The sequence below is a fragment of the Nipponia nippon genome, unplaced genomic scaffold (genome assembly GCF_047370975.1).
Source record: "Nipponia nippon isolate SJK-2023a ecotype South Korea unplaced genomic scaffold, ASM4737097v1 scaffold_9, whole genome shotgun sequence".
Lineage (NCBI taxonomy): Eukaryota > Metazoa > Chordata > Aves > Pelecaniformes > Threskiornithidae > Nipponia > Nipponia nippon.
Window position 1 is genome coordinate 19391066 of NW_028262413.1, and position 240473 is coordinate 19631538.

At 44.2% G+C, this 240473-nt stretch overlaps 5 protein-coding genes and 1 long non-coding RNA gene across 28 annotated transcripts; 4 read left to right on the plus strand and 2 right to left on the minus strand.

The window, feature by feature from the left end:
* Nucleotides 1-39835: 39835 nt before the first annotated feature.
* On the plus strand, nucleotides 39836-61197 carry LOC148050152 (uncharacterized). Of its 3 annotated transcripts, XR_015701469.1 has the most exons (7): nucleotides 39836-40104; nucleotides 47752-47963; nucleotides 48567-48653; nucleotides 49116-49163; nucleotides 54522-54612; nucleotides 57787-60827; nucleotides 60923-61040. XR_015701469.1 is itself a non-coding variant. In XM_087744591.1 (6 exons), exons 2-6 carry the CDS (start codon nucleotides 47874-47876, stop codon nucleotides 61195-61197), a joined length of 591 nt encoding a protein of 196 aa, XP_087600717.1. In that variant the 5' UTR covers nucleotides 39836-40104; nucleotides 47752-47873. The 3 variants fall into 3 exon arrangements, 2 of the variants coding, with proteins under 2 accessions (XP_087600717.1, XP_087600718.1); XM_087744591.1 differs by lacking the exon at nucleotides 57787-60827 and having other exon boundaries at nucleotides 60923-61197; XM_087744592.1 differs by having other exon boundaries at nucleotides 57787-61040.
* Nucleotides 61180-73246, minus strand: CUNH3orf18 (chromosome unknown C3orf18 homolog). 5 transcript variants are annotated; one of them, XM_087744588.1, is made up of 6 exons: nucleotides 73121-73233; nucleotides 71508-72281; nucleotides 69040-69432; nucleotides 67639-67664; nucleotides 65898-66027; nucleotides 61180-63921 (listed from the first exon to the last, which is right to left on the minus strand). In XM_087744588.1, exons 3-6 carry the CDS (start codon nucleotides 69271-69273, stop codon nucleotides 63613-63615), a joined length of 699 nt encoding a protein of 232 aa, XP_087600714.1. In that variant the 5' UTR covers nucleotides 69274-69432; nucleotides 71508-72281; nucleotides 73121-73233; the 3' UTR covers nucleotides 61180-63612. The 5 variants fall into 5 exon arrangements, with proteins under 5 accessions (XP_087600714.1, XP_087600712.1, XP_087600715.1 ...); XM_087744586.1 differs by lacking the exon at nucleotides 71508-72281 and having other exon boundaries at nucleotides 73121-73246; XM_087744589.1 differs by lacking the exons at nucleotides 71508-72281; nucleotides 73121-73233 and adding an exon at nucleotides 71016-71492.
* LOC148050153 (uncharacterized) lies at nucleotides 63983-68185 on the plus strand. Its single transcript, XR_015701470.1, has 3 exons — nucleotides 63983-65022; nucleotides 67367-67467; nucleotides 67584-68185. It is a non-coding gene; the product is annotated as an uncharacterized LOC148050153 (long non-coding RNA).
* A 124-nt stretch (nucleotides 73247-73370) lies between the features above and the next one.
* On the plus strand, nucleotides 73371-104096 carry HEMK1 (HemK methyltransferase 1, mitochondrial release factors N(5)-glutamine). Of its 5 annotated transcripts, none has more exons than XR_015701614.1 (12): nucleotides 73371-73423; nucleotides 75806-76252; nucleotides 76705-76796; nucleotides 79322-79415; nucleotides 92671-92823; nucleotides 94898-94962; nucleotides 98398-98447; nucleotides 99832-99937; nucleotides 100927-101022; nucleotides 102060-102208; nucleotides 102823-102936; nucleotides 103287-103309. XR_015701614.1 is itself a non-coding variant. In XM_087745172.1 (12 exons), the coding sequence occupies exons 2-11, from the start codon at nucleotides 75962-75964 to the stop codon at nucleotides 103321-103323; spliced, it is 1098 nt and encodes a 365-aa protein (XP_087601298.1). In that variant the 5' UTR covers nucleotides 73371-73423; nucleotides 75806-75961; the 3' UTR covers nucleotides 103324-103367; nucleotides 103839-104096. The 5 variants fall into 5 exon arrangements, 4 of the variants coding, with proteins under 4 accessions (XP_087601298.1, XP_087601295.1, XP_087601296.1 ...); XM_087745172.1 differs by lacking the exon at nucleotides 102060-102208 and adding an exon at nucleotides 103839-104096 and having other exon boundaries at nucleotides 103287-103367; XM_087745169.1 differs by lacking the exon at nucleotides 102060-102208 and having other exon boundaries at nucleotides 103287-104096.
* Nucleotides 104097-104228: 132 nt separating this feature from the next.
* On the plus strand, nucleotides 104229-239423 carry MAPKAPK3 (MAPK activated protein kinase 3). Of its 12 annotated transcripts, none has more exons than XM_087745157.1 (14): nucleotides 104229-104557; nucleotides 113837-113920; nucleotides 126475-126551; nucleotides 178626-178806; nucleotides 189949-190299; nucleotides 224037-224176; nucleotides 225025-225089; nucleotides 227261-227340; nucleotides 229161-229287; nucleotides 230789-230864; nucleotides 231044-231168; nucleotides 233221-233306; nucleotides 236028-236108; nucleotides 237616-239423. In XM_087745157.1, exons 5-14 carry the CDS (start codon nucleotides 190075-190077, stop codon nucleotides 237772-237774), a joined length of 1164 nt encoding a protein of 387 aa, XP_087601283.1. In that variant the 5' UTR covers nucleotides 104229-104557; nucleotides 113837-113920; nucleotides 126475-126551; nucleotides 178626-178806; nucleotides 189949-190074; the 3' UTR covers nucleotides 237775-239423. The 12 variants fall into 12 exon arrangements, with proteins under 12 accessions (XP_087601283.1, XP_087601292.1, XP_087601282.1 ...); XM_087745166.1 differs by lacking the exon at nucleotides 178626-178806 and adding an exon at nucleotides 236630-236744; XM_087745156.1 differs by lacking the exon at nucleotides 178626-178806.
* On the minus strand, nucleotides 171629-180053 carry CISH (cytokine inducible SH2 containing protein). Of its 2 annotated transcripts, XM_087745173.1 has the most exons (4): nucleotides 179325-180053; nucleotides 175768-176786; nucleotides 175206-175432; nucleotides 171629-174759 (listed from the first exon to the last, which is right to left on the minus strand). In XM_087745173.1, the coding sequence occupies exons 2-4, from the start codon at nucleotides 175770-175772 to the stop codon at nucleotides 174257-174259; spliced, it is 735 nt and encodes a 244-aa protein (XP_087601299.1). In that variant the 5' UTR covers nucleotides 175773-176786; nucleotides 179325-180053; the 3' UTR covers nucleotides 171629-174256. The 2 variants fall into 2 exon arrangements, with proteins under 2 accessions (XP_087601299.1, XP_009458892.1); XM_009460617.2 differs by lacking the exon at nucleotides 175768-176786 and having other exon boundaries at nucleotides 179325-180048.
* Nucleotides 239424-240473: the final 1050 nt, after the last annotated feature.

Sequence of the window (240473 nt, forward strand, 5' to 3'; positions counted from 1 at the left end):
GTCCTTTGGAAGAACATGCTGCTTTACCCCACATGCCTTTTCATGCTGGCCCTTTAAATGTGGCAGGGCAAAGCTGCTGGAGGCCTTAAGTAGCCATTTGGCAACTGGCTTCTGTTTGCTTTGTGCCCTCTCTTTTGCTGGTAAGCACTTTTACTTGCTTTGATACTTTACTTGCTCTGAAAGAGATAGTGCTTTGTTTCTCTGGTCTTTTTTTGCTTTGTATTGTTTTTTTTGACTTGTGTCAGAAATAATATAGAACAAAAAAATGGGATGCAGAGAGAGATGCTCTGAAGCTTCCCAGCCTGTAGGTTCCTGCCTTGTGGTGATGTATAGTCTGTTAAGGGGGGTGTGTGCTTTAACGTAACATGTCTTCGGGGATTAGAGGTGTCTGATTAATATTAAAAGTGTTATTCTAGCAATGAATCTGCCCCTTACCCTGGTTAAAGTGGAAAAAATGTCCATAAAACCCTAATAGTTGACACATTTATAATGTTCTTTATTAATTAAGAATGTTCTTCACAGTTGTATCATATTTGTCTCACATCACCAAGCTTCTTAATTGTGATAACTGGCACCTCTGTAACGATAAGAGAATAACTGTTTCACAGTGTCGGGCACCCCAGCAGGAAAAAGCTCTAAGTTGTAGTCTTAACTCTCCCACAAACGTGTTTCATCTTCTACTCGCTGTCTGAATTCTGGAGATGCCAGTACTGTTTCAGCTACAAGACAGAGGTATGGGATGCCCTAGCTATGAAGTTCTAGAGCTGTGTAAAGCATCATTATTATTGCTATTTTTATAGATAAGAAAAAGCGTGTTTGCGGCAAACAACAAGGAAGTATTTCCCAGCCTTGAATGTGATGTGTAGAAAGAGCTATATTGTTCAGCTATTATGGTACCTTGTAACGGTGAAATATAGGGTGTTCCTCAAGTTGTATTACAGCTGCAAGATATATCTATCTCCTGAAATATTTGGCATGCCAGCCAGTTTGGATGTAAACAATAAGCATGTGCATAGTTAGCATTTTAGAAGCACAGGAAAGCCATTCGTTCAAGTGCCACCTTGAGCCTTCACTTCCTAGGAGTTTCGTTGTCTCTCCGGGTGCTCTGGAAATGCTCGCTATTTAATTTAGCTGTGAACAGGTTTCCTTTGCTCCACTTCGGACTATTTTCTCAAGAGAGGTTAAGCTGTACTTCAGGTAGCAATGTGCCCTGAGAACAGAAAACAATGTACTGAGGGTTTCATAGCAATATTTATCTGGAGCAGGTGTTTGTATCAAAACATCATAAGCTAGGTCTCCTAAAATCAAGGTATAGACTTAAATTCTCTGATATTTACAAACATACACATTTATAGAAACCAAAGAAGTATATATATTTAGTTTTTTGAGCATAATAGATGTACACACTCTGGGGTTTTTCCATGCTTTCCTTTTCAAGGAAGTATTCTAGGAATTTTATTTTAAAATTAAATTGCTGTTTAATTATGCAATCCAGACACTGGAGCTTTAGTGAAAGGCTCAAATATGGTTAGGTCTCTGATAAAATAGGTGAGACTCGACAGTGCCATTTTAGGGAATTTGCTTGTATTGTTTTCTCATGCTCCTTTCTTCCCCAGTGAATTTATTGTAATTAAGAACCAGTGCAATGGGTGCACAGTCTGTTAGACTGATATCACTAATTTAGCTGTACCCTAAAAATAAGCACATGCAGAAACATATTATTCTGACTGGCAGGCTGTTTGGTCTGAGGGAGGGAGCAGACTTCTGGGGACAGCAGATGAGCTGTGTTATTTTAATGGGGTTGTTTTTTGCTAAGGCTCTGTAGTAAGAGCCTGGAGGCCACTGTCGTAAGTAGTATCCTCTCTCCTGTGCTCCAGAGGGATGGGTTTTTATGCAGGAAACAGTTCCTTTTTCAACAAGCAAAGGAAACTGTTCTTGCCTTATTACAGGTGAGTCTAGATATAAAGGACGTACAGCAAAAAAAGGCATGAGCACCCAAGTGAGAAGACACTTTTTTCATTCCACATGTGAGACCTACAGCACTCAGGCACATGAGTTAATTGCACAGCAGTCAAGAAATAAAGCAACTATGGAAATGTATAGTACTGTGCAATCTGTAGTCTCCTCACTTCTTCCACCCCCTTCCCTCAACTCTGAGCACTGATCACAGCAAAGTACTTTTTTCTGTCCCCGTCCCCGTCCCGTCCCCCCCCCGCTTTGCTCACACTGTCAAACCTTCCATATCCCAAACCCTGCGTGTATAAAGCAGCACCCTGCTGGAGCTGGTGAAAAGCATCAGTGCACACAGTCACTAGAGACACTCGGCAACATCTCCATTGTAAGCTTTGTTATGCAGGATGAAGAGACAAAAGTGAAAACTCAGGGGATCAAAAGCATTGGATTTATTTTAGTATCATGATGCTGGTATGGTTGTCAGTGTTTCTTGGAATTTGTGCACATTAGAAAATGTGATCTTTATAAGTTTTTATTGATCTTGTCTCAGTGACAGTGATTAATAGTATTTTCATCCCAAAATGTCAGATCTGCTAATAAACCTGAATTTTTCCCTTTCCATGCTACTGTTCCTCCAGCCCTGGAGAGGATTGATATGAGAGGAAACTGAAGCTGAGGGGGAACGGTCTCAAGCATCACACCACCACCATATGCAACTCTATTAAACGATCAAGTTCCTTTATTATTACCTCTTATTGTGGTAGCATTTTGCATCTGCTAAGCAGGGGACATCTGTGTTAGGTTTTTGTATGAATGATACAAATGAGTTTCTTATTTCAAAGAACTTGGTGCCTAATGAGCTGTGCATGGGGATAGTATCAAACTATATACAAAGACTATTAGGACTACATTGCTTGGAGACTGAAGTATTTTATAGCTTTTAGAGGAATATACGTAAATGCTGTGTTTATTTCAGAAGGACTCTGCTGGATTTCATTTCTTGGGCAGGGAGGTGATTATTTTCTAATCACTAATCAAACAAAAGGTGATGCAACAGCAATACATCATCTGCATACCTAGCGCTTGCCCGTACTAATTTGTGTGTTGAAATGTAGTCTCTGCTGGTCTGTCCCTTAGTGTTAAAGCTGAGGGAAGCTGCAGTTCAGCAGTGGGTTTTAGCTCAAAGAAGATTATTCATCAGAACTGGAAGACTTGTTTTCCTATCACTTGCCAAAATTGGAAAAAAACATACTTTTTTTTAAGTTCAAGCTCAGAGCTGTATGGTATTTAGCTGACTACCTTCTTTTTGGAGCTTGAGGTAAACTGAGGTACCTAGATATCTTGTGGGCTGTCTTAAACACCCACTGGAGAGGAAAAATAAACATAGTGTGCATTACTGCTCTGCCTGTGAGTCTTTGAGCAGTCAGAGATCTTGCAGCTAACTTGCTATTAAAGCTGAATGCTGCTAAGGGGTAGGCTGGTTCTGGAATGAGAGATTCTCCAAACACCAGGTGGGATACCAAGAAAGGGAAACCAGCTGTTATCAAATGAAATTATATTTCCCTCCAATTTCTCCCTTGGGTCAGGAAAAAACTTCCAGGAACAAGGGAATTTGGGATCCTTTGCCTCTGAAGAGGAGAGAATTCTTGGGACATGGTTTGAGAGAACCAATCAATAAGTAAAACAACTAAAGATGAAATTGAATGTTTTTCACCTTTGCTCATCAGAAAATGGGAATGTTCTGTGGCTCAGTTTGCCTGCTGCTGACACAGTTATTGCTGTCTACCAGCAAGTCAGTAGTGTTGGATAGTATTAATGTGTTGACAGGGTAATATACATATCCATCTCCCCACAGTCACACTCAGATGCATGCCTCTTAAGTACAGCCTACTATTTTATCACTGTTTTACCTGTGGGTCTTAGTGAGCAATCTTAAGGTGCTGAGGTCGGAATTAACAGTCTGCATTGGAGGCTGTGTCCTCAGCAGAGATTTTCTCATTAACTGATGGTGAATTTATGTTTCCTAGTAGGTTTGCACATGCTAGTGTGGATTCTCCATAAATGATTATATTATGTATGTATCCCCAAAGTATGTGTGTTGTTTACCAGTAGGTGTGTAAAACTATGCTGCCAATTTCACGCAAAAATATTTACTTTAGATACATCTTCTGAGACTGAAGTGGCAACACAGGAAATATTTGTGTAATAATTACTCATGGAAGGCCAGTATCTGAACATGTCGGAAATTAATTTGGTGGAATGTGTATGTGATTAGTCTGGATGCTGATGCTATCTTGATGAGTACTTTCCTTCACTTTTACTGATTCTTTTTCATGCAGAATATACAACAACAACTGTAATGTTGAGTTAATGAAGGTTGTTTTTTTTTCTTTTGGAGGACATATATATAATTGCTGGGAAATAAAACATCTGTGCAATGTATATTACATATCTGTATCTGTCCTTAATTGTTACAGTTTTTCCCTTTGGATTTTCAGAACTGGAGACTGTGGAGTGTTATTGAATCTTTATTGCTTCTAAGATCCTGGGAAGGTATTTGGAAATAGTGGGCTACATAACATCAATGATCTGATTTTGATTTCTGTGCACTGCAGCTTTAAATTTCTAAAAAGTCAAGGCAGCATCTTAAAATAAGAAGCGGGTGCAGACTCCACTTCCTGGAGCCTTTGCTTTTTTTCTTTCTTGTTTTTAGTCTAAAATAAGTCATTCAGAATAAAAGCCTATTTTTATTCTTTGTGGGTAGAAAAAACTTACCTCCCTCGGTTCTCATACTGTGCACATCACCGTGATATATGTACACCCAGTGTTAGTATCTGGGAGATACCAGATAAAGCCTTCAGTTACTTTGATCTACTAGTCATGTGTTAAAAGTAGGAATAAAAGTTCCTCTTTAAAATACAGAGATTTTGAGGTATTTGCAGCATTGTGCTTTCCATACCTCAGCATTTTTGATCACTCGAACCATCGCATGAAGAAGGCCACCCTTACTATAGAATGGAGTTTTTGTAACAGATGGGCGTGAAACACAGGGGTTTAGGATAAGGTGTGCTGTGGTCAGCTGAGGGGGCAAGTGGAATTTCTAGAGTCCATAGAGGAGATATTTAAATTACAGAAATAGAAAATAGAGCTTATGAGGTCATTTCTTTCTTTCCCCTCTGCTCCCCAAGGCAGGATTTTTAATACCTAAACCATTTTTGACAGATGACTGTTTAGCCTGTTCAGAAAATTCAAATGATGGAGACTCCACAACTTCCCAAGGCAATCTATTCCAGTGCTCAACTGTCTTAACCATTATTCACATTTAATTTGTGGAGGACACAATGGCTGACATAGCTTCCATATTAAAAGGAAGATACTTTTAAAACATACAGGATCTTTAATTTCAGTGGGCTGGTTCTCCTGTGATGTGAAAGATGGTTTCTTCCCAGGACACAGTGCTTTGTGGCATAGGTTGGGCACCTGGAAGAAAGCAGCTGCTAAACCACCATTTCCAGAGCTGCTTGTGAGCCTGATGGAACTGATGGAACTGACCCTTCATTGTGGTGTGAGACCAGAGCATAAGTGCCAACACATTCCTTGTTCTCCCAGAAATTTTGTATGGCTACAACTTAGGAATTTTGTCCATTTTTCTGGGATTTCTAGACATGTGAAGGACAGATGCAGTAAATAAACAAACATGGGACACCTACAGGAGGGTGGGACAGCAGCATGTGAAAAGCAACCACCGCTGCAGGGATATTTAACACCCACCTGTGATGCATGCAGAGAGGGAAAGGAGAAAAAGGGAGGAAAGAATAGAAAAATATGCTAGAAGGGCTGAGGGATATTAAAAACATTCACATAAGGAAGAAGGCAAAGATGCATAGGAAGGGATTTAGAGTACTGGTAGCTCTATGCTGTTGTCAAAGTAGAAATGCAGAAGCGCAGTTCAATTTGTGTTTGTGTCATTTCCCCTCTGCAGCAGTGCTGCTATGTGAACTGGAAGTGCTGATGTGGTAAACTGTCACCCAGGGCATGTTTCAACCATGAGTTATAATTCATGTTACATTTGTGTAGGATTCTCGAAAAGTGGTCCAACATGGGTCTTCTGGACCAGCAGCTGATAGCTTGTTCTGCAGGGCAGTAACTGTTTCTTACTTTTTGCCGTACCTTACCCATACTCTGTGCTGCCACTGAACAAACTGTAAGAGGAATGACTTGGTTTTTTTTCTAGTGAAATGGGTTCTGAGAGGAAAATCTCTAGGCCTAGGAAGGTGTGCTGTTAGGGGTTGTGCTGTCACAATCACGGCTGAGGGGTGGTCAGAGTTGTTGACGCAGCTTGGATGAAAAAAGCGCCAGTCATGCTGCCTTGCTCTTACGATAGTTGGATGTCTCAAAGATCAGTTAAATGTCTTTGGTGGACAATGGCCATCTGGATTTATTCAGATTCTGGGCTAGAGCAAATACCTTGTCTTCTGTTATTTAGCAAGCTGGAGATTTGGAATTGAAGCAGATGAAGCCACCTGAGACCCTGGCTGTGTGCACTGGCTGGGATTTTTTTTTTTTTCTAGATGCACACAGGGTTGCTGAGGTGCTCCCACTATAACTGTTGTGCCTAGCGTAGGTCCCAAAACATCCTTTCTTAGATGGTCTGAGAGTTTTCCCTAGCCAGTACCTTTGTTTCTCTTGGTGGAGAAATAGCATATGTAGACATCCATACTTTCTGCCCCTCTTGTAGCTCATGCAAGGTAGATACTGTGAATCAGGAGCAGCTCAGAACTGTGTGATGGCACCTTCTATGACAGGTTTTTTTGTTTGGGTTTTGTTTTGGTTTTGTTTTTTTTTGCTAATTGTTTCCTGGCATCTTGGACTAGCAAGCCATTCTCAGCCTTCAAAACTTTATTGTCAAAATTTTAACTGATGACTGTTAAATTTTATTGTTGCATTTGGTTTGGATTTGCTGCATATTAAATGTGACTTCCTCAACTGATCTTCAGAATGCCATCTGCTGGAAGGGATCTGAGAGTACTGCTTTAGTCAACCTCCGGATCAAGTAGCTTTCCCTGAGCTCTTTTTATGGCTGAAGCAGATAAGATCTTCCCTCCTGTCAGGTATTTCAGTGCATCGGCAATATTTTAATTAAAATGGCAAAGTGGAGTAAATCTAACAGATATCTCTAGGTTATACAGATACCTTAGACCTGAGCACATTTTTAGGTACAAAAGGGTTAACTGCACATGATTTCATACTCGCTTGGAAAAAGAATGACACCTTTTTCTTTATCAGCCATTTTGGTGCTGTCTTTTTTAATCATTTCAGGCTTTGAACTTCTGCTCTGAAAGAGAGTCTCTGTCTCTTCATCTTCAGCGGCTGCCAGGTCTGGAGGCCTAATCAATGCAGGTTATTGATAGCAAATCAATTAATGCAGACAAAGGATCAAAATTAAGGAGCTTTCACTAAATTAATAAGTGATTCCAAGTCTTTCAACAGAGTGCCTCAGATAAGGGCAGCTCAGTCTTCTGGGACAGCAGCCTGCAGTCCTGTGTTTCCGAAGACAATCAGCTGGAGAGAGAGCGAGCTCGGCTTTTACATTTTTTTTTCCCACCATTTAAATAACCTGGTTTGTTCAATAGGAAGTGCTTAAAATCTGAGTCCGGAAAGGCTGCCAGGAAACAGGTCCTAACTGAAAAGAGCAAATTTATCTGCATAAGGATGTCATGGTCCTGCTCAGCTGATTCAGGGAGGACCAGTTATTTCAAAAGCCAGATTTATATAAGATACCAGCCAACACCAGAGTTAAGGTTCGCTTCAGTAGCAGATATATCTGAAATTGGACTAGACCTGTCCTCAGAAACAACTAGATGCAGGACAGCTTAGAGTAATTTGGAGCTCCTGCCAGACCCAGCCCTTCTGCCCTGTGCCGTGCCCTCCTGGGAGAAGGTGGGCCAGGCTCAGTCCAAACTCCTTGCAGTTGGTTTCCCTGCCATGTTCCCTGCTAGGAAGGGCCAGACAAGATGCCTGACACTCCCAGTACAGCCAGCATCCCTGCCCCATGGCCCTCAGCCTGGCAGCTCCCCGTCAGTTCCTGCAGCTTTTCTACCTTCTCTCCTGCTTTGACCAAGGGAAGCCCAGCAACAGTGCCATGCAGGGAGAGCATCTCTGGCACTTTCTGTGCCTGTAGTGCTCCCTGCTATCTTCTCCTATTTTCCTGATTAATAAGAAGGGCCATTCCTTGAAATGCCAGAAACTCTCCTGTTGTGACAGTAATTAACAGGAATGGAGATGGAGCTGGGAAGTAGATTACAGGAGTACAAATACAGGGTGTAGCTCACTGAAGATGAAGAATGGTTCAGGTCACTCCATGAGATCCCCTCGCAGTGCGGTGGAGACACTGTCTCCCTGTTTGTGCCTAGCTGGGTCGCATCAGGTCCAGGTGCTGCCAGTGCTTGGTGCAGGCTGCACGGGGCTGGATGCTTTCCCCAGGTGCTGTGCAGGTCAGCACCGTGCTCTGTGGGCTGAGCAGTGAAGGTGAGAGTAGTCTGCTGGCACCTGCCAAGGGACCACAAGAAAGGGTCCAGTGGCCTGGCCTTGTTTACGCACTTGATCCCGTGATGCCAGGGCAAATTCTGAATTACATTCCTGTAGGTTTTTATTGTAAGCCTAATTGCAAGCCATTTGGCATTAAAGAATAATATTTTTTATATGCTGTATGAAAGATTCCTTATGACTAAAATGGCTGCAGATTCTAAAACTTCTGACTAGAAGCTTATGCCAGAGGTATATTATATTTAGATAAATATACAGAGATTTACAAATGTAGCCCTTGTCATTGCTGATAGCAGAATTGTACCTGAATTCCAAGCTTTTTGAGTCAAATTTCATGTAATCGAAGAATCTCTTCTTTCTGCTACACTGTCTGCTGATCTCTGCCTGGCTGTCTGTTGCCACCCATTGCCTATTCTATTGCTGGCACTGAAATCCTGTCTGTTATATTCATCTGCCTGCCTCTGGACTTAAAACAGCAACACAGCTGATGTTTGTTGATCTAATCCACTGGTGATGATTTGCTCCCTCCAAAGAGTTATGAAGCTGGACACATGGTATGGAGGCCAATGGACATTGTAGTTGGCATTGCAGCCCAAAGCTTACGTTGCCTCTGAGAGAAAGACTACGTTATCACCCCGAATTGGATGGATGAGTTGTAATACTGCGAAAAGTGGTTCTCTGAGGGTACAGTGCTGCTGTTCTTTGTTTCTGTGCCTGTTGGGGGTGACTGTGATTGCTATACTGCATCTTGCTAACTTCAGGCAGGGTTTGCAGCCCTTAGATATGCTCTGCTTTGCCTTTCTTCCACCGCTTTCAGTTTCCTCCTACAAACGCCTGCGCCGACTGCAGTTCTCTGCAGCCGCATGTCTCAGCAATGGATTTCTAGGTTAAGCAGTTACTAAAAAGATCTGACATCATAACACCCTGGAAAAGACTCCTCTTTCCTCCTTCCCCCTCCCTGGTTCTTCTCTTCTTTTCCCAGGATATATGAAAAGCTGTAACTACCAAATCAAAATCTATTTGATTTTTGTACTGCCTTGATAACTGGGCAGCTGATCTCTATCACCTGGCTAAGGCTTATCTGCTGCCTCCAGCCTCCCTGCTGTAGCAATTGGTTCCTGCGGGGACAGCGCTGGGTTATAAAGTGAGACTGATATCATGGTTGGGGCCTTTTGCTTTCTAACTGTGACCATTGTTGGCGAGATGTTCCTGAGCAAGTGGCTCGGTTTTCTGGGAGGACTAGAAGAAAGAACTGGGCCTTTGGGATTTAGAGGTTCAAAGATGTATTTTTAATCCCCCCCTTTTTTTTTTCCTTTAAGTTGTGAGGTGATGTCAGGGAACATACGGGGTCAACAGCACCGGCTAGAGTCAAGGTAATGGGTTGGTGGTTTTGCTTTAGCTCTTAAAGTTCCCAGGTGAGATCTTGGCCTTGTTAGGCAGGCACCGACCCACATGTGTTTTGTTCATTTTGGCCTGTTCTTAAAACAGTTCTAGTAGAAAAAAAGATGACAACTGCTGTACTTAGTATATTACTTGCTAATTTTTAACTGTGATTGTAATTTTTCTGTAACAACTTTTGAATGGGTTTACTAGGGTGCTGAAGAGGCTGTACATCCATATTTGTACAGCTGGGTGTAGGTAGCTCACTCCCAGCTACATAACACTAGTAGGATGTGGGAATAAGAGTGTTCTCACCCCATCCCTTCTGGCTCAATCATGTCCTAATTGTAGTGATTCAGCTATCTGGAGCCACTGGTAAAGGCTGCACTCACGTTAGCAACTTTTAATAACCAAGATGGGAGATGAGGAAGCAGGGACTGCCATGGACACAATTGCACTGGTATTATTTACCTTGTTCAGCCATTGTGTAATTAGATTTCTGTTTTACTCTAATTGGGCTCTAGCTTGGGGTGAGAGGGAATAGAGTTAAATCAAATTGCCTTTCTTCCCTGGAACTGAGCAGTCTGGGCAGCACATACAGCTTTTTTGGCAGTTTGGTTCAAGATTAGTTGGCAGTATAGATAAAACTGCATTTTGCTGTCTCAAGGAGGAGGGTAATGTAGTTCTTGCAATGGGTGGTGTAAGAAAAAAGCTGAGCTAGGTGAAGTGAGGCAGTTGATAAGACTCAGCCAAGTGACAGAGATCAGCTGCAAGAAGTATGACAATCAAAAAATGAGATAGTAATTATATCAGCTTCTGGGAAAGGCCTTCCCTCCACACATTGGTTCCCAGCAGAAGTCATTTGCCTATACATGTTGTCCCTGCTTCAGCAGCAGCCACTCGGGTTGTACAGGGCTCCAGTGGCATACTGAGGGTCCACAGCCATTCTGCTATCCTGCCCATCAGCTCTCCTGTACAGCTGCTGCTTTGCTGAAGTGTAAAGCCACCCCCTTACTCTTTTAATTCTGCAATGCTGTTTTTAAAAAACTAGCACAGCCAGGCTGGCAATGTGTTTAAGTGTGGTTCTGCTTTTGGAGGAAGGCGAGGTGGAGACTTAACTCCTCGCTTTTCAGTTTCTCCTTCTCTAGATCTGTTATTGCGGTGATACTCTCACCTATTGCTAACAGTACCCCATGGTGCAGCGACAGCCAGGCGCTGGCAAGCTGCCTCAGTTCAGTGGTGTGTATATTGTTTGATTCCTCTCTTTGCTAGGTTGGTCTGCCATGTATACACAAGCAGATCTATTCAGTTCACAAGTTAGCTCATTTCAAAACTACCTTACCTGTGTCTAATAACTAATACAAATGAGATAGTGTAAGAGCATGTTGAGTACTCCCAGACTGGCTGCTTGCTGTATCAGGGTGTTCTCCCTGATGTGACCTTACACAGCTGAGTTACAAACCCTGCAGCCGGGCTGATAAATATTATTTTGGCATTGCTCCCCAGTACTCGCATTGACCACTGAGATAAATGTAGGATTTTTTTGCTTTCAAGTGGGCAAAACTGTTCCAGTTGGTGGTCTTTGTGTCTGCAACAGCCTAGAGCAAGCCAAAGTCCTAATGTACTGTAGGACTCCATAGCTTGGTTGTGATGCTGACACTCAGACATCCAACAGCATCAGCTGAACATGTCTGAAATATTGCCTGTGACTGAGTGGGTTACAGGTCCCTTTCTCTGCATTGAGGTTTTGGACAAGGAGGCATTGTGCTAGTGTTTTGATAAACTCTGTCAGTTTTATGGTTTGAAACAAATTCAGGAATAGGTGTTTGCAACAGAGCTGTACTCAGAAAAACCCAACAACTTCATGCATAGGTAGTACTTCTCTATAGTCTAGACAGATTATTTTGTACTCTAAGACTGTATAATTGCAAGTGGTCAAGATACCAAAGCTCAGCTCAGGCAGCAAATGACCACATGCACTGTTATCCTCACTGAGCAGTGAAGTGTCTTTGTTTAAACCACCAGAATGAAGAGCCATCACCTTCCCAGTGATTTAAACCAAAATGTTCTGTTCTGCGTTAGAGTTGAATTAAAAGGGTGTGTATAATATGTTGCCACAGCCCAGCGGACACACAGTAATTTCCTAAGCCAAGGAAACTTCACTGTTTGCAATCACATGGCCATGCCATGCTTCTCTGGTTGAATTAAAGTGACTTGATCAGAGCTGCATAAACACCTGAGTTTTTTAAAAAGGCTTTTAAAATGTGCATGCTTGTATTTGTCCGCACGTATCAGACCTCGACACCCAAGTGCAGGACGTGGATGTGCGGACACATTGGCTTCACATCCACAGAACAACCAGTGCCCATTCCAATGTCATGTATGTATGAGGAGAGTGCCTCAGATATGTACTTTTTACCAATGGATTTCTTCAGCAGAAGTTGGATCATAGGCCAGGAATTCCTGGCATTCATTCCCGTCTGATATCGCTGATTGGCAGAGTGTTATGACAGTGACAATGAGAATCCTGTAAGAAATATTATGTACATACCTGTTCCATCCTGTCACCCAATGCCTTCTAGGCCCAGTGTAGAGATCACTCAAAATGCAGAGAGAACCATGTGGTATTACAGTTTTGCAGGGCTTATAAGGGGCAGAGACTTCTGTGTTACAACTGTGATTGAGCTTTCCCTTTGTTGTACTTTCACAACTGGCACAGATGTCCTTGTGTTCATCATTCAAAAGCTTGTGGAGAGCTGAGAAAGCCTTATAGCCCTGACTGCAATGAGAGATCTGAAGTTTCACCCATGTTTGGAAGGGAACATGCATAGTTCAGCTACCAGAAGTGAGTCCTTGCTGGTTGGTTGTGTTCACATCAGAAATGGAAACAATAAACTCTCCTGAGACTTTGTTCTGCAAGCGTTCCCTGGTGGACAAAGGGTCAGCTGGTGGTAGAAGTGCCAGACATCTCATGGGATGGCCTGTTTCTGCAAAATACAGTTAGACTCCAAATCTGGAGAAATAAAAATCATTGCATTATTCTGCTCCTAGAAGGAGAAAACAAGGTCTAACAAGTGTGTTACAGAACTCAGATGCATCCCACTATCATTTTCTTTCTGTTGTGGATACCCCAAACAATGTTGTCGTCCCATTAAGGCAATGAACTGAAGTCTGCAAAAGGCAGTAAAATGACTTCAGGATTGTTGGAATTTCTGTAGCGTGGCAGCAAGCCATTGTATAGCAGTTGACAGAAGTAAAACCATTTGTCCCTACAGTATGGCAGCATATACTGTCTCCAACCAAAATGCAAACTCTCATCAAATAGATGTGTTGGGTGAAAGCTGGGAGGGGAAAGGATGGCACAGAGACAGTGGCAAAGCTAAGAGGAGACTGACTTTGCTGGGCCGCTGCCTGTTAGAGCCCTGCCTACTGGAAGGTACGGTTTAATGATCGTTTAGTATGCAGCTGGGCATTATTTTATATCTAGTGTAATTTGACAGTAGTCAGGATCTAAAAAGCTCTCAAGAGCAATGATACTGAGCAACTGGCACTGCTGCCAGCATTGATAGAAGCACAGATTTGAGCTGGCACTGAGAACAGAAAACTGTGCTTTAAAAAATATGTTTGACATCAGGAAAACAGAGTTTGTCACCATTGTCCTACTGGGTCAGGTAAGAACTCATCAGGAAAAGCTGGACACAAGTGACTGCTACAGTCCAGCTGCTGGACACCAGTGTTGTCTGTAATGGAAGCAGTTCTGATTTTAGCTTGTTTAGCACTTTTCAATTTTGCTTGCAGGAAAATAAAATCCCTTCCCCACCCCCCACAGTGAGTGATTCCACATACATCTGTCAAAAAAACAGCATAGCAAGGGATTGGGCTGGGCTTGCACAGGGTTTCTGTTTCTTAGGCCATGGAGAGTGTTGCTGAAATTCTCAGCACTGAAAGCTCTTTGACTTCATTTGCTAGGATAGAGCGTGGCAGGGGACAGTCTTCCTTGTTCACTGTCAACAACAGGGGAGGGGAGGGAGCTGTTTGCAGGTGGGTGGGAGATGGTACCAGTGCAATTAAAAAGAATAATAAAAGCAAGGACAGAATCACTCTACTCCGTATGAGTATTTTATAGTACCTGAGATGAGCAAGACCACAGTTACCCTTATGGCTTTGAGACACAAGGAACTCCCCATTATAAATCCTGCTTTTCTGTGCGCTAATGCTTTTAAAAATACCACTTTCCTCCTCTTCCCACTCCTTGCAGAAACAGCGTCCCTTTATGCCCTGTAGAATACACGCATACACACACAATTCTTTTTGCAAAGTGCACAGTCTCTCCTTCCCCTTACTAAATTGAAATTCAAAATTTCAGCCTGACTTCCCAGAAAAGGTGGTGATGCTCAGTGTAAGGCGGTTTATTCCATCTGATCACTTATTATCATCACTCACTTCACTTTTCTCCTTTATCTCAAAGCGGTTGTTAAAGGAACCAGTGCACCCTCATCATCCCTAGGTAGCAAGAAAACTCAAGTCCCTTTGTTCAGCAGCACAGTCTTTGCTAAGACTGTCATTTTAGGGCTGCGTTTAGAAGAACTGGCCATGTCATTGTTTCTTTGTACTGACTGAAATGATGTTTATGTTCAGTATGGCCTGAATAGAGGCAAAAAAGTGTTTACTATGTGTACTCAGAAAAGCTCTGCAGGGACATCCAGGTGAAGAAGAAAAGACTGGGGTGGAAAAGAAAGACCCTAAATGTAGACCGGTCCAGTTGTGGGTATAGACTCCACTCCTGACAGAGAAAGAGAAGGCAGCTAAAGCCTGGGAGAGGTGAAACTATTTCTGATCTGGATGAAAACATCCAGAGCACTACTGTTTTCTTTTCATGCTATACATGTGCTCTTTCCTGCCTCCTCCAGCAGGATGAAATACTCAGATGGTTTCCTAGATAGAAGCTTATTCTCTCTGTGTATGTGTATAAATACGATATCTTCCTTCCAGTGTTTAAGAAATAAAAATAGAAGTTACTCTCTGGTAGCAATGATGGATTCCAGAGAGCATGAATGAAGTTCAGTAGAGCCTGGTGAAGTATAACCTCCCCCTCCGCAGGGGGGAAAAGCTGAGCAACAAAGATGAGGTGACTTGACTAAAACAATGTGAGACAGAATTAGGAACAGGAGTCAGGAATTTTGTACTTAAGTCTTTGGCTTTCTGACAAGATCACCCATCTGTCATCAGCAGACTGGAAACATATGAGTTGTGGCTTTGTCTTTCAGAAGAAGAGATTAAATCCAAGTGGGTTATTTCAGTTTGGTCTGAAAGGCTCAGTGGCAGGTGCGAACTTTCTGCTTCCTGTCATCCAGCTCTTAATTGCAGTTTCTTTGCTGTTTGGTGTAGCATTCTGAATTGCAATGATGTTATGCTACAGCAAGACCATACAAACATTGCTCTGTTGCTGTCTGGTACCAAATTCTTCTTTCAGGATAAGTCCTGAAAAAAAAACTGCTAAGCATGACCAAGTGTCAGGGCCTGACTGCAAGTGCTTGGGAACTTGGTGTAGCTAGAGGTGTGATATGACCTGACACTTGCTGCGTGCAAAATGGGTGACTTTAGGCATGTGTGGCTATTGCCCTATTCTCCTGACACCCGTGCAATGTTGTGAGCTTTTTTTAAGGAGACAGGAGGTCATATCCCCTTTCCCTCCCTCCGCCCCCAGGTGAAGAGAAGGATTGAAATGTGGGTTAAGGTTTGCAGTACAGCCTGTCTTGCTGACTCAGTTCCTCTCTGATGGAGGAGGTTAACAAGGAAGAGCAGAAAGCAGGTATATTTCATGGATGATATGGGGTTTTTGGAGAGAGAGGTAAGGGAGAAGGAAACAAACTGTTCTTAAAGTACTCTGCTGCAAGGCCTGTGCAGTTACCACCACTGCCTAATGCAAACAGTCACTCTGGAGATGTTTGCTGCCTCGTGCTCTCCAAGAAAACGGGAATGATCTAGAGAACAGTAGTCACTATGCCTAGGAAATGCTTGAGTTGCAAATGCTGCATGATCAAAAAGTTTTTCTGTTCCTCACTTGCTCTACGTTGCTCAGCTTTTCTGGTGGGCAGAAAGTGGAACACTGGCCCTTTGCTAATACTGACAACAAGGTGTCTTGGAGCACAGGGCTACTAAAGCTAGGTGCCCCACTAGTGTCTGTCCTTGCTGGCTGCTCAGGATCCCTTGGTGTTTCTGATGTGGAGTACCATAGTGAGAATGAGCTGATCTCCACATGAAACAGGTTTTAGCGGCGAGGCAGCTTGTTTTAAGAGAAAGGGAGGTACCATAATCAGCAGCAAGAGTCCTGACTCCTTGCCCTACTCCAATGGAAGCTGGTGAAATTTGCTGTGGCTTCAGGAGAGCTTTGGACTGGCTGGCCTCAAAGGTCTGCCAGTATGTTGCAGTAGCCTTAGGCATGTGGCTACAAAGGAAGGGGGAGAAAAGCTGTGATAGAATGAGTGAGAGGAAAGGGGCAGGAATAGAGATTGAATCCAGCTCTGTATTCTACAGGGGAAAATTAACATTTCTTTTAAGCCAGCGAGATGGCAGAGCCTGGTTGCACAGAGATAAGTGTATACAGCAGCTGCCCAGTGGGATTTTACAGGTTGACAGTGTTTAGCATGCTGCATTTAACAGTTTCATAGCCAGCTTTTCTCAGTGGCATGATACAAGGTGAAAAATGTACAACAGGAAGGTGAGGTGCATGTGCTGAATCCTACAAGAAATGGTTTCTCCACTCTGTGGCCTAATGAATGCCCGAATGAAAGAAGAGGTGAAGCAAGCATGTGTGAAGGACGGGTAGCTCATATCACTTCTGTCCAGTGAAGTGACAAGGAGTTTAATGAGGATACCCTGACAGCAGACCGTGACTGTGCTGTCTGTACAGGGAGATCGGTGCTGTCATGAGTTAGCTGCTTAGAGTTTGTATGTCTTAATGGGGCCCACCTCTGAGGAGGTGAACGTGCCCCATTGTTTGCAGTGATGAAGCCAGCTTGCATATTCCTGCCTTCTTGACTGTCACCACACAGTAAACTGGAACACTGGAATGGTCTGGCTTAAAGTGAAATTTTTCTTCTTGGGGGGAAAAGGGAAGAGTTGTTCTCAGTGGTCTCTGTAACATCTGGAAACAGGGGTTTTGTCTTGGTACATGTGAGGTGGTTCTGAACTTCTGCACAGAGATGAGAATGAGGAGCTGGTGGGTGACTGAAGAGGAGCTTTTTTTTTTTCCCTTCTCCGAATGTGACCTCTTTGGGGGCAAGGAAGAGTGTTTCTGGGTTTAAGAAATTCATAGCTTGCTTGGAAAGTCTAGGCAGTTGTTGATAACTGGGCCTACATGAGTACTTGAGCTCAGTGTATCACTTGGTGTGGGCCACTTGTGTTCACAGTACCTTAGCTCAAGTTGATTTCCCCTTGCTGCATCCAAAAAGGCTGTGGTGAACTTGGGCTCACCGGTTTTCCTATGTACCTTGGCTCCTACCTGCAAGAAGCCCTTGTAGCACTGAGATCTCACCTAGCTTAACTAGATTGTGCCAACTTTATTTTCTCAGTGGGATACCGAGATGGGTCGTTCTGGTGAGACAGAAAGGTGGGGGTGAGACACCTAGATCTGCTGCAGTTCCCTTGGAGGATCAGTGTAGAGCTGTGTGGAGCCAGGCCAGTGTTGGTCATGACCAACAGGATTACGGTTCATGATTGAGCCCTGTTCCACCAACACTTCCACATCTCACATTCTGAATTTGGCTTGGGAGATGAGGACAGCTGAGATGATCAGGGAAGAGAGACCCTGTCTGGTAAGAGAATGCTAAAAATTTGACTCAGTGTAACTAGCAATAAAAGGCTGACAGGTCTGTGCAAGCTGTCTACTAACACATCATAGGAAAAGGTACTGGGGAAGGAGATGTCTTATTTAAGCTGAAGGGAAATGCCATCGTAAGAGACCGTATAACCTAGTCCTCAGCAAATTGAGGCTGCAAATGAGAAGAATGCTTCCAACCATCAGAGTGAAGTTGTGAAGCATCCTTCCCATAGGAACAGCAGAGAGAAAAACTAATTGTCTAGGATGTTGCTGATGAATTACAGAGCCTGAGTACCAATAGTAGCAGGGGCTGGGCTCAGAAACACAGAACATCCTTTCCAAGCCACATCTCAGATCCTGCTTTTTCGTTTTCCATGCTAAGCTCCCAGCCTTGTGAAAAGCGGTGAGAAATAAACTTCACTTCTACACTCAGGTTCTTCACCAAGGAGTGGGGTGAGACCACTTTAAGCATGTCTTCAGGAATGACCAAAAAATTTAGCATGGAAGCTTTGAAGAGGAAGAGGTGTTTAATGTTAAGCTGTAGTTTAAACCTGTTTTATCACCACTGGCTTGCTGTGTAAGGAAATTACAGGATGAGGAACTATCTGCTCTACGTACAAATAATAAGTGTATTTTGCATGTACTTTTTTTACAGAACTGCAGGGCAATATTGAGAATCTGAAGTTAGTCTGGGCAGAGGAAATGAACCATCAAATCTCAGCAGAGAAGATGAAGGCTATAATGCTGGCTGCTGAGAGCAGTACAAGATCCCTCTTGAATATCAGTGGAAAATGATGATGAGATATTTTCACAGGGTGGATATGCAAAACAAAATAGATACATGGTTCACAGTGAAACACTGGCAGGAATACCTTGGTATCAGGAAATCATCTTCATGTCTTCTGGGAGTCTCCTAAATTAAATGGCTGATGTTTTAGAAAACTGACATGAGTTATTTCAGGGATGTATCCCCCAAGTTCTTATTACTATGCTGTTAGGAGAATGTCCTGATTTTCTGCAATTAAACAAAGATAGTTTTAACATTCTGTGACTGAAGCCAGTAGCTGTATTAAATTACTGTATGTGCAGAGACAGATACCATCCATAGGAATGGATTTGGCCAAAATAGGATAATTAAGAGGAATATAGTGACTTACTGCCTCCACTAGATTAGCAGCCGAGCTATTTGAGAAAGACCAAATGGCAGGTTTTGCTTTAACGTTTTTAATAGCAGTACTTTTTCTGAGCATCTATTGCATCTCAAGTCTTCTGACTCTTCTTTTAAATTATTGTGGACAACATTTACATGTAAAAATGCCTCATAGGGTCAACAACTTTGTTGCTCTTTAACAACAGGTACCGTGTAAAAGGGACCTGTCAGACTAGTGCTCTCTGGTGCAGCTGTTAATGCTGAAAATGTTGTGTTTCTGTAGTTAATAGGCAGTCTGGACATTTCCCTGAGTCAAAGGCTCCCCCTGTGTTGTTACTCATTGCCTCTCTGCATAGCTAAAAACAGATCTTAGCAAAATGTAGTAGTATTCTTCCATCGTTGGGCCTGCCTGTGTACATGATCACCAATAATCAGCTGCACAGTAGCAGCTTGTTTTCTGCTATCTGGCTTGTTGGAGATGATATATGTAGTATGAAGAATAGTGTGAGATGTTTTTCTTAAGCTACGTTAAGCCCACTGTGCTGACAGCAGCAAAACAGAACTTGTTTTGACAAGGAGTTGAGCTAACATGACACAAAAGCTAAATGCAGGAAAGATGAGGATCTCTATCAGACCCTGGTGATTTTTTTCTTTTGTGGGTCATTTTTAAAAGCCTTTCCGTGGCACTCTCCTAGGTTCCCAGGGTTTATTTTCTGAGCTGTCACCTTCTCCACAGTGTGAAAGAGACTCCTTGTTTTTTTTTTTTTTCCGTTGGTCTTTGTTGCTTCCAGCACAAAGGCTTAAGATTTATTCTGAGACTTAAGGATCATTAAAATATTGGTAGTGTTGCATCTTTATGTGGTTGTGATATGTCACTGTGAGTTGTTGCTTTCAAGGAGACTGATGCAGTTCGACAGGAGGAAGACAGTGTCATGTCTCATGACGTTTCTTCTGCACCATGGGGCATATATGAGGAGTTAGGACCCCAACACAGATGGCTTAAGCCTGTAATCACTCTGTCTTCTCTCAGGCAAGCATGGGGAATTCAAATCATCTTCAGGGCATGGATCAGGGCATGGACTTTCTTTTACTGTAACCATCAAGGGGCAATTGCTACCCCAGCAGGTCATTGAACCAGCTCATTCTGCCACAGTCTGAAAGATGGATTGCTTTAGGTCTGGCATTTATTCATGCTAAGATGGGTATGAATGAATCCTGTGCTCCAGTGTGTCAGCTGTTTGCATAGCAGAGGTTGGAAAGGTCCCATTCTCCACCCCCCACAATGTTGCGTGAAGGCTTTGCATTACTCTGAAGGTTGAAATATTTGAGGTTACAAGAATCAGGGTGTTGAAAGTTAATGGACCCTAGGAGTCTGTGAGAAATAGCATTAGTGCTTTTCCATCGATCACCTGTACTGGAGGATCCTATTGGTATATATTGGGGTTCCCTCTGGGCCTGCCTAAGTTCTCTTGCTAAAGGAGGGGTGCATATGTTCAGGTATCTTCCAAGCATGATGCCAGAAGGCAGCCATGGTCTGCACCCAGTAACCAGGGTTGCAGAACCAATTGCAAAGCTTGCCTATTCCATAGTTTAGATCTAGTGAGTTCATTGGGACCAGGATTTCATCCTGTCACTGGATATTTTGTTGTTTTTTTTTTTTTTTTGTCTGTGGATATTTTCTGCTGGGCTTTCTCCTCTGGATAATGGGCTTGCTGCTGCTGTGCAGCAGAGAAACCACAGTGGTACACGGAAGCTGACCTTACCAATAAGGAACCACTCCAGTGTTGTCTGGTAGGCAAAGGGGACTTGAAAAACTGCTCACTCATAGAAATGTGCTACCAGAAGTCTTTCTCCCCCAGTACTTGTTGTTCAGCATTCACCAGTCACCAACATGCAATAACTAAAAATCAGTCTTCTCTGATGCCGTGGGGTTTGGATGACAGTCCAGTTCCCAATGGCCAGGTAACAAATGGGTGTTATATCAGTAACTGGGAACCCTTCCCCAGGGCTGCATGAGCCATGGAGGCCTTGTTCCCTGTGAGGCCATCCTGACCATACTGAAGTGAGGTGAGCTAGAAATGTGCCTTCATCTATTGCATCTCTTCTCAAATTGCTGGTCCTCAAACAAAATATTGAGTGAAGTGATAAGTGTTGGTACAGCACTCTGGGATTGTAAGCTGGGAGCAACATTAGGGTTCATTAGAAGAATTTAGAAAACTCTGACCTTCATAATGCCGAGCCTCTTTCTGCTTTCACTGAAAGTGGCTGCAGAGCTCCCACTGACCTCATCTGTGCCGAACAGAGCCAGGAAATGCAGCACTTGTCTTACTGCCTTGCCCATGGCGATGTCAACAGCTGTAACCAACTGTGAACCTGCTCCTGGCAGGTAGATAAAGGAAGGAGGAGTCCCTTAATAGGCAGGAGAAATTATTAATAATTTTTATAATGTGTTATTATAACAACCAGCTGTTTGGTTTTTGCCATTGTGTGTCTGTATGCTTGTGTTGAGCAAAAGACAGAAATGAATAGCAGAGTACATGCACCAGTCAAGGAGTCACTGCAAACCCCTCTCAGAGGGAAACTGTCACCAGTGTAGGTAGGAGCCGGGGAGAAGCTGAAGCCTTGGGGAGCAAGGAGTAGGGTGGGTACAGGATGGCTGCAGAGAATTAAAAGGCTGTGGCAGTTATGTTGGGATGTGGCTTACACGGTAGAAAGAAATACAGTCAGAGGCTCAGTTCATGCAAATGGACCAGGCTCATAGGTCAGTAGAGTCCTAGCAATTTACAGCAAATGAGATATAGTGTGCTGCAGTGAGAGCACAGTCTGAACGCTATCCAGTACTCCTCTCGGGAACCTCAGAAGACATCACTGTCTCAGCTGAAGGATTAAAGTAGGGAAGAGTGTCAAATAGCCCTCAGAACAGTGAGTCTTACTGTTGGTGGAAGAGCCAGCCACCTGCTCAGAGCAACTTCTGTGTATGTACTTCATTCAACTGGAGTTGGTCTATTATTTATCGTTTTGTACCACTTACTCTGCAGTCATATTTTTCTATAAAAAATTTAACAGAACCATGTGTTAGGATATAGGAAGTGCAGGTACTCTTTTATTTACTTCTTTCCATCTCCAGCTGTGATAGCACAGATAGATAGAGACATGTTTCTCATATGCAGAAGCTTTGGTGTCAGCATTGCTGTCTTATGCAGGAGTGCGACTGAGGGCCATGGCAGTATTGCTCTAGGCTTTGCCTGAGCGCATGGATATACCTGGATGAAAGAAAACATCTTCAGTAAAATAGAGGTCACACTAGCAACCACTCCTGAGTATGAGAGGAGCTGCTAATGTTGTCATAATTGCTAAAGTCACAGTAACATCTTTTCTCAAGCTGAAGATGTAAAGGGAGATGCGTGTCAGGCAACAGAGGTAATGGACCTGAATCATCTGAGGTGGCTGATTTGTTGAATGGACCTCTATATGTGTTTGATGAGGAACTGGATCTGCTCCATAGTTTTCTAAAGGACTGTTGTACCCATCCCATGTTGTCCTGCATGGCACGTAGTTTATGTGAGTATCAAAGACTTATTTCTAAGCCGTGCTTTCCACTGTGATAAGGGAGTGTATGAGATGCAGAGCATTGGGTCTCCCTGTCAGAACCTTGTGTGTAGCTCAGTGAAGGACCTCAAACCCAAGCTAGAGATGGATTATTCCTCCTTTGTGCTTATAATAAACCTCCTATCAGTGGCCAGCATAGTCTTATGTTCGATAGTTGCTGCAGTATCACACGCAGGCTCAATGCTCCATCCAGCCAAAAGCCAGGTGATAAGATAGGATGCTCTTGGCCTTGCTTTCAAAGAGACTTTTGCCCCTGTCAGAATCACTCCAATCTCCCTAGGCATTTTCAAATAGCACCTGTGTGCAAGAACACAGGTGCTGAGTTGCATCCCCAGTCTTGCTGAGAGCTACAAGCTGCGCATGGGAGTTTGACACTGTAATAATAGATTTCTTTTGTCAGATGAAATTAATCTTGGATTATCTGCTTCACCAATCCAAATACAGGCTCCTACATTAGCATCCACTTTCCTTAGGCTTGAATCTTTCAGGAAATAGATGCAAATTGGAAAACCTACGTAAGTTAACCGAGGTTGTAAATCCCAGCCACAGCACACGTGAGCCCAGGAGGTAGAGAATAGCTTTCAAACCGCTTCCCACAAATTGAGAGTGAGCGCTGCACTCTCATACATCTTATTAAAGCTGTGGTGAGAAACAGGCTTGCTAATACAGTGCCCCTGTGCTTGAAGCAACCACTCCCATTTAAGGAACAAAAAATGCTGTCATCTACCTCCAGCCAGCAGAATCCAGATTAACTTCTGCCCTCTGAATTAACACACCAAAACTTTGTAATGAGTCACTCAGGGCTGCACTCAACAGATCTGACACAAGCCTGCTATGTCAAGAACTCTACGGTGAATGAGAGGAGCACTTTCCTCTGTCTCTCCTTCTCCCTGCTGGCATCACCTGCAATGTTTGGGTTTCAGTTTTGGCTGGTAGGTCATTCTGAGGGGAAAAAGTGTGAGAGGGTGCATAGTAAGGAGTGTCAACACTGCACATTGCAGTGTAGAAGTGCCTGAGGTAGTGAAGAACCATTTAGAACTGGAAGCAGGATTGTCAAGGTGAAATATTTTTGTGCCTGGACCACTCACATGTAGGATGCCCTAGCATAGCTTTCTGGATCAAACCAAGATATTCTGTCCTTTGCTGTGCTGTGTGGATGTTAACCCCTTTGTCTTTGCACTGCGTCATTGCTGAGTGTCAGACATACCCTAATTGCCTGAGATTTAATTTCAGGAAATGCCTATGTTTTCCCAGTTGGTTTTTTTCCCCCACCTTTTTTGCAGTTCAGACCATATGCATCCAACTGAAGCCTCAGAAACTTTGGAACTGTAGTCCAAGCATGATTTAAAAACATGCTAGGAGTGGAAATGCAATTAAAGTACCTTAACCGCCTTTACTCTGCCCTGCAGCCATGCAAAGGAAAACAATTTGTTTTTAAAGGTTATTGTAATCTATAGCTTTAAACTCTAACGTGCCTTAATCATTACTGAATGGTTATTGAAGAAGTTTACCTTCGTCACAGTCATAAACAACTGCTAAGTAAAATGCGCCTTTTACATTTTTATTAGACAAACAGCACAAAAACAATGGTCGTTGTGGCCATTTCGTAAAAGACTGCGGCAAGTATCAGTTAGCAAATGAAACAATGTCAAGTCTCAGCTGACACTATTAAATAGCCAGAGTCATACCAAGCACAGGTATGATGCTCCCACAGGTATGATGCTTTTGGCTTCATCTGAGGAAGGAAAATCAGTATATCGTAAGCTACATTTCAAAACAAATTGGATGTTTCAGTCTGGTCCTGCAATCGTCCACTTGTGCTTAGCTTGGTATTCACGGGGACTACTCACACATTTAATATGTGAAGACTGACATACATGCTTTTCTAGCATGAGAGCCAGATCTGTCTTCTGAAAGCTTCACTTGCCTTACATTTTGAAGCACAGGGATTAAGGGCAAAAGAAAGGTGGTGGTTGGGTGTGCAGCAGGACTGATTTGCTCGGACCACATGGGACTGTACTCTGGGTAACTGCTAACAGCCTGTCCTCACCTGATCTTCCACCACTTTGCTAATATGATTTGGTAGGTTGTACAGAACCACACAAGAGAAGAATCTGCCCCTTAAGTTGATTTATCTTAAGGAGATGGAGAGCTTGGAGTGCATGCTTTACCATTTTTTTAAGATCTTTCAAGACAAAGAAAAACCTGCTATCTTTCTCGAAGGACAAAGTTTTAAATTTTTGGTTGAATAAACTGAAATTCTTCATACTGCATGAAGGCTTTTATCTCTCTGTGTCTTCGCTATTATATGTCTTCCTATGAGCCGTAGGATGAGGATTTTGCCAACAGTGACCTGTCACTGTTGGTCTTGACTGCTGTCTGTGGTGTGAGGAAAGTTGAGCCAATCACGTACTTGGAAATTTTCCACCTTTGTAGGAAGGGAAGGACAGAATCCGATGTGGATCTGTGCTGCTGCAAACCCTTCTGCTGGCTATGCTTGAAATGCAGTTGTACACCTGCAGCTCAGCTGTGCTGGGCAAGGGGGTTCATTACACATTGCCCTGCTTATCAGGTGCACTGTTTTGTTCGTGCCCAAGCTGCCATAATCTGACACTTCATTTGGAAAGCATTTGCTGTCCTCTCCTGACAGCATTCTGTGATCCATGTATTTTACGGCTGGTATAATCTGAAAATCAAGTACTTCTGGCAGTTTTCGTAGCTCCATATAGTATACTATATTCATCTGAGCAACTGCCATTTGCCTTTAATCTGTCCAAATCCAATTATTTTAAGTATCCACAGGTGAAGCATTAGAGACCACATGTCCTTTCCTTTTAAAAAAGGGAACTCTCTGTTTTATCTGTCATGCCTGGAGGTGGGAGCTCAGTTCCTGGTCATGCACTGGCATGTGATGTGACAAGCACTTCTCTGTGCCTCGGTTTTCTCATACGTGCAGTAATACTGCACCACTCCTGCATTTATAACATGGTTGGAAGTCTACAATGTGCTTAACGTGACCAGGGGAGATTCGTACATCTGGCCTCTTTCATTTGTTCACTCCAGTTTCATTGGAGAACAAAAGTTTAGTCAGTATTATCTTCCTTTTGAAAGTAAAAGCAGTAATACTGGAGTCTTCTGTAGCAGGCATGGTCTGGGCTGGGACAGTTAATGAAAGTAAGGAAAACGGGGAAAAACAGTTGTGTTTTTCACACAAAACGCTCAGCATTTCTCAAATGTTTCATGTTGGCAACACTATTTGAAGTGATAATAATAAAGTCTAAACTCTCCCAAGTTTAGTGCACAGTGGTACGAGCGGTAACGGTGTTATGCCAGTGTAATTGCTTTATATGTTTGTTTTAAGAGGCTGGCAAAGAGCCCTTGGCTATAAAGGGTTAGGGTGTGCAAGGAATGCAAGAGCAAGATGATTGCTTTTGCCTGAGATCATAGCTGCATGTTCAGCATCTCTCTAATCCTCTTTTCTTCCCTGGACTGTGTTTCTTGACCTCCTTGGGGGATTTTGATCCACCAGTAGAAAACCCCAATCTGTTACTCAGCCATAACTGCCTGTGGAAATACACCGAACTAAAACCTGGTTGCCAACACCTCTGAAGTCTTAAGTCAGTCTGAGTGAGAGAAAGGTCTCCATCTCTGGTGGGTTAATATATTGCCTCAGTTTCCCCACTGCTCCTCTGACCTGGCTGCCATCTCTCATGGTTTGCAGTGCTCAGCTGTTTGCAGGTACAGGACACAGTGCTTGTTTCTCAAGTAGCATACACTGTCCCAGCAGTTGTTCCACTCCTGTGTAAGGTCAGATGGGCAGGGGGTTGCTCTAAAAGAAATCTAACAAAGATCAGCATGTGTGCATGCTGTAGGGAAGACCACTGAAAGACTCAACTCTTCAGTGTCTTGCTCTGCATGTGAATGTGTACACCATACCAGAGGTGGCATCTTACAGCAGTGTCAGTGTTACAAGCACTCAAAATGTACAAGTGCAATGAGGTGCCTAATTTAAGCAGTCTTGTCTCCTGAGCTCTGCAGTTGTGCTGGATCAGTGATGCCAGTTAGAAAATACTGGCACTTCTCTGTGGAAACAGAGCGATGTTTGGAGAGAGACCCACAAACTGGACTTTTTGGCATGGATGTCCCCACCAAGAGTCACAGCCTGTGCTCAGCTGATAGTGGATTTCTCCTCTCAGTGATTTCTGAGCTAGCAAAAGTTAATACTGTCTTTTTAGGGGCTATTTGGTGATATTTAGCAAAAAGGTTTCTGGTCTCAGCTGTAAACCAAATAGGCCATCTACCCCCTCACAGTAGTAGCTACCACAGTTGGCAGTAATTGTCCCCTCAGTCACTGCTAGTCACCTCTCAGCCAGAGCGCTGGATTGAGGCCATGGAGACAGAATGATCTCCTTGCTCTGAGACATTTCTGGGAGCTCACAGGCAGCAGGACAGAAAGTAGCTCTTGGGTGGTGTCTCTTCTGGTGCCAGCAGAGCTCTCAGCCAAACACCCTTCACCTGCCTTAGGTTGTCAGGACATCTTTAACGAGGAAGAGCCTGTGGCTTTGCCCTCCTGACAGCTGTGTGAAGGAGTTGGAAGAACCAGGCAGCTGTTTGATATGCCACCACCTCTGCTGGCTGCCTGCGAGGAGACCCAGTAAGTCCTGGACGTGCTCAGCCAGCCCAGCAGATGTGGGCACTGGGCTGGCTGAGGGAGGCACCCACCCACCCGGAACAGACAAGGCCCATTAAGAGTTAATGCCTGCAATTAGAAATGAGCTGCAAGAGTTGGAGGTTTCAGAAAGATGACAGTGGGTGTGAAACACTGTAACATTCCCATTAATTCGAAATGTCTCCTCTCTGGCCAGAAAGAAGTGCCCAGATTTTTTTAGTCAATATTAATTTTACACTTGGCACCACAGGAGAGTGTGAACTGCTGAGTTCACAAAGGGTCCATCTAATAAACAGACAATAGAAAATCAGAAAAGCGAAGATTGAGTTCACTTGCCCAGGCGATGAGAGTATAATAACCATGAGGGCTGCAGAGGGCAATGGAAAATTCTGAGCTGTAATGAGGAGTCGCAGCAAGTGCCTGTGTCGTGGCTCTCTGATGGGCACAGGTAGGAGCAGTGAGAGAAGGTGGGATGGTGTAGCATTTTGCAGGAGGGAGGAGGTCTTGGATCTGGAATGAGAGACAGATGAGGAGGAGGATATTGTGTCACAGGTGTGCTGTAGGAATGGAGGGCCAGTTAAGAAATGCCGGTTGTTCCCCTGCAAATGAATCCCAAGCCTGATCTCCATCTGATTTCCTTTAGAAGAGAGTTTGAAATTTTAGATGGGCTCCCACACGCATGCCTGCTGCCTGTCAGGTCTGCTCTGCCCCTTCCTGTCATGATCACCTCTCTGGCTAGATTACTTTAAGCAAGCCATTCCTGTCTCCTGGTGGCCTGCATAATACTAGGCATCAGGCTTTCAAAGCTGTGGTGATTAGCCAAGTAAATACTGCAGGAGTTAGGGATGAACTTGATTCCAAAGAGCCAGATCCTACTTGCTTTCTAATAAATCCAGACAAAATCCTCTGGGAACAGGAGATAATTATGAGAAAAACAGATTGCTTTGAGGGACATGTTTGCCTGCTTTCCTCAACTTTCAAGCAGTCTGTAAAACAGTCAGCAAAGTCTGCAAAACTAGTTTCTTTTATTCAATCTTGTGGCTAGCATGAGACTTTCCAAAACGAGAACTACTTAATTTCAACACTGTATTGCAACCAATCCCTGGGCACTTCAAGCTTACATGTATCCTTGTGCTTCATGCCTCGGCCTCTCCTTTCTTCCTGGGATAGCAGGGTCCAAAGCTGGATAACAGACTGAAGACTCCATTTCCTGCTTTGGCTGAGACGATGTTGCAAAATAGAGATGTGTTTAAAAATAAATGGATTTTTCTGCAGAATTGTTCTTTTAGTTCCCTTCCCTTTTGTTCTTAATGAACATTTTTGATATCTGTGGAATCTGAATTCTACCTTGATTGAAATGGCACCACTGCTGTCAAAATTCAAAGCCTATATCTCAAACCCCAAACCATTGAAATCCCTGACAAACCTAGCACCTGGTTAATGAATACATCTCGAGAAGCCCAGATACTTTATTTTCATTTCTGTAACACTGTTAGTGTGTTTGATCTGTCCATTAAAGAAGCAAGGTGAAAGAGTAAGAAGACGCCTGTCTCTGCATTATTTGTCTGTGACAAGCTACCAGTGGATGCTGCATCTGAGCAGCTGTAATATTCAGGACTGATTTCTGGATAGAAAGCCACCGATTTTGTTTAAGATCAGAAAAGGGAAAAGAGGTCTAGCCTTCTCAGCATAGGAAGCAGTTGTGATCCTGGCAGTGAGATGAAAAAAAATAAAATCCAGGGCATGCAAAGTCCTTGGTAAGAGAGAAAACGAAAGCCCTGGTAAAGAAACGTGGAGAGAACAAAGTGTGGTTAGACAAAGGAATAAGGGGATATATGTGAAGTACATGTGTCAGAGAAGAGAAATGGGGCAAATAGACTCCTTTGGAAGAATGAAGAACTCCCAGAGCCCCTGGTGTGAAAAAGGGAAGGGAAGGTTTGCAGAGAATTCCTAAAATATACCAGGAATGAGGGTAGGGATGGGAGATGGAGAAATCTTACAGGGGCATGGAAGCAGAGTAGCTGGATGCAGAGACCTCCTGCAGTCTGAGAGATCCCCTTCTCTCAGGGTTGGCACGGCACCAAACGTTGGAGACCTGCAACTGGGCAAAGACAGCAGCCTGCATGAATGCCATGGACAGATGGCAGAGTAAAACATTGGGCCCAGGTCTCTGGACTACCTTATCTGACATTGCAGCTTCTCAAGTCTGCTTCTCAAGCCTGTTCCTTTTCAAGGCCTCAGGTGCATTGCTGAAGTTTTCTAGACTACAATCTAAGATAAAAAAAACAAATCATGCAAACTGGAGGTTTTACTGGGTTTTCAGTCAAGCTGTAAATGCTCTAATTGCAGCCATCTTTTGGCACCCAAATTTGCAACACTCAGGAGTACAACTGAAAAACAACATCTATTTTGAGGTGTGAGTTAATGCCTATTGTGCATCTCTTTGCAGATGCCCTGCAGTTGGTGCATGCCCTTCCCCAGCTTCTCATTCCCTCCAACACAGGAGACTCATCCTGGGACTCTCGGGGTGTGAAACATGGACTTGGACCTCTAGCAGCTGTATACTCCCAGGGGATCGGTAGAGCTGGGGGTGCCAGCTGTTTTGTTGTTGATCTAAGAGCAGGAAATCCCACTCACAGGAATGGAGTGCAGTACTTCAGTGCCACTTCACTTCTGCAGTGAAGTGATACCTCCTCTTTCAGCCCTTCATAACGTGAAGGCTTCATAAACACAACCTCTGCCTTCTTCATTTTTTCAAATGTGCTCCCTTTGTCCATTTGTCTTAGCACCTCAGTGTGGTGGTTGGCAAAGACCACACCAGGACTTTGCTGTCTGACATGATTTTGATCAGGCTAGAAGGGTTAACCTGAGTGATATGCATCTGTTCCAAGATAACCACCCACTTAGTAAAATGTGTCATTTGGCCAAATGAATGGACAATTAAACTACTTGAAAACACACCCCTCTCATGACTCATAAGTATGTAGAAGCTACTGCTCTGCGATGGTGGAAGCATGAGGCCTTGGTATGAATTGGTACTGGGGAAAGGTGATTTAGTTTCATTGTTACTTCTTGAGTACAGTGATCATGGATACATTTGTAATGAGGTCCACTCCTGTACTAGGGTATGTGAGAGCGGTTTGCGTAGGAGGATGTGTATGGGGCTTTATATCCAGCTCCCACTAGACGTCCTTTCATTCTGAGCTCTTTCACTTGGCTGCTTGGTGAGGGTGTTGATAGCACCTTCTTGCACCCCCACTCTGTCACAGAACATAAAATCTTGGCAAAAGAGATTTGCGATTTGGATCCAGAATCCAACATTTGAGCAGCCTTGAATGCTAACAAATTGCCAGGACTGGAAGGTTTCACCTGAGGTCTGAGGAACTCAAGGGTGAAATAGCTGTATTGCCAAAGGCAGTGTATAACATTTCTCTTAAAAATTTCTTGGCACCTGAAGCATGGAGGGTGGGTAAATGTAACATCAATCTTTAAAAAAAGGTTTTGGGAGGATCCAGGAAACTAAAGGCTTGTAAGCCTGGCATCTGTAGTACATAAACTAGTAAAAGCTGTAATAGAAAAAAAGCATATTTGACAATGAGATAAACACAATCAGTTTTGGAAAAGTCACTGTAATTTCTGTAAAGGCAAGGTGTTTGTCTTGCAAACCTTTTGGAGTTCTTCAAAAAGTATGTAGATAAGAGTGAAACAGCTGATACTAGATTTCTATAAGACTGTTGGCAAGGTTCTTTTACAAAATACCTTATTGGGTATTGCCTAGGAGAGAAGGTCCTGAGATGTATAAATAATTGGCAAAGAGACAGGAAACAAGGTAGGAGAAAATGTGAGAAAAGTTATCCCAATGGAAGGATGTTGCCAAGGGAGTTTCGCAGGTTGGTGCTGGGATCTGTAATGTTGAATATATTCAGGAATGACCATTGAAAATAGGCAGAAGAGTGAGACTTCAAACTTTGCTGATAAAATTAAGTTATTCAAGACAGCAAAGATGATGGTTAACAGTGAAGTATTGTTGAAAAACCCTGTGAGACTGAACGGCTCGCCAGTAAAATGGTGGATGAAATGTCATATGAATAAATGTGAAATGAAGCATGCAGAGAAAAAGAGTGCTTGCTGTGCATATAAAATCATAGGCTTTGAGCTGACCATACCACTCTGAAGCAAGATCTTGGGGTTGTGTTAGATAGCTCCATGAAAGCATCAGGTCAAGCTTAGCAGAAAGACAAATCAAATGCTAGAAGTTAAGAAAGGAATAAAGAACAAACCAGAAAACACTATGGCACTGTTTTGGGTGGGGGGTATGTGTTTGGTTTTGTTTTCAATGTTGTGTTTTTTTAATTAAAAAAAAAAAGCCTAGTGTGCTTTCACCTTGAATACAACATGTGGTTCTGTTTTCTTCATCCTCAAGGAGCATACTAGACATGGGAGAATTCCAAGAATGGCTTCTGTATAGGATTGAATGAGAAGTTGTCTTCAGCTTGGAGGAGACGTGACTGAGAAGTATACTAAAGATGGAAGAGCATGGGTAGGGACTGACCATTTATTGTCTTCCCCTATGCAAGAACAAGGATTTTGCAAAGAAAACCTTGGCCCAAACCATCATGAATGTTCTTACCTCTTACTTTCTAGGGTGATTTTTCTCATGTGCAATGGAATCGCCTCTCCTAAGGAACACTGCTCTCCTATATGAGTTTCTTTCCTGAAAAGGGAAGACAAAGTCCCCCTAGGTAAAATCCTGTGTGATAATTGATGGATTCACTGTTCTGGCCCAGCCTCCAAATAGAGGTTTAGCTGTGGAGGGAGTTTCCTCACCCAGATGAATCACTGTCACTGGTATTTATGCCATACGTGCATGATAATCCTTTTGATCTCTGTAGGCATCTGGGATTCTTCTGCTTGGGTAACTGGCAGCTAGCCTAGCTCATCTGAACTGGCAGCTGCAAAGGTGGAGACTGATCAGAAATAGCTGGAAATTGATGACCCTTTCTGAAGACCCCTCTTCCCTTTGTACTTTGAAAGTATTGCATGCTTTATTGCCACGTTTTCACCATTACTTATAGGCTTACCTTTGTCATCTCTGTTATCACAGCACAAGACCTTTCGTAAGCACTGGGTAAGTGGGAAAGTGAGAAGGTGGAGGTTGGAAGGGGCAGGGCTCAAGGTGTACTTCAGAGCACCTGCATATTCAGCCATAGTCTGTCTTACTGGAGGCTAAATACACTTGAGTTGCTATGTGCAAATCCCAAGCAATCAATCTGTGGCTTAAAGAACTCAGGGAAAATGTTGGGGTGGACAGATACTTTATTACCAGCAGGCCGGCTCCCACCTGCGATAGCACATGGCCCCATTCCCCAGTTAGGAGGGCTGAGCAAGACTTTTCACATCATCTAGGCTTCTTCTCTTTTTATGTGCATCATTACAGACATCAGCTTGGATACCTTGTCTCTGTGCAAGGTGTGTGTAATGTTTAGGTCATAAAGATTAAGGCTTGTGTTCATCCCTGGACATTTAGCACTGAAGCAGAAAAATCAACACTTATCAGAAAAGCCTGTGTGAATGGCTCTTTTCCAACTCATCCCTTTTTTTCTATCACTTCCCCTTACCTAGTCCTGTTTCTTTGCCACAGTCCTATCAACACACCATTGTTCTCACCTGGAATAAATCCACCTGTGAAGTGTGTCTAGCAGAGAGGTGTTTTGGTGGATGTGTATTTGCTTGGGAGTCCTTGGGGCTTTTCCTCTGGGGAAGCCATGGAGAATAAATGATTTGCCAGAGTTTAGAGTGGTGCTGCCAGAGTTATGGAAGACAGAAGTGACATGAAGTACCTGCTATCTCAAAATGGTGAAGCCAGAATGTTGAAGTGTAAGGGAGTGAAGTGCAAGTGAAGTGTGCAGAGAAGAGTGTGGGAGGAGACAAAAAACAAACAAACAAACAAAACCCTAAACCAAAACAAAAAGATCCTAAGAATAGATTTACCAGCAATTTTAAAATCAGTTTTTCCTAGTGTTTAGTTTCTAACAACTTGTAATCAGCAAATAGTTGTGCTGTCAAAGCAGGTGTTTGACCATCTCTGCTGATTCCAAGTTGCATGTGTTTCAGTTACTGGTGGTTTCTGAAAACCCTGTCTGCTCAGTGGCATTTATGCTCGTAGGTGTCTTTTGTAATGGGGAAAAAACCCTGCAGATTTACCTCTGGGAAATGTGTGGGGAGAGTGCCACTGTGTGGTGACACAGAAAGTGTCAGCTTTTTCACGGAAGGTTTAAAAAAGCACCTCTTTGAAGTTAATGGAGGCATTCCTGATTTCTCCCCAGGATTTGGTTTGTGCCTGGTAAAGGAGCAGAAGCAGCACTTCAGGCACTTATATTTTGCTTATATATTCTTCTTCGTTCCCTTCTCTCTCCCAATAGCCTTTGACAAAGGTAAGGCAAAATGTGTTCTTTTCCAGTTGTGTGTTAACATCATGTCTTTCCTCAAGGGACAGTGAAATAAAGGGATAAGAACAGGACACATATAGATAATATACTGTGCACTGCAATTTTCTCCAAACAATCTGTTGCAAATTGTCTCAGGCATGGACAACACAAGTTCAGGGACTTAGGGCTGTGCTTTCTTGTACCTGTGCCAGTGATGCAGGGGGCTGTACTGTGATCATTCCTCTATTGCAGCATGCATTCTGCACCCCACAGTGCTAATACTGAGACTAAAGTCATATAGTCCCCTGTCCTCATAACCTGGTAATTTGGCTTTACTAAGTAGGTCTCACACCTTAGTGCTTGCTTTTCAGTGCCTAGGTCCTTAACTATTAAGTCTGTGGCTAATTTGCTTTCGTTCTGCTCTGAGAAGGGAACGCTTCTTTTTGAAGCTCAGTTGTTTGTTATAAGATTGAATGGAAAAGAGAACAACAGTAAGCAGCAGCCACTTTGCCAGGGGCATAGCCTGTAGGCTGTACCTGTGCTGTAAGCCTGGCACTGGCTCTGCAGCTAATCCATCAGTATGCCTATTAGTTCTTTGCAGACATCTTTCCAAAGTAGCCTGACTTCATGAGCTCTTTAGCCTGATCATAAGAAATTTGGTAGTCTTTAGAAGTATATGTGAGCTTCCCCCTTTCACTCTTGCTTTCACTCTTAAGACCTAGAATGATTCAAGTAATGGTACTTTGAAGCTGCACATGGGATACACACTGCAAAATCAGGGAAGGGAGCATGGTATGCACTGCCATTGTTGCTCCTTTAGCATGAGTCTACTTGACATAGTGTCTGGGACACACCTCTGATTCTCTTGCTGGGATGTACCAGTCTACCTGATAACTTTCTACAGGAACATTGGAAGAAGGACACAATAACTACAGGAGCCCTCCTGAGATGTATGTTGCAATCTTCGGAATGGCCCTGTTCAGACGTGGAGGAGAGACAGATTTGTTTGTCTTACGCTGCATCTCTCTTACAGAAATGCAGACCTTCCACCTGGGATGCTAGTAAAATCCTCTTGCCAGCAAAGCAGCTTTGGGTAGCTGTAAGTATCAGTTCATGAGGAGTTACTGCATTTCCTTTAAACACTCCACCTTAATGTGGTGCTGCTGTGCTGCCCCTTTGGATAGAAACCTAAGGGATAATTGTGGGCCTGAGCTGTCTCCCACAGAAACTTACATCTTCCTCTGTATGTACACCTACTCCCCAGTATTTGGGATGCTGCTTGCTACGCCTGCCATTCTCTGCTCCCCAGCCATAGGCTTCCTGCTCTGCCTCTTAGCGGGTAGTCCTCTGATATGGACTGCTTGCCATGGGTCCCTCTGCTGATGCTCTTGGTTGCCTCTGGTCACAGATGAGAATTATCCAGCCTTCACTTTTCCACTGGGATCTAGTCCTCATTCATATTCAGTTGTCTGCTGGTGGAAGGTTCATTTTGTGTTACAAAGGTCCTTCAAGGCCATCTCCAGGCCGTCATTCACAATGTCTCCACATAGCTTTATCAAGCAAGGTGTGAGCTCTTTCTAATTCTAGCTGCACCTTTCTTGCCTGCAGCAAAGCTGTTTCCTCTTCACTTCTCATTCTCAGTTGTCCCACCTTCCTCGTCTGCATGTTGTCAGGAACAGTAACTGTCTCCTGCTATAAAGGTAGAAAAGGGTCAGGCTTCTTACCAGCTGATAGTTTATGGCGTTGCTTTACCAGGATTCATCCTTCCCATTGCAAGAGCCAAATTCTATCCCCTCTGGTAATTAGTTGACAGCATTTTGGGCCTGAAATAGTGAAATATCCTTTAGCTTCCTCCATGTGAATCACAAGCTTTGTAGCTGTAGGACTAGCTGGATTCCAAAGACTCGAAAGTAATACCCAGCCAGTTCAGGAGATTTTGCAGCCATGGAGAACAAGTAGAAATTAATTCTAGTCCCTATGAATCAGCTATTCTGGCCTTTTGATAGATACAGTTCTGCATGAATGTACTTAACTGCAACCTAGTTAGAAACTTCATGTCATAGAAAAGAGAGCTGGGAAGCAGCCCAAGAAGTTGCTAAACACACTTCATTTCTAGGGGGAGCCTTATTACCATCCATGCCAATCCTAGTACATGTGTGTGACCCATTTTTAGCTTCTCCATGGGCAGAGGCTCCACAAACTCTGCAGCTTATTCCAGTGCTTTGCTATCCTGACCATTAAGTCATTAGACTTTCCTTAATGTTCAGCCTAACTTTCCCTTCTGCATTTAAACTGACTTTTTATCCTATCCACATGTTATTACTTTCCTAGATGCCCCACTATTCTCTATATTTGAAAGCCATTAGCATGTCTTTTCTGTTCTTCTGTCTCAAGGTTTAACAACCCAGTTCCTCAGCCTTTCCTCACAGGCCATGTTTTCTAAGCCTCTGATTTTTGGAGGCCTTCCAGCAAGTCCACAACTTTCTCAAAGGGAGATTTTGTAACTATGCATCATCGAGAGAGTTGGAATTGCTGTTGAGCATAATACGAACAAATTAAGAAATATAATATTATGGGGCACGCTTCCATTACAATGATAAAATAGAGCATGGCAAATCTATTTCTTATCTTGTGGAAATCACACCTCAGCCTAATCTCCATTTAAAATATTCATTAATACAGTCTGAATAATAAACATGTGTAGAACAATTACTATGAAACTAGCTTTCATTACACTTATGAGATGCAGGTTTGTGCACAAGAGGTTCTGACAAGATCAGGATAGCAGTGAATGAAGCTCTTTATATACACCTGCCTAACAGAAAGGGATTATACACAAATGAATCTACAGTTGGTGTTAGCCTACGTGTATTGTGCTATACCATAGTGACCAATCTAGTTTCTGGAAGAGTGAAGATAAGGAATAGGAATGCAGGCAGAGACTTGCAATGCATTGAGGTAAAATCTGGATGTTTCCTAAAGGAAACTAGTAACTATCTTGCAGGCACAAGCTAGCCCGTGTGTAGGGCAAGTCTTGCTGCAAACACACAAAACCCTCTCAGGACATAAATATCTTAGCAAGTCACTCAAGAGTGGAAACCTTGCTAATTTGATTTTTTTTTTTTTTTTTTTAACATGTAAGAAGGGGGACTCCTGTCCTCTGGATTTGGCTGCTGCTGTTTTTCTGCTGATTGGTCCAGCTCATGCTTGTTCCTCCTTCATGGGACCTCCAAAAGAGAAATTTCATCAGAAGGTGCAATCGTGAATAGGCTTCAGCCCTTGACCAGAAACTGCTCTTCTCCATAGTGGCTTCTCCGAGGTGCTCTGGGGACAGAAGCAGGATAGACAATGTCGAGGCAGTCCTGTTCTGCACCTGACAACCAGGATCCAGGTCTCTGTTTAGCACAGCACTCTGCTGGTTTGATGTACACTGAAAACAGGCAGCTCAAATCTTTGTCTTTCAGAGCTCACCTTTTGGTATTGAGGCTGCCCAGGGGAAGAAATCCTGGGATTTGAATGCAGGGGTAGAGGGAACAGGGATCAGATCTACCACTCTGCCCAAGGGAAGCTTTGATGGTGTCCTCACGTGCATAGCTGGATGGAATCGGCATGTGGTAAAACTGTTTTGCTGGCAACATCTTACCTAGATATTGATATCTAAGATACTGACCTTAATTCCCCTTCCTCGCAAAATACACATCTACTATCACGCCATAGAGTGGCAATGGACACATTGTTTAATTCATGTTTGTAAAGCAGTTAAATGGTGTGGTAAGGACCGCTGTTGTAAAGTCCAGGGGCGGACAGATAATTTTACCTTCTGAAAAAGGGTTGCGCAGCACAAAAAAAAATGGCCAAAAGGGTAAAAAGAAACAGCAATGTTTAATGGATGGAAGGCACAGCTTGTGAAATGAATGGGAATGCTGTAGAAAAAATTGTTTTGTGTTCTTAAAGGGCTCCTATGATCCTTGGCTGTTAAACCACAGAGGTGGAAAAGAGGAATTAATTTTACCTCTGTTTTAATGAGGGTCAAGGCAGCTACTGAAGTAGGGCATGATGCTTTGGTGCCCCTCTTCTAAAAAGGTATTATAGATTTGAAGATGAGGAGAGGGGCGCGATTTTTTTTTTTTTTTTTAAAGCTTTACAGCGTGAGACTTAAGGAGCTCAGTCTAATTTTTTAGAAGAATAGTGTGAGTGGACTTGATAACAGTGTAGAAGTATTGCTGAGCTGGGGAGGTAGGGAATAGGTAGGTTGCATGCTTATCTGAGAAAAGTACGATAAGAACCAGCACCTGCAATCTGAAAGCACACGAATCAAATTGTAAATTAGGCACCCTTTTTAAAGGGGATTAACCACTGGAACACATGTCCAAGGGTAGTGGTACATTCTCCATCCCATGATGTCTTTAAATCAAGAACACATGATTTTCTGGGACCGATGCTTCAGTCAAGTATAAAAGTTTTGGGCTCAGTCCAAGGATAACGATGAAATGACAGTCATTTATATACTAAATGTTTGAAAAATTTCTCTTGGCTTTAAATGCTAATGAAATTATGAAGTGTGGATATGAAATTAAAGACACTATCCTCCAACGATTAAATAGGACTCCATGTGCCAATTTTATATCTGACATTTCCTAACTAGAAGTTTAATTTCTGCAATATTAATAACGTTCTTTAGCACTTGTGGACAGTCAACCATCTCTGGTTTAGTGCTGTAGAATCCAGTTTAATATTTCCTTGCCAGGAAGTATTTGTATGAAATGCAGATTTCTTAATTTCATACAAACCATAATAATTCAGGTTCTGACCTAGTCACTATGATTATACTATGTTTGTGCAGCATGCATACAACTTTCTCTAGGGATATTTAAAAAATAGTATTAAATAATATTACAATATTTTTCATTAAAAATGAAAAAAGTTTGTGTATTTCCCTACAATATAGTACTGTGTATGCAGGAGGATTTTTGATAGATTAGCTAGATATTTTTAAGCCTTTAGATTAATAGATAATGATTTTCAGGTACTTGAATTCATACACTATTTCATGATTTTTGGATTAGACATTGTTGTAGGGGTGATCGAAGCCTTTTCATAACATTTCTTGTTGATTTTGTTTTATTAGTGGTTAGGAGCTCCAAATAAAGTCTTGAGCCACTTTGCCTAAGACCTGTGTAATTATATGGTGGGAAATGTATCTCTTCCCAAAGAACATATTGTCTAAATAAGCAAGATGCTACCTGTTTTGTGTGTTATTCCCACTTTACATGTGGGAAACTCAGTAGAAAGAAAAGGTGACTTTCCTGAGGTCACATAGGAAGTGCATGGCAGCCCCAAGAACTGGACATCTTTCCAGAGCCCCCATGTACATCCTTAACCAGGAGATCATCATTCCTTTGTTAACAAGGTTGAGACTGATATTTTCCAGACTGCAGTAAGTGATTTAGGTGCCTTACTGACATTTTCAGAAAGTACTGAAGAACTCAAGTCATTGCAAATCTTCTATATGGACAGCTCTGAGAGGGGAAAAAAAAATAGTCTTCAGTTTATTCAATTGTACTGTCACTGTAAGCAATTTACTACTTGACATAAAGAAGAGTCCTCAGACTTTGTCTCTAAGATACTGTAATGGGTTTTATACAGGTACAGATTGAGATATTGTAATTCTCTGGTTTTGCTAATGGCAATGTGCCAAAAACCCCAATATACGCGTCTTAAATGTACAAACTCAGTAATATGAAAACTCTGCATTTTGCTTTGCAAAATACTCCTGAGGACTTTTACCAGTTCCAATGGTTGTTCACATAATTAATATAGAATACCTAACTTAGAGCCATGCAACATCTCCTTTCTAAATATGTTTATGCTCAACTGAAGTCAGCTTCCCATTTTTGTTTGTGGCTTATAGTAAATGCCCCGAGCGCATTTTGCACTCGGATTAATAACCACTTTGTCATCACAAGCCTTCCTGGGGCTACCTGTTTGTTGTTTGGGTTTCTTTTTTTGGGGGGAGGGGTGGGGTGGGGTGGGGGGGCTGTCTTTCATAAAACAGGGTCAGCATGATTCTTTCTAACATTTGTAAAGAGGGAACTCTGTGAAATGATCTGTCCCCTTTATTCAGATCATTCATTTTGCATTTGGAAACTGGCCTTATTTTTAGTAAGCAGGGCAGTGGTATAAGCTGCCTGGTGTAAGTGGTCTGGTTGGGGATTTTTCTTATTTTTGGTTGTTGTCTGTTTAGTGTGAGACTCCAGGCAGGTGCAAGTGAACTCGGTTTCACTTGCTGTCGCTACTCAGGACTGCCATCAGAAGGAGATCGCTGGCAGTGCTCACGCTGCTTTCCATATCACTAACTGGGAGCGCAATAAATAGCGTTCGGCTCATTGTAAGGCTCCTGAAATGAATGTGTGCAGAGACTTCGGTTAGCTGCTTCTCTCCAGCTCAGAAGGGGTGTCAGCTGCTGGATACCTCTGTCTTTCTCTCCTGCCTTCATTGCTAGGTCTGCTGGGGCCGGGTCAAGTGGCGCTGCCCAACTTCTCAACAGGTAATCTTGTTCCTTTCTTACCACATTAGCAAGCCTGCGTTTGAAATGCGTATGCAGAGCTCATCTGCAAGACACTGGGGTATGTTAAGGCACAGGGATTAATAAATTGCATCTCGGTAATTGGAAAAGACTGTTTGGAAGTAGGTTAAGGCACAAAACTTGCTGCCTTGTATGTCCCTGTGCCAGGTGCCAAAACGCCTGTCCTCACCAGTAAACGCAGAAGGCCATTTCCTGGTTTTGCACAAGTGGTCAGTGTTTTGCAGATGTCAGTAGCTGGGCTGAACAAGATAGTAATTCCGCAGAGGAGTGGGGCTTGATGCTATCTGAAATAAGAGATGACTGTGATTTTTCATTTTGTTTTAGTAACTACAGATTTCTCCTTATCCTTTTATTTCCCTGCAAGTACTGTTGTTTTTTCTCCACTGATTTAACTCTGCAGTGCTTGGGGAACTTGCTTTTTTGTGAAAGTATCTGGACAGAGACTTTAAGAGAAGAAAGAGTCCTTTAGCAAACATTTGGGTCTTCGGGCAAATTCCCTAAGGGAGAATTTTAACAGGCTCTTAATGTGTAATGCTAGGGAGTCAACAATCCGCACAGAGGCATTAAGTGTCACTGAACCAGCTTGATACTTTGGGGAGAAGTGCTGAAAAGGTGTCTAAGACCTCAGGCAGTGGCCTCAAGACTTGGGGTCCTGAGTTTGGTACATGAGTTTCCTTGGATAGAGACAGTGAGCTGGGCCCTGTATCCCCTACCTGCTCTGGTTTGCGAGTGGGTGAGAAGTGCTGTGCAGTTCAGCAACGTGCTGCAGCTCTGGGGAACCCTAACTCACACTCCGGTGCTGCTCTGTGCCAGGTTCCCAGGGCAGGGAACTCCAGCTCACAGCTTTGGGCCAAATTGGTCCCATGAGCCTTCAGCTTCCTTGGGGGATGAGGGTAAGGGTGTGTTTTGCTGCTCAGCAGGATGTGGCTAATCCTGAGCTGTTTCTCCTGTTGCGACAGCCTCTCCTTTGTGCTCCTGAACGTGACAACATGGGGGAGGCTGCTGGTGGAGTCTGCCTTGCTCTGTTCTCTTCTGTTGGGGCTTCTTAGTGTTAGTCTACAAATAGGAACGGCTTTTAATCCTTTGTTCCTCCATGCCGGGTTGAGGGAAAGTGTTAATACTTCCAGTGTTATTCCATAATCTTACAGACAGCAAATGGGAAGCGCAGAAAGATGACGTGACTTGCCCAAGATGAGAGTCAGGAACAGATTCCAGATCTCTCTTCCTCTCTGGTCTTGGTATCCAGCAGTGCTTTCCCATGTCTTCCCTGGGGTGGTCAACTGCCTCCTTGCTTTGCCTGCTCTGACCATAAGAAGCCTGGGGCCTTGGCAGGGCTTGAAAGCTCATGGCGCTGAGGTAGGATTGAGGCTGAGCCCTTCACTGTGGAAATATGTGGCAACCTTCAGGGAAAGTCCTGCGCATACAAAAATGAATAGGACCTCAGTGTGGCTAGGACTCCACACGTGGCCTGACCCATTCTACAGGCAAGCGCAAAGCCTCACTTTTCTGAGGAAGGAATGGGAATATTTTAGGCTAGCTACAGCAGATGATGGTATTTCTATGATTAGTTGTGGTATGGATTAGGATGAGCAAGGTGCCTCTCAGAGTAGTAACTGGCTCAGGTATCTGGACAGAGAGAGAAATAAGTTGGCAGGCACTGCATCAAGCATCGGTTCGTTCAAGAGAGTGCTCCTGCAGTGTATTGATGTTGTGCTGAAGCTGGGTGCTCAGGATCTGGGAAATAGGAAACAGAGACTGTTCATGTCCACATCATTGCTTGAAACTCAGTAATCAACAAGCCTTTTCCCATTGTAACTGTGCATGTCTCTAATGTAAAAAAAAAAAAAAAAAAAAGAAGCTTCTGGCACTGTCTGTTTCCTGGTAGACAGCTCTTTAGTCCATAAGTTCCTATCCCAGCTGGTAGCACCTGCCTACCTTGCTGGCTGCCTCAGAAGAACAGGCACAGACAGGATGGCCTCCTCCTGCCTCACTCAGGTTCTTTCCCCTCAGCCCCATCACCAGCATAGCTCAGTAGTCAGGGAACTACGCACCATTTTGTGGATGGGGAACTGAAACACATGAAGGCACTTTCATTAGGGTTACCCAGAGAAATCTATAACAAAGTCGGAAATGTAACTCTGTAGATAAGAGCTACAGAAGTTCCCGTTCAGGCCCTGAGCTGGTCCCTAGCACTTGAGCTTCCCTTGATGTGAAGCATGGAAGCCCATACCATTCCTGTATTTTTTGTCCTCTGTAAGCTTAAATAGTTTCTGTCTTCTGAACTGGATATTTTGTCAGTCAGGATATACTGGAGGTGGTGGAATAGCTTGCTGGTTGAATCAGTTTGGAAGCTCATGCTATTAATGTTACGCAGGAACTGAGTTTTTAGCACTGAACTGTTGCTTAGCCCATGCGTCTCGGGTAAGTGAGAAGTTAAGTTAGTCAAGCTGTCCTCACTGAAAATAGTTTTGATATCCTTATCATATTCAGAACTGTTGAGCTCAGATTGGAAAGGGTGTAAATGACAACCAAAATGATCAGGAGATATCAAGAAACTGGAATACACTGGCTTGTTCAGCCGGGCAAGATGGGGGAGGTCAGATTAATGTGTATATCCGGTAGAGTGGGTTTAAAAATGGAGATATGACTGTTGCTGCTGAAGGACTCTGGTGATGCAAGAACAAATGACAATAAATTGCTCATTAAAAAAACCCAACAGGCAAGGAACTAGGAGACTTTTAAGCATGAGACCAAAGAAGGCTTAGACTTAGCCACTCAAAGTAGTTAGGGAAATCACCTAGAAAGGTTATTTGTGTTTTTGAGATGTGATTTATGAGACTGTGGCAGTTACCTGCTATTGCCACAGGCTTGATTTAGTAGCCCGTAAGTTCCTCATTTCACACAAAAATCTGGTAGAAAAGGTGCATTTGGCAGAGTGTTACTACCACTGCTCTTTCCCAAGGGAGATATTCCAGTGCTTTGCTATCCTGCTTTTCTGATAGAACAGTCCACAGGGAACCGCAACTAGCTGTGGTGTTTCTTGATCTCCTGTGATATCTGAAAAGACGTGAGCATTTGATTTCTCGGAAGGTGAAAGTAATTTCTCATAATGCGAGTACAGATTGTTATTGCTACCGTTATTGGAATGAAAGGTTTCTCTCTGCCCGGCCTTCTTAACCCCCTTCTTTAGATGTCTTGACTAACAAAGTCTTTTATCCTCCTCTGCTTGATGCAGGGCTTGGGCCAAATTTTTCCCTCCCTCTTTTACTAGAGGGACAGAAAAGTGACCACATTCACATCAGTGAAGTTACCCTGGGTTTAGTTTGTCACACGTGACAGCAGAACAATGGCGCTGTGCTACTAAGTGGGCGTTGTGCTTTGTGGATATTTTTTCCTATTATTATAGAGACAGCGGCAGAGTTAAGGCTATGATGAAGGGTCTCTTATAATCACACTCCTATTATGCTTTGAAAAAGGCTTTGTGAGCTTTGTATTTTCTATGTGGGCACCGCAGCTAGACAATCATCTTCTGGCAGCATTTGCTGTGAATCATGCACACAGTTTGGGGGTTTTAGTATGATGTCTTAAGCATCCCTGTGTCATACTGTATTTCTCCCAAGGACATAGCCTAAAATTTAACCTCCCTGAGGAAACAAACAGGAAGGGGTTCTGCCATTTAATTTACCTGCCCAAGTCGGTAGGCTCATCCCCAAGGTTTCCTCTGTAGTCTGTGGAAAGGGAAAAGTCCCTCAAGAACACTATTCAATAGCCTGTGTTAGACTACAACTACATTGCCCCCCGGAGGAGCTTTTCTTTCCTGAGAATTTGGTGTGGTAGAAAAACTGGCTTTGTACAACTTAGCACCTAAATCAGGTGCAAAGCCTGAGACTGTGAGAATCCCCTGTCCTCTGCCAGGTGCCTGGGAATATTTTTGGGACATGAAGTGCTTTGTTTTAGGTGATGTCTCTGCAACATAGAGGTCTGAATGCTGCCAAAAACATGTATTCACATATCTGCATAATTTGCAAAGCTGTGTATATGGCTGACATAAAGGCGATCTAAGGCCCACAAGCATTTGGATAGTTTTTTTTAGATCTTGTGCCCTTGTGGACAGGGTACAGGACTGGAATTCAGCCCTGCTGGCTCCAGCAGGGAGTGCAGTGACCCTGGAAAGCATACATGTTTTTTGGTGTACAATGGGAGTCAATATTGGTTTGGGTTTTTATATATATATATAAATGGAAAGCCATTGTTGAGAAATTTGAAGTAGAATTGCAGTGGGTGCTTTTGCTTTGTATGCATTTTACATTGAGTCATGTAAAGCTTACAAAAGCCCTAAGGACTGATGCTTGTATAGCTTTGCTTGTGTTTTTTTTCTTTTCACACCAGGCTTCAAGAAGCGTGTGCCTTTGGTGGGTAATGGGAAGGTGGAAGAGAGATGTACAAAGACACTGCTATCTCCTAGCAGTCTCTATATGTTTGTCTGCAGTCCTGTCTGTAGAAAACTTACCAGATATGTGAAAGACACTGTAGAGTGTATTGGTCTAGCAAGATTTAGAAAACAATCATGGTGTAAGAACTGACTTTCTCTGCATCTGGCGAAAAATTAATTCTGTACACTGTGGTTGCTCCCACTTAAATAATGACATGCAAAATTTGGATTTAATGCAGGTTTCAGTTACAATGAACTCATGAGAGAGGTCGTGTCAATAAGAGCAACGGCTTCAGTGTCTGTCATGACTGCATACATTTTGTTAGAATATGGAGTGAAGGCTGGAAGTTTTCTTGCTGCATCTCACAGTGACGTTTTCAGATTCTGTGTGTCCAGCCTGAGATGACCAAGCAGATATAGTGCAATCTGAGATTTGAAAAATAAACTACAAACATTTAACTCAGCCCTCCTATCAGCACTGCCTCCCCCAGATATAACTGCATCTGTTATCTTTGACAATGCCTGCTATACCGCATCATTCATCCTGTTCCTTATGCTTTGGCATTACCAGGGAAAAACATGCACATATGATATTTTTCAAGGACATGTTTGTATTTCCCCTGTAACTCTTTTCCACATATTAGCATTAGGACCTGAATTCCAAGAGGCATTGAACCAGTGCTTTCCAATTACTGTGATCCATAGGTAGAAGCTGTGCTGTCAAAGCAGCGTTAATCTTTTCTCAGGGGCCTGGCTTGGACAGAACTTTCACACTTGCCCATTCCTGTGGTGATGTCTGTTCCCTTCCCACAGGCAGCTGAGGGGAGGCTCAGGCTCAGGAGGCTTCAAGCCACCTTCACAGCATTCTGGGCTGATCCAGCAGCAGATGTATGCAGCATGAGCCAGGGCTGGCTTAGACCTGCCTTTGGGAAGAGGCACTAAGGCTTTTCTGCTCTTAGGGCAGTCCAGGGTCTGTGTACCTCAGTGACTCCTTCCTGCCTCAGCCAGCCCCAAATGCCAGGACCAGCACAAGGCCGTTTGAGCCCCAATTCTGACCAGTAAATGCAGGCGCAGGAAACAGTAGCTGGACCAGAGGGCAGAGTATTTGTTGTCATCTTCAGTTAAGGCCCTCTCATCTTTGGAACTTGAACATCTGATCAAACTACAAAGCTCTGGTAACAGTTTCTAAAAGCACAGCTCCTCTCTGAAAAACTGCAAAAGTGTTTCGTGCTTGTCTCTCAGGGACTTGGTGGCAACTGTGCGTAGCTTGCAAGTACAAAGAAACTTTTTTTTCCTAACTGTCTCCCCTCCAGATGCAGCTTGAACTCAGAGACCTGAGCTGTGGTCTTTCCATCACCCTCTGATCAGAAGTTTTGATAGAAAAGCCGAGTGTGCAGCAGCACCTGTGAGCTGGGTCCCAACAGTGTGCACAAAGGGACATCCAGGGAGTTCACTAGGCAGGGCTGTTCACGGCTGAACTGGAACTGAACCCAGGTTCTGCCCTCCAGCATTATTTTGAAGAAAACAGTCACACTCTTCTGCGTGGTGCAGCTGTGCTCTTACTTGCAATACTGCCTTTATTGCCTCAGGTAGAGCCTGCTGGAGGGACTTGGGGGCCCAGCAGCACTCAAGGCCAATGGGACAAAGAGCTGTTTAAGCACGCTGTTGTTACCTTTCATTTAACGAGTGAGAAAGGAGAAACAAAACAGGTAGAGCAAAGAGCTGCAAAAAAACATTTCTCAGGTGGAGGCAGAACAGCTTCTATAGGCAAGGCAGACTACACCTGCAACATCTAGATAAGGAGAAGGCAATGGCTTTGCACAGAAGGTAGAAATGCATTATTCATCTATATACTCCTGCTTTCCTAAGCAAGCAATGATGTTACTTTCTGGACCGCACTATTCTCAGCTATTTCACAAAATTGTGGTAAGAATTACTGACAAAAGAGGATTCAGCCAGCACTGCTGGCCTCTGTCCAGCCAGGCTCAGTCCCCTCAGCCCCTCTCATCTTCTTGAGCCCTCCCTCCTGTGCAAGAAGGAAAGGAGGGCCAAGGTCTGGGGAGGCTGCAAGTGCCTTTTTCAAGCTGATCCGCAAACTGGGAGCTGAACTCAGATCCTTGGCTAGGGTTTACCTCACACGCAAGCAAGACCAGTGACCCCCAACTCACTTAATGTGCCTGGGATTCAGGTGCCAGCTGAGCTTCTGGTCAAGGTCTCTTCCCTCCTCTTCCTGCTTTGGGATGTGAGGGTGTAAAGGCTCACAGTCAGACTGCCACCTTCTCTGGCAGACAACACCAGAGGAGAAACCTCAAGCAGAAGCAAGGAAAGTCATTGGTTTCCTATGTACCCTCAACAGCTCATGATCTTGGTTATTTCTTAGAGCAAACGAGTCAGATCAGGGCTCATTCCAACCACAGCAGGCACTAAGTAGAGCTTGGGGACAGGGAGGAGTCTGACTGGCAAGCCTGCTGATACAAAACTTGCAGTAGACAAACCAGTGCTCAGAATCCAAGCGAAAAAACAGGTCTGGGTGACTTCTTTTGTCCTGTAGGAAATGGTGAGCCTCATGCAGGACCAGAGGCTGAGCGCTCTGAAACGGGGTCAGGCCATCTTTACAGACAGTGCCTGTTCAGTCAGTGATTAGGAACAAACTCTTGAGGGACAGCTCCAGAGCCAAATTCACCTCTTAAAGAGTTTGTACCCTGATATTTGCCCTCTCAAGCATGCTGATATAAGGTTCTCTTTGCTTTGGACTTGGGTGTCAGGATTAGCTTTGGTATCTGACGATACAGGATCTCCAAATGAAGCTTTACCCTTGAATGGGGCATTTATAACTCACCACCACCACTTTGTCTCCCACCTCTTTCCTCCTCAGGCAAAGCAGGCCTACAAAGAGGGGAGTTTAAAAAGCTGAACACATTGCCTTTGTCAGTTTGGATGAAACTGGCTAACGGGGGGGAAAGGTAGATGCAGGTACCGACATGGTCTGGCACCTGGAGCAATCAGCTCCTTTGGCCAAAAGCCTCAGAAAGCTGAGGAATGGGCCATGTAAGAGAATGGTTCAATAATGTTTATAAACCACGGTTATGCTTCTCAATGTTTGCTGCATCCCAGACTCTTCCAGCTGATAAAAACAATAGCAAGCTGTCATGCCTGATTCTCTCTCACCATTTCAGCCTTGCAGGTAGAGGAGAATCCATAACAAGATAGGGAAAGAAAGACAAGACAAATTCTCTTTCCCAGTCCATGGAAAAATAACCTGTTGGATTATCATCTGGAAACTGTGGAAAGTGCCAACATGAGCAACGAGAGGCCAGTGAACCCCAGCTCATCTATACTGACTGAGGGCCTGAAGAGAAAGAGGGGAAGACCAAAGAAGCAGCCACAGGTGAGGGCACATCATCCTAAGAGGCTGCCTGAGGATACTATGGCATTAGCCTGATTGATAGGATTTGCAGGCAGCCCTGGGAAGTGGCTCACTAACAAAGAGCAAGGGAAGCTGAGGTGTTCTGTGGTAAATGTTATTGCTATTCAGGAAAGCAGCAGTATGTGCACCCTGAGGCACCTCAGCCACTGGCTTCAGAGGTGCCTCTAATGTGGCGGGCCATGACTGTTCAGGCCAGGAAATGGCATGAGAAGAGCTAGCCAGCTCTCTGTCCCAGTCTGGAGACTTTCAGGTGTCATCACCCTCTGTTTCTGCACCGGTACTTACATAGAGTAGAGAAGGCCAAGGCCTTTTCTCTCCCCATTTCAGGCACTATGGCCAGAGTCCTGGAAACGTACTCATTTCCCCAGCCCAAAAGACAAAGGGGTAGGGGTATTTCTGGCCATTTTCTAATGCACTTCACAGCTGGAAAAGCAGAGACAACCGGGTATTTAGTGGTCTGGGTGCTATTATTGGTGTAAGACAGTCTAAGACACATTAGAATCAGAAGCTGTAAGTTTGTTCCAGAGATCATCCTGCTTAAATTATTTTCTCCTTTTATCCCAGGAGGAGGCTGTGGGACCATTGCCAGTGAAGAAACCACGAGGAAGACCAAAAGGAAGCAAGAAAGTGACTACTCTGTCAGGACAAATGGTAAGAGTAAATGGCTTATATTCTTTTATGGAGGAGAGAGAAGCTGGCTGTCCCTTCTTGAAGCATTGCTAGAGGGACAAGCAGGGAGGTCTCTCTTAGCTTAAAAATAGAATGAAAGTTGCCCCTAATTCAGCTCAGCTTTAATTGCCACTCTTGGACAAACCAGTTATTGTGGTTTTAGTCCTAACTTGCCTCCCAGCCTTCCTGTGTTGCCCGTGCCTGTTCAGCAGCTTCCTTCTAGCATTTCTCTTCCACCATTGCTAAATAATCACAACCAGTGTAGTCTGGCAGGTGTTTCCTCCTCAACTGTCTTCTATCCCCAGCTTTTGGCTTTTCTGCTACTTGTTTCACAAGAACTTTTATACAGAGGTCACCTTGGCCAGGTTTGGTGTATTAGTCACAGTGCCCAGCAAACATGAGAGCTGAAAATAATTTTTTTTTTCCCCTGTGTTTTCAATAAAGGCAGAACCTTCTGTTGGGAAAAGGCCAAGAGGGAGGCCCCGCAAGTGGGTGAGTACAGTGTTTAGTCCTTTTCATCTTCTCCAGTCACAGATCCTGGGGCATTTTCAGTTGCGTTTGCTCTTCTCAGGCTCTCTATCTGCAACAACATTCTTTCAGCCTAGGTGGCCTGGAAATCTAACCTGTTAGGGAAGCTCTGACTACCTTTCCAGTCACCCCTAAGATTCAGATCCTGAAGAATTCTGAGAGCCCAGGAGAGCTGCTGTACTTAATTCAAGACATACCAGTCTTCCACGCTGCTTTCCAAGGCTTGGAATATCAGACCAGAGATTCCATCCTTTTTCAGGCAGAGGGGTTGTCTTCCCAGGAGTCTTCAAAGAGTGAAAGTCATTGCTTAGCATGTCAGTTTGTCTCAAAAGAAGAAACTTAAAATTAAGCAAAAAGAGAAATTTGGTGAATGACAAAACTTTGAATCCTGCCAGCAGGAGGCTCTTTTATGCAGCAAACAAAGGATTAGTAAGAATCAGTAGATGAAGATAGAACATTTCAGGCATGAAAAAAAATGAAAGCTTTTACTCAATAAGGATATTCAGTCCTGTGGACAATTAATGGCATGTTATCTATCATTAGGAGTGATTTAAAAAACACACAACAACCAAAACCATTACTTGGTGTCTATCTGTTACCGCAACAAATTCGAGACCAAACCCAAGCTGTGCACTTGCTGCAGAAACCCACAGGTTTGTTCTACAGCTGCGGTGCCACAGGAGTGCTTAGGATGGAAAGGGACACTGTCTGGTTCAGCCGAAACAGAGGGATAGAGCAGTCTGTGAGGGCTACGCAGGAGGCTTGGAAGAAAATCTTCACCAGGGAGGAAGTGCCAGGATGTGGGAGAGATTAGAAGACTTTCCTGACATGACAGTGACCTTGGCATACAAATATTTCTTGGATAGTGGTGGAGGAAACTGTCTGCAAACCCAGTGCAGAACTGAATCTCCCAGACAAGAGATCTACTCCATAAATCTGTCCAATTGCTGTTTCTTCTTTGAAATCCAGATGAGAAGGTCACAGTCTGGTTCAGCACATAGCTTTTGCTAAAAGCCCATTGCTTTTTCTACGCCCATTTATATTATGTTATTTAAATACACTGTGTAAGGAAAGCCGGTGTGTTACTAGTGCTTAAAGCAACCAGCTCTGCAAACTGGGATCCTCAAGCTCTATGGAAAAGCATTGGAGGGAGAAATGGCTGTGTCTTAGAGACCACAGCATCTTACCCAGTGAGTTCTGCTGGTGTCATTCATGGGCTGACAAATCTCAAAGAGAAGCAGGAGGACCTAGAAGGACATGAATAAAGGACAGTGTTCTCCCTTTCCGTAGTGGTAGGGTGCCATGGCCAGGTTGTTGTGAAAAGCCCAAAGTGCATTTGGAGGAAAAATAAACATCTCAGGGCTGCAAAGTAGAAAAAGAAAAAAAAGGTTTGGGTTTTTTTAGAAGATGTCTTTGTTTTTTAGAGAGAGGAAGAAGTGAGATAAGGGAAAAAATACAAAGCAGCAGCAAATTAGGAGAGAAGATGCCCTTTTATGAATTAGGTGCAAGCAAGCAAGCAAGAAAAATTACTTGAACATGTATAGCTCAGAAATATATACTAGAGCCACGCGCATTGGAGAGATATCAGAAAGGGATAAGGAGGCACAGCCAGTCCTGGGTCTCGATTCCCTTTCAAGGACAGAGTGGGTCAGAAGGAGCTCAGATTCTACGGGGAAGATGTTATTTTCCTGCCCAAAGACTCTATAAGCAGGGATACGTAGATTGTTCCCTGGACCAGATGAGGAGCACAGCCCTGTTTAAGCAGAGCATCCAGGACAAAAGGGACTGTGGGAAGGGAGGCCGGTCATATGAGGTTCAACAAGGCCAAGTGCCAGGTCCTGCACTTGGGTCACAACAACCCCATGCAATGCTACAGGCTTGGGGAAGAGTGGCTGGAGAGCTGCCTGGCGGAAAAGGAGCTGGGGGTGTTGGTTGACAGCTGGCTGAATATGAGCCAGCAGTGTGCTCAGGTGGCCAAGAGGGCCAATGGCATCCTGGCTTGTATCAGGAAAAGTGCGGCCAGCAGGATTAGGGAAGTGATTGTCCGCCTGTCCTCGGCACTGGTGAGGCTGCACCTCGAATCCTGTGTTCAGTTTTGGGCCTCTCACTACAAGAAGGACATTGAGGTGCTGGAGCATGTCCAGAGAAAGGTGACGAAACTGGTGTGATGGGCCTAGAGCACAGGTCCAGTGAGGAGTGGCTGAGGGAACTGGGGCTGTTTAGTCTGGAGAAGAGGAGGCTGAGGGGAGACCTTATTGCTCTCTACAGCTACCTGAAAGGAGGTTGTAGCGAGGTGGGGGTTGGTCTCTTCTCCTTAGTAACAAGCGATAGGACAAGAGGAAATGGCCTGAAGCTGCACCAGGGCAGGTTTAGGTTGGTTATTAGGAAAAACTTCTTCAATGAAAGGGTAGTCAGGCATTGGAAGAGGCTGCCCAGGGAAGTGGTTGAGTCCCCATCCCTGGAGGTATTTAAAAGAGGGGTAGATGTGGTGCTTAGGGACATGGCTTAGTGGTGGATTTGGCAGTGATAGGTTAATGGTTGGACTTGATGATCTTAAAGGTCTTTTCCAACCTAAACGATTCTATGATTCTATGATTATCTGCTGATAGAGAACAGAGCTGAACATTGCTGAGCTGGACTGAAAATGCCAGGGTAATACAGCTAAGTGTGAGACACAGCATCAGCGTGAACTAGGGCTGGGGACAGGCACGGACCTGTACGGCCAGAAAATGTACCTCTGACCCCCCAGGTAACATGGATCGAAGGTAATTTTATAAAAATAAAATGAGAGATATTATAGGTGTTCCCTGAAGGATTGTGGTTGCAGGGTTCTCCCTGCTCTGAGAATTTGTCCTGGCTGAGAGGGTTTCTCACTCCAGGCTGGGTGCTGGCAGCGTGCTCTTCAGATGTGGTTGAGACAGTTTGAACTCTGGTAAGTTACAAATTGCTTTGCACCAGAATTTCAGACAGGCCCCAGAGGCAAACAGATGGAAGAAGTTTCAGGGAGCTCAGAAGCTGACCGTTAGAAGTTACTCTGAAGTTGCAACCCAGCTAGAAAGCAACAGCTAGGAGAGGAGTATTTGTGCTAAAAAGCAGCACTGATGAGAACAGAGCAACATCATATGGCATACCCTCACCAGGTGAAAGTAGGGTCAGGGACTGGCATCCAGATGGTTGCATGAGCACTGACAGACATCTGAGTGGTGTGACAGTCCTTCCTCGGGAGCAGTGAAAGGTGGCGGGATTTTGCAAGTAACTTTGAAGCAGTCTGGATATTGCTGAATTTGAGATGGGGTAAGAGGGATATTCATCAGCAGGTGCAATTTGACCTGGCCACGTGCATGAGGGGAGGCAGAGATTGAGAAGAGAGGGGAAGGAGGCGTCAGCTACTGTCTTGTCTTGGGCAATGGTACAAACGGATGTGTCCTGTATGTGTAGCTATGAACTACAATGGGTAAATACAAATGCGGAGACCAAGGGACTCTAGAGGAGCTGGCAGGCAGTTTCTGGCACTAGTTTATGCATTCTTCATTTAATAGGCAAGTTTAACCCTCAGGAGTGCTACAGTGCCTTTTTGCTTCCTGCCTGGTAAGGGAAAGAGCAAGCAATGGAATTCTGGGGGAGGAACAGATTCAGTCCCAGCTTCTGCTGTTGCCGTGATGCAGTCTCAACCGGAGCAGAGCAGCTTTGGCTGTGAAACTCTGTTATTGTAGGGTTCAGGAAAGCCAAAAAAGGTGAAGTACATACTATATAAAGCTGAGGATCCTATGCAGGACAAGTCTGAGAGACGGTTTCAGAGCAAGGGACAGTTTATAAAACACCTGCTGACAGGGCTGACTTGTGGTTAAGCTGACAGTAATAGTGATAGAATAGCTGCTTTGTAGCTATTCTGTGTGCCTGACATAGCTGCAGAGAGACCTTTCCTCCCCAGGGGCAGGCTCTGCAGTGGAAAAGGAAATGGGGGAAGCCAGGCAGCATTGAGAACATGCTCCCCAACATTTTGTGGGGCACAGACACCCATGTGTGTGCTGTCAAAAGCTAACTTCTGAAATAAAGCTAGCTGGAATAGTTTTCCTGTCCTATGTTCTCTTTTTTTGTAGGTAGAAGTGCAATTTCAAAAATAGTTTTTCCATGGAAATTCTTTTTTCTGTAATGGTAATCCAATTAAAACATTTCCTTATAAATTCAGTTGGCACTTTATTCTTCCTTGAGACCTTTATGCTGCACAGAAGCAGCAAGACAACAGTTTGGAGCATCCTGATAGCTCCCAGGATCCACTAATAGTGATATCAAATGTGTGGTATTCCTCAGCTGTGTGTGTACCTACACTTCTTTTTATTTTTTTTAGAATCATAGAATAATTTAGGTTGGAAGGGCCCACTGGAGATCCTTTAGTTCAAACCACTGCTCAAAGCAGGTCTAATTGGATCAGGGTGCTCAGGGATTTGCCCAGTCTATAAACACCTATAGTATGCTAGAAATAATTTATAGCAATCTCTCATGTATAACAGGCTGCAAATGAGGTTGGAAAAGACTCAAAGACTCTTCCAGCCATTCTCTTCTGTAACAAATTGTAGTAGCTGCAGTTCTAGGGTTAGGCTTGGCATTTTGTGGTTAAATTAATTTTGTGTGCCAGAGCTGTAAGTTAGGGTGCTTGTTACTATAAACAATGAGCTGCATAGTAATTTAAAAAAAAAAAAAATCTTTGCTACATGCCAATTTATTGAAGTTAAGACTTTTTGTACACTGGCTCCTTTTTCTTTTTTTAATGTTTCAAAATGTGTCATTCTAACTTTGGTTAGTGAAACATTCTGATGTTTCAGTTCAAAATTAATTTGTTTTCATAGCTGAGGAGTTTGGGGGGGAGGGGGTAAAACCAAAGCAGAAGAACAGCCATTTGGTTTTTAATTTTTGATGGACAAAATGTTTAATTGTTCAGGAAAATATCCTGAAATATAGAAAGTGTTCTCAAGGACGAAAAAATTTCTCCACAGCTGCATAATGGGGAGATTTTTTCAAAAAGTGTGGGGCTGTGTGTCTCTCAAGACTGGTAATATGGTGGCTTATTATGGATTCTGACAACCGTTCAGAGACGCTTGTGAATGTGTGTGGACACTACATGCAGTGGTGCTTGCTCTTGCGTATGGCTGGATATAGGAAGTGGCGGTAAATGGGCATGCTTTCAGGGCTGCACAGTCTTATTTAAATAACATTGATCAAAGGCTTTTTGTTTTCCATCTACTTTGTGTATTTGCAATTTTGTCTCTTGATACCTAATTTCATGGGGGCGGGGTTGTTTGTTTTTGGTGTTTTTCTTCATAGCCTCAACTAGTTGTCCAAGAAGAAGCGTTTCAGGAAGGAAATCCTCAGGGAAGCAGTGACTTGAATTTGAACTCGGCACCAGCCACACAAGGTTTGAAATTAGATAATCATAATTACACAAGACTAAACTGTGCAGCCATGCTCCTGGCAAACCATGCATGTACCCCCAAAGCTCTAGCACTGGCTGCAATCATTCTGGTATATCCTACAAACTGAGGAGAATTTGGAAGGCTTCCAGGCACATTACAACAGGAGGGGTAGCACATTCCTTCCATCTAACTCAGCTGTGACTACTTCAGGAGAAGTGGAGGCAGAAAAGAGGGATGGGAAGAGAATCTGTATCTTTGTCTTTCCAAGAAGTTCTGTATCTGAGATTCTGGTCACTGTTATAGGTATGACTCAGTGAAATTGTCTGGCTGTGCTATACAGAAAGTGAAAACAGTCTATCATGAATGTCTTACCTTACCTGAGGAAAAAAAAAAAAAAGAAGAGTTGAAGATCCCTTGACATTTGGGACATCCTAGTATGCTGGGTTAACTCCAGCGTGCTTCCATGATAGTCTTGCTCTCTCGTTCCTGGCTTGTACTCTAAGGCACTAACACTCTCTGTTAGTGGCTGGTACACTGTGCGTGTACTCTGTGCACCAGCAGCACAGAGAATGACGACACTGGCAAGTTTCTATATAGGACTGCAAAGTTATCTAAGCTTCTCTGAGATGAGATGCCAGATAACTGTTATCACTGTCATAGGAACTTACAGATGTACCACCCAGAGCCACAGCCCCACTACAACCCTGGGAAAGTGCAAATCCAAGCCCAGCCTGTACCAGTCAGGGCCGTTTCTGAGGTAGATGCCAGGAAAATGTGTGTGCAGCTGAGTCCTACCTTCAGTGAGCATCGTAGGAAGCTATTCATTAAATATTTTCCCTTGAGTGAGAGGGGGAAGGGGCCAGCAACCCAGGAAGGCAGATGTTGCCTTGTTTTTCCATGTGGTCAGCACAGCTGCTCCCTCATCCCGCTGCCGTTAGTGCTGTTGAGCGTGGCGTGCGAAGCAAGCTAACTGACGCTGGGCAGCCAAACCCAACCTCAGGTTCTTAGAAAGTCCCTGGAAATGCCACATGATAAAACGCCACAGTAGTTAACCTCAGTTGCTCAGTTCAGTTTCCTCTCGGGCTCCTGCTCCCGTATCACTTCCTGCCACCAAGTTGTGTGATGACATCAGCAGAGCCGCAGGCTCACAGATGATGAGCTCACCTCCGGCCCAGTCGCTGCCTCTTTGTAGTACTCGTAAGCGTCGCCCAAAACCACAGCCGATGTGGGTACTTTCTTCTTCCTTTCAGTTTGAGTGGGACCGAGGGCAGTGGCATGAGGAATATGTTTCCCTCCTGTCGCAATGAGGTAGAACCAGATGTGACAGGATAAGCGGATGCTGTGGTCAGTGGGAGACAGCAGTGCAGCAGACAATACTGTAGTGCAAACCGCCCTGTGTCTGCACGCTTAGCACCAGGGATGGAGAGGGGAGTTTTGCTGTTGGGGAAGGTGTGCACTTCTGTGAGGCAAAAAAATGCCAGTTGAAAATCAGTGGGGATAAGCCTGTACAGTATGAAACCTGGCAATCCTCTGGAAAATTTCATAACAGCTGTTATTAGCTCAGGAGCTTGAGATGGAGTGGTAATCCTGTCTTAGAAACTTCTGACTAAAAAGGGAAAGAGGAGACTTACTATTCTGACTTACTGGAAACTACAGATCCTGTGGCTTGTTTGCAAGTGAGATGCAGCTGTAGCAGCTTTCAGACAGGTAGTTTCTGGATGAGCCCATTCGATGGGTCTGGGTTTAACTTAGATATTATACGCCTGCAAGCTTTTGTGCTACTCGTGCAGGCAGTTACTGCTCTGAGATTTGTTAGCAGGAGTCTGCAATCACATAATAATCTGCTGTAGGCACAGCCAGAGATTTTAGTCATTGTGGGGTTCGTTGTTTTGCTTTTTCCTTTCAGGTTAGGATTTTTGAGCTGCTCTGCTAGAGGGAGGGCATGGGAGGATCCATGTGCTTGCTGATCCTGCAGGTTGTACACCGTACAGCTCTGAGTGGGAAAGAGATCTGCTCTGGGCTTCATGTCCGCAACATTAAGGAAGAATTGCTGAAATAAACAATGACTGACTCCCTGCTTTTCAGTCTGTCATGGGGAGAATCAAGAAATAGGAAGAGCCAAACTAGAAATATACACGACTTGCAAGCCTGCCATGGGGCAGAGAGCTGGTTTAAAGCTCGCTGATGTTTTTCCATGGCCTTTGTAGCTGGGGATCCAGCTCTGGATTTCCCACGGCGCTGGTTATGGGTGACTCTAAGTTATCCAGGAGCAGGCAGGGGTTTGTTAATGGTTTGGGCTGTATTGTTCTGCTACCTGCAGATGCTGCAATCACAACTCAGTTGTTAAAGTCTTCTGTTTGTCTGGGCCAGCAAGCATTTGTCTTCTCTTCCATGAGTACCACTACCGAATGATTGAGGAAGCTGATTCCTAAGCCACAAAAGCAGCCTTGGTGTGTTTCAGTAACCTTGCTTGGCTAATGGAGTATAGGTGTGAGAGGGAAAGAGCTTGCTTTATGGCAAAATTTCCAAGACCCAGTCCAAAACCAGAAGCAGACTTGGGACCTTGCTTCTTTTTGTCTGTCTTTCCTTCCCTTTGTTCTTCTCAGTACATTGAGAGATGGAGCAGCTGCAAACTCCTTTGTCTCACTTTGTTCCTTCTGCTGCCCCAATGGTCACCTCAGCTTTCCTGAAACCAAGGGGTTAGCCACAGATCAGAGCAAGCCTGTGTAGCCAGAAACATTCCCCACTCTGAGACAATTTCCAGACCTTCTGTGCATCTACTTTCCTGATGTTTATGGCTTTGGGTAAGGCACTCCTGGTACTTTGTGTCTCATGAGGATCCAGGGTGGCAGTTGGAAATACATATAACTGCTCACAGCAGAGGTTGATCATGTGTGTTTCCATAGCAGAAGCCAGAAAATTTCACACAGACTGTAACTTTTGGGCTTTCAATAGCCTCATGCTGAGGCCTGCTGCCAGGGAAGCCGTTTGTGTCAGGCTTTAGCCTGGAGCTGGTACAAGAGCAATGGGAATGTTGTTGTGAAGACCTTTGGTTGGTTGGGAATGGATCCTTGCCACCTTTTAACCTTGCACTGACTCTGTAATGGGGCATTTGGGCAGCTAGGCTCCTGGGCCCAGACCTCTAACCCTCTCTCTCCCATGATCTTTCCCTTTAGGCATCACTGGAAAAGACGGTTCCAGGCCTGGCAAAACTACTGGTCTTAGGAGATCTCTGAGTAACATCCCTGCCACAGCTCAGTAGTATGCCACCTGTTCACGTTTTGCTGAAGCCAGAGGACTGGAAAGCAAACGGGATTTTTAATGTCATATTTCAAATTCTTCCTTTGTGATAATTTTGGCCAAGCTTTCTCTCCTGTTGTCTGCTAGCTTACCCCAAACATCCAAAGAGGGACTGAGGGGAAGAAATGACAAATGCCTTGTTGGGGAGATGCCTTTCACAGTTGTAGTATATCTTTTGTGAGGATATTAATCTTTCTTAAAAATACTTGGGTAACATGGTGCCTTGCCCTGCCATGGACAGTAATAGTTCAACAGAAAGATAGTGTTGACTCAGTAATGCAGATACAGTAAAGGAAACCTATTTACACAGCTAATTGCTGAACTTACATATCATACCACCTCTGGTAGACTGATGGAGCAGTCCCAAGAGTTAAGTTTTGCTCAGTTGCCCATAGGGATTGCATCTGAAAGACAGTCTTCAAGCCCTTTCATTACTGTATCAGAAACAAAAACCTTCATGGCATTTCCAGCTTACCTAATGCTGTTGCTCAGTAACTCGGATGCTCTAGAGGCAAGTTCACACCCTGATGTCTTGGGATTGATTCTGAAATTTTTATCCTAGCATTATCAGCTCAGGGCCATCTCCTGTAACTAGCTTTTGGCCTGGTGGCACTCCCCCTGAATTTGATAGCAACTCTGAGTGCACAATGTTTACAAGCTTAGTCACAGCCACTGGATTTCATCACTTCAAAGGAGCGTCTGTAAAGAACCAGTTACACAAAGGTTGCTTCCTTGCAGAGCCTTAGGATTCAGTTTAAATTAGTTGTATCTTCAGTCCATAATGTGCGTATGTGGGGTCCTCTAGTGTTGCAGCTATGCAAATAAAAGCTTGCTGATACAGTTTTGGGAGACAGCAGTAGCCAGTTGCTCTGTGATTGTTGCTGGCTGCTCTCAAGTCTCACATTGTATGCAGATTTGTGCTTTTGGTGTCAGAGCTGATCACGCTAAATTCTGAGGAATTGAGGGTATTTACAATATCCAGTTGCAAACAGTGAAATCCCAGTGGTATTTTCCATTTTGTGGATGCTCTGCCTGCCTATTAAAGGGACAAAGTGGGTATTTCAGTTATCTTTGACAAGATGGAAAATTGGCTAGCTTTACAGTGTTAAATATTTAAACAGAACATAATTGGCTTTAAATTTATGGCAGTGCATAGCAGAAACCTGTGAAACGGCAGTATATATTGAACTCATTTGTTATCCTTTTATCAGAGGTCTGTTCCCTTAGCACGTATTTATTTAACACAAGAACATGTATGCAGAATTAAGAGGAAGGGCTGATCAGAGACAGATAATAGGGAAAAAAAGTTGTGGGTTTTTTTTTTTCTTCTAGGTCATTTTGTCCAGTGCACCCAGTTTAGTTGTGATCAGAGTCCTGATCCTGTTCATTCTGTTTAGTAGTGAACAGAGTCCCGATCCTGCTAATTCTGTGTGTTGTCTGGTTTGCCCTAACAGTAGTTTCCTGTGTATGAAGTTTGGTGGTGTCAGCAGAAAACTGCATCACAGATAACCTTTGTGCCTCCTCTACCACGTAGCAGAGAAATCAAGGATTAAATGGATAAGATCACAGGGACTGATCTAAATCTTATGCTGTAGGATGAGGCATGCTGCCAGATATGGGAAGAGTTTGACCCCCTTTTCCTGCTGTGTGGATAAATCCAGGTGGGACATCATGCATGCAAATCTGTAACTGTTGACAGTTACATGAGAAGATCCAGCTGGTGTTCCTCTGAATTCAGGTTAGGAATCTGCTCTTCAGTGGACACGCAAGTTCAGTTGCAGTTCATGTCTGCATTCAAAGTCCACTCCAGTGGCAGACCAAGACACTTTACCAACTTCTTTACCTGATTTTCAGGTGAATTGGCAGGTTTAGTACTCTGCTTACAAGGCTGTACTGCTTATTTAATTAACCCCTATTACCTGAGAGTAATAGCTGGTACAATGTGAGACTGGAACTTCAGCTTCTCCTAAATGGATTAGGGAATGCATCTGCAAGAGACTCACACTTTCCTTATGACATCAGTCAGACCTTTCTCAGCTGGTGGCATGGAACAGGGATGGAAACTGCCTCAGCTAGACAGTAAATCCATTTGCTTTAGGTCAGCAGTATTCCTCTGGAACATGCATACAAACTACTTCTCTTAAAAAAAAAAACAAAACACCAAAAAAACAAACAATAAAACAAAAAAACAAAACTATGCTACCTCTTAATACTCTATTGGGAAGCCACAGTAGAGAACATGACTCCATAAAAATGTAAGGGCTCAAGGAGAACAAGCAGAATTCCACGCTATTAGGAGCTACTCTGTGTGTAGTTGAAATCCCAATCCATAGCTTCAGCTTCTATGTTTATGCAGAGATTTGGAATGAAAGTCAATGCCTGTTAAAGGTGGGCAGAATTCCAGACATCTTCAGAGAGCTAGGATCTCATGCTGGATTACTTGGATTTTCTTTTTTGGCATTATAAACTTTTTATTTCCCATATAGTTAGTTACCTTCTTCAAGGAATAATGAGCATAAGGAATCACACGTGGAGGAAAACAGACAGGCCCTTAAACCCACATGTTGGTACCTAATTCCACCCTCTTGTATGTCTTATCATACCTCATAACTGGCTGGTTTGGAACACAAGCCAATTCTGCTTCACATGTACATCCAGAAGCCTCCACAGCTGAGTCTGTTTATGCTCCACATTGTTCTGTGTGCCATACAACTATTTAACTTTTCATACAATTAATTCTGTTCCTGTGCGTAGCCTCTTCAGTTAATCTGACAGCTTTCCTAACTTGTCCCAAGTTTTGGGTCTGTGGGCCAGAATATGAGCCAGAAAGCAAATCTGAAATACACCAACAATATCACCACAATATCATCACAATGTTCACCCCAGTGGGGGCAGGCTATCGAGGACAGAGCTGCAGGTGAGCTGATGAACCCCTAGTTTGTCCAGGAATTCAGCTGGTTAAAGGATAATATGGCAAACAGACAAGTTGGGATTTGTCCTTCTGCACCCTAGATGCCCAGGATCTGCCAGGCTGGAAGCTCCTGCCTTCCCAACTTCTCCACCAAGCCTTCCTGAAGAACCCTGAGTTTCCATGCTGTGGAGCACTAAACCTGGACCCCTGCAGAGCTTGTCCTTCTAAGTTTTTCACACTTACTTCAATCTTTGAAAGAGTAGGGGAATTCACTGCATACAAATTACCAACAGGTACTGAGGATACACTCCAGCAATTTTCTGTGGAAAATGCAAATGATGGGGAAAGACAATCACACCAGATTTCATGTAAATAGTTTAATTATATTTCAATGCTTAAAACACAGAAACACTTGAATTAAATTACATCATGATGCTTCTGCTAAATCGTACATATACTTCCAAGAACCATGAGAGGAGGTGCTATTGAACTAAAAGAATACTCCAGTACAAGCCCAGCAAATACCCGTAATATTCTTTTAGTCTTATTATCTGTATTTCTTTAATCTAAGGGCAGTCATCACAGGACAAAGCCTACCATTACAGGAAGAATGGTTAAAGAGAATTCCTCTGTAGGTGTGTTTCTTATACAAGATATCTCTCAGCATTAACGTGGAACAAGGTGCACGTTTTTGCACCTGAGCTGGCAGATGCACTGCTTGGCAGCCGCCTGTGCACCACATGGAGTTGGGTGAAGAGCACAAAGTAGGCTGTTGGTTTAAGGAAACAGCTCAGCTTACACTTTATTGAGTTTAAAACAACAAATGAAGTTCCAATCCTAAGAGTTCTAGGGGAAATGTTGCGATTTAGGACAGCCATGCACCCCTGCTGCTGCTTGCATCCCTGTCCTGCTGCAGAGCGTGGGAGCGTGACACGCAGTGACGTGCCAGCTGCTGAAGGGAGAAATCTGATGCCTCTGTGGCTGGCTGCCCTCCGTGAGCGCTTGGAGGAGATGGTAAGTGTGCATGTGTGTGTGGGGGGGTGATGTATTTGCTTCTCAGCTGGTCATGTAGGCATAACCTCTGGGAAGACCCACAGATAGTGTCCAAATTCTAAGGACAGATTACATCTAAGCCAGATTACATTGAGTATTTGTACCCAGACACCTTCCTTCTAACTATCCCTGGAGTGCAAACACCAGCAGCCACCAACAGCCTGGGAGTGCCTCCTGCCAGATCTCCTGGTATGGAGGATGGGCTGTTTTCCACAGGTGATGACACTCCTAGCCCTAATACACTCCCAGAACTCCCTGGTTTTAAAAAGAAAGAAGGATACTGAAAATTAAAGCAACTTAGCCCTGCGAAACTGCCATGAGGGAAGCTGTGTCAGTGGAAGAGGGAGGGCTGGTAAGGAACTGTGCACTGCAGGGGTCAGTGGCACATGCCCAGGAAAGAGTCTGCGTTTAATGACTACGGGGCGGGGGGAATCACAGTGGGGAAGAAAAAAAAAATCTGGGAGAACAAAAACTAACTGGCAGGACCAAACTTGCAATAAAGCACATGATACCTGAATTGCCACTCAGTGAAACATCTCCTTGCATAAAGCCTAGCTTTAGATCTGCATTCAAATTTTGGCTTGCCCTGATTCCATTTTGACTGGTGCTGTGGATGGAATATGATCTGACTGACAAATGCATGTACTGCAAAAAAATCAGGAGGTGATCAGCACTGATGCTTGCATGCAGGCTCTGATGCTGGCCCCTGGCCGCTGTGCTGGCAGACACTAAAAGGCTCTGCAGAGGACAGCCCCCATGCCGCACTGCAGCACGCCAAGGTGGGCAGAGACCCCTTCGCACTCCCTCCCTCCTGCAGCCCTGAAGGACGCGCAGGCAGAGAGACGCTTCAGGGTTACAGGGAAACTCCTGGCTTACCTGTCTAGTCCCACCTTCTGCATTAGCAGGTAACATGAGCTGAGGCTAACACAAAGCTCCGTGTTTCCTTCACCAGGAAGAACAGAAGGCTCTGACTGCAGGTCCTGGCAGGTAAGGAAGTACGAACCAGCTGTTCAGTCACCTCTGGGGGCAGACATGGGGCTGTTGTAATGTTGAGCCAATACATGTTTTTCCTTATTTAAAAGAAAATATTTCAAGGTTTAATCTTTTTTCTGGGTAACACTCTGCACTGTAGAAACTTCCCCGAGCCGAAGCAGGACGGGGATACACAGTATCGGAATCCCAGTTCTACTCAACTCCTCTCTGTGGCCCAAGCACTATTATTTCTAGCTCAGTGCCAGGGAGTCACGTAGCCAGACACTGACACCTCCTGTCTCTAGCTGTGTGAATTCCCCTCTGTCTATACGGCAGCCCTAATTTGGGATATTCAGCAACTTCCTCAGTTAAGATGTAATCAGCCAAATGTCCACCGTTTCACTTTTTAAAGCTAGTGAATTCCCCATGCTTCAACATCACCCTGGGCGCACATTTATCAGCAGCCCACATGCCACAAGGGGAATAAGCCCATGGTATGTGTTTTCCCTAGCGTGCCCCAGATTACCACTCAGCTTGGGGAGTCGGCTCTCCTTGCTCAAAGGGGCTTTGCCACCAGTCACCCCTCCAGGATCTGCCAAAGCTGCGGTCACTGTACAGAGAGGCTCATTCAACGCTTTCCTTGGGGTCTAGTGGCACAAAGCCAATGGGGAAGCTCTCTGAAACATGCACCTCTCCTCATTCCCTGACCCAGAGAGCATGCACATGTGCTCTGACAAGTTAATCTACAACAAAGCAGGCACTGTTCCTAAGCACGCAGCTTGGTAGATGGTATCAGGCAGCAGCAGCCCAGAAACTGGAGCTCAAGACCTTTTAGTGGTAACAGACGGACCAAAAAATCACCACTGCCATCACAAAAGGTTTGCTTCCCAAAGTGATGACAGTTCCCAGTGCTTGTGCCCATTTGTAACGCAAACCAATGGGGTGACCAGCTGAGCTCAGTGGATCGGCCACACTTGCAGGAAGTCACTGGTTTGTTGGCTTCATCCTCCCCAGTCTCAGCACGATCCCAGAGCAGGGGCAGGTATTGTTCACGCATTGATGGCATTGGCAACGTCTGTGAACACAAGACGGCTGGGTCTCTGGAGGGCTCCTTGACTTGTCAGCAGAATCTGCATTGAAGCAGTGAAAGATGAGACCCAGCAAGTCTGCCTTTGCTCAGGTGCGTGTGCTTGGGCACAGACTGCACAGTATTGTAACTAGATTCCACCCCTTACTAACAGGAGGCTGGCTGACATTAACAAGGCTGTGACAGAAAAATAAAACAGGCCAGAAAGCAAGTCAGCACATCCATGCCAGTTTAAAATCCCCACATCATTGGATTACTGGGTCTCACTGTTTATATATACAAGGCAGCACGAAAAGACCTGAAACATGAAGAAGGCCTCGAAACATGCCATAGACTGAACTTTGGCTGTTATTTTAGACTCTCCCTCTCTTATTATGTTAAGCCTTTAAACTTGTGTACTTTCCAAGCAGAGGTATCTGTGCGTTAGCAAGCTCTGGAGGGACCTGAGGTATCCTGCTGGCCAGTCCCTATATAGGAAGCATCTGCTTTTACTGCGCTAAGTTTAACTCTGGCCTTGTCATTCCCCCCTTTACTACCTGAAGGGAAGTCCTCTATGTGCACTAATAGAGGGATCTGATGTTTTCCCAGTATGCACTACCCAGAGGACAAGATCCTTTGCTTTTATACAAGAGTATTTCTTGCTTTCCCAAACCAGTGTATGGAATATGCTGACTATCTTTCATATTCCAACACACACATCTCCTTTGTGCTCTTTAGCAGGTTGGGAAGCATGTCTCAAGGTAAATATTTTATAATTACAGTTGTATTTATTATCTCCTCTTTCCCTTTCTGCCCACACCAAGCTTGCTACAGATTATCTGAAGGTGTGAAGTGTGTGGAAACTGAGAATTGTTTGGGAGAACTCCTGCTCCTGGAACTGGAAAAGCAAGGGAAGACAGGGGCAACACAGAGCAGCTGGAGAGGAATTCAAGAAAGGAGATATGTCTGCTCTAAGGGGAGGCTGCATCACTGGCTAAAAGACGTACCTGTTCCAGCCATCCCTGCCAGCTCTGTCTTTCAGAAAGGCTTTTTGTGTGGTGATGGTGACAAAGGAAACAGAAAACACTGTGAAGCTGGCTGCAAACGATGGTGAGAAGCCCTTCCCTATTTCTCCTACCTCTTGGTACACTGGGGAAGGAGATAGCTTGGTTTTTGGTTAATGGTCCAGATGGGTCTTTGACAAGAGGCTATCATCGAGCTCTTTCCTAACTCACAAATGTATTAAGTCAGTCAGTGGTCTCAGAGGACCTTATCATTTCTCAGCATGCTGACCACTCAGAAGTGGTCAAAGCAGCGCCTTCTTCCCGTCTCCCCAAATTCCTCCCTTTTCTCCTTCTGAGCCATGCCTGCTCTGTGCCCAGCACAGTTGGCCTGAAGGTGCTGACAAGACCAGATGTGCCATGCCACAACAATGTGCAGGCTGTCTGCCTGTGTTCTTCAGGGCTTGCAGCACAGTTAACTGTCATGATTACAGGCTTTCCCTCAGCAAAGCCTTGTTCCACACTTGCCTCCTTAGGCAAAGCCACGATACCTTAAAACTGGGTGGAAATTATTTGCTTTTCAGGGCCAGGGCAAAGGAGCCTCAGTGCTTTGTGGGCACTGAAGCCCCATCTCCCATAAAATGGCATTCATCCTACTGTTCCCTTGTGGTGCCCTGGGTGGTAAACTGTAGTGAACTCCCCCTTAATTACTGAAGTTGCCCTTTTCTCTCTCCTAGTTAAGTAGAGCCAGCACTTTGCCTCCCCAGGCTCTTCATCCTAGTTGCCTGACTCTTCAGTCCATCCTAAGCACTCCAAAATGCTCAAGCCCCCTATCTCCAGGGCTGGCAGAGATGGGGGAAGTCCACCTGAGGTCTTACATGGTTTCCTTACCTTATGACCCTACAAAAACTCTTTGACTCTGTAACAAAAGCAGTGCAGGTACCAGTGGTTGTAGTAACAGACTCGCTGGCCCCTGCTGCCTACCTTGCTCTGTGATGCCTGAGAAGATGCTGCATCTCGCCCATGTTCCAGCAGCTCCTGCTCCAGTTCATCCTGTTCCTCAGTGGGATCAAAGTTGTACATGGGCATGAGCTGGTGCCGTAGCTTCTCCAACCTGCCCGTGGGAGGGAAGGGAAAGGGTTAGTTGAGAAGGACAGATGCTCAGGCTGCCTTCCCCACCCCACTGCTGAGGCTTTCTGCAGGCTGTTTCTCCTGCTGCACAGGGATTCTGCTTGTGTTGCACTTGCTGGATAAGGGCCACGTCCTGTCCTGCAGGGATGAGGATAAGAACCTATGGCACACAGCTGGCAGGAGTGGAAGATACCCAGAGTGCAGTTACAGGGATTAATTGCCATCACTAATCTATGTTGGCAGGCATTACGCACAGAGGAATCAGACAGGGATTTAAGTTCCTGCAGACCTTAAAAGATCAAGCTTTATGTGGTGGAACAAAAGAGATGGTGGAACATACTGCCTAGTCCCTCTGCCCACAACAGCCAGTCCTCCCATGTCACACTGTCTGCCAGCAGAAGTCCACTTTTAGCTCCAGTGGCCTAAGAGTAGTACTTTAACTCTGGGGTTGAAGTACATAAAAACAAATAGAAAATAATAAACAATAAATAGAAAATAGGAAAGAGAGAGATTCTCATAGATTATGCCTGTGGACAGACTGTTCTTATCATTGCTCCAAGTGACAGAGGTATAAAGCATTACCCCAAGGGGTCTTCCTAAATACTGGGCAGCTCAGAGATGGAGGACAGATGGGTGGGCATGCTCCTGTGAAAACACTGAGCCCTGCCTTAGGCTGTAGCTGAGTTTTGGGGGGTGGGAGAGGGAAACACACTAGTTACTGGCAGTGTATTGCCCATCTATTTCAGTGTTAGGATGATACATTCCCTCCTTGCTTCTATACGGGTTTGCCAACACAACCATTATCTCCAGCGGCGCTATGTTCACAGGCTGAGCATTAGCTGCTCCTGTGGCAGTACCCAGATCTGGGCTTCAGGGTCTGGCTTGAAAATTTTACAGTGGGCAGCAGCACTTCTTGAAAGTCTGTGGCCAGGCCAGGCCAGGCCTGCCACGAGGAGACAGGCAGGGAGGAGGTACCACATCTAATGGATCTTCACCAGTGTCTCTGCTGTCAGAGATAGAAGAATCAAGACGTGTGTCTCCCTGCATGCTGCTCTCCTCTATTTTCAGCCAGGAGCTTAACAAGGAAATTAAGACACTAAGCCTTGGGCTAGAAAGCTGCATCTCTGCACTATGCTGCTGCCAGCTGCTGTCACTGCAGCTAAAGAGGCCTTCAGCCTTGCAAGGCCTGAGTCATTGGCCCAGGCTGTTGGAAAACATAGGGATCTGGGAATGGCTCAAACGTGAGATCCACACCTCTCATGACAGTTTCCAGCTTCTTTATACACTCATAACCCTTTCCTCTGTTTAACTGCATCTCGTAGATGAAGCATGAAGAATTTCCAGGATCCCTAACCTCTTCCTGCTCAACCATGTCTTCCTTTCCAAAGCTGCGGGGGAGTCTTTGAAGCTCTCGTGTAAGAAGGTGGGCCAATACCAGGAGTGCAGTGTCCCTGCCCCTGCCTCATTCACACGCAGCTGATTCCCTGTAGGCTTGTTCTCAGCCAGCCATCCCTTACACTCTCCCCATGTCCTTCCTAGCTCTCTGGATTTTGAAGCACTGAGTTCCCTTCAGCCAACAACAGACGTAACTTACCTCTTCCTCTTCCTGATATACAGAACCTGAAGGAGAAAGAAAACCATCATTACAATAGTCCCAGTAGGATGGGGAACAGCTGAGAAGAGAAATTTTGGGCACAGGGCACACAGAAAGGAGGTGTAGCAAGTCTGGCATCACTGCGCACCAAAGCAGGGGGAAGGGAGAAGAGACAATAAAAAATGAAGTTTCATATGCATCCGTCTAAGCTCGGTAGCACATCATGCCTGACACTAAGCGCTCGAGTGGCCTGTTATTAGGAGTGTTAGTAGTAGTAAGAGTATTAGGTGTATTATTATTAGGTGTAGCTCAGCACATTTCTGGTGGCTGCAGGACATATGTTGCAATTTAAGAGTGGATGAAGAACCTTCCCTTTGTGGTTTTCATCTGTAGATTTCCTACAGCATAGAAGTGCTGTTACCCCCTCCCCAGTATAAAGGGATGAAGCAAAGAGGGCATGCTCAGTGACTTGCCTCGTGTCAGCCAGTAAGAGTGGCTGTGCTGGGAAGAAAGTGAGGCTTTTGGCCTCCAGAGCCTTGTTCTGAGAACTACGAATGCTGGATGTTGCTCTTGGGAACTTATGACCATTTCCAGGTTCTCTTAGGGGCTTTTGGAAAAACTCCTCCTTGGGCCTGCAATGAAATTTTGCAGTAGTCCCTTTTTGTAGGCTCCTCTGATGGTTGTATGAGTGAAGCTCTTCCTCATATGAGGAATTGGAGCTTGCCGCTACCTTCTCTTCTCTGTTGGCAGGTAAACGATCTCATTATATATCATAAGAAGAACTGCAGCGCTTGCCCTGCCCATGTCAGGCCCAGAACGATAGTTTCTGAAAACTTCTGCCTACAGCATTAATGGCAAGGTTAGTTAGGCAGCAAATCCTCAAGGACTTTGCTGATACCCAGCAAGCAGAACCTTGGAAGTGCAGCCCAGAATGAGTCTAGCTGAAATAGATTCAGGCCAGTTTCACGCAAAAAGGCAGGTCCACAGGGGAGATTAATGTGGTTTCAGCAGCCTGCTTTAAAAGTTAATTTGGATGAACCTTCTTGCGGGGGGGGCCCATGTTGACAAGGTTTAAATCAATGCAGCTGTTCTGGTCAGAACAGAATCTCCTTTGTGTTCTTTTAACTGAACTTCCTATTGCTATTAAATAGTGACACTACATATGGCTTCCTCTAAGCCTGCTGAACATCCTGTTCTAGACCTCAGGGAGACTGCAGAAATATTGGAACACTGGATAAAGGCCTTAAAAAGAAAAGGATCTCAGGAACTATCTGTTCCCAGCAGTTCTGGGTGAGGCTTTAGTCGAACACAAATAAATTATTCAACCCAAATCAGTCCTAGAGCTCCTTTGCCACCCTCCACCCTCAACAGACAAATAAATATTTAGCAGGGCTCTCTTACCATAGCTACAGCCAACCCAATCACAGTAATGATCCCAAAGGACAGCAGCATTGTGCTCATGCCGGGTCCACTGCTGGCCACATCTGGGATTTTGGTGCTGTTGAAACTGGTAGTCTCAGGGCTTATGGTAGCTGTTTCTGGTACAGTCACATCCTGAGTTGTCCCAGGGTCTGGCTTGGTGGTGGTGGTGGTGCTGTGATACAAGTCATGCACAGAGGGTGAGCTGTAACTCATCCTGCCAGCTCTTGGTAGCTCCTTTTACCAAGCTGTTGTCCTCACCCATCAGCTACAGAACCAGAGAGTTTCCCTTCGTATCAGGGACCTTCATCTGAGACCTATCCTGTAGCATCATTGCTGATGGTTTTTCTTCATAAGAACCACGCTTGTTTCTGCCTAGGAAAGAATGAGAACAAATGAACAGTGCAGAGCTCTTAGAGACAGGCACAACCTTTTCCAAAGCTTCCCAATTTACTAGTACAATTTTTGAGAGCAGCTCACAGATGCCCACTCAAAATAAGAAAAAGATTTTTCAAGGGTACTGAGAGCCCCTGAAGTCATGCCTGATTCACTTGAAGTCAGTGATACGTTCTCTGCTTGCTGCTTCAGCTCTGCCTCCTTGCAGGCACTTGGCAGATCTATGTGGAGACCACCTCAGAACCCCTGTAATTTGGTCTGCTCCAGGCTGAGCCATGTGGCCTCTATCCGCCCCAGGAGATATAGCATTCTGCTTCTGTCTCTTGCTTTTAATATTTGGAAAGTAGCATGGATCCCCTTATCAGTGGGAACACATCCAATAAAATAGCACTCAGCTGTGAGGCACCCATATCTCAGGATACTTTTTATTGAATCCAAAGTAGGACTTCCCTGTTGTGGTAGTGACTGGTAAGTCACCACACTATCCATCGCCCCACTGTCCCCCATCCCATGCGCTTTGGAAAGGCAGTTTCCTTAAAGCAGTGGGTTGCACCGGTCCCCCATCTGCTACTAAAAACAGTGAGTATTTCTCAAGTCCCCCATGAAAGCACCCGCTCAAACTTAGTCATGCACTGCTAATTATCAATTTTAAAATTCGTCCCATTTTGGATTGGAGTTCTGAAATTTGATAGATCTATTCATGCTGAAAACATGAAAGGCTTTAATTGCTTCATGCTTCTATTGTGCAAATGATCAGGAGTTGCAAAACACCATGGGATGATCCTGTGGGAAGTATTTGCACAGCTTTGTTTATAAAACCACATTTTTGTGCTTTAACATTAGTTCAGCAATTGCTTCTGTGAAAATGCAGCTACCTCTGGACTAGAGCAGTGCCGACCCCAAGAACTACTGTAGCAGTCCTCTGATAATTTCTCTGCAGTTTAGCAGACGTTACATCTCTGGACTGGAATGCAGCCGGGACATAGGGGTTAATGAGCTCTGAATAGAAAAAGATGTGCCTGCAAAGAGAAATGAGCCATTGTTCTGCTCCACTCTGTTCTATTCTAGGCAAGGTTATTGCGCAGTTGCCATTACTGTGACGCCTTACTGCTGTCCATAACTGCATTAAGCAGTGCGATTAACATCTGTCACTAACAACTGAAGCGGAGAAATCACACCAGGCAAACAGCACCAGGCCACCCTGTGGTCAGTCAGCACCCCGACTAGCCACCTCGACTTGCACAGCACTTGTCCTGCATCTCCCTGAGCAGGTAAATCTCTCGCCACACATGCAGGATCTGTCTGGCAGCTCCCTGTGAACAACTTTGTGAAGCAGGAGTTGCTGGGGGATTTTGAAGTGCCCAGGAGACTGTGGGAGCTGTCAAACTCCTATGAGTTTCTACAGAAATGTGAAGATAGCAGTTCTGGTCTGGTCCCACCTAACATCGTACTGAAACACAAGTTCATTGCAGCTGAAAGGGACCATGTCCTTCACTGACCACCAAACCATGCACGCCTAGTTTAAACCATGTGGCACCCGGATTTCCCCAGCCATTACTGACCACGGTGGAGCTCAGGTGTAGTGGACACTCGGGCACAAAGGTGGCAAATTTGAAATCCAAGTGCCACAACAGCAGCAGCTACAGCCCAGCAGGGAAAGGGAAGGAATTGTTGAGCAGGTATTGGGCAGACCGAGCAGCTGCTCAGAGAGAGTCATCAATTTGTGCTATTCAGGGAAACTCTCCATGACAATAATTCACATTTTAAAAAAAGCCACCACCAAGGAAACAAGAAGTGGAAAAAGCCTGAGTGAAAGGAGTGAAGCAGGCCCAAGGGCTTTGCAAAATATGGCTCTGGATCTTAAACAACTCCTGAATTTTGGAAACAAAACAGGTTAGGCCTTCATCTCAATGTGGTGTCAGCTTTGGAAAACCACTGGAACTTGGATGTTGAAGCTGATAACAAGCCTTTGGGTGAGACCCCTTTTGTATGGACCACACACTGTGCTGCTGTGCATTGCTCCTCTGAATAAAGTTAGGCTAGGTTAAAATTACCCAGCTGAAAATCTAGTCAAGTGGAAACAGGGGCTCTTGTTCCTGCTCTCAGCATCCTGTCCATGCTGAAGGATTCCCAAGCCCAGAAACCTAGCTCTAAAAGCGGTCCTGTATGAAAAGTTTCTGACATGGCTTAGGCAGCCAGTTCCAGGTCCAGAGGAGGGTACTTCTGTTCCCAAGCCCCTTCTGGTACAGGCTGCAGAGGGCCAGATGGGGAGGCTGAGTGCAAGTATGGCCCAGGGCCCACGGCTTAGAACGGCAGAGCTGGGGGTGGATGATCTTTCCCACCACCTTCCTTTCCCAGTTGTCATCCTGGTGCTGGAAGTTTGATCTGCAGGCTGGGCACACTCCAAGTCTCTGATGGCTGCTCTAGGGCCAGGGACAGCTACTACCTATTGCTGGCAGGTTTCAGCATAGTCCATGCACAAATAGAACAGAAGAGGAACCAGATCCTCAGCTGCTGTGAGCTGGCATTCTTCCATTGCCTGCACCAACAGAGCTTCTCACGCAGCCAGGACCGCTCTGTGCTGGGCTCTGCTGGGTCTGGGAGTAAGGACACGTTTGTTTCTCTCCTGAGCCAGCATTTCCAAACTGGTCTCTGATAGGCACTGCGGTGACCAACACCTCTGAGATGCAGAACATTGTGTCAGGCACTTGCTTGAGGCTGCTGACTTTTCTGAGTCCTGGTTTTAATCTCTCTGTGCTGCAGCTTCCTCTCGGGTAGGACAGGAATAGAGGTTTGTGTCACAGGGATGAAGATGGGTCACAGGGTCTCTGGATGAAGAAGGCAAATAATAACTAGTATTTTCTCTGCATTACTTTGCCAAGATGAAGCGTCTCTAGTAATTCAGCAATAGCAAGCAGCACTGGGTCGCTGCTGGCTACGGGATGTGGCGTCCCAGTGTGTGAGCTTGTGGCTTCCTCTCCCCTGCTACAGGGCTGACCGGGCTGCGGGGCAGCCCCCAGGGTAGGGGAGAAGCCCCAGCCGCGTGTGCCCCGTCCGAGCACCTGGCACAGGCGCGGGGACACCCCCAGCAACGTCCCCGCTCCTCTGACGCCGCGCTGATGGGAAACTGAACCACAGCAACGGCCCTGACCCCGAAGCCTTCCCGGGCGGCGCCCCGCAGCTGGCCGGGGGCTCCGTCCCTGCGGGGAGCCACCCTTTCCCCGTCCCGGGAGAAGTTTCCAGACGGATAACGGCTTATACGGCCCTTCCCGCTCCGAAACGTTACCCCGGCGGTAAGGGATCGGCCCCGGGCTCGCAGCCGGCTCCCCGCCGCACAGCTGCCTGCGCTCCGCGCCCGCGGCTCCGGCCACCCGCAGCGCTCCGCCTCGCCCGGCCGGGGCTGCACGGGCCTCGCCGGGGCGGCGGGGACAGAGACGGGGTCGGGCACAGCGCGGGGGGCCGCCGCCCGCCCTTCCCCGCCGCCGAGAGGCCGCGGCAGCCCCCGCCTGCGCCCGCGGCCCGGCGGGACGGGACGGGAGGGGGCGGCGCGGCCGGACGCCCCCGCGGCCCAGCCCGCCGGCGCCGCGCCCCTCCCCGGAGGCAGCCGCGTTTCAGCGCCGCGCACCCCCCGCCGGGGCGGCCGCTGCCCGCCGGGGCCGGCACTTACTGAGCGCTCCCCGCTGAGGCGTCCGGTCCCCCCGGAGCGCCGCTGGCGGTGGGGCCGCCGGGGGGCCGCGCCCTCGCCCGCGGGGCAGCGCTGCCCGCGGGGGGCGGGCCGGGCCGCGCCGGGCCGGGCCGGGCCGCTCAGCAGCGCGCGTACCGCCGCACGGCCGGCGGCCCCGCCCCGCCGCTCTGCGCCCCAGGCGATTGGCCGGCGCCCGCAGGGCTCGGGTCGCGGTTGGTCAGTCGGCCTGTCACTCATGCGCGCGCCGGCGGCGGGCGGGCGGTGAGGCGGCAGCGGCGGCGCCCGGTGAGTGGCGGGAGCGGCTCGGCTCTGCGCCGTTCCTCCCGCGCCCCTTCCCCAAGCCCCGCACCTCACCTGCGCTGCGGGAGGCGGCTGCCCACGGCCCCGGCCCCCGCGGGAGCCGGCTGCGCCTCCAGCCCCGCCAGTGGCGGTAGCCACCAGGTGAGGTGTCGCTGTGCGGGCGCGCTCTCCTCTGAGGGGCCCCCGGGCCCGCCGCCCAGGTAAAGGGACCCCGCGCCAGCACCGCGGTGCAGGCCAGGGTGTTGCGTGTGCAGGGAAGCCGGGACAGGTGGAAGGAAAGCCGGGCTCCGGTCCCGGCAGTGCTCTGTGGGGCTCGTTTACGGCCGGAGAGCTGCCCGGTCACTGGAACGAGGCCTGGGCGGGCAGCTCCCTGGCTGGCAACTGGGGCTTGTACCCCCTCACCCGGTACGGCCAGCGGGGCTGTGCGAGGGGCCGGTTCGGCTGACTGCTGACCCAGCAGCAGAAAGGTATCGACTTGTGCGGCGCAAGCCCCAGCTCCTGCCCGAGCCTGTGAGCGAGCCCAGGAGCGTAGGGCAGGGGCCAGGCCGTGCCTTTCGATGGCCTCCAGCGTACGTGTTGGACTACAGCGAGTGGGGAGCAGGGGGTTGAATGGACCGAACCACAGAACTGCAGGAAAAAAAAATCTATTCCCTGCCTGTGTGCAAACAGGTATTTGTACCAAGAAGTAGCACACAGGGCCTGTTCTTGGCAGGGACCTCACATCAGTAGCTGGTCTCCTTTATTAATAATGACAGTAGTGGCAGCATCGTTCCAGCCATGGCCAATTAAAGTCTTACCTGCCTCCCTAACAACACTAATGGTTAATGTTTTATTCCTTTAGTGTTCCTCTTGTGGCAGTCCCCCAAAACAGGGCCTTGGAGTAGGGAGCTGCTTGCATAAAGACTGTAGCTGTCAGACTGCTTATGCATAACATAAAGGCAAGTTTTCGTAGGGCTGCTTATCTCTGCTGGGGATAATGAAGATGGTAAGAAGGGGATCCTTGGGCTCTTAGACCACCCATCCCTTTGCCAGGAGGTAGCACGTAAGCCAATCTCGAGATCTTTGCTGCAGGATATTCCCTCCACTGCTTCCCTGGGCTGTGTTTGGTTTGATTTTGTGAAGGAGGGCAGTGGAGGCCTGACTCTTTCTGCAGTTTCACTGTGCAGCAAGAGCAGGGCAGGCCCTACGCTGCTGCCTGTGCAGGTGCCCCATGCAGCAGGGTCCAGGGCTGCTGCAGGGGTTCAGTGCCAGCATTTGCCCAGGTGGGAGCTGACCCAGCCCCCCCCCACCCCAGATCTCCCTGCAGCAGCCCTCCTACAGAGCAGAGAGCCACCCACCCTGGGTGCTGCTGCCTGCTCGGGAGAGGTATTTAGTTGTTTGTGGGGTGGTTTTCTGGAAGAATTGGAGGAGGGGAGGTTGTGGCCTCTCTGAGACAGCGATGAAAAGCAGCCATCAATAGAGGAGTGGGAATGGGCACTCAGGGAAACCCACAGTGGCTCCAGGGACTATGAGTCAGGAGTGAGGGGGGCCCTCATTTCTGATGGATCACAGCAGGAAGGTGGGGTTGTTGTTCTGTTTGTCTCCATTGAAACACAGTTCCAAGTGTGATATGCAGCATCTATTTTGTAAAGTTTCATCTCCTTTGTCTCCTGCAGTCATCTTGTTTGTTTTTCTTCCCTCCCTGTCTGGCTGTGTCTGTTCTCCCCTCTGGCAGGGTTTGCCTTTTCTGGCCTTTGCATCTTTCCAGTGTTTCTCTTCCCTCTAGTTGTACCTTGTGAGCTTTTCTCCTTCCCTTGCTCTTAGCAGCTCAGCCCTCGCTCTCTGGCCCCTTGTCTGCTCTCTGGGGATGGTGACAGTGTGGAAGACCCTTGACCCATGGAGTCAAGGTCTTCTGTGAGCCCACCCGCTAACCTAGGACTTGTGGTTTATGAACAGAGGGAGGAATAGAAGAAACAATCCAGGTGAGACTGAAGGTCTTCCTGCAGGGAACCAGGGTGACCCACTCATGGAGTGCAGAGCCAAGGGCTGGAGCTGAAGACTGGTGTGTCTGTGGCTTTCTGGGACCAAGGACAGGCAGGAGTGCTGTGCCTGTGTGTAGGCACAGTCGCTTCTGCCTTGCCGTGGGCATGGACTGGCCTCCTCGTAGCTCTGGCCTAGGGAGATGGGCAGCTCTGCGAAGAAATGGATTGCAGTGGCAGAACTGGTTAGCTGTCACCTGAGTCTTTTCTTGGGGTAATCCTTTATTATTCTTAGGGTGTAAGTAATTGATATTGTACCTGTGGGCTGGGATTAGGGCATTCTGTCAGAGGGGAACCTGTGATTTGCTAGCCCGAGGGATTCAGGCTGTACTCTTGCCTCCTTTTCTAGACCAGAAGAGCTGCAAACCAGTGCCATTTTTGTGCTGCCCTGAGGAGAATCCACTGACTGTGGTCAGCTGGTGCTTAACCACAGTGGTTTGTGGTAGCACCAAATGTCCTGTGAGTCTCAGCACTGACTAGATCAGCTGATGGCAACAAGGAACACATGTGGAAGCCAGGAACGGATTTTGCAACAATGAGATGCCTCACCCACCCACTGCTCAGGAGGTTGTTGGGCCCCTCACCTCAGTGCCTGCCAGGGGGATTGAGTCAAAGTAAAGGTCCTGTCCTCAGTCCAAAGCGGTCATCTCTGAGGCAGGGCTGCAGTGCAAGACCTGGGTGTGTGACTGCCACTGATGTGGTCAACTACTGGCAGAAGGTGTTCGACACAAATGGGATCCCTGAAGCACGAGAATCCAGTGAATATATTGTGTCATTTGTCCTGGGAGCAAAAACAGTTAAGTAATAGAAGAATAAGGTCTTTGTCGTTTTGGTTGAATCCCTTACCTTTTTATCTCACAGGAAGTAGAACAACTTTTCCCTACCTGAGATGGCAGAGAGGGTGAGGCATAGTTTATTAATGCCAGTAGAACACGTGGGGTCTCTTAAATGCCTTCTTTTGCAGAGGCTAAAATGTAACCCATACACCTACACTGTACTCTGACTTGCTTGGTGGAGTGATTTTTAATTTTACCTATTCTTCTGAGCCCTGAAAAGTAGCAGAAGAACAGCTGTACAGGTTTGTTTTTAAACATGCAGGTGGGTTCTCCTGATCATTTGTGGTTTCCAGCAGTCCCAGGCATATGTGTTTGTCAGCATGCTGGGTCTCCCTGGAGGATGTCCTTGGGAGGGTGCAGAGGACACTGAAGTGGCACCAGCAGGCAGGTTTTAAAGTGACCTTGTCTTCAGTTTCAGAACTTGAACTCCAAAAGCCTCCATGCTCCGCTTACAGCAGTTCAGCAGGAGCAAATCCAGCAGCTGAGCAACAAGCGACTAGAAAGGTAGGAGCATCCTCTTACAGCCGTTCCTTTGGAGGGTTTTCCTTCAGTCTTAATGCAGCCTGAAGAATGGTAGCAGAGAGAAGGCAGAAGACCATTAGCAGCTGACATGTCAAGTAGCGGTGCTGTGACTCAAGTGATGGGCATTTGCTGTTGATGTCAGGTAGCAAATCACCTCTGTCCTGTCTGGGAGCAAGGAGGGTTTAAGGGATGTTGCAGAGGAGCAGGAAACTGGGAATACTCTGAGTTGGGTACATTTTCATTAAGCCCTTCTGTGCTTACAAAATTTAGCCTTGTTCCATTCTGTCTGATTCAGCACTCTCTTCAGCTGCCAGTCGTGTACTGGTCTGTGGTGCTGCTGTGCTTTCCTTTCTAGGCTTTGCCTGCCAGGGATTTCCCTGGTGTTTAGAGGTATTTTTGGTCTCCATTTGGCCTCCATTTGCTCGTTCTGTGTGTGGGGTTGTCTTAGCGTAAAAATTAAATGGGTTTGGTGTGAAGGAGTGACTTGGAATCAGGTTGGACCTGGGGAGTAGTGTGTGGGGAGAGGAAATATTCAGGAACTTGGATCATTTAGAAGGGTGGGAGATGCCTGAGAGCATGTTTGGAGGCGGCATCCTCCTGCTTGTTTACATGAGTGGGGTTATGATGTGGATCCTCATTCTGCTGTGCGGATTAATCTTGCCACGTCTTATGCAGAATAGGATGTGAGAGTTTCTCAGGGAGTCAGTGTGTTAGCAGTGGTTACTGTTTGTAGGATCTGAGTGTCTTCCCTGAAATTGTCCTGCTGCTCTTGAGTCTTGTGTTAGGAGCAGAAATGCAAAATTCCCAGAGCTGTCTGGCTTGCAAATTGCTCTGCCTTAAGTGCTGTTAAGGTTGCAACAAATCTCTGCTGTTCTACATGAAGAAGTGAAGTATGGTGCCTCACAGCAGCTGAAAACATGGCCCCAAAATTCATAGACTCTTGCAGGCTGACAGGAACCTCTGGAAATCTAGTCCACCCCCCTGCTCAAAGCAGGATCAACTAGAGCAAGTTGCTCAGAGGCATGCCCAATTCAGTTTTTAATATATCCAAAGACAGATACTATGCAACCTCTCTGGACAGCTTGTTCCAGTGTTTGACCACCCTCACAGTGTTTAAAAAAATAAAAGGAAAAAAAAAAGGGTGTGGTTCTTAGGTTTAAGTGGAATTTTCTGTATTTCAGCCTGTGCCCTTTGCGTGCCTTTTCACTGAATACCACTGAAAAGAGTCAGGCTCTGTCTGCTTTACTTCATCTCACCAGATACATATGGTTATTGGTGAGATTTCCCTCCTCTGCCCCCCTAGCCTGGGCCTTCCCTTCTCAAGGCTAAACTGTCCCAGCTCTCAGTCTCTCCTTGTGTGTCGATGCTCCAATCCCTTAATCATCTTAATGGCTATTTGTTGGACTTGCTCCAGTATGCCCATGTCTCTCCTGTACTGGGAGCCCAGCACTCCAGATGTTTCCTACCAGTGCTGAATAGAGGGGAAGGATCCCCTCCCTTGATCTTCTGGCAATGCTCTGCCTAATGCAGCCCAGAAAACCACTGGTCATCTTTGCTGCAAGGGCACATTGCTGGCTCATGGTCAACTTGTCCACTCGATCTCCAGGGCCTTTATCTGTAAGGCTGCTGTCCAGCTGGTTCACCCCCAGCCTGTACTGGTGCATGGGGTTATTCCTCCCCAGTTTATAGGACTTCACATTACCCTTTGCTGAATTTCATGAGGTTCCTGTCAGCCCGTTTCTCCAGCCTCCTGATGTTCCTCTGAAAAGTAGGTCTATTAACCATTCCTCCCAATTTTCTATCATCTGCAGACATGCCAAGGGTACTCTCTGTCCCTTTATCCAGATCATTAATGAAGATGTTATGCTATATTGGCCCCACTATTAAACCCAGGGGTACTCCACTAGTGATCGGCCTTCAGCTGGACTTTGTGCCACTGAACACAGCCCTCTCAGCCTGCCAGTTCAGTCAATTTTCAGTCCAACTCATTTATCTAGTCCATACTTCATCAGCTTGTATATGAGGATGTTATGGGAGACAGTATCAAAAGCCTTAGGAAAGTCTAGATGAACAGTATTGATTACTCTCTCCTCATGCACTGAGTTAGTCAATGTGTCATGGGTGGCTATTAGGTTAGTCAGGAAGGGCTTCCCCTTTGTAAATCCATGCTGACTATTCCCAGTCACCTTCCTGTACTTAGTATGTCTGGAAACAATCTCTAGGACTATTTGTTCTATTGCTTTCCCCAGTATCGAGGTGAGGCTGACTGGCCTGGAGTTCCCCGGGTCCAGTGCTTGATAACAAACTCTTTTGTGGGAATGGAGCTCCCACGGCTCCCTTAGAGTGCACACACACATTGCACATGCAGTTGGGAGCCTCAGGGGTGTCTAGGTGCTCACCTTCAGAAGGGCTGTGTGGTTAGTAATGAGGTAAGCATGGTATTGAGAGCTTGTCTGTGTTACTAAGTGGAGTCCTAAAGTGTTCACACTTGCTTTTGCCTGCCACAGAATGCCGGTGCAGTATGTGCTTGGTGAGTGGGACTTTCAGGACCTGACTCTGAAGATGAGACCCCCAGTATTTATTCCTCGGCCTGAAACAGAGGTATGAATGTGGGGAACGTGGCAGGGGCAGGCTTGAATCTGTGAATTACATCATTCAATACAATCATAGCATTGCTACGAAGGTGCCATGTATATCGCGAGGTTGTAGTGATGAGGAGGTCAGACCACTCCATTTCTTTTAGAACAGAGGGTGATTCTAAGCTTGTGATCTGGAACTGATGCTGGTGAACTTTGCCTCCTGGCTCGGAGCAAGAGATGTTGCAAGCTAGCGTATCACTTAATTACACAGAGATCCATCTCCATTGATGGAAGGACTTGGCTTTCTTTCCTTATTTCTGCTATAGTAATGACTCCTAGAAGTTCAAAACCTGTACTGCTATATCCCAGTGGCTTAGTACTTTGACAGAAGGGCAAGAATCTCTAAGTCATCCAAAGGTTGTTAGCAAAATCCTGGAGTAATAGAAAGCTGCTACTGGAGAATGGTAATGGACTCCAGAGAGCTTGTTTGTCCATGTGCAGACTAAACCAGTGCAGGCTGGTAGGAAATGGCACCTACCACCTGTCTGATGGCTCCACAGCAGTTTCTGGACAAACACTGGAAACTGAAGGGTTGTTTCCTGAACGGTAACAAAACAAACACTGGAAACTGAAGGGTAAGTTCTGACCTGGGCTGGAATTAAATATGAATGTCAGTCGTAAGAATGTAAAGGACAGCCATACATGATCAAGTTAAAACTCCCATTTTCCCCAGTGTTCCTGCTGCTAGGGAGAGGCCTAAGAACTACATGGTGACACTTTCCTTGACAGTAGCCTAGCTTTCAGCTCATGGACTGTCCTAGCAAGGAGGTCTTTCTGTTTGCTAATCCTCAGGAGATTTTTGGTTTTGTGAGGGTTTTTTTTGGTTTAGGGTTGGTTCTCCCCCTGCCCCGAGAATTTGTTTTCTTTTGGAGCCTGTGTTAACTTTTGGACATAAAGTGGTCTCCATAGCTTATCCATTTAGGAGTCCCAGAAGTTTAAACCTGTTTCAGTCTTATAGTCATTTCTTCAGTTGTTTGCCTGCTGCTTGGTGACTGCTGTAATGTGCTGGTGGCCCTCTGCTCAGGTCTCTAGGGACCCATGCTGTAAAAAGAATGAAAAGGCTCATTCAGACAGAATGTCCCCTACTGACAGTGTCAGAAGAGATGCCAAGGACTGAGTGGGCTTTGGAGATGGGAAGACCACCTTTGCTTTTTCTGGGGAAGGGATAGCATTGGGAATGTATGAAGAAAGCAGCAGCTCACTAAAGAGAGGATGCAGTCTGCAGAATCCTTCATCTGACACCTTTTATTACACAAAAGTTAAAAGATGAAGACAGCCTGTGCTTCCATTGTGCCCTTTTAGAAGACAGCGCTACTGAAATCCAGGAGAGGGTTCCAGACAATTTAGTGAGAATCAGCACAACTACCACGTAGACATCCTCTCATCTCAGCCTGTAGAAGAATATTCAGAACCAGAGTCTTAATTTGGTGTGGGGCATCAGCAGCATCTCATTGAGAGCCTGCTGGGCCCTGAATCATAGTGATGACGCTTGTGTCCAGAGAAGGTGTGAGCTCTCTGTTGTGCCTGGGTTTGATCACTCTGTGGCAGTTAAGTTTGGAGATAGGGCTCTAAGGAATAGTTTTGCCAGTTGGAGCCCAGCAATGGTTAGCTTTGTTATTGTCAACAGTATTTCTGCTCTGGCTGATTCAAGAGAATATTTCCAACCTCTAACTCCCCATTAATTCGTGGATGCAACGTGAGCATTAAAACCAGGCAGAACTCTCCGTGCAGTGCCAGGCTTCAAAGGCCTATTGTGTGGAGTGGAAGCTAGGGTGGCTAATGCCTGAGAATGTTGTTAATTGCACCCACATGCGTGATTTTGGTAAAAGCATCTACGTTGGCCCAAACTGAAATGCAGTGCTGTGTAACTGCTGTGTTTGAAACCACTTAACATACCCTGGTGCAAAAATGTAGCATAAACAGCTTAACCCAAACGTTGTCTCTCTGGGAAAACTTTATTTGATGTGTCACGGTACTTACTATGAAGGCACATTTTTAGCACATTTATTAGTGCTCATGGAGCTCTGTTGGCAGCTGAGAGTTTTCTTGTGATGTGGTGCTGGGGAGGTTACTTGGACAGGAAGAGCATGGGGACAAGATCCACCTATTTAGCAGCACCTGGCAGGACATTGCTTTAGGCATGTGCTGCTTCCAGGAACCGCGTACTGTGGGGAACCTGTTGCACAAAGTGAATTGGTGTCCAGATCCTTTCCTTCCTAGCAGAAGGAAAAGTTGGTTGTCTCTGACTCAGAGCTCTGTGGGGTGTGGTTGGGTTGGAGTGTGCCTATGTTTTGTTTCATCAGAGTAATTTTTCCAGACTTCGGTGGACTTTGAAACTGCAGTGGAAACATCTCCTTTCAAAAATACTGAAGTTAGTTGCATTTGTTGCTCTCTTTCTATTTAGGATTTGTCTGCAGCATTCTTAAAACCAATAGAGCTGAAACTTTTCACCAAATAATATCTAAATAATCCTTGTTCTTTAGGAAGCAGTTCATTATCAACATTTATATCCCAGGTTCAAGTTGCTTATCTGTGACTGCACACTCACGCCACATGGCATGTCTTGTCCTTGGCTGAGTAAATGTGGCTCCCTAAATTGACTTGTTAGTGCAGATACACAAGCAGCCACAAAATTTGCTTCCTAGTTATAGCTGTGCAGCTTCTGCAAATGCTCCTGCTTGTTGATTTTGAAGTCTGAGAAGAGGAGCCATCTCCATGATGCACGTTTTATTCTATAGTTACAACAGGAGGGAGGGTTGTGACTCTTGCTCTCAGGCGTGTTGGTAATGGCATGAAGGCAAACACAGTATGACATAAAACACCAGCATTGTTTCATTCCTGGGGATAGAGACACATGCCGAGAGAGAGAGCTCAGTTGTCTGCTTAGTTTTGCCCTGTGTGAAACTTGCCCCTTTATAGTATGTTTTGTTCTCTCTGGTAGCTGAGCCCTCTCCTGTGTGCTCCCTCTGGGAATATTTTTTCAGCATATGTGGCTTCGTTCTTCTGTGGGAATCTGGCTGGGGAGGGGATGGGACAGGCAGCCAAAATTAGGAAACTAACAGGTCTCATTTAATCTCTGAGAATGGGACTACAAAGCTGATTGCATTCAGTCATAACTTATTGGTGTGCAGGGCTGGTAGATACTTCTGTGAGCACAGGCACACTGTGTTGGAAGAGGGTTTCTTTAAACAGTCCTCAGTCTCGCCTTCCTCCAGTTACCTGGCCCTCTGTGAGCAAAGCTTTGGACTCGCTGCTGCAAGCACCGACTGGGTTTGCAAGGGCTTGCGGAACCCAGCGTCCTGCCTGCTTTCCTCCTTGTGTGACTATCAGAGCCAGGTTTCTGCAACGGGGAGGTGTTTGGGCCAAAGTTTAGGGGTGTGGTCAGTCTTGTGAATTATCTTTGTTATGTGATTGTTATTGTAATGACAAGGAATCCCTGTCTCAACATTGCTCAGTCGCTGTGTTAATGGAGAAGAAAGTCCTCATCCCAAAGCAAGGCTTTCTAAAACTCAGGCTGTGTTACCATTGCAGCAGCACTGTGAATCAGAGGAAAAATAGGGCAAAGAGAAGGAGAACCCAGCCGACCGTGGATACATAACTCCTTTTTTTGTACAGGCAAAAATATAGGCTAAATGAAACCTCACCATGACTTCGTTAAGGAAAGGTTTAGTTTGGTCCAGGACCTCTCCCAAGGAAGTAGTTCAGGGTATGTGGCTCACCCGCCCTGTACCCCTAGAGGGCACTCCAAGCTTAGGCTCCCGGAGTTCCTGATGGCGCTATTTCTTACTGATTATTATAGGATTTCTCGTGGTTTTGATCCCCTCCTCTCTCAGATGCTGTGTTTTAAAGCATATGAAGGCTTATTTGTTCAGTGGAAACAAAAATGGTCTCCTTTTATCCCTTGCAGCTACTGTGTGGGTAGAGTCAGATTCTCGGATATTGAGTTTTTGTTTTTGCTGGAGGAAAGCTGCTGGGAGGAGAGCTCCAGTTCTGCTTGGGAGGACTGTGAGAGTCCCACCATCCCCTCTGACTCTCAGGCCACCCAGGAGTCCCCTGGTGACACCTCTTTGACCTGTTGTGATCTCAGCAGGAGCGCAGGCCCTACATAATTTTTTTTCTGTCTTGGCTTTGTTGTGGTGGCTGTGTCATGAGAACAGTCCGTTGCCCTGTAAGGGGGGACACACTGTAGGGTGAAGATGTTTGTTTAGCCTGGGAGACATCTTAGGGAAAGAAATTACAAGTCTGTGCCATGCTGAACATTTTTCAGTAGTCATGCAAAAAAGATCGGGGCTGCAATCTCCTGTGAGAGCAAGAAAAAAAGACACAGCGGGTCAGACTATATTGGTCTGTCTAGTTCAATATACTGTGTCTGGTCAGGGCTTGGAGCAGTTGGTGGGGCCAAAATTACAAGGGAAAAGATAGGCATGGAAGGATTCCCCCTTTCTTTTGATAGTCGGCAGCTAAGGGCTGCTGTTAGCCAAAGCTGGATCTGAGGCCATCCTGCTTCATAATCACTAATGGATCTGTCCTCCATTAATTTGTTTAATCCTCTTTTGAGTCTGTCTGTGTCTAGCCTCCATGACATCATCTGACAGTGAATCGTTCTAATTTTGTATTTTAAGTGGGGAAAAGTATTTTCTTTGCTTCTGATGCTGCCTGCTCATTTAACAGGAAATCCCTTACTTCTTACTATGTAACACATAAACCATTCATGGTCTCTATAGCATTTGTAATTTTTAGTCCTGTTGCTGTCTAAGCAATTCTTTTTCCACCTATGATGTTTAAGCTTTTAACTTGTTTCCCAAGATAGACTACTTCTTTCCCATGCTAACATGCTCAATGCACTGAAACCATTGCTGTTTGCGTGCATCTGTCAGCTGAATGGCAGTCATTGTGCTGGGGTGTTCTGCAAAAGCCCTTTAGGCAAAGATTTGCTCAGAGAAACCTTTCATGAAGTTTAACTTTACTTCTAGCTAAACATAATCATTAACCTTTCAAGAAGGTCAAGCACACAGAGAAGGGATTTTTGCTTCCTGACATGTATATGCAAATATACAGATTGCAAGGTGGGGCCTTTCTTCAGTGCTTTATGTCAAAGCAGTGTACACATTTTCTGTTTTAATCAGTGCTAAAAGGAAGCTTTTGATGCAGAATGGCCTTTAATTTCCCTAATTTCATTGCCACAGATGGTTACTTTTCGGAAAGTTCAAAAGGTCACCACTGTCCAGTGGAGTACAGCCATGGATCAGGAGTCAGGAGATTGGCTTTTTTTTTTTATAGTTTTGCCTCTGACCAGTTGTCTCTTTCAAGGAAGGCTGCTTCTCCTTTCTGTGTCACTGGCTTCCCAGTCTGGCAAATGAAAAGGAAGTGTATCTCGTATGTAGCTTAAGGTCCTTTCTTGAAATATATATAGACTCCTGTAAGGTATATTGAACATAAATGCAATAAGGCACTATTTAATAGATCAAAAATTAACTGCTATCTGTCAAAATGTAGCTGTAAACAATTGTGCTAAAATTGGAGCACTGCTGTTGTGGCCTCACATAGATCAGATTTTGCCCATATAGTAGGTTATATTTTATCAGTATGTTGGAGAAAAACAATATTTTCTGGAAGCAGGCTGTGGCACAGAGGCTGGGGAATGGGCATTATGAAGGGAACCTGTTGTTGCTGCAGAGCAATTGGAATTCCCCTTTGAGCTAGGCACAAGTGTTTAATAGGATCATATATGCAGAAATAAATAATGCAGCCTGTGCATTGTGGCTGAGGGGCTTCCCCTGCCAGAAGAGCTTGGAGCTCTTAGGGATATTGGCTGGCCACAAGCACCCATTTTCAGTGGGCTGCCCAGCAGGCTAATGTGATCCTTGTGTGTATTAACAGGGGATCGCCAGGTACAAATAGCAGGATTAAATAATCTGTGTACTGCAGTAGTGGAATAGTTGCAAAAATTTTATGTCCAGTTATGTTACTGACCGGTTGATCAAGAAAGAAATGGAAAACGAGGTTTGGAGAAGAACCAGTAGGTGGATTAACAGCTGGAAAAATCTGCCTTGTTGTGAAAGACTGTTTAGCTCATCAAAGACAAGGTTAGGAGTTAATTATCTGGCACAGGGAGCAGAAATTTCATAACAGGAGTCTCTTTGGTTTCGTAGACAAGTGTATAACAAGCACTATAAATGCAGGCCAGAATAAAAGGTGTGCATCTTTAACAGATAGCATAATTAATTACTGAAACAGTTTAGCAGGAGTCTATTTCTGGCTACTTTAAAATCAGGACAGGATGTTTTCCCAGGACAGATTTCTTCTTCTTCAAAAGGAAACGGAGGAAGAAACAGGATTGTTCCTGGCTAACTGGCCAAGATGAACTACGGCAGTAGTTTCTCCTGGCTTCCTATGTAAGAAAAAAAGGCTGTGCTAGTGCAGAGGATTCCTTCAAAGTTGATGATTTCCAGGACAGATTCAAAAATATAAATTCAAAGCTAAAATCTGTGCTGAAGGCAGGGAAGGCAACAGCTGTTCCTTTGTCATGCACAAACCTATTACCCAGGTTAACTTATATAGACTTTCCTAATGTTCTCACAGATCTCCATGTTGTTAATGCCTTTATTTTTTTGGCCCTAAAAGAACTTTATGAAATCTTCAGCTTTTTAATCTTCCTTTTCTGATTGAAAGAGGGTCTCTATTTCTGTGAGTTTCAGCTGAGTAGCTTAGCTCATCAGCAGTTAGAGCAAGATTTAGGACTGCAACTGGAGAAAAACAAACTATAGAATGGCTGTAACAGGAGGGATGGGACTCAAGGCGATTCCCACATGAACAGGGAAAAAGAATCTGTTTCCCCCCTGCAAGCTTCTCTCAGACAACCAAGTAACTGGAATTTCGGAGCTAGGGATTAGCAAGCTGGACCAGTGCATCTGTCTAGATGCTGTATCCGGCAGCAGTCAATACCAATATATGCAAAGAAAGAAAATGCCTTGACTCTGGAGAGATGTGCCTAGATAGAAGTTTGTGCTAGAGACCCAAGGTACGGCCATTTTACAGTGACTTTGATCTACTCTTCTTGCCCCTTTTGGGCATGGCTAAGTTTAGATGTGACAACTGTGGTAATTTCTCTTGGGCACTAGCACATATGGGTTGCAAAGGTTGCTGCCTTTTGGTAAAGTCATTTCTGGGTGCTGTCAGCCTGTCCTCCAACAGATGAAACAGCTCTTGGCATGTGCCCTGACACATAGGAGCTGCTTCTGCTGTGTGACAGAGAAGCCAAACCCCTTCCTCAGTATTAGGCGTGCCTTTATCTGTTTGCCTGTCATTGCTTCTGCCTAAAGCCACCTTTTCTTTCAGGATCTGTGGCTCGTTCTGGTGTTTTGCTTTCCATACAAAAGGGGGAGTTTCATGGGCTTTGTGCAACATTTTCTCTTTCCTACTGCAGTGCCAGGCAGAAGAGCCCAGGACAAAAATGCCATAGCCTGCCTGCCCACTAAGCACTGCTTAGTGGCTTGGTTTTGGAAGGAGGGTACGTGGCAGTGATCTTCTAGGGCCATTGCCATGGAGTTAGGTTTCCAGCTTGGCATCCTGGTGTTTTGTCATGTGCTGATAGGCAGCCAAGTGGACAAACAGGAGGGAGGGGTGATTTGGTTAATATCAGATCAAGCTCTATGGGAAGTCCTGGATTCTGAGAACAGAAGTTTCTGGAAAGCACACAAATAAGTAAAACATTCCCAGGAAGTGTGCGAGAGCAGAGAGCAGGTTACCCAGGTTTTCATGTGTCTTTTGCTTTCCTTGTTCTGTTTGCTGAGCTGGGAAGTTAGAGCTTCTTGCAACCCTGGCTTGTACCCCTGGAACCTTGTCTTCCCTGCTTTCCCCAGAGCATGCGGCGTGCAAAAAAAGGGTGCTTCTAGGGAGCGCAGTCTGAATTTGTGACCTCCACCCTTGCCCTTCCCATTCCTCCCCTCCTCTTGTTTTTCTTAGCCTTGTACTTTTAATCGCAGAAACATCACATGGGTCATTCACTGTTGTTGGACTGTAGCACGATTGCCTCAACGCTGGACTTCCGCGCAGCTCTGTAGCCACTGCTGAGCAGCAAGAATCTCTGCTGTTTCCTCCCGACTGTCTTGGTGCTGAAAGCTGCCTGACCTTGTCCTGTCTGCTGGTTGGAGCTGTGCAGCTGTGGAGCTTGTGGTTTGGGTGCTGGCAGATGGTGTCCTCATGCTTTCTTTGTGCAGCTGCGGTTCCAAGAAATACAGTGAACTAGAGACCTGGCTGCAGGGAGGGGGAGGTAATACCAAGAACCTGTCAGAACATGAGTGTGGGCTGGGGGGGGGCTGGGGAACAAGAGCTGTGGGTGGAAGGGTGAGGCAGAGGCTCATGGGAAGCTGCGGGTATTTGCAAAGTTTTGCATTTGTTTCACTCAACAGAGAAGATGGGGGGGGGGGGGGCCAAATAAATGACAGCATGAACTTAGGGCAAATCTGGCAGTGAAGCAAGACTTCCTGGAATCGCAAGGTGAGAGCAGGCTGTGAGTGGCTTGGCTAAGAGACAAAAGCTTGAGAACCTCTGAGTGCTGGAAATTAAGTAGTATGGGAAGCAAATATTTGTGTCCCCTGTGTATGGAACCGCAGGCGATAGGTCTCTTCTAGTCCTTGCAAGCTCTTCCTTTGCTAGTCACGACGAGATATCCTTCTGGTTCCTAAGGATGTCCCACATTTTTCCCTGTAGATTTTTAAATTCACTTCTGGCAAAGACATAGAGGGTCTAGATACCTTCTCCCCACGCTGTTTTGTGCTAAGCAACAGAATGTAGGTCCCTGAAAACCCATCATTTGATGCCTGCATCGCCTCCAGCCCAGTGTGCTATGTAAAAACCCTTCCAGATACTTTGCTTTGCACGTAGCTTACCACCCTCATGAATGCACCGTTTCCAGAGGTGGCTGATGCTCTTAACATCCTCTTGAATGTTTATTTGCACAAAATTCTGCAAAATGGGTGAGAAGGGGAAGTTCACTGGTTATTGCTGTGTAAGGGGAGTTTGCAACATGCAGAGAGACTGGGATTTAGTCACACTAGTAACTGCAGAGCTGTGAGCTGACCCTGTTTCTAAGCCTAGCCTATTGCCCTGACTGTCACGCTGTCTGCCTGTAACGGATGACAAAAAGGCCCTGGAGCACACTGGCATCCTGCAAGCTGTGGGGGAGAGGACAGCTGTGGGGCAGTTTTAGCCACACGTACGATTTGCTGCAAGGGACAGCAGTGGCTACGGAGTTCACCTTTCCATGTGACTTCTTGCTTTTCCTCTTGGCTGCTCGAACATCTCTGTATACCCATCTGTTGAATGAAATGTACAGTCTGCCCCTGCACGCAGATGTCTACAACTCCGAGTCGTGGGGGCTGCCCAAGCCATGTCCAGGACCCTCCTTCCCTTCTACCTTGATGCAATTGCTAGCAAAAGCAAAGAGAGGATTTTAGTTTCTCTCTGGTTTTGTCTGTTTGCCATTCAGTCCCTCCACTCCTTCGAAAACTGGCTTTTGTTGGGGGAAGGAGCTTCTTGCACAGACTAGGGGAGAAAAGATCTTCAAAATGTTCCATTTCCCCACTCTGACACAAATATCACACTTATACCCACATCTGTGTACACCAGGCTTCAGGATAAAAGTAGTTCTGCCACTACCTGTAGCACTAGTTAGCAGGATTTTTAGTGTAGGCTGTTTTATTACTGACAATAATGATGCATACTGTAATAATTTGAATTTTAATAACTCCACAGTTGAGCATTCATCCTATCCAGTGTTTAGCATGCTGTGGGCAAATATGGAATTGGGTCACATTTCTAGGATACTTTTTTAATTTACAATTTTACTTGCTCTTCAGTACAGCACTTTGGTTTGTTGTTTTTTTTTTTTTTTAATATTTACAGTTTTTTATCTACAACAGTAAAAACAAAAAGACAATTCAAGAGCAGGCAAGCACTGTTTGTTTAGATGATGTGAGAATCTGGTTCTGATCTTTGTGACTTCTGCTTTTCTGTAGGAGGTCAGTTGCCCTCACACAACTGTAGACCTGCGTGTTCCTAACTGGAGTTTGGGGGATCTGTTCCCATGGTCTAAAGTGGTGTCATTGGAAAGGTGCAGATGAGGCTTCTGGAGCAGAGTTCAATGCTCTGCTCTGCCGTAGTCCTCCTTCATGAGTTTGGGTCAGTCGCTGTTTTACAGTTGCTCATCTGGAAAATGGGAGTTGTGAGGATAAATGTGTTAAAGGTACTGAAGTGTGCAGCATGTTGCAGGACAAGGGACCTGAGCAGGCTAACTCATTTTCCTGTTTTTAGGGACTATAAAGGCATGCTGATTGTCAAGTCTTTGTTGTACCCAAAATAGCATTTTTCTGTAGTGGAGGAGATTTCTCTCTCTGATGTATTGAATCCTGTAAATGGTGTGAATGAAAATAAGCCCTTTTGAACAGCCTGCCATTTCAGTTTAGGGTGCTAGATTGTGGAGAATTTACCTAATATATTCCAAAGGTTAACTACCTAGGCTGCCAAAGTGTTTTTTTGTATTTCCCAGTGGAATTTTTGTAATTTCATCTCTCAACCTTTAAAGCTAGTGATCAAACTGACGGTTAAGATGGCTTTTAGCAATGATGGCATTATATTAGCAGGTGCTTGTGCTCTGAATCTGTTCAGTCTGAGAAGGTGTGGGGTATCCTACGCAATAAAGACCACAGCCTTTGGCCATCTGCTGTTGTCCCAGTTTCTGTGTGTCTGGGACTGGCACCTCTTTTTAGCACCTTCTGCCTCTGTTGCTCTTCCCCCGCTGTGACTCTAGTCAGATTTTTGACCAGAGACAGGGAATGTCTGTCTTGCAGGGTATTTTGTAGTCTTCGTATGAACACTGTAATGCATGGCCAGAAATACTTCCTCTCGCAAGACAAGATTTGAAAATGGTTCTGCTATGTTCTGCAAAGTGCTGTCATTTATCAATTTCCAGCGGTGACATCTTGGAGATGATGGTGTGCTTGGAGAAACACAGATTTTGGCTGGATTGCTTGCTAAAAGATGAAAAATACTAAGAAGAATCTGAAGAATACTGTTTCAAAACAATTTTGGATAACTTAATCATTCATAATTTCTGAAAAGGAAGCCTAGTGGCAATGGCAGTGGGCTAACTGGTCGTACTCTGTATTGTGGTTGCTAGGTTTTCCTGATTCTTTTGCAGATGTTGGGGAAATGTGGTTTTCACATGAAAGCTATAAATGAAGAAAAGGACCGTGGTATCACAGCCAGTTAATGCAGAATTACAAAATGTCTTATTCCAGTGCATTCTGTTTTGTCTTTACTTCTTCCTTTTAATACACGTGTAATTGCAAATTTAATTCAACATCGAATAATCTGTACTAGTAATTTTTTTTCCTAATTTGCCAGTTAGAATACACCTTCTTTTTGCTAGCCAAACGAATTTATTTCATAAAAGAATTTATTTTCATAATTATTGAACTTTTTGATTATAGTGAGATACTAATGTCTGGAAAAGGATGTAGTTTCTTCAGGTTGTCACATTATTTTTAATATTTTTTAATTTTGAACTATTGTGATAAATGTGTATTATGAGAGAACTAGCCTTTGCCTCAGTAAGAAGTATATGAAATAACCAAGACAACAAGGCAAGTCAGTCAGGAAGTAGGATACAACGCCTAAGTAATGCCAACATCCCTTTTTTAATATATATGTGGTAAAAACTGAAATCACTCGTATTTAAATAGGAGCTTTGGCAAGCTCTCTAAAAATACTTTCACTGTGGAATGTGTAAAGTAGAAGTCCCATTAAAAACTCTGACCTTGAAATTACTAGTGATAAACCTTAAGGAAGTTAATAAATGCTGAGAATAGTTCTGCTGTATGGAAGTTAGATTTGGACATTTGAAATCAGTAACTTGTGCTACTCTGATCAGCCCTGGAGCCAGATGGTTCTTCTGAGTTGCTGTAGAGATTTCCTGGAAAGATTTGTAAGTGACCAGAAATGGCTGGTATTTGAGAGAGTGATTTAATGGCTGAGCAGAATTTTTTGGGTGGCTCATCTTCTGTGGTCTTGGAATCATCAGCACCTGCTTCCCCAAACCAGCTGTGGTTACAATCTCTGGCTGTCTCCATTGCAGAAGTGTTTTCAAACTGATTCATCTGGAGCTGTTAGCTGAAAGGCAAAAGCCATTTTCGCACAAAGTGGGTAGATAAGGTGTTTACTTTGCCCTCTTGTTACCTGAGCTCTGCTAGCCCTCTAATGGTTTCCCACAGTCCTGCTGGGAGCCTGTAAGAATGTTTTGCTCCATAGTTGTCTAGGAAAGGAATTCCAGAGCAGCAACAAGGAACATAATGTGATTTTGGAGGCTGTTAGCAAAACTCCCTTATGAGTGCAGTGCCAATAAGGACCTGGTAGCCAGGGTAGGGCACTGCAGTGTGGCTCCGCATACCTGGCTGAGGCAAGGTCGCCAAACTTAACTTGTAGCTAGTCACTCGTTTTCACAAACCTTAGAACTGTATATCTTTGAGACCTCTCCTGCTGTGTTGGATTTTATATGAAATTGTGAAGGGATTTAAAAAAGAGGAGATTGATGGGAGGGAGGAGGCGGCGATGGCAGAGATGCATACAGATCCAGGAGCATGAATGAAAATTTTTTCCGTGTGACATTATACCAACAAAATGTAGTAGGAGTCCATAATCTGAAATCCATGCAGGGAGCTGCTCATTTGGATCATTCAGTAATTCATTGCTTTTCCTTTTCATCTGCAGGTAGCATTATTGGTTTAGATGCTGTTAGAAGCCGTACCTCTGCCTCCAGATTACATACCATACTGAGAGAGTGTAGAAATCTTAAAATTTGAAGTTTACAAATTCTGAAAGCTGGAATTTTGGAGTAAATAAAATGGTGTTGCAGAAGATAATGTGCTCCAGCTGTTTGGTGGTTGTTTTTCCCAACAGTGCTAGAAGATTTCAGAGGATCTGTGGGAAATTGTATCCTGAGGATTTGGTTGTTAATCAAAGCACCCTGTGGGGGAGATGGAGCTGAAGTGAATTCTGGTGTGTCAGTTCCATTGCTGCCATCTGTGTTTTAAAAATTAGGAACAAAAATACATTTCATTGGGCTACAGAGTCAAGAAGTTTAAACTCCATTCCCCAGACTACAGAAGTGAGAGTCAAAACAGCTCCCTTAGAAATTTTTTGTTTGTTTGTTTTGTTAGGATCTTGTCTCTTTAGTTGTGGAGGAAGAATCTCGGAAATGTGAGATGAATTCAGGCCTCTGCTTCCCAGTTCCTGTCTCTCATCCTGTGATCCTGGAGATTGGCTGTGGTTCTGGAGCAATTGCGCTGAGTCTGTTGTGCAAACTGCCCCAGGTGAGCTTTTTTCAGTTTTGATGGTACAATAGATGCCCGTGTTACAGGAGAATCTCTCACTCTACTAGTCTTCAGTGAGATTTCACAGACAAACTTCTTTGCTTTGATGGGGCTTCAGCAGCTAAGGTCTCTGACAGTCAGGCTCTACAAGTTCTTGCTGGGTAGAAGAGGGATATTTAGGAATTGTTCTCCCCAGCTGTCCACAGGAGTAGTGGAGATGTAGTCAGAATGGAAGAAGCAAATGTGCTCATTCTTCAGCTGTCACAGCTCAGTATTAATCACCTTAGCTTGAAGCACTGGTGGGTCTTGGTTTAAGCTAATATCCTGGGCTGAGGACAAGAGGGACTGAGGCATGGGCATACACTCTATTAGGTAAATTTATGGGGCAGTCATCTCTAAAAATCACTTTGCTGTGAATTAGAAGATCTTGCCTCTAGGCGACTGAAGACTAAATGAATACAGGGAAGGGATTACCACAGAAATGTCAGTACTTGGGATCAATATGACAAGCATATGTCACGCTACCACAACTGCCAAACCACTTTTTTGAAGTCTTCTGTTCCTTAGTAACAACCCACACCTTTCGAACAGAGTGAAAAGAGTGGGAAGGGGACTGAGATCTAGGTGACCAAAGCCCTTCTTGCCCCTGGTTATTCTGGCATGTAACATGCTTACTGAGATACTATTGGTAAACAGAAAGAGAAATTAATCCAAGATCTCATCGCATGTGGTTAAGGGAAAAAAATATTCCTCTTTCCTCAGAATTGCAGACCAGCCAATTCCTTCTCATGAACAAGAATTGCTGTGGCCAACCCCTCCTCTTGTAGAAGTATAGGACTTGGTGTGTAAGAATTAGAGGCTGATGCCTGTGTTCCTCCTCCCAGTGACCTGATAAGGTTAATACTTGAGCTTCATGACTTCAAAGTATAATTACTCTGATTTCCTGAGCTGTACTTCATGCTCTTTTCCTTGCTTGTTAATTTTAAAGAGCTGTGTCAGTCTGTCTGTGTAACTGATAACAGTCCTTTCCCAGCTGACTAACACAAACTGCTGTGCCCAGAGAAATAAGGAGCCTTGACTGATTAGAGTTAGTGGTAGCCACACTGACAGCTAAGTGGAGTTTACACTCTGTGTGGTGCCTTTAGTGTTTGAGGCGGAATTTGGCACTGGGATTTTGAGAAAACAGCAGCAACTTTTCGCTTATGGATTCATCTGTGTCCGTCACCTTAAGGATCAGCTTCATGTGTGTGGGTGCTAGTCTCAGGCTGTGAAATTAATCCCCCTCAGAACAATGGCTGATCACACCATCATCTCCAAATGCAAAGTAGTTTCTTTGAGCATGCTTTCTCTATGTAAATACTTACCCATATCTGTGTTTAAAAAACATTAAGCAAAGCAAAAACAAGTCAGGCCTTTGCCTGCACTTTTCGTAAGGTGGAATGGAAGGTCAAACAAATCTCTAACTGTGTAGTCCTCTCTCTTAATGTTACACTGGAGGACTCTCAAATACTTGACACACAGTCAAGTATGCACAGTCAATACATGCAGTGAACGTGGTGGAAGGACTGTAGTGGAGTTACTAGGCAAAAGGTGTCTGCATAACAGATGGAAAATGCCAGAACCTCCATCCAAGTGGTTGTGTTAATGCTGGGAGGGAGTCTGTCCGCATTAGAGAGGAGAAGCCTAGGACATGATCTTCCTTTAACCTGTGTCTACCCCAGGCTAGCCAGTGTTGAATCTCACACTACTAGGAGCTATGAACGTATCAGGTGATGTGAGTCAGTGTGATTCCATTGTTGTCAGCTGAGTTGGTTTGGTCAGAAGCCTGTCTATTTTGGTAGGCTGCTGGCAGTGTTGCAGAGTGCCTTCTGTCACGTTAGTGGCCTTACTAGAAGTGACTCGTGATCCCATCAGTGCCCTGAGATGCATTCTTCATGAACTATTCCTTTTAGGAGCCAAGAGTGAACAGTGAATTGTCAGTTCTTATCTTGCATGTCCCTTTTGGCAGATCATGTCTGCTCAGGAACCTTGATGTTGTAATAATACTTGGTTTTTGTTGTTTTTTATGTCCCAGAGCCGGGTGATAGCTGTGGATAAAGAGAAGGCTGCTGTGGATCTCACCAGGGAGAATGCACATAGGTAGAAGCCCATGTATTACCAATTATTTTTTTTTGTAGATTATTGTTTGAGAAAGACCAAGAGCCCTCAGTATTTGGGCATGTGGTTCTTGTTTATCGCCACTGGAGACAGGGAATGTTTCCCTAGGTTGAGCTCCTGAAGCATGTAAGAATTCAGAAAAAAAAATGCTTATATTCACTAGAGTATTTTTTCCTTTGACTTGTGAACACGCTTTGCAAAGACAGCAGCATAAATAAAACAATAGTACTTAAATGTTGTCTGTCTTTCAAGGATTTTCAATGTGTTTCATGGTAACTACTCTTATCCCTTTCTGTGAACTCGGAAAACTCAAGGCAGCAGGTAGTAAGAATGCATATGTCACTGAGGAGGTTAAGGACAAGTATAGCCTGAACCTTTCTTTCTCTGGCTCCCTGTGTCGTTATTGCTGTGCTTGTTTCTGTCATTGCTCCTCTAGATATAAGTCTGCACATTCAAATAGCACCTTCACTCTGATGTGCTACTTACAGTCTTGGGTTTGGTGAGAATGGTGCTGTTGGGTCCCGTGCTGTTTGCACACCTCTGCTGTGGCTGGATGTTCAGAGATGCTGAATCGTAGAATAGTTTGGGTTGGAAGGGACCTTTAAAGGTCATCTAGTCCAGCCCCCCCTACAATGAGTCAAGCATCTTGTACCTGAAGTCAGAACAGCTCTGTATCAGGTTGACCTTGTCCTTCCTAGTCGCCCCACTTCCTCCGCTGGTTCTTCTTAACCCAGGTTACTCTGGAGTGTTACTACCATAGCAAGCACCAGAGCTAGAATCTCAGTATACTTTTGAGTACACAATCCCAGTCTCTGTAGACATTGTAAAAGGCACAGAGCTCCAGTGTGTATTCATATCCTCAGAAACCGCTGGGCCGTAGGCATTAATTAGAGCACTCTCAGAAAGGATTCCTCTTGCTGTCTCTTATGGAGGTACAGTTGTGAGTCTTAAGTGGTGCTCATTCACTGACATTTCTGTCCACAGGGCCCACATACCCTTTTTTCCCAAACTGCTGCCAGCACTGGGGCTGCAGAGACAGGTACTTCTGTTTCTGGCTGCACTGAGCTGCATCTCTTAACTTCTTGCAACCCAGTCCCAGTTCTTATGTGAGTCTGAGGTGATGTGTAGGAACGAGCCCTTCCCAAACTTGTCACCTCACTATTAGCCTTTGCCTCCTAGTCCAGTTATAGGGAGTGGGGAGCAGAGATTTCCTTCTGATGTGCCTGTGTCAAACAAAGTTCTGTTGCAATTTTTCATAGATGTAATAAAAGCAGGCCAGATCTTTGCCTCCTTGGTAGATTATTGCTCTTGCATCTGGAAAAAATAGTCTTGTTATTAACATTGCTTGTTGGCTCAAGAGTGGCTGAGGGAGTGTAAATGCAGTGCCAGAAAACCTCATATTTCTCCATGGATATTTTCATTGTGTCCTTGTCCATGGTATGGTCCCCTGTAGCTCTTGGGAGAGAAGCCAGTAGGATAAGCTGTGTTACTGCTTGACTGAAGCCAGCTTGGTTCCTACCTTCTTTTCAGAGCTCCCTTATCACAGCTGTGTTCTCTAGGTGCTTAGGTGAGTCTTGGTCTCACTAGACCAATCCCAGTGCCAGGTGGCCCATCTGGGCACATTGCAAACAGATGTAGGACTCCTCCCTTTCTTGATGCCTGTGTATGCTGACAGGGCACTACCACAGGCCCATCGGCAAAGGTGAGTAGGACTTGGGTATAAGGCCTTTCTTGCAGCAGGCTCTATGAACCCCACTGGGTAGCCCTGAGGTGTTGCACTGAAGAGCTGGGAGGAAAACTCTGCCACTGCGGTGGGTCTCTCGTGGGAGGAGAGAACATGCTGGGAAGAGCTGGGCAGTTTTGTCTTCCCTGGACATTGACTGCATAGAGGACAGAAGTTAGGGGACAGGGCAGACTCTCTGCCACAATGTGCTGCTGCTGGTCAGGGAATGGCATCTCCTGTGGAAGGCTTGGAGTCTTTCTCCACCAGCAGGTCTTGCCCAGCCTTGTCTTTCTGACTTTGCAAAGTGCTGCTTCTGACATTGCTCAAATGTCTTCACAAAAGCCCAAGGCAGACCTGGTGAGTATTTTGGTGGGTTGACCATGTAGCTGAGAAATCAGAGGTTCTATTCCTTCCTTGCTGTCTCAAGCTCTCTGTTTCTTTGACCCTCTCCTGCAGTATCAGGCTGTCACCAAGCACCAAGGCTACTTTCAGGCTGGCCTCTCTTTCCTGTCCCAGGAGAATCAAGAGAACTTTGCTCAGGATTCCTAAGGTTTAAGGGGATCACTATCTCAACTGTTTTCCCCTGGCAGGGAGGACGTTCTGTAGCAAGCTGGGAGCAAGGGATGGATCATGCCAGGTTGTGACAGACTGGAGCACCATGGCAGTCTCAGGGCTGTTCTACCTTGGATTAGTGCAGTGAGTCAGATCAGAATTTTGGCCAATATTTCTCCCTAAGAAATACCAATGTGTTTATAGACCTGTTTCTTAAAAATAGCAAGCCAGCGTGCTTACTTGCTCACTTGTCACAGGTGAAGGAGAGATGTTTGTGTCTTCTAGTGCCTCCAGGGGTTCTGCTGGTGTGAGCACCCTGGGGACGTCTGGCTGCAGATGAAAGGCATTGGCCATGACATGTTTCTCAATGTGCACAGAGATGTCAGGGGCAAGAAAGATCATGAGTTAGAAACTAGCATCTGAGATCCTACTGTGTATTTTAAATACATTATACTGTACAGTCTGTGCATGAGCTGTCCATAAAGGATTACGTTTTCCTAGCTCTGTGTCTGGCACGGGTTCTGCTGCACTGTATGTGCTGGCCTCCCAGTAGTGTGCAGTAACATCTTGTCACCTTAACATTGGCATGTGAGATGAGATCCAAAGATGTCTAGAAAATACACTCAGATGCCAGAACACTGTTAAGATCTAGATTATGAAGGAGGCGGGAGAAAAAATGTGGCAAACATGAGCATGTTGTCTCCACTTGCAATAGCAGGTTTACATATTTGAAGGAGATGATGTTGTGGGTTTTTTTAGGTGTTTTTTTCAGGGATGGTGAGCTTACCTGGGGGAGGCCTTGGAGGTGTAGTTAATATGCAGCAGAGTGGGGGAATACTGATGTATGTATGGCAAAGGGTGATGCATATAGGTTTTGGGTGCACAGGAGCTGCACCCTGGAATCACTATGGGTGCACAGTGTGCTCTTTGTTTTGAATTTTGTTCCTCGGGCAAAGAGCAGATCCTAAACTTCCCTTGCGGCTTGAGAGGAATCCAACCGCAGTCAGTGGGGTAGGATATTTGTGTATCAGGTAAGAGATGTGATATTTAATGATCTGTTTATAGAATATGCTGTTCAGGAATCCACACAAACATGCCTCCTAATCTTTCTTCTTTCTGTTCTTGCATCTGGAATTTTACAGGCTGCAACTCCAGGAGAGGATCCACATCCTCCACCATGATGTTTCATACAGTAACTCTTTTCACTGTTATAATCCCCTTTTTCTTTCTCCGTTTTTACTTTGATGGGGGGAGACAGGCATGAGAGCCAGCCGAGGGACCCCCTTGGGATGCAGGTGCCAGGAGGGTGTTGAAGTGAATAGAGAAAAAGGTCAGTAAGAAGTGAGCCAGTGAAGCTTTTCCCTTCAGAGGTTTCCAGGCCAGATGATCAGCTGAGAGAAGTCCCTGACTACATCAGAAGGTGAATTGTTCCTGGGTTTAGGTGCCTGAGCTGGTAGTCCGGGTGCTCTTTAGTGTTACTGGGGAGAGGCAAATATATACAGAGTGTAATTCATTCCATGCTTTAGATAAACATGTATGTGCCTGTCTCCCCATTGATGTTAGAGGGAGCCCAGATATTTAGCTTAGATTAAATGCCCAGCCTTGCTCACGTGAAATTAGGTGAGCTGAACCAGGGAAGGATACCTGTTGTCTTCCCCGGACTCCAGCTGAAAACCCTGGCTGAAACCACTTAAAACTGCCATTTGGTGAGGCTTATCCAGTTGGGTAGATACATGCTTAGCTGTTTCTTAGCCAGGAGCTGTGGATCCAGGAGCTCCAGCATTGTAGATTCATTAGTGCACCTTTCTGACACTATTGTTTTTGATACTGTACTACCTCTTAGGGGTATATCTGCACAGTCTTCTATCTGCAAATCTGAGTTTGTGCTGCCCACACCAAACAGCAGTAAGCCGGTCAGCTTCAGTCCAAAAGCTGTGTAGCTGTGTTGGCATTGCACCTGCATGGGTAAGCCCTGTGCCAAGAGGCTGACCTGAGGACAGTGCCACACTCACATGGCTACGTGATGTCTGCTTCACGGCTGGTATGCGTCAGTCCGGACAGTAGCATGAGCTTAGCGAGCTGAACCTTGTTTGCAGAAGAGCAAACCATTAGATGATTGATACTGCTGAGAGGACCTGGCTCTTTTGCTCATTAGAGGTCCTTCTGCAGCTCTGATAAGAGGAAGGATATGCATCCTGACAGCTAGTCTAAGCTCCCACTTAGGTCTTTGTGGGCTCTCTCAAGTTCTGCTTGTTGCTTTAGATCCAGATGGGCACAGAGCTCCAGACCCTCAAGGTCCTGTGCTTTGTAACATGTTTCGCTAAGCGAGGCTGTTGACATGAAAAAATGCTACTTTGCCTGTGCTTAGCTTTGTATCACTTGCATTCAAGGTGGGAGAGTGAGTAGGCCAGGCTATCCCAAAAAGAAATGGGATAAAATTTTATCAGAGTAAAGCAGAGCCAAACACACATGGGCATGTGTCTGGAGAGACTGTTTCCTGGATAGGATTTTGACACTAAGCTTATAGGGAAGATTGCTATGGTTGAGAGCTGGTTGTGATTCTTTTTCTTTTCTAGGTTCTGCTGAGCAGCTGCAACTCTGGGGCCCCATAGACTTCATAGTCAGTAACCCCCCATATGTCTTCCATGAAGACATGGCTTCCTTGGATACCGAAATCCTCCGGTAATTAGATAAACAGATTTTTCTTCTCTTGTTCCTTGAAGCAAGGTTTTCTATCTGCGTCCTTATACTACACACAATTGCATGCAAAACATGCAAATGCAGTATACATGTACATAGTGTAGGTATGTTTATATGGTATATAATAATACAGTGTTACTTTGATACTGCTTACAGGTCTGAAACAGTATCAAAGTATTTTAAATATTTATAGAAATGGAAAAAGCACACACTTTGAAATTAACAAGTTTCCAATCCCAAACTGTTTCAGAACATTTTTCCTGTTAGACTTTTTTTTTTTTAAATAATTGGTGTGAGTTTGTGAAAGAAAGTATAAGTAATCTGAATAGCTTTTTGTGATGGAAAAAAACTTGTGTGGAAATGCTGCAACCCATTTTCATCCTAATACTTGTCTTAAGCAAACAAACCCACACGAACATGAGTAAACTCTTTTGGGATGTAGAACTACTTTGTGTGTGCTGGTTCTTCCTCAGAATTGACTGTCGTGTGTCAGGACGAAGTCCTGCACCCACCTCTGTACAAGATGTGCACCAGAGCAGATTCTGAAAGCTGAGCTTCCTACATCATAATTTGCTCTGCTAGGTTGGAAGGCAGTCCAACCTGGTTGTTGGCATGGTTGAAATAAAGCAAGTGATCAACCCAGTCTCTCCCTGCCCAGCTACCACAGAGAGAACAGATCCACGTGTTGGAACTGTGTGACCCTGGCTGCAGTTGGCTCATAATTTTCAGGAAGAGTTGAGGGGATGTTTTTTGCTTGTGCTCAATGTGGAGTTTCTCAGCCTAGTGGCAGCTACCTTCTTACTCTCTGCGTTTTACATAAAAGCTGTGAGTGCTGTCACCTGCTCTAGGAGTACTGGAGTTCAGGTGCGTTAGGTGCACTGTTCTCCGTGGAGTGTGGGGCAATGCATCCTCAAGGGCATGGCTCGTGCCACATGAATTGCTGTTAATGTCTTCTTATTCCCACACTCCAGCTATGAGGACCTTGGTGCACTGGATGGGGGAGATGATGGGATGAGAGTCATCAAAACAATTCTGTCTCTGGCTCCTTCTCTTCTGAAGGATTCCGGGTAAGCACTGTTCTCTGTTTGAGTTTCATGTCTTTTGTCCATTCATTTTTATAACTTCTGTTTTCATACAGGAAGGTACAGAGGGAAAGTAGTTGCAAAAATGTGTCCACGCCCCCCATCTAATAATAGCAGTTTAAAAAATGTCATATATATAAGTAAAATTAGCTTGAAATTGGTTAATAAGGGGATATGAGACTTCCTTGACCAGTGGTGGTGTTTCATAGTCATTAGTGAAGTGAGAATCTAAAGGTCAAAGCAGCAACAAAAAGAACATGAAAGAGAGAGTGCAAAAAAAAAAAGGAAGCTTTCTAAGCAGAATAACAGATTGAAGGAGAAGCAATATAGAACTCTGTGAGAATGGATGTAGATCTCTACTTCCCTCCCACCCTTTAATTAGGGGAAACGTGTTTATTGTGCTGGGACATAATGCTGAATATCCCAGGAAAAAGAAGATCAGCCAGGGATGGTTTCTTAAATGTTAAATTTCTCCATGGTTAGTACTCAAGACTGGTTGTTCCTATTCTCTGTCATGTGGGATCCATTTTGTGCTTAAAGATCAACATGCTGATACCCAAAAGTCTGTTGTGCCATGGCATTTGCATATCCTGTTGAAAATTCCTGACATTTTACCAGCATAATAGAGGCCATTGAAAAATCTGCTGTTTTGAGAAGAGGAACAGGAATATTGAGAGGCATGCTGCATGCGGAAGAATTCATTCCTCATGCTTTGCATGACCACAAGAGCAGAAGATGCTCCTCAGAACTTCCCAGCAACAGGGATTGGTCCTGTGGGGTTGTTTGTTAGGATTATTTTTTTTTCCTTCCCTTTTTGCTTGTTTTATATGGTGGAGCCCCCGTTGAGGAGTGGAAGTTTTTTAAGGTCAGGAATGAGATCCACACCCAGCTTGTAGTTAGTTTGGTGAATTTTTAGGGAGTATTCAGTGTGGGACATTTTAGGAATTCTCAGGAGAGCGTATGATTGGAGCTTGGCCTCTGTTCTTTGCCTGTTAAACTTGTATCTTGCTGTTCTGTCACAGGCTGTAACCAGTTCCGTCATCTCCACATGCCCGTAAGCTAGGGTTGTTCTGCCTGGTTGCAGGAGTAGAGACTCGGAAATGGGCCGGTGTCACAAAGCCCGGCTGCAGCAGAGACGGAAATAGCCCTGCAGCGTCCCCGTCTAGTCCTGGTGCGCTAACTGAGGTTGTCTGATTAGTTCCCTTATCGCTGCTGCACTCTCCTTTGTACAGTCCTCTGTGTAGGTCTGAATGCTGGTGGTGTTTTCATAACTGATTTATGGAGACGTTTACTGTGGGAAAATGTGTGTACTAACTTGCACTTTATGACTCTTGCTACTGGGATTTAATGTCACCCTGCTTATAGAAAGAGGAACTTCATGCTGCCAGTCCAGTGCTCAGTGTTGAGGCATTTGCATCGTAAGACTTCATTTGGGCCTTAAATCTCTGGGGGCTTCAGAAAGACAGAACTGGTGGTATCTCTGCATGGGGTTCAAAAGGGATCCTTACCTCTCAATACAAGGGTTTAACTGCTTACACAGAGGAGTGCCATGAGAATTCCTCCCAAGATCAACACTTTCTCCTCCTGAAGGAGGCAGTTGGGATCTGCATCTTAAATGGACAGCTGTGATCTGTTATAGGATTATTGGACTGCAGTGTGCTTGCTGACCTTCTCATTTCCTGCACCAATAGGAGTCATCCAGAAAGACAGACCTTAATTTTTGTCAATTTAGCAACCTAAATGTGTGCATCTCCCCACTTTCTACTCCCAAATGTGTCCTTTCAGGAGTGTGTTTCTGGAAGTTGATCCCAGACACCCAAATATGGTGGAGGACTGGCTACAAGAACACCCCAACTTACTACTTGTCCTTCGTGCCGTTCACAAAGACTTCTGTGGCAAGTAAGTCTTTTTTACCTTCAGATTTTTGCTTCAAGTATAGGTCTGTGTCCTTTGTAGATTGCATCCTTGCACCCTGATGTATTGAACGAACTCAGCCAGAGAAAGTCCACAGCTGAAGCCAATCTTTAACAAAACAGGGGCTCCCTTCAAGTATCTCAAGCTTTTCATATCCTGAGATAGCCTGGCAAGTGTTTCTGAGTCAGAAATTCTGAAGTAGATAAGCATTTCTGATGGGGTGACTAGCTCTGGTGAGATTATCACCATGGGAAAATTGCTGCTTTTATAGGATGGAGGTAGAGGCATGCTCTCCCTAGCAAGACTTAAACTTGTGATCATTCTTTTTCCCACAGACCTAGGTTTCTGCACATCCAAAAACAGAGCAGATGACAACTGTACCAGAAATAACGCTTCTTGCAGTATGCTTTTTGCTGGTGAGCCCTGCTGAACAGCTTGTTGAAAACTCTGCGTGGCAAAAGGAATCTCCACTTCATTCCCCAGTAAATTGAACTGTCCATGCACTGGCAGACCCCCTCGTTTCCTGATACAGACTTCATCCAGAGATGCAGAAGTTCAGCAGAGCATGTAGAAGTGTTTCACCTTCCTCAGGGAACTGCATGCAACTTTTTAGTTTGCTCTGCTAAAGTGACTCATTAATCTCAGGACTCAGTATAGAATTGTTCACAGCTTCAGATATTTCATTAAAAATACAGCTTCTGAACATGTCAGATCACCCATTTAACCTAGAAAGAATTTAACTTTTTTTTTTTGGCCTTGAGATAAATTTATATAGAATGTGACCAGATTGGATGATAGGTCCAAATTCTGGCTTATATCGGCACATGGACTTGCTGGTGTAATGCAATATGACTAGCCTGCACATTTCAAATTTGGTTCTGTTCCAGGATCCTGATGCTCTGGGATAGATCTCCATCAGCAAAGCAGCCTTCGTTTCCCAGTCCTACTGAGTGACATGTCGTTGAAGGATCAGTGTACATGTTACACCATCTGAATCTACAGCACCTGATGTGGTGGATGCTGCCAGAAACAATCAAAACATTGTAATAAAAGATAGTGCTTCAGATCAGTGTCCTTAGAAGAATCACTGTGCAATTATGTTTTCAAACATGTTAGCAGATCTGAATAAACATCTGGCACCCGCACATTGCTTCTCATAGTAATAGAAATGCGTAACTTCCATGAAGGCATTTAAATGCAAGACTTTACAGAGAAGGCCAGAATTGCTATTCCAGTTTCACAGATGGAGAAGTTGAAAAACGGGAGGTGAAACGACTTGTACAAAATTTGACAACAGGTTAAGTTTGGAGTAGGACCCAGTCTCTTGACAGCCGTGGGAATAGCTGAGATCTCTTTCTTTGGGAAGGATGACTCAGAGTAGGGCTGCCTGAAACAACACTGAGAGAAGTCCCTGAAATGGACAGTGAACATCATGACATTATAAATAATGGAAGGATTAAATTCAAGCTGCTTCTCGTTGTCGGTGTTATTTCCAGTGTTGCAAGTTCCCTTCCTGACCATAGCTAGCCAGAGAAGGAAGGAAAGAAAGCAAACCAAAGGATCTGGTCTACCAGTCTGAATGGAACCACTTGCTGGGCCAGTGGAGGTGAGCACTCAGTAGAGGGTGGAAGTGTCCAGACAGTGGCAGGTGCTATCAGGTGCTCTGTCTGGGCTGAACTGGGAGTGCATAGCCAGAAACATTAGGTAGGACCTGCATCAGCAAACTGCGTCTCTTTGGAAGGCTGCAGCAGATTCAGAGGGCTTTACATGAGCGCTGATATGTCTAGTCCCTTTCTCCTCTACCTCTCCCACACACACGCTTCCCGCTCTTTCATTCACTTTTTAACTCTTGAACATTGGCCCTGCTTTTCCACAGATACCTGGGCTGTCTCTGATATCCCAGCACTTGGGTCTGCAGTTGGATCCTCTCTCCACCCTCTGGGCTTTCACAGCTCTGTTCACAGACTGGCCTTTCACCCCCTTTTACCACTCAGCCCTGCATTTATCCTCCCACCACTCTATGCACCCCTGTAGTTTGCTATGTCCCGTACACACTTTAGTTGAAGTTATGAGCCTTCTCTGGACTGCAGTACCTGCCCTGGTTAAACACGGTAGAAGAAATCTAGGGAAGGCGAGAACTAAAAATGTTCAGTTAAAGTGCACTTGGTCCTAGGTTTGGAAATAAAGTTCCAGCATAGCTGATTTCTGGCAGTTTTGCCTGCTAGAGCCGCGAGTACAAATTGTAGGCAAAGAGGTGGTGTTTTGTTTGGGTTTTTTAAAATAATAGTTTAGGGTCTTTTTTAAAGTTCAGTTTGTCAGACTTATTTCTTTAATTTTTAAAAAGATTTCACAGATTTCATCTGTGTTGACAGTGCTTCTGTATGAAACAGAGCAATGTGCACAGCTTCTGCAGGATACTTTAAAAGCTGGATAGTTTACTGGCTTATGAGTGTTAAACGGCATCATATTGCATTCTTCAAGGGGTAGATTGATTCCCTGCAGCAGGCTAGAGTTAGCTGTCCCTCTGAGAGCACTGGCAGCTGGGCTGCAGAAAGTAGCGTGCCTTTTCTCAGAAGCATTAATCAATCGGTTGTCAGAGCTCTGAGCAGGGTACTTTCTCTGTGAGACAGACTCTTGGTCTAATCCAGTAGGACAAGTGTTAAATTCCTATATTTCTAGCTAAAGCAATAATAAAAATGCTTGCATTTCAGTGGGTTTGCACTGCGTAGTGGTTATATGTCTCGGAAAAATCACATGATGCTACTGACCTTCTCATAAAGACAAGAATGGAGAAAAATTGTTCTTCCTCCCAAGAGGCTGGATTTATTTGTCGGACTCGCATCTGAGGGAATGTGCTGGTGTAGTACAATGTGTTCTCCAGTGCTTTACGCATATTGGCCCAGGCTCATTTTGGTACAGAAGCACTGCAAAGCTTTTTGGAAATGGTGGTTTTACGGAACCACAGGCATTCCCAGCGGCCTTGCTAAAGCACTGGACCGTGTCTGTGTTGCCTGTGAGCAGGAGGCTCAGCTGACGCCAGCAATACACTGCGCACGTGAGCTCTCTGCAGAGACGTAGCTGCATCCTGGAGCCACGGAAGGCTGATGCTTCAGTCGGCATTTTACGTAATCCAGTATCTGACATACATTTAATTTTCTGGGACTGACTGGGTCTCTGGAACTGTATCAAACCGGTGATTTGTTTCCTGAAGTGATGCTTTCAGAGAGGGGCTTTGTTTTCCTCCAGGACTCTCAAGAGTGTGGTGGGGCGTGTGGGGGTGTGTGTGCGTGCTCACGTCTGTGTTTTGGAGAGTTAACCAGGTACGAACTATCTGCTAGGATCATGCTGGCCTTTCCTGACGAGGAGCTGGTAAAATCTTGGTCTTTGGCAGAGCCCTGCAGATGGTGCTGTGGTCCCGGCTTAGCGTGTCTGTACTGGAGAGCAGTCCTGCCCCAGGCTTCCCACTGCGTGGGGAGCCTGGCAAGGTGCAGTCCCCCAGTGAGACAGCTCGGCTCAACAGAGGGCTTCAGTGTACATGCAGCTGCAAAGTGTGGGGCTTTAACTTCTGTTTTGTGCCACTAAAACAGAGCTTCGGTGCAGGGCTCGTGTGGGGAAGTTGGGAGGGGACCTCGTGACTGTGATACAGGACTGGGATTGTACCTCATACTGTTAATGGGAAGCCTGAAGTCTGCGTTAACCCATGGTTTTGGACAATCTAGCATGCTGGAGGACAGAGTACCATGCTTGTTCTGGTGTGATTTCAATGTAAGCACCCTGAAGTGCAAATACCACCTGTGTTTTCAGTCTTCCACCCAAGATGTGGGGTGAAGAGGACTTTCTCAGGGACCTTAGAGAGTCTAAGAAATGAGCTTATCCTCACAGTGCTGTCAGCTGAGCCTGTGCTATTGTAGGGATGGGACTCCCTTCCAGGTGAGGAACTGACAGGCGCAGAGTGACTCTGCTAGGGTGACATGGGAGAGATCTGGGGACCCAGGTGACTGAATGTGTGTGGATTACTGGCCAGCATCAGTTCCTTGATGCAGGGCCATAGATCAAAATGGGCTGGAAGAGAGTTTGACAGTCAGCTAGCCTAATTTCCCTGTCCAAGTAAGAATCAACTTGGCTTACATCATTCCTGACAAATGTTTGCCCAACCTAATCTAAAAAGCCTCCAATGCTGATAAGGACGTTTCCATGCAATCTGTTCTGGTGCTTTGCTGTTCTTCCTGCTAGAAAGTTATCCTTTGTACCTAGTCTTCCTTGCTGCCATTGAAGCTGAGTAGTACTTCTCCTGTCCTGAGGTGGAGAACAGCTGTCTCTCTCCTTAGAGCAGCTTCCATGTGGTAGTCTGTGCCTGTGTTTCCCCACAGTCTTCATTTCTGAGGAAAGAACACCAACAGTGTGTTGTTTCTGTAGGCTGCTTGCACATCCTTCCCTCCCTGCTTGAGAGAGGTAAAGGAGGACCAGGTGTGCTGAAGGGTAGTGTGCTTCAGACATGTTGCAGGTAATACTTGTGCCTATGGTGACTGGAATCAGAGCTACTACAGCTCATCTTATTACAGGGGAGGAGTCATTTCCCAAGCAGTGAAGACCAAGCCAAAACTTGTGTTAGCATTTTGTTTGTCTGGGCAAGTTTTCAAAAGCTGTATTTAAGTTTTAATAAACTATTATTACTACTCTGGGTTGTGTCCAGAGGGACAAATACCCAGTGAGAGAAAGCTTCTCTCACAGTCAAGAAGATGATGAGATACCAAGAGAGACTTTATTCAGTTTCCAGCCTATTTCCTCTTCCATAGGTGTTTTGATATGCTTTGAGTTAAGTGTTGGAAGTTTCAGATGTTCCTCCCTGTGGAGGGACATGTCACAGTCCTTCTCTGTTTCTTTTGCCTGGCAGCTGCTTGCAAATCTCAGCATGGTCCATCCAATCCCTGGTGAATGCAGGAGGCTGTTTACATGCTACTACCCTGCGGTCCTGGGATCATGGCCAAAGCATGCTCTGCATTCAGCTGTTGCAATTGGGACAGGTAGCAGAAGTTACTGTAGCCTCAAGGATGTTCTAAAATGTGCCCTAGTTGCAGAATCAGACCTGTACCCAGCTTTCTCCTGCTTTGCAGTCACCTCTTTGGTTGTGCCAGACAGGTTTAGGCTGACATGCCCAGGGTGCAGAGTCTGCATCTGAACTGTTCCCAAGATTTGCCCTCCGGCCTGGGGTAGTCTTTTGTGAGTGTGCCTGCAAGCAGGAGGTGGTGTCTTGTGGGATACTGACTTATATGATCTCTCTGCCCCTGGACTCTTTGGTCTCGCCTGTCACTGCCACAGTGGGTCTGGCAGAACAGCCTTCTGAGGGCAGAATAAAAGTACAAGCAGTTTGCTAAATTGCCTGCTCATGTTACTTGGGGTTTTTCATCCCCTCCAGAGAGGGTACATAAGAGTTATGTTACCCCCTAGGTAGAAGGAATGGAGCAGACCAAGGAACATGCTAGTAGTAAGAGGCATGATCATGCTAACCTATGTGTGTTGTGCTGAACTGAATACCGTGATGGTTTTACTTCTGGGCTGGATCCTGGGATCAGGCCTTTGGGGAATATGGTGTGTGTAGATGGACTGGGGTTTTTGCAAAATCAGGTGTTTTTCAAGGGTTATGCTCGTGAGCAAACTGCTTTAGATTTCTTTCTCTCACGCCTGAGGAAAGAATACCACATGCCCGTGGATTTCACTGTGGGGACAGAGTGGGTAGAATCACAGAATGCTTTGGGATGGAAGGGACCTTTAAAGGTCATCTAGTCCATCCCCCCTGCAATTGGCAGGGACATCTACAACTAGATCAGGTTGCTCAGAGCCCCATCCAGCCTGGCCTTGAATGTTTCCAGGGATGGGGCATCTACCACCTCTCTGGGCAACCTGTTGCAGTGTTTCACCACCCTCATGGTAAAAAATGTCTTCCTTCTATCTAGTCTGAATCTACCCTCTTTTAGTTTAAAACCATCACCCCTTGTTCTATTGCTGTTGGCCCTGCTAAAAAAGTCTGTCCCCATCTTTCTTATAAGCCCCCTTTAAGTACTGAAAGGCCGCAATAAGGTCTCCCCACAGCCTTCTCTTCTGCAGGCTGAACAACCCCAGCTCTTTCAGCCTTTCCTCATAGCAGAGGTGTTCCATCCCTCTGATCATTTTTGTGGGCCTCCTCTGGACCCCATCCCATCTGGTAGGGATGACCAAGAAGGGGGAATCTGTTTGCAGCAGTTCCTGCCCACAAGCAAGGCCTGAGTAATTCCAGCTCTGCCAAAAAGCAGGTGTGACTTGCAGTCTTCTCCCTCTGCTATTGCTAGGTCAGAGGCAAATAAGCTGTCATTCCACTTTGCTCCCTGTGGGAAGTTTAACACTGCATTCGCTGGAAACTTGCCAGTGGTTCTGTCCTATACTGGGATTCACCAAATCTGGATTCAGATCCCTGCTGTGTGACAAACTGCAGGCCTGACCTTGGGCCTATTACTGCTTACTCTGTTCTGTGCTGTTATGGTTGGAATAACATGCCTTTGCTGTCTTACAGACCACTGTAAGAGTACCTTATATAGAGGATGTGGGGTACTCAGTGACTTCAGAAAGGACTGTAACTGTCCTATGGCAACCTCTTCTTCAATTACATCAAGAAAGAGCAAAGAATGAGCCAACTTTTATGAAATCCATCTCATCTGCTTCTTGGTGACAGGGCACACCACTCTGCTGCAGCATGATAAATCAGATTTGCTTTGCTGATTTCCAGTGCTGCCAGTACAAAACCAAAGGATGTGGGAGTAAGCCAGAGCACCAGCACGAGTTTTTCTGCAGCAAGCACGTCTCTGAGCATGACGAGAACATGATGCACAGACAAACCAGCCTGCTGCAGCGTGCTGAGAAAGTGCATCCTGTTCACAAAAGCAACTGGTGCTTTTACAGTGCACGAGCATCAAATATGTTGCTATTGCAGACAGGTGGAGAAAAGTGCTGCCACATGTTGTGGTCTCCATGGTTTGTCTCCTTCATGTGGTTGATGTCAGAACTCTAGCTTTGTTTAAGTGGCAGCTTCTGGCTCTGAAGATCTGCTTCATCTTCGCCCTTCACCAGCAAACCTGAATGGTCAACTCTTCTGTGTCTTGCGTGCTCATCCTAGCATTTTGGGCAGAGTGGGCATCAACATGTCATTTCAGTTGCAGCTACCCCGTCAGCGTTATGACAATAGCCACGGTTACATGAGCAAGATTACCACAGGATAGAAGGACCTAGACCAACTGCATGTGAACAAACTGCTTCCTGGGGAGGAAGGGGCCTTGTCCCCATTAAATATTTCTTTGGGTTCAGCTTGCTTCAAAGGGCTATGTAAGTAGTCTCAGGCTTCACCCTTTCTTTTGTGACAGCCAGCATCTTCTGAGATCATCCTGACCATGGCAGGGAGCATCAGGAAACATTGCAGGGATTCTCAGCTCCTGGGCTGGAATTTGCAGCATGGCAAAGAAGAGTTTGCCATCTAAATATCAGGAGCCAACAGATGCGGTGAGAAACTGAGGCACAGCAAAGGAAGAATCATGGCAGAGTCACAGGAAGAGCTCGAATGCTCTTAATGGCAGTTCTGGCAACATAGCTCTAGCTGTACTTGCTTCTCCCTTTACTGGTTCTTTAAATAGTATAGCCATCCCAGCTGTCACCTGGGAGGATGATAGTGCCTCGAGAGCAGGAGGTAGTTATTGTTGTTCCTTCCTGCTTGCTTGAAGAAAGGATGGGAGAGAGTGACCAGAGAAATGTTCGGTTTCGAGAGCCTCAGTCTTGAGATATGACATGAAGGTAATTTTCACAGTTTGTGTTACTGGCACGGCCATTACTAAACACTGCAGGACCTGGACGTATGCAAATGGCAGATGTGATGGGAGAGGAAGGGAGTGGTGAAGAAACCATTACATGAAGTTCATCTAGAGAAGACAAGATTCTTGAGAAAGGGTGTGTTAAAATGAAGCTGAGGTTTTAGGAGGGATGGCCTGTGCTGCCACATTCCTGCTTTGCCACTCTGAAATGAGAAGTAGAACTGTGGGGCTGAGTCTCGATAAGGTACAAGTTGTATATAGGAGGCAAACTGAGCATCTCTGCTTAATGTCTGTACTTCAGAGAGTGAATGGAGCCCCTTCTCCAGTGTGGATGGCTTTCTGGTGGACCACAGGCAACGGGCAAGCAACAGTGGACAGAGCTCAGGACTCTGAGGAGCCCTGTCGATCAAGTGTGTCACAAAGATGCCACTTGCCCGAGTTTCTATAAACACCAGTTGCACAGTTAGGTACGAGTATATGGGAAGCAGAACTTTGCTTTTAGTGGGATGTCTTCAGCCATTCTTACATGGGAGATTTTGATTTCCACTTTATGCTAGCTGCTGCCTATAGTTTTAGCTCCCCACCTGCTGCTTCTTCCTTTCTTGATGGTTAGCTTGTCTCCCTGTGTTTTGTATATACGCTATAGCATGCGCACAGTGGGGCATGCCCATCAGCTTGATAACACAGTACCTACTGCAGTGGAGTCCTTACCTGGCAGCCTGAGCTGCTTGCAAGAGCCACAGTACCCAGCAATACTGGTAGAAGAGTGGCTTCTGCCATCAAAATCCTCACTTGTTTATCTGAAATACTGATCCAAGATTGTCTAGAATGTGAACACAGTTGCTTGGGTTGTTGAAAAAGGCTTGAATTATTATAAAATTCCTGGCCTGACATTTGGCTTATGATTAATTACTTAGGTTTGCGTAGTGCTTTCATGTTCCAGCTGTAAATCCAGAGTAAGCTGTTACAACCCTGACCTCAGTGGAGTCATCCCACTCACTCCAGTTGGGTTGAAGTTGGCTCACCTGGTGATATGTGGTATTTGTATTCTGTGAAACAAGCGTCCAGTCATTGATTTAAGCCTTTCCAGGGATTGGAGGCTGTTAAGCTGATAAATCTTTTCTCCTTTTCCGTATTGCTCTGCCACTTATGTGGGAGTGCCCTTCTGGCCATCCCTTTTGAGTTTGAGCTTGCTGCTGCTCTGGAGTCCTTCTCTGAGCCTTTGTAGTTCATGGTGTGTTTGTATTGCTGCAGTGCGTAGAAGCTTTTCTCACACGTTGCTCCATCTCTCTCTAAGCTTTCAGTACTCTATTCCCCTGCCAGTATCTTGTTGTGTAATTCTCCCCCTGCCAATATTGTTGGCTTACATGGATAAATTTCTTTAAGCTAGATAATTTAGAGTAAGCTTGTGACAGAAAAATCCTAATTTAAAAGGCAGTTTCGTCTTGCATTGTCCTTCACATGATTTTGCTGCTGATGGTGTTTGCTGGGGTGGGAGTCATGGTCCTGGCATGTGCTCTCTTTGCTTGAGAAGAGCAGATTAAGATCATACTTCGCTCAAACAAGGCTTCTTCATTTAATGTATATGGGCAGCGAGCACTCAGGCTGAAAGTAGATTTTGTACTTTAACTTCCAGGTTAGTGAGTTTTTTGTCTCGTTTGTGTCAGCAGAGAGTAGCCCTTTGTTTCAGCGTCACAGCTTTTTCCACCTCAGCAACGCGCATGCGCACACACACACACGTGGTGCAGATCCTGAATTGTGCAATAAACTCCATGATAAGTTTCATAAGCCCTGCAAATACATCATCTGTTCTGCTTCAAGGCTTGATTGTGTGCTGTATTGACCAGCAATAAAGCCAAGAGTATGGAGGGAGGTAGTTATTCATTTATTCTGGCTTTTCATCCATCATTGCCTATGTGGGAAAGAAGGGGCATAAATAGTTTGAGAGTGAAAATTGTCTTTGGAGAGGTGGCCTTTGTAACTTGTGAAAGCTGGATAATTTAATGAAATTAGTCAAGTATTAAATCAATTACTTAATTTAGTCATTAAGTAACTTTCTTACTAAGTAGGGCGAGGATTAAGGCTGGGCTAGGTCATGAGCATGAAAGGTCATGAGCACAAAAATTAAAATATGAATGCATCCAGATGAATGCCCTGTAGCCTGTTGTTGGTGTCCTGATCGCAAAATAACTGCTTGAAAGCCTGTCTTTGCAGGAGGTGGTGCTTGCTAGCACCCTCCTATGCTCATGCAGAGTCTGGAAAAGCAAGAAGGGAGGCACCATCCCGCTGCTGATGGCATGCCTTTTCCTGAGCACCCCTCTAGAAGGTGAGGGTGCTTGCCAGTAGAGCCTCAAGCATCCATTTATGGATAGTGGTGTAAGTCCCACACAGGAGCATGACACTTCTCCCTCTCAAGGTCTGACCTGCTGCTTTTCTGCAGCCGGTGGGCAGAAGAGTGAAGGCAATCCCCTTTTTCCTTGCTCTTCTAATCTGGCAGTGCCTTACTTCTCCACCAAAGCTCTGCTCAGCCCTGGAGCATTCTCACATCCAGCTGTGACTGACCTCCCATAACCTTGCTGTTTGTGCTGTGGATCCCTGCAGAATTCCCTCCATCCTGATCCTCTTGGACTTTGTCCCTAGCAAAAAATCCTGCTCAGGCTTCTCAGAATTAATGCGCATTAGCTTAACTCAGAATTGCCATTTCCTGGGAAGTTCTGACACTGTAAAGCTTGTTTGTTATTTTTTCCCCCTCTTTAATCAGAATTAAGTAATTTATTTTTAAAATTTCCTGTGAGGACACTGTGTCCCAGATTTTGAGTTTTAGAAATGTTTTGCTCTGGGATTTCTGAATTTTTGTTTTGAGTTATATCCATTTTAAGTTGTTGTACTGCTTATGCTTACTGCTGATTTGCTAAGTAAAGACTAGTAGTAGGTCACAGTATGTATATTGTATAAGAAAACACAGTAGCTGGTTGCCTCATTTTTTTTTCTTTTTAAATCTATAAGAACAGCAGCTGCTTAATATGACTGAAACATCTTATCTTATTCTCTAGAACAAGAAGTCCCTTGTTTGCAATGTAATGAAAGTCTGGCACTGCCATTACAACACCCAGGAATGCCTTCATCTAGAAAAGCAGGTAACATTTCGTTCTGTAGTAAGTAGCGATTCATCTTAATGATCTAAAAAGGAATAAAATATTTCACTACTTCTGTCATGTTAAAGCAAGGTAATAACAATGCATGTGGGATAACAACCTCTAAGATAAAATATGTACGATTTGGAAGTTCTGAAATAGAGCTTCTGAATTGCCAGAAACAAAGCTGTTCCAAGTAGCTTTGGCAGGAACTTTTATCAAAATCAATGCTCTTTTAAAAGCAAATTAAAAAAAAACCTGTTCTTAAAAGAGGTTCTTCCCAAGAGGATGTTTCGATGGTGCTTTTCTACTAGCTGTCTTTCTGTCCCAGCAAAGACACTCTTTGTTATGCTCTTTAGCATTGTGAGTAGAGAAGATTTAGATGTTTCTCACTAGGACTTAAACCCAAGTCTCCATAGTGAAAGTCCTAAAAATTCCTTCATTGCACAAGCCGCCCTTCTCTGGCTCCTGCGCTGCTTTTGTACCGCTTGTAACACATCACGTCAGGCATGAAATAATTTTCCCTATCCTGAGGCAGGAGCATGCTGTTCAAACCGCTACTGTCCTTCCTGCCCCTCACACGGGGAAAGGACAACGTCCTCTCACTGTTGGACCTCTTCCATGGAGGCCTCCCTCCACGTGGAGGAAATGGCAAACGTTGTCATGCCTGTTTCTCTTTTCCAAGGTGCTGCCCAAACAAGCAACACAAATCAGTTCCAAAAAAAACCCAGAATGGCCTGAGCAGGGAAGATAGCATGCATGACTGGGAGGCCACAGCATTAATAAAGGCAAAGTTTCCTTTCCTGTCATGCTTTGCATTGAGATTTGACGACTAGCGGGTGGGCCTTTGCTGCTCTTGTGGAGAAGGTGTTTCTCTGGTTACCTTTCAGCAGTTATTACTGCAGACACTGGTGGGAAGCCACAGTTTGGGGAACTGGAGTCCAGTGTGGCTCACAGCACAGGTGAAGAGTTTATCAGTCTTAAATTGAATACATGCAGCTATTACACCATATAGTTAAAAGAAAACAAACTGGTACTGGAGAAGCAGCTTGCTTGTTTGTTTTAAGCAAGCATGTTCAATTTGGGAACAGCATCCACAGTGGAGGAGCAGATCTGGGCTGTGGCATGGCAAAGAACTGCAGTGACAATGGGATTTATAAGTAGGATACTTTCATGGGAGTTGGTACACAATCCAGACATCAATAGTTTTAAGATGTTGAAGTATCCCAGCAGGGGAACATGAGTCAGCAGTGTGCTGCTGAAACTGGTCTGCCCTTAGCAAGACATAGCTGCCATGTTCACCCCACCCCACTGATTTAGAAGTCTTTCTTTTTCTTAATAGTACCAGTGAAAGAAACGCTTACCTAACAGGGAAGGCTAAGCTCTCCAGAAGTCTGAAATAAAGATGCTGACAGCTTTGTTGCAAATGCAGAGAATAAGAGGATGAGTGATGGTTTTTGAGTTAGTGTAGAACAAGCAGATTTCATGAACTGGTTTATGCTGTGCGACCTTAAGGCCATTATTACTGCAAGGATTTGGGAGCAGTGCATGAGTAAAGACAGGGTATGAGGGCAGTTTCTGGAACCATGCCACTGAAATAGCATTGGACAAATTCCCATGGGTGTGCTCCTCTGAATTTTATTTCTACAAGACAAGAGATGTCCCTGCTTGCTCCAATTCACAGAATTAGATTGAGGGTTCGAAAAACGGAAGAATTCTTTATTCCCTAGGCTAAGATCTGGGTTTAGCTACATCCAATGGATTTATGCAAGTATGAAAATGCCTTTGCTTGTTCTTAAATGGTATTTTGTATGCCATTTTTGCCCTATCTGGGTTTATACTGAAAATGGATCTTTGAAAGGCTAGGCAAAAGGCTGTAACCTGGGAGACATCATAGCTACGTGTGCAACACTAGACACTACAGGGAAACCACAATGTAATGAAGTCAGCAGGAATTTTGCCCATGAGCAGGGACCTGGTGTTTCATTAGCAGGGAAGCCTGAGGAGAACTGGCCCATGTTAAGAAAAGGATGTTCATGTTCATGGAAGCAGGGAAAGTTCAGTGGATGTATCTGGCCATTCTGAAGAGGTTGTTTCGCTGCATTTTGGAGCTTGTAGAGTCTAGGGAAGAGCTGTGTACTTCTGAATAGGACAGAGGTCTTAGATTTGAGAGCCTAAGGGAGGCTCTGTCCTTCTGTCACCACTGACTGAGCCACAGAAGGTCCAGGGTTGAAAGCCAGAGAGTCAGTGGTGTTCAGAAGAGTCTACCAACACGGGAAGGAGGCCCAGGAGGCATAGGATCAGGGGAGTCTTCTGTGGGAGTTTGCTTGTTTTAAAGCCGGGGAGCAGGGCAGTGCGAGTGGTACCTGCAGTGTGCATGGGAGAGCCCTATGGAAGCGCAGAGAGCGCGGGACCGAGTGCTGACACCGGCTTTGGGCCGTGCGCGCCCTCAGCCAGTGTGGGAATGATGTGCATGAGGTGCTGGCAGGTGGGAGTGGAGGAGGGAATGAGGCGAGGGCTGAGGAGGCTGCTGGAGGCAGCAGAGGAACTTTGATAGCGATAGGAACATATGGTGGAGAAGCGTCAGGGCTGATGCAGTTGTAGGATAGTTTCAAGGAGACAGCCCTGCTACAAATAGGGAGGTTTAAAACCAAGATGCAAGAGTGTGCCAAGAACACTGTGTGCAGTTCTGTCAGAAAAACGTACTCGCGCAGGAGCAGGTGCAGAACAGGGCTAGGAGGATGAGTAAGGGACAGAAAGCTTAGCAGATGAGCAAAAACTAAAAGAGATGAGTTTGTTTTGCCTAGCGAAACAAAGACTGGCAGAGGAATGTGATGTCTCTCTGTAAACACTTCATTGCAAAGTAAATACTAGAGGGGAAGAAAAGGTCTTTATTATAAAGATCAATGCTGGCACAAGGACAAATTGGTACAAAATTGCTATTAATAAACTTAGCCTGGAAATTAGATTTTCAGCTGCTAGAGGAGTGAGATTCTGGAGTAGTCTCTCAAAGGGAGAAATGGAAACCAAAGGAGCTTTGTAAAGAAGCCTGAGGAGCCTGCAGTAGCAAAGGGAGGGTAAATTAAATCTCTCACACAGTCTCGTTTTATTTTATGCATGTTGATGCTATAGACAGCCTGACCTAGTAGTCTAGGCAGGAGGGGAAGTTGCAGTAGAAGGTGGAAGCAGCAGTCAGCAGCCATAATTAAGAATCGATAGCCAAGTTACAAGTCAGCTGCAGGAGATGGGGAGTTTCAGGATAGCTGAGCTGTGCAAATATCCAGCTTTGGCTGTATCTAGTGTTTAAGAACAGAGACTTCACCAAATTGACTAAGTTTAGAGGCTTTTCACAGCATCTTTTAGAACCAAAACTTGCACGGTAGGACTCTGTGCTAAGTCTTCCCTCTCCACTTCCCAGTTGCTGCTATTTTGTGCTCCATTCTGGCACAGATCTACATTGTGGGTGTAGTAGGGTAGCTTTGTCTCTGTGCCCCTAATTCCTTGTTCGTAAAAGATTAGGATATGTTTTAGGACCTATTTTGAGAATGCCTCTAATTTTGCTGGAGACTTCCCAAGAGAGCCTCTTGGCATGAAATTGTAGAATGAAGGTTAGCAAAGTTTAGCAGAGCTGCCTTTGACAGAGGAGGTGCTAGGATCCATTTGCAAACCAGCTGGTTGGTTTGCAACAAGCTTGAAATTGTGTCGGCAAATTTTTGGATTAAGAGAAAATGAAGTATTTTCCTGAAAGTGTTTTGAAAATTACAGTGTTATCCAGGGTCAGAACTGAGCAACGCTCACCTATAGGACAAGCTGAACTTTCCAGGCTAGAAAATGGGAGGAAAATGCAAATAGATAAGCAAAAAACCAACCAGCTTAAACAAGAACTTCAGTCTTTAATGGTGGTACACTGAAAGGTATTCCCAGAAATGGCAATTCTTTGGAATTGGGATAAAGAATGGAAGAAGCAAGCAATAAATAGAAGATGCATCTGGACAGAAACATGAGGAATGAAAGAAGGGATAGTAGAGCAGGCAGACCAAATATCTTTTTTCAGCTTCTAATCAGACATGACTAGTCAGGGCAAAGAAGAGTTTACGTCCTGTTCCTTCTGGCTGCAGACCTGGAGAGCATCAGAGAGGTATGGGAGAAAGCTGGACGAGCATTATTGCCCATATGAAGGAAAAAATCTGCTGCTTCTTTGAATTTTGCCACAATATCCATCGTGTAGCTCTGCTGAGTTTGGTTTTCTGTGCAGCATTTTTCTCTTACTAATAGACTTTACTTATTTGTCCGCCAGCATGATCCTGACTTGGCAGTAAAACTAAGCAGAGCATTGGAAAGTTGCCATTAATCGATGGAGTCAATGCATTGGAGGGATAAAGTGAATATAAAAATTGAATTTCCCAGAGGAAGCTCTTACCCGATGATGTGAGAAGTCATAGGTCTGTCAGAAGTGGCCAGCTTCTCTTGCCTCCAGCTCATCAAAGCATTCTGTCCTTGCATTTTCAAGTGGTCATGGGACCAGCAGGAAATTTTGGTAGGGAGAGGGGAAATCATGAGGGATTGACACCAATGTGATCTAATAGTTGGGAAGGACAACAAGCCTAGTCCTCCTCTGCAGCCCAGCTTGACACCTATAGCCCTTACACAGAAGCTTGAGCTCTTAGTTTACTCCTTTTCAGTGCCTTTGGACCATTTGGCCTACTTATGGTGAAGTTAACTGTCCTGTACACATACTGATTTAGTACCTTGGTTTTATATTCTTGTTTTGGTGCACAGAAATGGTGTGATTAAAGCCAGGCCTCAGGGATGCATGACCTGCAGTTGCTATTGACTTTGAGGGACATTTCTCCCCATTTGACCTGACAGGTCAAGAGAGATAGGATTGAATCTGGTCTTACCTAATATAAATTAAGACAAAAAGTTGCTCAAAACTGTATTCTAACATATCCTGTCTGGAAATGAGCACAGTCTTACCCTAACTCTTCCCAGCAGTGTCTTTCAACATTACAAAAAAAAAAAATTGGTCAGAAAAAGTTACTAGTAGATTGGCACAATAAGCTAACACTGTTTCATCAGCTGAAGGTTATCAAATTTAAATGATCTGAGTTTGTTAATGGAATAATTCCCATTGTGATAAGTCTGAATTTCTGTTTGGTTTCCAGAAGTTAAAAGATGTGGTTGGATTCTGCAAGACCTAGATCTGTAGTCTGCAGGAAAAAGGGATTTTCTTTCACTTTTCTTTTTCTGCGATATCTAAAAAATGGAGTTAGAGACTTAGTATTCTGTAGAGACAAAAGTTTTGTCCTCTGTTGTCCAAACAATACCTGTTCAGGTATGACAAGAATATCTCTGTTCCAAGCTGCCTTAGGATGTTTGCCTGAGTGACATAGAAGCATTTGGAAGAAGCCTACCTACATGCTGAGTAGCTCACAGTCTTCCCTCTTGGCAAATAGAAGAGGTGAATGCAACAAATGCTGCTCACTAAGAAGCTGAAAGCCTCAAGAAACCATAACTAAGATGAGTCTACCTCCTTCTGAGATCTTCCACAAATTCTTTTGTACTTTCTGTCAATTTAACATAGAGGATAGTCTGTATAGGGGATAGTCAAAATAAATTTCTGTATTTCTTTCCATTTGTTTTCCTTTCTTCCTCTGCCACTCCATTCTTTCTCTTCTTTCCCTCACAGCTTAAATGAAACCAAATAAGGTGCTTGGTAAGTGTTGTACTGTTTTAATTCCTTTTCTTTGTAACTCTATTAGTTAATGGAAGAAACTTTTGCACACTAAGGAGCTGTATTTTATGTTAGTTCCAGCAAAACAGCAATAACAGAAACAAAGGTCTCAAATCTCATTTGTCTTCCCTTTTTTTTATTGCTTACTCCAAACCAGACCAGTGGATGTAAAAGAGGACTGAAAGAATTCTGAAAAATGAGTAGTTGTAAACTTGCAAGTTTTGCCCTGAGTGCATGCTCAGTTTTGAAACTTTGATTTTTGCAAGGTGTTTGAGCTTAGAACAGTGGGTCCTCAAGAGTTTGTGTATTCCTGTAAATCGTGTTGAGAATCTGTCTCGGCTATGGACATTCCAGAATGGCAGTGCCCTCAGAATAATGGAAATGCTTGGAAAATATTTGCTGTGTCATAGAATCACAGAATGTCCTGAGCTGGAAGGGACCTACAAGGATCATTGAGTCCAACTCCTGTCCCTGCATAGGACAACCCCAAAATTCACACCATATGTTTGAGGGCATTGTCCAAATGCTTCTTGAATATTGTCAGGCTTGGCACTGTGACTGCCTCCCGAGGGAGCCTGTTCCAGTGCTCCACCACCCTCTGGGTGAAGAACCTTTTCTTAATATCCACCTTAAACCTCCCCTGGCATATCTTCCTGCCGTTCCCTCAGGCTCTCTCAGTGGTCGCCAGGCAGAAGAGATCAGTGCCTGCTCCTCCTCTTCCCTTTGTGAGGAAGCTGTAGACCTTGATGAGGTCTCCCCTCAGTCTCCTCTTCTCCAGGCTGAACAGACCAAGAGACTTCAGCCGCTCCTCGTACAGCTTCCCCTCTAAACCCTTCACCATCTTCGTGGCTCTCCTCTGGACACTCTCCAGTAGCTTCGTATCCTTTTTATACTGTGGGGCCCAAAACTGCACACAGTACTCAAGATGAGGCCGCACCAGTGCAGAGTAGAGCAGGACAATCATCTCCCTTGCCCAGCTAGCAATGCAGTGCTTGATGCACCCCAGGACATGGTTGGCCCTCTTGGCTGCCAGGGCACACTGTTGGCTCATGTTCAACTTGCCGTCGACCAGAACCCCCAGATCCCTCTTCGCAAGGCTGCTCTTCAGCAGTGTCTTTTTACCTTGTGTCACTGCCACATATCCTGCCTGCTGCCTGTACGAGTTAGCCACAAAATCATGTTTAGCCTGGTTTACATGACAACACAGGCTGCCCTACAGACTTGAGAGCTTGTAAAAGCAAACAGTGGGTGTCAAACCCCATCCTCAATTGGATGGAAAAGCAGACATCCATAGAGCAACCCAAGCAGACTTCTTCAATGAGAAAAGAAAGTCGAATGGTATTTGCTAGTTAGCAGAGATAGCTAGATTGAAAGAAATTTCAAGGCATTTTTTCTAATCGGGGGGTCCATTTTCCACCCACAAATGCAGTCCTGCTTATCCTGTCAGAATGACATGCTCAGCACCTCCCTCAAGCTGAGTTTCAGTCTTTCCACTTACTTGTGCCAGTGGTGAGGGTCAGTGCAAAGAGGTTCTTCTTGAACCTGTTCAGCTCTTGTTGCGTTAGCTTCAGTCTGATAATAAGTAATGAAGGGTGGAGTATGTGCATCCCAAAGAGTGTGTTCATAAATTCAGATTGAAGAAACTGGTTGTGTTTGGAGTGTGTTGCACAACATGTATTGAAAAACCCAGCCACAGTTTCCCTGTAATATGAATGCTCCTATTCATGAATGTCAAGATTTTTCCATTAAAAGGATAAAATCCCCGCACTGAATAATGAAAGATATTTATCCTAGAAGTTACATTTCCTACTTGTGGCTCACTTAGGACATTAGTGCAACTCTGATATAAAGGACACCCCATCTCCTGTCCTATCCTCCTACCAGCCGTTCCTGTCTCCACAACTAGCTTGGCAGATACGGTAGTTCTTTGTGCTGGAGCAGCATGTTCACTTGCGCTGAGATGGTTTCTTGCTGCCATGAAGGAAAAGGTTAAGAACTAAAACGAGCTCTGCCATCATCTGTAAGGCATTAGGAGCCCCATGCTGCTTCTGCTTCGCAGAATTCCAACACCCAATGGACTGGACCTTGCCGCCTTCTCTGAAAGACAAGCCAGCTACGGGGGATTTATAAATACCCTTCCATACAGCAGGCAGGGAGCGTGGCAGGATGGAACTTGGCACATCCCTGTGGCTTGGTACAGACTCAAGTGATGTGAGCCTGTTCTTGAAATATGTCAATTATAACAAGTGCCATGGCATCATATTTTGTACCACTTTGTCTAGAAATATCTGAGGGGGAAAATCTTGGTCATTTTGGATGCGGAGGGCCTCCTGTGCTCAGTTCAATCACTGCTTGCAATCTCATTGTGAGGATGCAGCAGATCAAAAGAAGGAGCAGATGGCATTAGAAGATGGACTAATAAAATGAGGAAGAAGGCTGCAGGCAGTGGGGATTACCCGCATCTTTCCCTTTTCCTGGCTAGGTGTGGGCTTGTACAGTCTTTGTAATACAGAGCTGAGTGCCTAGCTAAGAAGTACGGTCCAACTACTGAGGTGGATGTAGTTTTTAATGTCCACTTCTCTATCTAGGATTATGGATAACGACACTTTAACATCTGAATGCAAGGGAGTCTGCATTCTGTGCTGTCTGCTGCCCAAAGGTTAGATTTAAATGTAGCTGAACAGTCGAGGAGGAGGAAGGGATGTTTGTGTGATGCTGAAGTCTGCGTTCAAGGCAGTAGTGCCAGACTCTGGAGAGGAAATCCACTTGTGGAAGTGAACTAATATGATGTAATGCTCTGAGAAAAACCTGTACAAATCAGGAACTACAATAGCCTCAGTGTTGTGCCTTTTGCTCTGACTCTTCTGTGCTGCTGTTGACCAGGAGGAGCAATGCTAAACAGTCCCTGCAAGTGATGAGGCGTTTGCCTTTCATTTCACTGGGTCAGGGTAAGGGATATCATATAGAGACAGGACATCATCTAGTAAATGTTAAGTTTAGCTGCAAATATCGTGGCATATCACAGTGATATTTGTGTGAGGTGCTTCTAACCCGTTACTATGAAGGTGTAGTGCTTCTCATTTTAACCACTTTTCTGAAGTACTTACACCTTCACCATGCTTGAAACATTCACGTGGACACCTGCTGGAAGTATCTGAAATGCAGCCATGCAGACTGACTTGTTACACAACCTTGGTCTGCAACACACCTGTAATTTTCCACCTCAAATCCTAATACTGCTGGGAGGGGTTAATGGTAGTGTTACTCATGACCTGCCTGTTGCCTGCCCAGCTCTGATAAAATCTCTGCAAAGAGGGTTTGAAGGATCACTTGCTCTGATTATACCAGCTCATGTGGGTGCTTGTCTCTAAACTCCTGTCCCTGCTGGCAGACACCTTATTTGAAGATTTGAAGTTGACAGCTCACATCAAGCTCATGGGCTTTTCAGTGACTTTAGCAGAAGGCTATCTGAGAGATGTATTTATGATGTAACATGTTGTGTCATAGGTTGAGGAGCATCAAATAGTTTGGGATTTTTTTTCATTCTCTTTCAAGTGACAACAAGAACGAAGATCACATTATTTGAAAACATTCTGGTTCTTGAGCCTGTGTCTGTTGGGTTCTGCCACCGCTCTGTGCAGAACTTGATCCGTGTTGGGGATGGATGACCTCTGTGAAGTATTTAAGTGATTGGATTGGTAACTGGGGGACACCTGTGACAAATGGCCTTGTTACCTGGTCAGTGAGGGCTGCTAAATGCTTGCCCTTCATGCATGTGTTACTCAGAACCAGGCAGGTGCTGGGTGTAAATTAGGAGTATGTCTCCTCCAGAGAGCACATGGAGCAGCTTGGGCACAGGTCTGGTTTGCAGTAGTGCTTCTTTACATCTCTCTGGCAGTGTAAAGGTGTCTCAAAGTAGACATGAATTAATTTTTCATCTGTTTGACCTCCTTTCCTCACTCACAGAGGAGCAGAGAGGCACTGTGACATGAGGACGAAGCAAATTGATCAATTCTGGTCAGCACAATGGTGGTGATGAGGCTGTGACAGGGTGCTGACAAAATGGTGCTGTACAACTTTGTGTTGATTTATTCCAAATGCTAGCACTGTTTGTTCCCATGCAAGCAAGGCAGGAAAAAGTGGAGAATTGTGCTTAATATTCATTTTCAGTGTTGCAGTTAATTGTAGAGTTCTGTGAAAAGTGAATATTTTCCCTTTCCTAGTGTTCCTCCCTTTGTTAAACTAAGCATAGGTGAAAGCATTGGCTTCCCAGGATAACTGTATTAGCACAAGGTCATTTTTGTTTTGTCTCACTGTTCCATGTGTATTAAAAGGAAACAAATGCAGCCTTACTTGTGTGCATGAAAGACAAGGCTTAAATATAGTTCTCACTTCTTTCTTCAGAAAGGAGAGTCAGACCAACACTGATAGCCTTTGAAAACTGAAATGTTTGGGTTTTAATATATGTAAAAAAGAAAAGGGTTTATGTAGACCTGCACAAGAAATGGAAAAATAACCATAGTCCTTAAAAATGCTGGGAGAGAAAATTATTTTTCACAGAATTGAAAACATTTGGTTTGATTAAAAAGTCCATTCTTTAAGGCAAAGTTCTGATTTTTTTTTTTACTTGAATTGATTCCATATTGCTGCTAATTTGTGGTTTGAGCAGCACATTATGCATTACACTTAACTGTAAGAAGGTTATTGCAGCTTAGATCACTTGGAGCTCTGCTTATCTGTATGTAATATCTGTACCTCAGCCTGGCTCAGACTTGCAGCAGGCATTTATGTTTACTTGATAGCTGAGATCAACTGTTTATTCTTTGTGATCTAATAAGAGATATAGAAGAGAAAGGGTAGCGTGTAAAATAATGATATGCTCAGTACAGCTTTTATATAACAAAAATTGTACAAGGTGCACAGTGAGTGATCCATTTTACTGTGGAGCATGAAAATGGGCTATGCTGAAAGCTTTGGGAAAGGAAGAGTATCTGTAGGAGAAAGTAAACGCTTACCAGGATTGTATGACAAAGTTACCAATTTCACTTCTGTAGCAGTGAAATGACAATATAAATAGCCATTTCTTTCCTTGGAACAGTGTTGCTGGGCTTTAACAGACAAGTATGTTTTGTTTAGAAGGGTAGTCCCAGGTTTCAAACAATATCTCAGCCATCTGTGGTAAAATGAGGACCTCTGAGCTGCTTATTTCCTGTCTTAGTTCAGATTAAATGCTGCGGCCCCATAAACGTGGGCAGGCTCAATCTTGTGCTCTGTAAGCGAGCAGTGCTGGGACTTAGTATCACTCACAAAAGTGTATATAGTCCTCATATGGTTTGGTGGTGTTTGAATTTTGTTACTCGAAAGATGCACCGAGATGTAAAACCAGGAGGACTTTACATCACGTTTGTTTCCCAAGAAAGCGCCTCTTTGTATTTGGCTGCTGTGTATTTGGTGGTGTTCATGCCTGAAGCACGCTAGTGAAACAGTTCCCCAGCGAGTGATCCAACTGTGCCTGAGCCCTTCCTGCCTTTCCGCTTCCGTATGTACCAGCACCTGCTCTCCGTGTTATTTTCTCACCAGAGGCATCTGGAGGTAAACTGTGGCTCTGTTTCAGCATTAGAGTCATGCTTGCAGGGTGTGGACTGAACAGGGAAACAAGGAAAGGCAAAGCACCTGAGCAGTCCTGCACAGCGAGGCTTGTAGGTCTCTCATAAAAATGGGGAAAACTTCTCCTATCTTTTTTGAGGTTGATCAGCCTCCACAACAGTAGACAGCAAAGACTCTCTGCTGGCTCAGGAAGCTGTCTCATGCACAAAGGCCTTTGTGGTGGCCATAAATGCGCAGCATTTAGAGACGCCATGGCGCAGGAGGCGCTGACTGTACCTGCCAGTGAGCTGCACGGCTTGTCTCAGTGTGCCAGTGAGCCGGGACCACAGCTCTGAGCAGGAGGAGTCCATTCTTCACGCTGCTTGGGAAGTTGCCAAGTACAGTTTATCCTCTTAGGATTTCATCAGGCACAGCAGGGACAGAATCAAGGGGAAGGGAAAGTTGGGGGTTAGGTTCAGAAGCATTGCAACTCCTTCTTCACAGCACATCAGCAGGTTCTCACCTTTGGGGTGGCAACAGTCCTGGTTCCCTCTGAGTTCCTGCAAGGTCAGGAGCTGCTGCCTCACCCAGGAACAAGTGTTTCATTCTTTCCATTGGAGGAAGAAACAAGAAAAGAGTGTGCTGGATTTCAAAATGGGGCAGTATCCATTGTCCATATCACACAGCACATTGCAATGTAAGTCCCCCCTACCTCCCAGTCCAGGGGGATTTATGAGCTCTAGAAAATGCAGAAGCAGGCAGTGAACAAGGAGCTGCTGAAAATGAGCTCAGCTGCCATGGAGAAAGGAGCAGAAAGAGGGTTTAAAAGATTTTTTCACTAACAGGCCAGGTAGATCAAGCCCTTTGCTTCTGATCCTTGAAGGGACAACAGAATAAACTTGGTAGCGTCATAGAATACGAGCTTACAAACCTAAGAAATGCTGGATCCTCCAGCAGAGCAATCTGGGCACTGAGAAATGACTGTAAGTCAGATTCAGGTGGAATGTATCTTTCTGTCACCATTAACGCTCGAAGAAGCTCCTGTTCTAAGAATTTCAGTTAGATGTCTGTATTTAGCTGGGTCAATATAGGCAGCAAGGGCCTATGCTAATCTTGTGCTAAATTAGTTTAAAAAAAAAAAAAAAAAGTCCGATGTGTTGTTTAGTGAGTCAGTTTTTCCTGAAAGAAGATGTTCCCAAAGAGTGAGATTACCTATTTTTTGCTTTCTTTAAACCAGTTTCAATGGCGTGAATGGAGCCAAAGTGGTGGACAAGTCTGGGCAGAATCCCCTGTCAGCTGTGAATTTCACTCAAGGTGAGTCACTCCCCTGCTTTAAGATCATTACCTGATCAGTGTTGTGTTTGGAGCCCTGTGGTAACAATGTCAAACCTGCAGTGCTGGGGAGAGAGAATGACACTCTTTTATGCCTCTTCTATTCTGATGGGCCCACAGGCTAAGATACCTTGAGGTACTGACCAAATGAAACACGGCACTTGGGGCGAGCTCTGGCAGGTGGAAATTGCTGAGGCTGTTTCTAATGTGGTGTGTGGTGGGTACACAGCTCCTGCCTTACACGCTCCCCTCTGAGGTGGGGCTTGCTGGAAGGGGACTCCTAGGAGTGCCTGAAAAATAAGGGAATGTCATGCAATGAAAGGGTGGGGGGAATGCCCAAGGCTCTTCCACCCCTTATGCTGTGTGCTGGGGGAGTTGTCTTTGGCTGTTGTCTCTTGCTTTGTTCTGTGTCTGTGTTTTTTATAATGGGTTTAGTGAACATACTTGCCTCAGAGTTTTTTCCTGTCAATATGACAATGAGGTAAAGAGATGGGGATAAAACGCAGATTTTCCTTCCAAAGCACTATTTATGTGCACAGGAGAATTCAAGGCAGCAGCAAAGCATCACAAAACCCACAAGATACTGATGCTATATTATAATATCAGCTGAACAGCAGTTGTTGGTTGTGTTCAGTTGGCTGAGGAGCCAGGAGTTAGCAACAAGTGGTGAAAGCCAATCCGACCGAAGGCGAATTGTTTAAAAAAAAAATAATTAAGCACACTTACATGTGATTCACTGGGAATTTTTTAGCTGAAAAAAAAAATCAATTTACATTAAATATTAATGTTTTCTCTCCCAGTTTCTCAAAAAGCTCTTAATTTTTAAAAAATTCTGTGTGTACGGGTATAGGTAAAAAATGAAAGCGTAATGTTCATTTGAGGATGGAGTTTATATATTTAAGCTGTAATACCCTTGGGTATCTGGTAAACGGTGATGTAAATATCTCATGAACAAAAGTTCATGAGAAGAACTTTCAGAAGTAGCTGCAGCTCTCAAGACTGCATAGCTCCCTGTGAACAGGATGGATCGATGTGTGACAAGCTGAAGAAGTGGGCCTTTTGGCTTTAGCCTGACTTCTCAGGATTGGTTAGTGAATGCTGCTTAAAGAATCTTCCCCCTCTTGGAAGCCAGTTAGCATTTCAAATTGAAACTTATTTCAGTTAACATTGAGTAATTTTAAATTAAAAAAAAGACTGTAGCCATCATTGCTGAAAGCTAAAAGTACAGCTAGAGCAGAAGTGTGCTGCAGCTCAGTACGCTCCCACAAAACCCACCTTTTCTCATAAAAGGCTTTTTCTTCCCTGACTTCTCCTTCCTGAAAGCTTGGGTAACTAGGAGACTATGCAGCACATCTCAAAGTTCATCAGATCCAGTTACTCAGAAGAGAACAAGACAGGCTCCAGAAAGAAGGATAAAAGCTCTTTGGTTTCCTCAAAGAGGTTTCCCATTATGGCAAGCATTCTCACACCACCTCCTCCTCCGAGTTCCCTCTGCACAGAAGGGAGCATAACAAAGCATTGAAACTAATCGCCCTTCTCCTGGATGAAGGGTCAGGGTGCTGATCTAGAAAAACTTATCCACAAAGATAAAAACTGCTTCTTACTCTGGGCAACAGCACAGAATCCCCTGATAGCTGTTAGTAGCATTTCATTCCTGGAGACCTCTGTGGTCTATAACTAAGTCATGGCAGGTGAGGGGAAAGGGAATATGCCTTGTGATTTTGTGGTGAATCTGACCAGTGGTGAAAACAGCCCTTCACGTCTTATGGAGTGACAGCACTGCAAGTAAGGACATATCACAGGTAACGTGTCAGCCAGCTAACCTGACCTGAGTGGTGGTTGCTTGCTAAACCCAGGCTGTCATCAGAGTCTCAGAGATGAGGGGTGTTGTTTTCTTTAGGCTTTGGGACAGACTTGACTTGTCTCAGATAAGAGAGGTTAAGTGAGACCCAAATGACATAAGCATTCCTCATGGTGTTTTTGTTGTGTAGATAAATGTTTCCAATAGATAGGAATGGCCCTGAGTACTATTGTTCTGTTCATACGTAGCTAGAAGAGCGTATAGCCGTCTTCATAGACACTGGTATTGCCACAGTTACCCAGCCTCAAGTCACTCCATTGCAAAACACTGAAGATGGGACCATACACTGAAATCACTCTGAAACTGAAGCCAGCACAAAATAAGAGCTGCTTGTTAAGCAGTGCGTCATGGAGAGAACATGTGGCAGCAGTTTCTCAGAACTCATGTTGGCTTAAGTGGTATCAAAGAGGAATTCAGCCTGTGGTTGTAACCTGTGCCAGGGGTTCCCAGATTTGTGTTGCTCTAATGCACAGGCAGCAGCAATAGCAACCATAGGTATTAGCAACAGCCATCATTATCAGTACTGGAGTCAAGGGCAGATCACGAGACAGTGGCTGCTGGCAGTGTGCTGTTTCATGCGTATAGGAAGGTGTGCCTCTAGTTTCCTGTTTGCACCCTCCCGTCATATACTTTAGCTTAAGTATATTTTATATACTTTAATCCTTAAGCTACCATATTCCTTCCCAGAAGGACTCACCCTCCCTGTCCTGAGTCAAGACCCACACCGCACCCTTTCATTTACCAAATCGCATCTCCATCAGCTTTAACTGTGCTCTTGGAGATGTTTGCCCTGTGACCTGGGCAGTTCCTCCTTCGGTGATTGCAGTACCACAGCTGAGGAACCACTGGCCTATGTGGTCATGAACATATTGAGGTGATCTGTTTACCTCTTTGCTTTGGGAGAGTACCTCTTTCCCTGCAACAGGTGGATCCAGCTGAGAGATGTTTCTCTGTGGGTTTTACACAGAGCCGTTGAGATAAGATTAACTTAGGAGGCTAGTCCATTGCTGAGAGACACTAACCACTGAGTGCCAGAAATGTATCCCTTACAAACTGCATTGCATTAGTAATTAATTAAATGAATTGCTCAAGTATCAAAACAGTGTGGGTTTGGGTGAAATATAATTTGTAAGTGGAAAAGACAGTGGTGAGTGAAAAAATCTTCAAAATAAATTAAGCCACATTGCCCTTTCCTGATTTTCTAGGGCTGTTTTGTTCTTTAACAGCTTTATTAGGTCTATACAAGTGAGCTGACTCCAGCACAGAATTGAAATAAAAACAGTGGATAGGCACTAATGCTCTAACGCAAAGGTTATAACAGCTTTTTGAGTTTGCCTGTGTTCAACCAATTTAAAGAAGATTGCAGTAAAGGCAACTTACATATCTTCATAAAATACGGACAAGCGATTACACTAGTAAAGCATGAAATAATTACAGAAAATAAGGCAGGAAAGTCTGTCTCTCTTGTCCCAGGGCAAGACCAGATCTTTCCGGATAATCCCTATCAGATCTCTGACCTCTTAACAGCCTCTGCTGCGCATGTGAAAAGTCTTGAGGACAGTGTTTGAGCAAAGCAGGCTCCTCAAAAGAATACCTGCAGGTTCAAAATACCACAGGGTGAATGTTTCAGGTGTTTTATTGTAAAGTAAACCTCATCTACTCTTCATAAAGTTACTCATGGGGTACTATGCTTGGTAGATCGTTGCTTCCAAAGGTAGAATAGTGCAATATTCTTCCCCATTTTCTTTTTTTTGTCCTTTTAAGGTTACCTTTGATAATGTAGGCAACCAAGCCAGAGAAAAGTGATGTTTTAATAACTTGTGAGGCTAAATGACATCCCAAAAGAGCTTGAAGATTTGAACTGAAGCACTGGTAGGAAGCTAACAGATAATGACTGCAAGGCATACGTACTGTAGGATGTACTTTGCATGTGAGTTAATGCGTACAGCATCCACAGAACATACCTGGGTGAACGACATGTAGAGAGGACTGGATGCTTTATCATCTGCTGTACTTAATGCTGTAGTTAGTGCAGGGAATTAAAATCCCAAAGGAAAGTCTTACCTCTTGGCATCCATGGTTTTGATAGTTTAGAGTCAGACTACAGTGTCACCAAATGTGGGTTTATTTCTCCACTTAGTTCTTTAGTAAAAAACTATTGAAAACCAGGCACATCAGGATGGTAGCAGATTTACTCAGAGTTTAGAACAGTTCTCCACTTGTATAGTATAGGATGGAGCTGAAGAGGTTTTAAAAGAAATGTGATTGTGTAGTATGTTAATCTGAGATAATTTTTAGTGACTTTCTACTGTTTCTGTAACTCAAATGTATCTAGCATTGAAAAGATAAACTTTCAATTTTATTTGATACTATATTATTGCAGGGATTGCCTGTGAGTGTAGTGTACCATTTGGAAACCACTTAAGGAAGCTAGAAGGTCATCAGGGAGCCCTTGGCTGTTCTCCCTGCTGGTAGGGTGCTCTCCACATCCAAGAGTAAACACCAGTTTGGCTTTCAAGAATTGTGATTAAACAGTTGTCCTGGTTTGTAGCAATACTTTGATTTTACAAATGGGAAAAGCCCATTTGCAAATGCAGCAGTTTATTCCAGTATTTGGTGTGTTCGTATATGTCTCCTCTTTTGCAGCCTAACTAATTGCAGAGCAACCTGGTCTAACTTGGAGGTCATCCCTGCTTTGAGCTAACTTGATGGCCTGAATGAAACCCAGAGATCCCTTCCAACCTCAATTATATTATGGCAGACATACTAAATTGCGCTGGTGCTGGTTGTAGCACTCGCTTCTTAGTGGCTGGTCGTGTAGTGAGAAGGCTGAGAGTCTTTGTTTAGCTGCTGACATTTGTCTTTACCTTTAAGTCTGAATCTTCTCCATGGTAGTTTTCAGCAAATGGGTGTATTCTGTGATCTTTGCTGTATTCTTCAGGGTCTGTCTTTAGGAATTCTTGTGCAAAAAATGACAAGATAGGAGAGAGAGGGCTGGGGAAAGCAGAAGAGTCAAAGTCCCAGCACAAGACAAGCCTTCAAAAGAACATCTTCCTTAATTCTACATAATGGATTTTTGGTTGGGTTTTTTTTGTTTTTTTACTTTCCTTTGAAGTCTTGGGCACTGTTAGAAGTGGATAGGGATTTGGCTGAATCATAGTATTGATCCTGTTTGGCAATTTTGGGGGGCAATTTTTAAGCTACCCCGATTTTTGTGGTTAGTTCTGAACACACCAAGTACCGGGCCTTCTTTAAAATCAAATCACTAATTTGTCCAGTGAGATTCCAAACCCAGGTTTTTTTCTACTTCTTTCTACCCTTCTCCAAGACCAGAAAATGCAGTTCTTCAAAGAAGAACTTTGAAGAATCATTTTATGCTCTGACCTAGGAATATTAGCAAGAGGTGTAGGCAAGTATCTGTTTGGGTTGGGGCCAGAAGTGTTCCCACAGTGAGATTTATTGAAACCCCCAGTTTCCTGGGCAGAAGGGTTGATGGGCCTGACTTCAGCCTGCTGGAGGTATCTTGCACAGTTGGGGCTGGCCACTCAGAGGCGGTTTGTCTTTGGATTTGCACAGGATGGTTCAGTGAAGGTGCCAGGAGGGAGGAATTTTACCAAACACTTAATTGAATGCTGAAAGCAACAATTTCTTGTTGGGTGGCATCTGTGGTCCTAGAAGTTAAAAGCTTTTCAGTAAATGCAGTTGTCCATCTGACCCTTTTCCATTCTTATTTTTCTCCTCTGGTTTCCACCTGGGAGGGTTCTGCCCCAAGAGAGATCCAATAAGATATTTCTACTCCTTTCACTGATGATCTCTTCCCTTGCCTTGCCTTTTGTCCTTGCTGGAGTCCCCCGGGGCAGTGGGGTCTCAATCCCCAGCTGCCAGCCTGCATCATGATCAGCACTGTGCAGAATTCAGGCTCTTGCTTCATCCCTTTGTGCTATTTTCCAGCCATGATATTTTTCATCCCTTTCTTTCACACCCAGTTTGGGAGCACTTTTTTAAGGTCTAACTCTAAGCCCAGCACCCAGTCAAAGCACCGGGAGGATGTTCTGCATACCAAGGAGAGCAGAAATGTTCTCACTTGGTGGTGGGGGTGGAGGTGCATGTTAGTCCCTGCTGCCACATTGACCCAGTGGCTGTTGTGGAACTGGTGTCCAGGAATCTGCACCCAGAGAAGATAAGTGCATGATGGTTACGCAGATCAGCAGGTGCAGCCGCTCAGAGTGGAAGGGTTGATGTGCTGCGTGGCCTTCAAGAAATCATTGAATAGTGTTTTAACAGACCCAGCACGTCTGGGAGCAAAGGATTTCAGAGCTGGATTGGAAGTTGGTTGTATCTGCATGACTGTGACCTCATTAAAGATAAATCTAAATAAAAAGACGACTTTTCCAGCTAATAGTGTAGCACATAATTTACCCAAAGTTAAAAGACTTTTTGAGTTAAACTTGAGGATTGTTTTGTAGGAAAAAATATTAGAATTAGGTATTCTTTAAGAAGAGTGCATTATATTGCAAAGAACTGTGATTCTGCCCTCAGAAAAGAGGCATCTTCGTAAAAGCTGATCATTGTTCAGTGGTGAAGACAGCGTTAGGAACAAAAAAGTAAAAGCAATGTGGAAGGGGAGGGAGAGTGGGGCGCAGTTAATATAAATTAGAAATGGAGTGCAGAAAACTGGAAATGAAAAGGAAAATGTAAAATTATCCTTGGCTGCTATCTTCAAGGACGATAAAGAATTTAAACATTCTGCTTGAAACAGAATAAGAATTGTGTAAGGCCTCTTTGAAATGGAAATGGTGCAATTGTTAATGATGATGAAAATAAGTAGAAGCATTTAGTAAGTATTTCTGATCTGTGTTTGGATGACAGCACAATAATATGCTAGAATCACAGAAGGATAATGAATTAATTTCTAAATTATTAGGCCTTAAGAAAAAAAGTATTATAAAACACTGACTAGTAATAAGCATTTTAGAAAGTACACATTCAGATAACTTGCAGGCGAGAGCCCCAGCGGAGGTGCTAAGAAGATAGGTGGTTTGCAGATGGCGGTTTCTAATGCTGGGGAAAACCAGGACACTGGATTTTTGGCTGGGGTTTCAATATGCCAAAAGGGAAACTGATTTAGTCAAGCAAAATAATCATGTGGGGAGTTTAGAGTAAAGGTCGTCTTCCCAGGCTCCTTCTTTCTCTGTGGGCTTAGGGACAAGCCCTGGGGGAGATGATGCCTTTGCATACCTGCTGAATTTAAGGCCTCTCATTACTCTTACAGGACAGAATGACACTTCAGCTTCTTTAGGAATAGGTTGTTCAGAGCCATTGAATCAAAAAAAAAAAAGGCTCTGGGTCAAAAAAGGCCACAAAGTGCTGCTGGTTTGAGAGGGAGGTGAGCTGGCTGAGATTCAAAGCCATCATCCACCAAAGCAACATCAATTTTGGATTAACTGTCAGTGGGAGGTGGTAGCATGCTGGTTATTCTTGGATATTCTGTCCACCAGTGAGTTAAGCTCCTGCTTACTTACAAATTCATTTCCTTTGGAAATGTTCTGAATGATGATGCAGATACTGAAACGGTAATTCCTCTTTTGATGGGCTAGGAGGGGAGCATGGAGTCTGTACAGCTTTGAGCCTCCCTGCTAAAGAAAAGGTATTTTCACTGTTGAGCTTTTGTGCTTGCCATGACACTGTCCAGCTGCAGGGCTCGGGTGCTCCGTAGAGAGCATGCCTGTGAGCGGAGGTAATTTTCCCACCTTTGTACCCACTCCAAAAAAGGATTTATAAGACTAACTATAGGAAGGTCTTTCTACGTGCTGGCTGTGTCTCCACTGGGGCACTAACAGGGGCTTGCCTGCTATGTGCTCAAGGCCTGGATGAGATGCGAAAGCCCAGTCTGTTCGTACATAACAAACTGGAGCATAAAAGTGTGAGATGTTGCCAAAGGAAGCTCTTCAAAGATCCAGGAAAGTCATGCCCGAGTGCCACTTACCAGCCAGTGCCTTTGAGCTCCTGGCTGCAAAAGCATGCAGCAGTCAGGAAAAGCCTGTTCAAAGGAACAGCATGCCTTTGGGGAGAAAAAGAAGGCAAGGCTGAGGGTGAAGCATTAAACTAGTTCACATGCTGATTCTGCTTTGAATTGTATGATAAAAGATGTTTATTGTCTGTACCTCTGCACAGTCCCCCACCTCCCCATCAGCTTTGCCTCACAGCTTCTCATTTACCCTCCATTACAGCTCTGCTGTCCTCGGCTTGAATGGGTTCACCACAATGGCAGAGGTGGTAATTCCACTTCTGTTTCCTTAACGTTGCCTCAACAGGAAGGTGACTTGGCTTTTCGTGAAACACTGGAGTGTGTTTCCCTGAATTGCATTTGACACATCTTTTTCAAATGTACTTCTGTCTCCAGTGAGTATTTCGTAATTTAAGAATAAATTATTTCTTCTTGGTTTTCTTCTAGGAAATGCTAATATCTGTGAATATCAGAGAGGCTTTTGTGTTGTTAGGTTAATTCGGAGGTTAGGGCAGTCAGGTTCTGCACTCTCACACTTTGCAGTTTGCACCTGATATTATTTGTCACCATTCATTACAAATAAGATTCTCGGCCTAATCTTTTGTTCCTGCTATCAAGCTGGTATCTTTAATGGTGATGTGAAAGCAATATTAATTATTAGATGAATGGAAGGAGCGGAACTAGGAATGGAGTTACAAATGGAATTATTAATATTTATGGAAGCTTAATTATGCTATGTTTTATAGACCTGCATTGAAAAAGATCTGCGCTATACAAGAAACACTTTCCCTGATGTGGCTTTACATAATCAATTCTTAGTATCTGGAGCTTCAAGTGAGTGATTTTTAGATTCAGCTTTAGAGTTCAGTGCTGCTTTTCCACTGCAGGGAGGGGAGCTAGCTGAACCCTTCCTTCTCAGCTGTCTTGCCTCAGGGTGAATCAAAGGCACAATGGCTGATTTAAATTTATGCTACTGTTGTCTGGTTCCCATAGCCTATTTCTCTCCTTACTTTCTCACTTTTCCTGCTCTGTCCTCACCTTCTGCCTCCCACAATAGCAGGGAGTGGGAATGCAGTGTATGAAACCAGTGCAGGGGAACTCTTAATCTTTCTATCTCACCTCTCTTGATCCAGTAGAGATCCCATGTTACACAGGAAAAACTTGCCAAGAGAAGTCAGTAGCTTCTACATGTGAGAAGTAAATTCAATCCTAAAACTTTTTTGGCAAAAGCTGTTTGGAGGAAGTTTCTAGGGGCATACTCTGTGCATGACAGGCTGTTCCATCTGTTTGCAGAACAGTTGCAGACAGCGAGAGCCGAAGAGATGGGGAGTTATAACTGACCTCTTCAAAGGTATTGCCAAAGCTAGAAAATACAGCTCCGAAATGTATTTAAAAAGACTTTCCTCTGACTTAGCTCTGTATCCATGTCTTTGCATGTCCTAACTGGCACTGTGAGGCTTGTGATGCTGATACTGTAGAAATACATAAAAATGAAGCTCCCTTTCATTCACCGTAAGCTGCTAGCTTTGACAGTTTCTGAAGCATTTCAACACTTCTTAAATATCTGACTGTGTTTCTGCTTACGGAATATTTTCTTCGTCTTATTCTTCTGGCAGTTGTTAGGTTAGAATGCGAAGAGGAGATTTTCTTAATAGCAATATGAAAACTGGTGACGGAAAAAAGATTTTTTTAATTTAATTCTCCTATTCAGTCCCCCACTAAAAATTAGAAGATTAAGAAGAAAAGGACAGAAAATGGAGTCTTCTAGTTTATCTTGTAAGACCTATTAATAGTGAATATGAATAAGCGCAGTGCCGCATGCTCCTGCCTTTCCTCGCTTTGTTGTTAAGTGCTGCTGCAGTATGATTGCAGCCTGTTTTATGCATTTTGCAGTTTGTACACTGGATTTGTCTTTCGGTCACTCCTTTCTATACCTGTTGCTGTTCACAAAAGTCGCCGACAGAAACAGATTAACATTATTGCAGAGGTACCTCAGACCTGTCGTTTCCTTTATCCATTAAGGATAGGGGTCCGAGGACATTCTTACTATACAGTGAATTGCAGACCGTAAGAGTCGCATCTGCTTAGTAATTCCTTGTATGTGGGCTGTGCACTGTGAAATGTTTCATGCAACCCCTGGCCTGGGTCACTGTGAAGCCATGTTTAATTTAAACAAGGGTACATTCAGCTGGACAGAATGTGTGTTTGGAGTTTAAACTCATGGTGGTTTCCTCTTGCCTCCATGGGGCTGATTACCACACATTCTTTTAATTTCAGCCCTCTGCAGTTCTAGGAAAAGGTCCTTGATTAAGTACTGAGAAACCAGTCTATTTGCGGGTCTAATTTTGTTGCTTCAATTACATTACTGTATGCTAAATATAGGAAGGCACCAAGCAGATCCCAGTTCCTGGACTGAACAGGGTGTTCAAGAGCACTGTTCAAATTTAAATGGTGTGGCTCTGGCCTCTGTTTAATTCTAGCTAGTGAACCAACTTCTCACAGAGTGTAAATCAGCACATCTACATTGATTTATAGGCAAGTAGCTGGATCATCACAGTTTCACACAGCTAAAAATGAGCCTAGTGCCCAACTCTTCGCTTCCTGTTTCTAATTGAAGGCAGCAGAGATAAATGGTGTGTCATGCTGGTGGAGTTCAGAAGTCCCGAAGGGACAGCAGAGTGCTTCAATCTCTTAGCTGGTGTCTGAGAACCTAGAAATCAGCAAATGGAAAACATTCAACAATGCGTAAACTGGTCTTGTAGTTTGCTGCTGACTCTACGTTGCTTTCTGTGCTGTTCCCTGGCTGTTTTGGTTTTTTTTTTTTATAGCCCTGAAATCCATGAAAGATAACGATGAAGTCTGCTTGTCTTCTAAACGTGTGTATGGCCTTGGCATTGCAGGGAACATCAGTCCTGTGTAACCACGCAGATTTGCATTTTACTTCTGACCAGCAGGTGAAAAAAACCACCCAAAACCCAGAAAACCACAGCATTTTAAGTGCCTGGAACACTTGTAATAGGTGAGAGACCAATTGCACTGGAGACAGACGTCTTATCTGCTGAACAGCTACTGTATATCTCCAGGAACAGCTTCTCCTGCAACGCCTCTGTGGCAGCATGCCATGGCCTTGTCCTGGGGTGACCAGTTGTTAGTCTGGGCTGCTTTGTGGCCCATTCATTCCCGGGTCTGTTGGCCAAGATGCCTGACAAGGGAGCCAGTTTGCTGGGTGCTCAGTTGAGGCCTACCAACACAGATGTCACAGGTTTTCTTTTATTTCTCTTCAGGGCCAGACTTGAGTTTGTATAAAAGATGGTGTGAATTCTCATCCAGCTGCGCTACTGACTGCAAACTTTGCAGCAGGATTTCTCCCTCTATTCACAGCTCAGTGCTACTGCCTTGTATTTCAAGGGCAGCTTGTGGGGAACCATGAAGCAAACTCAGTCTGATTCCTGTTTTCCTTTTTTGTGTGCCTCGAGGCTATGCTCACATTCCTCACAGCTGGTGACTGCTCTATTTCCCTGAATCTTATTCAGACTACTGTACCTACAAGCCAGATACTTGTCATCTCTAAAAGATGTTTGTTTCCACAGAAGAATACCAATGAGGTTACTGTCTGCTCCCTTCACAGTCAGCCAGGCTGGGAGAAGTCCAAATATCCAATCATTCCTTGGAATTCGTATTGCATGAAGATAAAGCAGCCAAAAATAGTTTCCATGAGCTGGATGGTTCTATAGCTTTCTGTGTTTATCTGACAAGAAAATGTTAAGAAGTACAGTAGGTCATGCACTAAACTGAGCAAAATCATGGGGCATGTGGGAGCTCATGGAGATGAGTTTATTGTTTATTTATTTGATTAACTTAACCTCTCACTGCTTGAGAATTGCCTGCAGTTTTCTTGCATTGTTCTTATGTTTATTTGATAACAGGAAAAACCAACCCAGCTGTACTGTGAGGAATTAGAGATGCTGAAAGAGGCTTTTGGGGAGGGGAGGAGGGAGAGAGGAGAGTTTGCACAGCTCTGCCAGAGCCTTATTTTTTCCTGCCTTCCAAGAACAGGGCTGTGTTCCATCCCCTGCCGCCCCCTCAGCTGGTGCTGGGAAGAGCAGCTGAGTTTAGCTCACTGTTCCTGGAAGTCACTGAGACACCAAGCATTGAGAAACCAGCATTTTCTGTAGCAGGCTCTGCTTGAATGGAAAAGATGAGCTGATCTTCATCCCTCTTGTTCACTAGCCTGGATTAACCCTCACTGCACCAAGAGAGGCTACAGAGGCTACAAAATGTGCTCTTACAGAAAGGGTCAAAGGCTTTCTTCATTCATTGGGACCAGGTGTTTGGAAGCCACTCTGAAATACAAAGTCACATCATTGGCCAAATGTATCCCTGATGTAGCTCAGGTTCACTAGATTTATGCTAGGACCACCTTTTATTTTTTTATCTTGCCTATCCAAATTGAAGCATGAGCAGCTGTTCAGCCCAGGAGCCTGCTCCAGTGGCCATGTCCTCCCTGGGCTCTATGCTTCAGTAAGGAAAGTGCCTTTTGGAGTGCAAAGAACTTCTCGGCCACAGACTTCCCCAAAACTGTCCTGGTTCAGGTATACCTTGAGAGAGTAGTTACAGCATGGTGCTGTGTACAGATGCACAAAATGTTTGATAGTGTGCTTTAAGAGGCATGTAAAGACTGTGTGTGCCGTAGGGTAAATTCCAGTGAGTCAAATGAAATTACTTATATGGGGGTCTGCATTTGTGTTGTGGATAAGGAGGAGGAGTTTGTAGTTTATAATCTTGTAATTTAGATTCTGTTTCTTGCTGCATGATTGGGGTCAAGCACTGTTCTCTGATACCTCAGTTTCCCCTATATGTAGTATAGGATGTACTGATACTGTGGTTCAGTTGGGGATCATGAGGGTTTATTAATGCCTGTGGGGTCCCCAGGCAGAGAGCTCTCTGGAAACACAGACTATTACTGGGTCACTGGAAATGCACTGGCTCATTTGCTTCTTTCTTTGGGCTGACTCAAAGCTTGTTATTCCACAGCTGTGACTGTCACAGCCATAGCCCCAGTGCCAAATTTATCTGAGTCTGATGGCTGTGATGAATCTGATGAGATCCAGAAAACAGCTTAAGGTGACCAGAACATAGCACATGTAGGCATTTCTATTTCTGTTTCCATGGATGAAATTAGCCGAACACAAGTAGTCGAAAGGTTTTTTTCCTTCAACGTTTTTGGCTTGCTTTATTTAGGGGAGAAAGAAAGTCCCTTCATTTCCCTCTGTGCCTAAAATTGGCTTAGGCTTCTCACTTGACACAGGTCGTCAGGCTGATTTTGGTTAGCCTGGGGGCTTTACTTTCTCAGTCAAGATCTGATGAGGGCTGGCTCCTGATTTCAGTTCCGCAGTGCATTAATCCAGGAAGGAAAATAAACCCAGCCTGAACGCCAGCATGGGCATCTGTCAAAGTACACACAAAGGAGAGAATGAGGAAGGGTTGGGGTAACCTGGGATGTCAAATTCACTGTTGCTAAGCTGGCACTGGTAATTGCATGTAATGAGATGACTTTTTGAGATTATTTTTGTACCTGTGCAGAGTTCATGGAAGTGACTGATTTTTTTTCCTGGCATGGGGGGTGAAGGAAGAAGGGCTGAAGCACTGGGATCTTACGAGCCTCTGCTTTGCCCCATCCTGTCCCCTAAAGGAATTTACTGCTGTTCAAGTTTCAGGCTTCATAATCAGCAACCTGTAGTATTGCAAGGCAGAGAAGGAGCTGTGGTGTGTGAATCCTGTCTGAGAATATGGCCTTGGGAGGGAACTGAGTGAACAACCCTATCGCTTGCCTTCCCCCTGCCACCGCTGTGGAAGCACTGCGGTTTGGTTAGGTGCCTGGATAAACAGCGGTGGGGAGGTTTTTCTACTCGAGCACGACTTCTGGGGAAGTGTAACGGCATGGTGCTGGAGGCTGCCCACTGCCTCTGGTGTCTGCAGAGGTGCTGAAGGTGCTGTCGCTGGCGGTTCCCTGCATGCGCTGCTCAGCTCTTCTGTTGTGTGTGGTCTCGTTTTGGTTTGTGCAAATTCTTGCTACAGCGTGGGAAGTTGCCAGAGCAGTGATGTTCGTGCTGCTGATGAGCCTGTAAAAGTTTCTTTGTTCAACTGCCTCAGTTCTTGGAACTGATCTAGGCCAGGCAGCATGTTGAAAAACAGTAACTAGAAAAATAAACTCTTCCACCTGATGCTTTCCTATTAGCACAGATTCAAAGGGAAAAACAGCCGCTGCAAAAGAGTGCAGGCATCCTGTGTGGTGAGGAGGTGTCAGCAGCTGAGTCAGGCTCACAAAACATCATTTAAACAAAAATCCATGAGTACCTTCATCCCCGTACTGTGCCCACAAGGTGGGTGAGTGTTTGCAGGGAGCGGAATAACTAACGCATGCTTATAAAGCACAATACCAATAGTTTCGGTCCTTGCACTGTACCCTTACAGATACTGCCTACAGGAACAAAATATGGTTGTCCTATTTCTGAGTAACAGACTGATCACAGTGAAATAAGGAATTACAGTATAGGGTCTCACTGATTTTTTTTAAAATTTTTTAAACACACACACTTCCAGCACACTGGTTTTCCAGCAGCCTTGAATTTTCATGTGTGAGGAATAAGAATTTCCTTTGATTTGGGTTTTATGATAAAAATGTTACTTTTTTTGCTACCAGAACTTGTAGGTTGGTTCCCTGCTCTCCTGTGTGCAGTTCTGATACACAGCTCCTCTTCCCAGGCTCAGTAGCCCTGGGATGTTAGGCCATATGAGCTGTGACATTTGTCCTAGAAATACCAGGCTTGAAACTTAAAGTACTCATTATTATTTCCATTACAGAACCATTTAGCATTTTACAGTCTGGGATGCATTTAATGTTACTGGCATGTACTGTCCAGCAGCCAACACCCAGGAAGCTTGCATTCGATAGCAGCGAGGCAAACAGAGGGAGAAAAGGGACCCGGAGCCCAAGGACGCACAGTGGTTTGTCGCAGGATGGCTGACAGGTTGGGGCAGAAATGGCAATAGGCTTTAGGTCTTCTGAGTCTCAGCCAGCATCTTCGCTGCCCCTCAGTTGAGTGTAAAATCTCTGAAATTGATGGCTTGATCACTTCTGGCTCCTGACTCAAACATAAATAGCATAACAAATCTGCACTTGAAAGACTGTGTGGTATTTTTTAGTGCCACGTTATGCCCAGTTAGGACTCTGAAACAGTCCTTGAAATGCAGTTTAGATCTACTTCAGATGGACAGAACCTCTGTGCAGCTGCAGCCCCAGAGTGTACCTGCGTGTTGGAGCATGAAGCTCTCCTGGGAAGCACAGAACAGTCCCTTCTGAAAATGGTACTTCTTGAGAGTGAATTTTCTGTATAACCAAGCCTGGATTTCCCTAACTCATGCTGTGTTCATGATTGTTTAGTGGATTTTGACACTGGTGAGTTGGGACAGGACAGGGCCTTTTCTGACTCTGTGACAAGTTTTTGTGAAAGCCCATGTGTAGCAGCAGCATGTGCTCTGGTGTGTGTGTGTGCCAGCCATGCCATGGACAGCGAGCGCTTCCTTCTCTCTTCGTTCATATTCAGTAGTTTGTTTGCAAAAGCAATTTTCTAGCCACACTTTTGTTTCCAGGGTGCAGAGGGTGGGAGTTGGGAAGTTCAGCTGGCATCAGGCCCCCCAAGGTACCTGGGAGCTTTACTTCTACAGCAGAAATTGCTAGAAGCCTACTCGTGTCCCGAGACCCTGGTGCTGTCCTGATACAGGCAAAGGGCTGAGCTTGTGAGTGCTAACTCTGCTCATGCCTGCGTTCACGGTGAGGAAACAAGGACAATCCTGTATGGCTGAAAACACGTGATTTTTTGTATTTTGTTCCACCCCGCTACTTTAGGGCTCTGGTTGTTTTTCAGGAATGGCCCTTACGCAGGTGGACGGAGACCCAGAAATGTGAACTCTGGCTCTGGTGTGTACTGAGAACTCAAAATGGATGGCAGCCTCTTTCCCTCAGTGTAATGTTTCTTTGCTCTCTCAATCCCAGGGGCATTTTGTTTTTGCTGTACCTTCCTCATCACTCCTAAACAACTCTCCCTATGATCTTTTCTCCGTCGTCTCTCTGCCCTCCTCACACCCCTTGCTTGGCCTACATTCTTGGCTTCTTTCCTCCCAGTATCTCATGTACCTCTCCCCGACTGTCCCTTCCCCAGTCCTGACCGCACAGACTGTCTCTTCCCCTCCTATTGCCGCCACATTTGTCCTCTTCTTTCTCCAGTTCTCTCTTTCTTAAATCCTTCCCTCTGCTTTACAGCTGGTTCCTCTGTCACTTTCAAGTACTTGTGTCCCTACACTTTCTGTCTGTGAAAGAAGAACAAATAGACTAAACAAGAGTTTTGCCAGGTCTTTGCTGTGCTCTTGATAAATTCAGTGCTTCTGTAGCTCCTCATTCTTCTGACAGCGCAGGCAGGGAGCCCAGCATCCCCCCTCCCACTTGATGAGCTCACAGGGAGCTGTCACAGTTTATTCTAAGAAATCAGCTAATGTACAGTACTCAGCAGAGGCACCCCTCCCCTGGGAGGATCAGCAGAATTAGGATGTGCAGCAAGTTATCTTGGGGATTACACAATCTTATCACCTCCTGCAGGGTGTCGGGGAGCGGTGAGCACCATGCACTCTGAGTCACACTTCCCCCTGCGACACAGTACAGGTTTCCTGACTCACTTCCTCCCAGGAGTTCTGTTTCCTTAGGTCTCTGCACCAACAACGCAAGCAAAAAAAAATGTGACAGAGACAGGGAAGTCAAGGCAGCTGTGGCCTCCAAGCCACGGTAGCGTCTGCCCCGTGCTCCTTGTCTGTTCTGACTTTGGGTGGGAAGCCGGTGCTGCTCAGCACGCAGTGCACGAAGAGCCACTCACTCCTCAGTGCTGGGGAGGCGGTAGGAGTTTTATTTGGCTTGCTGAGACTTAGGACCTAGCTGAACATTTTCAGCTATGTGGCTGTTTTGTGTTTTTTAACTCTGAAACACCCCATCATACATTTAGAAATGAAATGCATACAAAGGATCACCCTCCTGTGGTAGGCAGCTTGTTCTTGTATCATCTCAGTCTGGAAGGGAGAGAATGGATGGGAGTCAGGAGTGGGCAGAGCTGCTGTGGCACAAATCCTGCCCTGGGAGCCAGCTGGTTGCTAAAAGCAGATCTTCTAGGCACTGGTAGTGGGCTTGCCTTGCTGCTGGCTCTTTGGGAGCTGGCACCAGCTGAAACTGTCTCCAGGATCAGGGGGATGCTCTGGTAGTTATTAGTTCTCTGCATACTTACTGTTTTTCTTCAGGCCTCTGGCTCTGGATTCATAATTTTCTCTTGTGATGAGATAGTCTATGATTTCGGTTTGTTTGTTTGTTTAAAAAAAAGATTCTCAGCCCTTGTAGTGACAGGGAGAGCTTGGAAAATATGACTGTCTAAAGGGTCAACAGTCTAAAGGCCAGTAACCAGCCACATGCAACCGTTCCACCCTGACACCCCTACCACTAGCATTTCAGTCTATTGATTTCTTGAGACCTGACTCCTGGGTTCAGAGCGCTTGGAATAAGCCTCGTGTTGCTTGCTCACCTACTTCGGTGGAGTGGGAGGGGTGTGCTGAGTTACTGGAATAGCTGTCTCTTCAGTACCTGAAAATATTCTTTCTCTCTGCATCACAACCTAGTTTTAGAGCATGCCATGTGACATAAATTGAGTTCAAGTTGCTAGTCACCCCCAGGGCTCAATCTTGTCAAGCCTTTTTATTAGAGAAAGGATCTGTATGAGGCCTAAAAGGTCCTGCTTATCTCCACAGTGACTGGACTGGCAGTGTGCATTTCCAGGACACGTTGATAGAAAGTCAGAGCCCGGTTTGGTGTAGCACCCCCATGCAGAGCTCTAGATCAGAGTGTAGCAGCTGGCGGACTTCCTGACATCTGCCCCCGATACCACCCATGCGTGCTTTTAAGTCGGTAATATAAAGTCATCCTACTGACCTGCTAGCTTGGGCCTCCCTGCTGTTAGAGAGCAAGGGAAAATGAACAGGCCTTTCCATTTTGTTTAATATGACTTCTCTGAAAACACTAGAAGGAGCTTAAAAGAGAGTAAATGTGACACCCGGTTCCCTTGTTTATTTGTGTGCTTGTAGTTTGGCTGAAAGACAGGAGAGGGAAGTGTGACTGTGAGACTCCACTTGGGACTCCTTCCTCCTACCCAGGATGTGCATTGTTGAGTGAAGATTTACTTGCAGTAGTTAGTGAATAAGTCATCCCAGGGAACTGCACGTGTGTTGCTTCTTTGGGAAGTTTGGCTTTCTGTACAGGTCAGTAGGACGGCATGGGATGACCAGGCTGTGTTGAGATGCAGGCAACTTGCATTCTGACTCGTAAATTAACACTTTGCAAGGGATGAAACACTTTGGCCTGGGTTGAGCATATAGTTTTCTGTTACTCTGACAGCAGAGATGATAGAAATGTCTTTCTGTCTTTTTCTTTTCACTAGCAAGAGCATACGCTGCTCATCTTGTTAGCTACTAATAGCCTAGGAATGCTGCATCCCAGCAGTGACAGCCCTGTGCCTTAGCCAGGAGATAACAGTCATGTTTTTCCACTCGGTTACAGGTATAAAAAGCCAGGAACAGTACTCATGCAAGAATCACAAAGTCAAGTACTAGTTTGAGAGTCTGACAAGAAGGAAAGATACCAAAGGTTCCCCAGCTTTAAGCTTTCAGAAGGGGAAAAAAGGAGAGCCTGCAGCACACCTATATTTGGAGAACAGGAGTAAGAGCATTGGTCTCTGCTTTGGGCGGAGGGAGATGGGTTTGGGAGTCTCAGCAGGAGGGGAACAGGAGGGCCCTGTTGTGGAATATCCCAGTGAATGTCGGGTTTGTTGAAGGAGGGATTACAAATGTGGTCAGATCTTAACTCTGAGCATGTTAGAAGACTGACATCTCCTCTCGGAAATACGTAGCAGCTGATTTCCGTGCCCATTTTTGTGTGTATTATGTGACTGCATTTTTCCATTTCTTTTTGCCCCCTGTTTAATGACCTACAATCTTTGGCCTTTAAACAAAAAAGCTATAGGATATAATAGAGTGTTGAATTTTTATTAGGAATGTCATAATCTTACTGTGACTGCTGTAACTGTATCTTAAAGGGCCTCTTTAGGAGGAGAAGCCTGACCTAACACAGCTAGTTCTACTGCAGGCCTCTCTTCACCTTAACTGCCACAGGGTAGCTTGCGTTTTGGGACAGGCAGTCAGGTGGATATGAAGGGCAAGGAGTGGCTTGCATGCGTCCAAGTCATCGTGACTAGCGGAGGAGAGGCTCCTCTGCTAACTTTGGAAAACAACCAGTTTGGCTCTAGCTGTCCCAAGTTCAGAGAGGTGGAAGGATTTCGTAATAGCACCTGGTCTCATTCTTCCTTTCCCCTCTGATATCCCCTAGTACTATCCTGGAACACTGGGAGGATTTTCTCCGAACATATTTGACAGTTAAAGAAGTAGTTTTACAGTCTTGTCTTATGCTTATGGAAAGAGTCCTTGCTTGGCAGCTCTTGCAATCGAAATAATGCAAGATAAAACCGTAACAGATAAAACACAGGGCACAAATCGAAGGAAAGGTTATCAAGAGGACAGTTTAGATGTAAACCAATTTAGACATACTGAACTAATTTTTCTTTTTCCACTGGAAAGGTTGAAATTAGTAACATGGGGAGAGGACTTTCCTTGGAGGCTTGCATTGAGTTTGCAGATCTGGCCAGAGTAGAGCCCTTTGCCCAGCTGCTTCCATGCCTTGATCTGCTAAACCTGCAAAAGGGGAAAGTCTGCGCAGCAAACAAAAGGCAGCTTTGACGTCAAGACCTGGGACCGTTGCCCTGACACTGGGAGGTGGAGCGCAGAAAGGAATCTGCAGCTAATAGGCTCTGGACGGGAGTGCACTTTGGCAGAGGGACAGCTACTACCCCTTCTTTCCAGGAATAATATTGTTTATTTCTATCTCACTCTCTCTGGCTAAAGTTACCCTAGTCAGGTTTCACTTCACCTGTCTCTACCATAAAGTCGGCAGAGCCCAGGAAAAATCTAATCTGCAGACTCCCTGTTCTCCATACCCTCTTCCCGAAAGAGCTACACTGCATATTTGGTTTGTTTCTTTGCTTTGAGGAGTTCATGACCGCGACTTTCTTTTACCGAAGCTTTTGCTGGTACAATTCAATGAATGCATACACATGCAGTTTGCTACGTTTGTGTGTGGCTGCACGCATATGTGTAGATGTTAAAGTAAGCATCATTCCTGCCTGCTAAGGAGGAATGGTCTCTGGGGCTGTGTGTATGTACATAGAATTCACTGTGTTAACAGCAGCGGATGCTTCTGGTTTGCGCAAATGGCGCTGTCCTGTGGACGAAAGCTTTGTTCTGGGAAGTTCCAAAATGTTGCAACGCAATGCGGTAACAACCTGAAGTTCAGTGGATTTGTTACATGGTTTTGATTGGTTCTGGATTTCTTTAAAAAGGCACTATTTTTACATCAGTTTTAGGTTGCCAGCCTTTCCTGGGCCGACTTTACAAACTGTTGAGTCATGGACCAAACCTTTAGTAAACTGTCCCATATTTTCTGTTTTATTCATCTTTCCTAGCTCTGCAGTTCAGGTCAGTGAGTATTTGCCCCCTGTGCACTTAGGAACACTGTGCAGCCTTTGAAAGTTTAGCAGCTGAATCCCAGCCTCTGGACAGGATGGCAAAGGCACACTCAGGTGTAGCTGTACGTGGCTGCGTATAAGCCCGGGGGAGATGAAGGGGAACTTTATGACCAGCTTTGGAAAGCTTCACTCAGTAAATCAAATGCATGTTTGTCTCATAGTCCTGTGAGTTGTAATCCTGATCACTTGTTCTTTAGGTGGGCTGCAGGGAGTAACCTGGAAATAAGCATTCTCAACACTGCAGGAGTCAGTACTGCTACTCAGACTGTTACAGTTACGGGCTTTTTCACCAGCTCTTATTTAACCCTTCTGAGATTTAAGATCATGAAACTGTGTTGCCACTCTTTCTATGTATGCATACGATATGAATTAGAAGTATTGAAAATAGGTCTATGAGATATTAAGGGCATAAGAGTTTATAGCTCTTTTTGGTTTTGATATTTTTTAGTTATATTCACCCCTTTAAAATACATGAGTTCATTTTTTCCATTCGCGGTCAGTTATTCTAGATTGTCCCTGGTGAGATCTGAGTTGCTTTGCTATGTTGGCGGTCATTTGCTTCCCCCTCCCACCTCAAATTTGAGTGTTAAAATCATGGAGATTATCTATGTAAAAAAAAAAAAAAAAAAAAAAGTTTAAACTGGGTATTCAGCAGTTTCTCAAATAGGAAGATCAAAAAGGGGTTGTTTTCTCCTCCTAGTTCCTAGTACAAGCCTGTTGCTCTCATCTTACGACATGCGCTTGAGGATCCGCAAGTTTTGAAGCTCGGTTCAGAGCTGTGTCTGCTTCTCTCTGTACTTCCCTAATCTGAATTCCTCACTGTGTATGTGTTGTAAGAGTTTCTTTGTGTGTCATTCTACACGGAAGCCAGATCCCGAGAAGCAGTAAAAAGCTTCTTTTTAAAAAATGAGTTTTCTCTTACAATCTCTTGCCCCTGCTGTATGGTCGGGTGGTTGGCAGATGAGTGATTCTGCTCATCTTGTCTGATTTCCTGGAAGAGCCTGGCTGCTGGCTGAAGTGACCGCAGGAGAGAGGATGGGAGGGACTATCTTGCAAAAAAGCTGGTGGCAGATGAGTGCTAATGGAGAAGAAAGTTCTTGGATCTAGTTTAATTTCCTCAGCCTTCCTTAGAAAGGGAGGAGAATGGGTGCAGCTCTCCAACGCTGCACCGTTCCTGCTGCCTTCTGCTCTTCCAGATAGGCACTAGCTCAATGTTTCCATGTTGAGCAACAAAGAAGATGTTCCAGTCTGGACTTAAAGCATCTTAACATTTTAGATTATACCATGATTTCTTGCTCTATTTTCCACTACGTTTTAATTAGAGCTTGTATTGTGTTGTTACTTAGAGCCTTTGTCATCTTTGCACTGTGAGAAGGGGCCACCCAGATGTGTTGGCAGTGGAGGAAGGCAAGGTGGGGCACTTGGAGACACAGGAGAGGACTTGAAAGATGAGCACACTGGCTGGGTGCTTCTGATAAACTGATTGGCAGTGAAGTAATTAGCACTGGCACACTGCCACCACTGACTATTGATGCAATTTGCTTGGATCAGGCTTTCAAGATTTTTTGTCCAAGTCCTGGTCCTAGCAACCCCACTGGTGAACTGCAGTTTGTCACAGTAGAGGGGAAACTGGTGTGATAAATCATATGGCTGCCCAGCTAGGATAGTTGTAGCTGGGGGATGAAAAGAGGCAAGTGGAGAATTTCTGAGTATTGATAAAGCCAAATCCTGGCAATCAAAACCCTGTTTGGAAACCAGCTCTGTGGGAAATGGCTTTGCATTTTATGCTAGCTGGGCAGAAATACTTGCTGATGATGTGTATAGAATTAAGCCCTGAGAGGTGACCTGTGACACGAGTGGTTTGCTGGAAAAATGCAGCAGTTACCTTAGAGGTGGCTGAAGAAGTTAATTGAGAAATGGGCTATGTCTGTTTGGACAGACTTTCCGTTGGTTTCGTGCTCACACTGAGAAACCAGAAGAAATAGGGAGGGGCATGGAGAACAGCAAGAAATGGAAATACGCTTTTTTGTTTTGTTTTGTTTTTTTTTAACCATGCAGTGGTATGAGGTCAGGCAAATGACTGACTGCATTTGCAGTGGCTGTTGCTTTTAGTTTAGAACACTTTTGTGCATTTATGTTGGGACTAGAAGAAAACAGGGGCAAATAATCGGGGGAAATAAAGGGTATTGGAAGTCCCCTGTGGAAAATGGGTAAGATGGGGAGGGAATGTGTGATAAAAGAATTGAGAAGCTGAGGGAATCCGTGAAGTCTAGAAATCAACTGAGGAGCTACTTTCTTTTAAAAAAAGTGGAAACAATGCAGGGAGTGAAAAGGGTGAAAACAGCAACTGTGAAAGAAGAGAGTGAGTGGAATATGGCCTGAATAAAACAGGGGGAAAGAAAGCACCAGAAGTGTGTGGATTGGTATGGTTTTTACATTTGGTTCTGTATGTTACTGAATTTCCATGGCACCAGCTAATGTCGGACTGCTTACTCCTTTCTGTGCTTTACATTGCGTGCAAATGTGTGTGAGCTTTTTTGAACACTGCCGGGCATACAGTACAACTGGGGTTGCTTTTGACTGCAATGAATATTCACAGCATCTTCCCGTCCTTGGCAGGGCTACGGAGAGCTGGTCGGGATGCGAGCAGCTGCATCCTCTGTGCTGGGGGCAAATTCCTCACTGGCTCATCAGGAATTCAGGGGGTAGTTCCTAAAGCCTATTGCAGGCCTGCTCTGCTCTCCTAGATGCTCCCTTTCTTACACCTCCATCACGTGGGACATAGTGTAAGAGGCAGGTGTCTGATGCTGTAGCAATAATGAGCAAGTTTAATCACCATCTTGAGGATTAGGTATTATTTATAGTTTCTGCAGTTAGGCCTTGATGGCTGCAGAAACAGTACGTCCAGAACAAAGAAGTAAGAAAGGATCGTCTTGTTCAGCTAATCAGCCATTCTCTGAGAAAGGGCGGGAGCTCTGCGGTCCTGTTATAGGCAAGGCAAAGCAGCGGCACGATTAAAGTTGTTGAGAAGGAATTAAGGACAACCATTTCCCAGACTTGAGTACGGCTGTGTGTGCAAATTGGCAGCAGTGATGGTACACTGTATTAAGAGGTCAGTACACAAAGAAGGGTTATGTACTTGGTTAGTGCAGTTTTGCGTTGCCTGGAGGGTAGAATCACATCTGGTTTATTTTTCTTGTATTTTGCTGCTGGGATGCAAAACTTCACTGTTTTGGCTAGCAGAATTGGAGTGAAGGATAAAAAAATAGCTGTTTTTCTAAATAGAAGGAAAAAGTGGTTTTCCTGGAATGCTTCCTGCATCTTTCTTATCTCAGTAAAATCACCTAACTTGCTTTGCCTGAATGAGAGTTAATTTAGCTGTATTGTCTGTAACTTATGAGCCATTTGAGTTACAGCAAGTGTAACTTAAAAAGCAGATTTAAGACATTTTCTATGTCGCTGTGTGCTTATTATAAATATTGTATATTTATACCTCATATACCATACATTAATACTTAATAGGTGGGTTTCTACTAGGCTTATCATAGTAGAGCTGAGGAGGCCCAGCTGCCACCTTCTGCAAAGAATTGTCCTTAAAGCTGTTGCCCAGCTCATTTGATGCTGTTCTCCTGTCACTTGAAATGGGATTTTTGCTTACATAAGTTTGTGCAGTCAGAGGGGGTTAAGAACATGGTTAACCTTTTCACCTCTCTGCCACCTGGGGAGAGTTTAGGATCTGTTGTATTGTAGTCTCAGTTTTAGAGATGATTACTCATGGAAGCTGCTTGGAATTTAACAGGAGGAGCTAAATTAGGAAGGAGTGAATATAACTCAGTACGTAGGTGGGAGGAGGAAGAGCATCACCTGTCAGCCCCCACCCAAGGCATTCAAAGACTCAAGAGAAACTGTTTGCAACTCATCACCTAGGGTACTGGTTGTCAACACTTTCGACATGAATAACTCAAAACTTTCCATCAGAAAGTCCTCCTGACAGTAAGCTTCCTCTAAATAATCCATCATGGATGTCAGCAGTAATTCATAGAAACCCCCCAAGTTCTGAGGACTGCAGCTTGAAAACCACTGGTGTAAGACAGCTTGATGATGCCTCTGGAGACATCGGTGTGTATTTTATCATGTCTTTTCTTCTTCCCTTTCTGTGTCAGAAAGGGGCTTGGATCTGAGGTAAGTTGGAATCTGCATTCCCATGTGGTCATTGTAGTCTTTGTGCTGCTGGGTCAAAGCCAATGCAGGTTTGTGTTGGTGGGACTTCAGCATCAGCTCATGTCCTTCCCGATCCGGCATGTTCAGACCTCTGGAGGTGTCTCAGGAGTGTGGAATTTTGCTGGTTGTTCTCCGCTTGGGTAGGGAGGAATGGTTTCCTTTGCAGTTGTTCCTTCTGGAAAAGTGAGACCAAGCTGAGGACTAATGTCAGGCTCCAAATCCTCTTGATTTCTGGCTGTTTCTGTGGCCACTACAAACAGAAAAAGGACTATCAGCAAATAGACCATGGAGTCTGGGAATGTGGTGAGTAGGACAGACCACCTTTTGGGTAGCATGCATGCTTGATGGCATGTTTTTACAAACCACGGTGCAGGGTGTGTAAGTACATGAAGTTCCAGCCTGTTGAGGTTTCCAGATAAAGTAAGCTGATAAGCCATGCCAGCATTTTTTTGGCTCCCATGGAGAAGGCAGTGTTGCACATGACTTGCTTACTGCAGCTTTTGCCCACCTATTTAAAGCAGTGCGTGAGCACAGTAGCTCCAGGTATGTGATCCATAATAACAGTATCATAGAATCATAGAATAGTTTGGGTTGGAAGGGACCTTTAAAGGTCATCTAGTCCAATCCCCCTGCAATGAGCAGGGACATCTTCAACTAGATCAGGTTGCTTAACTGACATCTTCAACTAGATCAGTACTTATTGCTGGAATTCTTCTGCACAGATCAGTGTGAATAACTCCCTGGATGTGCCTGACTTGGCTGTGATCGGTGGTTTGAGAGGATCAGCAATGTGTTCTGGGAACATTGTAAAGTCTAGATCTTGACATTTTCTTCTTTTTCCTTTTGTGTGTAATAAATAATTAAAAAAAAAAAAAGCTATTGAGAAGGATGTGGAATGAGACTGAAAGCCTTCTCTCTCCCAAAAGCCCCCCACTAATATATGTAAACAGAAGTAAATATTTTTCATTGCAACTGTCACACTTGTTTTAAGATCGCGAAGGTGAAAGTCCATAGTAAACTTTCTGTGTTACCCAAGTATGCTTCTTTGACCTTATGAAAACCAAATAAACACACTGTATTGTGGCCTTGGGGACAGGCCAGGAAAAACTCTGTAAATGGAGCAATGTCATCACCTTTCATTGCAGTGCAGATGATTGAAGGAAAAACGTGTGCTGTCAGAGCAGGGAAACCCATTTAGTTTATTTACTTTCTTTCAGCTCCTAATTTTCATCCACCGTGTTCTGGGTTTTTCAGCCAGGTGCTCTGAGAGCTTCCTTCTGAAAACCCTAAGTCTGTCTACAGCTAAATGCTGTTGTGTGGAAAAGCCGGACTGTGGGCCAGATTCTTTCTCCATCACCTTGGCACAGTTTTCTTGAAGCAAGAGAAATTGCATGTGATTAGCTAAGAAAAGAATTTGGTCCCAGACATGTCTGGATCACACTATAGACATCTATTCCCTAGAAATAAATTTTATAGCTAGGTGTGTGATGGGCTGTACACACAGCTGCTTAGAGCAGAGTTAGGAGCCAAGGTGGCTCCATGTGAATGCTTGAGAATATAAATAAATGAGCACACTGTCAGAGGTATGATGGCATGACTGCAGTAGCACGCAGCCCTAGTACACAGCCGCCGTACAGGGAGCTGGTAATGGAGATCATTCCCAGCGTAGATTGCCTGTGTTAGGCTCAACCTAGTTTAAACCTCATGGTTGTGTGGCAAATTTCCTTCTTAGTGATATTTGTTACTCCTGATGTTTCCTGGTATAATGTGTGCTGATGCTTAGAAAGGGGTTTTGGTGTGATACTTAGGCATGGCTGCCACCTCTTGCAGAGTCATTTTCAAATCCAGGAGCTGGAATTACTGAAAGCAAACCTGAGGTATGGCAGGAGCAGGGAGGCAGTGCCGGGCAGAGGAGCTGGGGGAGAGCTGGGAGCCGCTGCTGCCAGCTGACAGTCCAGACAGGCTGCACTGGGCTCATCCCATGCTTTCCAGCACTTAGAAGTAAGGTAAAAATAATCCTCCTGGGATTCACGAGGAAAAGGAGAGGAGGATGTCTGGAGTGCTGAAGGGTCTGCGCAACCTGGCCTCTTTCCTGTCACCCTTCCTCCCCCTCCTCTGCCCCTCTTCTCCCCGTCCCCCCCCAGCCCCGGGGGGTGAGCGAAGGCCCAGCGGTTCTAGGAAGAGCTCGAGCCGAGTCAGCAGCCGCCAGTTCTGGGAACCGCGGCCCCAGGCCCCACGGGACGCTTCAGGGAATTCTCGCTGCCATTCCAAGGATGGCAAAAGAGCTCGTCCAGTGACCTGGGGCTCCCCAGCGGCAGGGGGCAAAACTCTGGAGTCATGCCATGGGACTGGGAAGGTTACCAGAGACACAGGGGCCTGGAGATTTATGCCCCGCTCAGAACTGTACTACAGTAAGTTGTTTGGCTTCTTGGGGGAGAGACAGAAAGAATTTGCTACACAGAAGATACCAGTAGTGACCACAGGAATTTAGAAAAGGGATATGGAGTTAAAAGGTCAAAATTTCCTGCCATCAGTCATCATCTCCTTGGTAGGAGTCGGAGAGGATGCCAGAAGCTCAGGCAGAGATTTCAAGACCCTGAAACCTCCCACAACCACATGACCTTGAATAAATGAAACAAGAAGCAGCAAACTGAGTTTGAGCCTGGCTTGTGCTACTGCCCCGCGCTTTCTGCTTCTCAGTGCTGTGGCTCCCACCAGTCGTTTGCCTGTTCCGGGTTCAGGCCTGCTGCGTGTCCCCTCCTTCCAAAGCAGGAGACGATGGGAACTTTTCTCTCAAGCCCTGTGGAGCTTCTAGGGAAAACACTCAGCATGACACTGACAAATTAATATTATTCTTACTGCCCATTTACAAGATAAAATTATTTCACAGGCTGCTGGCAGCCTGGGAAGAATGAATTTCTCACAGCCCTGGCCTTTAAATACATCTTCTAACATGTGGTTACTGAGTTACTCTGGGTTGGCTTCAAATTAGCAGAGGAAATGGTGAAGTTGGGTATTGGCTTCCAAGGTACGTTTGTAAGCCCCTGTAGCAATGCTGCAGGCCGCAGATGGTGCCTGCTTTTTCTGGTTTTGTGTAGGGCACACATGGAAGGGTTGCTTTCCTGGAAGAGGTGGTCTAACCCACGGCAAGTTGTTCAAAGAGAGGAGGCAAGGAGTCCCATTTTCTGGCGTTCTCCTAGGCCAGACCAGGGAGGTCCCTTAGGCCTTGACATCATCAGTGCCATCAGTTTTTTGGGGGATATTATCATTCTACACATTATTTTGAGTCTAGTACTACTCTGTGAAAAGTCCTGCGAACTCTGTTCTGTCTCTGATCCTGAGTTTTGCTGCTGTTTTTTGACTCAAGCTGATAACCACAGCTCTGGCATGTTGTGCTCCAGCCAGCAAGTGCGTTGTCTTCTGGGGTTGTTCATTTAATGCCATCAGCTTTCCCCTAGACATTGTAACAGATTGTTCGTTTGCTTTTACATTTAATGCCTTTCAACCCCCAAACCTCTTTCTTCCCATGTAGTTATTGTGATGCTGCTTCTAGTGTTTGACCAGACTTTCTGATACTGCTTTTGAGCCTTTCCTCATCTCCATTTTTTGTTTTTTCCTGTGTATTTTTCCACCGTGGAGAAATTTTCATAAAACGAGAGCTAGCAAAATCTTTTCAGCTCGCATGTGCTCTTGGTTTGGGAAGAAGCATATGCTTGTGTTTGGGGGAGAGGCAGCTGTTCTTGCTCTTCATGTAAAAGACCTTAATGGATTCACAGGATTATACTGCTGGAGTAGCTGTTTCATCAAAGCCGTAGCAACTTCTTTCTTGCCTTTCATTTTCTTAGGCTATTAGATGCATTTGGTTTCTATGAACAACTAAATAAAATGCAGAAGCATAGTTCTTTATTAAGGTTTTATTAACATTTAATTTGCTTTTTAGTTTTTGGTAGGAGATCAAAAGGCTTCACTCTTTCCTAGAAAGATAATAAAAGGGTTGCAGTGCTGTGCTAGGATAATCTCCCTCTAATAACTTCATGTGCTCTGTGAAGCTCTGGGCAGAGACCGCTGCCATCGGGGCTACGTGAGAGGAAGGCGCAGTGGGGGTGTGCGACCGGTGGCCAAACCAGAACCTGGGAATCTCCTGGTGCCACAGGCAGGAGCAGCTCTGCCGACCGCACTGGGAGTACCCTTCCTGCCCCTGGCGTGGAGGGAGTCCTGCACGCTTCTTGCTCACCTGGAAGCATCTGAAATCCTGAATTCAGGCCCTCCAGAGTCCACCCTCCCTCAACCCATCTCCCTGTATGTGCTGCTTCCTCCCTGTTGTGCTTTTGTACTACAAGGGTGAATGCTTAGTAGAGGATGATTCCTTGTCACAGCTTCTTCATGGTCTCCTGAGTTTTTGCTAGTGTGTAGTTGATGCAGGCTCTGACGAATGAGAGTGCACAAACTCAGCAGCCGTCTTTCAAAGATTGCCTCTAGACTCTTCATCTCGAATCTTCCTTTTTCTCCTACAGGTTCAGTTTCTTTTTAGCTACCTTTCTGTGCTAAGTCCTTGAGGGACTGGGAGTGCAATATATTTGGGTTGTTTATGGATGCTCTGCTTTAATGGAGTTATTCCCAAGCCTTTTAGGATGTCTTCACTGTGCCTGAACGTAGCTAGAACAGCATAAGTAGCTTTTTCTTTCATGTCTCCATTTTTCCCTCCTTCACCAAATATTCTCCTTTTGGGTGCAGGCGCATGGTTAAAATACACAGGAGTCCTTCTTGGTTTTGTGACTTGTTGCTTTGCTGCAGCAAAGAGACAGGATGGAGCTGAGGGAAGCCAAGAAATTCTATACCAAGTTAAAAAAAAGTAGTATTATTATTAATGCTTAATAATTAATTATTATTGCTTCTCTTTTTCCATTACTGCAACTGTCACAAATAGGCGCAGGTGCCAAATGTCATTATTCACTCAGTTATACGCAATGTCAGCAGCTACTGCTTATGTGGATAGAACCCACATTTCGGATGTTACTTACTGCAAGGTAGCGGGGGGTTTGTTGATGACAGAAACTGCTTGCTGCCATCGCGGATCAGTGGCAGAGTAGTAGAGCAATTATCATTTTTGTTTGTGAAGTCTTGAGTGATTTTTGATCCATCCACTGTTGCATTTGCTATTTACTTTCCCTCTAGGAAAGGTATGGTTTGAAGTTTGCATATAACTTGTTTATTATGCGCATCTCCAAAAGGTGAAACAAGTCTCAACGTTAGCTTTCAAACACGCTGTGCAATGATTCCTTGAAGTAGCTATCGATGGGTTAACTTTTTATGAATTTGTTACCTAATCTGAAGGATAAGGAAGATGATCAGCTTGCTTTTCCTCTGGGAAACTGGTATCCTAAAGCAAGCAGATGCTACCTCTCCCTAAACATACAGATATATTGCTATAATACTTCCTTTGTCCTGTCTTCCAGACATTAAATGCATAGTTATGCCCTGCCTGAGCAAGTCTCCTTGCAAGCGATGAGCAATTCCTGGTGTTCAGAATCTGAGCATGGCTGCATCCTCTGCAACTTGGACTGGCTGTCCCCGGCACGTTGGCTAACTGAATTGTGCCACATGCTATTTTGGCTCCTAGAGTAAAGCAGCTTTTGCCCTTCCTCCTCTTGGGTGTTCTCTGTGCCCCATTGTCATGCCAAGAGTTGCAGCTGAAAATCCGGCTTGCTGGACTCCATGGGACCTGCAGGCTGACAGCAAGGGCTGGCACAGCAGGGAGTTTGGAGCAGCTGGAAAGAAGCAGGAATAGTTGCAGTGCAATGTTTAAAAACTGTCCCTGTCTCTTTGTGGTGACCTAAGAAGGGTGCAGAAGGCATGAGACTCCCTGTTCCATTAGCCATGGGAGACGTCTCTCCCATCTGAAATTAGCACTATCATTGGAAGAGGCTTTTCCCTGCGGACTGGCTCTCGGGTGCAGTTTGGGGAAAGCCTGTGCAGATTTCTTGCTCAGCAGTGGACGGGAAGCTTCCAAAGGTATTCATAGCACCATCTGGTTGCAACGTGATCTAGTGCCAATGTATTAATTCCCTCCTGATACTGCATATCTCTCCCTATTTGTTTGCCTTCTCGCTTGTTAGTTTGTTCTCCTGTTGCATGAGACGATCCGGGAGAAGGTTGGAGGGGGTAGAGGCAGGTGAAAGGTTTAGGAACATCGCCATATCCTGGAGTAATGCATCAGCAGTTGTCTTTATTGGTGCTTCTCAGTCCAAAGGAGATGTTTAAGCAGCTCAAAGGCTGCACAAACCATCTGTGATAACAGTAAATCACAGTGCAGAGGCTGAACCCGAGATGGTACAGCCCTCGCTAACCCTACAGCTGGAAATGCTGAGCCTCTAAAACTGCCTGGATGCAAACGGGGTGTGTTTGTGTGATTTGCACCCTACCAGCAACAACTCACTTTGCCAAGAGGACCTACTGGTGCTCCAGCGACATAGCGATGCTGCCTGCAGACCAGAGCAGGAAAGCACACGCAGTGCAGTGCGGTCTGGTGCCTTTGCAGCTGGATAATCTGCTACAGCGAGAACGTCTGCACTGAGCTCTCCTTCCCTGCTCCTAGGTCTTCCTGGGGAGAGCAGCCACATCTGCAGTGGGCCATTTGTGGTGTTTCCTGCTCAGAAATATTAGGAATTTGATAACACTGTTTTCTAGTTGCAACTGCTGGAGGAATTTAAATAGAACTCATGAATCTGGCAGCTACACAAGCCTTTGCGTGAATTTATTCCCATAAATAGAAGGTATCAGGGAGACATTGAAGAAGACATCTCAACCCTGTTCATCCTTCAACTTGACAATTATCTGCTTTTCAGCTGTGCCTGAGCCCTTCACCTTGCACAGGACTGGAAATCCTCTGGTTCAGATGGGAGAGATGTGCACTTATAGTCAAAGAGCCCAGGACAATATAATGTAAAAAAGTGAGCAATAATGTTTGCATCCTGTCCAGCCTACATTTATGGATAATGTGTTGCACCCCCGTAAATTCCTTGTGAACACTTCCTGACTTCCAGTTCCAAACTGTAGTTTGGAGGTGCTGCCTAGTAATGAATTGCTTTGTTCTGTGGGATAGAGATGTATGGAGTAATTCCTATATGTCCTTTAGTGACTTGTGCATCAATATGTGGATTAAGGATAAATTCTAGCCATGATAAAATTACGCCTGTGCTGAATTTGGCACATTTTCATAAAGCCTTTAGAAAACCTCAGATGAAAAATCTGTAGAAAGCCAATTGCTATAAATAACTGTGGTATGTCGCTATATTTCTATTTATCTTGCCACTGCAGTGAGAGCTATGGTGTGTAAGAGGTTTCAAAGCTTGTTTCATATCTGCTCCATCTTTACGTCCATACCTGTGACCTACAGCAGTGAGCGTCCTAGTCTCTGAAGTCCGTAGAAATGTTCACGTGCTGCAACAAGTCATGTTGCAGAGATGCTCAAACCGGAGCTAATCTGAGCTTCTGTGTCCATTCAGTACACAGCCATGGTGATACCAGCTTGGGTCCCAAGAGCAGCGTAGCTCTCTGTGGGACCCTGTGTCCCCAAGCCTGTAAAACCGTGGCCAGTGCCTGATGAGTGCCTTCCCATTCAGCCCCACGTGTGCTCTGGTCCCTTCTGCGACAGCCTTCCACTGCTGAGTGGGATTGTAAAGAGTATAGGTGGGATTGAATGGGGTCATCTTGTATATCCCAGTGGTATATCCCCTCACACTTTTTAGGAAATCAAAGTATGACTCTCCCAACCTTGCAGTGCTCTGTGTCCTTGTAACGTTGGGATTAATTTCAGAACCTCAGTGCAGCGGGAAGATAGGTTGCTTTATGAGTTATTACAGTACAGAGAGGGCAACTGGAGCTCTACAAATAGAGAGTGTGTGCTCAGTGTCCTTGGCCTTACTTCCACCACTTCGGTGTGCTAATCACTGCTGATGGATTTGCATAGTGAATAGCAATTCCTGTCACATGGTGAATTCTGAGTCATTTTTTGCCCCACAGCTCACACTGAAAAGAGTGTGTAAAACTGCCACCTTACCCCCGTTCCAGGCATTGATCCCCAACCCGAGACACCCCTTTGACAAGATGTAAGGTGCAGGCCAGGTGTGGGTCTTATGTCCCTTCCAGACACCAGGGAAAGTTCATCGTCAGCTTTTCCTTAAACAATATTTCCAGCTGATATTGCCCTCTGGGTTTTCTATATTTCATAGAATTTGCCTGTCGAGCAAAGCGGTGAGTGTTGGTTGGTTTTTTTTTTTTTTTCTTTTTTCTTTTTAATAAAACATATTCAATTACCTTCCTTAGAAAAATCTCCCTTGGTGCTCTGATTGGGTGTCTGGCAGAGGAGGGACTGCTGTCAGCATGTCTGAGTTCCTGGAAGAGCTGAAGTGCAATGAAAATGACCCCAGGGAGCAATGGGCTTTCCACAGAAACCTGACAGTCTGGGGGAGGGCTGACTGAGACCGGATGGTTTTAAGAGCTCATTTAGTTTCCTTTCTGCAGCCTGCCAGAGAAATGGAGGGAGTGACGGTGCTGCACACAGCTTCAATCACATCCTTCATCAGTAGGGTCTTAATGCTTCCTCCATCATCGTGCACAGTAACGATACTGGGCCATCCTTCTGTGGTTTTTCTATGTCCCGCAGGGCACCCTGTGGGTACCGTCAGCATTCTTCTCGTTTCTGGAGACCCAAAAGCTCAGCAGATAACTTGTCCACTCCCTATTTACACTACAGATTTTTAGTTCTAGATCATATTCCCATTTGTATGATGTTTTCCTTCACCTTTCACTATTCTACTTGCACTGTACTTGTCTTTCTACTTTTAAAGAAACAAACATGAATTGCAAATTTCATAGCTGTGATTTGGTCTTTTCCTTGGCTTGTACTTCTGGGCTGATCTGGTGATAAGGCTTGTTCTCACCTTTTTGGATCATTGTCATCCCACAGATGTTCTGATATTTACAGAATCACCTCAAGCTTTTATCTTCTTTTACCTGGACCAAACGCCTTTTGCCTAGTGTTTTGAGGGCATTCAGGGAAGAAGGGAAAAATACCACCTCAGTCCTTGTAAGCAGAGGCCTAAGGGAATTGACATTAAATGAAAAATCTGCCTGTGCTACAATCTGGAAATAAGACAGCAGTGGAAAGGAAAGATCTAGAAGTTGTTTTCCACCCCAGCTTGCTTGCCCTTGAGTACAGACAGCAGTGTCCTCTGGGTGCAGCCTGAGACATGAGCAAGCAGGGGAAGGTGCTCCTGCTTTGGTGCTGTCAGACTGAAACTGCTGTGTAGGAAAATGCGTGCACCTGCTTTGCATGAGTGTTGCACAGCAGGAAGGCAGCAAACCTTTGAAGCCTACGGCTTCAACTGCCTTGAGTTCAGGAGCTTGTCTTTATCAAGAAGTCAGAGTGTGCTAAGCCAGTGCGTGGATTTGTAGTGTGCTTGCTGCTCTCTGTATACTCTCAGTGTCTTCCAAGAGGTCAGTTTTATGTAATTTACTAACTCACTGAAATGATTTAATTACCTCATGTCTGAAACTGAGACCAGAACCGTGGGGGACTTGGGGTACTCTGACAGTGCAGGGTTATGCCATCCTCCTGCAGGTTCTGCCAGGCTCCGAGCATGACAGACTGTTGCCCTGAAAAATAACCCACTCAGGATTTATTCCCACACCTGTACCATAGGGCGAGCATCATCTCAGACTGCAGGCCCTGTTGGCACTAAGATCTAAATTGTTTTCGTCCCTGCATGGAAGGTTCTTCAAAGTTTAAGTAGAAGAAAGAGGCATGCTGCTGTTGATGTTACACTTGATCTGTGGATGGATCCTGCTCAACCAGCAGCAAATATAACTCTGCTTCTTGGCTATTGAGAAGTCAGAAATGGCTCTGCTGTCATTTCCCACCCTAGGATGCATGAGCACCCCAGTAACATGAGTTTCCCCCACTGGCTCCTCCATTCCCACATCAAAGCCTTTTCTTAGGCTGTCTGCAGTCACTGCTGCATGTAGTGGGTGTGACACCCCTTTCCCACACACTTCCATAGCTTGGGTGACTTAAATGGGAGAGGCACGACATTTACCACAATATGGGAGGAAAATCAAGTTCACAGTATTGTGCATAGGTCACAAAATACTAGTGCATCATATGGAAGAGGCAAAAAGTACTTTTCCAAGCAGGGGAGGTTGAGTACAATTAAAAAATTATCTTTCCAAGCTCCTTTGGTCTGCTTTGGAGACTCGAAAAAATAAGTGTACACATAACAAAAGTACTTGACATTTAACAGCACAGGGAAATGAAAGTAATCAGGTATGATGTATGAAGACAGCAGGAGGGAAATGCTCTTTTGTAGTTGGTTTCTTTCCGAGGAAATCATCTTAGTCACTTCTGTCAAGCTGGGTGGAATAGGTGTTTGTCATAAGAAGGGTGTAGCTAGACGTAATTAGTAACAGAATCCAACTTTCCACGAAAAGCTTATCAGCTGATGTGAGGAGTCAGACCTGTTCAGGTACTCTAATGTTACACTGCTCCTGCTAAATCAGAGTGAGTTTCCAAAGAGCAACTGTGATTCATGGCAGTCAGCAGTGAGCTACCCACCACCACGACGGGGAAAGGATGGGCTGTCTTCAGCACTCCAGCAAGCAGAGCGCTTGCATTTGTGCAAGAGCAATAAAAATACAGGGTGCGAGCTGTGGGATGAGAGGTCAAGTTGGAGTGTTTTCCATTTGAGAGGGAAAGGACCAAGGGAAGACCTTATATGGTTAGGAGCCCAGGAGACAGCTTTAGTTCCTGAGCTTATAAAGCCAGGCTCAGAAATGTGGTTTTTTTCTCTGCATGGGGATATGTGCTTGATTGCCCTAGGGACAAGAGAAAAGATTTAGTTAAGTCACTTGTGCTTTCCTCTATTGTCCTACCAGTCTGATGGACTTGTCTCTTCTCTGGCAGTGCTGGGGAGAAGGGAGGCTGGGCCTCTTACAAATAGTTCTCGCTAGGGTTTGAGGCAGAATTGCAGAGGGCAAGAAGTCGTCACCTTTGTACAGAATAGCTTTGGGCCTGACTTTCTTTTCGTTAAGGTTACTTGTATCGGTGTGACCTCAGCGGAGGCGGTAGCGCAGAGAACCAACCCCTTTGTGCGCTGGCCGAAATCATTTCTCCAGAATTGTTTTTGAGGTTGTTTTTAAATTGCACTGCAGGAGACTCTTCAAGCTTGGGTAGTGCCGCATTAATTTTGGTGACGGGCTTTTTGCCCATTGTTCGTAGAGGGCATTCCCGTTGCGGCGCTCCCAGCCGGGCGCGTGGCCTGGGGCTCTGCGCAAGGATTCGAGCTGAGGTTTTAGGTCAGAGGAGGAAGACCGGGGGACCTGAGCTCAGTTTGGTCCCCTGCGTCCCTCACCCAGGGACCTCCCCAGGCCACCCAGGGGCAGCCTTCGTCTCCGTGTGTAAATCTACTGACCAAACGTGAAGCGTTGATGTAGTCCCGTGTCATCCCTGGGGATAAAGGAATGATTTGAATGCATCCTCTGTTCTTGGATTGTTCAAAGGATTTTGAATAAGATGCAGAAGATTACTTTTAGCTTAGGATAGCAACAGGAACTGCCTGATAGCTAGAATAACTGGTTTAAGTGAACACAGCTATGGTCTGTCTGTTTTGAATTTGACGTTGAAGAAATGACCTACTTTCGGCAGGGAGAGCTGTCATTTTAAAATAGACATTAAATTGTTACTTGGTAACTCTGTGGGGTTTGAAGTTTAATAGTCCCCCTTTGTCCTCAGCTGCTGAATTTTGTTGCTGCCTTTGTCTGTCTCAAGGTCAGTCCACCACTGATAATTTTGTATTGCTGATATTTTCTGGTGATGTGGAAGCAGCTCACCAGTACAGGGAACAGAAAGGAGGAATGACATGAAAACTCCGCTCATCCAGGGACTTCTGTCCAGTACCATGTAGGAGATGTACATGCAGTCCTTGTGTCCTCAGCCTTTCAGTTCATGCCTCCCCACTGGACGCCATGGAGGCGACACACAAAGCCCCAACATCTCTCTGCCTCAGGGGAACAAAAGAAGAAACTTGCTGTATCTGCCAGTTTTCCTTGTGTTCCCTGAACCTGAAAAGAACAAGAAGAAAAAACAAAGTTGCTGGGGTTCATAGATTTAAATAATCAAATTTTAAAAAAATTATCCAGAGACTTTTCTATGCAGATTGCTGATGTCTTTGCCATTTTGCTATACTGACTCCATTGCTTTAACTATTCATAGGTTTGCTAGTATCCGTGTTCCTTTTCCTTGTTGCTGTGAGAAAGTATCACAGCCATGATTCTTTCAGGATAGGGGGCAAGTTAAGAGGTTTGTGTCCATGGAGTAAGACTTCAGAACATGTTTCATGTTGATTTTTAATAGAATCATCTGAGCGTACGTACTGATCCCGAAGTTTAGAAACTGTCTGGAAGATGAAGCTGAAGAAAGCCTATGTGAACAATATTTGATCGCTAGCATTCTTCACACAAACACACACACACAAACACACATGAATGATTTTGGGGGTGTCTTCCACAGGAATGAGCTGGGCTCTTTCTTTGGCAATGGTTCCAACTGGCATGAATGCCTTAATGACAGAGATAGTAAAGGGCCTGGTTTGGTTTTTACCCTTTTCCCCTTTTCCTTTGGTTGATAGCATAACATATAAGTCTCATTTAACTTCAACTCCCTTTGCATCAAAAAGCCATCTCTACAAGGCAAAAGATACATGAAAAATCAGTGTTCCCTGACATAATTTGAAGTGTTTCCTTTTGTAGGCTTTAATCATCAATTGCCTCCAAAACAGCGCTGATGCACTGATTATATCAGCCATAGGAAGGCTGGAGGGCAAGGGTAAAAAAAATAATTCCTTTATACTTTGGTTTCCTGAGATACTGTCTTTTGAAGTGCCCATCGTAGAAAGCAAACATACTGGAACAGCAAGGCACGGGGAATATTTATATCTCTGTAGCTGGTCAAGGTAAACCTTACGAGGGGTGTTGACCTCAGCTAGCTACGTCATCCGGTATTTGTTGGGTCATTACATGAGATAGCTGGCTACCTAGAATCCACCAGTGTCCATAACATGTTCCCTTTTCATTAAGTCATTTGTTTTGTCAATAACTGCAGAGAGAATTTTGAGAGCTTTCCTTTTTGCTCCAGTAAGAATTAATGATGCTAGGTATAGGGATCAGTATAGGATACACAGCATTTGGCGTAAGCCTTTGGGGTTTTAATTCCACCTAAGTAATAGGCTGAAGAGGGATGCTGGCTGCTGCTGCTGGAGGAGTGGGAAGAGATAATTAAGAAACAGCTTCTTTGACAGTTACCTATTTCCCTTAGTAAGAAGAGAATGTTTCTTTTGGCTCGCAGGAAAAGGATTGTCCTCCGTTTAAGAAGCTCTTTGGCAGGACTACTGCTCTTCCATCAGCTAATTCCTCTAAGAAGAGCTGAGAGAAAGGAGGTGATTATTAGAGTGATAGTAGGCCAAAAGAAAAACACAAAATAAACTGCAAAATTAACATATGAACTCTGCTTGTTGCCTTCTGCAAACAGGGTAAAAAGCATAAGCAAGAAAATATATTTATTTTTATTGTTTATTAGTCAAGTAGGACTGGATTGATAACATGTGGCAGGGGTTATCTGATTGTGTTAGAGTGGACCGTCTCTTTCTGAACTCACCTCTCTTCCCATCCAAAACTGAGTGGAGTATTTCCCCTTCCAGTAGTTGTGATGGATCCTCCCTTTGAAACCATAATTTTTATGAAGAAGCAATACCAACATGATGTTCAGTGCATATTTTCTGTCAAAATCTGCTAATACACTTTTATGTTTGGAAACAACAGAAGCCAGCATGTGGCATTTTCACTTGCTACACAAGTCCACGTCACACTGTGACACTAACGTGAGTTATTTTGGTTTTGGCTGCGTGCCTGATTTGTACTGTTTTGTGTAATAAAGGCTCATCTTTTCAGGTAAGACAGGGTGTGTTATACAGCCAGGCAGTAGAGAGCTAAGGGATCTAAAAAATAATAGCCTTCAGGTACCTTCTTTGTGCAGCACATCCGAACAAGAGGGACCCGCATACTGGGGAGTGTGCAGATCTGGCCTCCTCCCTGCCTGAAACACAGATTGGCAAGGCACGATGAAAGTCTTCCCTTAACCCATATAAGCTAGAAGGTTATGTGTAGCCTGGGGGTGCACGAGTATGTCAGACGGAAAATGGTGTGGATGAAGAGAGACGGACTGAATCAAGTAACAGGCAGCTGTAGGAGTGGCATACCAGTCTGATTTGTGTTGTCTGAGTGGTCTACATTGAAAGTGGAAAGTGCAGCTATTCACTTGGTAACAGAATCAACGACTTCTGCAGCAAAGTGTTTCCCCACTACCTTAATGACCAAACTCTTCCCCGCTGCTAGTTTTCAGTATCCTGAGGCACTGAGGTTATTACGACATTTGCACACCCTTGCTTGGAACCGCTGTTTGTGCATACCCCTGAGTCAGCAGCCTGGCAGGTCACACTAACCCCACTCCTCACTCCTCAGGATTTGACCAGCAAGACAAGGTTTTGCATGCACAGGGAAGCCTTCAATCGCCTATATTCTTGGAAAGAAGAGAGTAATATGGAGTCCCCATGTTGGCCCTATATGGGGGCTGATCCGCCTCATTCCAGCAGTCTTGCAATGCTATTTTGTACATGTTCTTTCCAAAATGTTGCCCAGCGCCTCTCAGCCAAGATGGCTTTCATAGCACAGGACTGGAGCGAAGGGAATTATAGGGGTGAATTGCAAAGAGTCTTAGAAGAACGTAAGGAGTATTCCAAAACCAAAGGCTTAGAAAAGAAGGAGGTATTTTCAAAAAGACTTATAGAGATTTTCCAAAAGGTTCCCTGGAAATAATATTACGTCATGTTTTAAGCTTTTTCAGATTTACATTTTAATCGTAACAACACCTTTTACTACTATTTGACGCTTTCAGACATGTGCAAACACATAGCATGTGCGCTGTGCAACATGTTTCTTCAACATATTTACAGGCTTGGAGGTAGTGTTTTGAACTCTGCCTCTGCAGTGTTTGGCAATGACTGCGATGACACTTGCATGACGGGAAGTATCATTGCCAAGTTGGGTAACTTCTGACAAGTATAAACATGGCTCTGCCTTCTGTAAACTAGATTTCAAACCATATTGCTGTTCTGGGGAAGAAACAGTTCTGACATTAAAGAATATACAGTCTCTCTGATCAGCTATTCAATCTCTCTGCCGGTTTGCATTGAGTCAGCCTATGAAGAACAAGCAGCAAGGGACAGTTGGATGGGATGGGTGCCCCAGTAGCTTAGCACTGAGTCTTGCTGTCTCTTTGTCACAAATATAACCTAGATCTGTTGTTTTTAGGAGTTGTCATCACTGAAAGCTCTGTCTTAGCCAATGTGAAATGAGTTTGCTGAGATCAATACAGGTTTGTCTGCTCAGCTTTCCACGGACTAATGTTTACATCCCAGAGTGGCATTGCAAATGTTCTGACTGGCATATTTGTAGGTGAATTCAAATGAAGCCAGAACTTAACTGTACAATGCACAATGAGCTTTCCTTTTGCTTTTAATAAAGAAATGTCCAGGTTAGGGTTTGTGCATGCTGGTGGGGCAGTGTGTGAAGGAAGGTTTTTCTTGTATTAAGTAAGCTGCACTTTAGTGTTACGGTTTCCTCTAAAGCCAAATTCACATCAGAATTACACCAGGGATAAAATCCTTGGCTGTAAAACCTGGAATATCAAGTGGATCAAATTCAGCCCTGAAGTAAGTGAATTTCCATCATGCTCAATGAGAAACGAACCTGGATTTAGCCCATTTTGTTTTACAGGTTTCACAGGCAGGGCTGTTTCAGTAAGAGCAGCACTTCTCCAACAGCCGCAATTGGAAAAGTTTCAGCGTATCTTCTAGATCAAGGCAATCACATGATGCAGTTACGCAGGCTGCCGGGCTGGAGTCCGAGGCACTTGAGTCCTGGCTGAGCTCTGCCACTGATTTTTGGTTGACCAACTCTTCCTTTGTCCTTCCATCTGGCATATTTAGATCATAGGTTTTTGAGAAATACCGAGTCTCTGATTATATGTTTGGACAATCTAATGCTGCAGTAGCCAGTATTATTTCAAGTTTTTAGTGTCACTGTAGTTGCATGGGGGTACAGTAGAGCAAATGCCTTTCCTGCCTAGATAGAGTGCTCTTAAAATAGCTATTTTTACAAAAACTGACATTGTATTCATTTTTACAACTCAAATCTGAGCTGCAGCAAAGTGCAGTTACACTGCATTTAGGAAGTAATGGCGTTCAGGAGAACACCCTTGCCAGTAAGGTCTGAGAAGGGGGAGCAAAAGGGTGAGAGTGGTTCCTGTTCACAAAAGGAAACCCTCTTCTGCAAATCTAGGTTGGTATGTCAGACTGGGAGCAGTTCTGACTGGATCCTTCCCTCTGCTGGGGCAGGCTGTTTTCTCTGGGGTCTGGTCTTTTCTATATTTAAATTATTCAAATGATGATTTTGCAAGAACGCAAGACCAGCTCTATGTGGAGCTGACCTGTGGGCCATCTAGCCCAACAACGTATCACCAGTTGTGACCACTACCACAGCTGATTGAAAAGAAATTGCAAAGATGAAGCCACCAATGATTTGCAGTAAAATTTCCTTTTTTGTTGAATCTCATCCTTAATGAATATTAGCTAAAGTTCTGAAGCTTTGCTGTATTCCCTCCCATTTCCAATCTAAAAGCCCTCTAAATTATTATGTTAAGACTTTTACGTTATTATGTAAAACCCAAATTGCATTTTACTTACAGGAATCCTTTTCATACTTTCCTTTTGAAGTTTATTGGCCAGGCAAACGGTGAAGCTGTTAGAATGATTTTTCTTCTGTCTGGTCTACATTTTGCCTACCAGTAGCCTTTTCCTTTGAACAATATAACCTTTTTTCAAGTAAAAAAAAAAAAACACGTTCTTGCTAAAATTTGGAAGAGTATGTTTGTGTACACTCATCCGTCTACGTGATGTGAATACTGAAAACCTCTAATTTTATTCCGAGGCCCACTTTGTCATTTTTCTTTAATTTGTTTTTTGATGTTTAGCAGAGGTGATGACAGATGTCTGATTGATGTTGCAGCATTATGCCTGCTCCCGAAGGCCACTTGCCTTACTTGTTTGTGCAGTGTGTAACAGAAGCCACACGATCGTTGTGTTTCTCGGGAAGCGTAAGTGGAAGATCGAAAAGGGGTTCACATGAGGCAGCATTAGCCTCCAGATAAAACCATGCCTCCACACGTTCCTATTCCCTGACACTCTGGCACCCGTGATTATAAAAAAATAAATAGGCAGGACTGGGTGTGGGTGGAAAATAGACGTGTCTCAAAAGAAATTAGTCTGAGTCTGAACGTGTTATCAATGCACTTAGCAACTGCATAGCCCTCTTTTTGCTATCATGCCATTAGGCAATACTGGCAGGACTGGGTTCCCTTGTATTCCCTCTTAAAAATTCAGTGCTAGGTTGCTGTGAACAGAAAAAGGCAAAAGGATGAACGTTTCTGCCCAAGGACAGGGCAGATCTCTTTGAATAGTATTTCATTTTTACCTTTGGCTGGTTTGTTTCATAAGCAGCTGCCTAGTCTGATGGTTTTTTCTTTCATTTTCTCCTGTGAATGATAGGTGGGGTTCACTGAAAATGAGACATAGATGTCGTGACGATGCTGCTAGGAACTGAGTGAGTTGGAAGATGTTACTTGGCATCCAGAGTTGCTCTGGCACATCTTTACTGGATATCGCTTTACCCCATGCTCCAGACCTTTGGACTGCTGATGAGTTCAGGAGTGGGGAAAAGAATAGTGCATTTCCATGAGGATTGCAAGTGTTGCAGCAGTCATTAGGGAGAAACAGGAAAGGACTGTGATAATAGGCTTCTGACAGATTTGAACATGAGAACATGATTTGGCAGAGCAGAAGAGCCATACATAGAGTGTCCAGTTAATTTTGATCTTAATTTTCTTAATTTCGTAGGTAACAGGTAAGACTGACAATGGAATTTGGACTAGAAATGCTGTGTAATAGGCTGATAGCTGGAAACACCTGACCATGTCTGTCATAAGAGAATTAAATACACTCTGCTGATTCACTTCATTTCTTGCTGGTTCATCTGGCTTGGGCTAAGGGAAGTTGTGCACTTCTGGGATCTGGGGAAATGCTGCGTGAGGATCTGGGGAAAGGAATAAGATTTCAGTAAGTTTGAGAGGATAGGAACATGTGCACATAAACGGGTTATTTTTTCCTTGCATGTGTTGCTGTTTCAGAAGGCTGATTATTTAAAACAGAAAATGATACCATATGTGCCTGACAAACTGCAGGGTATTTCTGCTGTGGCAGTGAGCCATGGTAGCATGGTTTCAGTCATGGACTGGGATTTCTATTCCTGATCCTATCAGTCTGCTTTTCAGACTTTCAAGTGAGGGCTTCACATCCATGTTTCTATCTGTAGTCAGAAACTACAAAGCAAGAGAGAATCCAAGAAAATTGTCGTGCATTGGCTCAGCAAACTATACAGGTGTCGCTGGGAGAGGCGTTGCACCTGTACTTCAGTGATTATAAAGGTCAGTCTGCAGTTCCACAAATGCTCCTGTTTCCAGAGATGTGGAACTCAATTGTAAAAATCAGTTCAGTCCGCATGGAGGTTTGGCACAGGAGTTCTCAGAACACGAAGCTGTTTGCTTTAACAAAATGTGCTGAAGATGCAGGAGTGGGAGTCGTTAAGATAACAGCCGATGCAGTAAAACCATGTGTAACTGCAGTTATGTATTGGCTTGACTCATGCCAATTGTTTCTGCCTTCAATCTGTGGAAAGGGAGGATTTTATATATGTAGCTAGGGAGAGTTTAGCCCAGCTAAGAAATTAAGAAATTACTTAATAACGTGTCAGAAATGCTGTGTCTTTCTTTTCAGTATTTTCCAGGGTTCTCAAAGTTCCCTTTTAAAGACGGATGCAAATTTTCCTTCCTTTTGTTTTCATTTTTCCACTTACTTTGATTGTATTTTGTTTCTACCCTGTCTAGCCCGCGTTCCACATTTCCCATAAAACCAAGAGGGACGTGATTTGTTTAACAGCTTAAACTTGAGCAGATTATTCCGTTGCCAACATTTCCTGGTTGGTGTGCAGTGGAAATCTACCCATGGTCTCTCACGTTGAGGAGGTTGTGGAAACATTGATGTTTGCTAGTGAATGCCAGCCCCATGACTGGCATCGCAAGGACAGCATGTGCTTCAGTAATACTTTGAAGCCGTATTTTGAACTTTGAAGACAGTGGATTCAGAAAGAGAGAATGATGGAGAGGAACTAGTTGAGCTTGTTTTTTTCTGAGCATGTTTTATTGTTTCCAGTGGTTGAGAGCACGCCGTGCCTTGCTTCGGGCAGGATGGGGGGACTGTGGCATGAGCATCTCTCCCGGGAAGTGAGTGCAAAGCGGCTACAGTGGAGTCATGTGCCAGTAGTGGCGTTCCCTCAGTGTATTCCCAGCCTTTCACAGAGGCAGGACAGATGGGGTGGCCTCTGTCTCCCTCTGACACCGTAGGGCAGATCCAGCTCCCTGGTGGTTTCCTCGCCCGCTGTCTGGCGCGTGAGGTGATGAAGGGGTGCTGGGCCAGACTGCAAACATGGGGAGACTGAGGCCTAGTGGCAGCAGAACATGGGGAAAAAGCTGGTGCCGTGAGTCTCGCATCGGAAGCATGGTCTGCCTTTCGTGAACTGATCTTTCAACACTACCGTGAACAGAATTTTTCTTTGGGGCCAACTTGAAGCCGGCTAGAAACAAGTTGCCAAACTTCCACTTACATTCCATCTCCTTTCCCCTAGGTTGTAGTGGTTTTCTATGGCACACAGAAACAATACAAAAATCATTCCTGTGTTTTTCTGCATCATTAAAGAACGTTCCTTAAGCTCTTGGTAACTTGGGACTTGGGGTCTGCCGCTGCTCGTCTGTGTGCAGTAGAAACCAGGCCCACACTGATGATGATTTTGGTGTTAACTCTCCCAGTATCTGAAGGGCTTTTCTTTTTGTTAAAAGTTTTTGTGTCTTGTTTGAAAAAAGTGGTCAAGAGTTTGTCTGGTCTTCTTGGGGAGAATTTCTGTGAATAGGAAACGAGTTAATCCATTCAGATTTTACCAAAGACTTCTACATCAAGTGGCTTTAAAATATATTTAAAATGTTTATTTAAAATCCAAGTCAAATTATTTTTAACAAACTGTCTCAAGATAGAAGAAACTGACTTTTTGGAGTAACTGTATTGTTTATTCTTTGTATTGCAGTAGCACCTAGAGAACCCTATTGTGCTAGATGCGGAACAAACACGTAACAGAGATGGTCCCTGCCCATACGGGCTTACAGCCTTCAGCTTAGCCTCTGCATCATCCTGCTGGGGGATTAACCAGGCATTCATTCTTGTTACATGCTTCTGCCATTTTGGCTGGGCTCTCCTGGGGCAATGAGGTCAAACCTGCCAAGCTCGATTTCCTCATTACCCCCAACAGAGAAAAGATCAAGTAGGAGGCAAGTTTCAGAGCGCTGAACAACTTGCCCTTTCCCGCTGTACGTTTCTCAAACTGATTTTTCACATGCTGTAGCTACCAAGCCTGTGGCTGAGCCATGTGGGCTTCCTGAGATCACTGCTGCTCCTTGAAGAGCTGTAGTTTCCTTGTTCCCAGTGTCCTCAGGCAGATAGAGGTGTTTGGATAAAAGGAAGCCTTTTCAGTGGTTTATGGTTTATATTATTTTAAAAAAAAAAAAAAAGTTTTCTTTTTTCTTTTGCCTTCTAAGTTTTCATTCTCAATCAGTACCTTCCCACGGTTCCTGCCATTTGGGGCAAGGGGGAAGGATATAATAAAAAGCAAACCTGACATCACACGTGCACGCTGTCAATCATCAAAGTATCAAAAACAAAGCTTGCAAGAGCACAAACTTGTATAAATGGGGAAGAAAAAAAAAGGACACTGACTAAGCACATCAGGCCATCTTGTCCTTTTGGGCAGCTTTAAGTTAGGGTAGAAGAAACTCCACCCATTTTTTGAGCTTGTCTCCTGGGTCACCATCCTATCCTTTTCCACCTTGTCTCTCAACCCTCAGGTATAGCTAGGATTTGTCTCTTCTAATTTACAGAGCCTCAGAGAGACAGTCCCAGGGAGGGATGAACGAGGAATCCTTAATATGGGTTCATGCTTGATCAAGTTATGGGGCCTTAGGGGCAAAAGAAGCCAAAAGATAATTTCTCTAGATCTGTCTGTTCCCTTCTCTACTCTCACTCAGTGGCATGGACTGGCTCCTACAGGCTAGGAAGGCGATGGGATCATGTGAAAGAAGAGGAAGGGGCAACTTCTCTGTCTACAATTGTTTTTGGGCAGATCCCATCGGCTGTTTGTCCCTCCTATCCACAGAAGAGCAAGGGAGAGCCATTGTGCTTCATTTGCAGGGGTGTGAGAAGTAAACCCAGAGGAAAAAATCTAATTAAGGATAACAAATGTGCAAGTTAGAGAAAGGGAGAGGAGAGGTCTGGACCGTGGCAAACAGAAAAGTTGAACTGTGGTTTCCAGTGTGTGCTAGAGCCTAGCTCTGATTGAAGCCACGTGGCTTGTGAATAACTCTGGCAGAAGCAGAGCAACTGGCAGCTTGGCATTGTGTTGGCCGAGAGGAAGGGCAGCTCTTTCTGCTGAGGTGCTTCTAACTTGTTACCCCCCAGAAATAAATAAGTAAATATCCTGAAGCTGTGTGTGTCTTTGGTGCAGCTCAGCAGAGCTGTCTCTGAACCCCTGGTCAAGGAGACCTCGTTCTTGCCCCATGTCCCTCAAGGCAAGGGCACTGTCAGGGAACAGCACTTCCAAAATGCGAGCCAGATGCAGAGTGCTCTGAAACCAAATCCCTCTGCCTGCAAATAAGAAAGTTGAGTTTCCGATTACTTGTTTCTAAATAATTTGTCACAAACTGCCTTTGGAGATGGGGAAGATGAAAAAAAATGGGATGAGTGCCCCCTGGCCCAAGCTCAATATCCAGAATCTCTGCTTAAAGCTCTCAAGGAAGAAGGGCTTCCTCAATGAAGTCTCCCGTCCAAAACCTGTGATGCAGCATGCATCTCTGGGAGATGCACAAGCTGCTACGCATGTGCTTTGAGGTTACGATACCCAGCCCTCTGTAGCTAAGGAAGAAAAAAAAATATTCTTTACCTCTGTAGAGGTGGGTCTAGATACAGTCATCTGAGTCCCACATACCCCAGAAGTCTGGGGGAGCTTGGATGTGGACTCCTGTGACCTGTTACAGGGACAGGCTCAAACAGGTACTAATTGGATGTGAATCCAAATCCAAATTCCCACAGATTTTTGGCTGCCAGTTGGCTGGGAGCCTTTATTCTATCTCTAATTCCACAAAAGAAAAAGAAACAAAAAAACAATAAAGTAAAAGGTGCTTTTAAAATACCATGAGGAGAGAAACTGCCATGGAAATAAATAGCAAAAATAACAATGTTAACATGTCCGGTGTCACAGCAACTCTGAAATTCAAGTAGTGTGCACATGCCTATAGCACTTTCTCACAGCCACTATCGGCGCAGCCTGAGGTTCAGAGCTCAGATTGTGTCCCGTTGTTCACTGAAACAACCAACTCCCCCCTGGTGCTGGAATGGATTTAGAGAGAAAGGGAGAGGAAAGATGGATGCAGTCTCTGCTGATAATCAGGTCTTTACTGTGCCCACCTGATGTCGCGCTTTAGCGGGACAAAGACACAAAGTTCTCTTATTTCTGTCCCTGTCTGTCATGCCTGAGATATAATGGCCATGCTTCAGAGTTGGAAAGGGTATTGCTTCAAATAGTCCCCCATCCGCCTAGGTAGAGGGAGCTGGTCCACGTCAGCTGTAGACTTGTTAATCTGTAGCCGGCACAGGTGCTGTAGGCTGGGGATGTTGTCTTTGCGGCTGAGCGGCCGGATGAGTTTCAAGTGTACTGCAGCTGCTGCCATCTCTTTTTGCATGGGAGGTAGAGGAGACGGAGGCGGGTAAGGAGCCTCATTCTTGCTTTCCATTGTGCAGGACATGACATAATGCTGGATAAGACTGACCACATCTGGGAAGGCCAGGATGCGAGGTTTGGACAAGTAGTTTGAGTCTAGCCGGAACTTGCTGTCAGTGTATTCGATGCGCACGTTGGTGGGACCTCGATTTGTCTTGACAGAGAGTGTGAACAGGTAGCTGGGGTGGGTGCTGTCCCGTACCAGGAAGGTGCCCTCAGGCATCTTTTGGAGATGCTGCTTGGCCTCGCTGGCAGTGATAGATCCCCAGTACCAACCTGGAAAAGGATCCCAGAAGGAACTTGTTAGGGAAAGAACATATTAAAGGACTGGCAGTGTATTTAGAGAAGCCTCGAAGCCTACTGAGTTCAGGGCTTGGGACGTACCCAGGTTTCCTACCTATGCTTGTCATTGCTGTGCTGGGGCTTGGGATGGGGATGACTGCTTTTGCAGCTACTGTAGTTCACAGAGAAAGAGGGGCCTTTTTGCAGTTCTTTCTCCTGATTCAGTTATAAAAGACAAAGCTTTTGCTTACACTAGTAACTCACGATAAAAGTTTGTAGAGACTGAAAATACACTTGCTGCATCCACAAGAGGCAGCCATGGCTGTGACAGGACCAGGTTCCTATCTGAAGTGGGACCAGGAGATCCTTCCTGGAGCTCAGATTGCAGAGTTGGCTCCCTGCAGCCTTCTGACCCCTTGACTTTGTGAGTTGAGCCTTACCAGATTCTCGCAGATAGGAGAAGGTTTTTGCAATGCAGAGAAGGTCTTCTTCGGGGTCTCGTGTCTGAGGTGGCTTGCTGTCTGGAACTGGTGCTGCAAAGGCAGGCGCAGACTCCTCCTGGAAGGCCATAACTGGGAGAGGCTGCATGATCGGCTCTGACAAATCCACCGCAATGCCCCTGAGTGACAGTCTCCTGATCTTCTCCTCCGCCAGCAAAGGATGAGGTCTGAAATGAAGGGCATACTCTGCTATTTTTCCTTGCCTTGAAATAGGTTGCCGTGTATGTTCAGTGCATGCTACATTGTACTACAACATGTTATGTTTTGTAAACAGATCCTCAATATGATTATGTTTCAAACAGAGAGAGGCAAGGGGGGAAAACTTAGACAGCTAAAGATAAGCCCATAGAAACAGGGAGAGAGAGTTGGCCTCTTTCGCCTTGTAAAAGGTGGTCTATCTTGCAATTCAGGTTGATTTGAAACCTGATAGTTTTAGATGCTGCCTTTTAACATGTAGTTTCAGAGGCAATAAGGTTCATAGCAGCATTACAGCTTCACTTACATCATTACAACGTTGGAGCATTTCTTCTTCTGCCAGTGGGTTTGTTAGTCATTTACTGTAATATAATTAGAAGCAGAATGGGGAATAGCTTGGGTTTTCCCCTACCCGCTTTCTGCTCAAGGTTGACCTGATCCTAAATGTGTCTGCTAGAACTCAGGGTGAGCTGATCTTGTAGTAGAATAATGGGAATTCTTGTTCTAGCCAAGCCTCTGCACTACACAAACCCTAGCGTTCAACGGCACGACAGAGATCTCAGTGCAACTGTAATCCCTGCAGGATTACAGCGGTAGGAGGTTCTGCCATGACTGGGCTGCTATGAACGTTAATCCCTCTGTGGCCTAAAGATAGTGTTAGTGGAGCCATTCAGCATCTAAGTGCAGTTTCACAAAGCCTGGAGCTCTCATGGGCCATGGGTGCTCCTACCTATGCTTCTCCTATTCCGTTGGTATTTAGAAAAGAACATTCTTCCTTTTTCCACATGTCAAATCACATTTCAGAAGCAGGATATCTACTTGGCATTCATGGCATTTGATCCTCATTTCTTAATTTCTATTCATGGGTAGGAAGCCAAACCTAATAACTGATTGCTGGCCCTTTATCTTCACCAGGCACCATTGATCACAGGGACTGCGTTTTCAGTGGCTTTCACAGAACAGTGGATCTGAATATACTTTTATACCTGGAGATCGCCTATGGGAAAACTCTGAGTTCTCTTTTAAGTCCCACCTGAGCTACATTTGTAGGTGTTGAGGGCTGCATTTTTAAAGATCTTTGGATGTCTCCCTCTTAATGTCATGGTCTTCACAAATGTCTAGCTACCTGCCTTCCTGGGGAAAGGAGATTCCTGATTCTCCGTTTCCCCCCTTTTTGAGCAAGGAGGACTATAAACCAGATTCTTCACTGTACCGAACCTAATATAATAGTTCACGCTGTGCGAAGAGGCTGTTACACAGGACTGTTGGCAGAGCATTCTCTCTCCGGTGCATTCTTATACCGACTGCTCACTGAGCTGAAAAAGACTGTGAACAATGTTGAGTGAAATCAGTCCCGCACCACTCACTGCCCACTCACTCCCCAGAACTTGAATACCACAGTCCAAATTCCAAATCTCTCTGAACTTATTTTCTCCTGGAAAAATTTTCTGGCCTTCCCTTTGAGAAAGGATTTGAACAGGAAGAAAACTTTTCTCATTCCTAGCATGGAACTACTTTTTTTTCTTTTTATATAGCTACTTTGGAGAGGAAATTAAGAATTGGCTAAGAGACTGGGAAGAAGGGGAGAGAGAGCAAAGCTACCTGGGGAAACGTACTCCTGTTTCACTGCAGAAAGTTGTTAATTTCAAGGGCTGTACCAGTTCACAGTTCGGTCCTCCAAAAGACACATCAACGATGTGAATTTGTCAGTAGGTTTCTTTTATAAAGCCACTGTGGGTCTCTCTGAAGCAAGAGCCCATGTGGTTGAGATGAGGTTTCCCACTGTACTCGCTCTCTGCTGCCTTACACTTTCTGCCACCTGAAGCTGAAGGAGCCCAAACCCCAGGCAGTCACTGCGGAGATTCTTCCACTGCAGCCAGAGAAGGGCCATGCTTATACTCTTTTCTGTTTTCCTTCTGTGTACCTGCCTTATGCCCCTCTTTCCCCTACAAAAAATCCTAGCGCAGGTGTAGTCTCAAAGGAGCATGGTGGGATTAGAAATTCTCATAGACCGGGAGGTGCTGGTGTCCTAAACAACTTCGTACGTAGGTTGAAGAAAAAAGAGCTGCTGCTGTGACCAGAGCAGCTCCAAGCATAGGAAGGGGAGAGCAGAGGGATCAGTGAGTAATGGCAGACTACAACTTTTAATGCAAGTACATTTGCAAGAGGGATAAGAAGAGTTTGCTGGGATAAGGACATGTTGAAAGAGGTATGCGGACATGAAAAAGTCAGCCCTTTAATGAGGGGCAAAGTAAGTATTTGAAAATAATTAGGTTTTGTAAGAAAGAAAGTAGAGGAGAGATGTGGAGGATCAGGACTGAACAGAGTAAAGTGTTAGTACAACAGCTGCGATGAGGAAGAAAACAAATATATAAAATTTGGCATGTCTAGCTGGTAGACTGTGTGGAGTCTGGAGAGAAACAACAAATTAACTTCCTTGTGCTTTGGCAATTAGCATTTCAAAAAGCCTTGGAAAGCCAAGAAAGTTCAAGAGAATCAGATACGTCTGACATCATTTAGTGTCAGCTTTGCAGTTACTTTGCTGATAAGCTAAACTTTGTAACACAGCACAAATAGCACAAGAAAAAGTGTGTCGAGCTGCTCTCCCTTCCATCAGCCACGTCCCAAGACTCCCGTGGGAGCTTGGTCTGAAGAGGAGGTAGAGTATGGAGTCCAGGATATATGAAATCCTGGAGGATAATGAAAACTGAGCAATAAATGGTCATAAAAAAAGATATTAAGAGACAACCATCTACACATCTGGCTACATAACAAGTTCTTAGTGGGTGAAGGGAAGCAGTAGCTCTGGTATGTTAACCCTGGAGAAAAGCTTCAGATACGGGTTTCACAAAGCCTAAGTTAAAAAATTAGTTCCCTTTGCAGCAGTAGACTGAAAACGAGAGTGAAAACAAACCCACTTGAGTAGTAGGAAAGTATTGGTAAGCATGAGCTCTGCTTGTCTGTGGAACAGATTTTGGGGGAAAATGGCAGAAAAATCCCCGTGCTTTAGTCTTTTAAAGCAGACAAGGCAAACGCATTGCCTCTGAGGAAAATCCGCTGAGGGTGGGAGGGATGGGTAATACTGACATTATGGCTCGGGCTGAAACAAACGCCGACACTTTCCAAATATGCAGCATGTGTAAAAATGCTGGCTGATTCCTGCAGACCAGGTATTTAAGCATGTTGATGACCTGAGCTGATCATACGGACACTGAAGTGCCAACACACCGGGACCAGACACCAGTACCAGAGGAGGGACTTGGATGTTACCTGTTATACTGAACAAAGTTGGTGTAACTATATATGTGCCCCCTATGGCCTTCATTCTACAGAATGCTGTGTATGGGTAAGTCTGTATGTATGTACATACATTTCATCTTACCCATAGAAGCAACAGAAAGAGGAAATTATGTGTTTAGCGTAAATATTTACTTAGAAATGGACAAAACGTCTGAAGTCCAGGGAAGCTTTTCCTTGTAAGCAGTTTGTTTCCACCGGGACATTAGAGAACACCTACAGTCTCGAGTTTGTGTCCCCACTGGTGCCGCACACACACTGAACAACATGCTCCAAGTTTTTACTAATTTTTACTCCCCCAAAGACTTTGAATACCATGTAGTTTTTCACCAATAGAAAACATGGAAATCAGGAATCCTCTATGGTCCTGTGATTTTGGCCATGGAATTTAAAAAGCAGAGAGACAGGACACACACACACAACTTAGCACTCGCCCAGCCTAAGTCATTCCCATTCCATTACAATCACACATGGCAACTCACACGAGCTGAAAAACTGTCCCAGAGAATCTTACTAATTACAATTATCAAACCACAGCTTTTAAAAGGTGGTCGCAAAGTATCTTACCCCTGAACACAGAGGATCATGTCACTCCTGGACCAAGGGAAAAGCATGAAGCCTTCAAGAAGGTGGGAAATGCTTTCTCCTCTTCTCTTTTTTTCTTCCCGTCTCCTTTTTCTTCGCTTCCCAGAAGGAGCAAGCTAGTTCCAGCCTCTGGTCAGGGGTTCACGGCAAGAGAAGGCTGGAGAGTCCCAGCAAACCCCTTCCGCAGTAGGTTGTGTTTCAGACACAGAGAAAGCCGAGCAGGAGGCGAATCAGGCTGTCCGAGAAAGACTTTGCAGATTGTTTAGCAACTTTGGCCAGGAAAATGCGTGTACTCTCAGTGCTTTAGAAAAATAACGTATTCTTGTTCTGCTTTTCAGAAGACGACGACAAAAAAAGTTTTAAAAATAACCAGAGAAAAGGGAAATTACATATATTTAAAGAGTAAATAATCTTCCTTCAGAGCAATCTTTTAGAAAAAATATTCAGAGCACTCTGAAATAATAATAAATAGATATCAATAAATAGTATCTCCCCGAACGCTTGGGGGAAGAGAGCCGGCGGAGCAGCAACCTGCTTTTTCACTGACTCCAGAAGTAATGAAGCTCCGGGGAAAAAAAAAGCCCTACTAAGTAATCTTTTGTTTGCCCCTTTTAATCTGTTCCAGGAAGTGAGGGATTCCTGGAATCGTATTGTATTCACATCACTCTTCCGATATCAGCCACGCGGGGGGGCGGGAAAGGGAGAGCGAGAGAGAGACGGTATAAATAGATGTGTCCATAACGGCCGCGTTGATGTCAGCACGGCTCGCCGGGGGAGGGGAGGGGAGGGGAGGGAGCGGAGCCCTCCCGGGAGGGGAGGGCGGGCAGGGCAGGGCGGGCTGCGGGGCGCTGCCGGCCGTGCCGAGCCGCCGCCGCCGCGCGTGTTCGCGGAAACGCCTTTGATCCATTTCCAAGAACTTTCCAGGAACGCGGGGCCGCCGCGCCCGGCGCTGCCAATGGGCGCCGCCGCCGCCGCCGCCCGCCCCCGCCCGCCGCATGCGCCGTGCCGCCCGCCGCCGAGGGACCGGCCCCGGCCCCAGCCCCCGGCCCCAGCGGCAGCCCCCGGCCCCAGCGGCAGCCCCCGGCCCAGCGGCAGCGCCCGGCCCCAGCCCCCGGCCCCAGCCCCAGCCCCCGGCCCCAGCCCCAGCCCCAGCGGCAGCGCCCGGCCCCAGCGCCCGGCCCGCGGGGCGGGGATCTCCCACCGGCGCCTGCCTGGGCTCACGCTGAACTCCGCGCGTCGCCCTGCGAGTCATTCGTAGCATTCATTTATTTAGTCGTATTTATTTTTAAGCATTCATTTATTTAGTCGTATTTATTTTTTAGCGTTTCCGGTTATTTTTATGTATTTGCAGTTATTATTTTTATTTGTAATTTTAAAAGTGTAGTTTTAACGCCCTTCTCGTGTCCCAGCATTCTCTCCCAGCCGGCGGTGGCTGGCTGGGTCGCAGGAGCACTTGGGCACTTCGGGCGCTGAGGAAGGCCCAGGCCGTGGGCTGGAGGCCCCGGGAGCCCAGGCGTTTCCCTGGGATGGGAGAGGGCCGAGGCAGCGGCAGCTCGGGGTTGCAGCTGCCCCCTCAGCTGCCCCTGCCCTCCTGCTGCCTCCCGCCGCCTCGCCTGGGGTGTCGCCTGCCCGTGCTAGCAGGGAATGGGTCACGCAGTCCGTGGGAAGCCGGTGTGCTGTCGTGTCTCGTAGTCTGGGCAGTGAAAATACGGTGGTCACACTGCATAGGGTGGCCCTATGTCTTGGTCATCTGGGAATCCCCTGTGAATGTGGATTTTGGCTCAGCTAAGTCTCCTGGAAAGGGTTGCACCACCACCATTTTGTCCTGCATTTATAGATCATTGTCAAGTTAACGCTGGGGGACCCAGGAGGAAATACTTGAGTTACTTTTAGGGTTATTGAACCCTTTATTTTTAAACACTTTATAACAAAAGCTTGATCATTCTTTTCCTGCCACGAGTTGCCACTCTTCATGTATCAGAGATAAGAGAGAATGTGAGAGTGGGCTGTCACCTCCATTGAAGTAGATGATCGAATATTTTAAAATATTAGTAATCATTGTGCTGTTCAGAACCAAAGTGGATGGGCCTATGAGGGGAGGGGAGGGGAAGGTGATGCCAAGGTTGGAAGGATGTTCTCAGGGGCAGGACATGAGCCTGAGAGCATGAAGCCTGTGGTCAGCTCCTGACTCGGCCTTTAACGCCCTGCTGTTTCATTTAGCAGCCCGTTAGCCTTCTGCACGCTTCCATGCGTTGTCTTTACTACATCAGGGACAGTGCAGTAATGAGTGCTACTAATAAGACTGAGCTATTCAAAGAGAGAGGTGCTGAGGGCCATCTAAGTATCCAGAGGGATGGGAATGTCATCATGCACGCACCCCTTGACCAGTTTGCTTCTGATCCTAAGATGGACTTCATCTGAATACGTGTAAATTCACAGGAGAGGCGAGGGGAGGATAGCAGGGGAGAGAGGAATTTAAATCCTCACCTTTTCTGTGCACAGCAAGCACAAGTCAAAGATATTCAAAGGCTTACCTTTGCAGTTCTGGCACAGGGTTGCAGGGGGATGCTTGCATGCATGCGTTCCTTCAGATCTAAATTCGGCATTATTTAAAACCTCTTATTATGTTGGTGGTGCAGCAGCATGATGGATTTGAACAGAGCTGGACTAGAGAGTAGGAAGTGGCTGCTGTCTGCTGCAAACTGTAGTTAACCTGCACCTTCAGAAGGCATTTCATCTGCAGCCTTGGAGGGGACACTGAGATCATAGCTGTAGCGTGCTGTAAGGCAGGAGTGCTGCAGCCCGGTGCAGACACCGAGAAGCTATCTTTACATGTTTTTTTACTTAGAATTGGGCTCCATCTAGTGATCTTCTGGAAAAGTCTTCGTGTGCAGGCTCTGTGCTGTTGTTTGAGTAGCCATTTGTATCTCCGGAGCAGGAAAGCAATGCGAAGAACTGTACAGTGGAAACATCACATGCAGAAATGGGTCTCAGTTGGCATCTCTGTATTTCTGCTCTGTGGAAGCAGCATAGGTGTTCAGACACGACATTACTCAGTATGCATTGCATTCTGATGCAGTGGTTTTCCACCTGCAATCACTAGATCTGTCCGGCTCTCCTCATGAGTCCTACAGGACCCGGAAGATGACCATTAAATTGGAGTATCGAATGTATATGAGAATTAATGAAAGGAGCTTTCATTTTCATTGGAAACTTTTTTAGGGGTCCACCTCAAAAAAATCTTCAGGCTAATGCCTGGGCTATTTTATATACAAAATTAGTGATTGGTTTTAAGTCAGGAGGGTTCAGTAGTACTTCATCAGTCTACCTGAACGTTTTGCCCCTCATTGGCATTCCTCATGCACATGGTAATGCCCTAAGTAGGAAACAGAACAGCGTGCCCAATTTGCCAACGTCCCAGGCCTTGTGCAGTTGGTTACCTGTGCAGAGTCAATATAAATTGCTGCCATTCCAACAAATTAGTTGTTTAAACACAGCTCATACTGATATAAATTGCTCTCCAGGGTTCAGTGTTGAAGAATTAGGAGATTGCAGAAGCAGCTACAAGAAATACTGTTGAGCGATATCACTGAGTGATAGGCTTTAGTTATCAAAGGTACCAAAGAACAATCACAATAAAGGCTGGGAGGTAAGAAAATCCCTAGTGAGCTGGTTAGTCCCTTAGGAAAGTTCCCCAACACAACAGCACCATCTACTGATAAATGTGTGTTTGAGAAGACAGGCAGCCAGAGTCCCCTTTCGACTGAGGGTAAGTTACGCTGCTTCAGCTGTACAGTTGGATATTTCCATAATCTTGTAGAGTTGCTGTAAATGTAAAATGACATCCAAAATCATAACTCTTGAGAGAGGTCTGTGTGTCTGGAGACTAGATTTACCTTCATTATAAGCTTGTGTATGAAAGACTGAAAGAAAGTTGCCCCTCTGGATGCTTTGTGGCCATAAGGCCACCTCTGACCCTTACTCTGTGCTGTAACGTAAGAAATAGCATGTGACCAAACAAACATGAACAATAATAAACATCTATTCCTTGTTTAGGTGGGCCATCTCCTTGTTTGAGTAGGGCACAGCAATTTCTGTAATCAACAACACACAAGAGGGTGATGAACTTACTGTTGTGGTTTTGATTTCCCAACCTGGTGTGAAGCAATGGAGGAGTCTCCAGGGTGTGGGTGAGCAGGGGCATCCAGGCAGGCTCCGTGCAGAAGCAGGATGTGCAGGACAGCAATGGGCTTCATTTCGGGCTACAAAAAAAAATACCTTGGTGTTACTGTAAGGAACTCACAATATTCCTTGTCCCTAGGCTCACCGGCATGTGGTGACCTAGATGATGATTGCAGTGTGGCATCTGTTAGGAACTTTCCTGCTTGTGTCAAATGCTGTGTTTCTGCAAAAAATTGTATTCCTGAGTGGCCTGGAAGGGCACTCCAGGACTGTCAGACAATGTTGCCATACCCATTAGTTGCAGGATCTCTTTCAATGAAAGAGAGAGATTCATTTCTTGTGCTCCACTGCAGCATAAAATGAAGAACTATATTCTGCAGACAGACCGGGAGATTTATGATGCTTTTGATTTATGACACTTCTATGAAAAACCTTGTCTTTTTTTTTTTTTTCTCTGCTGAAATGGAAATGTCCAACCGGTATCTCTCTGACTCCCTCTGCAAATAAGCTGTGTCTCAGAGCTCCTTCTGCTCTAAGATCCCCAGACAGCAACCCTTAGTGGAGGAGCTGGGATGGAGCCTCCCAAAATCTTCTTGATGACCAAGACAAGGTATCTGTAATAAGGTGTCTGAGTCCGGGATTATAAAAGCAACTGTCCTACCCTCTTCTGTATTTCTGTAGAAAAATAACCTGCTGAGTATGTGCGAACAGGGAGGACGTAATCTTGAGGAACTAAGTCAGGCATTAGGACACGCTCTCCAGATTGTGAGACTGGTGCTCTTGAGACTTCCCCTTCCTTCACAAGCGGCTGGTTCATAGCTAGAATTTGTAATTCCTCCTAGAAACCATGTTATAATGCCAGGTCAGGGCAGGGGGTGTTGAGAATAAAAGAGAAGTTGTTCTAGTTTGGTGATCACAAAGCATCAGGTAAACATCATTGCCTATGAAAGAGCTCTATAAACCTGTTTTCTCCTCAGCAATGGAGAGAAAGGAGCCAGGCTGTTTGCTGATGAGCTTTCCTAGTTGTATGGGTAATAGGAACTATTTCAGTTTCTGGCTTGTTGTTGAGCTTTCTTCTTTTTTTTTTCTTTTTGAGAAGTCTGAGACAGATGCCTCCAGAGCAGAACAGAAAGACAGGTGAAAAAACATGTATATAGTCTCTGTTTCAGACCACTGTGTACATGCCAGACCAAACTAAAGATCCTACAAGAAGCTTCTTTTCTTCTTCATATCACAATATTGTTCTGTAGAACTGCCCTTTCTTTCTTGTAATATCACAGATGCAGTTTCTGAAGAGCTTCCTGAGAGATAAGGTTGTTGCAACCACCCGGTCAGACAAAGCTGTGTCCTCACTTCAACCTGACGTACAGCCTGACATCTATACATCTGTATAATGCATCCCAGAGAGTGGATTTTTTGTAACACCAGAAAAAATATCTAGCTGTTGCTCAGAGGAAGCAATGTTTCAGAAAAACAAGTCATTATATTTTCAGCTGATGGTGATATTTTCTTTATTATAGCTGATACTGATTTCCACAAGACATTGCTATCGAAGGACTAACTTCTGTGCAAATCACTTTTGTATATAAATAAACTCAGGTAACTGTAGCATTCAGGTAAGTATCAATCCTCCAAAATATGCCATCCCTGAAAGAACATTTGATGACATCAGCTTTCCTAGCTCTTCAGATGAGAGCAAATTCAGATATTTAATTTCATTTTTGTTAAGAAATGAGATATTTGAAAGTCTGAAATGTTTTTGATCCCAGATATTACTGTTACTGAATTGCTACAGCATGGCAAAAAGGCAGTGAAAATACCCAGTGGGATAGCAAAATTAACCTGTATTTAAACAGTAGTGCTCTCTGTGTGTAAACCAGGTATCTGTGATATCCAAGACATGGCAAAATCAGGAACAGTGTATCCAAACTGCGCGCTGGCTAAAATATGAAGCTTCACAGGGTTAACACACTAGCTTAGAGACGGGGCTGCTGCCCCAAAGCTTACTGCAAGATGAGGGCCTCATTGCTTGGTTATTTTCTCCTATAAGCTACTCTTCTAGTTTGGGGCACGGAAGGCATAGCTGAGCTACTAAATTCTCTCTTGAAATAAGTTGTTTTGTGTTGTTGCTATTGGGGATTTTTGGTAAAAACAGGATTAATATTTAATTTACAGTTTTAGGGATTTTTGCAAGGATGAAAGAACTTTCGCCATAGTGGGCTCTTATCCTGTAATAGTACTGTTTTTTTTTAAAAACTTCAAAAAGCAAACATCAATAAATAAATAAAAACATCTTTTTCAATGAAAAATGTCCCCTGGCACAATAAGCTGCAGTGGCCCTGTCAGCATGTCCTCCATCAGTATGTCCAGAGGATGCTAACGCGGCTCAACCTGCCACGAGCACAAAGAGAAGCCGCAGGACCCGCAGTGTAAGTTTTTGATCCTATGAGATGTAATTCCCAGGGAGATCTAAAACTGACGTTTGAAAGCAGACATTGTGAGGAGTGCTCCCAGGGCCAGACAGGGGTACAACTGCAGCCAAGTTGACCGCCCTGCGCTTGCTTGCCTTCAGGATGTCGGAGGTGTTGGGGCTAAATGGTTAAGCCCGTTGTTAACTCCAAGATGTCTGCCTGGACCCAGCATGCTTGTCCCTCCCCCAGAGCTTGTCAGAGAAATTAGAAAACCTTAAGCAGCTTAAGAGAAGGATATTGCACAAATGAATGTTCTCGGCTCTGTACAAACTGCGTGTGGATTTACAAGTGCAGGTACCTCGGAGTGGGTACCCCACACGGGTTTGCAGGTACAGTCACCTCAGACACCACACCAGGTCGCTACAGCTGAGTCATTTCACTAGCGTAGCACCCAAACCGGACTGCTTTGGGGCTGCCCAGCATGGTCGGAATAACATTGAATAAAAAGCATCAGCTAAGCAAAATCAGAAGAGATGTCCGGTGGAGGAGATTTAGAAGTTTAGTACAAGAGCACAGGATACTTTTGGCTGTTACTTACAGTACCAGATTGCCACCTTGTTACTTGTTAAAACACTCTGTTGCAAAGCCTTTTAGATATTGAGAAATACTGCCTTTGTCACTGGTTTTGAAGATTTTCTGCACATGATATTCGTGTTTTGCCTGGGGTAGAGATACGCTTTGCGCTTGGACAGCCTATCTAAGACAAAAAATGAACACAAAAAGCATCTCATCTCATCCTCATCTGTGGTCATCCTTGTGTACAGTGAGGCTATTTGATACTTGGGCTGGTGCTGGAAAGGCTTTTTCGGAGTTTATGGTGGGTGAAATTAGCAGAGGGTTGGTGTAAGGCTTTATTAACCATGATTCACACTGGATTTTTAAGGTCTTTGCCCTGTTTAAACTTCTTATTGGTTGCTGGTAAAACGGTGAACTTTGCTAAGAGCATACGTAGACAATATCGAGCAGTGAACCCAAACAAGCATAGCTTTCAGCAAGATATCGTTTCAAGCAGTGACTTGAAAAATGTGTTTTGTATCCTACCAGTTGAACTCTTCTCAGCGGGAGACTTCCGTAACTGAGACGTGTAGAACCAACTAACTTCACACAGAAGAATCCTGTCTTATTCCCTCATCTTCCCTCCTTTCGTTCCACACAAAGCTTATTCTGTAGAAACTCATTCTTGGAATAGTTAGAGAGAGTCATAATTTCTTAATGAAATTCTTTGCTTCTGACACACTCTGTAAAAAATAGCAACCCCTTAAATAGGCATCTGTTTGGAATTTTAGCAACATTTAATATTTCCCAGAATAGGGCCATAAATTGCCTTCTGTTAGCTTTAATGTGCTAGCCGTTGTAACTTCTGCTTGCTTTGGTCAGCCATAGACTTTTGTGTGAGAGTTACATGGAAAGATCAGAAGTGGGACTGGGAATGGGAGCTACAAATCGGTGTGAGCGAGTATATTTCTCAAATTATAAAATACAGGAGAGAGCTGAGAGATTTAGAAGTTTTCTGAAGGGTCTGGCCCCCAGTGACTGTGAGCTGAGAAGACGACTAGAGTTACTTCTCTTCAAAGAGAAGGAAATTACCATCCAGGACAAATAAAACAGCAAATACAGGCAGAAGCCATGGGAAGGAAGAGCAAGCTGCTGACTACGGAACAGCGTTACTGAAGGTTTGCAACCTGGGAGCTTACAGCTATGTATACGTTTCCCTGAGATTGCCACAGTGGGAGGTGGTGCAAAGCCTAAGAATGCTGGAAGCCAAACCTGAGAAGGAAAGGTTGGAAATAGCTGTGTTCCTCTGGGATTTGATTAGCCCAGAATAGGTGAACTGAATCAGGGGACCAGGCCCTTCAGTGGCTGAACTGCTGAAAGCCTGGAAGGGAAACCTGAGGCAGAATAGCTGTAGCGTCACATCACATGGCGATAGACTGCAGATCTGCGTCCTGCGAAGCTGAACTACTTTTTATCCCTTGGAGAAAGGACTCATTAGCCCTTTTAATTATTTCCCTAACCGCTAGAACTCCAGATGCCATTATGTTATGTAAAATGACAAATGTATTTTTAACTCGTAAAGCATGTGAACTTTAAGCTCTTCCCAGTGATACAAATACAGCTCCATTTCAATGCATGACTCATCTTCACATGTAGGAAAAACTCAGCATTTCACATCCCGGTAACTACACTCTGTGCACCAGCGATGAGCGACAGTTGCTGTGGGAACCATCACTTTTAATATCCTGACTGTGCATGTAAAAGTGCAAAGAAATACCGACTGCTTATTTGGCAGAAAAGGTTGCCTTTAATAACAGCACCCACTATTTCGGTAGCCATAGCGCCTGAAGGATCATAGTCTGTCCAGTATCGAGTCTCAAGGCTTTGCTCCACAGCCTCACTGTTTAAAACAGGGTTTGGAGTGAATGTGTCAAGCCTTTCCCCTCCTGAAACGAGCGATCGGGGGGAAGGGGCCGGCGGTGCTCGGGGCCGGGCCGGGCCGGGCCTCCCCGCCACCGCGCGGGCGCGCTGCGGCACAAGCCCGGAGCCGCCGCGGCAGCTTCGTCCCCCACCGCTCCCCCCTCCAGCAGGGCCGTTTCTCCCGGTAAATGAAATAACGTGGCCGGTGCCTTAAAAAAACACCGCCCGACGCAGGGGATGTTCCCCACCAGCCGCTCGCCCTTCGCCGGGGAACCTGCCGCCGGGCACCGCCCGCTCTGCCCCACGCAGCCGCAGGGCGGGGGTGGGGTGGGGAGTGAGACAGCTCCAGCTGGGGCCTCCCGCTCCCCCCTTCAGCCCATGCGGGGCCCGGTGCGCAGCGGGCCCCGCCGCCGGCGGCTTCCCCTCAGCGCAGCGGGGAGGCGGCGCGCACCTGCCCAGGGCGTCGGGGCGGGCCCAGGCAGACCCCGCCTTCCGGGACTCCGCACCGGGAAGCCTCGGCTGGGGCCGCGCCGCCACAGGCAGGTAACCGTCCTCCGCTACCGCCCCGGCGGTTCCCCCGCTGCCGTCGTCCCCCTGCGCGCCGTGGGGCCCGCCTCGCCTCGCCTCACTTCACCTCAGGGTTTTCCCGCCTCGGGGCTTTCCCGCCCTCCGCCTCGCAGTGCGGGGGGCTGAGGGAGCCGCCCCGCTGCCCCGCACTGAGGGAGCTGCTCCCTCGCCCAGGGCGGCTGTCTGCAGGGCAGGCCTCGGGCCCGGCAGCCCCTCCGGCGTGAGGAACGGCCCGCAGTCTCCCCGTGGCACTTGGCCCGCTCGGGGCTCAGCCGTGTTAACGGGCCTCGGAGGCCCTGGCACCGGTACCTCCCCCTGAGGCTGCGCTCCTGAGAGGCCCTCTGGTCCCCAGTGGTGTCAGGCAGCTCCTTGGCTTTGGGAGCCATGCCGTTTCATCTGCGCATACCCGAGTTTTTGGGTGGTTCGATGGTCCCCTAAGTAATGCCGCACCTGCCCCTTGCTCTGTGGACCATGGCAATTTGGTAAGTGCTCGCCCAGCACCAGGTCCGATGCCTGCCTGGGCGATGCCCCTCTGGGATTTAATCCAGGTATTCGTGGTTCTCTTGCATAACTTGGAGCGTCGGGATGAGGCAGGGGACCATTGTGGAGATTTCTACACAAAATGTAGAGGCAACAAGTTGTTGATGCAGGTTGATAAGCTCCTCGAAGCAGAGGCCATTTCCGTTCTGTTGTACAGAGCTTAGCTGAGTAAGATTTTAGTCCAAGACTCAGTGCAGGCACTTGTTGCACTAAAAGCAGTCATTTATAACTGTGGACTCATGGCTGTGTATATTGGAACTGGGGTGACTGGTGTGTAAAGCTAAACGAAGTGTGCTTTCCGGAGGTGAACCTCCACTTTTGGTCTCTCTAGCGCCTGGTTATCTTCTTAAGAATGGAAGAGAGAAAAGTGATTAGGTGAGAGAACGGTTAGTTCACATCTGTTACTAACACTCATTTACATTTTTACTCAGGACTAAATGGCAAGCAAATGGACTATTTGAAGCACTGGGTTTGATCATCTAAGAGGAAGGACTCTGCTGAGGATACCCAACAGATTCCCTGTGGGGTATCTCTGTCATCTCAGACTCTTCCCTGATATGGAACAAAGTGAAGGTGAACAGGAATCCCAGCCAGAGACTCACGTGGATAGCAAGTGCAGCGTGAAATCCTTGCCTGGGGGAGCAGCCCATGTCAAACTAGAGATAAAAAAACATGCAGTTACAGATGACTACAAACTCTCCAAACGGGTGCTAGGGTTAGGAATCAATGGCAAAGTACTGGAGTGTTTCAACAAGGAGACAGGCCAGAAATGTGCTTTGAAGGTATGTAGGCTTTTTCTTTTTTTCCTTATTTATGGTTTGGAGGTCAGAGTTCACTTCTAAAGCCCTGTAAAAACTACTTGTTCTGTTGCTTACATTTCACAGAGAGTGCTGCATGAAGAATTTGAATATGTGGAGACGTTTGCTATTACTTACAACATTGTTGTTCAAACTTGAGTCTTTTTCAGAATATTCTGTGTGAGTTTCCAGGAGAATGTTATCAGCTATGAAATTCTTGTGTTCATATTTAAAATACAAAAAAGTGGGGGAGAGAACAGTGTCTTGGTATGTTCTGTGAGAAAGCTTGCTAGATTTTGAATGAACATATTATGCAATACTTGGGAAGGAAACTATTTTGGATCTTGTGCAATGAAATAGGCCTAAACTGGGAAGTCTTTAAATGTTCACTGGTCTTCAGGCTTTCCTTCCTTTGAAGACTTTTCTTAAAGGGCATTTCTAGTTGTTTACTCACTTATTCTTCTCTTTATGTTTGCAATTCATTTACGCAAGGTTATTACCTGGGAAAGCACTGATTACACCAGTATTGGCAAGTAAGTTTAGTAGATATTTATGGTGATAAGTACCACTTAAATAAATGGAGCAATAACCATTCATTAGAGAACATAAAGTTTACCTGCCTTTTGCTCTGCAGCTTTTAATCTTGAAGATTCCCCTGATGCTTTTAAACCACGTGGTTAGAAAAAAGCAGCTCAAATGAGAACCAGGATGGTTCTGCATGGTAAGACTGAAAACCAGCTAAAGTAATTGTCATGAGAATTACTTGGGAATGTTACAGAGTCCTTGCTGGTGTTAATCTGATTAGTTGGGATGTCTAGAAGGCTTTCAGGTATCCTTCCTTTTCTTAAACCTCGCACTCAGTGTTTGCTGACAGCAGGACAAATCTGCTAGTGGTCAGCTGGAAGGTCTGCCAAGGTCTGGGTATGGTCTTACTAAGCTGGAACTGCTATCCGCAGCAAAGCCTTTGCACTTTGATAGAACAGACTGGAAATATCTGGTAGCTTTGTGCATTGAAAAGATTTTTGATAGAGGAACTAGAAAAGCTTATAATACAATAACATGGTGACTAATTCACATGTTTCCAACACTCTCATTTTCTTTATCACACTATTTTTTTTGTATTAACTTCACGTAGCTGACTCACAGAAGTTTATCGTGGGGAAACTGGAGGTTTTGGCAAACAAACTGGAAGTACTGGGGTTTTGCGCCTGCATAGGGGAGTGTCAGGTTTTTACAACTCTGAGGTGATCCATTAATCAGAGCCTTCTGAAGTGCTGTCAACATTAATTTCTATACTTAGCATACTGTGATGAAGGATAATAGTTAATACTGAAGCTGTTCTGCTGTTTCTGAAGAATTCAGCAGCTTTGTTGCTGATTGTATACCATTCATACTTCAAAGGTTTTGCAGTCATAAGGGCTGGAAGCATTTTAAAACATAAGTTGACGTTCCAGAGCACAAGCCAGTGGCAACAAGTGTGTTCCAGAGCAAATTCTGTAGCCCTGGAATCAAATAGGAAATACATTCCTATGGATACTAGCATCTGTAAAATATTTTTTTAATTCAGCGCTCAGAGTTGGGGAATGGGAGAAGAGAGGTAAAGTTGCTGCGCCCTAACAGAATGTCCTCTGCCTGATGGGGAGGAGAAACTGATAGTAGATCTTCTAATACCAGTTTCTGTTTAGCACTGATTGAGTTGGCTGCTATTTTTCAGAACTTTTAAAATATACTAAGGACCAAAGCACACACCCCCTTCCCGAACTGGAGTTTTGTCAGTAATGGCTAATATATCACTGAAATTACATTATATATGTGTTTGTCATCCTTCCCCCCCCAGCTTTGGAATGTGTGCACTTCTCTTCTGAAAGGGACAGAAATATTAAGGTGTTCATGAGTTCCCTAGGGAGTTTAAATGGCAGATAAGTTTGCTGCTTGCGTGTGTGTATTTCTCATCGTTATGAGTTCAAGTGCTGAATAAAAAGTTAAATATGCAATTAAGTAAAACTGCCAGCAGCCCAGAGAGAATCCGCTATTCTCTCCAAAGATGGTCTAATGAGAAGATTACCCAACAAGGAAGGATAAAAACTGTGCTTGCTTAATTGGCAAGAATAGAAAGATCTTTTCCTAGCCCTGAAGATATTTGCAAGGATGAAAATATTCAGAGGAAGTTTTTCTGTTGTTTCTCCTGAAACCTGAACTGGGCCACGCAAGTCCCAAACCTGCTCCAGATGAGACTTCAGAGCAAACCATTCAGTCAAAACAGTTATGAAAAAGGGACAAGAAACTTGGAAAAAAAAAGTGTTCAGAAACAGCTTCAGTGCAGAGTTCTCTGTGTAGGGACAATAGGGCCTTGGCGTTTCTGCCTTGCCACTGCTCATGCTTCCTAGGTGAGATGGTGGGGTTATCATTCACTTACAGGAATAGAAAGTGGAGGCTGATGAAGCTGTCACAGAAAAAAACCAACTGGTCTGACAGGTAAAGAGAGCTGTAAAGATTGAATTTCAAGCTGAACAGGAAAAAAGTGATGCTGGATGGATTTTTTTCCTGGAGGTTGCTCGCGCAGTATCCATTGAGATCTACGTGTATTTCACGCCTGAAGTACTTCAGGCATGAGTGTGCTCACTGTAACTTACTCCTGGGAAAGGAAAAACATCATTCCTGCTGCAGAAGATAAAGCGTAATAGTCTGTCCCCCGTAATAGTCTGTCCCCCTTCACACCAAACTTGCCCATTAAAGCAGCTTCTGACTTGGCAGATGGCACTGCTTTCTGCCTGCAGGTTTTCTTTTATATGGGAACAAAGCCAGCACAGCCAGGATCTGGACAGAAATTACTCAATGGAAGGAATTTTAACTGAGATACTCAGGAGGAAAGGGCTCAAACAGGCAGAAACATTCATCCCCAGAGCCATGTGTCAGTCAAGCATTACATACTGTAATTGGGAGGTCCCTGTTTTCTTCTTTATTCTGTGTCTGTAACTGTAACTAGTTAGAATTTCATTAATCATTTTGGAGTGGGAAAACACAAGACATCCTCTCAGAGATACTGCAGGGCTTTGGTTATTTTCCTAAAGTATTATGTGGCTTAGTTTACTCTGCTTGGCATTGTGATTTGCTACACACTTTTACAATGTGCTGTCAGCTTTGTTTCTGTTAGATTGAAATGCCACACGCATTGCTGTCCTGCTCCAGAAAAATCTAATCTGGTTACTCACTTAGACGTGTAATGACATTTTGGCTGAACAGCGCTGTTTCCAAATAGTGAGAATGCATGGATTTAGAAAAGTAGAAGCATAAACAAAACTGCTGTGCAGGACTGTGGCCTTCTGGAAGGCAGCTATGTTTTAGTCTGTCTTTCCCTTGCAAATCGAAAACCTTCTCGGATCTCTTTCCATAGCTGATCCAGAAATAGCAGTCAAGCGAAGTGTAGTCACTCTTCTATTTTTATCTCTTCTTTGCCAGCCTGCCCCCTTCTGTTCGCTTTACCTTCTGGGGCTAAAATTTAACCTCCACTCCTTTAACACTGTCATCAGACTGAGTGTTCTCTGCTGTTTTTCACACTCCTCACTCTTTTTAGGGAGAGGAGGGGACCAAAATAGCTGACTACCTGCGAGGATAAATGTGGACTCCGGGACTTGCCTCCCATTAAAAAAAACCCAACATACAGTTCCTTGTACTTTCTTTCTTCCCTTCTGTTTCTTCCTTTTTTTTGGCAGAAATTCCTGCTAAGTGGTGTCAAAATAATATTTCAATGGATTTGATGACCTACTTTATTTTTGTGAAAGATGGTAGAAAGGGCTTAGATAGAGTTGGGAGCAAGAAAAGAGAGCTAGAGAGTGTTCTGATGGGGTACTGGGACTTCTCTGCATCTGCAGCTTCATGATTTTGGTGGATGATTCAGGATGTGTTACCTGTCATTGGCACACTGTTTGCCTTCAGTAAACAGATGTTGCTTCTTTCCAGCAGAAGAAAAGGAAGGACAATTCAGGCATAGCAGCAAAACAAAGACTGTTGGAACTTCAGGAAAATGAAGTACCTTGGTTATGAGTGTATTGATACTTTTGGTGTGTAAACTCTCCTGAATAACAGTACAGCAGCTGTAAAGCGCTTCTCCCCTAAGCACTGTGCATGTGTGCCGTATACTGCGGCTGCCTTCCAGTCATCTGAGACGTATAGGTTAAGGCGGAGTATATATGAATGGACCTGCTAGTTCATAGGTCATATCCTCTACAATAAGTAGTGAGTTAAGCCATGACCCTACCTCATGGAAAATGTCCTGTGCTGCTAAGTGCCAACAATACAGTGTACATGACTTGCTGATATGAAGGCAAATAGGTGAAGCCCAAATGTTAAATAAAGCAAAAAGCAAACACAAAAATGAACAGGCTCCTGGCCTTTTAGATTTAAGGAACTTTTGATGAATGATATAAATGATACTCATAAGTAGGAGGCTCTACTGTTATCTGTAAGAGTATTAGCATAACTTTGTGCTCAGAAGGAAGGAAAGAAGGTAACGGAGAAAGAAATTTTGCAAAAAAATCATTCCCGAAATGGTTCTTGGAAACCACGCATAGGACTATATAGAGAATGTTCTTCTGCTTTCCAAAGTGGAGTCTCTGTGGAGAAAGATAGTCATTCTGCATCACCTTAATTTAGTCTTGAGCGATGTTTCTGCCTCTCACTCAGTGTTTCTGATTATGTTAAATAATGCTATATCACGTAAGCTAATTGCTGGATAGTCTGTTTTCAGTTAGCATACCCTGAAGTCAGGTCATGATTGCTCACAAATGGGAGACTGTACAGTCCAAAGTATTTGTTTTGCAAATTATCTAAGTAGCTGATACTTTTAAAATACCCTGTTTATTGCCTGAAATAAGATGATGATCAAGGGAAAGAATGCAGCAGTGGAGAAGGCAACGCATACAGTGAAAGTGAAGGTTATTGTAGGCTGATGATTGATTGTAGAATAGAAAAGGTTAACAAGCTTCTTAGATGCTATAGATTGCATTTTTAGAAGAGAAGAAAATTATGCCAGATTAGGAATGAAACATTTCACATTTTTAGAATAAGGAAGAATAATGTTGTACTAAGCTAGAACTGTGGTGGGAATTCAGGGGAACCAAGTGTAATTGTTGGTTAGGTTTTGTGCAGGATGAAGGAGCTCTTGCTTTACTGAAGTGATTGTATGTTTCAGGAGGAAATTAGCACTTTCTAGTGAAGTATTCTGTAGTTCCCTCTTACCTACCATGTTTCCTGCAGCCTATTTATACTGGTTTATCTCATGCTACAGTAAATTCAGTGTCAGTAACACAGCTGAGTATGAGTAATAAACTCCAGGAGCTATGTGTTGTAGATCAAAGCCAGATACGGTGTAGAATGAATACGAGTTCAGAAAAGTTCTAGTTAAATGGCAGCCCCCAGTGTATGGAGGAGTAGCTAAAATATGAATAGCATGAGACTGGTCCTTGAATTTTATCCTTCAGTGCCAATCTTGGTAAGTATTATGTAAATATGCATAAAATACCTAAAATAACATTCAGTCGATTAAAAAGTGGGTCGTTTCTACTGCTAAAAGAATTGTTTTTAAACCAGTGAGTCATTCAAGACCTGAGTATTTCAGCACTTTGTACATATTTAGGCCAGAATGGCACCTTCCAGAGTGTCAGCTGGACTAGTTAATTTAAAAAAGGTGGACTTTATCAATTTACTTTGAAGATCTGACATTCTTGACTGGTCTTCTCCTTACTTGAAATACAGCAAATAATTTAAAAAAAAAACAAAACAAAACAAAAAAAAAAGATGGGCTTGGTTTGAAATAATAAAACCATGTGTAGTAAGTTCTTCCTAGGTTCAATGGCAGTTCATTAAGCCCATAAAGTGCAAACAGAAAGCCAAATGCTCTAAACCATTAAGTCATCTTGGAAAAAACAAAACTATGTTGATGCAACTTTGCACCTTCTGTGCTCTCTTTCAGTCTACTAGCAAGCTGGCACAAGTTATACCCTGATTTGTGTAGCAGCAAAGCTCAGGAAGATCAAGGTGTGTTCCCCTACCTTCACCCAGGTTCAAAGATCTGAGAAAGTATTATAGATAAATGTCTTATTTCAACTGTGAGGATGGTGCTTAAAGGGAGAGCCCATGTGCGTATCCATCAGACACGACTAATCCCTTGACACTCTCTTTGGACTAGAAGACCCTTCTCTTTGTCTTTCCCTCCTTCCTCTAGAGTCTAAATCCTCCTATTCCATTTAACTGAAGTAAAATCTCCCTGATTCATGCTAGCTGGGAGTCTCGTTACAGATACCTGGATTTTGCAAATCAGCTTTAGTGCAAGGGAACAATAAGCAAGAATTTTAAAGTTCATTTACAAGACAAGTGTGCTTCAGCCTCATTTACTTATGGTAATACCATCTAGAGAGATGCCCAGACTGGAAAAACCTGATACCATCTTGTGTAATTTGGGAAACATCAAGGCCACACCTGAACATCACAGCTTACACGTGTTCTTTTTTTCCTTAGTACATTTTTCCCTGTCTGTGGTAGCACCCTCTGTAAGAGCAGCCTGGTCTGAGAATAAATGACTTCTTGTGATAGCTTGCTGCCAGTTAAGTCTCAGCAGAAAAAAGAGATTATCTTCATGCTGTGATAAATTCATGGGAAGCATAGAGAAGAGAGATGTCACTGTCATTGGGAGCAAGAGCCAACATGAACTTGAGAAAGTTACTAGATGAATCTCTTGCATATAAAGACTGTTTTGTGTTAATCTCTTAACTGTATACAGTGATTATTTTTTCTAAAAAAAATACCATCATTGATTTATTTACATAATCATATGCAACATCTTTCATCCCTAGATGTTTTTGTAGTTACTATTTGCTTGACCCTGAAGAAGTTCCTATTTCTCGTATGATGTCCATATGTTTCTTTGTTATGGAATTTTTCCATGTTAAATATGTCTTTAGAATGCCAGACTTTAGGATCGCATGTAATATTCTAATAGCAACAGTATAGCTGTCTGCATAGCTATCCTCATTTCTTTCAGTACAGTGGAGTTTGAACTCTTTGTGTTGTGGCTCTTATACTGTAAGAAGACGTGGTGACGTTCACGAAAAGCAAAGTGGCAGAGATGTGGCTGGTGTTGGAGGTGGAGAGTAGATGACTTGTTTACTTAATTGGAAAACCGTGAGAACTTCTTTCCATCATCACCAGTGAAAGCTGGTGGTGTGGTCTGTCTGGATTAGAGTGTACAAACTGCATGGATTGTGGTATTTTATACAGGCTTGCTAAGCACTTAAGATGATTCAAAGCTCCGTAATTGAGATTAAGCTAGAGTGCTCCAGCATTTTAATACCTCAGGAGTGAAGGGGGAGAGAATTCTTGCTCAGCATGTAAATCATGCATGGCCTCCTAGTTCCTGAATCTTTGTAATATATGGCATTTTGCACTGAAGCTTTCATGGCCTGTTTTAAGAGAAGAAGCAAATATTAAATGTGTGTAAAATTAATTTTTCCTCCAGAAAAGTTTGCTTACTGAATTTACTTAAAAAAACCAAAACAAACCACCCTGAATGTGCCATCTTTACGAGTAATTTCAGATGTTCTGGCTAAGGAGCCAATCTTATTAAAGTTGCACTGTTCACAGATCTTAAGTCTTGCCAGTTCAAACTCTGGCTCTTCTCCATGGGCTTTTTCCCAGGATTTTTTTTTTTTTTTCTTGAATACTTCCTTAAGTGTGCTGCTGTTCCAAGTAACAGGCCCTAAGGCAGCTCAGTGGAGTCAGCGAGGGCTGAGGACGGATTTATTAAGCCCATTGCAAGGGGAGAGCTCAGAAAAAACTTTTTTTTTGTTGTTTTTTTTTTGGATGGCACTTATAAAATATATAAACTGTTTGGAAACAGTAGGGGTTGGAGTGACTCATGCTCTTCATCCACTGAACTTTCTTGTGTGGTGAAATTTTGGCTGGGGCGAGGAGTTTGCCTAGGTGTGAATCAGCTGTAAGCCCTTATGAAAGCACTTGAGTAGTGATTTGTAACTGCAGTTGGTTTCTATTATACTGCGGGGTGGATTTGGATTTGGTTTTTGTTTTTGTTTTCAAAGGAGAGCAGTTAAAAACTGGATAGGGAGCAGCTGCCTCACACATCTGTGTTCTGCGTGGGACTCCTGTGTACCCCTTAGCATCAAGCATACCATATATATCAGGGATGGAGTCCTTAAAATCCCATTTGCAGTGCCACGAGGCCTGGCATTTGGTACTGCCGTAGCTACCAGTGTTATCCTTGCCCGTAGCTCTAATGATGAGAAATACTATCCTTTACTGGCTTCACTTTTAACCAAAAATGTATTAATTTATTTTTCTTGAAAAGGATTAATTTCTCTCAGGGCCTTATTCCATTTTCCCACATGTTGCTTTTAGTCAATGTGGCTTTGTCAAAAGCAGTCTGGTTTCCACAGCAACGGAGTTGTTAACACCAAAGATGTCAGAGCTCGAAGGTAGGGAGGGGAGGGGACTGCATTTTCTGGCTCAGCTGCCTCGCCACAGTAGAGGCCCTTGCTGCAGCCACGCTGCAGTACAACGTCTCCATTGTCTTTGTGAAGAGTAAAAGCCTTTCATTTCGTTCTACTCTTCCCTTTCCAATCAATTTACAGTCAAAATTTGACACTTGGGAGGCTGACGAGGCTTGATGGTTTCTTGATGCTTAGAAGCTTCCTGTTCTTTCAGGCCCCCTGTTCTGAAGGGTGCTGCTCTGTCGCCTGCTTTTTAAAGAGTTTTTCTGTCAACAAAATAGCACTTGCATACATGCAAAACCTGTAGCAGTAAGTTTGTGATAAAGGAGAGTAGAGCGCTATTCTTTTTGGCCCATGTTCAATGTCCGCTTATGAATGATAAAATGAAAAACAAGCCGTCCTTTTACCTTGCCCAGTAATGTGAAACCTGCTCCAATTAAACTTTTTTCTGAGGCACCCGTCCCCTTAGGGTGGGAACTAAGCCTTGCTCCTATTTACCTTGGAAAATTGCATTGTTTAAAAGTATTTTGTAATAAATAGTTAACCTGTGAAATTCATTGCTTCAGGAGCTGAGTGGTAGTGATGCTGTGACGATCTTGAGAGAAAACAGAGCTTCTCGGAGTATTGCAAATGTGAAGAAAAACCCTGTAGTTTCAATATACTGTACAAATTTGGCTGTGGTCTTCTAGATCCTGTTGTTACAACTTACAAATACAAAACTGTCAGGATAAGTAATGAAACTTTGAGCTTCAGAAAGCATCTTATTGCTTCTCTTGTGTTCAGTGTATTGCTGCTGCAAGTGTAAAATATCCTCCTGTCCAAGGAGAAGGGAGGTGGAGCTTTGGTCTCCCCTTTGGAGATGGCTGTAGCTCTGGGTAATGTCTATCACTTGCATAATAGTTTCATGTAAGGGTGTGTCTTCCTGGGCAAGTTGTTCTTGTCTAAACTAAGGTGTAAACATAAAGTGGAACAGATTTTTCAGAATGGCTATTCATATTTAACTTGGCCCATGGCAATGCAAACAGTGTAATGTTGAAACTTCTTTTCAGGCATGTTCTGCTGCTTATTTTCACCTTTAATAGAAAGTAGGGTAAAAAGCAACTGCTGAAGACAGTTAAAACTAGAAGCTGAAACTTCAGAGAAATGGGAAGTTAATGCTTTAAACTGGCTCAAATAAATGATGAAATCATGTACCCAAATGTAGATATGGTTTTAATTTAATTTTTGGATGCCTATTAATGTCTTTTAAAGACTAAGCTTTGTATCTGCAACTTAGAATAGAATTGCAACCCGCTTTTGATAGCTGGTTGTATTCTTACTGTTTTTCTGTCACTTTCTTAACACGTATGTGGCTCTCCATTGGAGTTTATGGTACACAAGTCATTCTTACAAAGAGCAAAATCTCTGTAAGGCTGTGTCTTGTCTACTGGAATTAGGTGTTTTGCCAGGTTTATCAGATTTAGTTGGGTGGTTTCTCAGTTGATTTTCTTTATGTTTGGAAACCTACAAAGTAGCATCTCACAGGATTTCTGGCACCAGAGTGCAGGGAAGCAGACCGACAAAGTGAGGGTGGTGGATGAGGAAAGGTCAGTTAATTTAGAAACAGTCTCAGTTCTGGTGGATTGGTATCAAGTGGAATTTTCCTCCAGTCTCTCAGCTCTGTACTAGCTTTTTGCTGTTGGTGAGATGCTGTGATTAAAGGCCTCTTTGAGGGCGGAGGGAGTGTGAGAGTGACTTTTGGTTCCAGCTACATTTCAGAAACCCTGATTGCCAGGCACGCCTCTATTTTGGCAGGTGAGTGTGACTGCCTTGACTTGGGCTGGGGCTATATGCCTGTTACTGTTGAAAAATGGGATATGACACTGAAGATCTACAAAAACTAACCTCTTACTGCAGTAGGGAGGAAGAGAAAACAGCAATGTACATTATTGATAAAAGACTTTATACAAGAGCAATTAATTCTGAGTCTTTCCCACCTCTCTGCTGTCTGAATCATTGTTGTGGAGGTGTGAGGGAGGGTGAATGACTGCAATGTTGTGTGTTTGTGCACATAAGCCAAGTCTCACGGGGAAATATGGAGAAAGTTCTCACATGTGTTGGTTCAATAAAACATCCAACACAGCAATAATAATTTTTTGTTAAATCAAAATACCCCAAACTGGTTCTTGGTATTTGTGACAGTCTTGATTTTTGGCAATATGAGCTAATAACTGTGTAGGACTGTTTAATTTAAAAACTAAAGCAGGAGTTTGCCTGCATCCTGCAAGCAAAGGAGCATGTTTCACAGGAGGGCAGTTTTGGAGAAGGAGAATGGTTTGAGCTTGGAGGCTGGGTAGAGTCAGTGTGAGAAAAGGCTGTGTGGCAGTCATCTAAGGATAGGATGGAAAAGCTCTAAGGATAGGATGGGATGATACTGCTGAATGTGGAGTTTCTCACATGTTATCTTTCCCATCTATCCCAAGCATCAAAGGTCGTGAGGAGATTGGTGTTCTCTGTTTTTATGTGAATCTTCTAAACTTGAACATCTGAGCCCATTCAGTGTGCTATGACTTTGTGTTGTGTGCTGAACAACTGTCTTCTAACGCAAGTCATGTGTGTTCCAGATATTTCTTCATCTCTGTTTCTTGAGGATGCTCTGACTCAGCAGACCAAAATGGTCATTTCTGTCTTTTAAAATTGATCTACTGACCTGCATATGAGCAAGTTAAAATAGGGACGACTTGGTAGGGGAAGGTATTGTTAACCTCACTGCTAGTCACCAACTTCTCATGTGTACAACACACCACATACATCATTGAGGAACATTGCACTGTTTTATATTAAAAATGAATAACACTAATGTGTTCCATCTTCACTTGGTTTCCTGCTGTGTTGGGGATTACTGGTAGACAACTGCATGTCCTTACTCCCTACTTTATGTGCACAAGAGCATTAAATGCTTATTCTCTTTGGTTGAGATTAGCACTGTTAATATATTATTAATATGAATCAGGGTTCTATTTTATGATTGCTTCTTATTACCCAAAGGTTCCTCACCTTCCCTGGAGGATGATATCTTTCAAAGCTCCCTAGTAATCAGGTTTTTTTATAAAAGAGTTCACCAGAGTAGAGCTCCTGCAATTTCAACTGCTTAACTTGAAACGACTCAAAGGGGGAATGACTTTTCTAATGTGGTGACCCTACTGAGAAATCAGGCTGCATTGAGTTGTCTTAAGCTGTCTGTTCAAGCCTTCAAATAATACTTAAACTTTAATTAAAAATAAATTCACTTTAATCAAGATAATTTACACTTTCATACCACATTTAATCTAAATTTGCAAGTTATTCATCTAAATACCTTATACCTTTGGACTGTAGTCAATCTTTATATTCCTATGCACGTTTTGTTGCATGATCATACAGAAATCTTGGCTGATGTTTTGCATTTCAGCTTGCATCTACATAGAGTAATTGGTGTCCCTGCTACAAAACTCGTGGGGATTTTCTTCTTTTCTATTTGCTTTTTAAAAATGGGTTAATTAAATTTATAAAGCATTTTCCTAAGCAAATAAATAGAATCCTGTGCAGATTCTGAGCTGTGTGTTAGTGTGCATTGGTCACTAATTACTGCCACTGAGACATCAGGAGCAATGATATGTTTTCCAGTTAAGTATGACTGATTACCATTAATGGTTTGTAGCTGACTGCTTGTTTTGTAGGGAATATTTCTAGGGAGCCAAAACATCAGTATTCCTGGGACCTCTGACATCCTCCTCCATGCCTGGGAGAACTTCATCTGCAAATACTCATGGTTTTGTGCTTTCAGTTAGTTTATTCCATGCTTTTTAACTTTTTTCCTTCTGTGTAATCAGGGCAGAAGTTGATTCCCTTCTCTTCCACCCCCACCTTTTTCTGCTATTCATTCTCTGGAAGGTTTACATTTTAACTGCTAAATGTCAGTAAATGTCAATTTTTCCTTCCACCCCATAAATTCCATTTTATTATTAAAAATTATATGAGGGGAAAGTAATCTGTGAGGCATCACTCTTCGCAATTTTCCCCTTTTTCTTCTCTCGATTCCATTTAGCATTCAATAAATAGAAACTGTACTTCTGAAGTAGGATTAAATTTACTGTTAATCTTTTTCCAAACTACTATATTTGGAGTTTTCAGTATCTAAGTTTTCATTTAATGAGGTAGACATTGAAGAAAAAAAAAGTAAAATTGCTTTAAAAATAAACTAAGTATTTGCATTTGAACTTTTTCTGAGGCCAGGTAGAAGTGTAATCTCTCTTCACTCTGCTTTTTCTATACAGTTGATGTGCTCCTCAATTAGTTAGTTTTTAATGATTCTTAATTTTTATTTTTTTTTTACTAGTTATACAGAAATGTAAACTCTAGTATATTATTTGCGTTTCCTGTGTTCTGAAATCATAGAACTTGCTAGCTCAAAATAAAATACATTGTTTTGCCCTTTTTGCATGTTTGTATATATCTTTGTGTGAGAACATGAGAGCCAAAATTTATATTATTTAGAAAAGGGGGAACAAATAAACATTAATTACTGGGAACTGTAGCCCACTAGAGGCTTGTTAGCAACCACAAATATACAACAAAATCAAACTTGTAGGATGAGTAACTAAAACAAAAATGTTAGATTCCTTTCTGCCTTTTTCCTGAAAAGTCTGTTGGAGTTTGGCTTGAATTAGGAATTCAGCTTTGGACTTACATTTGTTTTCTCACTGACTGTGAAAATAGAAGTCAGTAAGCATTGCCATTTTCAGGAAATAATCAGGCTTTGATGCATAATGTAAATCCAGGATATAGGAAAAAGTAGTCCCAAAATAGATGGCATGCTACTTCCGCAGTTCAACATCACTGTACTGCATTTATGCTTCTGATGACCCTACAGTAACCTAAGTTTCTGTGATTTAACACCGGGCCCATGAGGTCTGTGTTCCAATTTCAACATTTACATTTTCCTGTCTATCCACATAGGATTATAATTGACATCTTAAAATCTGCCAAATGTGTGAGGAGGAAAATTTGGATATATGAGGATTTTACTCAGCAGAATATACCAACGTTTACCTTGTTATTTTGTTTGATTTAAGCTCTCCTATGGGAGACTTGGAGGAGCTGTGAGGCATGTTTACTCAGTACTTCTACTGTTTGGCCAAAGTACTTTTTACATGTAACTGCTACTTCTACGTGCAATTTTAAAAGGCCTGTGCCCGCTTCCCGCTAGCCTGCATTGCAAGTATGCGTGTTGCACTGTGCAGCATGGCTGCCTACATACAGAGCTGTTCTGTGGTAAATAGCACGATCGCTGCCCCAGAATGACTGCCTGTGAAGGACAGGCTTTGATTACACAAGAACAAGGGAGTATTCTGGGATATGTGTATCTGTTCTTCCAATGCACATGCTCTCCACTAATCTGAGTTTTCCTTAATAGATAGTCAGATAAGCCTTCCAGGATGGCATCTGCCCCACCACCTCCCAGACGGCTTCTCTGGTGAGGTGACCCAGGTACAAGGGCAGGAGCAGGTAAGTTGATAAGGATGATATGGGATGATGACCCCACAGATGATAAGGATGTGCCCCACTCAAGCTCTTAGCGTGAGTGCTGTAAACTGAAATTGAATACAGGTATCAAAGACTGTAGTCTCCTGTAACCTGAAGTTACAGCATCTCATTCTGTGCTAGCAGTAACAATTTATATAGTATCTGTAGCTAGCTGATTGAAAACATGAGCCAACTGTTAGCGCTGCCTTCCAGGAAGCTTGGCTGCTCCAAGAGCTGCTTCTACGCATTGTACATCAGCCTCCTTCCCCTTCCTTGCTGTTGCTGTTGAATTGGGGTCTCTCTGCTGGAGCAAGACGCATAAGTATTATAAGAAGCCTAGCATAGAATTGGCCAAATACTCTCAGACTGCTTCAGCTTGACTATGTTTATAATTCTCTTCTGTTCTTAAAATGTAATTTGTTGTTAATTGCCCCAAAAGTAAGGAAGCATGAAATAAATATCTTCGAACTTCACCCATTTTATTGTTAGTTTGAAATGGGAGAATAGGAGGCAGCAAATTACTTATCCGTAGACTTTGTACGACAAAGAAATAAGGCATGTAAATGATCTAGTGTTGCCCAGTAGAACTAAGGAAAATAAAATAATTAATAAGTATACTGGGATTGAAAGACATAGAAGTAACGACCATTGCTGAAAGAGGAGAGCAATTGGATAAATGACTCTAAGAATTATTGATTTTAATTAAAATAAACCGAAGTCAGAGTGGTAGAAAATTACAATTTTTTTTTTTAAAAGCAACATAGTGGCACAGTTTTGTGTAATGTAATGGTGAAATAAAGATAATGCCTAGTTTTGATTATTGGATTGAGCAGGCATTAATAAAGTTAGAAAGTCTTTTATTCAAGTCTTTGGTTCTTTACTATACCCAGTCTTCCTAGAAAAACGAGGCTGAATTTGAACAAAGCAAATGAAGTTACAGTAAAAGATGCTGAGGGTTGTGTTAAGTCATTGATTTCTCTATTTTTTTAAATTATTTTCAAATGGAAGTAAAAGGTACAGAATAATTAACAGAGTAAAGTAATCAATATGATGTTACAAAATCAAAATGAAGTGGAAGGCGTGTAGCTCTCCAGAGGATGGGAGAAATAGGCAGAAATAAAATATTGAGACTGATGCAGACTGATACTTGAGTACAAGTTTATTCCTTTTGGGGATTAATTAATGGCAGCACAGCAACATTTAAAAAGTTAAAGAACTTTCTGTGCAGCTGCACTTGGAGACCCTCAGTTACATTTGGTGCATCGGGGTTCATCTGATTTGCTACAATAGTGCTGGTGTTGGAACTACTTAATGTGTGGACGGAACCACTATCTGCACCCTGCAAATTTCAGCATAAAGTGACAGATACCGCCTATCAAGAAAGTCGGGGAAACACCAACTCTCTGAATTGTTCCAAGGGTAGATCATTCTGGATAATGGGTGTCTGCAAGGGTGAGCAATGATGAAAGCTGAATATATATGGTTTGAAGACAGCATCAGGAAAAGGCATCTCAGATAAAATACTGATTACTTTTCTGATGTAATTAGCTTCTCAGGCGGTATCAGAGTTAATTGTGGAAAGAAACAAAACTAACTGCCAAAGTCATTGTCCTTGCTCAGGCAAAATATCTGTTCAGAGCGAGGTTTATCTTGATGAAGACAGCAGGACCGTGACTAATGTGATAAATCTCGTGTAAAAAGAAGAAAAATAGACATCAGGAAAAATGATGATATCGTAAGGTCAATGCTATGAGCGCTCTTACCAGGGAACTCTATTGTGCCTCTGGAAAGACGCAGAATTGGGCTGGACAAAGCACTTGCCTGTAGGCAGGGCTCATAGCTTAGCTTCCTGGTGGGGTTGCCTTGACCTACATGGCCTCTCTCGACTTAATATTCTGACAGACTTGAAGGATGGTATTTCCTGTGCTGAACAGAAATAGTTTTGCAAGAGTTATTTTGGCAGAAATTCTTCAACCATTTCCAGTAATAAGGCTATAGGAAAAAATTGTTTTGCCTACGTAAAATAGAAATTAAGTTTCTAGTGATTTGCCTGTTACTTGGATTTGAAGTTTATTGAGGAATGAATTTTGTTCTAGGAGAGTCTTGCCCTGTCACCCTTAAAATCATCCCAAGTTCAGCCAAACTCTAAATCTTTAATGGTCAGTAGAGATGCATTCAGTTTTAACAGTTGACTTTCCCAAAGGTGCATTTGCACTGGGCACGCTGCAGGCTACAGCAGAGCAGGTATTTTCCAGGGATTGAATCCCTGTGCTCCTGAAATCTGCCCTGGCTCTGGACACAGGTACTAAGAGAAGCAATCTGTAGTCTGGCCATTGTGCCCAAAAGCACAGAGGAACAGAGATCTACTGGGTACCAGCAGAGAGAATGGGGAGCAGAGAAACTGGGGCCTGGAGGTGATAGAGAATGAGATCTGCTGAGGAGGCATTGCTGAAGGAGCAGGCAGGACGCAGAGACAGGAGCAATAAGATGATGGATGGGGAGTGGAGGGTCAAGGCTGAGTTTGCACGAGGAGCCCCGACAGAGAGGCAGAGACAGGGAGCTGAGGGGCGGAGAATGGGGAGGGGGAAGAAAAGTAGCTGGAGTCTGGGATTTTGAGGTAGAGAAACAGACCACAGGAACCAAGGAAGAGCTGACCGAGTAAGGGCTCTGGTACTAGTTTCAAGGGGTGGGAAAAGAGCTCATTGGGTGATGAGTCTTGGTAGGAGAGGATGATGGGGTCAGAGGTGCAGATGGGACCAGCAGGAGGGTTGGTTTGTGGGGTTTTTTTTGTTGTTTGTTTGTTTGTTTTTCCCAGAAGATAAATAGAAAGCTGCCTAGCATAGTGCTCAACCCTCCAGGCAGGACTGCATCCCAGAATCTCCTAGTTTCCTGGCTTCTCTCCAGTCATCAAGTAGCTGTAAAACTCGTTGGTATAAAATGTTTTACACCCTCTCGTTTATCCACAGTTGTTATATTCTGTTATTGTCATTAGCTACTTTTTTAGCTGACTGGCAGAGGTCTGTGCAGTAGATATGTGAGCTTTAGCTCTGCAGATAAGTCATGAGGGATATCAGTATAAAGATGCATAAGGGGATTTGTTATTTTCAGGGTTGTTTTGCTGTTGCTAAAAAAAAAACCACACCACAAAAACTAGACACTCTCTCACATACACAAAACTCCTTCCTGAAGTAGCAGTTTTGGGTTGGGAAACTGAGCATTCAGATGTAGTAAATGTCAGGATCCATGCTATGTATATACTTTGACTATCTCGCACTCTGTATTTTCCACCACACTTGAGCCTTTTTCAGTGCACAGACAAAATTATTAGATTGTTAAATGATTGGTTTCAATAGCTGCTTTCATGGTCATTGTTCAGCATATGGACAAGGCTTCTTTACTTCAGGTTATTTTAGACCTACTCTAAAAACAGATGTTTTTCATTTCCTCTTGGTTGTGCTTTGTGGTGTTTTCACTATAATGGCTGGATCAGTGTTATTTTCACAACATTGCTTTAAGGTAAGTTTGTATTGTCCCTACTTCACATGTGGGGAGCAGAGGAATAGGGTAGACTTTTAAGAGTAAAAGTATCCACTGAATTTTGGGAGCTCCATTTGAAATATCTAGGGTGAGGATGGCTTGTTTCTTGGATCCTCCACTCCTCCTCGGTGTACTGAGTAGGAGATTGCACTAACTCAAGCCAAGCTTTTTAGACCCAAGCTGTGTGGCAGCTGGGAATGCCCAGGACTCTTGCAAATGAGGCTGCAGTTCAGGCTTCTAAGAAATGAGGGATAGGCAATTAGTGGCAACCTGTTTGGCTCAGTTGATTTTCTGAGCATTGCACAAGACATCAGAAAGGGACAAGAGTAGAATCCAGATTTTTGAGAGTAGCATTCAGCTGTGGTAACCACAAGACCTTCTTTCTTATATTACACTTTCCAGTTTCTATGTAAAATGAAGAGGAGGTGGGAGAGGCTACAGATAGCAGTTCCTGTCACTCTGCATCCTGACTTGCATCCCGATCAGGTTCAGGTTGTACTCTGACTGTTGTAAGGATGAAGTTGAAGAGGGAGGAATAGTGTATAATAATACTGTATTTAATACATACATGCAAAGGGGGCAATATTCAGGTTACTCGAACACCTTAATCCTGGAATTCACTAATGTTAGAAGGTCTCTAAAAGGGCAATTTTAATCATATTATAAAATCTGTATTTTCTTTTTGTTAATTGTCACAGAGGCCTGTTGATAGCAAGAACAAGACAGACTAATGGTTCTTTTTTCATCTGCAAAATTTTATTTATTACGTATTTATTGAGGGGGTATTAAATGGTTCAGAGAAAACAATTTAGAGAAACAACAGAATGATGAAATTGCTAAGTTATGCTGTTTGCACAGGATTTGTATTATCATTATTTTGTCCCAAAAGAAGTCTGTGACCTAGAAAAGGATCTGAGATTCCTGAGTCCCATATCTTAATGGCAAGAGCATAGCCTCTTAACCATGCCATATCAGTTCATATAGGCAACGTGTATGTAAATTATTCTGTCAGAAAAATCCATGGTGTAATCTTACAGGCACTTTCCAGGGCTATGAGCTGCAGAAAACTTGCAGTCCACACAATATGTAAAGACTGTAACGCACAACAGCTTTCAATAAACACTTCTCAGAAATTCAGCTGCTGGTAGGGTTATTTTTACTTCTACTATCAATCACTTCCAATAAAGCGTAACTATTCTTCCTCTCTTTCACTGCAACCCGGGCCTTGCCTGCTTTACTGCCCCCCCCCCCTTTTTTTTTCTTTCCAGGAATATGCAAAGAAGAGGATTCAGCTTTCATTTCTTTCTTCACTTTGTTTTACAAAAGTTACCTCATTTGCCTAGACTGGATCAGAACTTCAGGTTTTTGAACTGCCATGCAGTTTCTTCTAGAGGCACTTCCGGGTGTGTGTAGGGATTACAACAAACACTGCAAATGGTCCTGGTGGGAAAATAAGCTGTATAGGCTGTGTTTTCCCTTTTAATTTTTAGTGGCATGGCTTTGACAGCTTAGCTATGTAAAAGAATATTAATGTATCTGAAAAAATCCAAACATTGCTTGGAGTTTTTAAACTGGCAGCCCTGCGTGTTCGGAGCAGTGAAGAGAGCCCATATTAGGGTATTGCAGGAGAGATGGGAGGCTCCACGTGGGCTAGGACAGAGCGAGGGAAGACACGGGATTGTGTATGTGGTGTCTGCTTTCTTTCATGTGTTAAATTGGTAGGACTACCAGGGTGAGCTTCTATGCTAACTTTACCCAAATAATAAAAACTTGCAGACAAGTTTTCTGAGCTAAAGGTACAATAAATAATAAACACACACTGAACACAATAGATAATTGATAATAGGGAAATCTATGGCAACAGTATTTACAGGCTAATGGCATGGAGATCAGGAAAGATAGTAAGAGGAATGTGGCTATTGACTGCGTCTCCTGAATTTTGGGACAGGTAACGACAAATGTTTTTTGGAAGGTTTGCATAGTCAAAGGAGATGATGTTATCAAATATGGCCTAGATGAAATCTGGACTGAGCAGTACTGCAAGAATCTACAACACTATAGAATATTTATAATCTATAAATCTGAAAGTGTTAAATTTCATATTATCTTTGCAGAATGGAGCCTTTAAAGTTCACCTTTGAAGTGCCAGAGAGCACTGATGGATCCTGGGATTTAAATGTCTTTCTCTTTGGCTTCTGCCAGATATTTGCTGGGTTTTGTACCTTTTGCAAGGTATGTAAGACAACTGGGTGGCTGTATCTACGAGAGAACAAAGCCATTGCATGTATTGCAGAACAGCAGGGGATTCATGGCCAAGGCCTGCAGAGTTGTCGAGGGGAACAGAGCTCAAAGAGGGGGTAGCATTTATTTATAAGCTTCCAAAGACACATAGGCTGTGCAGCTTTAAAAGTTCCAGTCAGGCCTTTTTTGGGCAGACCAAGAGGTAGGATTATGGCTAAATGTCACAATTTCAAGTTTCCAGATGTGTTTCTAAAGGAGGATGGTGAGCTCTGGTGCTCACTTCATTTGATGCACATTCTTGGATTGGTTTTTGTTTAGTTTAGCTTCCCTGAATAATTGCTTTATTCAAATGTGAAGCTGTATGCTTTATAACATTTCATCAGACTTGTAACTTGTGGGTGAGCTCTTTAGCTATACTGAACCTATCAGTAAGGTTGGTTGGGGTTTTTTGGGGTTTGTTGGCGTTTTTGGTTGGTTTGTTTGTTTGTTGGGTTTTTTTGGGGGGGGGGGGGGGCGGGGGTGCTATTGGGGTATAGCCAGAATTGGGGTCACGAAAAATAGGCACTTAGTCATTTGAGGTAAGCATCCATACTTCGGTCATGTTTCTGCAGCCAAGCCTTATTTCATCTTTCTCAAAAGGCAAGAGAATTTTTCTTTCTGATACAGAGGCTGAAACACCCTTTATTAGAAATAGCCTTGGTAAGCATGTTGCAGAGTTATGAAAAGGTTTCACTTTTATATTCCAAGTCCCGAGTTCTTGTGGTGTTTTCACCTAAGGCTCGCGGAGATAAATGAGCGAAACAGGCATAGGTATTTATGTAACAGTCCTCTGGGAAATTAGCAATAATATTTTTCCAGTAGTGCTTGCTATGTCAGTGTATGTTCTAGAAACTAAGTGCAGCTATTGCATGGCATCCCCCAGAGACCCTGTGAGAGTCCTGGTGTGCAGCTCTCCAGTTCCACCAGCATTCATGAAACTTTTCTTTAGGGGTGTCTTGTTTTCTTGGGGTCTCTTCTGAATTCCCCTAATGCTACATGTAATAAGTGCATGTACCCCCGAGGAGATTTTCTTGCTAAGGCTCACCTTTTGCTTTCTTTTGTGATAATTATTTTTAGAAATACCTCCCTTAAAACTGAACAGGAAATGGTATTTTGACTGCATGAAAACTTCATCAAATACAAAAATTTGTATTCCCCACATTTAGAAATACCCAGGAACTTTTAAAGCTCCTCATGAGAAATGAGAATAGCCATACCCAAAATACACAGTGGTTCCCACTCAGCTGGGATCTGAGAAATTGAGGGCTATGTCCCTCCTTTGCTAACTTGTGTTTCAGTAGTGGAAACTGGGAGGCATAAGCACACTGTAGACAAGCAAAGAGTTCTCTGTAAGAGCTGTAAGGACTCAGATAGTGAAGTGGAAGACCCTGATCTAATTCAGGCAGAACAAGGATCTGGAAGTAGATTTCTGTACCCAGACTTAATAGGCAAATCAGCTGTCGATTATCTGATATGTAAATGCAGGGTCTCTTGGTGGTTTTGAATGGCGTTTCTTTCCAGGACCTAAGAATGCTTTTCTACCAATCTGTTGTATATTTTCATGTGGAAACTTTTAGTTTTGACTAAAATAGTTCTAATCTTGCAGTTGGAGATACAGCTAGTGATGGATAATTATGCATTCTGGCAGAGCACCCCCCATGTTTAAAATATCACAGCTTCTTAGTTTAGAATAGTCAACTGCTAAGAAGAAACCGAGACTTCAGGAGCTTTAAGGTTTAATGCATTAAGGTTTGAAAAATGTCTCCAGATTCTGCAGTAGTTGGTATCATCATTTAGTATTAAGAAGTGTTTTGAAAGAGATTGCGTTTGACCTGGTTGAGCTTGTACTGCATAGTTGTAAGATGAGAACGATATATCACTGTCTTGATGTTCTTTCACCGGACCTTCAGGGATTCTCCTCCCGCACCCAAAACAGAGCAATGAGAGTCAAGAAGCTGGCAGTGGTAGGTGGGATGCTCTTCAGAGCTGGTCTCCTTCTGGTTCTGAGTGGCCCTTATACCGTCCATTAGTAACTAATGGGGGACAGGAGGGTCACAAGTGTGCCTGTGAATTTGGACAAATAACCCCCTCCTTCATTTTATGACATGTGATTATCAAATTGAAGATAAACCAAGAGATGGTTTCCAAAGGTTTTCAAAGTGGCCATTGCTTGGAAAAGTGTTATGTGGCCATACATAAATATGCATTTGTAAATGCATATTTATATAAATATGCATGTAAATATGCACAAGCATTTTTGGTGATAGGAGAAGGATTAACCCATGAAAGTTGAAATTACCACCACCTGACAGGTCTTGGACAAAATCCTGCATATTAAGCAGGTATCATCCAAGTCTTATGGAGTGCTGCATGGTGTTCAAAATCTGCAAATTTCCCTTACCCTTCCTGTCTCCACTTTGGGATCTGTCTTCCCGGCTGATGGGAAGAGCATCATGGCTGAGTGCCTTCTCCCCTTGCCACTGCCTGCTGTGAAGAGTTGAATCAGCTCTGTTGAGAGACCAGCAGCTGCACAGCTCAGACAATCTGTTTCTCTGTTAACATGGCTTTAGTGTGGATATGTTTTCCTGATTCCCTGACATTTTGGAGAATGATACTGGATGGCACATTGCTTCTGTGAAATCACCACCTCAGAAGTCATTAACACTTTCGTGGAGCAGCTGCTTCCATGCTACTAATGTTAGCTGGAATCAGGCAGGTGACTTTAGGCCAGAAAGATCATCTGCGTCCCTTTTCTCCATTGTCCCAGCTTTCTCACTCCCTCCTCCCCCTTCCTCAAGCCCAGACCTCTCTTTCAGGCACGCTGACTTGTGGAAATGAGCCAACGTTGCAGTGTACCACCAGCAGATACTGCTGCAGGGAGAGGGGGGGGAAAGGATGGTGTCTTAAGAAAGGGAAACAGATGTACATTTCGGCTTGGAAAGATGAAGAGGATTGAAATTCCTGGAATGATTTTTGTTCAGCAGTGCTTTTGCTACATCTCATTTTTCTGACCCCTGTGCAGTCCTCAGCATGGTGCTGCTTTAGCTGAGACATCAAAACATTAGACTTCCAAATATTCTTGGGATCCTCCTCCTCTTCCTTTTGCATGTGTAGTCATGAGGCAGCCAACACAACGCAGCAGCGGAGAGGAAATCTATTCAGGAATATGAAGAAAATGCTCTTGATTTTGGCAAAAAAACACCCTTCCATTTAAGCTGCTCTGGTCTACCTTTGTGGTGTCTGACTGCTTTCTGTCATCTGATTTCCAGGAATGTGAAGCAGTTCTCTCTAACATCTGTCAAAGAAATGGAACATGGATATTGGGGAGGTAGCCCTCTGCTCCCACTTCTCACTCCACAGCATATCCGGGTATAGGGAAAATCCTTAGAGGGAGGCTAGGTGGCTGAAAATGGAAATAAAGTGGGCAGCAAAATGGAAAGATGTTCCATGCCCTCTGGAGCTTAGGGGAAATAAAGTCTGCTTGCATGGGAGCAGTGATGCGTCGGGGGCTAGCAGAAGTTCGGCTGTTGAAGGAGAGCCTCCAGGGGTTTGGTGCTTGGCCAGGCAGGGTGGGAGTCTGGGTGGGCTGGGCAAATAACTGAACAGGTTTGGATGAAGAAGGGGAGCTGTGGCTCAGGATGGTTTTAGATTAGAAGGATGTGGTGAGGGGATCTTCCTTAAAGGCAGCTTGTGTTGTCTTGAAGGTTTCTGAAAGGAACTGGGAAGGACTGTTAGGCTGTGTATGAACTGGTAGCTCCCAGTTCTGTTCTAGGAAGTGTGTGTTTTCCAGCGTCCTGGATATTAAAGAGCACTTAATGAAGCAGTGAGTGCTGTAAGGCATTAGCTGCTCCAGGAGTGTGCTGTGGGGCTTGGGAGAAAAGCAATGTTTTTGGTTGTTAGATTCTGATGCCGTTCTGGTGAAGCAGAGCTGTAAGCCGGGGTGCCTCAGCTAGTGTACTGAGCAAAATAAATCAATGAGAATTGCAACATAAATAACTGTTTTACTGCACTGTCGCTTGCTTATGTTGACTCCATCTGTTGAATTCCCCCTTCCTCCAGTTTATTTCTTTTCTTTCCTTTCCTATGTAATAGTTTACTTGGCTTTAGAATATATATTCAGACAAAATAAGCACAAGAAGTCTTAGGAGAGCAATTTACTTTCCTCTTTCTCTTAATGGCTTCCTTTGCATTTCTAGCCTCTGCTGAATGCTACATGGTTTTGTTTCCATTCACAGTCACACCATTCTCTGTCATATCTTTGCTGTACACAATAAGCAGTTGCAGGGATCTTCATGCCTGATGGACCTTTAAACCATCAACCACTGAGTTATCTACGGAGTTGTGACTTAGAAATAGACACAGGTCTTTGCTTGAAAATGCCAACAACAGAGCTTGCACAAATATGAGTGTGAAAACGTATATAGCAGTGATTTGAAGCACTAGAGAAATCTTACATGTCTTTGCTGAAGATTTTAGGGCTTTGTTTTATATTTTAAGACAAGTCAAGGTCTCACAGGTAAGAGCGTTTGACATGACGCTGGCCAGAGTCACTCCAGTTAGATTCCCAAGAACTGTGTGAAATCTCAGTATCTCTTCTGTGAGGAATGTGAGGCACAGTTGCTGTCCGTGCCACAGATGTCTGCGATTTAGCAAGTCTCCCTTAATGTAATGCTTAAAAGAAGTAGATGAGCCCTGTGGAATGGGAGAAGGAAGATTTGAGAGTTCTTTGTTTATTTCTGGGTTCTTGTGCTTGGATGATTTAGAAATACTTGAGATGATAGATGATGCAACAGAGGAGAGAGACACTGCTTGGCCTGGTAGGTTATGCGACAGAAAGCACAAATGTGGGTGCAGAGAAAGGAAATGTGAAAGAAGAGGAAGAACAGCAATATATGAGAAAGAACCGGCCTGGGGTGGCATATTGCCAAGCTTTGCATGCTTGGATGACAATCTTAAATTCATGTGGAAGAGGAGGGGAAGTCAGCTAAAAGGGAGTTTAGGTGTGCGGGCAGTGGTATGAGAGAACAGTACCTTCATTCTGAATTCTGCTGCCAAATGGTGGGTCCGTAGAGGAGAACATAGCTGCAGCTGAGGGGGGAAGCTCATTAAGGTATTAACTGTCAAAAAGTGGGGCTGGGGTGCAGAGCAGACTGAAAAGACAGATACATGGAAGGTGCCTACAGCATGAATCCAGCATGCACCCTAAAGAGCCTCTGCTTATTGGGGAAGGATGTCAAAGCCTTCCTGGGAGTTCTTGAATGATACTGCAGTCACACATGCAAGAAATACAGAGAAAGGCTGGGGGCAGCACGGGTTCCTCTTGGAGCTACTGTTATCTGTGGTTAATGAGATTAAACATGTTGCTAATTTTTGCTTCTACCTTGTTCAGTATTATCACTTCTGTGTTAATTTTGATACAGTTTATTAGCATAAAGACTAGGAAAGAGAACATCAGACTTAGATCTTCCCAGTACTTCTTTTTTCTGGTCTATGCCTTCTGCCACACCCTGCTCCAACAGAGGTGTGCCATGCCTTGCTAATCTTGGTATCATTGTTCTGCTGTCCCACACAGCCATACAGGTGGGTTTCATGGCAGTTAGCACTGAAATGAGCATTAAGCACTCTGAATAACATTTGTGATGTTTGCTCTTTCCACTTTTTCTTGTGAAAAATGTGTGTAGAGTGCAATGGCTATTACTACTAGAGTAAGTAGGTATGTTATTGGGGGGTTTTGTGTGCTTTTTTTTTTTTTTCCCTAGGAAAAACAAAAATGTAAGACTGTATATATAACAAAAATGCCATATTACTCGGAGGGGGGGTGTTAGGGGTGGTTAAAATGGAATTTAGCAACTGTGGCTGTCAGTACTGGGAAGCGTGTGAGAGGGTCACATCCTGGCAGACACACATTCCATCCCATTTCATGACCATGAAAAGTGCTAGTGTGTTTTTTAGGGGTATTGCTGTGTCACAGTCACTGCACAGGAGAAAGGAAATGCAACTGCCATTTGAAAAAAACAAATGGGAGAGTTTTTTGTGATGGCCATAGTTCTTGTGGAAATCTGCATCTTGGTCTCAGATTGGCCCCGAAGACAGGTCTGACTCCTGTACAGGCAAGATGTATCCTCGTTGTGGGAGATTTCACTGTGGCAGGGTAGCAAAACTGTTGGCCATAGTGTATGTCTGAAAGTTTTAAGTGATCTTTTATATGCTTTGATTCAAGCACATAAAGGTGTTAGAAGATCAAGATTACAGCCTTGAGTTTGTTTTAGTGTTCTATGAGTAGTTAAAGTCAAAGCAGGGGGAAGGTTTGATGGGCTCATAATCTGAGGAGGTGCCACAGCATTTTGTACTGCTGGAATTTTCTTAAACAGCAGTTTCATGAGCAGGCTCTATTACTTTTGACCAGCCAAGGATTGAGATATATGAATTACTGAAGCCAAGTCACCTGAATCCTTGTTATCAGAATTTATGAACTCATAGCTGGCAAGAGTGAAGTTTTTGTTGAGGTTTTTATTCCTCTTTTCTTCTTTTCCCTTTCAAAGGCAAACCTCGTATCAGGCACTAGAGTGAAACTATAAAGTAAAAAGTGTCATAATTTTCAGTTGGGATTTTAGATTTCCTTTTCCTTAATTCAGAAATTTAGGAAGAGTAAAAATAGTGGTAGAGCTACAGATTATTTTATTTTAATCACAATCCCAATTTATTGTAGGTATTTATGCCATACAAGATTTTGGAAAATTTGGCATTATGCAGGTAAGCTGAGTATGCTATAGGCAGAGCAATGTTGGCACGTCAGGCTGAACATCCTGCATTTTAGGTGCCGCAGCTGCCGGGCGTGCTGTGCTGGGTGCATGCGGGCACTGCAATCAAAATCCTGCTCCAACGAAGGAGACAATGGTTTTGGTGGTGAAGAGCTTCTCAGCACAGAGTAAAGCCATATCAAGGTCCTACAGACCAAAGATCAGACGTCAAAAGAGCGTGAACACAAATCTTGTGGCTTGCCTATTCCTCCTGCGTTTCTTGCCTATCGCCGGAGAAAGGGAGGTTTTAAAACAAAAGGTGGAAAAACCTCTAGAGCACTTCCCAATTTTGTTTCATCTCAAATGGTCATAATATGCATATTAAAGAACCAAGGAAGGAAAGGATGTTTTGTAGTGTGTCTGGGTTTCGAAAGGGCTTTGCAGCAGGTCTCCACAGATGCTGAATATTGACAGCAGGTTTTGAATGCAGTTGTCAGTGCTGGCTAAACGGCAGTGTTTTGTGGTAGAAGTTGTTGTGAGGAGAAGGTAGAGAGAGGAGATGATCTCTAGGCCTTCTTATATAAACAAGCATTTGAGGATGTTTTTGTCTGGTAACAGCATGTTAGTAGCTGTTGGTGATTTCTTTTTCTTTTAAAATACAGTTGCAGTATTTTGAATAAAATAGAAGCCACATGTAGCTGCTTTGTAGCCTGTCACAACTGAGTATAACTGGAATCTTAAGGTGCCAGTAAGAATTATTTTTCCATTCACATAGCAGAGCAAACACAGTATTAAAATGCAAAGTAATCTTATGGATGTAGCAAAATGCATAGTGTGCTTTTTATTTAAATCTATATATACCCCATAGTATTGAATGTACAGTTGCATACTTTTGGAACTGCAGTTCAAATAGATTCATATAATATTATCAGAGTATTTATCAGGACAGTAGCTTTTCTTCATGGGCATTTTTTGCTTGTTTTTGTGCCTGCCTTTTATGCTAACCTCACATGTGCAAGGGGATACCTTTGAAATGTATACTGGCCCACTGCTTTGCCGTTTCAGTTGTATTTGCTGTGTCTCCACTAACATTTATGAACAAAGACAGTTGACCTTTGCAGAGTGAATGGCTAGATGCATGTGTAATTAGAGAATTAATAGTGGTATGTCTCATTTATTTACCTCAGGTCGTAGAGTCATATTGAGTGCCTGGTGATGATTTCAATACTGCTACAATAAATAAAATTCAGAACCACACCAAAGTTATTTTTGAAAGACCTAGTTGATTCACTGCAGGAGAGAGGCTTGGAGCAAAATAATATTTATGTGGTGTATGCTCTCTGGGGATGGAGAAGCAGGAGTGCTTGGAGAGCTAAATTCTTCAGTGGATTTGCTGTATGTCCAGTATGCAAAGTCTTATAAAAGAGCACATCTCTCTGTTAACCTGTTTGTTTTTTTTTTATCTTTGTCCCTTCCACTCTTTCCTCCTGTTTTCCCCTTAAAACGTGTGCTTAAGAAATTTGAAGCGTTGTGTGTCAGCAGGAAATTGGTTTCAGAGTGACTCTGACACCACACGCAAGCAGTCCTCTCTGAGTCCTCTTCATTCTCGCTTACGCTGGCAAGATACCAAAGATCTGTTGTAGCTTTTGCCATTTCAAAAGATAAGCTGAGAAGAGATTGGAAGACTGGAGACAAGAGGTGGATAGAGAAGGGTCCCTCGGTACGGACAGTAAAACCCTGATACTCAGTAGGTTGAGTGACAGGATTAGATACCACAGGCAGTAGTGTTGCGAAATCGTGCTACTTGACTGCGCTCTATTATTAAGTTGGAGCAGCCCACCTCTGGGACTGGCTGTCTACCTGAGCAGTGATGGAGATGCCAGTTAATGCCAACTGTGGTAGCAGCTTGGACAGCTCTGCAGGAATTGGGATGACAGTTTGTTTCAATGAAGCCTCCGAGCAGATTTAATTTCTAATAGCCTAAGCTGTATTTGAAGTAAAAGCAGAAAAGTGAAAAATTTAGTGATGACCCACCTGTGCCTACCCTGGTTTTATCCCTTGTCTATAGACTGATGCTTCAGTACTAAATAATTTGAGCAGAAATGTGTTCTATTTTTTATTTTAAGGAAAAATTAAATGCTTTCTTTGTGATTTGCATGTATGGATTTCCCTGCTTGCTGGGCTGCCATTGCAAAAAGACACATGCTTCTTGCTGCAGCTTGACTGACTGACAGTGCTGATGTGTGAAGAAGAAAACCTTGATAATTTCAATTCCTTTACCGTTCTGACATGAAGAATGGCTTTATCCCTTGTGAAGAGATCTGGAAACAGATAAAGATTGTTAACACTGAATTAATAGATGTAGTGCAAATAATCAGGATGTAATAAAAGACAAAATGTCTAAAGCCATAGTGATAGCTCTTTTTTCTTTTTTCCCCCTCTTCTTTTTGTAGCATAGGGTAGGGAGGAGATGAAAGAAACATTATCTAAGGCTCCTTTTGCCATCAACCCCTCTTGAATAAAGAACGACTGCTCTGCAGCAAATGGTGTTAGTTTCTGTGCATCAGCGTGAATTTAGATTCCAAGGCTTACTTGTAGGATTCGGCATTTTTGTAACAGCTACATGCAAAGAGGAAAGAAAGCAAAAGAAGTTAGATATTTACCCACTTATTCCTGAGCAGAGAATTTTTTTTCCCAGCTAGAAAAATAAATAAAGCTATATTTAAGTGCCTATATATCAGTATTCATGTTGAGGACCCCTAGGACTGAAAGTTTCTGCTGGTCCCATTTCTGTTTTAATAATGGGAAGCCTTCCTGTGAGGAAAATAGTGTAGAGATTATAAAAGTGATTGTCTGTTGAAGGAGAGTTCAGATTGTGGAATTAGTGCAAGTAAGTAAAAGATGCTTGCAGTATCAGATGCTGCTTTAATGTGGCACGTGCAGTAGATCAGAACTGAGCCTGTAACAGGTCTAATCCAAGCACTGCAACTGTTTGGAACTAGGAGGAATTGCTGAAGTTTAAAATAAATAAAAAAGCCTATGGGGGGGTCTTAATCCCCTGCATAGGGAACAGACAGCAGGTGTAATAGTAATCTGTGTAATCTGCTAGTGCATATTAAAGAGAGAGTCACAAAGAAGTCATTGCTTCCTGTCCTCAGCCTGTTTCATACCTGTGCCCATGGGTATCTTCTCTGTCTGTTGTTACAGTTTCAGAGTCCAGAAAATCACTTGCTGCTCCCTGGAGTCCTTAGAAGGCTATTTCCTCTATAGATCAGACCATTAAGGTATGAGGGTTCCTGCTATCCTTCCTTGCTTACACAACACTGAATCGATGGAAAAGCAATTAGAAGATACTGTGTCGCTTTTTAGTCTCCTTTTTTTTTTTCTATCAAGAAATTCTGCACAGGGAGAAATTTCAGAGCTGGCCTTCCAAGCTGAAGTTTAGGATTTGTTGTTTTGCAGGCACTTGCTAACCTGAGTTAGGCCATTACCGTAGAATTCAGAGTTCAGGCTTCCCTCCACTGCCAGGCCCTGAATTAGCAAGGCATCCTGGAGTGTCTGCTGGCATCTGCCCTGTTGTTCCTCAGAAGCAGGCAGAGCACACCCCATGGCACAGCTCCCTTCCCTCTCCAGCTTTTTCAGATATCGAGAGGAGTCGTGTGAGTCACTAGGGGTTAGGGCTCTAGAGCTCTTGTACTTTCTTACCTTCCATCGCATCTGTTTTTGGTGGTCTCCCTGGGAATAACTGTTAATACTTGCTTCATCCACTTCTTTTAGGCGGTGGTTCAGTAATGCTGAGCTCCAGCAAAAATACAGTTTTCTACTGTGCAGCTCCTGTTCCAAATTGTCTTGCCTGACCACACACATGGGCATCCCCTCAGTGTTATGCAAAGGCTGCTGTGCGTTGTACATTGGATCACTGTTCTGGCTTCATGAAAAATTGGGAGATGGGGCATGTTTCTTGGGTTTGTCTTGGTTTGAAGTTAGGTTGGTTCATGATCCTGCCCACAGCCCATCGTGATAAGCTGTGACTCAGCTGAACTGTGTGGGAACTCGAGGAGGATGACTGGGGGCTCCTTGAGCTGATACTGTTTGACAAAGCTGCTCTTTCCTCAAACCAGTGTGAACCAGCAGTGCTGGAAAACTTATCTGAAACTCTGGGTTTGTTCACAGCTACCTCTACACTTTTATAGAATACCAGGGGAACCTTGTCATAGTCTTATCAAAGCTATTGCAGCAATAGAAGCACAGTCTCTCTTCAGGCTCAGGAAGATGGCAGAAAGTCCATTTATGTTATTTGCAAGTTTGTTATATTTAACCCTATGGCTAGAATTTCAGTCTGTTTCTAAATCATCACCTAAATTTTGTAGAAATTGGTGCTTTCAACCCTGCCTAGCTTTCATTTTACAGGTGTCTGCGTCTCTAAGATGTCTTAAAAGGTATAGTTATGGCTTCCAGTTTTAGACATAAGGAAAAGATTTAATTTATTTTTAAGGCTCAGAAGGAGAAATCCAAAGGTTAACAGTTGGTTGATATATCAGATGTTACTTGGTATGTGTATCTGTTCTTTATTTTTGCGTTTCCTTTTCTCTGCTTCTCCAGGTGTCATCTTGACATGAGTACATTCAAACTTGGCACTAAGGAGTATATGAAACTTGCTTGTAGGGGTGGAGAAAAGAAACTGCAGCATCCTTGTGTGTATCAAAATGCCTTGTAAAAGCTCTTTAGAGAGTGAGAATTCAATACTGTGAAACAATTTTCATAAGCACTTGGTACAAACATGAAAAACAACATCTCTGCACACTGTGCAAGCACAAGATACACAGATTATAGTGCAGTTAACATTAGTAAAGAGAATGGTTATGTCTAATTAGTAGCACAGGATAGGTGAGAAGGTTTTTGAAGTGTCCTGCTCAGAAGTGGCATTAATCCAGTAATATCCAAGCAGTAAGCCCTGTAATGCTTTTCTAAATGGCCTGGTTAGTCCTGAGGGTGTTTGGGCTTTATTGTTGCACACGTAATTTAATGAACTTTTAAAGACACCTCTAGGCAACAGCCCAAACTCAGAAAGGCAGAGGGGAAAATGCTGATAGACAGTCCTACTGCGCTGGAACACAGTGGCTGTGAAGGAAAAGCTGCTGAATGGGCTGATGGCTGAAAGAAGTAAAGCAACTACTCTTGGACTCGCTAATGGGCTTTTTGTCCAAATTGGAGCCATCTCTTTTTTTAGGAAGTTATTTGTGTTGGAAATCAGGCCATAGCCAGGCTGGAGCAGGAAGGAAGAGGCGGATAGTTAGTGATCTCAAAAGGGTGTGCTCTGGGTGCAGAATGACAGCTGTGGAAGAAGTAGGTTGGCTGCAAGGGCATTGAACTTGTCGAGAAAGCTTCTTCAGCTCCTTGCACCGCTGAAATCTGGTGTCATGCTGGAGCCTTTGCAGCAGAGCTGAGGGAGCCTGCAGGGTGGTCACGGTGGTGAGGCTCACTGCCCATTCAGCTAAGGAGCCAGCAGCCCTTCTGAGGCCACTTGTCCCTTCCTGCAACCGCTCAGTGCTTCACAAAAATAAAAAATGTGCACTCAACAGAGGAGTACTTGGCACCCTTTTCCCATTCCCAGCCTGGAAAAGAAGAGAAACCTCTTACCTTCTGTTCAGTGGTTCCTGAGCGCTTCCCCAGCATTTCATAAAGTGTTATAGGCCTTTCCTGCCATGTTACTGTGTCTGCTTTGCTGAAAGGGATGTTGAAGCAGCAGAGAAGTGTAAGCTTTTTTTTCCAGTGATGCAAATTGTCTGTATTGGCGTCAATAAAGAAACCAGACTTTGCGACTTCTTTCCTTGACCTTTAAATCATGCATTTCCGTATACTGAGAGGTGCCTCTGACACCACTTGTGCCTTAGCTTGGCAATTGGATGGAAAAGCAATCTCATTTTCCTGGGCTGATTCATAGGTCCCTAATGACAGGTTACATGTTAATACTTGTTTTCAGCAATTATTGTGCAGTTGTGTTTTGACTGGGATCTGATAGCAAACATGAGTGAGAAGAGCTTCAGGCTAAGGCCTACTAGTGCAGCAATGATACTTTCTCTCTGCCTGTTTGAAAACAGTTCCCCCACAGTTGTTGTAGCCTTTTTCTAAGGCGAATAGATCAGAAGTGATTGCTCTTTGCTTGTTTTTTATTCTGTTTCAATGCATTTGACAATGTTTTATATAGCATCAGTTTTGTTGCTGCTCCATCATTACAATGATTATTACTATAGGGCATAAAATATCAAACCCAGATCACAGCCGTGTTGTCTAGGAGCCGTATAAATGTACAGTGAAGAGAGTCTCTGTCACAAAGTGTTAGTGGTGTCTAGAGAGACAAGGCAGAGAAGAAAAGGCGTGATTCAGCAATGTGCCCCTGTTGCACAAAAGCTCAGTTGCAGAGTCTGATACAGAGCAGTTCTTCAAAGGGGAAGGGACACATTTCTTGTGTACGAGGTTGCAGGATCAGGAAAGATGAGCTCTTACCTCCCTTCTAGAGATTAGCGCCTTTAAAATAAACTGATCTTGCATGTGACATAGAAAGAAGTTCAAGCATCTAGATAGTCAAAGGTCCCTTTCTGACCCTGATAGGGTTGGAAACTTTTGTAGTATTTAAGAAGCACATTCAGAGTCAGTGTAAAAGTCCCTATTGTTTTAAATCTCACTGAACTTTCAGGATTTGCACTGCACCTAAAAATCTCTTCTCCCAGCAGCTGGGGGGCAGGTGGGAGGGTTATTGTCCTTAGCAGAGGGATTCTCCTCTGTTTGCAAGTACTGCAAACAAGTAGGAAGAAAAATTGCTGTTTCCTATCCAGAGGTGGGTGAGATAGGTCTGTCTCCATCTCAGATTCAAAATCTCTCCTCACTGCCACTCGAGGTCCTTCCAGTAGCAAGGGACCAGTTGTTTCTGTATTCCTCAATCTAGGAAGTTGGACAGGCCCAGAGATGGTGAAAGTCTTGTGATGGATTGGCATCCTTTGGCTGGAGAAAGTGCTAAGAGTAGCTTTGCCACCATCTTTGAGCTCAAATGCATGTAGGTGCCAATTTAAAGCAGAATGATACTGGCTCACTGACATTGCTCTCTCCTATTTCTTTACAGCTCCTGTATGACAACCCAAAAGCCCGTCAGGAAGTAGAATATCATTGGCGAGCATCAGGGTGTCCCCATATTGTCCATGTCCTGGATGTTTATGAGAATATACATCATGGGAAGAGATGCCTCCTCATTGTCATGGAATGGTATGGACCAGCAGCAGCCCTCCACCAAGCATTGCTCTTTGAGGGGGTGGAGGGAGTGGGAGAACGTGTTGGCTTAGATGAGAGTTAGGTGAGCTTTCTCAGCAGCGCAATTTTAGTTTGCACAGCAAACCTTTTGTTGTCTTTGTCTAAGCGGTAAGGAAATGTATAGCTGCTCCAGCCAACTTGTATGATGGAAGAATGAGGAACCTTAATCAGAAAATAAATGTTCCTTGTACTCCATGACAATTGTCCTCATTAAAGCATTGACTAATTAATACAATCTTGAAAGATATGTCTCTACAAATACGATGTGCTTTGATTGTGATTGGCTTCCAACTTCAGGTGTAAATCCTATGATCTGACATGATCCTTTTCACTACTATTTTGACTCTAACTTTGCCTATTCTCTCCTTGATCTGTAACACCACAGTTATTGTCTTCTTCACTGGGGACAAATGAATAATCCTTTTCAGTATCTTTGCTTCCTTCTCTCTTTTTTCTTCATCTGCAACCCTTACATAAAACAAGATTACTGTCAGCCTCCCAGTGACAGCGTATCTGACTTTCCAACTACGTGTGTCATGTTCCTTGTGACAGGGTGTGTTAAACTGAAAGCATCAAAACTCCTTGGTCTTGTTTTGTTTTCTAATTATTCCATATCAGAATGGCTTTGTGCATTGATTCAAATGAGTGTGATGTTCAGGAAGCATTGGCATAGGAGGCAGCCTGTAATCTCTTCTAATCTGTTCCTGCCATGGTTCTATGCGATTATATATGGATGCATAGTCAGGGACTGATTTGATCTTTTCTGCTCATGTAAGGTGGGGGGGTTGTGTTCTTTGTTTCAGCATGGAAGGAGGAGAGCTGTTTAGCAGGATCCAGGAGAGAGGAGATCAAGCTTTCACTGAGAGAGGTGAAAAATCACAAGTTTAAAATTAAAGTTTGTGAAAGATTGCTTCTCCCTTTCTCTGTCCCCTTGCTTAGTTCCCTTACAGGAATTTTTCTTTGATTTGATTTTTTGTTTGTAGTTTTAAATTTTTTTTTTCTATCCAACTCTGTATTAAACAGTTATTCTTAAAAGTTCCTGAAAATCAGGAATTACCAGAACTGGCCAAGTTCAGGCACAATGTGGAAGGTTTAGAGGAAAATTCCTTATACAAATCTGCTCAGCTTCTTAATTTCTGAACCACTGCAGCCTCTGTTACTCTAGTCTCTGGTCTCCTGCCAGACCACCTCTAACATGATCAACACAGCTCCTACTGTGATTTCTCTTCTGGCTGTCCCTCAAGCAGCATCACTGTGCACAGCTATACTGTTAGGTGATGAATATAATGAGCAAATCACATTTGATGAAACATGTCTTATGCAAGGGTTTTAAAGTACTACTTGAAAGGCATTGTTATTAGCCACACTGTAAACAAGCCTGCTCATCTATAATAGGGACTATGTGCAAGTTTAAAGACCTGCTATGAGTCAGTGACAGAGCTTGCAATAGAATAGTCTTGCCATTTTTATTGTCTTTGCTCTTTATTATTTGCAGAGTACCACAGGTATGCTTGACTGTTGTTCTCCTTGCCCATTCACAACAGACAAGAGCTTGTTTCTGCTCAGGAGTAAAAATGTTAGTGGTTGTAACTAGCATCCTGACAAAATTGTTGGAAGAAGAAAAATTTATACCTGAGCTTATAAATTACTGTGACTGTTTTGCAAGTCTGGTATAGAGGCCAGGCTTTTTTTGATCCTGTGATCCTTTGTTTCCTAGCCTGGGATGAATCCTTTAAGTGGAATGACAGACTTATGTAGGAAAAACAAGCATTTTCAGGAACTTTATTTGTTCCTCTCTAAAATACAAGCTTCCAGGGGGAAAACTGGTTCTGTGATCATTAGTGACTCCACTCTGCTAAAAACATGATTTTTCTACATTAAATACCATTGTATAACATTCTAAATACTTACTTGGAGATCATCTGGGAGTGTTAAACAAAAAAACCCACCTTCATTCTTTCCTGAGATAAATGAGCCCTGTTCTACTGGATTCCCCAGGTTCCCTGCCTGCTTATATATCAGCCACAACTTCCCATTAGGAGCAAAGGTTTTTGGCCTGGGCCAGGAAGGAGGAGGTTGTGCAAGGTTTTCCCCAAAGATGAGTGTTTCTGCCTTCTGATTGTCCTTGCTTGAGATTACATAATTTCAATCTCGAGCCATGTGAAAAAGGATTCCAGGTTACAGTACGATAATTTCTACTTTCTCTCTCAGTACTGCAGCTGAGTTTTCTACCTATGCACAAAACAGAGGATCAGTTGAAGCTGCTAATTCTGTTTCCCTGTCAATGGAGATGTAATATAATGCTCACTTGGTACAATGGGAATGTCACTCCTCCCTGCTCTGAAACCTCTCCCTATGTAACCGAAATCTTCCAGACTTCGAGTACTGCTGTTGCAAGGCAGCCCACTAGAATTTCCCGCTGGGGTTACGTTAAATTTTAGAAACGTATTATTTCAAAGGTGGCAGTTTGGGCTTTGCAGAATAGAACTGTTGATTTTGTTTCTCCTGAGGAAAAACTTCTGAAGACAGTGAGGAATGAAGATATGACCTATCCTAAAATTACTATATTGTTATGTTGCTCTATTTTTAGAAAATCTGTTAGATTCTCCTGTTACCCCTGAACTAGAAGCTGAAAGTTAAACTTCTGTCTTGGACAACCAAGGACATGTCCTGGACAATCAGAGATCTGGTTGGGGCTCCTTTCTCCACAGTCTTGCATGTTGCTTGCTTACCTGCTCTACTCCCGCTGCTTTTCTGGTGAGCAAATTAAAGCACAAGTTTACAAGCTCATAAGAAGCCGGAGTCTCAACCGTTCAGTTGCAGTGCCTGCTCAGGAGGAGGGCTGCTCAGCCAGGGAATTGGGGGGTATGGTTGCCTGCAAAACCAAAACACAGCTGTTAGGTCTAATTTTAGGTTTTCTAGTCTTGACGCTAGCCCTGTATTCCAGCAAGCTGTTTGTAAGTCATAAGCATTCCCAAGCATGTCCCTGAGTTACAGTGGGAATGTTAATGTGACCTTTCTCTAAAATTGTATTTATAGAGGCCTCTGAAATAATGAGAGACATCGGGACAGCCATCCAGTATCTGCATTCAATGAACATTGCCCATAGAGATGTCAAGGTGAGGCCTGAAGGTGTGTGGGCAGGGAGGAAAAAGCATAAGACAGAAAAATAAATGGGCGGTGGTGGTTTAAATAGGAGTACAATCAGGTGGTCCAAGTGTTTCTGTTCCTCTTCCAGTGTGAGAAGGGATCTTTTCACAAGTAGTTTGCAACTAGTCAAAGGTCAGAATAGTGATGTGTGCTAATGCCTTCCAGTTGTGTACAGAATGCAGAAGAATCTGGTGATAGCCAGATGGTTTATTAAAGAGGTACTATCAACTTGCAATCCAGTTAATTAACAAGACAATAACACTGCCTGAAGTGAACTTACACTAGATGCTATACCTCTATGTACAGTCTTTGCCAGTTATTAGTTGTTTTCAGAATCATACCTGCCTTAAAAAAAACAAAACAAAACAAAAACCAAAACAAAACAACAACAACAAAAAAACCAAAACAAAAAACCACACACACCCCAAAACCAAACAAAAAAACCCAAACAAACACCAAAAAACCCTTCAGAAACAGGAGAAACTGCATACATACCAATTCCATGCATCCAACCCACTTTAATAGTATATGTAAATATTTGGGAAAATGCAAAGATCTCAGTTATTACCATGTGGAACAGTGTGTTTTATTAGCTAAAGTTCGTACCCAAATCTTGTTGTAGAGATTTGACAGGGTTTGTAGTATTGTGTCTTGTTTTCATTCTGTAAAGTGTGCAGCATGAGCAAAGACAAGATAGCTGCACCAAGGCATTTCTAGCACAGTGATATGGCAGTGCGATGGAATGTGTTGGAGAGCAGGTCACATAATGATAGACTGAGGCATCTGATTGATTCCGCAGTTCTGAGTTTGTGAATTTTCTACAGATGCTTTGTGTGTTTAGCTGCAGGGAGAACCGCCATTGCTTGGTATCACTGAGGGGTATGTTTGAGGGTTCTTTAGGTGGGAACCGGAGAATGACTACACAGTTCAGAGGCTAAAAATCTATTCACTTTTGTGGACCTCTGTGCCATTGCCTATCACCAGCACAGAAACTGAAGGGCTTAGCCCCAAACACCACCTGCACACACTCAGTGAACTAACATAGAAGTGGTTCAAATTGCTTAATAGATCCTAAATCCTGTTTTCTTTCAAGCCCTTCCTTCTTCTCTATGTCCCAAAACACTAGCCTGAGAGAGGGCATAGCTTCCTTATGACTGAGAAACTGGAAAACAATTTCAACCAGCTGCAGATTCTGGAGATGCGCTGTTGTTCCTGTTCTTGTGCACAAGAGCTTGTACTTCCCTCTGTGCCACTTCTGGTTATGGAGAGCCTTTATGGAGTGTGGGGCAAGAGCGGAATTAACTCAGGTTTCAGGAGACAGAGGGGCAGGGAGCAGGAAGGGGACTGTGTCTGCATCAGTTAATTCTGATGGAGTTATGTCAGTTGCTTATAGAGTTTGGCTGATGACTTCTCTTGTCTTCCACCTCAGCTACTTGAGTGCGGTACAGAGTGCTGTCAGATCAACTGGTGTTGATCAGACAGAGCAATCCTAGTAAGTGCAGTGAACTAGAGAGAGGTTCAAGAAGCCAGACCTGACTCCCGTTGGACCTGATGAGTCTTGTGATTTGCTCTCCTAAATACCATGTTGAGAAGAATATTGATCTTTAGTCTGAGCAAAAATGCTACACATTGGGAGGGAACTTTCTGCATGATATGATGGGGATGTGAGAGAGGTAAGAAAACCCAGATGCTGGTGGTGATCCAGGCAAGCAGGAGTTGTTTGACCTTTCAGCTTATTAGAGACATCTCTTCATTGTCCATTTTATCCTTTTTCTTGGTGGCCTTTCAGCCTGAAAACTTGCTTTACACATCTAAAGAGAAGGATACTGTACTCAAACTCACCGACTTCGGCTTTGCCAAAGAAACCACTATACAAAATGCGCTGCAGACTCCCTGTTACACTCCTTATTATGTGGGTAAGTTATCCAAGATGCATTTCTTTTGTGTTTCATCTGTCATCCTTCCCCTTATAGTGGGCCTGTGGACTGTAGGAATGGATGGGAAATCTATTGTGGATGTAATACAAAGAGGTAGCCTGCAGAATATAAACTGGCATCCAACCCAAACCTAGTCTGGTTCCAGTACAGTTCAGTATTCCTGCTTTCTTCCTTGGTTGCAGAGGAAACAGCCTTAACAGGGGATGCAAATGAGGATCAAGGAGAGAGAACATGTTGCTTCTGATTACACTTGAAGTAATCCTGATGTTTCCTCTGAATGATGCAATAAAAGCCATAATTTGAACTCAGCTTCGTGATTATTTGGGTGTTTCCTTGCATAACTTCCCTTAGCTTAACTAATGCAATAAAAGAGAACAAGGAGAGTATTGCCTCAGCTGTGAAGCTTCTTAAAGCTGGCAAATGGAGGAATTAGTAATAAAACACCAATGTGACTTAATCACAAATGAATTTTTGCCTGCATTTTGTCCAAAGACAGAGCACTGTGTAATGAATGCCACAGTAGACTGTCCTTTATGCACTCGTTTTAGAGTACGTCTGTTTTGGTCTTGGAGTTAATAGTCATTCACCATATGGTATGACTGAGGCAGCCTGCGCTTGGAATTTCTTTGGAGGAAAAAGGGCTTAATTTTTTGGAAGAGTTAGTTCTCTTCTACAATGTAAGTTTTTAGTCTTTTGTATTGGAAGATACTGTTATTCATTGTTAGCAGAGAATTACGATAGCAATTTTTTTTTCTGATGCTTTCTTCTATATTTTTGTAAGCTGGGATTAGTGATAAAATGTTAAGGAGTTTACGCATATATGTTTTTATGCCTTTATATTTGTACATAAACAGACTGACATTTCCCTTCTCAACCCCTTTTTATAAACCAGCATGATTGCTCAGATGTTTAGAGAATAATTTTCCTTACAAAATCAAGCTCCCTGACAGTTCACCTGCCCCAGGGAAAAATAAAAATCCCCTCTAAATGTATCTCTCCATAATTTTGTTACTTAGTGAAAAAATGTAATGCTCTGGAGGCCAAAGAAAAATACATTGCTTTGTAGTTGCTGGAGCTAAACACACTTACCCAGGTACCGATCAAAATTTTATCACAGCTCAAGTAGGTCCTTTCTGTTCTGATTTCTGCAACATATGCTCCTGTCTCTTTCAGTGCAGTGTCTCCCTGTACACATTTAGCTATAGCTCCTTCTGCTTTTCTGTAATCTTAGTACTCTCTTGAGCAGAGAGACACTAAGGTGAAGAGTAGGGCATTTTGCCAGCTCCATTCCTCCTTTTTAAAGCTACATTAGATGTGTTTAGGAACTTGTCAATAGAAAATACTACCCAGTTCCTGCAGTGAGTTGCATTTTCTTAATCCCTCTGATATTTGTTGTTGAAGTGTGCTGCTACTTATAAGGTGATGGAGATGAAAGGAAATATCTGGTACTCTGTTAATTTCTGTTTTTAATCTTCTTCAGCCCCAGAAGTCCTTGGTCCTGAAAAGTATGACAAATCATGTGACATGTGGTCATTGGGTGTCATCACATATATTCTGTAAGTATTTGGAAAGAGGCTTGATGAATGGAAAAAGGACACTTCTTATTAAATCTGTGCTTAGGAGTAATTAGTCACTAGGATCACGTAACCTGCAGAAGAACATAAGCTTGTATGGAACTTTTTAAGAGATGACAGGACTTTCCTAGTTATAAGAGTTCTTTTGTCCACTCTTCCAGCCTGTGTGGGTTCCCTCCATTCTACTCAAACACTGGTCAAGCCATTTCTCCAGGGATGAAGAGAAGAATTCGGATGGGGCAATATGGGTTTCCCAATCCAGAGTGGGCTGAAGTATCAGAGGAAGGTAACAATGCTCACTGCCACTGATGACTATGTGCGTGGTGTGCAGTGGCAGAGTGCTTACAAGAGACTATTTCTAAAAACCTGTCTTAGTTTTTGTTTCCCTTTTTTTTTAGAATTTAAATTAATTTTTTGTAAAGTGATACAGAGAATGACTGGGAACTCGGACACTTGCCAGCAGCCTAAGTACTACAGAAAGTAAATGACTACTGAAAACTTTCTTTCAAATTCCAGCTAGTGCTAGAGAATGCTGAGATGAAACCCTCTGGAAACAAAAGTCTTTAATCCTGAGAAAGGAGACTGCCAGGACAGCTGCAATGCAAGCTGAGTTGGAAGAAAGGCAAACTGTCTTAAGAACTTGTTCAGTCTTTGCCCTCCTTGGTGACACAGCCAGCAAGGATGGCAAGTTTTCATGCTTACTTTTTGTGATGTGGGAACTTGCCAGTCACCACTTAAATCAAGGTCAACAATTTATTTTGTATAAGTCATTGACCAAAAGCTGCTGCTGTTTAGCTGTGATCTGGATGGGCTCAAACCAGTGTCCTGAAAGTGATTTTTGATTCCTTCTTATTCTGGCAGTCTCATAAGCTGGAAGTCTCACCTGCCCATCATATTAGAAAGGTCAGCAACCTCTGGGCACATCTTTTTTTCTAACAAGCCCTTTATATTGCTGTTGCTAGCATCCTATTATTGTCTGCTGTTTAGCAATAACAAATTATCGTTGGATAATACTGTAATCTGTGGCACTTTAACCCCTCATTGGGTCTCATGGTTGCATGTGCAGCATGGACTACTGAACGTTAATACGGAAGATGTGTTACCTGTGGGTTGCTGGCTTAATATTTTGTCTGTCTTGGGTCTTGTTCATATTATGGCAATTATTAAAATGCTAGGGGAGCTTGGTGGGAGAATATTTGCTTGGAAAATCTGTAGGGTTTCTCTATGCTTGCCTGAATGAAGATAGGTGCCCTCTACCTTTGAACCTATTAAGATCGGCTAGTTTATGTCCACTCTTTTAGGCTGATCAGGCACCTTCAGCAGACTGCTTGTTTTTGCCCTCCTTTATACTGTTCTTGTCATGGTTTTCTTTACCTAATCATTCCTTCATTGCATCATCTATGGAGGCTTCCTCTAAATTCCCCACTAGCTTCCTGTAGTCATCTTAATGGGCTCTGTTTGTGGTCCCCTCCTTTTGTTTCCTTGTACATTTTAGACTCTAGCTAATCTCTTCTGTAAACCTCCTTTGCAGCCTCTCTCGACAAACAAAGTCTCAACTTGCGCTTCTGGCAGCTTCTTACAAGCATTTAGCCATCTTGCATTCAATGTTTCTAAAAGAGAACTCTTATTCAGAAGTTTTTCTAGGTTCCCCCAAGGAAGTTATGTTTACGTCTTGCTAAATAACATCTCTTGGATGTAGTGTTTCCTGTCTGTCCACCAGCATTAATGAAACTCTTGTCCAGACTCCCATCATCTCATATCTCACTTACTTAGTAATCTTGCTTTGGCACATACCATGTTCACAGAAAGCTGCTATAAAGCCAATGCAATCCATTTATTCGACTTTGTTTTCCTTTTAGTGGCCTCTCAGTTGTCAGAGAGAAGTTTATTGTCCTTCCCGCCCCCCCTCCCCCCCCCAGCCTGTGCTAGTTTTTTGTCTTCTGCCATTTCTCAAAATATCAGCTTATATATTCATTCAGCCCTTAATGCCAAGCTTCTCGCTGTCTATCAGACAGGCAGCTTGTCAGCTTTCTGTTCCTATGTTTTTTTTTCTCAAGTTCATGCTCTCAAAACAGTTGGTTTGGTGATGTTGATAGCACAGATGGAATCCCCAGTCCTTTTTCTTCTTACCTTTTGTTTTGGATGTTTTCATGTTCTGCCTCTTTGAACATAATAACCCACCACACTGTACATGGCTTCTTAACATGGTAACAGCGATAGGTAGGTGTTTTGAGTTCTGCAAAATTGTCTTTCTTCATTCAGCAGGGCTTTGTGTTCTCAAGGTTATTTGGGAACACAGTAGTAGACTACAACATGCCATGTTGATCCTGTTTTTCAGCCAAGCAACTGATTCGCCATTTGCTGAAGACTGACCCAACAGAGAGGATGACAGTTTCTCAATTTATGAATCACCCTTGGATTAATGTGAGTTTCATATCTCTTTTTACAAGGTAGCAAGATGAATTCTTACATGCAGAACTACATGTAGCTCCACATAGCACAGCAAGAGAAGGATGATGATTACTGTTAATAACTTAATTAACCTACTGTGCCCTCCACAGAGGGTCATCTGCCTGTAGAACCACAATTCTTCTTGGTGTTACCAGAGGACACTCAAAGAGAGACACCCACAGTAGTGTCCTTGGAAGCAAAAGCCAAATGTATCTATATCTTCTGTGAGCAGGCAGTCGCTGTTGACTCTGCAGCATATGCATGTGTTACTCTCTTTAAAAATATAAAAATAAACCGTATGTACTTACTTCATCAGTGCAGGATTTAAAGAGAGCTATTATTAGTGGTCTCAGTCACCATTGTGCATAGCTGTGTCGGTGTGAACACAGTCCTATGCTTAGTGGGAATTCTCATCCTTGGCAGAGTTCAGAAATGCATGGGGGAGGAGCAAGGGTCTCGGCTTAGTGCCCTGTGAGAGATTGCCAGATACGGTGGTACACAGAGCCATTAATGGTCCCAGTTCAGGTTTCAGTCTATGACTTGGTTGAATTTACTTTTCCTTAAAAAACGCTTTTTGGGGAAAAAGAAAATACGACTCTAATAATACAATATTAATTATTTCAAACAGGAGACAAGAATCCCAGGAGTTATCAGGCTGAGTTTCAGGATATCATCTCTGCTCTGTAGTTGTCACTTAAAATAATAGATTACATTTCTCACATTGGTGCCTAAAAGGACACCAGTCTTGTTCTTGCTGCCCAAAAAATCATCAGCCAGGAACAGAATCACTTGTACTGTAGAATGCCCTGTTCTCTCATAGTCCTGTCTCTGTCCATGCTGATCCTCAGAGGAAGGGGCAGAAACAGAGGCATGACTAACAGTCAGCATTTCTGTAATGCCTGTTTGAAGATCCGAAAGCCCTTAGAATCATATAGAAATGTAGCTGTAAAACATCCTGATGAAGTAGATAGATGTCTTCATTTAGAGTTGTGAAAGTTGAGAAATTAAGTTTACAAAGCCTCTGTAGAACTGGAACAGAACCTAGACAACGTTTCTAAGTCTTTTCTAACCAAATAAAAATGTAATCACTGTTCAGAATAAATACCTTCAGCTTTAAGTGTTTGAAGACCCAGGAAGGAGGTGTTCCAGAAGTCAGCAGGCAATGAATTTCACAGAATGAGTGCCTATTAGCTAAGGAAGCTACCACCTACAGCGACACATGTTACTTGAAATATGCATATAACCAATTAATAAGGAGGAGATTAGAGACAAGGTCTATAGACTCTGCTGCACCAAAGAGCCGTGCTATAATGCTGTTCCTGGAAGAATGCTCTAGGAGCTGCAGACTGGCATTTTTCTCTGCTGAACCTATTGTTCCCATGAGGCAGAGGGAGAGAGAGGGAAAGACCAACATAGTGAACATCTGTGTTCTTCCTTTTCTTTTCCTGAATCCTGAAGTGGGAACATGTATGGGGAGATACACAAGCAGTGGAGGAGTGTATTTGTCTCTCCTCTTTTTTCTTTTTTCTTTTTTTTTTTTTTTTAATTAGATGGATGGCAGAAGTATTATTGTGGACTATGCAAAAATTGTCAGTTTAGGTGGAGCACATAATCCTCTAGTTAGCTTGTAGATAAGATTTATTTAACAAGAAGTAGCTCACAGCAGATAGGAGGTCAGCTTCAACACCTGCTCAGGGACATCACTGAAGCCAGTCTGCTGGTTTTCCATTTCCCTCTTCCCAGCTGTACGTGATAAAACTATACCCTGGCCAGCTAGGGTTCTTTTCCAGCGGATGCAGGAGTCGTGATTTCCGCTTCCACGTCTGTAACTATGGCAGTGGTGCTGTTAGCTCGGTGGAGTATAAGCACTGCTTCCAATGTAATGCTTATTTGACAATGACGTATCCAGGGACCTCCTTAGACTCTGTTGACATGCAGCTGCGTCTGGTGTAGGATGCCACAGCAGTAGACAGCGAGTTTGAGTAGAAAGCAAAAGGGAGATAGGATATGAATTTATAGTTTGGGTTATGGACTGGCAAGAAATACTATGATTCTTGCTGAATTTAGCTAGGGAACTGTGCTTTGTGCTTTAGAAATTGTATCTTATTCTAATTTAAAGTATCTCCTCATCTTTCATGGCAGGTGAGCATAGATCTCAATTTTATGTGGAAGAGCATCTCAAGCGATGCAGTGTCTTCTGAACTGTGCCTTACTCTGAATAATAGTATAATTTCCTCTTTGGGACACGCTTATGATCTGATAAACTGGTAATCTCAGTTAATGTATATGTACAAGAAAACATCTCCTGCGACAAATCCTAGAAGATAAAGGTCAAATTAACCACTTTAAAACATTAACTAATGAATAGTGAAATGACAGTTAAAATCTAAAATGTACATAAAAATTTATCCAACACAGGGTTATTGGTCGGACTGGAAGGGAGCAGAGTGAAACAAACTCAGCACTGATTTCTCTCTCCCTTTGTTCTTTAAAGATACGATCATGTGCGGACTATAGTCCTTTTCTACCTCACGCATGAATTAGCTTGTGAAGTGGTGGAAAGCACGAATAATGAGGGCCACTGAAGGACATTAGATAAACTTTTATGCCCTCCATACACATAGAAGAGTAAGCAGTCACTTCCCAAACGTGATTTTGCAGAACACTTCTTTTGGTATTTTTCCCTTTTCTCAGAGATCAATGGCAGTGCCACCAACTCCTCTTCATACTGCACGGGTCCTGCAAGAGGATAAAGACCACTGGGATGAAGTCAAAGTGAGTCAATCATAGTTCAGATTTCTTGAAGTCAAGTCTGATATGAGATTAGATGGGCTGGCTTCTCTGCGTATGCTTATTTCCTTGGAGATGATGGCTATTTTGAATACAAGCATGTTAAACGAGGGAAGCTTAAACAGTCCTGATTAGAACAGTAGTGTATATAACTGATTAAAAAAGAAAAATGCTCTTTGAGCTTCATCTGACAGCCTTATAGCTGTGCCAAATACCAACAAAGACGATGTTTATGATCAAAGTTATTAATGATACAATACCTGCTGAGCCACTGTATGTAACTGTAGAGGAGAAGGGACAGTGTTGAGGGAGCTTGAAGTTCATTATAGTGAAGTGAAGAATATCATGAAAATGTAGGGGGATGGGGTGGGAGAGTTGAGCTGCATTCTGGTTTTCTACTCTGTTCCTGTATTGTAAAACAACATTAAATAACCTTAGCCTTGTCTTATTGTGACATTTGGTGAGGGGAGATAAAAATATATCTGTCTTTCCCTTAATCTAACCAGGTGCCTCACCTACTGTTTGTACTGATGGCAGTTGAATGCATCCTGCAAAGAGAAACTATAGGGCAGACTAAAAGTTGTTTGCAAGCTTTAACTCTTTCCTGCTGGCCTTTATCAGGTTGGCATGCTTTTACAATTAATTCTGATTTTTATTTTTTTTTTCACTTACAATGCTTGGCATTTTGATAATGGCAACATTCCTGTAGTGTATTTTACTGATTACTGATTTTATTTAAATTGCTGATGTTGAACTATGTAATGGTAAAATTTCATAGGACCTAGGCAACATTTGCTTCCCAAGTCAAAGAGATCAAACAGATAGTTTCACTTAGCGTTCTTCATTTCCATGTTTCTGAGAACTTCTAATGCTTGTGCTTTCTAGAGGTCCCAGAGGTATTCCCTTGGGCCACCAGCATTCCCATAATATTTAATCATTTTTCCTTGCCTGAACGAAATGCATAGACATTCACTTACTTAAGCAGATTTTTGCTCAAAGCCTTAGTAAAAAGTTTAAAATTTGCCTGCACTTCAACATTAATTCAAACTAAGGAAGCGTGTGAATTTGAAGCACATACTTTTAAACAACTTTGTCTGGACTCCTTATTCTAGTTCCTGCTAACCTAGTTTGGTAACAGAGCAAGGAAAGCAGCACTCTGCCTCTGGTATGAGAAGCCCAGGCTCAGTAGCTGGTGAAGGCCCAGAGCCAGCCAGTAAGAAATGCTGGGCAGAGGGACATGGTGGAATTTAGGCCAGCAGAGTGTGGTCCTGCATGCTCACATATGAAATACTGTGTGAATAGTTCCTCCTGAATGAGTCCATGAGTAGAACGAAGCCTTTAGTCATAGTCCAGTGCAGCAGAAAGGGCTCAGCTATTTCTGGCTGTAGTGTAACAGAGGGTTCCTTTTTGTACATTCATCTCCTGGCGGTAGTGTGGGCTGGCTGCGTGCTCTCTGCCTCAGGGTTTTCATAAATTGCTTCCTTGGTTTCAGGAGGAGATGACCAGCGCTTTGGCTACCATGAGGGTGGACTATGATCAGGTGAAAATCAAAGACTTGAAAACATCCAACAACCGCCTCCTGAACAAACGCCGTAAGAAGCAGAAGCAGGCAGGCACCTCTTCTGCAGCCCCAGGGTGCAATAACCAATGAGAAGAGAAGCCAAGGACCTGTGGGTGGAGGGTAAAAGTTAAAAGGAACAATTTAAAATCAGTATGATCAACTCAGTCTCTACCACAAAGGCAATGAGACCGTGAAGAAGCTATCCTGCAAAGAGGGAGCAGTGTGAAAGATTACATTTTTATAACTTGAATCAGGGCTTTGCTTTTAAAGATTAATGTATGTGACATGATTCTGTTGTATATTGCTAGGGAGGGTACAGTAATACCAGAACTGTTACGGGTTTTTGTTTTGGCTTTAACTGTATTGGATGAGAGGAGAGAACAGGAGGCAGTCTCCACATACTAATGCACTTGAGGCTTTAACAGCCATCTACAAGAGTAACTTCTGCTACCATTCTAAACTCGGGAATAGAAAAAATGCCAGGTGTTCTGCTAGGAGTGTTTTAGTAGTTCAAACAGGAGTACCGAGAAAGGAGAAAAACGTCACTGCTGTTTATCTGAGTAGCACAGGTGCAGGTCTATTATGGATGCACCTGGACAGCATTTCGTGTTAGAATTGATAATACTCAATATTTCCAAACTTACCTCCTATAGTTACAGAGTATCACCTAAACAGTAAACAGTTATTCCTGTTACAGGAAAAAGCATCCATACATTTCCATTTTCATAAAGTCTTCATGTAGTCTCGTGAAGATTTGAGTTTGTCATGGATTCTCATTTGATAACATGTAAGTTTTCTAAACTGTAGTCATTATGTTGTGTCTATGCCACTGTCAGACCCTCTCTTGTAATGTTTTTAATTTAAGTGGTACTTTATGTGAAGAGTTTTAATAAGGATTTAGTTAGTTGAAAGTATCCTGCAGGGAATATTGCTGTTCCTCTTGGATCCACAACCTCTAGGGCGTGCAACTGGACATGCAATTGTATACAAGAGACTACTCTAGAAGAGACTTCTGAAATTCGGGAAGAAGTGGCAAATGCATGTTCTCTGAATGGACCCTGGTGCCTGCTGCATCCCTTCTGGTAATTATCTCCAGATCCTGTGCCTAAGATGTGCTGATAATAGCAAATTTTGGGGTGCTGAGGTTGGTTTGTTTCCTGGGGTCAGGGAGGGGGAGGATGCTACTTTATTTGCAGTGTTTTGTCAGTGTTTCTGGATCCAAAGATTTTCGCCACCTAAGGGAGATTACCTATAAGTATATCCACCCGTAGGTTTTTTTTCCTATTCTAATTCTTGTTTTATGGGATCCTAGCCTTGATTTGTTAATTTGTTTTACTTTGTGATCAAAATATTTCCTCTCGCTGTATTTTGTGGTTTTTTTAGTTGAGGTGAAGCAAATATTTGTAAAAGTATTATCAGAGGCTAGGATGAAAATTATGTGCTTCCAGTGATGCAGGCAAAAACTACTTTGTGGTAGGCACGCAGAGTACCGGTGTGTTAATAGGCTCGGAAGAATGTTAAAAGGCAAAAAGGAAAACAAGGCTCCAGAGAGGATCTGAATCGTCAAATTTGACTGCCACATAGATCTTGTTACTTCCAATAAAGATCAGCTTGAGGCTTTGGACCTTGTCTGGGGAGCCCTGTTCCCATCTTCAAAGTGTTGGATGAGACCTCCATTCTTCTTTGTGAACTGGTCCTAGAGTTTTATAAACTGATTTTAATAAATCGTGTTAACAACATTCCTTCCTCCTGTCATCCCTGATTTTGTTGAGATGTTGCAGAGTTTGTATTGCTTTGCGAGGTACATCTGTGTTGAAGGTAATGGGAAAAGGGAGAAGGAAGGTGTTCAATGATGTCCACATTCAAAGGCTACCTAACTTTGCGTATTTTTTAGGATTGCAAGATTTCGTTTTTAAATATCAATCTCTGCAAAGATATATTTTAAAATTATTTCATGTTTGTCTAGGTATCTCTATGATTATAGCATGTCCTGTATATATTTATTTTATCATATTACTCCTGTGAATTATGCGAATATTATTCACCACCTGTAAATGTTAATACAATGAATGAAAAGTTGTGACGTGTTCAGGGTGCAACAGATGGGATTAGGGCCAGATCCAAGTTACCCGAATTTTTTGAGGATGCTATGTACATCACTCCTACCTTCCCATCTCTGTGCCCCATCAAGGTGATATCTGCTCCTGCTAACCCAGTTAACAGGGCAACCTGTGTATAATATGGTGATGTCCTGGCTGCCTTGGGTAGGGTGGTATTGAAACTGTTACAGCCCACGTTTTTGCTTCTGTCTTGCCCAGAGTTTGAGCAGGAGCTCTCGGTTTCCAGCTGGTGCCTTCTTGCTTGTCAGTTCAGTCTGGAGCTTGAAGAAATGTCTGTTCCTGAGTAGTTTTCCATGGGGAACTTGTAAAGCACATCTAGACCCGATTCCTTCCTGTGGGGTCCCAGTCTTTACCTCACTGCAGTTCAGAAGCTGGAGTGATGAACTAATGCACTTGGGCACAGCACCTTCAGCTTTCAGTCCCTGTATAGTAGGACAGTACCGTCTCATTAAATTTGGACTAACAGTTCTTGCATTCTACGCTGCAGTGACAACATCCAGGAATACTGTAAAGCCTGGTGGGAACCTGAGGAGGACCTCAAAATGGCAGACGTGGAAGTGTGTGCAAGTATTGTACAGAAGTGTTTGTGCTTATTTTACAGAAGAAAGGAGGCAACTCCTTGGGAGCTGGGAAGCAGGTGACGTACAATGATGTATGGACCCTCAAACT

Excerpts from the sequence above, each read along its gene's own strand:
- CISH (XM_009460617.2), bottom strand. The coding sequence starts at position 179,371 with ATGCTTTTCCCTTGGTCCAGGAGTGACATGATCCTCTGTGTTCAGGG. Across the intron at positions 175,433-179,324 it reads ATGATCCTCTGTGTTCAGGG|ACCTCATCCTTTGCTGGCGG; the intron begins GTAAGATACTTT and ends CCTTCATTTCAG. Across the intron at positions 174,760-175,205 it reads CTCCTATCTGCGAGAATCTG|GTTGGTACTGGGGATCTATC; the intron begins GTAAGGCTCAAC and ends ATCCTTTTCCAG.
- CUNH3orf18 (XM_087744586.1), bottom strand. The coding sequence starts at position 69,273 with ATGAGTTACAGCTCACCCTCTGTGCATGACTTGTATCACAGCACCACC. Across the intron at positions 67,665-69,039 it reads TTGGGTTGGCTGTAGCTATG|GTTCTGTATATCAGGAAGAG; the intron begins GTAAGAGAGCCC and ends TTTCTCCTTCAG. Across the intron at positions 63,922-65,897 it reads CTCAGGCATCACAGAGCAAG|ACGTTGCCAATGCCATCAAT; the intron begins GTAGGCAGCAGG and ends TTGTGTTCACAG.
- MAPKAPK3 (XM_087745157.1), top strand. The coding sequence starts at position 190,075 with ATGGAACAAAGTGAAGGTGAACAGGAATCCCAGCCAGAGACTCACGTG. Across the intron at positions 190,300-224,036 it reads GCCAGAAATGTGCTTTGAAG|CTCCTGTATGACAACCCAAA; the intron begins GTATGTAGGCTT and ends ATTTCTTTACAG. Across the intron at positions 230,865-231,043 it reads GGTGTCATCACATATATTCT|CCTGTGTGGGTTCCCTCCAT; the intron begins GTAAGTATTTGG and ends CCACTCTTCCAG.
- LOC148050152 (XM_087744591.1), top strand. The coding sequence starts at position 47,874 with ATGAGCAACGAGAGGCCAGTGAACCCCAGCTCATCTATACTGACTGAG. Across the intron at positions 47,964-48,566 it reads GACCAAAGAAGCAGCCACAG|GAGGAGGCTGTGGGACCATT; the intron begins GTGAGGGCACAT and ends CTTTTATCCCAG. Across the intron at positions 48,654-49,115 it reads CTACTCTGTCAGGACAAATG|GCAGAACCTTCTGTTGGGAA; the intron begins GTAAGAGTAAAT and ends TTTTCAATAAAG.
- HEMK1 (XM_087745169.1), top strand. The coding sequence starts at position 75,962 with ATGTGGAAGCCAGGAACGGATTTTGCAACAATGAGATGCCTCACCCAC. Across the intron at positions 76,797-79,321 it reads AGCAACAAGCGACTAGAAAG|AATGCCGGTGCAGTATGTGC; the intron begins GTAGGAGCATCC and ends TGCCTGCCACAG. Across the intron at positions 92,824-94,897 it reads TGTTGTGCAAACTGCCCCAG|AGCCGGGTGATAGCTGTGGA; the intron begins GTGAGCTTTTTT and ends TTTATGTCCCAG.